General features: G+C 42.8%; 7 protein-coding genes across 10 annotated transcripts; 4 read left to right on the top strand and 3 right to left on the bottom strand.

Moving 5' to 3' along the window:
• Positions 1–2133: 2133 nt before the first annotated feature.
• malrd1 (MAM and LDL receptor class A domain containing 1) lies at positions 2134–29022 on the bottom strand (the record flags this gene model as incomplete). Its single annotated transcript, XM_079576015.1, has 33 exons — positions 2134–2380; positions 2468–2563; positions 3665–3725; positions 3850–3946; positions 4032–4123; positions 6002–6068; positions 6710–6835; positions 7250–7528; positions 8453–8654; positions 8928–9085; positions 10390–10551; positions 10665–10790; positions 12483–12663; positions 16370–16527; positions 16822–17067; positions 18680–18968; positions 19813–20060; positions 20346–20559; positions 21159–21269; positions 21354–21510; positions 22400–22556; positions 22642–22821; positions 22891–22978; positions 23298–23746; positions 24149–24516; positions 24637–24742; positions 25121–25273; positions 25378–25509; positions 26731–26848; positions 27774–27941; positions 28030–28118; positions 28241–28369; positions 28842–29022. 33 exons carry the CDS (start codon positions 29020–29022, stop codon positions 2282–2284), a joined length of 5487 nt encoding a protein of 1828 aa, XP_079432141.1. The 3' UTR covers positions 2134–2281.
• Positions 29023–30285: 1263 nt separating this feature from the next.
• LOC306977418 (leucine-rich repeat-containing protein 14) lies at positions 30286–32551 on the top strand. The gene is made up of 3 exons (XM_079575719.1): positions 30286–30815; positions 31001–31771; positions 31863–32551. Exons 1-3 carry the CDS (start codon positions 30538–30540, stop codon positions 32428–32430), a joined length of 1617 nt encoding a protein of 538 aa, XP_079431845.1. The 5' UTR covers positions 30286–30537; the 3' UTR covers positions 32431–32551.
• A 132-nt stretch (positions 32552–32683) lies between these two features.
• Positions 32684–36234, bottom strand: wdr97 (WD repeat domain 97). The gene is made up of 12 exons (XM_079576548.1): positions 36111–36234; positions 35886–36032; positions 35646–35807; positions 35435–35581; positions 35254–35352; positions 35004–35177; positions 34739–34933; positions 33963–34084; positions 33714–33882; positions 33299–33465; positions 33016–33080; positions 32684–32943 (listed from the first exon to the last, which is right to left on the bottom strand). Exons 2-12 carry the CDS (start codon positions 36012–36014, stop codon positions 32762–32764), a joined length of 1611 nt encoding a protein of 536 aa, XP_079432674.1. The 5' UTR covers positions 36015–36032; positions 36111–36234; the 3' UTR covers positions 32684–32761.
• A 434-nt stretch (positions 36235–36668) lies between these two features.
• Positions 36669–44327, bottom strand: dync2i1 (dynein 2 intermediate chain 1). Its single transcript, XM_079575857.1, has 22 exons — positions 44199–44327; positions 43989–44042; positions 43254–43908; positions 42921–42988; positions 42606–42842; positions 42276–42326; positions 41380–41587; positions 41123–41225; positions 40867–40996; positions 40683–40794; positions 40321–40415; positions 40121–40250; positions 39827–39999; positions 39591–39753; positions 39160–39273; positions 39023–39084; positions 38908–38959; positions 38760–38820; positions 38351–38447; positions 38132–38263; positions 37119–37342; positions 36669–37045 (listed from the first exon to the last, which is right to left on the bottom strand). The coding sequence occupies exons 1-22, from the start codon at positions 44211–44213 to the stop codon at positions 36874–36876; spliced, it is 3108 nt and encodes a 1035-aa protein (XP_079431983.1). The 5' UTR covers positions 44214–44327; the 3' UTR covers positions 36669–36873.
• Positions 44328–44792: 465 nt separating this feature from the next.
• esyt2b (extended synaptotagmin-like protein 2b) lies at positions 44793–68248 on the top strand. 4 transcript variants are annotated; one of them, XM_079576155.1, is made up of 24 exons: positions 44793–45001; positions 45096–45504; positions 48815–48856; positions 49296–49430; positions 49734–49810; positions 50321–50393; positions 52683–52772; positions 54915–54970; positions 56450–56570; positions 58079–58255; positions 58410–58492; positions 58857–58905; positions 58976–59092; positions 59181–59276; positions 61372–61434; positions 62710–62784; positions 64318–64404; positions 64484–64633; positions 66009–66364; positions 66576–66674; positions 66845–66976; positions 67041–67146; positions 67243–67292; positions 67381–68247. In XM_079576155.1, the coding sequence occupies exons 1-24, from the start codon at positions 44916–44918 to the stop codon at positions 67445–67447; spliced, it is 2796 nt and encodes a 931-aa protein (XP_079432281.1). In that variant the 5' UTR covers positions 44793–44915; the 3' UTR covers positions 67448–68247. The 4 variants fall into 4 exon arrangements, with proteins under 4 accessions (XP_079432281.1, XP_079432282.1, XP_079432283.1 ...); XM_079576156.1 differs by having other exon boundaries at positions 58976–59065; positions 67381–68246; XM_079576157.1 differs by lacking the exon at positions 61372–61434 and having other exon boundaries at positions 67381–68248.
• A 605-nt stretch (positions 68249–68853) lies between these two features.
• On the top strand, positions 68854–75330 carry ncapg2 (non-SMC condensin II complex, subunit G2). The gene is made up of 26 exons (XM_079576628.1): positions 68854–68939; positions 69260–69448; positions 69531–69645; positions 69716–69873; positions 69955–70089; positions 70169–70263; positions 70335–70491; positions 70607–70699; positions 70791–70913; positions 70983–71162; positions 71245–71397; positions 71549–71771; positions 71848–71945; positions 72023–72193; positions 72278–72348; positions 72445–72598; positions 72691–72864; positions 72934–73047; positions 73122–73268; positions 73737–73836; positions 73913–74112; positions 74447–74581; positions 74653–74756; positions 74825–74925; positions 75013–75112; positions 75184–75330. Exons 1-26 carry the CDS (start codon positions 68862–68864, stop codon positions 75233–75235), a joined length of 3420 nt encoding a protein of 1139 aa, XP_079432754.1. The 5' UTR covers positions 68854–68861; the 3' UTR covers positions 75236–75330.
• A 1142-nt stretch (positions 75331–76472) lies between these two features.
• ptprn2 (protein tyrosine phosphatase receptor type N2) lies at positions 76473–187523 on the top strand. The gene is made up of 22 exons (XM_079576065.1): positions 76473–76858; positions 91568–91618; positions 97693–97806; positions 102303–102538; positions 103734–104187; positions 104262–104546; positions 104639–104679; positions 104994–105394; positions 108267–108353; positions 113853–113932; positions 142513–142577; positions 162571–162786; positions 165391–165597; positions 169073–169220; positions 169874–169947; positions 174022–174099; positions 178047–178166; positions 178583–178749; positions 181610–181663; positions 182620–182684; positions 185324–185397; positions 187329–187523. Exons 1-22 carry the CDS (start codon positions 76774–76776, stop codon positions 187398–187400), a joined length of 3174 nt encoding a protein of 1057 aa, XP_079432191.1. The 5' UTR covers positions 76473–76773; the 3' UTR covers positions 187401–187523.
• Positions 187524–202543: the final 15020 nt, after the last annotated feature.

Genomic DNA, 202543 nt, shown 5'->3' with positions numbered 1-202543 from the left:
CGATAAAAATCTCCACGGGATTTTATTATCTCATTATCGCCCCACAAACAAAACACTGACCTTCATGGGCCCAGTCCTGGACATGTGGGGACAATAGCTGTGTGAAAAGCTGACAAAGGATAGTGCTGTGTGTATTCAGCGGCGGCAGTGACGAAGCCTCCAGAAACATGACTGTGTGAGACCAGTATCATAGCGCTATATTTTCAGTCAATGGATGGAGCAAACTCAGCAATGCCACTAGTATACAAAGGTTCTTTGTTTGTGTGCAGGCCTGACTTTGTAGAGTCACATAAGGGAAATGTAGAATATTCCACCAATGATTTAATTCCAAAACAAGCTTTTCAGAATTTAGGATTGTGGTCCGAATAAAACATCAGACAGTTAATTATGCAGCAAAACTTTGTTGACTTCCTGAATGTCCTGAAGTCCTTTTGTCCACATTTTTTAGGAAGTTATTCCATAAATTGGTTTGACAGGAAAAACAAAATCCAAGTTGAAAGCCAAATATCTTGAAATGCTAAAATAAAAAAAAGAAAGAAAAAGTCCCTTCCATGAACGTAAATTAGGGCTACATGAGATGATGCCAAAATTATTGTTATCTTAGTAGTAGGTGGAGCAATATCCACATCACAAGAAGCCAAAAAAATTGCAAGAGACTTTTTATCTAGCTGAAGATTTACACATTGTTTCTGCTAACACTGCCTGAAACAAAAGTCTCCTATTTAGTTCCACTTTACCCTAATTTGGTTCTGGTTCTGTATTTTAATGGTTTTGCTCTGACACAATGTGCTGTTACTTCAGACTTAAAGGAAAGTACAGTGTTGAAATGGTTTAGAAAATATTGCAATATCGCATTATTGAATGTTTTCTCATCATACAGCCCTACTGTGAAACTACACTTGTAAATTATCAGTTTTATTCACATTTCACAGTGCACCATAGCTATTTTTATTATTTTTTACTTGTTTGTCAATTTCTAAGGAAAAATGGAATCGAGTCCAGACTGTAAGTCAGTACGGTATAAGCAGCAGCTGAAATGCTCAAATAGATTGTATAACAGCGTAATAAATCTCCGCCTCGCGACTCAGCAAAGACTCCGGGTGATGGAGGACGCGACTAAACTGTAACGACGTTGGTGAATGTGGTCATCTAAGTCTGAAAAGTCAGAAAATTACAGATTCATAACCTGAACTTTGGCCAACGGTGGAGGCAAAGTGTGTTTTGATGGTTTTTATATTAAGTGCAAGGACTCAAAGAAGGTTGGAGGAAGTATTTGATCTACCCTTCGATTTTTATAAAGAAGATTGAAATCAAAGCTGTTTAACATTATTAGTATACATTTTGTAGGTATTTTCCGCCTGTAAACACAACGAGATTTCAGTTTTATTCTATTTATTGGGTGGAATGTTTCGCAAAATGGCTTTAAAGGACAGAAGCGCACATAGTTTCATGAATATATGAATATAAAACATAGATAAATTAAGGATACAAACAGGCAAACATGTATATTAAAGATTTATTGCCTCGAACAAATAAACAATGAAGTTTGTGTCAAGTTTATGATGCATTTGTTCCTAAGAAAAACTGTATTTTTCTTGTGGTACACAAAACAGCTGGAAGTCTGACTTGTAATGGATTTTTATTCCGAAATAAAACAGAGCCAAACAATTTTACAAGCTCTTTGTGGGAATTAAAACAGATACTAATGAAGTTTGGACTCCATTTGAAAGACTATTTTGGACAAATTCTACAAAGTGCAAAACATTCGGTTGCTGTTGTCCTTGAAAGCACTCACAGCTCTTTATTTCCCAAACATGTAGAGAACTCTTGTCTTCTGATTTCAGTCACATGACTTTTTCAGCTTCCCAGTCACGAACCTTATTTTACATCACTGTGAAGCCCATCAGTATAATAATAGTTTAATACTGAGCTGTAATTCTATTCTAGCATGAAACAAAAGCTGGCATACAGTTCAATGTCCTCTCTTTCAGCACAAATAAACTAAGGTGGATGGAATTCAATCACACTGTAGGGAATGTTGTCAGTTGAAAAGACTTTAGGCCACAGGTTTTACACGGCTAATAATAATAGGGATCGGCATCTGTTAGTAGATTTCTTAGACTTAGTCCTCCATTTCTTACATTTTGAAATCAAATCCATTGGAGCCTGTCAATCGAAAGCACATGTCTCTAAAATACCAGCATGTTTTTGTTAAGCATATTTGACAATGGCTCAAGACAAACTCCTGACGCGTAGTTTGAATGTGCAAAGTCCTTCACTGTTATGCTTCAGAGCTCGTGCGGTCCAGCCCATTAGCATCACCGGGGCAGTTGTACAAAGGGTTGGCAAAGGACAGATTGGAAACGTGCCAGGTCGAATTCTGGAAAAGACAAAAAAACACACGCAGAAATGATGAATAAATTGATCACTTTGACTTTTACTTAGATGATTAGAGCAGCAAAGTCACCTCCGGCTCACTCTTCCAGGGGTAGACGCTGATGGAAAGCCCTGCACTACTGCTCTTCTTCCTGGGCTTGATGCTGCTTTTTCCCTGCGATGGCAACTGGAAGGAAAAGAAACCCCAACAAATTCACTGAGCTGAAATGAAATGGGTTTTGATGAGTTACAGCACATAAAAGGTAGGTGCAATCAAACTTGAATTGACCTGTTAACGCGTTTCTAATTACACGTCTAACCTTCATAAAACAGCTCATCATCCTTTTAGAGGTGAAAGAATCGCGGGATGTTTCTTCTGAAGCAGATCGGTCTGGGCCGCCGAGATAACAGCGAACACCTACATGTCTTTATTCAGAGTCATGTCTTTATGCTTGTTTAACTGGCAACATCACCAGAGACTCTAAAATATAAGAGTCTACGATGGCGATTCTAAAAAGTTTTCACTAAAATCTTAAAATAACATTCTGAATGAAGTGAGTAGTCGGTGCATTGTGTGGTGTGTTCCCCCAAAGGCATCGGCCACAAAATCAATCGTTTTAAATCAAAAACATAATGTAGCAGAAACACCTCATGACCTGCTCTAATGTTAAATCTACTTATTGAATAAAATAAAAAAAAGAAAGAAAAAGTCCCTTCCATTAGGGCTACATGAGATGATGCCAAATTATTGTTCTCTTAGTAGTAGGTGGAGCAATATCCACATCACAAGAAGCCAAATAAATTGCAAGAGACTTTTTATCTAGCTGAAGATTTACATTGTTTCTGCTAACACTGCCTGAAACAAAAGTCTCCTATTTAGTTCCACTTTACCCTAATTTGGTCCTGGTTCTGTATTTTAATGGTTTTGCTCTGACACAATGTGCTGTTACTTCAGACTTAAAGGAAAGTACAGTGTTGAAATGGTTAAAAAATATAAGAGTCTATGATGGCGATTCTAAAAAGTTTTCACTAAAATCTTAAAATAATATTCTGAATGAAGTGAGTAGTCGGTGCATTGTGTGGTGTGTTCCCCCAAAGGCATCGGCCACAAAATCAATCGTTTTAAATCAAAAACATAATGTAGCAGAAACACCTCATGACCTGCTCTAATGTTAAATCTACTTATTGAATAAAAAACCTGACGAATGGGAGAAAAATCTGATTTGTAAACGCAATATTCCACAAATGAAATCTTCGAATGATTGATTTTGTGTTTGCGTGCACCAACCTCCGCTCTCCCGACAGAGGCGAGGTCATCCATCACCCAATAGTCCCGCGGCTTGGGTTTTCTGTAGGGCAGGCAAATGGGCTCGTTACAAGCCTAATCCCCCAACAACATCATCATCATCATCATCATCAGCGGCAGCTCAAAGAAAGAAAGGCTGGGAAGTCTTGGCAGCTGCCAGTACTCACATAGCGCAGCACTTCTTCTTGAGCGCAGCGAGGACGCAGACGGCAACTCCAGCCGTTAGCAGCACCAGCCCGATGCCAATGCCAGTGTACACAGCGTCTAATAAGAGCCAAGTTCATGGTCTTTATATTGACAGCTACATTAAATTAGGTGAAGTAAGATGAAAGGTGAGTTTGTTTATTACCGGAGTTTATGTCCTCCAGAGTGGGTGTTGGGGTGGACAAGGAGGGCTTTTCTTTAATGTGGCAGCGGTTACCAGTCCAGCCGGCCCAACACCTGAGATACAAAACATGTGTTCAACTACAACTAGGACCATATTCAAGAGAACTAAGACCCTGTGCAGGTGCTCATGGATTAAGGAACTATTCACATGACTGGATCGTTATCTAAAAACGTTCTGCTTTTTTTGGCATTAACATCGGCTTCTTTTATTGGTGTCGCTTCAGATTAAAGTGTGCTCATTAAGTATTAATAAGCATTAGTAATCTTATTATTATAGGCCTATTAGTATGTTAATAGATAAAAGCATAATAAGCAGTGTGTTAATACTTTACAAGCATATTATTAATGCTTATTAGCACCTTATTAATACTTGATGAGCACACCTTTATATAAAGTGTTACCCTTTTATTCAACACTTTCCCAGGGACCATTATGACATTGACGTTGCGCTGTGTTTACGTCTAAGTTTTGTATTGTTGCTGTACACAGAACTGTCCACTTGTACAACATGATGCACAGTATAAGCATCATGCAACAGTATGAGCTGGATTTGCAGATTTCAAGGCCTCCATTTGAAGAGACAGAATCCCAGTCCTGAGCAGAGGTAATGTGAATGACCTCCTGGTGCTGAGGCACACCACAAATACTCAATACTCATTTACCATTTCGGTGATGCCAGAATTTGCAGCTGGTTTGGATTAAATCATTTATAATCCACCATAAAAATGAGCTTTAAATAACTTTTTATTCTCATTAAAATAAAAATAAATATTGTTTGCTAACAAAGTTACAAGCATAAAATGCACAATATAAAGTGAATTGTAGCAGTGGAGCCTGTGTGGTTTACTTGCATAATATATCAAACAGAGCAGACAAAGTATGTCAGCTAGACTTTAAGTATAAAAACAGCATGTACTAGTCAATAGTTTTGCCTGATTTGGTACACTGCATCTCCTCTCCGGATCTGAGAGTGCGCTCCAAGCCCACATCTGTTCAAGATCAGCCTGGTTCTTTAGCAGAAACGACCTTCTAATGTGAAACACGCAGCAGTGAGTGGAGCCAGACTGTGCCATTATCATTCAGGGGGTGACGAAGTGGGCCGCTGCAGTGGGAGGGTCCTGGCCTGGTCCCCGCTGGGCTGTGCTGAGGAGAGGGAGCAACGTGTGGGACATGCCGAAGCAGAGGTGCCTTCTGGTCCTGCTGTTGTTTCTCTACCAGGGCGAGGGAGTACCCGGCTACTGTGCGTTTCGTAACGTGAGGAGGCAGCGGCGGCAGCCACACTGCTTCAATGTTGGACTCGAAAACAAATAGGAAGCAGACTCAAACATATTGTGTGAATAAGTGACAGAAGGAGCGTGACGATCTTTGGCAGAAAAATAACAAAAACATTTTGACAATTTTGGGTCTTGTTTTTCCATTTACATGCCATTAATTCCAGTTGAATAGAGCACTCTGCAAGGGATTTAATAAGCTGTTACATGTCTTCAGCAATTTAATTTTCCACTGACTACACCTGTGACGAGAAACTTTCATAAAAAAATGCCTGGAGACATATTAGACTAACATAAGACTAGTGATATTTCCACTTTCAAAGATCAATGCATGACTTGTATTACAGTTATTAGAAGCCGCTCTCTTTGGTCCAACTCATGCGATGAACTTTTTCTAGTGATACTTTGACTGGAACTATCTTTGAGCCGTCCTGGGGAGGCATTAGAGGCAGAAGCTCTCCAGTTTAAGCTGTAGGGGATGAGCAGATTCCCACATGCTTCACGGAGCGTGTCCCTTTCCACACAGGGCAACAGCGCTGATGGGATTTCCATGTTTTAAGACTCAAAAGTGCGACAGAGGCGAGGAGGAGGCGCAGACATGGTGATTATCTGTTTGTGCGTGCATGTTTATGTCAGTAGGAAAGTGCAGGTTCAAACTTACATGCAGACAGGGCCATGACTGCCCACATGGCACAGGCCTCGGTGCGTACAGTATCTTGGAGGACACTCTATAACAGAAAATATGATTCTGTGAGATAAAATGTACTTTTTATTACTGTGTAAACATGCACACAAAACAACCGTAAGGCATTTCATATTCCTAACACTGTTTGTTTTGTTCTGCCAATAATGTTGCAGAGGAAAGCAATTTACTAAATGTCGAACATCAGTTTCTGTGATGTATTACGTAGGTACATTGGAGCAGAAAGTTGATTTCTAAGGCTCAATTTTTCACCTCATGAATGTACTAATGACTGATGTGGCTATACCAGGGTAAGGAAGTGAAGTGTTGAGCAGAAGTTATGTCTGAAACACCATTATGGATCCCTGGCATAAGGCTCCACATTTGATAAAGTGATTGTGGGTTGGCACTCCATTCAGACTGAATGTGGCATGGCTGTTTTTCGACAGTTTTAATGGATTTTGGCCGTGTGTGGGACCTTTGAGGTGTGCTTTAAAGACAAAGCAGCCTCACTCTAAAATGCCCTGCGAGTCGCTGCTCAGGCTGGCAATGTGGAGACGCAAATGACATTCTGGCAGTGGTTAAGGCGGCGCTGACAAAGTGACACGGGAGGGTGTTGGAATAAAATGTCGTGCATATGGTGAAAAATATGAGAAACAATGGACGGCGCAAGTAGAGTGCCGTTACCATGGCAGCTGGACTCATCCGAGTGGAAAGGCTTACAGTCGGCAGAGTGGTCACAGCGCTGGTGGAATGGGATACAGGCGGACACACCTTCACACACCAGCTCCCCCGCTTCACACTGGAGTGCGGCTGAGGGGTAAAACATGACATGAGCATGGGGTATTCACACGGGGCCCGACATCTGACCAGGTGTGCGGATATGAACACGCCACAAACAGGATTAAGCGCCGTTTATGGCTTTGATCTCCTGCCTGTGAAATTGTCTTTGCACACTTACTTGATTTCACTAATCCATCTCACATGTCGGGCCTTTTAAGTAACGCATTGTGACGTCCCTGTGTGCTGCGATTTACACAGCTGACAGCACCACCTGGTCTCTCATGACTTTAGACCCGGGATTTAAGGAATGCTCACACATCATAGATTACAGTAAGTCAATAATAGCGTTTCCGTTTGCGTCTTCTCTCCCCTTTTTTTGGATACTTTCATTGACAGTACGCACTTGTCAGAGCCGGCACTACTGTATGTACACAACATACATACGGCAATTGTACTCATCCTCTCCATGGGGGCAGTCTGGGACCATATCACAGCGCAGGAGCGAGGGCAGGCACACGTCGTTGGAACACTGGAAGTATCCCACGGGACAGCGGCCCTGAGGGGGCAGTGTCCCGGGTAACAGCGGGGCACAGTCCTCTTCGTCAGAGCGGTCGTCACAGTCGAGCTCCCCGTCGCACCTCCAGCTCTCTGGGACACACTGGAAGGAGTACGCACACTGGAACTGATCTGCAGCACAGGTCATGGGCTGGGGGGTCACTGGTCCTGCAATGCCACGGCATCAAATGAATGAGTGAAGACTAAAAGTGCAAGAAAAGCATGAACAAATGGAACAATTGTCGTTATAATCAGTCAGAGTGCTCCAAACTGTTCAAATTCAACATCCCAATAACAGATCTGGTCCTTTTTAAATTTGGTGTAAGGTTAGTGAAGTCATGCAACATGAACAATGAAATCTGTAAAACTTTTAGACTGACAAAATGTACTATACATGGGTCTGAAGTGATGTAGCATGGGCAACATATAGTAGAGTGCAAAACAAAATATTTCATTTTCAAATGGTCAAGTCCTTAACGGAACAGGCCACCGTTTTTACATACTGACATACTGTATGTTCTTACCTGAGCTTAGACGAGTTGATGCGTACCTGTCTGGTCTTTGTGCGTGTGCTCAGTCACGCAAAAAGACCAAAGATGTTGTTAGCATTTGGTCTCTCCCAAGATATTCCTATGGCTCCAAACTGGTTAGAAGCGTTAGAAGCGACCACGCTCTTCCATAGGCACACACAGACCAGACATCAACTTGTCTAAGCTCAGGTAAGAGCATATCTCAGTATGGAAAACGGTGGCCTTTTCCTTTAATGCGGTTTCCATAGATTTATACAATGATGTTTTAAGAGCTTGTGTTTTAGATGACCTGCAGTCGTAGTGCACAGGTGAAGGAACAACACAGGGGCTAAGGTGAGGAAAAGAACAATATAAATGTAATTGGTTTCCACTGCTCTGCCCTCTGTGCTGACCTGACCCAGTCTACATTGCGAATTTATATGCACCTCACGCCAAGCAGGGTCCCACACTTTACACTGCACTAAATTTATAAAGGAAGAGGGGCCTGCAGATGCAAGCTGACAGCAGAGACGGCGGAAACAAGATGAAATTGACAAATCAAAGGGAACATAAGAGACTTTACCCCCGACGACACACTCCTCGGTGAAGGAGATGTCATCCAAGGCGATGTCGGTCCACATGTCGCCACCCACTTCCCCCCTAAAGGTCACCCGAAACGGGGTCGGGTTGGACAAGATGATGTTCACGTAATTCCACTGGGCGCCATGGTTACCAGTGGTGGCCCACATGAGGAGAGGGGTACCACTCGCTCCAACAGAAAACACCTGCAGTAAGAGACATTCAGAAATATTAGCTTGGTGCCTTTGCCAATACATTTAAATCAAAAGGCAGTGATGTGTACTGTATGTAAATGTACAGTGGGTTTATTATGTTGAGGTCTGATACTGAAAAGGTGTAAATATGTGGAGGAAGGGTGATTTGGACAATAGGCTTAGTTTAAATTCATACCAGATTAAGCAAACAGGTTGATTGCTCAAATGACAGACAACATGAAACTTTGCAAACTCTTTCCATAAACGCAGAGGAGCTGAAATGACCTTGAGCGTTCCCATCCTGGCGGAGCCGTGCATGTAGAACCAGAAGCGCAGGCGACACAGGCCGATGCTGGCGGGATACGCGGCTCTGGTCGTCACCGTGGCAACATCGCCTTCTCGTTGAATTGCCGAGTGGATGTAAAGGAAGTTCCCGCCTCCACCTGAAGTGTTCACGAAGAATCACAAATAAGACTTATACAGATTGAGAGGATGCAACAACCCAAAAAACCATCCACACTTTCTGTCCTGCAATGCACATTTGAAGTGGCAATATCTAAACAATAAGTCCTGTGCCACCTCAGTAGCCTAACATAAATTCCAACAGCGCAGTTTTCCCTTTGGCCTCAAACACAACAATTTTCTACGCCGTGTTTGGGAACGAGAAGGCATTGCAGCGAGAGCGTTGAAAAATTGTCGCTCAGGGTGAAAAACTGCTGAGATTCTTCAACTCTGGGATGAGGCGGCGTCAAAAGAGATGGCAGAACAAAGTGGGAGTTTTCCACTTGAGTTAAAGGGGATTTAAGGCCATCACTATCCACGGCACGCACCAAGCTCTGCTCCCACCCACAGCTATAGATTTATCACAGACTGAAGAAAAATCAAACAGTCCAAGCCATTATCAAAAAGATTTTTCCTCTCCACAGAGCACACTATTTCCTTTGTCATGAACTTCCTGTTGTCTGAATAATGAGCATATCTTACCTATTATGCTTGTTTTGAGAGTGGGAGGCTATTGCTGGCCAGGTTTATTGATCGGCTCGCTGGTGGTTCTATCATAAGTTAAGTGTTTGACACGGTAGTCACAGTGTCCACATCCATCTTTGTGATCAATAGAGTTAACTGGACAATCAGGATAGATGTAAACTCACCAGACACCAGCAAAAGGATGAGCAGGAGCTACAACACTACAGCAAAAATATGTATGAATGTGCTGTGCCAATGATCAGTGGTGCTCAGAGTAGCCAATCGCGCAAACAGGCAGCAGTGTTTCCATCACTTGGCCCCAGGGCAACTGTGGCAACAAATGGTTGTTTATCACCACCGCGTAAGGGGAGTGAATAAAAGCCCTATATAAAACTGATGATCATTGAAATTCATGATGCTCTGAAATGGACAAACTGTCTCTTTGCACTATTAATTACTGTCTAACGGGAAAATCAATATTGCATCTTGTAGCAAGGATGGAAGCCTCTTAAGAATAATTCTCGCATCCAACATTTATGAACAAATAAAGACAAAAACTAAACTAACGACAAAAGTGTATTTTTTCTTGTTGATTTATTTTCCTTCTTAACATTGCAACAGCAAATTCCCAACAGAGGTTTTGCGTAGGTGCTGCTCTCACAGCTTGGATCCTATAGATTTGGGACTAAGTGGGGCTAGATTTGTTTGACTGAGTCACCATTGAAAAGCAAGAGTGATTATGACCAACGCTGGAGAAGGGTGGAGCTGTATATGTGCAGACCTGGAGTGTGGTCTGCCTGAGGTCCAGTGCCAAGGGTGTGAGAGCGGTGACTGATGGCCCAATCAAAGTCATCGCCGGTGTCCTGAGAAAGCTGGCAGCTCTGCTCCCACTGGCCGGGCTCCATGTTGAAACTGCAGGAGCCTGGCAGTGCGGCTATATGATCTGCATGAGGAGTGGAGAGCAATAAATATTGGTCTGGGAGGCAAATCTTCATTTCATCCTGCAAAAGAAGATGTATTCAGAATCATCACTCTCAGTTTCAGGCTTCTACTCACCACAGCCTATCTCATCTGACCAATCGGCGCAGTCGGGCTTCTGGTCGCACACCAGGTGGGACTCAATGCAGTGGCCGCTGTGGCACACAAAGTCCGTCGCTGCAGGACAACTGACTGGTATTGCATCTACACCATAAACAAAGCACAACATTACACTCAGTTTAGCAGTAAGCAGTAAAAGTAATGCTAATATCCAGCATCTACACCAAAACGGGAATAAATACAAAGCTATCGGAAGTCATGAATTAGTGGCTTAATGGACAGGCCGTTTACACTTTATCTAGAAGAAATCCCGTTTTTGGCAACATCAGACCACTCTATTGCAGAGGTCCGTGCTTGTTTGGTAACTGTTTTGTTCCAACAACTTTAATCCTTTTAGACAAATAGTAGATCCTTCCTTTTTCCACTAATTTAAGGACCACACTGCACATGTGTTTACTGTTAAAAATTCCCATCCCCGCTCCATTCAAGGCCAGAGAAGACGGTAAACAACAGAGCACGAAGGCCTGTCAGAGGAAAAACAACCTGCCTTTCAGTTTACCGGAGACAGCAGACATAAAAAAGTATAAACTTGTGTGTGCAAATAAATGTGCTTTAAAGTTTCTAGCTCAAAGACATCACAAGACAGATGAAATGAGCAAGATCAGTTTGTTTGTGAGCCTGACCTATTACCATGAAAGGCCACACATTTCTGCTGGTTTCAGTGCATTAGGTGCAAAGGGAGCTGTATGATGTAAATGCTTTTGGAGAGACTGCTCATCAGCGGGCATGCACGTCATTCAGATGGTGATTGATGCTGTGCTTGTGTCTCGGTCAGTGTTAATCTGTCTGTGTTCTTGCGTGTTGGGAGTCAGGGAGCGTCCCAAATGGAGCCCAGCCCAGAGCCAGGCCCTGTTTAATGTGGAGCATCTGTCTCGGACACAAACATCAAACTGTCTGTCAGTTTCTGCACCAAAATGAAAAAAATAAATAAAAAATAAAAATAAGAAGTCTCCCAATAAGGCAGACTGGCACTCCATCTACTGCACTGTTCTCACGCGGAGTGCACTAGTGACAAAATCAATTTCATACTTTGAACTATCAGCTGAAAGGATCGTAAAATCATTTTATGGCGGAATGACGTCGAGCTGCAGAGATTATTAAAGGATGATATGAAGGGTCTAATATGAAATGGGAACTTCAATATTCAGACTTTCACTTTTCAGTGCATTTTTTTTATATAAGAAAAAATATTAGAACCACCGACTAAAGAGGACTTGACCTTATTTCGACTTCACCATCAGGCCTGACCATTTTCCACAATGTTATTCTCATTTATCAGATGTTTCCTTCCTGAGCATTGGAGCATCAGTGATGACTTTGCCAGGTGTAGTTCTGGCGTTCATAAACTTTTACGGCTCGTTCTTTTGGAACAATAAAATAGTAATACACTCCTCCGACCTCCTGCTTTTGGCCATTATATTTATGTAACAAGGTTGAAAAGTCATTCCCCGCCTCCGAAGGGGACACTGGAGAATTTAGGTATCGTTTGAAACTGCATAGCTTGACAAAATTTTCTTAGTAAAGTAATATTTCACCAAATAAATTGACTAAATTGTATTATTATGTTTAACTTTACCTATTATTTACTTTATTTTACAGTACAGGACAGAGATAGCATGGTAACAAATTATACAACACTTTCCAGTTCTGTTCCTGTATAACCATGATAAATTGTGGTTAACTGTGGTCTTTAAACTAGGTAGGGGTCATAACAACTCATATTGTACCATGCTATTTCCGTCCATACTATCACTATGCTGTAAAGTAATTACTTACTTGGGGCACAGTCTATGTACTCTATGTCATCCAAGGCAGCGCCTCCGCTTAAATCCATGGAGCGGATCCCCTCAAATATCACCTCAAAGTTCCTCAGTTTCCTCAGGGGGATCTCAACGTGGTTCCAGAAGTTTCCTTGGTTCCCCGTTTTATTCCACATCTCCACCAAATAGTTTTCAGTCTGTTTATATAGAAAAAAAGGATAAGGCAAAACACTCACGGCAGGTTGCTGCTAGGGACACTTTTAAAAAGAAAAGTTACAAATGTTTGACCTGATACGTTTTTTTCTGTTAGGAAAACAGCACCACCATACAAGAATAACCTGGTCTTTCAGGATGTTCAGGTGGTCAGCTGATTTCATTCTTTGGGAACTTGGTGTTGATGAACATAGACCAACTGCAGCGACCCCAGATCAGTATAGTTAGTTAAATCGAGGAGGCAATTTTATTTTTGATCAGGCAGTGTATATTGTAATCGAACTACAAAAAGAAACATTTGAAAGAGAAACCTGAAACCAAAATAAAGCAGCAAATACGAGCCCAGTCGCAGAAAACACAACAAAGGCACCAGTAATGAAGTTGTTCCTGTATATTTAATTCATCTCATTTGATGAAATGTAATGCAGTGTGGCTTTAGAAAACTGTCATTAGCATAATCCAAGAAACTTGCTACTTGCTCCACAAGTAATGAGTATCTCTCATGCCACATATATGTATTAGAACAACCCATGTGTATTCCACTGTACGATATTCTCCGTCTTTTCCCATGGCACAGAGCACGCAGTAAATCATGTTATACTGCTTTAAAAAGACATTTGTGAATCCATGTCTTATGGGGCAGCCTCTCACCGGAGGATTTTAATGTTATAGGAAGAACATTTACAAAGTCGCACAGCAGTATGGAGTTTTGGATATAAAACAGTCGAAGCATGAACTCATATATCACAAAAATAAATCCATTTTAGGCGGATACATCTTTTGTTGCATTTAAAAGGTGCTTCTGCTGTAAAAGATCTGACTGTAAAAAAAAAGTCCACTGTAATCTTATTTTACGTGACATGTGAAAGTGAGAAGTGAGCTCGGCATGCACACTTGTTATTCTCATTATTGCTCATTATTCAAAGTCCTTGCTGAAGCAATGCAAATGATTGTCTATGTATTTCTCTATATGGGGTAGGTAGGCCATTATTAGACATAATAGCTAAATCCTTGAGCTAGATAGACTTGACCATCATGGGACACATTTCTATTACATTTTCCACCATAATTCATAAGAACTTACTTCACCTTAATGAAAAGGTCTATGACGTCCGATTTAAATGGATTACCTTTTAAAATATTGCAAGCTTTAGAAAATAAAATAAAACTCTTAGCTGTGGCCATATTTCTTAAGACTGTTTTAAAGTTCTGGTCTGGTGTACTCCAAAACCATAGGACAAGCAATGTCACTTTCCCCGCTGCAGTTAGAAAGCCTATTAAGTGCACCCTTGGGTGAGGCAGGCACAGGCTGTCTCCTGCGCTTTAAGCCAACGGAGCCCCGGCTTGCAATAATCTTGTTACTGTGAGAGGATAGCATAGATTAATAGGCAGCGTTACAGCCGGACTTATCCAGATTTATGTCATGGCGTAAAGGCTCAATCTATTAAAGCGCTTGATACCAGTGCATTTGGTTTTTGCTCGAGGTCCCAGAAGCATATCATGCTCAGCATCTATTTGATACATTCCCAGGTTTGCTTCCAACATGTGACGTAACGTAACTACAAATTTCTCCAAGTGATTTGTAGATATGTATGCATTACAGACATTCATTTCTTTTTTATTATTCCCCATTGACAGAAGAGGTGTAAGTACAAAGAAATGAGCCATAACAAAGCTTGATTACTGCCATCTTATAATCCTCGGTGTGTTACATTATATTAAATGTTACACCAAGCAGAGTTTTGCTTTATTTTTTAACCTTATTCATTCCCACCAGACTTTTGCATAGATTTGCAAAGATGAGAAATAATTCTGTTTTTGACAGTTAATGTGCACAACAAGTACAACAGGTGAATGAGTGTTTGTAAATGTGGTACAAATAGAGGATTCTGGCCCTTGGATACAATCTGGCGTGGTGTGTTTACATGCATGAGTCTTGAATGAATCTGTTTGATTTGGAATATCCCTGATTATGTTTTGAGCAGTACTTTGGAAAATTTGGAAAGAGTCATATTGTTTTTTTTATCCTTTTGGCTGTAGTCCAGGCCAGTAGTCTTGGATGCCAAAGCAAAACATCTACATTCTTGAGTCGCTTCTTTTACTTTACAGGAGGGACTTTGTTACTCCTAGACTATAATTACTAGCACTTGCCTATAGTGAGAGAACAAATACAAGCAATACACACACACACAGTAAGCGCGATAGATATAATTATGGTCTCTCTGAGTTGGACAGTTTTCTACATTAATTGCTGATCTGCTGATATAAAAGCGTGTCGAGCTCACTTCACAGGGGAAACCATTGCCAGGTAAACATTTTTCCACCTCCTCCTCCACTGTCTCTGCCCATCAGAGCTTTCCAGCATCATTACCATAAGCCCCTTTGTTCTTCAAGCAGCCTTTAACGCTGCGTTCGCAATCAGCCCACACGCTGCACCGCTTAAAGTGCATTAATTTCTATATGTGTCCATTTATGTGCATATTTAATGAGATTATGCAAAATAACAGTGAGGACATGCACCGTAATAATATTGAATGCTATTGCACTGGCAAGAGATGTCGTAACGTGGACGTCCTTGTACCTTGAGGTCATACATGCATTTAACATCATGTAATTTTTATGTGCGGGAGACTGTAGCAACATAAAACGGACAAGAGAGTTCTCTCGCCATTGAGAAATTCACCTTTGGATAATGTCAAGAATAAGAATGCCTCATGTCACCACCCAGATTGTGTGACTAGCAGTAACGGCACATTTTACAATGGGAAAGTGTTAGAGAAGTGTATACAAGCTGGACATTAAAGTCAGCTTAAACAATATTAAATCCATGTACCATCAAAATCAGAATTGATTTGTGGCTTGTGCAAATTTTGTGCAAATTTCACAATGTGATTTTTGTTTGACAGCGAGGCCAGTGAGATTTGGTCCTGAAAGAGCAATCGATATTCTCGTCTGGTGGAAAGATGGTTTGTTCTGATTAAATGCAAACTAGATCAATAAATGTAAGAGAAATATATATATGTGGAAAGAAAGTGATTTTTTTTTGGGGGGGGGAAGTGACTTTCTTCACAATATGTGGTGACACTGGCAGAATATATAGTTGAAATATTTATAACAATATAGAGCTGAACCTGTTCTTTTTTTTTTTTAAGGAATAGAAAATCAAATCCAGTCCGGCAGAGCTTTGGCGTCTTGTACCTGCCAGAGTTCAGTGAATGTGAGATTACACAGGCGGCACTAAAGAGCCGACACAAATCACAGCCGAATTTCAAATGTCAAAACACTGCAACACAAATCTTCTGTTATCTGCGAGGGTCAAGCGTGCATGCACAATGGAACAAGGGGGGATGCTAACAGGCTAAATGCTACAGGCTGCCGGCACAGATGGCAGGGCTGGGTTTGGAGAGAACCCCGTTCATTAACCTATGGGCCCATTACTCGGGAAAGAGCAGCGTTGTGAATAAGCTGTCGTTTATTAAAGCGCATATGAAAGATTAAACCGCCCAATTAACCCGTAATATTTAAGATTTATTATTGATATTTCCTTATTGGATATGGGCACAGGCAGGTAAACATTCCATCCCTGTCGCCATGAAACTTAAGTATAAACCAAACTATGGGCTTTTGAATGATGGTTGAGTAAAACCTATTCATGACCCTCTGTTGAAAGATTTTGCGATTTGTGTTTACCTCAATGAGGAGCCGGATTGAACCCGAGGCCTTGTGGGAAATGTAGTACCAAAAGGAGAGCTTGCAGACTGCACTGGACTCTTTCCACATGGAGCTCCTGATGTGGGCTTTGTCTCCCTTGAGGCCCACCGGTGTCGCTTCGAGAAACACAAAGTGACCTGAAATGAAAGATGGAGGAGAAATGAAAGATTAGAAATGATAACTGCCTGACAGGATGAATGCAGTGGTGGCAGGTGGTGGTAAATAAAGCGTGTCCGGCAGTGACAGACGGGTGGGGGACTGGGGTTATAGGTCGAGTTAATCTGCTAATGCTCTGCTGCTGTGTCAAAGAGGTGTCAACAACGTTCAACTTTTACTATCTTTGTTTAGACACTAATTCATTACGACTCAAAATATGCACATCACCTGAAATAGGAAAGGCTCAATACTGTAACTATTTCAGAGAGCGGTACCATGTTCATTCTGCAAAGTATGGTCGTATGGAGGTCGTATTCTCTGGAAAGCGCCGGTGCCCCGTGACCAATCGGAGCTGTCCGCCAGGGAGCTTTTCCACCCGCAGCGACCATTCTCAAAAGAGCAGGAAGTCCCGCACTCTTTTTCATCGGTGCCATCTCCACAGTCGTCTCTGAAGTCACATCGCTGCCCCACAGTAAAGCATCGGCCATTTTCACACCGCAAGGAGCCTGGAGGACAAGTGTCTGGAAAAAACAACAACAAATGTCTTTTTTTTACCAATTTATTTATTTATATCTGTGTCTGTGATGCAACCATTGTATCACAGTATACTGACTTAACTAACATTTACTCATTTAAGAAGACTACTGACTAAATACCGGGCGGTGTTGTAAGGGGATGAATCTGTTGAGTTTAAGTATAGGGATTCAAGTAGCAGGGTCGGGGAAGTGTTAGCGAGGGAGATGAGCTGTGATGGAGAGGGGTGGTCTCTCTCTCTCTTGAGTTAAAGCAGAGAAAGGGCCTAAAGTCCTTCCTATTTCTTTGTCCCTCTTCAGATGCACAGGAGCGAAAGCAATGTGCCTCAGCAGAGCACTGAGGAAGCCTGGAAAGCTCAGCTGAGTGTTTACAACGGTGTAAAGAAGTTGATAACACAAAGAAGAAATAAAGTTGTCCACAATATTCCCGGCAAATAACAAAGGGGTGTGAATCCAAACACATTCACATTCATTTCATTTTTTTTTATGGTATGTCACCCCTGAGTGACACACTGCCCCCTGGTGCATAGATGTTGATGTACAATATGTAGGTACTAGGTAGGGTAAGAAGACGTAACCACAGAATTGAAAAGTTCTCACTAAATAACAAAAACAAAACAGTCGGCACTTCACTAAACAGTCATGGGAATTCATATCTAAAAATCATTATCCATAACATGAAACAGCGTCCAAAGCGAATAAGCACAAACACAAAAAATGCTGAGAAAAATGGAGCATTTGAGTGTGTGATTAATAGCCCTATTAGAAGTGGAGTTCCAAGGACTAGTGTCGCTGCTGGACTTTAAAACAGTGGAGGTGGTGAGGGATCGAGGCAGTTACAGAAGCAATTGTCCTGCACCAAAGCTTTCCCCAGTTCACCTCAGAACAAGGAGACTCTTGTAGCGCAGAGCTTGTTAACACTTACCGCAGTGCACTCACCTTCCACTCTTTTCCACATTACAAAAGTGCAATAGATTTAACAGGGCAATTATGTTTGCAGTGACAAAGGTCATAAATCAACTCTGGTTGCGAGTCATTGCTAAAAGTTTCTTCATAAATATTACAGACGGTATCAATGCTCTGCTAATTGTTTTTTTGTTTGGCAGATGATAATTAGTTTGAATTAGTTGCTGTGCAGTGACAACAGCATTGTCCCGGCAGTAATTATCTAGGTCCCTTGGTGAATGACGATTGCCATAAAATATTAAGTGTCTGACTTTTGATAAATAACGACAGGTAAAATGTGTTCTTTTCGTGTGAAGAAGGACAAGGGCATCTCTCCATTTCATCACAATAAAACCGTTATTATGGTTCAGTAGGTTTCTCAGGAGCAGTAAGAAAGCCAATATCTTCCTGTAATGGACTGTTTTTCCTCTGAGCTTCCAGTGATTGGTTGAGCGCAGCCATTGCAGCTTTTAACAGATTTCTTCACTACTATTGCTACGATTATTAATAACAACTATGAGATGATGCCTGAAAAACATGTTGTTGTTTTTGTTTTCATTTGCTATAAGCTGTTTTCAGAATCTAAAATGTGAAGGTGATTTTATTATTAGTATAGTTTATTAAGTATTGCACTTTCTATCCAAGGGCCACATACCTGCAGGGGGTGGGGGTGAGCTGTCCTCTATTGTAGCTGAGGAGGCGAGCATGCATCCAGGGGAGAAGGTAATGTCGTCCAGGCAGATGTCAGCTTTTGGGTTTCGCCCCACTTTGCCCACGAACATGACCTGGAAGTCCCGGGCTGAGCTCAGCGAGACCTCCCGCAGCTGCCAATAGTTGCCCTGGTCCCCGGTCAGGTTCATCTGGAGGAAAGTCTGTCCTTCACTGACGATGGACACAGTCAAGGTCCCGATGCCCTCTCCGGACATGTGCACATAGAAACGCATCTACGAAAGAAAGGAAATGTGATAATGAGCAAACATTTAAAAAGGTTTAAAAAAAATTGTCTCCCACCTACTGATGTCATAAGTATGTGTATGTATGGTGCTCTCCATACATACACATACATTTAAGTTATAAGGCACAAAGAACCAATCTGAAAGTGTCCAAAAGTATTCAAAAACTTCCAATAATTTATAATAGCACCCACTATTTTAGAGTTACTGCCTAGAGACACATGGATTATTGCCATGTTCCATTTTCTCATTGTTTTCTGCAGAAGAGTGTGAAGAAAATACGAAGACAAAACCTCTTAATAATTAAGAGTCTGGAGCTGTAGCCTTCTCCCCTCCTCCCTCGCAGGCGCACAGATGTCTAATTGGCTTTTTAGCTGACAGTGTGATTGATGGACAGGTCTGTAGAAGGATAGGACAGACACAATACTCAGAGCAAACCGGCCAGTCAATCAAGTGAGTGTACCCGATGGGCTGCGAGGCTGACAGCTGGCACCGCACACACATGGGGGAGGTCTCCACTTCAGGTGTGTGATGTGCATGTAGAAAGACAGTGTGGAAAAGTCAGGATTGACCAGGATGGTTCATTGTGGATGTGCATTGGGTGTGTGTGTAGCTATATATAATTGTGTCAGTCGTTTGTGAATCGATGATGATTGTATAAGGAATTTTTCATGATAGTTGAAGTGCTTGTGACAAGAATTATAATTGTAATTAGATTCATCTTCAAGATTTAGTCACGTCCAGGGGCAGAAAGACAGAAACAGGTCTATACCATTCAAATTGCAATTGCGATTAGTCTTGCAGGTCTAGTTCCATCATATACTGACTTTTCTACCTTGCAGAGTTTGCTCCTGTGACTGAACAGTGGCCCCTCCAGCCGGGCCACGTCTCCAGGGGCCTGTGGAAAGGAGCCCTCCAGGTACAGGTAGTGTCCGCTGGTGTCCCTCAGTGTGTGGTCACTCGAGGGACCCGAGCCTGTGGCTGAAGTCCTTCCTTCTTTGATTAACCAATCGAAGTTGTCCCCGCTGCTCTGGCGCCAGGAGCACAGGTCAAACTCAAAGCTGCAGTGACCACTAAAGCCCTCTAAAAAAAAAAAAAGCCCGAATGACACATCAGTTTCAGTCCAGTACGAAAATGCATTTAGTGGATTCTGCGAGCTCTGGGAGAAGGAGTCGAAGCACGTTTTGACTCATGGGAGTTTTAATCAGGGTAAGTCAATTGTTAATTATGTGCATTTACTTTAAGGATTAAACATGGTTGTATATTGCATTTGTCATGTGAAAAGCCCTTTATATATACGCTAAGTATTCCTGAACTTACTGTATGAGCAATAGGAGTTATATGACAGAACAGTCCAGGGGTGCTTACTGCAGATAAACGTGTCTTCATCAGAGCCGTCTCCGCAGTCATCGATGAAGTCACACAGATTGTCCATGGGGATGCAGTGGCCGTTGGAGCAGGTGTACTCCTCAGATGTACACGGGGAGTTTGAAGGCACAGGAGGAGAGCACTGCAGGAAGTCCACATCATCTATCACCGCATCCCCCATGTAGCTGATGCCTCGTTTGGCCCGGAAAACTACCTGGCACAGAACAACACTGTGAGGATCTCTTCATGTTCATTTTCATGGAAGTAACACATTATTTTACAAGATGGGACATTACATCTTAATAACACCAAGAGGCGATGTGTCAAGCTGACAAAAGCGTCCTGGCGTTAATGAGTTGAACACTGCCAAGCTACGTCCAGGCTGTAAGACTTGACAAATAATCCACTGTATCAAAGATGGCAGTGCTTCCTAAAATAGCCAGATTGAAGCCATTTCGAATGAAAATCCAATGTTCTAATTGATAATTGTCCTGAAGTAACCCTAAAAAGCAGACACTGTGAGGGATCATATCCCTAATTACTGCCACATTCACTTAGAAGTCATTAGATTGTATTAGACACAATCAATGAATCCTCTCCATTCACCGGCTTCAGGCCAAAGGCATAACGACTTTGTTTAATGCACGGCCTACTTTTAGTACTGGGCTATAACGGTGTTTACAAAATCAAACAGCTTTACAAAATAAGGCTGCTGAATGGATCGAACCAAAGGGCTGTAAGAACATAGGTAATATAAAACATCTCCATTGCCATTTATTATGTTGAAATTAGACTACAACTTCTGTTACGCACCTGGAAATTCTTCGCTAATCCTAGGAACACCTCTCCCCGTCTCCATTTGTTGCCGTGTGTGCCCAACTGAGACCACACCTCGTGAGTGACATTTCCAAATTTCAGCAGCACCTGTATTGGACGCTGCATTAGTCTCCCTGCATTCATACTTTTAGCCTTGCCGGCGGAATCCACCTCATGCTGTGGCACTCTCACCTGCAGCGACCCCACGGTGAACCCGCTCATGTGGTACCAGAAGCCCAGGGTGCAGCGGGGCCCAGTGGAGGATATGACAGGCGTCAGAAGGTCAGTGGTGTGGCCATAGCCTCCATTTGAGCTGTCGGCGTACATGTACCAGCCCTGCGCCGTGCCCCTGTTAGATAATCCACATAACACAGCGGGAATAGAACAGTCAGAAAGAAAGAACAACAAGCAGCGAAAAGGTCTACTGTCAAAATGGAAAACGATAGTGTTTATTGTATGGAGATAAGCTTATTTTTTACTTGATTTAAAGCCAACATACAGCACATAAACAGAAAAATACAGGAGGTCTAGGAATAAATGAATAACAAAGTTGGGTAAATTTCAAACCGTTGATTAAGCGCATGAATTTCATATCAATATATACACCACTACGAACTAGAGGAAGAATGTTTTGCTGGAGCCACATCTCAAGGCGAAAACGCAGAGGATTGGATTAAACATGTTTGTATCATCTTTGTTGCGCTTCTGTCTTCAACATAGAAAACAGGCCATCTGAGCCAAGGCCGTAATTACATTTACCGGTCTCGAGTGTATCTACACACAATCACTTCAAGACCTATAGCTCCCCTCTACCCGTCTGCCTCGCTTTATTAAATTCCCATGAGAGGCGTGCCTTCACTTGGCTTAAATAAGATGCAGCTTCTTCCCTCAGTATCGCTCACGCCTTATCGAGTGAGAGGCAGCCAAGCCTTCTGCCTGAGTGTGGAGGAGTGGTAGAGAGGCTGTGTTCAAAAGATAGTGTCTGCAATTTAGTTTGCTTTTGAGTCTGAATTGCAAAATGTAGAGTTTATTGAAATGCAAAGGAGTTGCCACTTTATACCAGACATTCGTCATAAGGATATTTTATCAAATTAACCAGAATGTAGGCATCATTTAGATATCTCAAGTACACACTGTTCCTCTCCATGTAGTCCTCTACAAGTCCTTCCCCTCCTCTCTTATTAAAACAAATATTAAGATACACCACTATAAACTACGTCTTATTTCTTAGTACTTACAGTGTGTGGTCAAAGACAGGGCGTTCATATTGCTCTCCATCATGGATGTTTTCTCCTTGGTCCACAGACCAGTGAAATGCATGTGGCGACACCAGAGAGAGGTCAGCTGTATACCAGCCACATGAGTCCTTACCTTCGAAGTCACAGCGTTCTTTCACTAAGAGAAAAAATATCACTTATATACAGACATGTCTGAACAATGAAAAGCAATGTGCTGTATCAGTGACTCGTGAAATGTTTACCACAGTTGGTTTCATCTGACCCATCAGTGCAGTCCTTTCTGAAGTCACACACTGTACTCAGAGGGACACACTCCTCATAACTCTCACACACAAACTGCCCGTCGGGACAAGTGTGGGGCTGCACTGTGGGAGCTGCTGTGGTCAAGACTGGGGTTGTTGTGTTCGCTGAAGGCAGCTCACCTAAAGAGAATCAAAGGTCACAGACATACAGTAATGTAAACCTTGCTTTCTTCTATTGTAGACATATACCTTCATATGGAACGCAGTGTATGAAGGAGAGATCATCAATCGCAATATCTCCATTAAAATCATCTCCAACTGTACCCTCGATCAAAATCTAAAAAGATAAATATTTTTCACTTCCCAGAGATCCAAGCACAGCAACTAGTGGACTGGTATTTCAAAGGAGGGGTGTGTCAAGATAATATTTAGAGGAATCGGCTTTGTAGCTGTGTGTTGTCCAAAATGTACAAATAATATTGCAGTAGGAATACAGCCAGCACAAATGCTAATTCCAAAACATAATAATGGTACATATTTACTGTACTGCTACTCAAGAAGGAAAAGAAACACACACACAGTGCTTTTCCAGGCTACATGATTTCAGTAAAAGGGCTAAATAGTTGAGTTTTGGTGTCAATAGTGGTCCATCTTACCTGGAAAGGCCGAGCACTGTTGAGGTACAGCGTCTTCCTGTGCCACAGATTCCCCTGGTTGCCGTAGCGGACCCAGAGCATGTGACCGCGACCTGTGGAAGTGGTGCGCAAGTACACGGCCAGGCGGAACACCTGGGCTCCAAACATATGGAAGTGGAAGCGGAACACACAGGGATGCCTGGGTCTCCCACTGGGGGCTGCCCAGCGCCGGTGGGTCGGCTGCAGTGCCGGGCCCAGCAGCACAGCTGTGTCTTTGAACGCCTGGGGAAAGGACGACTCGATGTAAAGGTAGTGGCCGTAGCTGGTGCCTAGAGTGTGGTCCTTCAGTGGGCCCGTGTTGAAGGTGGGAGTGGGGCCTTGGATGAGGGACCAGTCAAAGACATCTCCTCCGCTCTGTTCTTGTCTCCAGAAGCCAAGACCGTGCTCAAAGTTACACTGAAGATCAGAGGCTATGGGACATTATAATAAAAGTTCAGTTCATTTACTTATCATCAATTCTACCACAACAAACACACATAAAATCTAAAATGCAGTAATCTTAATGCAAAAACTATGAACATTAAATAGAGAGGAATATCAAAAAGCCATGTACACAATACAAGGCAGCAGAAAAGAAAAGAGGAGAGTTTAGCCCCCTGATAGCTTAACAGATTAAGCTGTCTGTTGGACCTGGCCCATATTGAGATGGAAAAGTATCAAAAGCTGTGCCTAAAGAAAGGTTTTTATGACATTAATAAAAATCAATTTAATCTGAACTACTAAAATACATTCACTTAACACACTGTGTATTTTTAGCTGTCCTGATTCCTATTTAAGATATGAACACCTGTAGTGCTTTAAGAGTTACTTACAGCACCCCTCCTCGTCTGACCCATCTCCACAGTCATCCACAAGGTCACAGAGCCGCATATGCTCCACACAAGCCCGGGTGTGCGCACAGTGGAAATGTGTGTTTGAGGGACACACTTCAACAGCTGGAGGCATGGAGCAGTTACTGAAGGTGAGATCGTCCAAGGCCGAGATCCCATCGAAGATTCCAAGACTGAATTTAGCCAGAATGATGCTGAAGGGCCGCGTGATGCGTCCCAGCTGCACCACCACATGTCTCCAGCGTGGGCCTTGGTCGTACAGACTTCTCCAGATGATCGTGTCGTTTTTGACATCCTTTATGCGGAGGTACATATCCACTCCTCCAACGGAGATCCCAGAGTTATAATGCCTATGGATAACAGTGCTTAAATTAATGTAAAGAAAGTCCACCTATAGTTATAACTAGCTACAAAACATGTTTCGACAATTAACAAAATGGCTGAGTAGATAACTGTGCATGGTAGCTAACCAAAAGGACAAAGTGCATCCGGAAGCTGACTGTTGAAACCAGGGTCCTCTGAGAACAGCTCGGGGATGAAGACTGCTGCTGTTTTTCAATATAAACATGAAGTGTCCTGTGGAGAGCAGAATCACGACTTGTAATCTTTACAAATAAAAGCAGCGCTCAATTTATATCATTGTTCCAGTAAGGCAGGCAATTTTCTTCGCTGACAGGTGTGATATGAAGGATAATGATAAAGCAGCTGGTATGTGCAGTCTGCATGCAGCAACAGCACACAACGAAACAGCAGACTGTGCTTCTACTATTGTGTAGTAATGACAAACTTTAGCACTATGGGAACTTCCTTTTATAGATGTGGCAAAAACAGTGTAGTCCCATCTGTGTGTCCATTAGTCATCATTTGTTCCCCAGTATTGTTCCCAGTGAGACAAAGAAAGACGGGAAGTGGAAGAGCATAAGAGCATGTGGCCCCAACTTGGTCACGCATTACCTGTGGTGCTATTAGTGGTATGGTCCAGGGGTGGGGGGCGGCCATAGTAGTCCGGTGGAACCTGCGGAGAGGAGCCCCTGACCCAATCAAAGCCGTCTCCCAAAGTCAGCTCATCCCAGCCACACGGCCCATCCTCGAAGTCACACCTGGAGGCTGAGCCATAGAAATACATAAACAGTGTAGTGAAATGGCTTTTTGTTTAATAATGATACATAGGTTTTAAAGTAGGTGTTTTCGTGTCATTAAAAAGCTCTTACAGCAGCTGGCCTCGTCTTCTCCATGAAGACAGTCTGGAGTGAAGTCGCACACTTTACTTTCCTCTATGCATTGGCCATTATCACAGGAAAATTGCATAGGGAGGCAATTAGCAACCGGGGACAATCTGTTTTCTGGAAAAGCAGAGCACAAACCATGTGTTTAGAGGCTGATTAAACAAAATCATATACTCACAACAAAAAATATTTTCTTTATGCCCAACTCTCACAAAACTCGATCTTTTTGCTATAGGAATTTCTTGTATGTGGTTTGATGAAGGATAACTTATGTTCACTTCAGATATGCTCTGATAGGAGCAGCAGACAGATGGAGGTAAAGGTGACATTTGCCTGGTATGGATCAGTGCTTTCCTCTGCTTAGACATGCTAAAGTAGGCACAGTGAAAATACACTGGAGCGGACACATGAGGTCTGACTTTGGAAAAGGCATTTCTTAGCTATAAAACAGTCCAATCAAGTTTTTTAACTGTAACTGTTTTTAAAGACTTTTTGGACTAATGTTGTCAACAAGGTAGCACGTTACAAAATGGAGTGAAAATGTAACTATTATTTCAAAATGCTGCTCTGCATGATGGTGCTATTTATCTCATTTTAAGTAATCCAGCATATTCAGTTTGTCTCCTTCTCAAGAGCTCAACATAAAGTGATGTTTCTCCATGTTTTTTCAAGTCTGGGCTGGACTTGTTCAAACCATTTCAGCACTCAATCTGCCTCATCTACAAGGCTGTTGTTTCTAGCTTCATATAAATGGTTTCACTCCCTCTCGTGCTAGAAAAACTGAGTGCAGATGTTTTGTGTACTCAGAAATTAGGATTGAACAACCTTCACCTGTTTTCCCCACATATGCATTAGTCAAAGTTATAAAATGATCTAAACCGATGCTAAGTTGCCCAAAGGTATTGTACAACGGCTGAGTAAAATAGGACCTTTAACACGGTGATGCATTTGGTATTTAATTCACAAAAGAGCCATAAATCTTTGGGTCGGAGAATAGTCGCATTGCCCTTTATGCTGCAACCGACAAAGTGACTTAAGAGGTTTAAGGCCACAGGTTGCCGCTTGGACTAGCAATCAATAGAAAAGGTTTTATCTATTTGCCGAATGGGGGAAAAGGACAACTGTTACCTGTAGTGGATGACTCATTACTGATTCGCTGAAGAAGCTATAAAAATGGGAGAGATTGAACACGCTACTTTCAAATGTCAAATTTTTGCATTTTGATGTCCCCATCAAAATTCTTCTATGCTCAATAAGGTAAGTGATCCCTTGTGTTTGAAAGAAATAGAGAGTATGTTTATGCATGGTGGTATTTGAAAATGGTAGGGCCTAACTCACCCCATGTGTTCAGTGAGAGGGTATTAATGGTGGGATCAGTCTGACAGCCAGGACTGAAGGAGACGTCATCTACAGCCAGAACTTCAGGGTCACCCTCAAGTTTTCCTCGAATGATCACCTGCAAAATAATCAGTTGAATAACATTTGCAACTGATAGACATTTATCTTACATATCATTAATTGACAGATAAAAGATGATCTCATTAATATGACAAAACGCAACTCTGAAAAAGAGATTCAGAGATTCTCAGTGGGACTTTATGGAGCCACATTATGGAAGACTCCAGGGCATATCTTCTTATATGAACAACAAACATGCCTGAGATACTATACTCCTAGTGATCAGATAAACACCAACAATGCTATTTTTTGCTGCGGCTAATCAAAATAAAGCATATGTAAACAAAGTTACGTGCCAGGTCTGGGGACCAGCGAGCCCTCTCACAGCATCACAGCACAGGTATTTTCCATCAGCAAAGACATCCATAATGAAATAAATCTATTCATTATTCTATTTCATTATATCTATTGGGTGAATGGATTTGTGGGACGGTTTCAAAGAAATCTTAATTTCTAAAAATTATTATAATTTTTTTTTTATCCTGAGCTCGGAGCTGTAATGAAATGCTGTTGACAGATGGCAGAAAGTGCGGCGAGGGGTAAAGGACATTGATACTTCGTGCAGATATAAAAAGGGCATTCCATGAGTCTTAGCTGTAATGGATTACAGATGGACACTTAAGATGGTCAGTGCTTTCTAGCAGCACATAAATGACTACTTCAGGCACATATCCTCCCACAGGTTTATAAATGTGGCCAAAAAATTCTCGATATGACACATCATTTTGTTTATGCACCTCAATGGACCAATTGTTTAAGTAATACATACATTTGTTCATGTGTAATACATGTACAAGAATACTGAGCTGGTTTAAGAAATGTAGCACTGACACATGATGATGTTTCAATCAAATCAAACCGAATATCATTTTCAGTAATGTGCACCAGACCAAGCCATGTCATAATGTTGATAGTGACTTTACCTGGAAGTTGTGATAAGTGGAAAGCTGCACCACGGCCCTTTGCCACGCTCCTGTCCGGGGCTGTTGTGTGCTATCTGTCCATACAGGTCTAATTTCACCCAGTGGAACAGTCTGGAGCAGGACCTGGAGATTACCAAGCTCTGCCTTCACAAAATAGTACAATCTCATCTGTCGGAGGGAAATACAGGGTGATTGCGCCAGTGTCATGAAGAGACTGATGGTTGCTATGAGCTCTAAATCAAAGGCCTTTCATTACCTGGCATGACTGACTGGGCACAAAGATGGGACTCTTTAAATCAGCACTGCGTCTGCTTCCTCTCTCAGGTAGAAGAGACAGGAAGAGTGCTAAGTGCCACAAAGAAAGGGGAAAAAAAAAGGCTGACAACTGATTCGGCACAACTACATGATCCAATTATGCTAATGTCTTCCAACAAAACAACAGTGTATTAGTTATAACCATAGAATACCCGATTGCTTTGTGTGGTCATTTTCAAGGCCTGGAACAGTTGCTGTTCTGGTCCAATCAGAGGAGGTTTCCGATGATGGGATGAAGTCACAAAAGTCCTTCTCAAAGTTGCAACGTTTGTATCGGGAACCTCAAGAAATGCATGTTTTAACAGTGAATGTTTTTTTTGTAATATCTAGATTCAGTTTCACAGATCAAAATTTCACATTTCAGAAACATCTGACACATGAAAGAAAAAAGGACAGTGAATGCATTTCAGAACAGAAATGTTTAAACTATTAAAAAAGACCCCATCACTGGTCCAGGTTATTTGTTGTTTGCCGGTGATTGATTGCATGAATACATAACAAATGATGGTATAAAGCTGAATATGTACTGTAAATGATAAACCATGTAGACTTTAAACTGATACACCCTAGTTGCAAGTTGTTTCTATAAAGTAGCAGACTATTCTTCAGTGATGGCTAAAACTCTGTATAACTGATCCCGGTGTGCTTCCTGTTGTGATTGCTGCCACTGTTCCAAAGTCCACATTGACCTGAATTAACTTGAATAATGTTAATTTCATACCTCCGCATTAACCAAATAAATGTGATACTCACAGTACGCTTCATCGCTGCCATCTCCACAGTTGTCGGTGAAGTCACACTCACAGTCCTTTGGCACACATGATCCAGTGGCACAGGTAAACTCCTGGACAGAACAGTTTTGAGCAGAGGCACAGCTCCACAGAATCAAACCTAAGGCCAGCAGCCGCGAGGCCGATCCCAGCTCAAACCTCATCAGTGCCCGGTGTAATTTAGCCTTTTATAAGAACATCATATTTCAACCCTGAAGCTGCCACCATGTTGTTACACCATGAAGGAAAAGACAAGGTGGAGCTGTATTGGCTCTGGATAGGCTAACTACTGCTCTTGTGTGCTTATTCCAGCTCTTAGCATGTTGTAAATGGTAATAAATAGCTTTTATGGCTCCACTACAATAAGGTGACTTTATCAGTCTGTCCTCTTAATGGGTTGAGACATTTGAAAGGCAGTATCTTAAGATGTTTATGATACACATTATATCATTGTCATGCTGTTTAGGCAGTAGATTGTACTTGCAAATTAATGACAATAAGTCTTTGTATCAGTGTAGGTCTCATAATTCCTGGAATACTGTCCCAAAGGCCTTTACTTTGCTTTCCATTGAGCTATAATTTAATTTCACTGTAATAAAAACTGAGCTCTGAACAAAAATCAAATCAAACATAAATTAAAATAAAAAATACGCTGATGAGACCTTTTACATATCCTACCAAAGAGTTGAAACTCTAAATACATAGTTTTAAAAGAATGATTGAAAAAATAAATTGTGCTTAGAAATCTAACATTAACTCAGTTCTTTCAGTGGAATTTCTTCTTTTTTTTTTTAATATGGTAGGCTATCTAATTAAACTATTAAAAGGACTGACACATAGAGCTTAAATATATCTTTAAAGCCGGTTTACATTGCACACATACCAAACTCAACATTTAACATAGGCTGGAACTGAAGAATTAAGTAGCATCCGATCCTCCAGTGGCATCTAGTGGTTAGTTTCAGTCAGTATTACTGTGTAGGGAATGTAAGCAGGGCAAAATAGCAGGCTCACAGCTCACAAATCTTTAGGCCACTGCCAGCATTTCACCACCTGGCCACTTTTAAAAGTCTGCTTGAGTTATTGACAGCAAGTTGTCAACTAGGCTCTATCTTTACAAGCAGCCTCCATAACAAACAATACAGGGGCTTCAGGTGATATATGGGGAGAGGATTTACAAAACAAATATAGGCCAAATAATTACACATAATCACACTCAAACACGCTCAAACAGATGAAACTTAAAGTACCCCGATGTTCAATAATGGAAACTGCCGCAGTTTAATATAATAGAGCCATGCTGCAGCTTTTCTCTCCGTTTTGCGCGCACTTACGTCGCTGCGTGCTGCGTCACAGGAAGCGTCAGCCTGGGATTGTAATTGTAAACACTCCTCTGCTCCCAGCGCCCCCCATCTGGATTTTGCTGCTGCTGCTTCCTCCTCTCAGTTCTGATGTTACACGTTCAGGTTTCACTGGAGTTTCCATCAGGCGCAACTCGATATATTTTGTTTTTTAATACCGCGAGGATAAGGAGATCCAAGTCACTGCAGCTTTACTAGGAAGTTGGAGTTGGTTCTGCAGATGCTATACTTAGCTCGTCCTAGCGTGTAGCTAGCTCATGCATTGATTACAATTGATTCAGGCGAACAGACTGAAGCCACTTCTACTGTTGAACTACAATGGTGCTTTCTCTTGTAAGCCTTTGCGCCTCTGAGGTGGTAAGTGACCACAGCTCGTCCCCTTGCTGGCTGAGATGGGTGCCCAGAGAACTGTACAGACCGCTGCTAGAGGCCGCTTTCAGCAGCAGCAGACCGCTGGCGGTAGGCGAGCTCGTTCAGCGCTGGCCTGAACGATCCCTGCGCGTCGGCGGACGGAGAAAACGGGGAGAGACGCCTCCAAATAGACTCTGCATTCAGGCGCTGTTACTGGCTATTGTCAGGGGCCTCTCAGATCAAAGGTAATCATTTCAAGTGTTTTGATTTGTAGACCGGACTGTGGACAAAGATGGATGTTTTGGCTATTTCATAAATAGTTTAATTGTGGTGTATCTTATAGTTTTGTGAATTTAAAATATATCTTTATAATCTAAACAGAAATGAATGTGATTTAGTTGATTGGTGAACAAGTCTGTTTGTGTTCTAGGAGCGTCCTGCATGTGTTGGATCTTTCTGGTCTGCAAGGAGATGAAGGAAGTGTGGGGGACCCAATGGGTGGCTGGTCCCTGACTGTGGCACTCTGCACAATGGTTGTTCAAGCTCGAACTGGAGCTAAAAGAGCGCAGAAGAAAGAAGGAGAGCGCGACAGAAAGAGGTTCTTGGTTCTGCAGAGGGATGCAGATGTGAAGAGAGAGAGGGGACACAGAGTTAATGCAAAATCTGAAGAAGAACTGATGAGGGGTGTGAGAAGGAGGATGGAAATGGATAGGCAGAGTGAGGGATCACCAGGAAATGAAGGGGGCACCAGAACCGACTCTGATGATAGAGACATTGATGTCTTGGTACATGTGAGAGCGGATCTTTTTGTCAACGCTCGGTCCTGGGACCGTGTACGTGCAGCTTTAAACACTCACGGACCACTTAAACTTCAGTGTAGATTTCTCCGTGTTGAAGAAATTTCTGTATCAAGCATTAAGACACTCCTTGATCTTCTGCCCCACCGGGGTCTTCTTGGTATTGACGTGCGATACAGCAGTCTTGGAGTGGCTGGGTTAGCAGAACTTCTGCCTCTCCTGTCCACCTTCCCAGCCCTTACCACCCTTCGCTTGCACTACTGTAATTTAGATTTCCGAAGGGACCTTCCTGGACAAGATGAGACACTAAGAGACCTTTCACAGGGTCTGACAAAACTGCATCAACTCAAATGTCTTAGCCTTACTGCACTGCGGCTGCCGGGTCAACTTCGTGTGCTGCTGAGGTATGTGTTAATATATTGATATCTCAGAAAATTAGCATAAGCATATTTGTGTTTGTGCTACAATGAATACATGTTCTTTTATTTTTTTCAGTTCACTGCCCCAACCTTTAGAAATACTCGAGCTTCCATATCTCAGCCTGAGCCCCGCTGATCTGGCCTATCTGTCCTGCAGCCATCATGCATCAACTCTGCAGCAGCTCGACTTGAGTGAGAACCGACTGGAGGAATCCACATTGCCCTCTATACGTCGCCTTCTCTCCCAGGCCTCCAGCAGTTTGCAGCACCTCTCTTTAAGTGGCTGTGGCCTGACTGACCATTTGCTGGCTCTCCTGCTGCCGTCCCTCGGGTGTTGCATTGCTCTGAAAAGCTTGGCGCTTGCCCTCAATCCCCTCTCTATGGCCGGCCTTATGGACTTGGTTCGGACTGTTGTGAGGATGCCCAACCTTCGTCAGTTGTTGTACCCAAACCCATTAGAGGATTACCAGCCAGGCCTCCCTGACCTTCCCTCCAGTGCTCAGCTTCTAGACTGGCCTCTGGATCAGATGACAGAAATCAACACCACCAGCATTCAGCTCAACAGAGTGCTAATGGACAATGGGCGGTCCAATCTCCTCCTCACATGTGATCTGCTCAATTATGATAAAGACTTGATTGACTAAAAGCGAACACAGTTGGAGTAGGCTAATATTGAAAGAAGGAGATCTGTCTATGATCACATGCCTTAAATACTATAATGTGCTGTGGTTACACTATCCACCTTTGCTTCATATTTGCATTTCTCAGAATTACATATGTTTGCATTCATATAGCGAGCTAATGTATATTTTCTGCATTTGTCTTAAAACATAATGGTGAGTGGTGACTGAGTTGAATGTATTGCTAATGCTAAAATAGTGTACAAAAGCACCAATGTCTTACCAAACTTTTGCATAATAAATCACTGTAAAGCCCAAACCATTTTCAAAGCCATTTCAATTTGAATTGTCACCATCATCTGTAGTACCCCACATGTGACTTCTCCAGAATGTAGTAGCGACGGTCTAGAAACTTCAGTCGATCCTCCTCTGAGTCTGAGTAAAAGGGGGAAAGTCTAACTTGAGGTAATGGGAATGACAAGTAGTGAGGGAAATCCATGAGAAAAGGACGATCTCGAAGAGGAGGCAGAATGAAGTCTGTGAAATAGAAATACTCTGTAAAGTGGATTAAAATAAACACAGTTTGGTCAGTGAAAGTTAAGCACTTACTTGATGGCTTGCGTGTCCTGGCCATAGTGTAAGTTTCGCCAAGACGATGAATTGGTCCAGATAAACTAAGGGCAAAACAATAATATTAACATACTTGCAGTGGATTCAGAAAGTTTTCAGACCCTTTTCCTGTTTCATCATGTACGATAGTTGTAGTAATTCTAATAACCTTGACAAATTAAGTTACAGATTTTTCCCCCCTAAAACCTACAAGCTAAAATTGTATACAGGAAAAAATAGAGGTGTATGAATACTTTCTGAACTTGCGATTTTTTGGTATTACCAGTCACGTGGCAGGATCACTGTATTGTTGGCACGTGGAGCAGCTTGTTTGGCTTTAAGATACTCCTCTTTTTGTGCAGAGCAGAAGTGATTTAGAACATCCACAGCAGTAAAAGATGGTGTTTTCCATTTTTCTGTGCTCCTGAGGAATAAATCCCTGGTATAATCCTGGAGCAACGAAGAAAAAAACAAACGCGATCAGCCACATATAGACCACTCAACAACAGTTTTGACATGTGCACTCCTATTCAGGTCACTCCAAAGGACATTGGTGGTAGGAGATAGCGCATTTATAAGGAGTGTCTCATCTTTCAGTCAGCCTCTTTCTTTTTACATGTTCAAGACTATATTGGTCTTCTATATTGGGCTATGTGATAGTCGGTGTGAAAGACTGCGAAGATTAAAATGTTGCCTACTTTATATTTGGCAGTCCATAATCTCAGCCAGCTGTCTGCAAAAACATAAAGACTTCTCCACATGTTGCACTTGCTAAGAAGCTCAGACTCCCAGCTCGCCAACTCCGGCTGCAGCCACTCCTCAGCTTCATCCACACCTAATGACTTCAGCATACGCAGCATTCGTTCACTATAGACACAAATATTAGGCAAAAATAAAGAGCCATATTTGATTACTAATGTGAGAGTAAATTATAACCAGGTACTAACCGTAGACCCAACTCTTTGTAAGCCACGAGAGTCAGAAGAGTTTTCACAATCTCCTCATTCACAGATTTCAGATAAATCAAGAGATTGATTAGCTGAACAAGTACAGCCTGCTCATTGGCACTCTGTGAGACAACATTATATCTGTATTAAGTCAGAAAACATTTTAAATCAAGCCGACATAACAGTAGGACCACAGACGAATTAACCTAAAATGGATTTCTGCTTAAATGTGCATCCCCACACCTTCTTGTATGTTTTAGCTCCCTGTGTGCATTATTGTTCCATATAGAAACCATTTTCATACAAAGCACTGCACCCTCATATGGTAAAGCTTATCTTATTCTGGATGGTTGGTGGGTTAAGTCCTGCTCTAACCAGTTCATACAGTTGTTCCGGCCTTGGGCAAGACACTTCACCCACCCCGTGTGTGAGGATGAGGTGGATGAAATTATTGGCACAAAATGGCAGTCACACCTCTGTCAGTAAATTCCCATGGCAGCTATGGCTACAAAAGTTTAGCGTATAGAGTGAAGAATGAATGGACTATTGATTGTATAAAACTTTGAAAAGTTGTCAAGGAAATAAATAAAGTAATTCAATGTATTACTACAGTGGCAAATAAGACTCGCCATTTCAGAAATTAACTGATACTAGCCATCAAAATCAATCCATAGTCAAACTGGGTCTTTGCCCAATCACTTGACAAATCTGTCTTATTCACTTCATCATGTGTCCTATTGTTATGCCTCTTTAGACTGTGCTCTACAGGACTTTACCATGTTTGGTGTTACCATCTTTGGCACGGTGTTGAGGAGTTTTTGGAAAAGCTGATCTACATTTTGCAGAAGCTTTCGTCTGTGCAGCGTTTCCAATACTGAAAGAATCTCAGGCTTATACTGAGCGTTGCAATTGCACAAGTAGTCACACAGTTGTAGGGCAAATGAATCCGGACTCAGACTGCTAGGGATAATCTGCACATGTAAAGATGCCAAACATGTCTACACTGTCAATAATTTAATGAATCGACCAAACACGAGTTACCTTCGTATCAGGGTAGAGCTGCTTGAACCACTCTTTCCTGAGGAATTCTCGGAGGAATGCAGGGGGCTCTGGGGAAGGCTCTCGTGGAGGCAAAGCTACAGGTTTTGGTGCAGGTGCAGGCTTGGGTGGCAGAGGAGGGGGAGGAGGCGCAGAGATTGTTGGAAGAATTATCTCCTGTAACAGAAGTCATAATGTATCAAATCAGAATAATTGTACAACACGGACAAACATGGATGTTATTTGCAACCACTTCTTTCACGATTGCAGGCTTTTCATGGATAACTGGCGGAGGTGGTGGAACAGGCTCTGATTCTTCTGGTTCTTCATCAACAAGGGCTGGCTTTTTCTTCTACCGACCAAAAGATGTATTAAAATATAATAATAATAGTACAATAATACAATGAAATAGCTTTTAAAAACTGTCTTTTTACCCTGCGTTTCTTTTTTTTTCTCTCAACTGGAGTAATTGTAGTCTGTGCCGGAGGAGGGGTATTTTCAGCTAAAGGGGCAACGTACGGTGTATTGACAAATAGTTCTGGTTCAAATGTAATTTCATCTGAATCTTCATCAAAGTCCACCTGAAATTGGTGAGGTTCATGAATGCAAATCAAAGTAATTAAAACCACAAACACACGAACAAACCTTAATATTGTGAGGAACCCTGTATATTATTTTCATATATCGACCAAAGGCCTCTTTCCTGGTTTCCTTTGTACTAGGAGGCTTTGGTTTTGTGCAGTTTACAGCTCCCTCTAGCAGGCATCTTAGATCTGACTTCAAGGCTGCATGAACATTACCACCATCCTGAAGAACATAAAAATGTACATTAGACATTCACACTGAAGGCCTATGCTGTATTATCTGACATAGTGGTAAACGCACTTGTTCTCTCCATTCCTGTGCGATTCTGTTCGCAAAAGATGTTGTGGATCCAGTGCTTCTATACAGAGCATTAGCCACACCCCGGTGCGCCAGAGTTGTGGTCAAACTTTGTTCACCTGTGGCTACCATTTTGTCCCCTGTCAAGCGCTTCAACAGAATTATTTTAACAGAGCTCAAACACCAAACAGCTTGCAGTAGTGGGCTATAATGTCCAAAGGTACCTACCAGGCAGTCCCCCCTTTCCACTAATGTCGAAACAAAAAATCAATTGATCAGGGATTAGACCGATGCGTAAACTGTGCGTAAAGCTAGTTCAAGTTCAGTCGTTAGGTCACGTAAATTCATGTCGTAAATCAGGGCTAAGTATTTTTCTGACGCCCAGCAACCGTTACCAGGCAACAAGAGGTGCAGTCATCAAAGTACATATTCATTTTAATTCTTATATCTTGCATCATTATTAGCTATTTCTGAAATGCCGGTGTTAGTTCGACTAGGCCCCCTCCTTCCAAGATAAACTACCAAATCCCATAGTTCTTTAGTAATCTGTAGTTCTTTAGATTGTTCTTAGTTTAACCTCTTCTATACCAAAATGCCATATGGAATATAAAAAAATAGCATAACATATAAACATGAGCCTTATGAAATGGCGATTACAAATACGATTTATTTTTTGAGCATCAGTCCAAAATAAACAACAATATGATAACTTATAAAAACGTATACAAAAATGTACAAACTTTTCATTTTAATTGAGTACAAATATACATCTATTCACCTGTATGTATTTACAGCATGAATTACATTTACAAAGCTAGGATATACATACATCAAGTTGTACAGTTTCCTACTCAACCTTAATTCAGGAAGTGTGTATGAAAAGGCACAGCTCTAAAAATGCTTAAGGGAATGATCAAAACAATTGAAATGGAGCCAGCATAAACTACAAATGACGCCCTAAATTTTTGAAATTGATACAATGTTAACAATTTCAGAAAGCCTCATTTGCCAAACTGTTAAGCTTGTCTACTTCTGCATGAGTAGACATTGTTAAATCTTTTGTGAAATACTGAATGTTTATTTTCCCTGACTCGTGGGCCAGTGCGACTCCAGCGTATGTGTTCCGTTGCCCTGAGTCTCCAAACAAGGCCATTGCTGTGACTCTGCAGACAAGACGTTAGGCTACAGCATTAAGGTACAAAGTTAAAATAATGCATGAATTGTGTCTAGTGCTACCTGTCTTTTCCCATCCTTTCAGTGATCACAGCCTCTGTTTCATTTCTCAGCAGATCCCATAGATGAATGTTTGACGCTGCATCAAGTACACAGAAAACGGCAGGCCTGGTTTGAGACCACTGCACAGACACCACAGACTGTCCTGCGGAGCCATCCCTCCACTCAATCAAAGGCTGTTCTTGGCTAACAGCATGCAACCTGATGCAGCCGTCCCCACAGCCCACCTAGCAGCCACAAAACATGACAAGTGACAACAACTGAAAGTGACTGTACATTAGTGTCATGCATGAAGGTCAATCTTAGCTTAAGAGTTGAGGACAGACCAGCCTTTTGTCGTTTTGTAGTTCAGTGTGTTGTGTTACTGCTCACCAGCATGACATTAACACAAAGCAGGCTTCGCAGCACTGCTTAGCTCTCTACATGGAAGAGAACGCACGAGTGCGCAGCAATAATACTGCAGCCTGGTCAGCCATACATACTTCTTTGTCTTTATGTTTGAAATACATTCCAGTTTAGAATAAACAGAGGAGCGCGTCGGGTGAATACTACTGTCCAAAAATTATATTCTCTCAAGAGAAGATAGACAATGATATCTTCATCATGATGATTATCTTCATCTTTATGGTGATTATCATTATAGAGATACTGATAAGTAATGTTTTGATTCCTAGTATCATTACCATATTAAAACAATATTTCATTAATAACCTGGGTCACACTTTACTTTACAGCCCAGTAGTACGTTGTAATGACAGATAAAGTGCATTGTGCAACTGGCATTTCCATATTATTCCTAGAAAACACTAGTCATTTTACCTGTACTTCTTTACACAGGGAAATATAATTCATCATAACAGTAGAGTAAATTAGGCCTGTGTCCTGTTCCCATGTAATAACCATGTTTTTCCCCCCTTCCTATTACCATACTATTACTAATATTATTAATAAAGTAAATTGTGTGCCTTCACAAAGCTATCACAAATGGCATGGGAAGTAATTATATGAAAAATTACCATAAACAAATCTTGTCTGAAGGGAGAAAAGCTGACTGAGTTGACATCGACCGGTTTCTCTCCCCCACGTTGATATCTGTAGAACTTAGGCAAAACTTTTAGACCATGACTTGTTCCATGATGGACAACACCCTACAAAAGAATTAAATTGACAATTACTAAAGTTCTTGAAGAAGTAAGTATCCGCCACTGCTGGCCAACTGCTCCACAACAACTTACCATATTAGTGCCAATAAAGAAGTGATTTGGGTCTGATGGAAGGAAGTTTAACTGAAGTGTCTGCAAGGGTGCTGTCTTCTTCGCTTTGTGTAAAATTCTAAAAGGAGATTGAAGCGGAATGTGAGTACAAAGCAATATAGATCAGGAGCTACTACATTTCCCTGCTAAAAACAAACAAGTACAACGAGCATGGAACATGACACTGCACCAAATTCACACTGTGCAAAATAAGACTGCAAATATTCTTTCAACAAGCGACAACAACAACAAATGCCTGTGGCACACCTCAAAGAAGATCAGATAGCCACTACACAGCAGCTGAGCTCCCAAGATAATAATATTGAGAGGTATTTTGGGCAGAGTTGATGGCACTGATGAATGATCAGCACAAAGTATTTATCTTTCTCACCTGTCAGCAATTGAGAGAGAGGAGCTGTGTAGAAGCTTGACTTTACCACCAGGTCTCAGTCCTGCGTGACAAGAAATCAGAAACCACAGGTCATAACATGGATGAAATGCAAGTCCTTTATGTATGTAGAAAAAATGTAATGGGCTACCTAAATCTGTTTGGGAGCCTGCCTCACTGGCTTTGGGAAGTTCCACCACCACCTAATTCATAATGATAATTGTTCAACAAAGAACTTCGTAAGTGCCTGCATTAAAACAACTCACCCAAAAATTTAAAATGCCACTTTCATCAAGAGATGCCAATTGAAATGACAATCCTGTTGCTTCTGAAATAAAAAGTGAAACAAAAATGGTAAACAAATACTATATATACGTTGTGCTGCACATTTTGCACACCATACCTTCCTCAGATGCCAAAAAGGAAACCTCTGACATTTGCCCTCTTGCTACAGCTGAGGGCACCACTTCGACAGACATAACAGTGGAGAAATGTCCCGAGGCCGACATCACTGCGTCTGTGTTGACGACAAGAGGAATGCTGTTTATTAGCGCACACTGAATCATGGCAGTTACATCACGGCATTGACAGTACTCAGAGAAAATATATATTTTTCACCAAACTACGGGACAGGCAGGGTTTAGAAATAAAAGAGAGATGGTTTTCATGGAGGTCTAACCACTACCAGATGCCATAGCAGGTTAATGAAGCACAAATATTGTCATAAATAAGAACTGACTCTGAAAAAGCAGCACATGAGCTGATTTGTTGGCTTGCATGTGGTCATTGATCTGAAGCCACAAAATAATAATAATATGGAACACTGTGACAAACCTGTGGAGAAGGAAGGCTGTCTGAAGGTCCACTCCTCCTCTCCAAAGGTCATGCGGTAATGGCTGCTTGTGTGTTCCCGTAGGTCCCACAGCACCACAGACCCGACGGTTGTACCTGCAAATACCAACGTGGCCTTCCCTGGGCTAAAGCAACAGCACTGCAGCTGAAGACAAGGCAAAGGCTACATTTGACAGCACAGTGCAATCAAAATATTTGATAACATATAAGAGACATACCTCAGATTCGTAAACTAGGATCTTCTGTGGTCTGGACGGCTCCCAAATATTCCATAGGCAGATGAGAGTGTGGTTATCTAAATGCACTGCGCTTGATTTCGTTGTTGGATTGTGGACTGATATCATGGTATGTTTTAGAACCTGAGAAAAATGAATCAGGCTAATGTGGCGACCTAAAAAGTGAAAAAAATAAAAAATAATAGCATATCCTTATTAGCCTTACTTACTGCTTGCTAAAATGGAGCAAATGTTTAGTGAAATGCTACTATAATAATGTATTAAATGCCCGAGTACCGTGAAGAAAAGGTAACTTTGTGTTGAGCTGCAGACTTCCATCGGTGAAAGACAAAACATCCGCTTGAGTTTGCACCTTTCTGTGGGAATTTCTCTCTGCTTGAGCTTCTTCTAACAACACAATCATGACCTGAACAAAGCAAACAAAAAGTTAATTTGGGAACTGTGTTTCAACAATAATTATGAAATGTTTATATAACCTGTGAAGCAGACTGGAGGAATGTTGTCAGCCGCTTGGAATCAATGTTTAGGTCACTGAGTGCCAAGTCTTGTGCATTAGTGGAAATGTTTGGATCTATGGACAAAGAAAGATTATATGGTCTGTATTCCTTCTGTATTCATTATGTTTCAAATTAAATAATAGTATCAATTCACGTTATCAGCAGATCTCTGTATAGACTGTGGAGGCACACAAATAATTTTCTGTGCCAATCTTTAATCTTTAACCACACATTTTTAACATACCATTTTTACGTTTATGATAATCCAACAAGCAAAAAAGGGGAGAAAATTACACTACTAGACACTAAAAACACAGGAATTTCTTTTTCTGTATTCTCACCACCACATGCTCCATTTTGCTCTGGAGGATGCTGCGTCCACTTGTCACCGAGCTCTATCTCCTCTGTCTGGATGTCTCGGGTCACGTTATCTTCATTACATTGAACATACGCCTAAAATCATTCAAATGTTAGTATTCATCTTTACTGACTGAGTAGAGTTGACTGTTGTTAAAAAGAAGGGACCTGTTTAGTGTTTGCTGTTCCAAAGTTTCTTATGTACATGTCGTATTCATTCACTGGGGGCAAATCCAGGAGGGACGTTGTCAAAGTGAAATCCAAATCAATCAGCCGAAGTAACTCTGTGCTGCGTTTCCTAAAGGTAAAAACAAACCCCCCCCAAAAACGCAGAATATTATGAAAGCAAAGACACAAATAGTAGGTGGTGCTGTAAACAATGTGTTTATTTTTTATATTATTTATTTTTTTAAATCTCACATACTTCTGCTTTGTGGCAACTTTTTTGTTTACTTCTCGCTGTTTGGCTGCAACGAAGTCCATAAATTTTCCATGTTGGAATGTTGTACTTTGGGTCTTCTCTGTTTCTGAGAAGTTTTGTTTACATAAAAATAAAAGATTGGAAAATATATTATTTCCTCCGGCACGGAGTATTTATTTTCTTTGAAATGGCTTTAAAAAACATTTCTTTACATTTAATGCTACAAAGTGCATATAAAAGGAAAAGTGGAAGTAACATACCTCGGGACCATTTAGGCCTTTCTTCTTTATCCTCTGTTGTATTTTGTCTAGATAAGGATCCAACCCGTTTGTTTTCTTCATCCATGGCTCTCTGAATTGCCCTTATCTCCTCTTTTCTCACTGGCGAAAGTTCTTCTTTGTCTTCCACTAATTCCTGCTTTTCTTCATCGTCACTTTCATCTAGCTCTTCAAAGTCCTCCTCATATTCCTAAGAATTGTTCAAATATATATATTAGATTAGATATCAACATGTTATACATACATCTAAGGGGGGTGGAAGGTGCTGTATAAGTGGTGGCCATTTACCATAAAAAACACAGTTTGGGAACCACTGTATTCCTTCGATAATAGGTGGGGAGGTGAAATATGAGAGCTAGTGTGTGTGTGTGTGAGTGAGTGTGTGTGTGTGTGTGTGTGCGTTAAGGTTTTGTTTATTATTATTATTTAGTTTTTATTGTATTATTATTTAGTTTTTATTGTATTATTATTACTGTTATCATTTTGTTTGATTTGATTGCATCTACTCTGCTGTTTTCTGTTCTATTTTTCTTGGACATTTTTAGGACCCCCATGAAAACGAGATGATTCATCTCTTGGGGCTGATCCTCTAATAAAATGTTCATAAATAAATAAACATTGTATAATATATATTACATATATACATATATAGATTAGATTATCATACTAGACGGATGCTAACTAACCCTCAACACTCAAAGCAGCAAACATCACTAAAACATCCAAAAGCCACAAAACTAATAAACACCAATGTAAGAGGCCACTTACCAGTTTCTTTAAAATGAACAGTATGAGCATGCAATTATGAGAGCACAACAGTGTGTTATGTAAAGAAAACAACAGCAATAACTCATTAAGGTCTACAAAGCTATTGTTACCTCAAAGTCATCTTCATATTCCGGTTCAGGCTCATCTTCATCATTGATAACCTGTGAAATGTAATAGCAAAATGAAAATAAACTTTCTACTGTGCTTAACGCCTTAAAAGGATTTTACATTTGCACAAAATAAGATTAGTGGATGAACTGCAATTTGTGTTTCAAACAGTAGGTGGCACACTCATAAAACTGTTACTGAACATGGCCACACAACCTTCAACCACATTAGTTTGTGTTTTTCTATGATCAAATAGTGAATAAATTTGTATGTCTTGAGCAAAAACGTAGCAGAATAAAAACAGTACTCCGTCTCGTTGCTTCTATGCCAACCTTTGTTTCTTCAGCCTTCTGCGTATGATGGTCTGTATTCTCTGACTCCTTGTCTTTCTCCTGCTTAGTGTCTTCATGGCGTCTTCCAGGGTCCTTCTCTTCTTTATGTCTTGGCTCTCTGTGTTTGTCCCATTTAGGTTCCGCTTCTCTGTCACTGCGATGATGCCTGACCTTTTCCTCAGCTCCCTTCTGATCTCGGGGCTCTCTGGAATCACTGTGATGCTTTCGCTTCTCATCCTAAACTCAAAAATAAAAGATTAAATTGAAGGATACAGAATCTTTTACAAAGGAATCATAGTACATTGACAAAATTACATGATGACTTTGTTCTTTGTGTCTTCTCTCTCTGTCATCTTTGTCTCTTCGACGATCATCCCGTTGCTCTGTAAAGCAACAAGTTATTCAAAATTTTTCCATGAAATCACCTGAACCTTCTTAGCGTCTGATTTAATACAGTGGTTCTCAACTAGTGTGACTTTGGGACTCAGCTCACCTCCCACCTTTCACAGAATTCTACGTAAGCATGGATCACAAAGTTTGTAATTAAAGCTATTTACAGTGGCAAGCATGCTCATAAAGGTCCCATTTTTTAATCCTGACCTACCAGTTGAAAACCATTCATTCAGTAAATAACATCATCAGACATACCACTTTCTTCTTTATGTTCAGAGTGTTTTCGCTCCGCCTGTCTTTCTCTTCTTTCTTTTTCACTCTTTCTGGCTTCAGGTTCCTCTTTCAGTCGATCCCTTTCTCGATGCCGTTCTCTCCGCTCCCTATTGTGTTTATCGATATTGTCTGACCCTCCTCCATCAATATTATCATGTTTTCGTCTGTCTCTGTCATGTCTGCGTTCACGGTCTTGTTCCTCTCTCCTTTTTTCTTTCTCTCTTTCCTCTCTCCTTTTTGCCCTTTCATCGTCTGTGTATTTGTCTCTGAGCTTGTCCTTTTCTCTGTGTCGTTCCCTATCACCCTGTCTGTCTCGTGTTTCCTCTCTATCCTGTCTTCTCTCAGTTCTATCTTTGTAATCCCTGGTGCTCAGGTCTCCTATCCTGTCTCGTTCTTTCCTTCGCTCGTTGTGTCCATCCCTCTCCTCTCTTCTGTCCCTTTCTTCTCTTTTTTCCCTCCCCTCTCTTCTGTCCCTCTCTTCTCTTCTGTCCCTTGAGCCCTCTTTCTTTCTTTCAGCATGTCTGTTGTTGTACTCCATATGTTTATCTCCCTCCCTTCGGGACTCCTTATGGTGTTTCTCTACGGACTCCCCAGGATTTTTTCTATCTCCTCGTCTATCGTCCTCATGCCTTCCTTCCTGTTAAAGAAGATGAATAAAACCGAGTTGGCACACATACATTACTCGTTAAACGTGTATAGTTTTCTTTCAGCACGTACCGCAATGTATCGTTTCAGATCTGCTGCTTTCCAAGTGTCTTCCTTGGATCTTTTCTAGAAAATGGTATACTCGATTTAGGAAACAACTTGGTATCACAGTAACGCAACATAAGCTACAGTAATGGCACTTACGAAAATCAGTATTTTTTACAATAAATAGCCACTTTCATTGAAGATGAATTACGACACATGTAGATAAAAAACATCTACCTTTTCACTGTACATATTCGATTCCGTGCTCTTTCTTTAGTAACTTCGTCAAATGCTAAAAACAAGCTCATATTTTTGTAATGACGCCGCCATGACAGTAAACACAGTATACGCATGCGCAGTGAGTTGAAACCAAGGCGAATGCGTCTGTTTAGCCTTAACAACAGGACAGTTAATCAAGCCCGAGCGCCACAGACCTGTTGCTATAGCAACCAGCCCAGACTAATCAATGATCGAACTTTTCGTCGCACGTGTTAAAGCTCTAGTAAAAGTAACACATTGTGAGTATAGGGGCATATTTATATTATTGTTGAACTTTTAAAGGGGATGCTTTTATTTTTCTATGTATTAAAACATTAACGGGATAATTGTAAAGCTTTTTCTTCTCTACTTAACGTTATTTGTCACATTACTGATAATGCCAAGTAATTATCAATCTGTTTAGTCAATCTTGCAGTCAGCGACATATATCATTTTATTTACCGTGTTTTAAGCGCTCATTTTAAGAGCCGTTATCTTGTCATTTGACCGCTTGCGTTTACATTTGCTACGCACCAGGCGGCGGTATTTCAACCTGTTTTTCAACACCAAGGGGGAGCGCACCGACGGGATTCCGTGTGCGCTTTTGGAAATCAGCATTCCTACCCCTTGTAGAGGCTGAACAGACAGTACCGTGGAGGGCTCAGCAGACCAATACAACCAGGACGATGAATTCACATGAACAGGACCCGAGGAATAACACAGGTAGCGGACACTAGAGTGGTCAATGCTCTGCACGACGGCAATGGACTGCTGTTGTACAGGTGAGCCAACGTGAGATCCAGAGGCGCAGCGTTGGACCCCTGACACATGGAATTCTTGTCATCCTAGCTTACCCACATTTTGTTATTTTCAAAGAGAGATGTCAAGAGACAGCATGACGGCGGTGCGGGGAGCCCATTCACACAATGCCAGCCCGGCAGCTCAAAAGGAGAATGGACACACCTCGCAGGACCCAGTCCAACCCAGTACGAACTTCCCTGAGCCCTATTCGGGGGACATACCTGGACATAGCCACATGTCTTCAGCTAACGAGATCACACATACCTGGGTCCATTTCGTAAAGACATTTATTTTGATATTCCCCATTTACGCATTGGGCTACTTTGAGTTTAGCTTCAGCTGGCTGTTGATAGGACTTGTCATCTTTTTCTGGTGGAGAAGAAACAGTGGGGGGAAATACAACAGATTACACCGTGCACTGTCTTTCTTTGAGCAAGAGGAAAGGGGTGTCAAGAGTCTTACAACATCAGACCTACCATCATGGGTAAGAAGATCCCTTGTAAAGAATTATTTCCCTGAACTGTCTGCACGTGTTGTCTAGGTGCATAATATATTGGGGCTTCCAGGAAAACACAGCCACAGGAACATGAGCATGAACGTGAACATGAGGAGCTGAGTTGAACTGTAAAGCTGTGATGGAGCAGCTGTGCTCCCCAATAGTGACATTAGGCTGAGCCCCCCCCCCCCAGTCTAAAAACAGCATGGTACAATGGCAAACCAGACACCATGCTGCAGAGGTAACATGCCTTCAGGGTATGTGTTATTTTTGGCTGCAGCATAGTATCTCTAGTAACTCCCTATATGTATGACCAGTGACCATACGACTTCATCTCGACTTTATCTCTGTCTTTATCTCGGCTAGATTGGCTGCACACATTCCACTGGTTTGCGTGAAGTGTTTGTGACAAAAGTTGTCAATATAGCAATATTAAGTGTTGCAATATTCACAACACAAGAAGCCAACAATCCCTGATGTCTTTGCCAGCACAGCATAAAACAAAAACGCATGGCAACTAAAGAATGTGAAAAAGTTCAAATTTAGTCAAGACTTTTATAATTAACTTGAATTTTAGCCATGCTTTGGTACTGATCAAGTATATAAATTGATACACAACATATATTGAGATTATAAAACTCTTTTGATCACAGTTGATGGAAAAAAAGAGGTTATTTTTTGTTGAAAATCAATGGAATAATATTGTTATTGTAAAATTCAACACACGAACATTACAATAGCCCTACCCTCGTGCTGTAATTAAACTGTAGCTAAGCATTTAATCAAGCGGTCTGCAAATTAAAGCATGCCCAACGTGGCATGTTTCCTTTTAAACCTGCCCTCTTCATGAAACAGTTTATGATGCTCAGTGCGCCTCGTGTCCAGGGTACATTCTGCTGACACACGGCTGATGATGCATTGTGCGTGTTAAAAGGGGCTGGGGGAACTATAGAGGGTGAATAGAGTGAGTTCCATGTCCTTACCTGAATGACCATGGCTATCGCTGCCTGACATCTCACCCAGCCGTGCTCTGGAGTAATTTATTATCCTCCTGCAGGACTGATAAACTGAGCATCAATAGTGCTCTGCCATCATCAGTGTGGATTTCTTCCACTTAGAGCTTTAAATCCTGCCCCGTGACAGTTTCTACCCAGCAGGCAGGCATTATCTCACTACCTTTATTCCACTTTGTTAAATCAGTCTTCTGTTTAATAGGTTAGGCGTTCACATAATATCACAACATCCTTTAGTCTTTTACTGAGGTGGAGATAGGTTAAAATTCTGTTGGTAGTGCTTGCCTTTAAACTGTAAAAATATATGTTTTGATCTGGTTTATGGTTAATAACAACTTCTAAAAGAATATATTGGCTGCAATATATGGCAAATATAATAAACATGATTTTCATTCCCCCATTGCTTGATCTAAATATTTGATATCATGATAATCATTTTCACATTATAAACAACAGCTTCAACTAATGTGGTTTGGGAACACAGACCTTGTAGATCGGCTTCAATTCAAACAAAAAATGACTGTTTTCCCCACTAGCATAGTTTAACTCTTCCATTGTGCTCCTCCAAAACTCCAAAACAGGTGCTGTTACTGCCACTGAATAGACTGTAGATGATAAGTGACGTTGATCAAAATTGAGATAGCGATTTCAGTTAAAATTTGATTTAGCATTAGCACTCGTGAGGGCGCAAATGTGTTAGATTTGTGGACCCAATCTCTAACAAAAATGTGAACGTTCAACATGTGTTGATTCTCTATTGGAAACCAGTCAATGGCCCATTGATAGTTTTACAAACTCCTCCCCTCCATCTTGGATTATGATTTCAGATTCTCAAAAGTTATGAACACATCTTTTTTGACAGGTTGATTTGTGTACAGTGTCCCTTGAGAATAGTACACACGGTAATAAATGTTAGAACTAAAATCCCCACAGCGCAGAGCAATTAAAAGATTACAGGTAAGCTGACATTGTTTGCGATAAACTTAATTCTTGTTAGTTCAAGCATGACAAAGAGAAATCCATTATGTATGCAAGCATACTGCGAGACACCATCCTAATTGGATACTCCACTCTGCTTTCAGCTTTGTGTTTTAATAAAGTGACGAATGTGCCACTTTATTTTCAAGACCGTCCCTGTAGACACGTCTGTGCTGATTTTATGAAAGTGACAGTGACCTTCATTATGAACTCAAACAGTTCCTTACATTTTAAACAGCCACAGACTTCATATTTTTATTCCGAATGAGGAAAAGTGCCAGGGACTCAATTATTAAAACTCTCTGCTCACTGTGCTCCACAGCTCATTGATTTTCACCTGTTTAACATCTTGGTTTTATTATGCGTTTGCGTATTGTCTCCTTAAATTTGTAATGAGCCTGACTAAGCTAAATGGAAGATTAACCTGTGTAGTCTCTGCAGAAGCTCACATCAATTCTAACTTCAGGCTAAGATCTGTCGCATTAAATTGCACTCGTGTTCACTATTCTCATTCTACATCTTTCCATGTTAGTTCACTTTGACACAAACATGCAGCGTAAGCACTTTGGTCTCATCCACGAGGAATAGTGCTGTCCCGACCAGTTTATAGTATATCATCAACACCCCAGCCCCGCACAGCGCTTGATGTCAGAAAGTGAAAGGGGGTTGGGGTTTTAGGTGCTTCATCTAATATTAATAGTGGTAATAGCGCCACACTGTAGTAATTATTCATCTCCACACTCGGTGGTGGTAAGCAGTCGCCACAGCTGCCCTTGGGTCGACTGGCAAAAGTGAGGCTGCCAAACCTGTTTACAATCTAAGATCAATTGATTTCCGCTTGCTTGGATACTTTTGAATGGAGATAAGCTCACAGTGAATCAAAGCTTCGACCCTGGCCAGCGCTGACAGTTTTAAAAGCCCGTACACACAAGAGGGTGGAAAAACATGTAAAATCAATGGTCTTTTTGACTTAGATCTGAATAATTTGACCTTTGCTCAAAGAATGATTGCTTAAGCCTTTTAGACTCTTAGTCAGGCCGTCATGACTAAAAATTGAGCAGTTTATCAAGTGCAATAAATATTACACAAATGAGTTATACTTTGCTTTGCCAAGTTTCAATGTCAAATGAATATATACAGCACATTTAAAAATAACCTCCGTGTATCATTTAAGTGTTGTGCAAGTAAAATAAAAAACTTAAAGCCGTGCTCCCGTGTTGTCAAGTAGCTAGTTTATCCATGTACTTGCTTGTTCACAAGATTACCATGGTAGTCTGTAATAAACTACTCCATTTTATGTGTTCTAGGTCCACTTCCCTGACGTTGAACGGGTGGAATGGATCAACAAGGTAATAAAATGAAGGCCTGAATTCTCCTGTGTGCTAAAACTGCAGTAAATATAACGATTGTCAATCCTCCTGCGCCTCTCGTCTGTTCCTCTGGGCCTCTGGATATTGAGCTGCGGAGTCAAGATGCTGCCCCGTTTCTGCAGCTTCACCGAGAATGCATTAACTCACTTGTCACCCATAGCAACCAGCCACCAGATGTAAATTTCAAACATGATTTTTCTTTTCGTTTTTGCATTTGAGCTATCCAGCTGTTGCCGTCCAATTTCTTATTGGTTTATCATTATGGAACGAACCCCTTTTGCCAGATTGCGGAGCAGTTTTGCCAGTCCCGAGCTCTGCAGCCGCTTCCCCTCCACCTGAAATTATGACAATTCCAGAACAATGTGCTCGTTTGCTTATTTAAACACTGTAATGCTTTGTTTGTATTCCCCCCGGACAGACTGTTAAACAGATGTGGCCGTACATCTCACAGTTTGTGGAGAAGTTGTTCCATGAGACAGTTGAGCCCGCTGTGAAAGCCTCCAACCCTCACCTCAGCACCTTCTGCTTCAGCAAAGTGGACATAGGAGACAAAGTAAGGCTCGCTGCTGCTGCACTGCGCTCCAAGGCATGTACACTGATCATGTGACAGAAGCAGCAGGTGCCTCTGGGACAGCTGCTGCAGAGGGGTGTGTGGAATATAGAGCATGAACATACACGGCCCAGCAGCGCACAGCCGCAGAGGCATACTTGTTTTCTAAATAGTTTCCATGCGGGGTTATTAACAGAAGGGTCAACCTTGTGCTCGGCCACGTGGGGCTAGGGTGTCAGAGCTGTGTTGACGAGCTTTAGCACTGAAGCCGCCATAACTGTTTGTTCTGTCATTTGTTTTGTGTAGCCCCTGCGGGTCAACGGGGTCAAGGTTTACTCTGAAAATGTGGATAAAAGGCAAATCATTATGGATCTGCAAATAAGGTGTGTTATTTACTGTAATTCATAAGATTAAAACATCAAAGCCAGCTTCAATGCCCATTTCATCGCATTGAGAGTACATACAGAGAATTTGAAGGACAATGCTCTTAAACCGTCAAGGCAAAATCTATAAATATGTAACCATCTTATTCCAACAATACACAGTTGGGGAGGCAGAGTTCAATGTGCTGGAGGGGACTGGACTGGGCACAGTTTGTGTTTGCAGGTAAAGCAGGCCTTAAGCTGACCCTGGCCCGGAGACTCCATAGTGTCCTCCCTGAAGGCAGCAGGGATCACCCACAATGCCTTGTACATATGTTTTTTTTTACATTGCTGCATAATGACTATACACTGGACATTGGATTCTCTGTATGTGCTTCAGATGTGGTAGAATGGTCTATAAAGAACTGTACTGAACTTCTTCAATTGTAAAATCGGAGTAAGAAAGGTTCCTAGAAAACCCCATGAAATCCTTTCCAAGACACTGGGTTTACACATTTATCTTTCCCTCAGCTTCGTCGGGAATACAGAGATTGATGTGGACATCAAACGGTACTACTGCAAAGCCGGCATTAAAAGCATTCAGGTGAGAAACGTCTGTCTGGCTTTTTTCCCCGTGTGTCTGTGTGTGCGTCTTCAGAGAATTTCGCTTTCTGTCTGCAGCTGCCCCAACCTTAGCAGATGTTATACAAAGTGACACTGGCTTTGGCTAAAGGTCAAAAGTGTTCAAGTTTTCTTTAAAGATGCCATAGCAGACAGAGCTGAAGCTATGTGAGAAAAAGTATTTCGATGAGCTTTCGGTCCTGATTTCTGCAAGTCAGTTTGAAGCTAGTGCAAAGACAAAATGTTTAAGTTGACATTAGGACATCACTTCATGGTGTGTTTACCCAGGCCCAACTGTAAGCCAGATAATCCAAATATTATGTTCTTTGTTAAGCCTCGTCAGTCGAGTCTATTTGTGTGCTTGTTTTTGTTGTTAATGCCTGTCCTTGGGCCTTTATCATGTTGCAGGAGAACATGGCAGGCGGTGAAAATAATCAGTGCGACTCCTTGGTGACAGGGTGATGTTAGGTATCCCCCCTGGAGACTTTTGATCCACGCTGTCCCCATTATGTAACCCTTGACAGCCTTATTTACGGTGATCTACTTATTATCAACTAGTAATACATTGGGCAAGGCCTGTACAACACAGAGCAGGTGTTTTCAACTTCAGCTCGCTTGGTTTTCCCCCAGCTTTGTGTGGAGTAAGTGAGGTCAAAAGCCTATTGTCCTGCCTTTATAGCAAGATGAATATCTCACACTGTAGCCTCTACTCTCAAGAGTTCCTATTTGTTTGGACAAAACACATATCAAATGTCTTATCGATTTCTACCTGAAGTTATCAATCTCTCTTCTTCTCAATTAATTATTTAAAAGTGTTTAAGAAGTTCTCTGTTTATTCCTTTGAGGCACTGCTGTTCTATTTACTCTTGATGTATTTGCACTTCCATTGCCTAAAGCTGGATATAAACAAATTACTTCGTGCTAATATAAACTTTTGTCACTGAGGCATTTGCATGAACTCTTTCACATAAACCCGTTTTTCAGACTTGCCGAGTTGCACATCAGTCCTGTTCCAATAAGGAAACAATTTTTCATTTTAGGTCTTTCCTGCAATGCATTTTATTTAATGAGATAAGAGCCATTCTCTGTGGTGGTGTCAAACACTCGATGCCCAAACTTGCTTTAGACAAAGTGAATGCAAATGTATGAGGAGCTCCCTTCTCTCTCTCCAAACTTTCACTATCAACTTAAAAGCCACATGGAGGCTAAATGATTACAATGCTGTTTCTTCAAGAAAGAAAAGGTTTGGTTTCATTTGTATATGTTTGTGTATACTGCACACTCAGTGCCTTCCCACCTGCTGATGTCACAAGGTGGTCCTCCTTGTGGGTTTCTTGACAACTTCAACAGAATTCTGAGCATTTAAGGACAAAATTTCTCTGATAACTAGCAGTTATTGTTTTCATATTCATTTAAATGGCTTGACTTTTCACTGTGCCAGCATTCCCACCTGGACGGGGCCTTGCTGTTTCCCCTACCGCTAAAAACATGAACAATAGGTTCCCCTCTAGAGCCAGGACTCCCCTGAAAAAGATATTCCTAATCTCAGTGGGAGTTTCCTGGTTAATTAAAGGTCAAATGAATAATAAAAGGAGGAGAAGAGTTCAGACTTAGGCTCAAAAATGAGATATTTATGTTTTTGGGACCTTCTCATGGCCCTTATGTACAGTATGGTTGCACTGGACGGTTATAGAATGTTAATGTTAATAATAATGATAACACATTAGTCTTATTTAATGCTTTTCCAGATGCCCACAGTCGCTTTACAATTTTGTACATTATTTATTTACTCCAAAGTGACAGTAAGCTACTCTTATAGCCACAGCTGCCCTGACTGACGGAAGTGAGAATGCTCACCTCTTCTTATGTCACATCACGTAGCCATTTTTGACCTGAAAATACAATAATAAGCATATGAAAAAATGTCAAAACCAGGACTTATTTGCCCTGTTGTCGGATAGCGTAACCGGTCATATGCACTTTTAACTGACATGTTATGAGATTATTTTTGCCCGGTGTCTTTTGTATGGGTGAGAACAGCTGTGTTGAGAGAGCCACATGACATGTCTTAACACCGTACGCCGTGTAATTGCTGTTATATGTGAGGGGGGGGGGAGGTGACACCGGGTCTGGCTGTGAAGTCAGAGCCACGTCGTGTACGTGTTTGAGCATTCAGTATTGATGTTCACGGTGAAAATGTCAGGTCGCAAATGGTGTCACGCGGCTCTCCGGTCGTGCCTGTATCTGATGTGTCCCTGGTGTGTTTCCATAGATCCACGGCGTGCTGCGAGTAGTGATGGAGCCGCTGCTGGGGGATATTCCACTTGTGGGAGCACTGTCTTTGTTCTTCATCAAGAAACCTGTGAGTCCTAATGCAGAGAACGGCTAATTATCCTTGGTTATAGGCATGGAGAACTCATAACCCTCTCCAACAAGATTAGGGAGTATTAAGCTGGGATTTGAGACGGAAATTACAGCGCTGAAAATGCCAAGTGCTTAATGAACAAGATGCAGATCTGAAGCACTGCCTGAAATTTATACTGTTTCTCTTTTTTACTATGCCCATACGCAGCTCACATAAACCATTTTCACCTCAGCAAACACAGACATCATTTACTTCCCTGTTCGCTCATTGCGTGCTTACTCAATCAGCTTCTCAGCACGTCCCGGTCGCTGTTCAGTGAGACACGGCTGCCTCCACATTTTTAAAGTCTTTGACCGATTTCTACCAATTGGGAGCGGCCCGGTGGAACTATACTCACAAGCTTTAAATAGCTCCAAATCAAGACAGACCCACTTTGGCAGATTTCTCCTCCACCACAAGGCTCTCATCTCAATCAGAGAACCAGCTCTACCTACTGGGACATGCAGTCAGTGAATCATGCTGTTATCTCGCATACACATAGTCACAATAATGCATTTACATATCAATACAGCACAACAACAGTGAGTGAGGGCATTGTGTTTACTTTATCCTTTATTATGCATTCAGCACATGTCTTGGTCCTTGCTTCTGTGTGAAAGAGAGACTTTCAGACCCTTGGATGAATCCGTGTGTGATCACCGTAATGCAATCCACTGCAATGTAATTAAAATGTTGTGGTGAAGCCTCTGCAGACGTGACTGGTTTAAACAAACAATTGACATTTCCCTTTTGACTGATGCACAGTCATCCTTAGTGTCTGGACAGCCAGGAATGACTTCCCAATAAATATATTATACAAAATAATTTGATTGCACTGTATTGATCTCCTGCCTGTTCATTCCTCACCCATATTCATCACTGGGGATGGCTGATCCCTGCCAATTCATGGCTTGGCTAACAACCGTTTGAATTGCCAATTTATCTCGTAAAACCATACAGCCTTTTATATTTTACCGCATCTGCTGCAGAATGAGTTCTGTTGTCACATACTTTCTCATATATAAATCTGTGAATTGATCTTGGTAAAAACAGCATCATGCACTAAACAAAGTAAATCACTCAGCTTCTCATAAAAATATCTAAGTCCCTGCCAACAAACTGGCATTTTAACATCGCTATGGATGGCATTTTGAGCAAATGGGCATAGTCTGAAAAAGGTCATTTGACTGTGTTCAACTAGACCCAGATATATATTTCTTGTACTGCATTACTCATCCACACAGATGAGAATGGCTGTAGCTGCTGTAGTCAGAGGTGTGTCCCACACACACAGTCTCACCAGATGCACTGCTCCCTGTGGACATCAGTCATGCCTCTGCAGTGCTCCCCACTTCCCTGTAGTGCTCGGTGCATCTGCTGCAGTGTAAGCAACTTGGGCACAAAGTAGGGTGGGAAAGGCTCATTAAGAAAACAGTGAAAGAAGCTCCCAAGCTTGTGGGCAGAAACAGATCAAAGCTCACAGGGAGAAAAGATCTGTGGAGATTCAGCGAAATGGCACTTTTAAGTTTAAAATCTTTTGGATCATAAATAATTGACTCTTGTATAAACACTTCATTTAGCTCCAAGGTCTGCTACATGACTTGCCAAATATATGTATTATAATTTAAAAGTTGTTGCATTATAACTTTTTAACTAATTAGACCCAGGAGGGCCGCTGCATCTGCCTGCCTTGATAAATATTTCAGTGTGACAGCTTTGCTCTTCTCTTTAACTGTCCTTATTCAAGTGTCCCATATTAATGTAGTATTGTATAGATTATCAGACGTAGTGAGTTGTTTAAACCTTTTCCCAGTTTTGTGATTGAACAACTTTGCAAATCATCTGCCAAGTACAAACAAGTTATCTATGACTGCTACAATGAGCAAAGAAAGGCAGCATTGATTTTCCAACCAGCACCAACTTTTGATTTATACAGTTCTCCACCTCTGGTACAGGCCACAGTCTCAGCTGTTGTTCATCAACTGTGTCCGGTGGCAAGGAAACAATGTGAAGCATAAACTGCTGAAGGGTGGCAAATGATGAAGCTAAATGTGCAGATCAATATAAAGTCATTTACACTTTAGATTTGCCTTTCCTTAGCTCCTGGACATCAGCTGGACCGGCCTAACCAACATACTGGACATTCCTGGACTCAAGTAAGAGCTGCTCTCAACCAAAGTGTACTTTATATGTTAGTTGAGATGAACATATGTATTTGAAATATACTGTATGTGTCTTGTGCCATTTAGGTAATGGTTTCTGATGTAATAGCTTTTAATGCTTTTCATGCATACCTTTCTTGTTGAGTAAAAGTGGAAATAGGTCATGAGGAAGTGCACCTGTTTGCTGACAGGTTTCTCAGTCTTCCTAATCCTGTCTGGCTTATATTAAGTGTCTTGCTCCCTGTGGGGAGTCATGTGGGCAGAGAGTAATTTAAAATTTGTGAGGAGTTCGCTCAGCACATTAATGTTGCCCTAGTAGCCAGGTCATGTATGTACGGTGTGTCGGCTCATGGGCTCATATGACCTTCTCATGATGACAGACACTTTGGCACTGCACAGCCCTGTGTCTCTGTTGGGATGTAATGGATCATGGCTCTGCGGTGTGCTGTGTTGTTAGTTCATAGGGAAGAAGACTCTTAGGCCCAGTGTAGTGCATTGCAGCACTATTGTCCTTAAATGACTGAGGTGTTGCACTGTTTGTGTGCACCATATCTGCAGAGATGATATGTGTTCCAGCATGACCAGACCAGTGGCTGGAGAAATGCAGCTCTAGACGCTGATGCAGTGAGTCTGTTTTAACACACTCAGTTCTCAGCTTGAGAAAAGCCCTTGGCCATGGCAGAAAAAAGGCTGGTTAAACTGTTTGAGCAGTGGCCGGACACATAATGGAAGATAAACCCAGGGCTCAACAAATGAATGTTGGCTTTTGAGGGCTACGTACCAGCCCTCGTCTTTCTGTGATTCAAAGCGTCTTGTGATGTCCTTCCTGGAAACGTTTCACTGCACGCTTATCTCACAAAGTGTTTGTATTGTACAAATCAAAATCAGTTGCACCAGAATCTAATGGGAGAGAGTAGTCTCACTTCCCGGGGAACCTAAAACTCACATTCTGTGAAGTTGATTACTAACATTTGTCACAGCCTCAGTCTCACTGTCAAGCTGCTGGCTCTCTGTGGATTACTATCTGAGCATTATGGACCAATTCAAAGAGGCTCTGGAGAATACAGCTCCCAATTTAAAAAAGCAATCAAATACAGTCTGTCATGGAGCATCTGCAAGTCCATTGGATTGAAAGGCACTGTGAGATGGTAATCAAGCCACTCTCAGGTAGTTTGCTTTGGTTGCTTCTTGATATCATTCCACTGTCATCCCATAATTTAATAATGAAAAGGCCAAAGCCGGGCCATTCTCTGTGTTTACTGACATTCAGTGTTATTTCTATTCAGAGGTTCGTAGGTTAAGCAGCAACATGCTTGAATGGTATCCAGTTTTCCTACTATGATTGCAAATGTGAGGCAGAAGCATAGTGCACTAAGCTGAGATTAAAAGTGCATATTAATAACCCAAGGGCACCCCATCTGTCTTGTAAATAATTCATTGGTGCATTGTGTGTGTCTCCTTCTTCATCCACAGTTCCTTCTCTGAGAGTCTCATTCAAGATATTATCTACAATTATCTGGTGTTACCCAACCGCATCACTATCCCGCTGGTGGGGGATGTGGAACTGGACCAGCTACGCTTTCCTATGCCAAAGGTATCAGGGCAAATCAAAGCCCTCATCACAGACAAGCCAACACTTTGGTATTCACGACTAGCGCACGAAGGTCTTCTGTGAACTCTTCTTTTTAACAAAGTCAGTTATTCTGTTTTACTTCATTTAAAAAGGGAAGCTCAAGGCAATGCTATAAGCCGTAACCATGGCAATAGCCAACTCTGTCTCAATGCGCAGAGTTATTACAGTTCAGTAAACACAGCGGTAAATCAGCTCACAGACAGGCCACCTGTAAAGTTGCTGCACCAAACTTTTGACACCGAGCTCCACCTTTGAAAATAGTTGGCTTATCGTGTATCTCGACCATTTTTAAAGGTCTAATAGGGCTATACAAAGCTATGGTATCGGCAAGCGGCCAATTTACGCTGATACCATGCTGTATTTTTCTTATGAAATACCCACAGGTTGGAGCCGTTAACTGTGTGTGGTGTAAAGGCTCTGTGGGATTGGAAAACTTGATTACAAAAAATTTATTCATGTTACATCTTCGCTGCATTTACTCTTTAGAGTGGATTAAACCCCTTCAGCAGAATCAAGCAGTGTGGCTAATAACATGAACTGTGTTTACTCTGGACTATAGAGGCCGACTGATATGGATTTTAGAGGTCAGATACTGATATGAAGGGGGTTGGAAAGGCCAATAGTCGATTTACAGGCCAATATGATTAATTATTTCATTTGATGTATTATCTAGCTCCCAAATAGCCTATAGTTTATTACTCTAGTACTAGAGAAAACTTGTAACATTCGTGAAATACTTAAAATTGTTTGTTAATCGTCACTTGGACCTGCATTTACTCTCACAATTTTGACTCTTATTTAACTCCATACACACATTTTGAATCTAGTTTTATACAAACAATCCCATCTAGTATGGTTTGGAATGGATGGGTGATCATTATGTAAGCAGAGCTTAAAAGGAAGGAGCACTTTTAGGGATACATATTCAATGCAATTTCACACAGCTTCCCGGCTCAGGGAAGGCTCATTCTAAAGCTTTAATCATTTTCTTTCAGACACATAAATTGGCACGTCTCTGTCACTTTCATTTCCAGGAATATTCATAAAATTCATTGATGATATTTCGCCATATCGGCAACATTTTGGCCAAGGCTGATATTCGGCGGATAATATCAGGCCCTGATGCACAATTAGCCATGTGGTCTTGGATTTAGCATCTCATTTTACAGGCCTCGCTGTTGTTTTTATTTTATTCATATCCTGCCTTATCGGACTGGTACAAAGAGACCAAAAATGTAATCAACCCAAGTTGAAACATTACTAGAGCTACTGAGTCCCTGCACCATGGTTTGAGAGCCACTGACCGTGACCCGTGAATAAACACCCACTGAAAAACTATGAGGCAGAGAACTTTTTTTAACAAATGCCCCCATGGCATATTGATTTCTGTATAAATCTCTGACATTTTTGGAGATAATTGTTTATGCCCTAAGCTGATAAGAAAAACTGTGCTCCGTGTGCCTCCACAGGGAGTTCTCCGGATCCACTTCCTTGAGGCTCAAGATCTTGAAATCAAAGATACGTTTTTCGGTGGACTGATTAAGGGCAAGTCCGACCCGTACGGCATTCTGCAGGTGGGCAACCAGTTGTTCCACAGCAAGACCATAAAGGAGACGCTGGATCCCAAATGGAACGAGGTCTACGAAGTGAGTACGACCACGACTGCTCTTAATTACGGCGAGTTAACACGCGGCGCTCTATCAGTATCTCACAGGGGCAATTGCTGAACTCAATTGTACGTCCGTAATGTGTTTATTGACCGGACTTGCCAGTTTAAACTACCATCAATGTCTCCTCCAGGCGCTGGTGTACGAGCACTCCGGGCAGCACCTCGAGATCGAGTTGTTTGACGAGGACCCGGATAAGGATGATTTCCTGGGGAGGTGTGTGTTTTCTCATATCCCGTTTCCCGCTTTAATCTTATCACACACTTCACTGGTATCAAGACATGTTTCGCCTGAGCATTGAGCGTGACAGGGGGTGAAGAAATATCAGCAACACCTGCACGGCACTGAACAATGTGAAGCCACATCACACGGAAACACTGAATTTATGTGTGAGGACGTACTATGGGTGCACATCTTAGCCCAAGGACAAAGCTGATTGATTGCCCCTCAAGGCAGTAACACTATACTTCGCATTGACACCATTTTACACAATCAATAACCTGACCCTATTTCATTCGGAATCATTTGTTGGACATTTTGCCTTTTCTACAAACGTGTAATTATGTGCCTCTGCCCACAGCCTTATGATTGATATGACTGAGCTGCACAAAGAGCAAAAGGTTGATGAGGTAAACAAGGCATTTATCAATTTACATATTGCAAATGGCTCGTTCTTACGGTTTTGTCACGTTGTCACAGTGGTTTGATTTAGAAGAAACTCCCACAGGCAAGCTCCATTTGAAACTGGAGTGGCTGTCTTTGCTCAACACTCCAGAGAAATTAAACCAGGTAGTGCCCCCGAAATCAATTTGCCGTGTGAGCTGAATGCCTTGCTTTTAATAGCTTTTTTTTTGATCTGTTACAGCATGTACTGTTTTCATCTCGTGTCCCTCTGTCTAATCAGGTGCTGAGGAGTGTGCGCGCAGATTCAAGCCTGGCCAATGATGGTTTATCATCAGCGCTGCTCGTAGTATATCTGGACTCAGCGAAAAACCTCCCCGTAAGATACTGCAATATTTACGTTTGTGTGCACCTCTTGTATTATATGTTGTCCTACTGTAAAGCATATAGACTTCTATAGAGAAATATATTGATAAAGATAGATTTATACTTTATTGATTCCCGATTGGGGGAAATTCAGGTGTCAAAAGTGCACATTAATAAGATCCATTATGGCGGCCAGAACACATTTTGCACCTCAGTCAGACACGTTTACACAAACACAAAGCTTCCAGGACACCGCGTTGGCGCATGTATGAAATGAATACGTTTCCAGTACTTTAACCAGTTAAAGTGCATTAAAACCAGTTGAGTAACAAAACACACTAAAGAAAAGATTCACTTTGCAACATTGCAACATGTTTCATTCATTGTTTTTCACTTTACTATTGTTTTCATTTCTTTTAATAACATGCTCCCTTTTCTCTCTGTTTTATCAGTATGTCATCAGTGTTAATGCAGTAACTATTATCTTAATCAGTGGTTCCCAAAAGGGTGTCCGGGGCCCACTGAGGGCCTCAGAGGCACTACAGGCCCCCGCCCCAAAGCTTATCAACAAAATAAATATATTGAAAAAATAATAATTTTCAAGGGGAAAATACATTTATTTGCATAAAACTTTCAAGGAATAGGTCACCGTTTTTAAATACTGAGATATGTTCCTACCTTAGCTTAGACGAGTTGATGCGTAGCTGTTCGGTCTCAGTCACGTAAACAGAGTCACGTAAACAGAGCACAGACGGCGTTAGCATTTAGCTTCTCCTCCTCTCCTCTATGGCTCCAAACAGGAGTGAAGTTAGAAGCGACCAAGCTCTGTTGCATGTTTTCCCTATTTAAATATGGTTACATGAGCCTTTACACGATCCACGTATAGTCACACAAAATTAAACATGTCGATTTTCGAAGCAGATAAAAAAGGGAACTGTACTGCTATAGAACTATATTATAGTAGTAGCCTATAGGCGTAGTAATATTAAAGACCAGACAGCTACGCATCAACGCTTAGACAGCTCGTCTAAACTAAGGTAAGAACATATCTTAGTATTTAAAAATGACCTATTCCTTTAAACCAGTATTTACTCTACTGTCATTGCTAGATGTTGCTTTTTTTTTATAACTTTAGCTGTAAAATAATAACAAATTCCATTCAACAGAGTAAATTCTTATGACTTGGGGGCCCAATGTCCTGGACTTTTAGAATGGCTGATCTAAATCATTTTGAATCTGTCTGTAAAGTTATGACAAAGTTAAGTCAAAGTCAAAGACCTTCAATTAATTTAATTTGTAACCTATAAAACCTTGAGTAAAATGTGTCTTGAAAAAGCCTAGAAAAAGCCTTTATTAATGCAAGTTTCATCTTCTAAATGATTTGAGTCATTATAATTCCACCTTCTCCTCTTCATTCCCTTCTCACCCAAAGAGCGTCTTCACGGGCAGCTTAGGCTGTGGGAACTTAAGTGAGAGAAGAGCCTCTGGCCTCATTTTTTGTGAGAGCAATACTGCAGAGTACAGAACAAGATTTGTGAGTCCGCCAGCACTTTGCACTCTTGACAGTGCTACCATTATAGCCGTGTGCTTTGTCCTTCAGACCGTTTCTCAAAGCATGTATTAGCTGCACGATTTTACAATATTGCTAATGGAAATGGTTGTATTCTGAGTGCCAAATAACCATTAACAAGTAGCTGACACTTGAAAGAGGGAGGCTCATTCAAGCAACATGGAATTCAATTAGGTGTCTAATTCAGAAGCTTACATTTCGGGGCTGGCAGAGAGCAGAATAATCTCTGTTTGTAAAGCCAATTAGCGCATAGTTGTAGCAATATAGAATGATTGCGCTGTGGCTTGTTATAAATGTCACACAGACCCTCGGTGCTGCAGCTCGTTCCCCTGAATCTTTTCTGAAGGCCCTCATTATTCTGAACTACTTCCCCCAGAGCCAACAAGCCCAGCCCTGCCCTGGCCATTATTTACATTTACAACCCATTCTACCACTTTATTCCCCATTCTTCTTGAGCTTCTTAAACCGATCGAATCCGCAAGGCCGACTAACCATGGGTGTGCTTTTCTCCCCCAAAATCTCCCTTTTTGGCTTAAAGAGCAACCTGTCAGATTTCAGCCATGACGGGTTGAAGCAAGTGTCAGTCTTTAAAGCCTTGAAGGTAATGTGGGAAAAATGGCCTGCATGTATCACACCCCGTGCGCCACCCAGCCACGTGCCACAGGGGGGATGATCAGTGACTCCAAATGTGCATGCGAGTGGATGAATGCTTATTGCTTCTTATATGTTAGCTGTGTTATTGTGTGTGCAATGGTGCGTAGTTGTACACAGCTACATTGATCTTTTTCTTTCTCTTATGTTTTGTTGTTTAACATAGGGCTGTGCAATTGGAAAAGATTCTTTATTTTTTGCTTTAATTCCTTCAAAATTGTGCAGCCCTATTTTGGCACGTTGACAGCTTAAACAAACTTCCATCAGATAAAGGAAATGGGTATGAAGACATTATGCCTTTCATTGTCTTTGTCATACAGATTTATAAACAATTGAAAGGCATAATGGAAATTCAGCTGCCATGACACAAAAGCTATAGCCATTGCTTTCACAATCATAGCAAGCACACACTTTGTTACGTAACATCAGAGAGCTTACTGTAGCTACAGTATGTGCATTGACAAATTACTGAAATCTGTGCTGCATTGTAAGTTTGGTCTGTAATTCGTACCATTTCCTGGAAGTTTTAAGCCTCCCATACCTTGTGTTTGTGGCACTGTTGCTCATTAGAAGTAACTAAACCTGCTATATGCTTCTAAAGCGGTGACAGTGCTGCTGTTTGGAGCATATTGTTTCCTATTCCTTTTAGTAAAAACGTGTGTAGATTGTTGTGATGTTGTAAGTTCTGTATGTGAACATACGCAAAAATGTAGAACCACAAGTTGGTCTAGAATCCAATCTCTCGAGCATCAGATTTTTTCCTGGTCAGAGTTCAGGTCAAGCCATTAAAAAGTAAAACCTGCCCTTTTCTTTCTCTGGTTTGTGGTTATTACATTACTGTCTCTGAATCCACTATTCCTTGGAGATTGGATGGGTTAACAGAAGGGTTACAGCCACCATGTTTCATTGTTATAGCCGTATGCTTGTGGATATTTATTATTCTGTAAAGATGACACAATAATATGAGGCTGCCAAACCCCAGCCTGCTAAAATTAGAATGCAGGGAAGACAAAGCTCGTCTCCCTGGTAGCCTGTGCCTGCAGCCCTGCTTGTCAAAACTGATCCTAATGCTACTCCTTTTTGAACTACTGACTATTTCCCACTGTGTGCATGTCATGTCAGTAAACTGATGTTTGTGTTTGGCGGTAATTATTTTATATCTTTCATGCTTTGTGTGTTATGTAGTTACTGATCAAACGTGACTTCTTTTTCTACTCCTCCACAGTCGGCGAAGAAGAGCAGCAGTGAACCCAGCCCCTACGTCCAATTCACAGTGGGGCACAAAACACTGGAGAGCAAAGTGAGTCATAGGCTTTGACACAAATTATACATGCTTGGTTCAGCATGATGTTTGTCTCACTTCCCAAACATGAACATTTTAGCAATAAATTATGTAAATGACACCATCTAAGTTTGAAAAAGCATTAATATTGGGACTGTGCAATTCATTGAAATTAAATTTAAATCACAATCAATTGTCATGGGGGAGTTTTTACTTTTCAGGTTTACAGCAAATTCTGGGGCAATAATGACACATGATCATGATGTGGAGCATCCCCTGTTTGATGAGTGTAGACTGAGCCCCTCTAAGCACCATTACAGTATGCCTTTAGTAACAATAGTAACAAAGAAGGTGTATAAGGCCGAAAAAAGGGTGAGAGGTGAGTTCTTCAAATTGCTGTTGAGTGATAAAAAAACTGTAGGCAAACACAGGTGCTCTCAAGGAATAGGCCAAAAAGTATGCTAAAATGGAAAGGAGTTTGCTGAACCCATACCATGACTGTGGACGGCAAGAAAGCAAGAGATTCGACTCACACTGTGTACAAAACAAGTGGATTAAAAGTCCTTTATTCACTTGGACCACGCCAACGCGTTTCGACTAGGGTCTTCATCAGGGCAGTGGCAAAACTGTGTAAGGGTTTGTACTTAATGCAACATGAACAAGTGCCACTGGAGTGTGCAGCACAAAAACTATTGCAATTTATTATGGCAACTACCATGTTCTGGTGTGATTCTGTGACTTGTGATAGTGAACCCCAGTGTCCAATAAGGTGTTTAGTTTATTGGTTTATTTTGTCGGGACAGTGCAATGAACAAGCCACACTGGATCCATCGTCCCCCGGGCGCACTCTCAAACACACTCTCATTCATCCTGGCCTATTGTACATGTTTTTAGTGGTAGAGGAAACCGGAGTACCCGGAGGTAACCTACGCAGACAAGGGGAGAACATGCAAACTCCACACAGAAAGGCCCCGTCCCTGGTGGGAATCGAACCCGGACCTTGGAGCTTTGAACTTAAATGATACGGGGAAGCATTCATATTTTGTTCATATTATGTTCTATCTTGTCGATGTTCTAGAACAATGAGAGTAAAAGCTATATTTATATTTATGATAATTGAGATTGATCGAAAAGAGAATAAAAAAACATTTATTTTTCTGTTAAAAAAAAGTCAGAGAGTAATAACACTGGAGTGCAGATAATGTTATTTCAAACTGCATTATTATGAATCTTTAGTGCACATACTTACTCAATCACAAATATTCAGTTGGAGGCATTCACTCGCATTCATTTGACCTAAAACAATCTCGCTCTTCGCTACATGGCACTAAAGGTTAGGTTAGGGAAATATGTGGGTGTCTTCTAGTACTCAACATTCAAACTCCACTCAGAGACTTTCATGATATGAATGTGAATAAACCATTCCGTTATAAATGTTTAACTAATATGCAGTCATTTTTGTGAGCAATGTTTGTGTTATTACCTGGTGGCTAAATATTGATGTACAGAAGTGTGTGCGCCTAAAACTGGGTTTTCTGTTTGCTCATAAAGATTCGGTACAAGTCCAAGGAGCCGATGTGGGAGGACTGTTTCTCATTCCTTGTCCATAATCCTCGGAGACAGGAGCTTGAAGTGGAGGTAATAATGACTCACTCAAAGTGTAATGTTATATTTTTAAGGCAGCACAAGTCTCATGTTCGTCTGTATTTATCCACAGGTAAAAGATGACAAGCACAAGTGCACCCTGGGAAACTTGACGGTCTCTTTGAGCAGCCTGTTGATGGAGGAGGACATGACGCTGACTCAGTGCTTCGCTCTGAAAAACTCCGGGCCCAACTCAACCATCAAACTAAAGATGGCCCTTAGGGTAAGAAGAACGCGCCACAGCCCTTCTCGACGGAGCAGCATGCATAAGTGATCGCAGCTTTGAAGCTGGGAGAGGCAGGTGTTGCAAATGTGCTGATGTCTAGGTTGCTTTATGCTGCGCAATATTAGCGAGGTATTACAATGCAAAGTGTGTTTTAGAAACGACATCACATTAGTCTCCACATCACAGAAACGGGTTAGTGCTGTGTTTGCAATTCTGCCCGGGATAATGAAGGTATTGAAAGCACCTCTTTGACCACGCAACTGTTCAATCAATGGATCTCAAGGCAATACTGCTGTGTCAAAATCCACCATTCGCTTATCAACATTGACTTCTAGACCTTGATGATTACACAAACAACATATCATAATGGATTTTAAAGTAATTTCCCCTTGAGGATCGTGTGCAAAACTTATAAATCAACATATTGATCTGGTCACAAGTGAAAAATCAACATTCAGTTACATTGTATGATCTGATGAGAAAGATAATGGCCAGAAGAAGCACATTCCACTACACTGCTGTCTGAATATTCAGGTGTTTTAAGAGCTTATATGATGGATTTTGTTTTAGTTAAAGGTAGCATAGCATAATATAGGGACTATACGGAGTTTAAAAATGTTAAAACTAAGTATTTTCCTCCCCTAAATGCTCCAGCAATGTCTTAATGTGTAGAATGAGCCCAGACCTGTTCACCACAACTGCCTTTAAAACCCTGCACTGTCACTCACAAAGGTCTTACTTCGGGTCAGAAGTGCCGTCACGCACAAGCTTAATATAGAAACTGCCGTTACGTGTAAGAGCTGAGTATAAAATGACCAACTTGCATCTAGTCTCTTTAAGGTTGCTAGGTTGCTGAAATTACCGTACTAAACAAAGACTGAGGCCCTCCATGGGTTTAGAAAAATTAAAAAGGCTTTATTAATTCATGGATAACATTAGAATGGTTGAAAATAACGGCAAACACATTTCTGCCTCTCGGGGCCTTCATCAGTACCGCAGTCTTTGTTTAGAGGTTGCTGTTCTGAAGAGCACTTGGGTGAAACATTTTATTTTTGATAATAAACTAGTGAAGCGATCCAAAATCAAGAAACTTTGCCCTAAACGATTCTAAAGCTAGTTTGGAAATTCCAGTGTCTGTTCACATCAAACCTTAATCAGTGCTAGTACAGCTTCCAGTTAAAGTTCAGTGACTGAACTCTTGAGTTATTCACTTTGGAATGAAGAATGGCGTGTCCATCTACAGGGAAACTTCTGTTCCCACATGAAGCTCAAGGCAACTCAAGTTCAGTTATAGTTCTTTTTTTTTTTTAAACCATCAAGAGCATATCCTATAAATATTACTGTTAACTACTTGTTTCTTGTGTTGCCTCAGATTCTGTCTCTTGAGAAGCAGGGATGTTCAGACCAGCCGTCTTGTGTCACGGTTAGAAAGTCCAGTTCGGCGCAGCCAAATATCGCCCCCACCCAAAGACTGTCAGCTTCCTCTGACTCCCCCCTGCCCCCGCCCACCCCTCCTCCGGGCACGGCAGTGTCCATGCTCAGCCTCCACCACCGCGACGGAGAGCCATACTCAGCCAGTCCCCTGCGAAGTACCTCCAACCTCAGCACCCGCATGTCCAGCTCCCAGAAGCACCTTTCTCACAACGAGTCCACGCCCAGCTTGGCATCAGACATCTCTCTACCCTTTGCCACACAAGAGCTCCAGCAAAGACTGCGACATCTACAGAAGTAAATGGCATATTACTTATTTATTGCTTTACTTTTATGTTTGCAATCGTTATACTAATAAGTCCAACACACTCAATGACAGATTAATATTTTATCTTCATTTGGGTCGAGTCATCTATCCAGCTCTGCAAATGCTCACATTGGCCGTAGCTTGCCTGCAGTCTCAGACACTAAAGCGACAGTGACCTGACTGAGTGTGGTGTGTTTTTAGTGGCTCGGCCCCCAGCCAGTATCCCCTGGGTGAAGTCCAGCTGACTGTCCGACACAGCTCTCAAAGGAATAAACTCATTGTGGTGGTGCACTCCTGTCGGTAAGATTTAAATCCCTTGATGCACTGAAGAATGAGCTTCATTTCACTTTTGGCTCGTGTCTTTGTTATTAAGTAAAATGCTTGCATGGAGTCTCTCTTGAATGCAGATCAATGACACCTAACTCTGCAAATTAGTAAAAGATAAACTGCTTTGTCCCCGTGTACCTCAGGAACTTGATCGCCTTCACTAAAGATGGCTCAGACCCCTTTGTTCGACTGTATCTGCTGCCTGACAAGAGTCGGACGGGTAGGAGGAAGACGGGAACCATGAAGAGGAATCTCAGTCCAGTTTTTGATCAAACGTAAGTGCAGCTAGATGAGTGATGAACATGTGTGGTGGTGTTTATTGTACTGTGCACCGTCCAGGTTTGAGTTCAGCGTGTCTATGGTGGAACTACACAGAAGGACGCTGGATGTCGCGGTGAAAAATGGTGGCAGCATACTCTCTAAACACAAAGGGCTCCTAGGAAAGGTAAACATTTTTGTGCTACAGGAATACTGTATAATAGTAAAACGAAGCTTTGACTTAGTATTTTCTGTTGAGGCAAACGTTTGTTTACATTCACAGGCGCTGGTGGATTTAAGTGGTGAAGATATATGCAAAGGATGGACACATTGGTAAATTTCGTATTCACTTCTTTGTTTTGTTGTGTTGTTTGTTTCTTTATGCAAATCTATGTTTTTAAATGTATAAATGTGTGTCCAGGTATGAACTGAGTGAAGACGGTTTATCTCAAAGTGTCAGAAGTATTCAAGACCCTCTCCTCACGTAATCACTGTTCTTCTGTTGTATTTAAAAGATTGTTTTATTTATGGGCCATTATTTTAATGTATTTATTCTGTTGTTTCCAGAAGCATGTAAAACATTTCTTAAATTTGAAAAATGACTATGACATGACTTTTGAGATGTACTATATTGTGTTGAACTGCCTTGCTCCTGATTTCAGTATTTTATGTAAATATACAAATGTTAATACAGTTTGCAGAGGTTTCTTGGAAATATATAACTTTATTTATTCTAATTTAATTGTATAAATTGTATTGCCTTTTGTCCAATTTGTTAAAATGTGAATCTTTTGCATTACTTGACAAGACCTTTACCAAAGGAACCAATACAATCATGTAAGTCGGCTTGAGGAAAGTCTCCCTGTGATATTGTTATGCAGTGTTAATGGATTGTTTACCTTTCAATGTTTTATGCTTGAATACAACAGATGAATGCACATATGCACAGAATGAGAAACCTGCCTGATAATTGTAATGATGATCACTGTGCGATACTGGATTTGTGAATGTTGCTTGGACTCTTGGACACTGAAAAGGAGCATTTTAGGGCTATGAGGCATTTCAGAGGACTTGGTAATTCACCAAAAAACAAGTTGAACAAAATGTGATAAAATGTCAATATTTATTTAACTTGGCTGTAAGACTTGTCAGACAAGCTTATACTTGTTTTGCAATGCTGTTATAACTGTCTGAGCTTTTTCAAACTGTTCATGTTTTGTTATCTATCCTGTGCCTTAAAACACATTATGTAATTTTGCCTTCTTGTTCATTTTGGATGATATGATGCCTCATGAAATTTTGAAAAATAAATGGTTACTCTTGTGAACAGTTTTATCTATGATTTGGTGTACAGCCAATAATATCTGCAAAATTTGGTATAACAACAAGAAGACTGAGGTGAGACGCAGTGCTCGCTGCTCGTGGCGTAGTTTTAGATAGTACTTTGTCGCCCTCATGTGGCCGTAAGCGGAAGTGACATTGCTGCTTTTCCCCTCTTCTTCTTTTTTATTTTTTTTTATTAAATTGTACTATATCTATGGGTAAACGTGAAGTTATGAACACACATGCCAGGTGTTAAAATCGAAAAAATAAAAATATAACTCTTTTTTTTCGACAACGCCAGGCTGCTACGTAGTACGTGCAACGTCATGACGCGCACATATTGAATTTGCGCGGTTTGTTTCTGTTGTGGGAAATACATGTCGTGGCTGCTATAAATTTGGAGATTTTTCGATTTAAAAAAGTGAGTACTTCTGTGTTTTTCCTAATAAGAGCAAGACTACTGCACCGCACTGCGAAGTAGTTAGTTATTGACCTTTTCACTTGTTTAGTTTATGTTGCCCACCGCATTGTGACTGACATACTCTACTGTTGCTTGTTATGTATAAACAGATCGGAACCATGTCAAAACGAGAAGCATTTTTCGCTGCTGCTTGCAAAGAAAACGCTGAAGACTTTCTCCGATTTATCCAGCTTCATGTGAGTAGCAAAGAAGTAACGTTGCAATATCTGTTGTTAACGACAAAGTACCCTGTCTGCAGATTACACCTCGGCGAATTTGTTCTGAAATGCATGTGATTCATGTATTTGTGTTTCTATGGTGATGTTTCAGGGATTGTTTGCATATTATTCAACAGTCACAATTGTATTATTTCATTATACTGCAGCCGTACAAATCAATTGATAAAGCAAATCTACTTGGCTTTCTGCTTGAGTTTACCTCTGCCTAGATTGTGACACTATATTCTGCAATATTGTAGGCCTAACCTTTCCCACTTGATTTCTCTCTGCGTGCTTAGAATGACAAAACGGAGCCTTTTGATGTTGAGGAGGTGGTGCAGGAGATGCCCCGGGATCAGAGGAAGTCCCTGTGGGGTCGACTGGCTGCACTACTGGAGGACGTCCTGTCCAAACTGCCCCCTGAGCGCTGGGGCGAGAAGAGGGATGAGGGAGGCCAGGATATGGAAGTGGATACGTCTGTGGATTCTGTGGGTTTTCTAGATGTAGGAAGGTTCTCACTAAAGAGTTTGTGGAGTTTTGGCTTTAACACAAACATAATCACACTTTCAGGAACACGTTATGGCTGTTGTGGATGGAGTGGCGCTTGTGGCTGCACGTTCGCTACAAGTCCTACAAGACGGTGATCCATACACGGCTCTTTTGGGAATCGTTAACATGCTGCATGGTAATGTTTTTTACTTCAGTGCGATTATGGATGTTGTTTTAGTTTTCTTAAGTATTATTTCTTGTTGTAGATGTGCTTGTATTACTGCCCATCTCCGAGGAACGACTGCAGTCTGCTTTACATGGGCTGTGTGAGCTCTGGTGGAAGAAGGGGCTAAAGGAAAAGGAAAGGTTTGGTCGCACTGCTCTTTATATCTCCCTGCAGAGGTGCTTCACAGTCAAAAGGCTGGTATGTATATTTTTGTGTTACATTCTCATTTGTTTTGAATATGTTGCTGAATGAAGTGTCTCCTACCTTTTATGTTTTCAGGGTGTGGAAATCCAACGAATCTGGAATCTTCATGAAGTACTTTTGACTGTGGACTATGACTCAGATGAAAATAAGGAGATAATCGACTTGTTACTTCGATGCTTTCACCGTCCGGACTTCATAAGAAATGATGATGTGAGCTGAATTGATTTTAAATTGTATCTTAGGATGTTTTCTGATGAGTTCCTTAAATGAAACGGCTGTGCTTTCTCAGGGGAAGAGATTCCTGGTGTTCCTCTTTAGCTGGAACCTCAACTTCGTTCGGGTCATTCATGGCACCATCAAGAACCAGCTGGAGTTCTTTTCCAAGTAAGAACCTTGTTGACTTTTTTTTTTTTACAGCAACCAATTTCTTCTTCTTACTAACTATTTTGTGCCAGGAAAGTCCTCCTACATGTCATGGAGATCTACTTCAGAGCTTGGAAAAAAGCCACTGGGGACTTTTTGGAAAAAATTGAAAGCACTTGTGTACAAGATTTCATGCAGAATGCCATACTGCTGCGTAGAGCATCTCCTGTGCACAGCAAAGTCAGGCAGGTAGGAGTTTGTTTGCGGTTTTATTCTTGCTATCCTTATACTCTTGTTTATTTTGAGCCTGTCTTCTGCCTAGTGTGTGTTTTTCAATATGTTTTTTCCCTGTTCTGTCGCACAGATTGTGAGCTACTTCAATTTGAGAAAAGGCTGTCATCAGGTGGACAAGATGCTCTACACTCTCTACAAGCCCATTCTCTGGACAGCACTAAACGTACATGCATGGTTTGGGGGATTTCAGAAGAAAACAAAGAGTGTAATGTTTTGTTACATGCTTTTTTTCCCCCTTTTTTTTTTCTTCTTAGGCTTCGAACTCTGAGGTCAGAGCGAACGCCACTCTCATTTTCACAGAGGCCTTTCCCATTCATGACCCTGATGATGCGAAGAATCTGGATACAGTCGTGCAAAAGCAGCTTGACATAGCAATGGTATGTGCTGTTACTATACGTATACTTTCTAGTTTGATTCAGCAAATGAAACACCCTTTTAATCAACAGAGTCTCCTTGATGACCCTCACCCCGCTGTGCGCTGCAATGCTATCCTGGGAGTTTGTAAGATCCTGGCCAAGTGCTGGGAGCTCTTCCCACCAGTAATCATCACAGACTTCCTCAAGAAGATTGTGCTGGAGCTCCCCAATGACACCAGTTCAGCGGACGTCCGTTGCTCCGTCTTTAAGGTACTTTTGCACTTTTACATCAGTGAGCTACCACTCTTTAAATAACTCCTGTAAAATGTTGATTTGTATTTCTCTGTCCTAGTGTCTTACCATTGTCCTGGATAACGCTCTAAGCCATCCTTTGCTGGAAAAGCTCCTGCCTAATCTGAAGCACAGCCTTCATGACACCTCAGAGAAAGTCCGCTCAGCTTTTCTTGACATGCTTATTAAAGTCAAGGCAGTGCGGGCAGCCAAGGTAAATGACGTACAAATAAGCAGTAAAAGTGACAGCAGTGTTATTTATACATTTCTATGTTGTAACACGATGCCAGCCAAGCATAGACATTTTTTTTTTAACGCCAATTATCCCCTTTAATGGCCTTTTCACTTGACACTTCTCTCCAAAGTTTTGGGATGTGTGCCATATGGACCACCTGCTGGCACGCCTCGCAGTGGACACCCCGTCTGTGTCGAAGCGCATCGTCAATCTGCTGTTCAAGTCCTTTTTCCCAGTGAACGAGTCGGAGAAGGAGTGGTGCTGCCGCTGCATCACCCTCGCCCAGATGAACCCCATGGCGGCCAGGAAGTTTTACCTGCACGCCTTTCGACACACGGCCCCCACCAACATCAGTGAGTCAGAGGGTTGTTATTGCACAGGAGGGGTTGGTCGTGGGGCTGTGAAACTCAGTCGTTTCATGTTTTACAGTCAAGCTGATGTTGGCCATTCGACGTGTCCTAAACAGCTGTGTTCAGGTGGACGGTGATGTGTCTGACATGAACGACAGTAACAAGGAGAACAGCATCGTAAGTAGCTCACACAAGGGAGAAAAGGTATTTATTATTTAACTTTTTCTCTTTTAATTTGTGTTTGCACTGAACAGATCGAGCGTCCAGAGCTTCGGAAAGACATGGCTGTAGTTTCCAGTCTGCTGGAGATTGTGGTTATCCTCTGGAGGAGTGTGGAGAAAACTCTTAAGCAAAATCAAGAGGCCCAGAAATTTACTACTGCCAAGTTTGGAAGTGTCTTGGGAAAGTACTTTTGTGCCTTTGAGGTAAACTGGCTGACAGGCTAAGCAGATAATGAGCCAATATGTTGGGAAGTTTCTTATTGAAAGTATGTTATGGATTATCTGTAGGATGTACGCTGCACTGCTCCACTCATACAACTGGCCTCCTTTATGCCTCCGGCTGCTGTTCCAACATTCAGGTAAATACTGATCACTTTTTCCTCTCCTTTTTTTAACCACATACTTTTTCTTAAAATTGCACTCCCTTTTCCCACCATCCCGCTCCCTGGTGACAGCTGTGGTGTCCTGTCAAAGCTAAGGAGGATGGAGACCGGAGCAGAGCCAAAGCAGTACACTCAGCTGTTGGACTGTATGTGCCGCTGGGGCCAGACTGATGACATACTGGAGCTTATTACCGACTGGCTCTCCGCGGCACAGCCTAAAGAAGGGGTCAGGAATACATTCAATACGAGATTATGAATTATCTGAAACAGACTGAAGGTGATAAAAACAAAACTGATTGTGACATTTCCCAACTTCAGGAGAGGGCAGGTCCCAGTCGAAGGGTCCGTATACAGGAAACAGTGGAGGCCAAACCTGACCTAGCACTGGTCTACCTGGACTACCTGCTCACACAGAACCAAACAAGGGAGAAGGTCCTAGAGCTCGGCCAAAGACCCCTAAAGCACCTCCATTGTGTTCTGGGAGAGTGGAAGGTGTGTGAACATGCGTGCGTATCATTTTCATAATAAGGTATTGTATTATCATGACAATCTTATACGCAGCTCGCCCTGTACCGGCACCTGGAGTCCTCAGAAAACCCAGACAGTGCCAGTGTGCAGACTGCGATGAAAGCCTTTACTTGTTGCAGACGTTTTGGAGCTCATCTGCAACATAATGTGAGTTTATTGCAATGTTAGATGTTAGTAACAAAAAGTAGCTTAAATGAAGAGACATATAACTTGTATTCTAGTCCGATGGGGGCCGAGACTATCTCCTCTCTCTGGAGCTGGATGCATCCTGGATATCGGAAAGGGTGCTGCCTTTCATAGTGAAACCAACAGAAACTGAAGGAGAGGTTTCTGACTCGTCTCTGTCACTGGCCGTGCAGATCACTGAGGTGAGTGTGACCAATTAATACGTGAACAAGAACAGAAGATCTTTTGAGAAGGAGCACGCTGTGTAGAAGCATTTTCTGTTCATTAATATTTAACATAAAGCCTGCTATCTACACAGTTTCAGTTCCATTAAGTTTATTAATTTGGATGCAGCCAGCGCCTCCTGTTCCCGGGGCCTGGAGTTCTGCTCTGTAAATTTTTATTCCTCAAAGATGTGCTTCGGTCCACACTGACACCGTGTCTCCTGCTGCTCGCGCTGCTACATAGAAATGAGCTCATTTTCGTATTTGTGCCAGGCGCTCTCCAGCCTGTCTGCGCTTGACTGCTGGGACCAGATATTGAAAATAAGGCCTGTATTTGTTACGCCGACTTTCTGGGTTATTGAGGAATGAATGTAGCTTCTGTCAGGCATTACAAACTATCAAATATTCATACATGTTTTCTAATCTTTACTGAACCTGTTTTCCAAGGGCTTCCTGACTGTTTGCAGAGATGTTATACTCGTGGGTTTATCTGATGAAGAGTTCAGAGGTCAAATTCTGCATCTGTGCTCACTCATCCTCGTCTCAGGTGAGGCGCTGTAAATGTGCGACGCAGAGTGTATAGCTGAGTGCAAGCGCTCACAGATATTGTTTTCTTCTTTCAGAGGCAGGCTATCTGTGTATACCAGCCGTACTGCCTATTCTAAAAGAGGTGGCAGACAGCTATGTGCCAGAAGATAACGAGGCTCTGCACAACCCAGAGCATCCGACCACCGTCGTACTCAGCGTGGTGTCCAACATCTTTCAGAAAATCATTGAACTCCTCGCTCGCCGCCTGAAGAAGGATCCTGAGGAGGGACAGCAGGTATGGCATCGAGGCAGTGAGGCTTTCCATGTTGATTCTAGTTTCATAGCTGGTGAAAAACAGAGGGGCGCATGATCGCAAAGTGGCCAGTAATTTGGATCCAATCCTTTATAAATGTCATGTTTACTTGGATTTCTGCTTTATAGACTTGAAGTAGACACAAGTAATGTATCAAACAGCTGCTCACTAAAATAGAAGTTGCAATTGGTGATTTCAGAAGTACAACATCCTTTGTAAACAACAAAATATCCTGCTCTATTGGACCTTTTATAATGTTTAAAATGCTCCTGAAGTATGAGGCTTTATCAATCTTTTTTGTCTTTCTCGGTTGCAGTTGTGTCAGTCAGCTGTGGCCGGCCTTTCAGACTTCCTTCAGGCGGCACAGACCTGGGACAGAGCGCCTTTGAGCGGGGTCTTCTCCACTCTCTTCGCTGTCATTGTTGTTGAGAAGAGACATAAGCTACACAAGGTATGTTCTTACAGAGCAATGTTGTCAACCATAAAGTCCATATCTCAGTTATCATGAAATATCGTCTTAAGATTTCCCATCCAGAAGAGGTGATCGTTCCCGAGACATTGGACGATATGCCGCCTTTGCCCAGCACTCTTCTCTCCGTCATTCTCAAGTCTCCATCTGTGACCAAGTAAATGCCACACAATCTGAATAGTTTTCTTTTCGTGTGGATTTACTGTGCTATTTCATCATCACCAGGGCTTTTCTGGCTGAAATAAGCTCGTCTTTAGATTCTGAAGCCATCGAGAGCTTGACGGAGCTGGCTGCGGTCCTCCACATCCTGGCTGTCATAAACCACAGTAAGAACCTTTATATTCAGTTCATCTTGTGTCCACACTGTTTGCAGATCTCTTTGCGATGTAATAGTACTGTGCGTTTGTGCGTAGCTGGGAAGTTTAAAGCTGGCCTTAAGAGCGCTGCAGCGTGTGTCCAAAGACAGCTTGGAAGACATGCCGTCGTGGCGGTGGACGGTGGAGACATCCAGAGGTACGTACAAGGAATAGCAAGAGATACGTTTTTTTGTATTGTTTGTATTAACAATTTTCCTTTTTCTGCAGGGTAATTTATGAATCATCCGTCAAGACTATTAACAACATCTTGGATTTATAACTTATATTTGTTTATGGCCTGTGCAACCACTTGTAATATCTTATCCTATTAACTTTGTAATATTGAGAAAGGCAAACAAAATACCTGAAACATAAATGGGCCCTTGCTTTCATTAGCTTCATTCTAGGTTGGGAAAATGCATTGTTTCCTATTTTTATCAATTTTTTTAAGCTATTTTACATGTTTTTAAAGCTGTCATTCTATTCTACGTGTGCTTTATAAAATAAACTATATTTAAACTATAATCAAACTGCATTTATTATTTTCTGGAGATGTTTGATTACAGGAGACCAGTGACAAGCCATTAGTTGTGGAATAAAATGTACGTTTTGACCTAATTAGTATCACAATTGTCTGACTTGAGGTCTGACTTCCATAAACAGCTTGAAAACCCTTAAATGGTTTTCTCAGCTATTTTGTCAAGCACATTAGGTCATTGCTTTGCATTGTACATTGTGTTTGGATTAATTCAACCTCATTTGCCATCTCTACCATTTAGCTGAAGTACACTATGCCCAAATAATCCACTGGGGGTCACTCTACTTGGTAACAATTAAGCCTTCAAACTCATGGTGCAAACAGGAAGTTGATTGAAAGATGCACATGGTGGGACTATTTCAAAGATATTTAAAGGTAAGCCTTGTGATATTGCCTGATACTTAGCAGACGCTTAGTAAAGATGCAAGAATGTAAATTAAAAAACTGCACGACCAAATGGTTGAGTTGACAATTTATTGTAAAACATGGCACTTTCATCTCAAACATTTGATAACCGTGAATAATTTAAAATAACACATTTTCTATAAAGTAAAACCATAGTAGATCTACAGTCATATGACACTAAAAATGGACAATGTTATGTATTGCATAGCCCACAACCTCCATTCACGATCTTGTATTTATTTTATTTTTATTTCGTTTTTGTGCTTTACTGCATATGAGACGAGAGATGGGAGGACACGGACACCATCTCCAATGCCCCACGACCAAACCCAAATGTGGGCAGTGCCACGTGGACACGCTCATATAGGATATGCGTTGTTGTTGTTGTTGTGTCTCTCCTCTCTTTCGAGCCATGGGTTCTAGTTCCCCATTACCTTAAAAAAACAACAACGAAGACATACATTTTCACAAAGTCCCTTTCATGGCGCGGCCATTAAAGGCATTAAAATGCACGTTGTGCGCACGCTGCGTTTATTGGTATATCTAAGCAGACCCAGTCCTTGTCCACGCACAGCGTCTCTCGGTCCGTCCAAGGCGCTGTTGCACGCTGGATGCTGCACGCATCCTTCCTCACATGTGTGTTTGACGTCAGAAACTTAGGAGGGGCTCCTCCGAGGCGCTGCTCGCTGTTGTGGTGCTGAACAACGACTGTATTGTGCGCCGTATGAAGCAATAGCTCGGTTCCGTGGTCTCCTCGGGTCCAGACATGAGTCTTTAGTCCGAGTGCGAGATCTACCGAGCGGCTCACTCGCACCTGCGGTAAACATGCTCTTTTAGCGGAGGAGCGATGGATTCGTAGTACAGGCACGAGCGCTATGGATTCACGGTGCTGTCCCGTCCTCATCGTTGCATTGGCTGTCAGCCTCTGCTTCCCAACTGCCACCACCGACAGAAAATTCGGTAAGGAAATGTGTGTTTTGTTTCTGCTCGTTACAAATGGAGTTTCCTTGTGAACTGTTTGTCCTGCTCGGCTGCGCACTGACTCTGTCCGTGGTGCTGAACTCACTCACTTTCACGGTCTCGGCTCCGAATCGCCCAGAACACAAAACTTCGGCCAATAATGTTGTCGGGGCTTTTATTTAGTAAATGCACACAACACGTTCATGGTTTAACGTACAAAAGTCGGTGTGTCTTTTGACGTTTGCGGATTGGCTGATGCTCGAGTTACGTAATCTTCCAGGCCTAATGGATGAATGGTGCTTATTGTTTCTCCTCAAAGTTGTTGCCTGGCTCGTCTGCTCTGCTTTGCTGCTCCTACAAATCACAGTCACCCTTAATACGGCGTGAAAAGGACATCTTTTAACTATTAATTTTATAGACAGAGCTGTAATGATGCCGTAAACGTCACATGATTTTTAATGGTTTCTATCACCACCATGTCACCCAGCTCACATCCCCCAAAGACCTACTTAAATATTTCATTAGCCCACTACACCTGCGCTGAGAAAGGCGTCTTCACAAAGCTTTATTCCACTGTTAAACTTGGCTTGCTCGTATATCATTACCCTTGATTTGTTCTTCCAGCCCTGCCTCAGACATCCCCCCCCACTTGTCATTTCTCCAGGATGGCATCTGTCCAAAAAAAGCACGACTTACTACTGAACCCCTACTCATAACCGAGCTCTTTTGTTGTGACGGATGAAGATTAAAGGGCTTTTGAAACCATCTCACAATCCATCTCTTCTCAGGTGGATGAGCCGCGAGAGGCGCAGTTCTCCAATCACGCTCGCCGATCCTAGATTAGCATTCCTGTGGCACGACGGCCCAAACTTTATCTGCAAAGAGAGGCACATACAGGTCTGCCTCTTGTGCGCCGTGATGATTCATACAGCATCGTTTTCAGAGCAGGATCCGGTCTTGTTAGAAAGCGCCGAGCTAAAAATGTAGACCGACATCGTTATCTCTTGTCCTTTGCATTTTTTTTAGTTTAATTTGTGCTTAGAATAGTTATGAATGACTCACCCTCTATCCCCCCCCAGATACAACACTTACCACATTCAATTCTCAGTATGTTTATTTATATATATGCTGGTGTAAAGGTCTCTACCGCCACAGAGGAGGTTGGACTTATTGTTTTTAATGAGCCCCTGGTGTATTTACGCTGTGTCACCGGACAGCGCTGAGATGAGATACAGCACTGTCTGTCTGCCGTGCTATAGGCAATTACATGCGGCTAAATATACACTATTGCTTGTTATACATATGTGCGAGTGGGTGGGTTTGTTGGTGAGAGAGATGCAGTGTGGGAGAATGTGAAAGCCAGACAGGGAACGCTGTCAGTTCAGACGTGCCTTGATTGCACATATGGACAGGGAGGAAGTCACATAGGGATTCAGATGACAACTTATTCCTGACAGAGATGCATAATGCGACACAGGGGTAATCTCTTCAATATGGGTTCTTTTGCGGGTGTTAGGGCTGGGTACCGGTACTTTAAAGGGACGATACAGAGTTTATTTTCCTCACCTTACATGTTCCAGCCATGTCCTAATGTGTAGATTGAGCCCAGACCTGTTCACCACAGCTGCCTCTAAAATCCTGCACTGTCACTCAAAAAGGTGTTGATTAGGTTCTGAAGTGCCTTCATGCACAAGCTTAATATAGAAGGTGCAGCTACACGTATGACCTGAGGTGGCAGTAGGGAGCATAAAATGGCCAACTTGCATCTAGCCCCTTTAACGATACTTTGTTTTCCATACCGATGCCTAAACGATACTTTTTCCGATACAGATAGTAAAATATTCGTCATCTAGAACCAGAAAGCAGAACAGTCATGTGTGGGAGATCTGCAAATTGTCGGGTTTATCTCTTATTAGTAATATAAAATGAGCAAGAATGAGGGGGGACAAATTGGAAAAACAGGGAAAAAATGGGGAAAACATTTGGGAAACATTGGCCTTGCACTGAAACAACCAAATCACTTCCTTTAATGCTGTCCCTGGACCAACAGCACCAATACCAGTAGTACCTACACTTTGTTTCCGACAACATACTGGTCTCATTTAACGGCGCTCGGCCCTAGTATTAACAAACTGAATCAAAAAAACAGGCTCAGAGTGGATGTTGCTTCTTTCCACAGGAAGTCAAAAAATTATGCTCAAGCACATTAGGTCTTATTCCAAATGATTTAATTTAACCCACTGCAAAAAATAGCATTGTCTGTTTCTAGCCGAGCATGTTTGGCTTGTTACATGGCAACATAAAAGCTGAAGTGTTCCGCGGTGTGGCTTTAATCAACAAAAAAAAACCTTCACGGCTTTCAATGAGAACCCGCTCTGCAAATGTCTCCCACTATCAAAGTGATGCAGCTTTACCTGAGAGGGCCAGGGTTGAGAGCACTTTTCGGGTTTTGTGGATGGAACTAATTTTCTGCTTTTACTTTTTACGTGATTGTTGCTTTGGAAACATTTGAGGCGGTCGGCCTTGAGATGGCTAACATTTATCAGGAAATTTCACGGTATTTCTTATAAACAAAGGCAACGAGAAACATTTTCAGGTTAAATGGTTCATCTAAAGAAACTATGCATGTGTAAAAAACATAGTATCTGTATAGCATCTGATCCGCGACATGGTGTTGTGACGTGAGCGGTTAATGGGAGGTCATGCTCTGGCTAACACATGTTGTCCTGTTTTCTTCCTCTCTGCCTCAATGACTCATTACCTCTGGCATTGACTCCACTGCTTTTAATCAACACAAAAGTGCGGAGGCGTCTTGTAAACGAAAACTCCGCTTTTCTAGTAATGATTTCACAGAACACATTCCATTTTTTACATTGTCTCATAGTCTTTTACTGTCAGCCTGGGTACAGTTTGACCACTTTTTAACAGTATTTCATGAGGAGCAGTGTTTCAATAATGAAGTCACTGAGTCCAGGAGAAAGCTCTGCCAATGGAAAAATCCGGAAATTGATTCTGTTGCGCATTAACACTCCGGAGCTTCGCAATTAATGTGTTTATAGCGTCGCTGTCGTGCCTTTGCTTAATATTCCCCTCAGCATCCAATCACGGCGAAGCCCATAACTGCGGCAGACGCCCATGTCCCAGCTACAAATGAACCTTCGCGAGGGCCTAACGCGAACCTGCCACATCGAGTAAACAGTACGAGCGCAGAGATGTTGTTGTTCTGAAAGCGCTTTTTCCTAAATCGGGCGGGAACATTGGGATTGCTCCGTGCGCCACATGTAGAGCAAGAGTGAGTATATTGATTCAAGCTCAGGGAGAAGGGAGGCATGTTCAAACAGGGATTCAAGGACTTTGCTTAGATTATTTTTAACAACAGTGTCTTCTTCTTCTGACTCTTTTTTTTTTAAAATAGATGAGTCTGTCTTGGAGCCAAAGACTTGTACTTACGGTTTAGAAAATTATACATTGACTTGGAAAGATAACAATGCCTCGGGGAGAGTGGGGCGGGTTGGGTCACATAAGACATTTCTTAGCTTTACTGCCAAGGCTTTCAACATTTTGCCAAGATACTAATATTGCACACTCTCCAGAACAATGAGCAAATACCTCTAAATCATGAGGCTTTAATGTTCAATAGAAACAGAGTAATGCCTATTTTAATTATTGAGATGATAATTCAACCGCCCCATGACCCGGTAGACATTTATCTATGACTATGAGGAGGATATCTTATTGAATTTGTGGCCTCTCATTTTTGGGGATTGTTTGGCACACGAGCACCTTTTTTCAACCTTAATATGTAAACATGAAATAAGTATTATCAATATTATAATTTCTCTCTAATATGCTATTTCTAAAGGTTGTCTAAAGCTATATTTGTTCAAAATAACTGAATCCATATAATAGCAATTAGCTCATTTGTGATATGGTACAAGTTATGGTACAATCATCTACAACAATAGTTTAAAGCCATCTCTGTTCTACGAATTTACGACAAAAACTGCCTGAACCAAAAGCCAAAGAAGAAATGCTTTCCAGCCCCATGTAACGGCCTGTCCACTCTAAATTCTTTTGATATAATACTTATCTCCCTCGTGTGCTTGTAGCTTCTTCACTAAGACACTAGTTCATTTCATTACACTTGGATATCAGCTGCCTAATGCACCCAGACATGCTGGATTTGATTCATAGTCTGCTGAGCGCTATCTTTTTATTTTGCCATAGGCCTGTGCCATGCTGTAGATATAAGGCCGCGAGGTGATATCAAATATCTTATAGTGGTAATAAATCACTGCGAAGGGATTGAAATGTACGGAGATATGAGGAGACAGCGGCTGCCTTAGTGAAGATATGAGCGCTACATCCAGGTGGGCTGGGGCCTCTGTTTGTTTACATCCCATAGCTTTTCATATGTAGTTGCTATAGGCCCGGCGCTTCACATTTCTCCCGAGGGACCTCTAATGCTCATCCTTGGCAGATCTGATTTCTAACCAGATTTTAATGAAAGCGAGCATTCACAAAGCATTGAACAGGCTGCAGTTACCAGATTAAAGAATTCGATGTCATGATTTCAGATGAAGGACAGGTTTTATTTGTTTCAAACAATTGAAAGTGAGCGAGTATAGTTTAAACTGTTAGCTGCGATTTCTCACTTTTAGCACATTTCAAAGTGCTAAATTCAGATTCTTTTTGGGAACACAATTTTATTTACACGTTTCTCTATAGTAAAGCCAACAACAGCTCGCTTTCTACTTGATCAAAATGCTTTATAACTCGATACACTGTCTTTTTTATCCTTTACAATAGGACAAAAACACCAGGTCAAAACATTCGCATTTTGTCAACTGAGAAGGCAAAATCTTCCACAAGATTCTGGACTGTCTTCACCTCAACATTAACCTGGCTCAAGAGAATGCTTCGATGCAGCCGACTCCAAATGCTGCCTCTCACTTGTGCAATAATGCAAGTAGAGGGCAGAATAATGGCTTGTGCACGACAGTCTATCCTCCCCTATTTGTGGACGATGAGGACCCTGCCAGCACAAAGTTATCTGGGGATAAATGGTAAAAAGGGGGCTGTCAAAATGAATATAACCTTGTCACGCTGCGTTTCCCATTGGCGCTAAAGGTCGGCGTGCATACTGCTTATCTCTCAGGAGCCCGTCTGAGTCATCTTTGTGAGGTAGAGGCTGTCGGAGGTGTGCACTTTATCGGCACTTGTAGCTTTCGCGCAGGGCTTTGACTCACTGGGCTAATGGGGACGTGGTTATTGGGTGAGGTTTGTTGTGCATTAGCGGGCTCTGTTAACTGATGCTCACTGGAGTGTTGTGGTGAAAGTCTGTTTTGTTAATTAATGGCACCAACAGCTGCAGCACTCAGAAAGTAAATTGATCTAAATGGAGATTTTCTGCAATCATCAGTAAGTAATGTTGAGTCAGGCTAATAAACAGCACGCTATGTAATATAAGTGGCTGTGGGAAGTTGGACTTAGATATTTTAGTCTCAAATTAATGTATATTATGAGTAACTTATCTAAATGGGTGTTCAAAATTGTTCAGTTACAGCAGCCAGTGGTAAATAGGTGTTATAATAGCAACAGCAAAGACGTATTAGCAAAGAGGTATTGAATCAACAGGAATTTATCTTTTCACATAGTCCAGTCCAGAACATTGCAGAGTTGCAGTTTTCACATAAAGTACGAGTTGTTGTGTCAAACCTGCCTGTATATATTGAGTATATTTGGGGCCTGGTTTGGTGCCACGGCGGGTGCGATAACAGACCTGCTGCTGCGTTGTTTCTTTTCTGTGACTCCACAGATGCTCGGAGGAGTGTGTTGGCTTTCACAGAGAGGAGCGGGGAGCCCGCGCCGATGTGCAGAGGGGAAGGAAGTCAGATGTGTGTCAAACAGACGTGTCGGGGCAATCTGTCTCGTTATCGCGCTTGAGTTCAAGGTGAAAGTGAGAAGTCTTCAGGGTCGAGCTGGAATTCTGCTGCTACTCAAATGCCAAGGACAATATGGCGCCCGCTTTTGTTACAAACTTTACAAGGAAACTCCGATGCATGTCCCTGTGCCGTGACCTCAGCGCGCCTTGGCTGGAAGCAGTCGTAGCAGTTTGAAGAGTGATACTAACAACCTTGTACTATTTGTCTTTCCACTCTATACTGTAAAATATAAAGGCCTCCAAACAATGTTCAGTTGAAGTATGAGCAGTACTGACAAGCAGCACAGAAGTTGTAGTAAAAGTTATTCTCAAAATAAACACAGATTCCAACCATACAGGTGAAACTCGAAACTAGAGTGAAACTAGAATAGCGTGAAAAAGTTCATTTATTTCTGTAATTCAACTGAGGTATAGACTCATGACATGTCAAGCCTTTGTTTGTTATAATTTTGATGATTATTATGGCTTACAGTCCATTTTCAAACTATTAAAATTTTCTGAGATTTTGAATTTGGGTTTTTTACAAGCTGAGAGCCATAATTATCAAAATTATAACAAATAAAGGTTTGGCATATCTCACTTTGCATGATGATTTTGGCTCACAGCTTGTAAAAACTCCAAATTCAAAATCTCAGTAGATTAGAATATTGTTAAAAGAGACTATATTGTAGCTCATCTTGGATGTTCTCAAAGTGCTGTATCAAAGCTCATTAATAGAGTGGAAGGGAAAAGTGTGGAAGAAAAACGTGCACAAGTTGCAGGGATGACCACAGTCTGGAGAGGATTGTCAGGAAAAGGCCATTCAAAAGTGATCGGGACCTTCACAAGGAGTGGACTGAAGCTGGAGTCAGTGCATCAGGAGCCACCACACATAGACGGATCCTGGACATGGGCTTCAAATGTCATAGTCCTCTTGTTGAAGCATCCTGGTCTTCCATGGCACCTCAGCAGTGCCACAGACTGATAACATCCATGCCACATATGCATGATTATAGTTTTCAGAGGGCTGACATTTCTCTGTTTAAAAAAAAAAGAAGAAGTTTAATGATGGTGATGGCGACGGTGGCGCAGTTGGTAGAGCGGGTCGTCTCGGAAGTCATGGGTACGAATCCCAGGTCCCTCAAATGCACACTGTCGTTGTGACTTTGGGCAAGACACTTCACCCTACTTGCCTCCAGTGTATGCATACACCGGTGTATGAATGAGAGTGTGACTGGGTGACTGGTTCCTTACTGTAAAGCACTTTGGGCCTGATAAATGTAGAAAAGCGCTATTTAAGCTGAGTCCATTTACCATTTTTTTTATTGATTTCATGTAGATTTCATGTAGAGATTGTGAATTTAGGGGGTTTTACAAGCTGTAAGCCAAAATCATCAAAATTAAAACAAAGGCTTGACATATGTCACTTTGCATTTCATGAGTCTATACCATATATTAGTTTCACAGTTTAAGTTGAATTACAGAAATGAACTTTTTCACAATATTCTAATTTTCCGAGTTTCACATACAATAAATTTGTCCACAGTTTGTACAACAGCCACAAAAGAACCAGAAGCATTAGAAGGTTTATTTTAGTTTTATTTTAGTGAGGACATACACTTTATTGCCTATCTTACAGCCAAACTTTACTAAAATAAGTGCATTATCTTATGTGACCCTGAGAGGCTCTTCCTGACAAGGTAAAAAACACATCCCATGCCATTAGAGTGTGATCTCGGAGGACATCATAAATGAAATGGTGTCGTGGACGGGGTCATCCTCAAGGTCACCCGTGTGTGGCCGGTGCAGGCTTTATAATGAGCACAATAAGCCTGTAATGAGAAATCTGAAGGCCGAGAGTTGAGCGGGAGAATTAATCGTTATACTATCTGGAAGATGTGTCTGCGGCGTCTTGGGGTGAGGCTGATTAATACTCAGGGCCATTGCTCAGCGCCGCCAGGAAAACCAATGAACCCAAGCAGAGACGCAAAGTTTTGTGGCTAATTCTAATGATTACCAAACTCTGTGGAGCAAATTGGGGATTTTGTAGCATGCATTTTTCACTCTTGTGGGATTCTAGTTTGAGTTGAGTGTTATCAGAAAATGCAACCAGTCGATAAGCAACCATAGAGGCTATAACAGGTCTGTGGATATTAAATATAGATGCACTCTCTATTCCTGTAACTGAAAAGATACAAAAGTCTACTGTGAGTCGAGGGCCATGTTGTTTTTTTCTTGTTTCTTTGCTATTGAAATATGAAGCTTGACCTATTCTTGAAATGTAATGGAGGCTTTCCGGTCCAAAAAACATCTTCAGTTAATAATGTTTTTCAGAACTAATCATAATCATGTCTTGAATGGTTTCTCTGCATTGGCCAAATCCAATTACCGGATGATAGATATAGCAGTATTGTCCATAAACAGTGCTGCTTGAAAATGAAATTCAGGCCAGATTGTTTTGTTTTCCAAAAATGGACAGTACATTGTGAGAGGCGTTGAAGAGTGGGGACAGATATACAGCGAACACAAATTAGTTTTTTTTGCAATATTAAAAATCTCTTCAGAAAGAATCTTTATATGAATTGTATCAAACTTTATCCATAAATTAATTCCAGTCTTTATCTATTATTCAGAACTCCTTTTCCCTTTTCACCTGCAGTGTCTCACCATAAGTGGATTTGGATTTACCAAACCGCAAACGAAGACAGCGGTACAAAAGGACAGATCAGAGTTACTTTCGATTGTCCTGAATATCTCCATCCCTCTGCCTGCCGCCCAGTGTCCCGCGCACTTTAAATGAGGTCCACCAGTCATTCATAAAAGTTAAACCCTTCGCTTCAATCGGGCTCGCACCAGATTTCCCAGAGGACTGTGCAGGTGCTAGCTCACTTAGCGCTACTCCTGCCGCTGTGACACTTCACCATTTCACTGGCCCCTCTCGTGCACTTCAAACTCGCCGTGGCACCTCAAAGAGGGAGAGAAAATCAAACGTCTGAATCACTGAGCGCGGGTCGGCGAAAAGGTCAGTTGCCCCTATTTCTGGGTTGCCGGTTGCCGCGGTGACGGAGCCATCTTTAATTCATGGCGGTTGTCTGCGCTGTCGCCCAAAGCTGGCAGCTGGAGTGACTGAGAGGGAGCAGGCTGCATGGGAATTCGGACAGAGAGGGATGCGTCGCAGGTTGTGGCACAGACCTCAACGTCCCTGGAGGAGATCCCAGCTTTTAGCCCCTAGTAATTATTCATGTTGTGGAGTGAGATCTCTGCATTATGGCTGTTGTTTAAGTGACACCAGTGACATAGCTTCTGCTTGGCCACACAGACCCACTCTTTTATACAATGGAAACAGCAGAGAGCTACTAATGCTTTAAGGATGCTTGAGCAACACCTGAGCCTTTTGTTCAATCATTGGGTGCACAAATAGGTCGTAATTCTGCTTTTGAGTGTCATGATTGTCCAATGTGTTGCATGCACATTCATTCAGGCCTATTGGACATGTTTTTAGTGGTAGGGAAGACTTAAAGCAGAACTACATAACTGATTAACCTTAATAAATCCTTTCCGTAGTCCCTCTGGGGTAATGCAAGTGTTAATGGGATGATTGGGGGGTCTTTCATCTCCCCCTGGTGTCTCTGGCCAGAAAACCACAATTGCAACTTTCTTGCCTCCAGGTCGGAGTCAACAATACACACTAATGGAATCACAAAGACGAAGCTAACAGGCTAACGGGCAAAGCTAACTGCGGGCTTGCACCACTTTAGCAGTATTTACAGCCAGGTTCTCTCCCTTTGTCTTTTCTGTCAGCATAGTATTTAATCTTATGGACAAGTAATGAGTAAAAAAAAACACAACATGCGATGACACCTGCTTTACTTATCTAATTTTATTCTTCAAGTTAAGGTAGAACCGTAGAAAGCTATCAGAGAGCAACTTAGAATAAGAATAAGGCAGAGAGCTGGTTTCTGGTTGAGAGCCCTGCATTACAAGGCTGTTAAAAGAAAGTTAAATTTTTTCTTTTGATGATCTGGTTTTGAGTTTTGTTGACAGGGCTCCCTGATTTGGATTGTGTTTGTCAGTCTAGAAGGGAGCAGTTAGACCGACAGAAGCTCCAAATCAAACCCTCCAACCACTCAGACAATCCAACTGTTTCGTTTTCTGAGATTGTGACACAACACTCGTGCCCTAAAACGAGAAGGTCGAGGTGGAGCTGTGTGAAGTTTGCATGTGGCTTATAGGTCTGACCTATCCCAGTGTGCTGTGCGGCTGACAGTTAAATCAGCAGTATTGAGGGATGGGTGTTATGCAGAGGACAAATTTCCCTGCAGTGACAATAATGTATACTTTAACCTTTAACCGTGTGCAGTCCATCTTTTCAGTCTTCTTGATAAGCGACCAGCAAGATTAGGATGGCTGCAACTTCAGTTTTAGAGTTAGATATTCATACGTGGCTGCTCTCTGAAAAGTTGTTAATGCGTGAACGTTTTTGAAAGTGAGAAATCTCCATAGTCGACGTGTGACATGCAGATGGCGACAGGAACAGGCGTTTTGGAGCGCCAGGAAAAGGCCGGGAGCCATGTTCAATTTTAGCAGGAGAGCGCCGTAATGACACAAGCTGTTTGAATCTGTGGACACGGTGTCAAGCTGATGCTAATTTGCTTGCAGGTGCGTTCCTCTGTGCTGTCCCGGCACCAGCCCCAGCTCTCCCCCCTCCTGCACTTTTATTACCGCTGTCACCCGGCCCCAAAATGGCTTTTTTGGCAGCCAGTACGGGAGCCGATGTGCGCGGTGTCCTTGGTCGCAGCCATAATTACAATAAAAGATACGCCGGTGGCCCTAGAGAGCGAATGAAATATGGCCTTAACTTTGGAGTGTGCGTTTGCCCGCTCTGCCAAATTCCCAGCATCCTCCTTGGCCCTTACTAACTTCGCAGATGGCGCCCCGGCACTGGTCAGATACCTTACGTGGAGAGGCGAGTCTTGACTTCTTGTTCGGCCTTGGTTATATCTCAATGGGGCACGTTTTACGGTCCAGCCAAGGTCGGCCACTCACGCCCGGGCCAAGAAAGCACTCCACCAAACATAACGCGCCCTTCTGTTCTTGACGGATAGCTTATTTAAACGCACTTAATGACCTAATAACATAGTGCCCGCTCGTCGTATTCTTTTCTAATGAGACTCCCGGTTGTCCTTATTTAATTGCTTTTCCTAAATCATGTTATGAGTTCTCTGAAACCCATAACATGCTCCTTTCTAATTTCCTATACACCCCCAAGGGAAGACTCCCCCTGCTGTTACGCCCCATACATGCTGTGATGTTTTTAGCTAAAGGTCAATTGTATTTGTTGAGCCTTACATACCTTTATTTTTATTTCCCCAGGCAGCGTTTAAACTTGCAGATCATAGGCCACATATCACTGCCACAGCTTGACAAATTATGGGAGATTACAGTTACACAACGCTGGGAATGGAAAGTCAAAAAGACAGAGTGTTGCTAGACGAACCGAACCCTTAAGTACAGGCCGTGCGTCATTTCAGCCAAAGTTACTCACAAATTCGATTGACCTTCCCGGGTTCTCCCCGCGCAGTTACACTAATTGGGTCATGTATTTTTGGAGCATGGGGAAGCTACTGCATATTTTGGGTAACCTGCTGTTTGCGCATTGCGATAACTCAAGTTTTTATTTGGGTCTCTGATAAACGATTAGTTTGCGTTCACTCTTCACAATCGAATCCTTGTGCTTTGACTTGTCGTAAACAATGCATGTGAAGATGAAATGTAAACTGGATTTATTCTAATGATAAGTGTGAAGAGACAGGCCTGATACTCTATAATCTGTTTTGTTCATGTTGCCTGTCAGTGGCCCATACACCACATTAAAGATAGAGAGTGTTCATTATTTAGCTGCCTGCTTTCCTCTCGATGAAAGCCTGTTGTTGGAGTGTATACGAAAGTTGAAGGTCACTTTGAAGAGGTTTGTTTGCGTGCATCTCACATTTGAATGTAGCTCTTCAATTATTTACATCAAAAATCAGCTAAAAGCCACTTAATTCCACTCCGTCGCGCCATTAAACCCCACTGCGGCCGTTCTTCTTTGACTCCACTAATAGCCAGGTTTGCCATTGATGACACGCTGAGATTGACGACTGATGATGAGGTTGACATGGCAACCCCATGTCACTCTGCGGCGGAGGCACAGGAAAGGTCACGCTGTTTGTGACATGATCTTGCACGCCTCAAAGTTCACTGTAAAATGTGCCTTCGTTAAGAGCCCTTTTTGTTTTTCTAATGACTTTTTCCCCGGCCGCGACAAACAGCGCATCTTTCCCCCCTTTTTTTTTCCTACCGGAGGTAATCAGCAGCATCCACTGTGATTGTGTTTTAATTAAAAGCACCATTTTAATCATCTCCGGCAAAGTGTCGGGGAAAAGGGGATGTTCTGTTATCAATGTCCCTGCCTATCACACGCGCACGCAGACACAAGCACGCGCGCACATCGACAGACTAACTCTGCTTGGCTGGATGCTTCATTAAATGGAAAGCCATAATTAATATTGAGAGCTGACAAGGCTTCCCAGAGAAGCCGATGAATTAAGCAGGGAAGTGATGAGGAGGTAAAGTTGAACGGACTGACACTAATTGCACAGCGGTGAGATGCCCGGTCCACAGGGACTGGGGCTACTCTGGCCCCAAGCAACTTCTCTTCAGTGTAAAGTTTGTCCTTGTCTCGCTCTTTAAGACAGGTGTAAAATCCCACAGACAGTGAAGTAATCAGTCCAAATCTCCATTTGGTCTGCCTCTCAGACACCCCGGGCCTTCTTTAACAGCTCTGCAGTCCATTTAGAGGAACAGTTTGTTAACAGGACTCTTTCTTATGGCCACTAAGCCCTAAGTACCACTTTACTCAGAAAATATATAGCACAACTGAATTATCTCTAGTTTTCCTATGTTAATAATGACACTCGGTCACAGAAAAAGCCTAACCACCGTCCGTACTTATTTATTCTTCCTCACAATAACAACAGAATCATAACAGTTGTCTGAAAATGTTTTTTACGATATGAATCTGGTGAACTTGTGAGCTACATTACAGGGTTTCATCATACCCGCACGTTAGTGTAGGAGTAGACAGCCCATCAATGTACTAAGGGAGACATTATCTCATGATTGAGCCATTAAACAGAGTTATGTGTCTAACTGAGCTCTGTGTAATCTATTGAAGCAGCAAGTTCAGAACATTCTGCCTTTTATTTCTGTGGAAAGAACAGCACGACCCACACTTCTTCCTTTTGTATCCATTTTGCTGACAAATTGAAGCATTATCATCACAAAGAATTTAATTTTATGAAATCTAGACTGCTAAACAAAATGTCTGCATAATGTGTTACAAGCACTATGGCAGGCCTGAATGTTATATTGTAAGGAGATAATTGAGGCCTGTACTGACGACCATTATGGCCTTGCAAACTTGAAACAAGAAAATCCTCATCTCTCTGCTGCTCTTGTTCGAGCTGATTATCCCTGTGTGAGAATTGATTTACAGGCTTCCCGCACCTATCTCCTCTCATTATTAAAAACGTCTGGCAGAGGCTCTTCTTGTGCTCAGCCGGTTCTTTATTCACGGTCGTGAACTGTTCCGCACTGTCCACCAAGGTCACAGGGCTGAAGAGCTGCACGTCAAACCTATCAAACCAGGCACAAACTGTACGCCAGGAACCAGCCGAGTTGGAGGCGTGTTCAAGACAAACTACATTAGGATTACAACCCAGAAAGCAGTCTTTTATTTTGTTAAATAGCTGATCACCTGTTCAGATCAGTCGGCCCAACCATAAGTGCACCTCCCTGGTGTGAATGTGAACACAGCCTGAACAGCTTCACATAATGTTCCTGCCATCTGCTCATTTATTAGTCTGAGCCAGGCCTGACCAACCACAATTTCATTAATATTCTGACTACATTCATATATGGACACTGCCCATGGAGTTACTGTCTGCCACATATGAGAGGGAGTCGCATTAATTGCTGATTGATAGCTCTCCATTAGAGACAAGGCCCACGACCACTGGTGCTGTGGACTTTCAATGTGTTATGCAATTATAAGTTGTCATTTTGCAGCACACACTTAGTAATAATCTGTAGAGACTGCAGCTTTTGAGCTCATCAAAATCCACACAAATGAGGTAAAAATTAGAAAAGTTTCAGCAAATGTTATTGTCTGTGTGAGATATGTTACGGCTAATAAACTACACACGGTTTTATCTTGTTTGTCAAATGTCGTAACAACAACACAATACAATATTTATAGATTTTTGTAAACAAAATAAATATTTATTGTATATATATATATATATATATATATATATATATATATGGCAGCCAATATTCTTTTCATGGTATTTTCTTGTATTCATAAGTGTATGGGTAACGAAGTAATTTGTACTGCCTGTCATTTTTATCATTAATATGTGATCCATCACACTGTGTTATAAGTATATTTGCTCGCTCGCTCTATCCCAACTAGGCCTATTAAATTTCCACAAATGTTCAAAACAACATTGGTTTGAGTGACTTGTTTATTGTGATATTTCCCTCTGGGTCAGCCGACTGTACCGATTTGCATACAAACCTGGCACTATAGGCTAACAATAATACAATATGTACAGTCTCACCCCACCTAGAGATATTTTTTAAAGATGTGCAGCACTTGCTGTGTGAAATAATGTCATATGTTGGTCCTAATTAATGCGTGTGTGTCTCTCTCCTCTCCTCCTGTCTCTCTTTCTCACCTCCAGGCTGCCTGTTCGAAGACGAGCTGTGCACACCATATGAGTTCTGCGTCAATGGTAAGTCATCCTCCGAGGGCGCCGCACACCCACTACGTCTCATTATAGAGAAACCATCCCGCGTGGTCACAGCCATCACCCAGCACATGCAGTTTTAAAGGGGTTATTTTTAGACTTTGAGGTGGGATTTCCATTCATAGACGCATGTAGGAGGGTGTTTGCAGTCTTGCGTTTTTAAAAAATGTTTGTCGTGAAACATATTTAGAGTGTACAATGCTCTGTTTTGCCCTGAGGTTGGCCCATAAGCACACAGACGGGCGCTCCTTTTATTGAAGATGCATGCGTCCGTGTCAGGTTGCCATGACAACATTGCATCCGATGAATGGGAGGAAACGTCTGGGGTCTTTTCACACCGGGACTTCCGGCCCTGTCACACGCCTGGGCTTCATTTTGAGGAGGACTGATGGCACGTCGATATCAGGGATCGTCAGAGACGGCTTATATGAAAGGCTGATGTTTTTCTGTTGATAACTCCCCATGTTTGTAGTTGGCAAACAGTGTCCAAATGCCGGACTGAAATGGGGCACATCGTTAAAAAAAAATCATTTCGCGACCAAAAACAACAGAATACTAAATTGCAAATGACAAAGACAGCGATGCAGTTTCATTTGACACCACTACTATACACACTTTGCAAATTCGATTAATTTATTTGTGTATTCTTCATCTAGTGGTGGTCAGTTTAGATTTTAATGCAGCTTTATGTGATTAAAATTGGACTAAAACACCTCTAAGGCTCTGTAAAATCATTGTATTCAGACCGAAGCAGATACGTTTGATTTATTTTCTATCTAGCTTCTACCTATCTATTTATATTGTATGTATATATGCATATTTTATCATCAAACAAGAAACTTACACATCATTTTAAAGGTCAGATTCAATGTGCTTTTATTGATTTTATGTCTTATCCACCAAACATCCTCACCACATTTTAAACCGACGACAGGAAAAACAATCATTTTATTATAATAGGGCTTATGACAGTATTATGTCGTGTAGAAAATGTGGACTATCTCGCAGCCTTTTAGAAGAGAACTGTCTGTCCTTTTTCATTAACCCAGTTCGAGCGGAAAGAGGAGAGGACAGCGCACATCACCGAGAAGAAAAAAACAACAACACACACTTTAATTACAGGCTGGCTGCTTGCTTTGGTTGGGGGCAACGCCTTGTAGCTTAATGGAACAGAATTTGCTGACAACTCGCCGGAAAATACCCCACGGCTCTGAGCGAGGGTTTTGTGTTAAGATCAGCTCGTTATGCATGCTCATGAGGTAGCTGTGCCTTTGTATGGTTTTATATCTTGTCACCAGTGCTTAATACATCGTCGAAACGCTATTTGCTGCTGGTGCCATCGCCGTTTTTCTGTGTGTGTAAACCTGCAGATCTATGAGGCTGCCACTCCCGACTGGACTCCTGATGAGCGGGCCAGACAGGGCGCGAGTGGGAGTAACTAGGTCTGGCACTTTCTCGCCTCCCTCAAGGACTAACCTGGTTTGTGCCGGGTTGGGCCAATCCTCACGCGCGCTGTTGCTATGGAGAAGGGGCTTGACGGGCTCCAAAAGGGAGCCTCTTTTTCTGTGTCAATCAATATGTTTTTTTTGTAAGATGCGACACTGTGTTGATTTAGGATGAATTGCTATTAGAGCTGCGTGATTTGAGAAATAACTCCGATATTCAATAAATGTCTTGAATATTTTACCAAAACATTTTACCCCCCAGCTTAACCGAGCACATTTTCTCCAGTTTCACCCATTTTTGCCACATTTTTGTCACATTTTTCTGCCCCAATTCCTTTATTTTTATTTTTATGTAATATAACTATGATCAAGCCACAACAATGTGACCAAAGCACAACCAAAAAGGACGAAAATATGACAATCATAACGAGGAAGAAGCTTAGATCAGTTTTGTAGGTCTCAGCTTTCAAATGAGACGTTACACTATTGGCCGTAAGCTCCGGTCGAGAAGCTTTTAGATTTGGGTAAAACTGAACTGGAGAAAATGTGCTCGCTTTAAGGCAGGGATTAAGGGGTTAAACACGCTATGGTCTGGTCCGTTTGAACAAAGTTACAAAATATTTTTCATGAAATTGTCAAAAATACTAATCAAGGATCAAAGCAAGGCTAAAATGGAACAAAATAATAAAAATCAGGAATAAAACTAACCTCTCTCAAATGTTACTGAGAGAAAACGGGAACGTATTTAGCATTATTTCCAAAGACAAATCACAAACCACTTCTCAACTGTGTCTCCAAATACCGCGCAGCTCTGCCCCAAAAACTGCATTTATCCCTTTGCGTCTCATTCGGAGTAACTTCAGATCTATATTTCCGCACCTTCTCTTTGCAGGCCGCGTAATTACCGCGACGTCGAGAAAGCACATTTCATTTGACGCATCTCTCCGGAGTGCCTTGCTTTGCGCCGCAATGATAAGCCAAAGCTAAAGTACAGCGGATAAGTGCTCGACGCTCCCCCTTGGGCGCGGGCGGGCTCCTATTAAACACTTAACCAAGGCTTTTTTATATCGATCCGTGGTTATCTTACCCCCACTTGGGCCAATATTGTCTGAAATACTAGCAATTTGTTTTAGATTTAAACGCTTTGGCTGACGCTTGCATCGATCGCGAGGCCCCTATGTCTGCAACACCAACACTTTAAGTAACAACTACAACATTTCTAAGAAGCGATTGGCCAAACAGCGGTGGACTCTCAGATGAAATGGCATTGATACAGAAACAGTAGCTTTATTCCTGAATAACTAATCATTTAGAGAGAGGTGTGTTTGATGTCGAGGGCACTTTGTGTCCCCATTGTTTATTTACATGTAGATTTGAGTGCGTGCATGATTTGAATTATCATTTCAAAGACGCAATTATCACGAGGTACAATTTGTTGTCATTTCAGATGAAGGGTCGCAGCCTTTGTAACTGTGTTGGAAAACCGTTGTTTTTTTTAGAAAGAAATAGCCAAATCCTTCTATGTTGACCCTTAAGCTGCATAATATATACCCAGATTATTCTTGTCGTAATAGGGGACGCAATATGGCCAAAAAGACAACAGGAATTGAATGGTCGACATTGTTTAGCAAGATGTTGTGATGATATTACTGCAATTATAGCAGTATTAAGTGACTTGTTTACCATAATAAATCCTTCTCGTAGTCCCTCTGGAGGTAAAGTGTTAATGGGATGATTGGGGGGGGGTCTTTCATATCCTCCTGGTGTCTCTGGCCAGAAAACCACCATGGCAGCTTTCCTTGCTCTGACCCGGAGGCCCCAATACACACTAATGGAATCACAAAGAAGAAGCTAACAAGCTAACTGTGGGCTAGTACCACTTAAACAGTATTTACAGCCAAGTTTGAGTGAAAGAAATGATCTCCATTGTGTAATTGGATGTACAATATCCCTCTCTCCCTTTGTCTTTTCTGTCAGCGTAGTATTTACTCACACGGACAATTAATGAGTAAAAAAACGTAGCATGCTATAACACCTGTAGTGGCGCTTACAGCCTCTAGGGGCATGAGACATACAACAAGATTAAAAAAAAATCTCATATTGTGCAGAAGAAGATCATTTGTTGTTAATGATCCACAAACTTGCCATTATCCTTTCAGCTGACAATTGTGCATTTGGGATTTCATTTTGCAGCCAATTTGAATCCGACAGTGAAAAAGGGGAAGATGTTAAACTTTGTCCCACTCTTTGTTTCATGTGGCTAGACCAGGTAGCCTAAGAAATATGAACTATATAAACCCGGTAAAAGCTTCTGCATTTTGACATTTTGACCAGCTATAGGCCCTTACGTGCTATGATATCCGGTGAATCCTAATCAGTTGCGATCTCTTCTACTATAACCGGCCCCTGCATCTGCACGCCTCGCTGCACCGAATCTGGCCTATTCATTTTGCGTGACAGTGGAGTAGCACGGGCGCCACACACTACACCTGTTTCAATACGTCTTCATTTGTCTACCCGGGCTGGCCCCTCCGCCTCCCCCCCCCCTTCCCTGCCTGACACTCCCGACGTCCCCAAATGCATTACTGTTTACTCCTGTTATCCCGCAGCATTAGCCTCCTCAGTTTAAATAGATTTAAGCCGCGCAGTCTGACGCGGCGTGGGCGGAGGAAACTGTCAGGATTTAGAGCTCTTTACCTTTTTTGGCTGGAAATCTTTTGTGTGTGTCGACATCATGCGACTCGCTCGGCCGTAGCTCGCTCTGAGTACACAAGTGCCAGTGATTTATCGGAGTGTGCGTCAAAGCAGTGACCCGGCGATTGATTTCAGGGCCGGTTTTATCCGTTGTAGATTGAGCGGATCAAGGTTCATTTGCGTTGCGTTTTTAGCTTTTTGCTCATCGTACGGTCCCGCCTCTGGCTCTGATTGTAACTACTGACCATATCGAGATAGTTTTTAATGACTGGCTTTGTGCGGCACCACCAATCGATTCATTGTCAGCTTACTGTTTCTTTTACACTGGCAGACAATCATTACTGAATCACTGTCTTTTATAGACTTTGCCGCACATTCAAGCAAGCCTCAAAGGTGTAGAGACTTCATACATCTTTGCCACTAAAGTTGTCTAGTTTTTGTGCTCATAATATTTCATGACATCGCATCTTTATGTTCAACTTTGGTGAACCTTACACTGCGGTACGCTCCCAAGCCTGAAATTAAAATGTTTTGTTGCTGAGAGTGAAGTGTCAGAGAGCTGCTTTGTGATTTATCATGCGTGTGGCTCAGAACTGTTGCCGTCTCTTGCAAGCTCCAGGTTTACCACCTCAATAAATCAATCTGTGATTATATTTGACTATAACAAGACTTTCTGTGATGTGAATAATACCTGACTTGGAAGATAAGAAGGACGTACCATGATGACTGTTGGGAGTGGCACCAAATGGCCTCACATGTAGCCTTCATTTAGTTCTTGCTGAGCTCTATGCAAAGGGAAAAGGCCATGCATGCTCAATGACTGTTTTGGCTCTGTAGCATCATTGGTGAAAATTGGATTAGTGGAAAGAGCAGCGGGAGAGGAAGGTGGCGTGTTGTAATTCAGACACATCTGTTATGACGTGTGTCACCAAGAGCTTTCCCGCTGCTCGGTATGAAATCTTAAAATAACTGTTGTTGTGCTGCGCTGTGTGTGTATGGTAATTCACCATCTCCCACGGGCTTCTCCCCAGAACAGAGCTGTCATTTACCGGGTCAGAGGAGTGGAGGGAGTCAGGAAAACACCCACTCCTTCTTTGGAATAAGAATTTCATTTAGAGGTCCCGTCTGACATCACGTCATTATCTTGGTAATTATTAGTCTCACTGCATTGAGGCGAGCACAGAACATTACTGCGTGTTGGGGACATGAGCGCTACTGTTTGTGTATCGTACAATGCCCACAGTGTCAGTGTGCATCAATCATAGCATTGATGTTTGTTGTCCGACAACTTGGGCTAATTAATGGAGTGCTCTGGTGCATGACAAAGTGTTGATTCGCATCATTAGGTCTTACCATTGTGAGGCATCGGTACAAGAATCCTCTCAGTGCAGCGCTATGGACACGCTTGTATGCACACGGGTCAGCGCGCATATCGCACCTGCAGCATTCATCTCCAGAGATCATCTGGAGGTGAACTCTCATTTGGGAGTTTAGCAGCAACAGTCAGAAGGTATGTACGGGTCATTTATATTCCAGGCATTACAGCTACACTGTGCGCCTGGAAACCCCTGAGCTTCTGAGGTCTAGACCAGCCACTGAATGATGAGGCTGAAAGGGACTCTGTGGCGTGGGTTGCCTAGCAACCTGTATTGAGTGAGGCGGGAGGCCGCTGATAGGGAGATTACCCGAGCTCTGATAAAGTCCTTCCTGCCACGAATGGCTGCTTATCTTAGTGCTGTCAGAAGGAAAATGTCAGCTATTAGGTTCCCCCATACCAGGGAACTGGGGTACCAGGACACAACATCCCACACTCCATAAAACAACCCCTTTCCTTCATTTATTCCACACTAAATGTTATGTTGAGATTCTACCATAATGGTACCTAACTTGTATGAGACATGTCTTTATGTGTTTGTGCAGATGGAGTGTTCGGGCAGTGCCAGGAGTTGGCTGGTGCAGATCTACACACTTACGACCTCTCCTCGTCAGCTCTGCAGCGCCTCAGGACCCTCCTGCAGAAACTGGCTCGCATAGGTAGGCTGCTCTCTGCTCTCTCTGCCTGTCTGTCTGTGTCTGTCTCTACTCAACAGGCCTTATCACTCATGTACAGGGCTGCGAGCAATGCTTGTCAACCGCCATTGTATGTCTCTGGCCAAATAGCCAAGCTGTCTCTTTTGGCTCACACAGGACAATGCCATTGAGCTGAACAGGTCATTTGAGTCACTGCGGCCATTGTTTAGCCATTATTGCCTAACTCTAGCAGCCAGTCTAATTGGCCTGTATGATAGGACATTTAGAGCTAATTTTGTGGATGAGTAACTGTGAGGTGTGCAGTGTAATCACATCAGCCAGACTCTCCTCCTCATTCAGTGGCTGCAGCTAATGTGCGTGTTATACCAGGTTACATCTATGGGGAGACATTGAATATGTAGAGTCACCCGAGAAGTGGTAGTTTCACAATCTTTAATACAGTGACATCGGGCTTCATTTATTTGGACACATTCAACACTAGCTGTATAAATGATGAAAGTGATTCTCACGTCCAGAGATTATTTATCAGCTTTTGGGCTCACTGATGTTTAGGACATTAAAGAAGTTAAACGAAGCGCCTCAGAGACTTCTTTTAGGTCGGGGGCTTGTTTATGTGTCTAAATCAGAATGCTTTCAAGTGGTGATTCTAGGCATGCAACTGCAGTGCTGTACCACCGGGGGGCAGTAGATGTCTTCTACACAGACCGTGACCAGCTTACATTAGCCTTTCAGACATAATTGGCTTTACCGGCCAGTCTCAGCTTAATATTTTTAACAGGCGTGAACCAGTGTTGAAAATCATTAAGACCATGCAGTCGGCAAGAGGGTATCAAAAAGGGGGAAACGGCAATGAATATTAGGCCAGGCAGACCACACATTTATTGTAATTACTGCTCAGAAACAAACAAATGAAAGCAGACACATCCTGTGAGTAATTTTCCATGCTTGGTTTGAGAAGGTGTTAAATAAATAGTGTGTAATCTTAGAGGTTACTCCGTGACCTTGTGTTTTTGACAGCTGTTTACTGCAGACATGACATCATCACTTCCAATGAATTGGCTCTATTTGTTTTACCTCTTTTACAATCACAGGGAAGAGCTTCGCATGAGCTACAGCACACTGGTAATGCCAGGTGACACACTATTCTTATCAGCTACTGAAGTGTCATCTTTGAGACGTGCAGAGCTTTTTTAGAGGCGACAGGGCGTTGAGCCCATTGTACTGTAGCCTAAATTGAAGAGATGAAGGGGGAGGAAAAATGGGGACAAGCATCAATGGAATCGATTTACAATCCTCTTTATCTTGCATCAGAGGCACAGGTAGAAATCACACAATCTCTGCCCACTGCACAACACCAATGTCACTCCGATCAATGAAAAGTGTCCCTTTTACAAAAGGCCAGGGCTTGTTAAGACGTGTTGCCACTGGCAGTGTGAGTACATTGTGTTAGGTAAACTTTCCAATACAAAAAGTAGCGTACCTTAACTGACTGTAACCTTAGTAGCCTTTACTGTTGGGCTTACACCAAACGCATTTGACGTACCATTGACATCATGCACATATTTTTTTCTACAAGTCAGTGATGGTGCTACTTGTGCAGGAAACTTTAGCCCATTTGATAGTTTGGTTAAGAGTGAATCCTGTAGTATAAGCTAAGCATTAATTAATAAATAAGCTTAAGGGGCATATTATAAAAGAAATTATGAAATAAATCATGTGAACACCAACTCTAAAACTAAACTAAAACACCTGAACAGTTTTAAGTCTGGCTTTCACAACTGTGCTGCACTCTCCCAGAGCTTGTAGCTACAGTCAACAGTTCAAATTAAGATAGCGCTGAATATCTTCACATCTCAAATAATCTTGTGCCTTATGTAGCATGTCACCCAATAAATACAATAATAAAGCCATAGTTAAATGAATACATTCATTTCATCATCAGTGTTTTTTCTTGGTGAAAACTACACAAAACATGGGTCTTTACTGTGAGGGGGCTCCTCGCCAAGTATTTACGGGGAGTGGGACATCACCACTTCATTTCTGTGCAGATGTTGCTGCTTTGCTTTGACAACAGCGAAGCATTAGTTTGAATACATCAGATCTTCTTCAAAATGATTTATTTTGGAAATATCAGAGTCTAATTGACCAATAGGAGCAAAACAGGCATGTTTTGCGAGTTAGGCAAGTGGCTCTTGTCATATACGAATATACATATATTTAGGGTCACATACAACCTTAAATGTTCCGCAGTGCAGCTTAAGCTCTTTGAAAAGTAATTTTATGATGCCCAAACCCATCTGTGTGTTTTCCCTGCTGATCTGAATGAATCATGTCAGCTATACTTGTTAATACAGCGCAGTAAACTACTCGAACCTGGAGACTATGGGCCTCTTGACCCTGTGCAGCGTGCCGTACTCTCATAGCCCGAATGCAGACGCACAATGATCCGATGTGACATGTGCATTGCTTCCATTGGCAGGTATAGTCAGTCAGGAGAAATAAGCGCTGTGAAACTGACATGCCGCCTTGCCACAGCAAAGCATTACTTTAACTCTTTGGGGCTGTATCCAGTGAGCTCTAGAGCATAACCTATCTCACCTTTAGGGGCTTGTTTGACAAACCCAGTTTAAACAAGTGTTGTGTATTCAAATGATAATGTCAACATTCTCATTAGAAGAAGTTGTTAATGCAAGCAAACATTAACCACAACTCTTGTTATAGCAATACACTGTATCTTTTCTCCCAATAGAGAAAATGTTGCAGAAGAAGTGGGATTAATTAAACAGTTGTTTCCTATAGGATATAAAACTCATAATGCAGGGTGTCCACTTAGGGATTCTTTTAAATTATCAGATTTACTTCTACTTTGAGCAATTTTTCCTAATGTATTCATAATTATATTTCTGCAGAGTTTCTTTAATTTATGTGTCACATTAGGATTGACACATTTCATTTTGACTAATTAGGGTGAACTTGTCGCTAAATTATTCACCCTCTCTTCTATTAATGCCTTTAAAATCAGTCGGTGGACAGAAGTAAAGGAAAGGGGAAAATCTGCATTTCAAAAACACTGGATGAAACAAGTCGACATGTAGAAAGAGTCCCATCTAATAGGCTTTGAATATTTAGAAGCCCCTCACTCTCTCTTTCGTGCGCGCTGCAGACAGGAGGCCGGCCTGTTTGAAAGCTGTTGTGCTAATGGCAAGGCGTTAATTAACTGAGGCATTTGCCTGAGACGGCCTGCTAGCCTTAACAGGCAAAAAGTGGCCGCTCTCGGTGGTGGAGCCTGCTCTTTCCTTTGGACTTGGAGATGAATTTGCATGACATTTAGATTCTTAGTGCCAGAGTAATCAGCTGGGAGCTTGATTGAGAGGAATTGGACCGTAAAGGCCCACCGCATTTTTATCCTGACTTTGAACAAAATGGCTCATTTTGGTGGTGTCATTTGCTCAGGCATACCTTCTCCCTGAAGTGCACCCACAGCAGACACAACTCACATAGTATGTATGGAAATGAGTGCATCCCCAGGAGACAGAGGGGATAGAGGTGTCACAGTCAATGAAGCCTGCACCAGCCCTGGGCTTGTTGTGGCGTCACTGCACGTTTACACTGGAGCCGTTTAACTAACTGCAGCTAACTGCTGGTAGCATATGGATGCTTTAAGGGTGAGACTGGTCTAAATTCCCCATTGTGACTTATAATAGCAGAAATGATGATCACCATGCTGAGATATAGTGAGAATATAGCACATTGGGTAAGCCACGGGTAGTTAACTGTCATTGTTGTACGGATGGATGGCTGAGCCTCGTTCCAGAACAGTGACAACATACGCTGCTTTGTGCTCCATTCAGCGCTGCCAAGAATGACTGCCGGCATCTGTAGCTGCTCTGCATAGCTCAGATCCTCATCTGGTGCTTATGAATTTCTATGAGAATAACCAGAGTATATGGGTGAAAAGCCAGGCTAATGAAGACATTCTGTGGCACTGGTGCTTGAAACTCAGTGTTTTATTGTTTGTTGATACCTTCCATATTATTACTGGAAGCATTAGTCTTTCAGATGTCAAAAGTTGATAAATATGACAGTTTGGAATTTTAAGCCAACAACATATTTACTCCCTCATTAAAATGTTTCTATGATGGGGTTTGAAGAACATCTTGGAATCCCACTAAAGTATAATATCTTTGGTATTGCTGTGCTCTTCGCTGATGGAATCCTGTGCCTCTTGGCTCATTGGGAATGGGGCCATGTTTGGGGTATCTTTTTTGCTTGGGTAGCTCCATCTGGTCCTGGCACCAGCGTGCTTTGCCCCTGCCCAGGAGTTCTGCATACCAACTATGTGTTGGCAATTAGCAGAGATGTTGGCACTGCCCCAGGCTGCAGTGTGGCATGTTTTCCAGGCGTGTGGACTGTCCTGTGTACATGTCTGCGATGGGTTCCATCAGATTCATCTTCGACCCTCATCTATGTGCTTGTTTCACTGTAGTTTTTCATTTCAGGTATGACATGGCATGATGACATCCCACAACAAGTAATCTCCAGAGAGCTCTCCAAACTCAGACATGTGCCCCTTCGCCATCCAGCCCTGCCCCCTGCCCCCCTGACCTCATCTAAAGGCCGCAAACTGAGGCCAGAGCTGAGCCAAAAGCTGCAGCAGTACCTCTCTGACCTAATGAACGAGTCTGAGTTACCAGCACAGCCAGATCCAGTGCCACAGCGCGCAAGGGGTATCCAGGTAGGAGTCAATGTCTTATTAAACTGATAGTCAATATAGTTTTGATTTGCATACAGTATTAGTAGCACTGTACAGTGTTTTGGTTTCAAATGACAGGGGCCTCTTCCTTTCCTCTAGAAAGAGTCAGTATCTCTCCCGGCTGGGGGTCACCCTCTTGTTCATGCTTTTGTTTCAGCGCTCTGTCTTCTCCGTACCGCCCACCGAGCAGGAACCTTTTTGCACAATGATCTCCCATCGCCACGTTACATTATTCAATCCTCATATTTTTGGGTGGAACCTCGGCTTTGTGTGCAGTCCACTCAGCATCCTTCATAGCTGGGCCGCTTCCTGCTGCTGTGTCAGTGCAGCCATAATGCAAAGTTGAAGAGTTCAGGACCTTCCTTATTGATGAGATGAGGCCCTTTGTTGTATAGCGTGATGGAAAAAGGCAAACATGGTTAGCATGAATGGCAGAGCGCCTCCATCTCGCTGTGCTAATGCCATTATGGCTTCTCGGTATGCCGGCCTAGGAAAGCCTGACATTTTCTCTATATACATTTGAAGGACAGAAATGGCACCGGGGGAGATAGCTAGTATTAGTGCGGCATGGACATGGATAATAGTGCTGTTCAGTGGATCGGTTATGCTACTGTCTGCTGAATTGAAGTGCAAGTCTTTACAATCCACACAATGATTTTTTTTTCTCACAAAGAAGAGAAAAGAAAAGAGAAAATCACACTCTTTGAGACCAATATTGATCCTGACGATGATGGCGAAGACTTTATATGCCTCTAACAGTCCCTATGGCTGCACATTGTATCGTACATACATAATTCATATCGTGCATCACAGTAAGCTCACTGTTAACTCCGATTCAGAGCTATAATTTTCTTGTTTGGGTTCTGTAACAGTCAAGACTTGCTTTAAAAGTTTGTTTTCTATTGTGAAAATACATGAAAAACACAGTGAGATTGACACTATCTCGTCTCGGATTTCCATAATGCAATTTCCAAGGGCAGTTGTCTTTGATCTCAAATCCTTATTCATATCCTGTCTTGTTTTGCTGAGCCCATGTTGTTATTTCTTAAATATGCGGCCCCAGAACAGCCCATCTAATGGTCTGATGGCGGAAAGAGCCGTTTATATGGCGCAAGATACACGTACATACAAGAGAAGTTGTTTTTTTTTAAACGCCAAGTTATCCCTTGTGTTTCAGAATGACGATTTCAACTCCGATGGTCAGACCGACTCCAGCTCCAAACCAAAGCACACGTGGAAGGAGCACACCGTCTACAGCATCCACAAGGGAGACGGACAACCCCCGATCACCAAAGTCTTCACAAAGAGCGGAGAAGGCAGGCACCCCAAACTCGGCCCAGCTTTCTCCAACCAAGGGTTAGGGCAGGGCAAGCTGCTGTCCGGGCATTTGGAGCGGCTTCTCAACAACATACCGGCCAAGACTCAACCCGACAGCCCAAGCGTTCAAGGTTCATGGCCCAAAGAGAAACTGCAGTATTTCAGCTCGGTGCAGCCAGACGCAAATGAAAATGAAGAAACGCAATCACGGTTAGCTTTTGGATCCAAGCCTTCTAGACCAAACCTAGACAAACTGCTGCTCAAAGCCGGATCAAGTCGTCACAACGCCAAACAACCATTCGGTCTTATGGATGGTAAGGGAGTCACATTTATTTGCAATTTTCAAAAAGATACTGAATAAAATACTCCACTTGTCCTTGTTATTCAGACCAGTTCCTCCAGAGCATGATGCACCAGCTGGGCGGCCACAGTATGAACCTGGACTCTCTGATGGGAACAGACCTGGACGAACTGGTGGAGGTGATCCACGGAGCTCTGCAGGTGCATGAGGAGCGTCCCGCTGCGGACGGGGCCAAGTACGAACCTGAGACTGCGGACTCCGAGGGGCCAAAAGAGACCAACAGAGAACCACCCAAGGCTGCGGTCCAAATTCAGGAGCAAGAGCCGCAATCAGGTGGAGAGGCCAAAGGTGGAGTAGGAGTGAAACAAACAGGTACATCATGTTACAATATTAACATTGTCAGTTAGTTTTAAGATTTCACATACGGACTTGCTCTTATACAAATTGTGCTTTTATATTTTCAGGTTTGCCAAAAGAAAGTCTGGATAGAGAGCATGCTGATAAGGTGAATTCTAATGACTTTGTCCCAAACTGTTTTCATTGCTCGTTAAAAAGGGGTGTTTTTTCAGTGACAAAGCTTGTTTTTTATCTAAAAAAAAGAATTGTAAATTAGAAACGCTAATACAAGCTTTTCTGAAGTGTTTACTTGGTAGGACATGTTTGTTTGGCCTTGTATTCTAAAGCCAGAAAACATATTTTGCAATATATAAATGTATCTCAAACATATTGTAAAACTCAATCAAACAAAAAGTGATTAAAGCAACAAATTACAGGTACGGGACTTAAACATTGCTAACTGAATGTACTTTTACTACACAGCATAAAGCCTTCTTCTCTAAGCTGCTAGACTACCTCAACATGGAGCCCTTTGATGATGCAACAAATGTCAACAGCAACCCCAAAAAGGTGGGTTTGGAGAGCGTGAAGAGCCGGACCACGCAGGGCCAAGCCCCGGTGGTGCACCACTGGGAGGAGAAGACTATGGTGGGCCCAGCCAAAGAAGGCACCGCACTGCACCTGACCAGCGGACCCCACGGTCCTGATGCACAGGTGGACTCTGAGATGGAGAGATGGATGCAAGAGCTTCAGAGGAAGAAACAGCTGGAGGATCCCCAGAAGAAGGACATGAAGATCAAAACACAGTTAGTGCATGTGGGAGTCAAGGAGTTCTCCAGCCGCGGGAAGGATCGCCACTTCGGCTACATCATCACCGGTTCAGAGTAAGGATTACTTTGAATTTGTTTTCTACATATTCCCATGATATAGTATTATTAGTATCAAAGATCCCATTGCAGATCTTTTCAGACTTTGATTCTTTGGATTATTTTGAAATAGTATTTCATATTTTCACCTTTGGGTTCTTATGGGTTTCTTTTTCTCTGAGAGCGCTTATTTTAATAATCTGTTGCCATCTTGAGACAGTGAGTCGTGAAATGTGTTGAAAAGGTTTATCAACACCATTGGCATTTGCCAACATGACATTAATGATTAATTGATGTTTTATAGTAAAGTGAATCTTGTAGTCTACGTAGAATATTAACAAAAAATGAGATACTCACTCGTGTGTGAAAAAAAAAAAAAAAAACTATGTTGTTGAATGTTAAACATACCGCCTTGTGTGCAGCTTTAGCTGAACAGTCTTAATGGTGTATCCAATCCACTACTTTAGAATAGGTGCATGCTCTTGGATCTAGGAGATGCAAAATCATCTGCCTCTCTGATTTAGACTCCAGGATGCAACAGCACACGTATTAAAGAAGATACTGATGATATTGTTAGTGTTAAAGATCCACTTCCATATGCGCAGCTTTCTCTCAGTCTGACCTTCCTTTTACTCTGTTTCTTGTACAGTGTAATAGAAACTAATCTACTTGACAACCTCTTGATAATCATTTTAAATATGGTAATCAGTCTAGCAAATGTCATTTTATTTAACAAGGAAAAAAATCTCTCTTTACATTGCATTATTACACTGTATTGCTTGTGTGGTCATGGGCTCAATCATTTTCCAAACATCAATTTCTATACACCGCATGCTGCCTACATCATCAACCTTATGCAAGCCACTCTTATGCACTGAAGTGGTCATTATGGAGACTTTATGGTATGGCTCCATAGCGTGATATTATAGTTCCCTGCTCCACTCCCCGCTTGTCAAACACTTATTGGCACTGCTTCGAAGCAGACTCATTTTACCTCCCTCAATTTTACGCATGCGTCTTTGTTCACTTACTTAAACAGCCTTTAAGAGATTTCTGTCATTCCCTCCCACGTATTTACGCCTTTATGCTTAGGGATACAGTAGTCAGAAATCCTGTTCATGCGCTACACCTGATTACAATACCAGCCATGATAAATCCCTCAGTGTGTGGGTATTACACTGCTGTATTACTGTTTTAATGATGATACTTTGTCAGGAAGGGGAGCCAACTTCTCCCTCTCCATCTTTTTCACCGCAGGCGCACGAAAGATAAGTTCCTATCGACTGCGTGTTCACTCCTGGACCGCTTTCAAAATCCCTTTATGGCGTTATCAAGTCCGGTGTCAGTGGCTTGTCCTTCACCCGTTCAACAGATGTAGCCCATAAAGGTCTGACGGGCACAAATGTTTTACCACCGCACGTATAGCAGCAGCGATTAAGACGTAAACAGTAAACACGATGCGCCGGAGGCAGAGGAGCGGGTCACCTTCTGGGCGCAATCACCTGCTCAGCCCACCTCGAGGACGCCTATAGTTGGCCTACAGAGGCGTGTGCTTCTGCCGCAGCCCTCATGATTGCATGGTTGTTATCCCCAGCTTCTTCGTGCCCCGCAGTGAGGCTACGCAAACCTGCTTATCTGACAGCTCCTGACATTGTGGCGGCAGTAGCGCGGGGGGTGGGTGATTTCTGGGGAATAGCGGGAAGGTTTGTGAGAGGGAGGGGTGGGGGGTTGGATAGAACAGAAAGAGACAGAAAGAGAAACCCAAGGGGAAAGTGCTAGCATCAACAAGCAAGTCACTCCTGCAGCCTCCAAGTTGCTAGAATTACCACAGAGGGATGCAAACGTGTCTGGAATGACTTCAGAGAATCTTTAACTTTCAAAACCTCCTTAAAAAAAGTAAAGAAAACATGAAATCATGCACTGTGCACAAGCATTCTGTGTGTAATTGACAATGACTGGAGTGAATACTTAAGTGCAGTCTGACAAATCATTATTTTCACCATACCAAACTAGAACAGGCAAAGTCTTTTCTCAAGAGCATTTGGCAAAGAAAGATTAGGTCAATGCTGAATTGTATTCTTTTCATATTTGCTGTCTGTGGAGTGGTAACAAATTGGACTCTGCTGCATTGTGCAAAGCCTCATTATGATCCATGACCTTTCGCTGCATGTCACCTTGCCATCACTTGGCCGTGCCACTTGTTCCAGGTTAAGCTGTCAGCCTTAACTTTGTGTATGCCCTTCTCATTTCCGCCATCCAGCGCGTTGGCCTGCAGATTGCCTTTGTTTGGTCTATTTCCTTGGCGATTTACTCTGAGAGAGAGCAGCAGCAGCAGCGGACTGAGCTGAGATGAGGCATGGCTTTATCAGACCACCATTACACTTCACCTCCATTCCATTTGCACCTTATTATTCTCATCTCATCCCGAGGGCGCGTGCACGTCTGTGTGTTTGTGACGGGCTGTTATCATGTGGGACGCACGCGCCGCAGTCAAAGTGAAAGTGTGTGCACCGGAGAAAGAAGGATGAGAGCGGAGGAAGGGAGAGTAAGGTGTGCTCATATGATACAGCCATTACACCTCATGCAGGTTCCATTTGCACCTTATTGTTTGTCTCATTGCTGGAAAAAAGCAGGTGATTTACCAGGCCTGAAGAGGCAGCTGATCCCTTTTCCCTTGGCGCGGAGCTTTGTGCATCTGCCTGTGTTTGTGCACCTCTGTATGTCCATCCAACTTCTGTGTGGACAGTCATTCAGATACGTAGCTTTTGGGTGTGCTCAATGACCCATTTGTGGCTACCAATTGTGGCAGCATCTTCCTGAAAGCGTTTTAACGGATGAATGAGCTCTCATATCAGGTTTGGTTCAAATGTCTGTGTGCTTTCTCCTCCAGCTCGCTGACCACTGAGCAGGGCCTGGACCTGATGGAGCGGCTCGCACAGAGGAAGAACATCCACGCAGCGGACCTCACCCAGCTCTCGTATGTCCACACAAAAAACACAAAGAGATTGTTATATTAGTTTTACCTTTTTGGCTAGGAAAATGGGCAATCTTTTAAACAAATCCCAAATAACAAGCTTTAAGGTTATCTAGGACTTTTACTGTAGTCTTGCTGGCCTGACAGACTGTGGGTGTTTGTTTTCCGACCTTTATGGATGTTTCACTTCGCACAGTGAGAGAAATAGGCCCTAATTACCGCCAGACACATACTGATGTCTCTACTGTATTCAAAACACCGTTGTCACACGACACCTTGTCAAAAAGTCAACAGTCCAACCCTCAAACGGCACAGGGAGACGAGCTGTGCTGATTTAAAAGCGATAAATCAGTGCAAACAGAGAAAGCGGTCCAGCAGGAGGTGCTTTATATATTAATGAGCCGGCGAACTGTCCTTGAACTGGAGTCGGATTGCGTTTGTTGCCGCGGTTGCGCTGTAGCGCTGTGTGTCAGACCATGTAGGCGGCAGAGGAGATGTGTTCGACCGGGATCTGACAAGCCTTTCATGGCGCTCGCGTTGCAGAAGTGAAGCCTGATGCAGTGCAGTGTAGACACAAGCGTCTCCCAGCTCAGATATTAAGTACTGAGAGGGAAACCTGTCAGCCAGCGCTCAGCCGGCAGCACTAAACACACACAGCGACCTCCACGTGAAATTAAACAAGGACATTCTTCTCCCGTTTTAAAGCTCTCCATACAAATGCGGGAAATGTCATCTTGACAGCATGGAGCAAGTTAATCTCGTTATTACACCTGCCATTTTCCATCATTCCCCGTCAGCTCCTCGTGCACCTAATCATTGTTATTATCTTGATGCTGATGATGAATAGCCCGGGACATTATATAACGATGCAATCACTGGCTGGTGTACGAGCTAAAAGCGAAATCAAGCTTCTTCAAAGTCCATGCCGCACCGTATCAGTTGAAGACGCGCTCTTTATACAGGTTGCTCATCCCTAGTACAGAGCACAAAGCGTGAATAGTGAGCGAGAATGTGACGCGCAGTGGATCTGGCTGAGTGGGCGCGGCAGGTGAGTGTCTGAGAGCCTGAAAAGTCTGAGAACTGGAGCTGGGTCAGAGCGGGGCTGCCCCGTTCTAAGAGGAGCTTTGATAGGAGAGCGTCCCGGAAAAGAAGAGCACTGAACTGTGACAACACGCTGCCACAAGGAGTTACATTCTCACGATTATGTTGCAGTAATCAAAGCAAAAATATTCCAGAGAGATCCGAATTGTAGCTGTGCGAGCTTCCTGTGAATATGTGTGTGTTTTTTCTTTTTTCTTCCTCTTTTTTGGCCGGATGACGTAAGTGCTTTACTGAACAGAGACACTAGAGGGAGCGTGACACACACACTGAGAAGCCTATTCATCCTCACACAGGCAGACACATGCCCCCCTCCTCTGCCAATATCCCGCCAAAGCAGTCGTCACCTACAATGGCACGGGGACATAGTGTGAGGTCCTGGAGATCTACTCTGCCTTCCAACTTACAGCTTCTCACTCCGTATTTAAATAGACCTGGAAAGAAAAAGGAAAAAAAAAATCCTGTCATTTCGATTTTGAGACGCACCGGGATCTCTGGCAGAACACCTCCTGCTTGAAGAAAGAGTAGACGGCTGGGGTAAAGATTGTGGAAATATTGACATTTAGGAGAGCAAACCGAGGCGCAGGTGAAGGACGTGAGCATGTGAGTGATCGTGCTCACCAGCGCGTCAGAGCACGCTCGGGCTGCCGCGTCCGCCCGTATTGGCTGGGATATTGCTTGGGGCCCCCGAGCGTGTGTCCGAGGGCTGACTGATGGTGAAGTGGGCGCGGGTCACGGCGCCGTGGCACCGTGATGAATCTGGCCCCTCTGTCGCACAGTCCATCAACAAGTGCACTTCAAATGTACAGGCGCGACACTCATAGGCTCAGGCTGCCACAATACGCTGTCACATAAATCACCCACAGCGCCGTAGGCTTTGAATGCTGTTACGTTTCACTCTGGTTATTTTGAGGAGATGATTGTTTTGAGGTGTGGGGAAAAAAAGTGTCTACAGCAGGGCGTAGACGAGGTAATTGCAGTCAAATCCAAATCGCAAAGACTGCACTTTTTTAGGCAGTGCAAAGCAACACAATTCCCAGTTTCTGTGGAGAGTTTTGTGTCTATTACCAGCTAATTCTGTAGTTCAGACCTCTGCAAACTGAAATGCATGTGATTCTTATATTAGTTTAGCAGTTCATTCTTCTCTCAAATGTTAACGTTCTTGGAGATATGCACCCCAAACTGAATCTTGATTTCAAAGCTGAATCGCAAATCTAATCTGTCTAATATGTTATTTTTCCAAAACCAAGCAGTCCTTGTAGGCCCATGTTGGATGTTTAGTCAGTTTCAGAGTTTAAATTAAAAGTGAACCACATAATAAATGTATTCAGGTGCTTCAGAAAGTTTAGTGAATATACAGCTATTGCAAGGTCAAATCTCTGGACAAAAACGAACACATTCAACGAAAAACCTTGAAAACACTTCATCAAAAGGCGTAGCTGACATACAGAGCATTCACAAACACAGGTTCATCATGAACTAATACAAAGCTTATATTGCTCTAAATATCAATAAATGTTTGCAATCAATCAAAATAGTTTCTCCTGTCCTCCTGTTGCACATTGTAGACTCACTTTGGTAATATTTCATTAGTTAATTATGATCTAATAAAGAACCAGTGCTACCAAAATGGCATAAAACCTATTGTAGATATCATTAACTCCTTGCTTACTAACATTCAGTCATAATTTTTTCTTGTGTTTGTAAATGCTTCATGGGTTTGCCTTATTATAAAACGCTACCAACCTCTATTTTGCTGATATAAAGCATTTAACCGCTTTACAAATGTGCATAATTAGTCATAAATCCATGCAAAAAGAAAAGTTATGTACCTGGATGTGTGAGGATTCCTGTTAGCAATCATTACTTTCATTACTTATGTTTATTGATCACAATCTGGCAACACTTACATTCTGTGATTCCAAACTACACAAATGAGTTCTCCCTCTGACTGAAAGTAAAGCCCATCTTTTAGACTGACAGGTTGAGTGTTTTTTGATGTCGCAGCAAATGTTTACCCAGATTTACGCAACACTTCTGCGCTGATCATTTGTGGATTCCTACCATGTGTTTGTCATCAGCGTTTTCAAATGTAACTAATTTAATTTTGATTTTGAAACTTGAAGCTAAAACGATCTCACCACTGTATGCCAACATTTGGTTACTCGCTGATTGGATCATTGGGGAACTACAATTAGTGCTCAAAGCGAGGTGCCATGTTTGTCCCTGATTGGCCCAGACGGGGTCTTCATCATAACGCGCGTGATTATTCTCTTATTGTCTTCTTTTGACGGTGTTTTGAGAGACGGCCCTCCCTCCAACCATGAAACCACTGGCTGTTTGTTGTTTTGACAGCTTTCAATAGAGATTCCTTTAAAGAATGTCTTTTCAGCGGGGACTCGGAGAGGTCTGAGCACACACATGGCTTCGAGATACACCTTTATTTCCTGACCACTGCTGGGAGTTGGTACAGGCGCCGGGTTGTTAGATTTTATTTCATGGACAACCTGTGGGACCTTAAAACATTTATTCCGCTCCAGGGAGAAAAATGCGTATGTGGCTCTGCTCTGGACAAAAGCAGTAGCGACAGGCAGGACAGCGAGGTTAAAGGAAATACAATGCTTAGCGGACAGCTACATCCTTGTGCAAAATGAACGCTGATTCGTTTGCTTTTGCTTTGAACTATGCGACCTCATTCGAAGTTTCGCGATTAATACTGTTTTTGAGAAGGCTCAAACATTGATTGACTGCACTTGTCATAGTATGATTTTTTTAAATTGGGTTGCACAATATATCGCCATCGGCAAAATAATAGATGACACAATATCCATATCGCTACAAGCCAGAATATTTCACAAAATCACTGAGGTCTTCCATCTGACTCAGGTTTATTCATTTGCTTTATTAACAGCCAAAAACTTAAAAATGTCATGTTTTTTCAAATTTGCTTCCATTTTAGCCTACTCAAAGGAACTAGCCGGAATTTAAAAATGTTAAAGTTATGTATTTTCCACCCCCTACATTCTCCAACAATGTCCTCTTCACAACTGCCGCTAAAAGCCTGCACCGTCACTCAACTACCTCCATCGTCATGCATGAGCTTAAAGCAGTACTAAGTAACTTGTTTACCTTAATAAATCCTTTCCGTAGTCCCTCTGGGGGTAATACAAGTGTTGATAGGATGATTGGGGGGTCTTTCATCTCCCCCTGGTGTCTCTGGCCAGAAAACCATGCTTGCAACTTTCCCTGCACCGGGTCAGAGGCGCAATACACACTAATGGAATCAGGAAGAAGAAGCAAACAGGCTAACGGGCAAAGCTAACTGTGGGCTAGCGCCACTTAAACAGTATTTACAGCCAAGTTTGAGTGAAAAAAAAGTATCTCCATTGTGTAATTGGATGTACAATATCTCTCTCTCCCTTTGTTTTTTCTGTCAGCGAAGTATTTACTCTCAGTCTCAGAGTTAGTTAGTTCTGCTTTAACATAGAGACTGCAGTTACACGTAAGACCTGATGTCGCAAGTAAAAAGTCTTGTTTCGGCGCAATTTGAATCAAAAAACAAATTGCTTAAGATTTTCTTGTAAATATAAATGTACTGTGTTGAAATGGTACTGCAAAAATATCTCAACAATGTTGTTATTGAATATCTTTTCTCATATCTTTATTTGAACTATGGCAGAACATACTTATCCTTGTCCGACAAGTATTTTTGATTAAAACATACACTCACTGAGAACCAATGAAAAGTGTACTCGTGTTGGGCAGTAATGGTCAAAGAGCCTGGCTGTATAAAACGGTCACTTCACTTCACTGATCATGATTGTTAGTTTTATTCAAACAGTTTCGCTAAGCATTCTCAGTATTCAGCTCTACATTACCTTTGAATGGGCAATTTTAACTTTAACTTTCACTTTTAACTTTCAACCTAGCATTTTGCTGACACTGGTCTAAACATATACAATTTGAACAAACAAAAAACATTCACAGAAGAGACCACTGCATAAAGAAGCTGCACAAAGAAGAAGAAGAAAGAAACGGATTGCGGTTTAGGTCAGGTTTGTGATTCATAATGAAACAAAGACTCAGTTCTCAGTGCACACTTTTAAAGGCTTCAAAGCATTAACATTTGAGAGAAGACTAAATTTCAGACAATTACCACACACACACACACACACTTACACACACAGAAGAGTTAGCAGGTTTTCTACATAGAATTTTCGTGGGTTGGTTGTCAGAGGATATTTTACTATAATTGGAGTCTAATTAGCAACCCTATACTGCGTGAAAGCCAGCAGTGTTTCGTAATGTCTGCACAATCAGTCTGAGCGTGAATGAATGATGGCTGGTCAAGTGCAATAAATAAATGAATCATTTTTCATGTTCATGTGTCCGCTGTCTTCGTAGTGTCCTGGGCCCAGCGTTGACCTTCAGAGTCGGCCATAACCCTCAGAACGTGTCCACAGCCGATCTGGTGGAAGTGGCCGGTAAGAGCAGTTTATATCCTCCCTTGTCACCTCACCCATACATTCACTGTGATGCCACGCTGTCAACCACCACCGCGATTCATCACTTTTTTTTCCACCAGCCGCTTGTCCAGTGTTGTCAGGTGGAGATCTGTCAGGCGTAAATGAGAACTCAGATTAGCCTCTCCTCATACTGGAGACAAAACCTCTGTCCCATAGAAGATTATCAAGCCAGTGTGATGACGAATGACTAGCACTTACTGACATGATGCTTGATGATTGGAGTGTTCCACAATGTAATACAATGTAATACTTGTACTACATTGTCTTGTCGTTTGATTTAAGGAAGAACAAATAATATGTGGGGAACTTTTTGTTCACTAAAGATCTCCCTGCAACAACATACGATTAGCTACAGCGGGTTGAAGGATGAACATATATCTGCATTTCCTTCCAAAGGTTTTCAAAAAAGTAATGATCTGTTCTGGGTTGTTATACATATGTTTATCCGAGAAAACGGCAGGGCAGAATGTTTGACCAGTTAATGAGGGGAAACCTTGTTAACCGGGTAAACAACAATTTTCACCCCTTTCCATTGGAGGTGAGCTATACTAGTCAGTGTCGATAAATGCTCTTCAATAGGGTCTTTTATCGCTGTTTTTTTTTCTGCAGCTGTACATCGCGCTCCACATATTGTTATTGTGACAGGCCTAGTTCAAACAGGTCTGCAGAAGCCAATCATTCGGCGTCTCGACGCACGGCCGCATGTATGCACTTGTTTGACGCGGAGAGATGGAGATCTGTCAGGCGCAGAAAGGAGCTTGTCAGTATGCAGTGTCCCCGCTCTTCTGTTCATTGTCTGCTGCGCTGCCTGTTTGTGCCATGGCGGGAGAAGAAAAAAAAAAAAGTGTGTGTGTGGGATGTGTGTCCTTGCTTTGGACGGAAATGACTTTGAGAAGCGCGGCAATACTCCCAACAGTCAATATCATCCAATATCAGCACACTGCAACCAACATGGCGCTGTTGTTATTGGCTCAAATGTGTCATCGCTTCAGGTTCTGTCTTTTTTTTTTTTGGCACTGGCTCGATTCCTATCCGGGAAGTGCTGAACGGTAATGACTGATAGTTTTACACATTTCACATTTAAGTTCATTTTCTATTGACGCTGAATGTGGTTTAATTATTGTCTAGCATCGTCATGGCACACTTTCTTGTCCAGTAACGACCTTGCAGCTGACCTGGAAGGCACTGTAGGTGTGTCAACCTAAAGGGCGGAGCTTGAATAACACCTGTTTACTATGTATACTGTATTTCTTCAGATAATCGGGAAACATGTCATATACATTGAACATGAAATGACACACAATCACCCGCTTAGGACATTGAGATTGAAACGAGCAAAATGTGTCCACAGGCTTTTCTCTGTCATATTAATACCACTTTGACTCCCGTTCTTCATTTGCGCGGGGACGTACCCTGATGAGGTGCCGTGTGGAGGGAGCTAATGACAGGCGTGGACCGGCCGCAAATGTCAGAGCAAATGTTAAGTCAACACCATCACCAGGCTGACCCGCGCTGAAGGCTTAAGAACACAGCCCAGTGCCGTTCCGATTCCCCGCATAGACCGTAGCCTTCAAAAACCTCTCAATGCGACTGGAGAGCAGGCAGGCAAACTCAAGTAAAACACGTCTTAAAGAAAAAAAATGCATTTTTACTTAAGCTAAACTGGAAATAAAGAAGCACTGAGGGGGAGTTTTTGCTGACCTTGTGGTGAGTGCTTGCGTCGTAGTGGTAAACGGAACAAAGAAATGAAGAGGTCCTCTCAAAGGCAACAGATGAAGTGGTTGTAGAAGGTTGAGAAGGAGCAGTAGATGTCAGAAAAATGGCAAGAGGAGAGGAGCTAGATCGTTGTAGAAGTAGCATCAGCAACACATAACTGTAAGTGTGTAAAAGCACAGATTTTACATACATTGTTTCACTTTTGTCACGCACAAACTTTACACATACTACTCTCATTAATTCCGCAAAGCATAGGTCGGACTGTTTTGTATGTATGAGATAGTAAAAGATGCTTGGAAATGGTGAAGTGGTTAAATCCCTCGTCTTAGGAGCAGCGTGGACCCTCTGTGACCTTCCATGAGACCGGGGCGAAGGCTGATCTTTCCCCGCACCCTTCTGTGAAGTGGAGGGAACCTTTTCTTTAGAGATGAATGCTTCAGATTTCCTCCTCATCACATCACCAGCCCCAGCTCCATATCTGCATGACATTATACACAGCACACAATATGTAACAGCATGGTGGTTTCAGGGTGGTTACGAGGCGGCGGGACCCTGAGCGTGGTTTAAGTGGTCGGTGAAAACGGGGCTGACGCTCTCATGCAGCGGCCACCTGGGTAATCCTGGCTGACCTTTGGCCTCTCTGTGACTGTGCATAAATGACATGGCCTCCTAATGAACCCATCAAAACTCTGCGCAGAGTCCTGTTCCCAGGACTCGGCATCTATTACAGCACATAGAGAGTAAAGGGAACGGGCCATACATGTTCAAGAATATGGACTACAGCATACTGCATATTATCAGCCTATTGCATTACCCATTGTCTTCACCACACATAGACATTAGACAACCTTTGGTAATAGTTAGTGATGGGCGAATGAAGCTTTGTAACACTTTGAGGCTTTCCTAGCAAAAATGTGTCGTACGCTTCAAAGTCTCTGAGCTGTTTCATTCTGTTTGAACACTGACCTCTTGAGGACAAACTTTATTATCGTGACTTCTCATAAACAAGACTGAAGCACCAACACAATCATGTGGAAGAGAAGTTTCAAAAAGAAGTGTGGCAAGTGTGTTGATGATCAAATCAATCACAGGCCGATAAATAAGAGTCATTTTCTTTATAACGTGGGTCTGTGCTTCACGGAGCTCCAGTGGGCGGGGCCTCAGTCACCTGCAGCTCTGCTGCTAAAGGCAGGACATAAATGTGCGATTTTTACTTAATCAGAGCTAATATTGGCACTATTTGCTGTAAATGGCGCTCCTTACGTTTCCCTCGCCTGATCAGCTCCACGCCTACTTTTGTATCTGTTCAAAAGCAGGACTTTGTAAAGAATAAGAAAATACAAAATGTATTCTGGCTCACAGCCACTTTCGCCACATGAACGCAGTTAAATGGGAAATGGCTGAAATGCAGCACAGTTATTTATCTATGACTAATGATTTACATCATTATATGGACGAGGAAACATCCGCTGTGTAGCGCCTCGCCACTAAAGGCAGCTCAGTGACCCGCTTTGAGACACGATACGCAACGCACAGAATGAAGCAGTTTTTGAGACAGTCACGTGACCAGATGTTACTGAAGAGGCTCTGACGCAGTGTTTCGAAGGAATCTGCTTCAGGAAGAGCAATACAAGCTCCGGCGAGCTGCGTTTTTTGGCCATCACTAGTAATAGTCCTCCTCTTGTGGCTCTTAAACTGTTTAGTGGACGGTGGCCTGGTAGTCCTCTACATCTGGATTTTTTACACTTTTTTACACACAGACCTGAATTAGTCTTGGTCTAGAACTAGTTCAGTCCTCATTATACAGTAAATGCACATATCTAAAGCTCTTAACAAATAAGAATTTTGTATTTTTGGGGAGAGTGCGTTCTTTGGACCGATTCTTCGATTTCTTCCACTTTATCCGGGGCCGGGTCGCGGAGGCAGCGGAGATACCCAGACTTCCCGATCCACGCACACCTCCTCCAGCTGTTCTAGGGGGACTCCGAGGCGACACCAGGCCAGCTCAGAGACATAGTCCCACCACCGTGTCCTGGGCCTTCCACGAGGCCTCTTCCCAATAGGACATGCCTGGAACACCTCCCGAGGGAGGCAATCAGTAGGCATCCGGAACAGATGCCCGAGCCACCTCAGCTGCTCCTTTCGATGTGAAGGAGCAGCGACTCTACTCCAAGCTCCTCCCGGGTAACTGAGCTCCTCACCCGATCTTGAAGGGTGCGCCCAGCCACCCTGCGAAGGAAACTCATTTCGGCCACTTCTGTCTGCGATCTATCCTTTCTGTCATCACCCAAATCTCATGGCCATAGATGAGGGTGGGAATGTAGATTGATCGGTAAGTTGAGAGCTTTGCCCCCCGACACTCATTGCAATTCTCTTAAAGGATCAGGCCACCATTTTTCCATACTGAGATATGTGGTGACGTTTGAGTTTCACCTTTTGTTAGTGTATTGTGTATTGTATTATTTTTTTAAAACACAGAGATATTTTAATTTCTGAGCATGTTCAAAAAACACTGGGTAAAGTATTGTATAGAAAAGGATAAAGTCAAATTACCCACCATGCAGTGTTCATGCATTTACACTGTAAATCTGGAAGTTGAAACACCCTAGGCCTACTCTACTGTTGGGCAGAGCATTAATGGTGCGCACCCTGTAGAGCACTGTTTGCTGGACAATTGTATGTACTACAGCTTGTTCGCACCTGATGTGGTTTACCTGAAGTGGCTCAGATGTAGCACTTCTGTGGTTTTCCTCGTCAGTGAGCTTTAAAAGAATACACAATATGTCTGGGAGGATGACTGTCCAATAATTAAATGTTGTACAACAAACACATCCACCTCAGAGCGCTCATTGCCATCCAAATATTACTTATATGTGTCTCTGCAATCACCTGAGTCTGTGTGTTGTTAGCCTTGTGTTGCTTGAGAAAAATAGTAAGGTTCTCACATTTAGTTCAGTAGATGCGCTATACGTATGTCAGGTTATTGCTAGTGAATCAAGTGTACACTGCTTTTCAAACATGTTCACAGAGAGCAATTTATCTGACGAGCACGGACGTTGCTGGCATTATCTTAACTGTACCATGTGAAAGAAGTTAATATGGCAGTGCTACATTCTGCTGTCCATCTATCTGCCCATCAGTTCTATTTGATGTGTTCAATGCCCCATTGAAAAGAACAGACAAAGAGACTGGCTTGAAAGGCACGGACAGTATAGAGGAGATTTGATAAGTCATTGAAAAGCATCTTTTGGGCAGCAGGTTCTTAGCGGCTGTGTGCTGAAAGGCCTGCTGGGAGGTCTGACTGTATTAGTGGAGGTAGAGGCTCTTGTGTTCTGCTCAACTGGAAAACCGCAGGACAAAGACCTGCACTGCCTAATCCCTGCTCGGCTGCAAAACAAAAGAGAAAGCTGCTGCTTTATCAAAACTACAAGGCATTCTGGGTGTTGTGTCGGTGTGTGTGTGCCTACATTTGTGAGATTCTTTTTTTGCAGCTGTGTTCATACTGTGCCAAGAAAATGATTTATTCAATATTTGATGAAGTGGCAGCTAAGCTGTAAAAACCAATGCAGAAATGTCTTGTTTAAAACTGTACTTTTTGCCTCTGCGCTTCCTCTCAATCTCTGTGTGATTTCTAAACATGTAAATCACCTTCAGTTGTGGAAATTGGATCTGCCAGAAATGCTTTTGTTGACTGTAGAGCAGCATTTTGTAGATGATGATGGATTTGATCTCTTCCTCTCTCCACTTAACATGCACGCTCTTCTTGGTGAAACATGTTCCAGTGATGTCCTGTCATGTCTTTTCAAATCTTGCTCACTCACTGCTCATTGATATAGATATGTTTTCCCCAATACTCCATCTGGTTTGTGCCATCTCTGTCTACTTTGACCTTGTGCCAGATGTTTTCCATTGGTTAACACAACTTGTTGCGTAGTCATGTGACGGAGCAGTGTTTACCAACTGGAGGATGTCCAGGCCAAGCAGCAGATCTGTGAGTGGGAGAGGTGGGCTGGACCAGGACACTCCTATTGTCTCTGCTGTCATGGCTGGGCGACCCCAAAGCCCCTCTGAGGCCCCAAAGACCCCAGAGGCCCCAGAGGCCAGAGCACAGGCCCCCAGGCCGTGAGAACCAGGCCCTGGTCAATGAGCGCTGGGAGCCTGGGGACCCTCAGAGCAAGTGGCTGGGCCATCTGGAGCACAGAGCAGAGACCCTGACACACTGCTGTCACCCCAGGGAGACGCACCCAGACGTGGACAGGGACATTGTCTGCTCCACTGTTCTGCCTCTGTCTGTGAGCTGCTCGAGTGACAGCCCAAAGACTTCAGACAAGCAGCCGGTGCTGTGAGAAACTTCCATCAAGTGTGAGGTTGACACAAGCAGAACTTCTCAAAAGTCGTGTTTTAGCCTGTGACAGGCCTAGTTTTCAGCAGGCTCCAGAGATGTTCACTTTAGTGTGGGATTCTTTAATTATTATTTTGGATGATCATAAGAAAACATACATTTGTTTTGTTTCTCAGCTTTTCTTTTTATAAACTAGTATTTTTAAATGCATGATGCATTGCTCTTGGCACCATTTTGTCAAATCTCTCTCATCCATGCTGAATCTGCAGTAGTTACTGTTCTAGAGTTCTGTTCTGAGATAGAGCCTGAAAAATTTGGGTGACCTACAATAGCAGGTATTCCTATTTTCGGTTCTTTGCAGCCCTTTGACAATAACATCAAGTCTGTAGGTGTGCTTTGACTCCTGGTGGAAACAGGGCATTCAGTCCACCCACACCTGTCTATTGTTTTGTTGTGAAGGAATTGCCTAAATATAACGCGTATCTTTTGGGTTTGTCTGTGCGCCTGAGTCTTTCTGCATATCTGTCTTCTCTCTCTGTTGGAAGGCCTGCTCTTCGTTCTGATGCGCTGGGAGGCACACACTCACGGAGACGGCCTTAAAGTGAAAACATGAGCACAGTGGCTGCATAATGGTGCTAGCAACTGTTTGAGTGGTGAGTGGTAGTCTTTTCCAGCTGAGCAGATTAGCATAGATCTCCCACGCAGACAGAGTTGACCTTCACTCCAGCAAACACTTGTCAAAATGCCAACGATAATTACCTGCTCTCTTTTGCAAACAGCACAATGCTTTATCCACCTGCATCTCGCGCGTGGCGGTATGTAGCTATAGCTTCCTGTCCTCATTTTATTTGGAGGGCACTGTCTGTTTGCATAGGCGATATTTGCTACGGCAGCATTCACAGAGGTGTTCCTGGAAATTGTGAATTCGCAGATTGACATTTTTTTCTATCTTGTTTGGAATTCATGGCATAGTATATTTGTCATGCTACCTTTTTCTTTTACTACTTGTGAGCACAAATGGCAGAAAACAAGATTAAGTGGACTAGAAGTATCATGTGCACCAGCGGTAGCATTACTTCTTGTAGTGTTCAAAATACCAGAATTGGTGGTGGTGAATGTATTAAGACAAAGATTACTTTTCTACACTTCATATTGTGAGTTCATTTTGACAAATTGACCAAACCCGCTGGAGGTGTTGAGAAATAGTTGAAATTGCATTTTCTACTCCACTTTTCATCGTGTCCGCACCGTGTTCATACCGTCGAAATGAAATTAGCTTTGTTGTTCCTTTCGGATTGTCGGGGTCCCTTGGATTGTCTGGCCTTAACATCTGTATCATTGGGCGTGGAGGTCGGAAAACAAGCCCGATCCCTGTCCGGCCCAACCCCCACCCGCTGCTCCCCTCTCCGCGGGCTCTCTCCTCCTCATCACTGGCTGCCCTCTCTGGTTGAGTGCTTGAATGTGCTCAGTTCGGTGATCAAAGTCTTCCTCGGCCTCTTCTCCTCCATTGCCCCTGGCTCTGGGACTGTGTGTGTGTGTTTGTGTGTGTGTGTGTGTGTGTGTCGACGCGCTACAAGCCCAGTCGCCAAAACCTCTAGTCTCACTATCTTCTCACAGTCAGTAGTATCCTGACAGGCTGCCTTGCATCATCTACCCTTCTGCTACAGGGCACGCATGCATATACATATACACACACACAGGCATTTCTAAAGCACTTGTGATGCTTATTCGCCGTGACACATTTCACTCCTCTGCGTCTTATGTTGATCTCCCAAACCCATTCTGTCTCTAGGTGAAAGTGCAGTTTATTTACTTGTTGTTTGCATGTTGCTGCAGGCAGCGCGATTACCGGAGTCCTATGAGTCACATGATATTTGGGGTTTTTTGTTTTTGTTGGAAACTTTTCACTATAATAATCATGCCTTTTTAATTCCAAGGTCACAGTGTTTTATCCCCACTGAGATTTTTTTTTACAGCTCCTGCCGCAAGGAATGGAAGGAAAAAAAACATCTGAAATAGTCAAAGACACTTATTTAAAGTGTTCAATCAGCGCTTGTGTAAATCATGTCTCCTTGTCCCTGGCCCAGAGAGCGAGCTTTCATCAGCTGCTGACACTTTGTGCCCCCTCACAAAAGCGAGGAAGCGTTCCCGAGCTACGAATGTTTCATCCAATGAGCGAGGCAGTGTCTTCAGCTCCTCTTTATCCTGTTTATCCTTGTCTTCTTCCGCCGCGGTGCCCTTTCTCCATGCTCCCCTGCTCCTGCTGCTACCTCCCCTCTCCCATCAGCATTATCTCTGCACCTTAGTGTTGGGTCAGGGCTCCAGTGCTCCTGTAAACATATTTACTGTGTCAACAGTGCTATTGCACAGCAGCTGAAGACAGTAACAGGTGCCTGTCAACAGACGGACAGATCTCTAGTGCATTAACGGATCTCCGCTGTAGACCAGGATTAGTGTCGCCTGCCATTGTTTGTTTGCTAATTCCATCTCCAAGGTATTTGTGGAAAATAGGCATGAATAATTGAAAGCGATTTCTAGTGGACGAAACGAAGCTATCAGTGAATGGAAGGAGATTAATGAGTAGGGGGTGAAACACAACGCAAATTGGAACAACGGAGCAACCTTTCTCAGACACCCGCAGAGGCCCAACTTCGTAAACACAAATTGAATGAATTACTTGATCCGAAAGAAAGCAATGGAATGAGAGGACCGGACAAAATATGGAAATATGTCTTATGTGAGTGTGTCAAAGCAAGATGCAAAGGCATTATTTGACAAACACAAGCACCTTCGGCTTCAGGTCAACATTTAGAATTGCTAGTAAATCCAGCCGGAGTGATACCTTTCAGTCCATGTGATGAATAGAGGCATCAGGGCTGCGAGAGAAATCGCTATTGATTTGGAATTACAATTGGAATGGCCACAATTCAAGCAATAATGGCTCGACAACATTGTATTCAGGTGATACATTGTTGTGGGTCTGTATATAAAACCTGCTAAACATCGTTTTTTTTCTTTTAAGGTTTGTGAAAGCTCCAATCACAATCACTGCTGATCACATGCTCTTCATGCGCCACTCACATACGGCACTCTGCAGTAATATGCATTTGGGGCTGAGGGTTTGCGACATGCACTGTATAAATATAGACAGTAGGAATAGTGAAGCGTGTGATGAGCTGTTCGAGCAGAAGTAAGCGTTAGCTCTGAGAAGCCCCTCAAGTGTCTCCATTTGTGGCTGCTACGCTAATGATTTGTGCCTGCTTTTTTAGCGCGGGGCAGAGGCCGTAATGAAACTGTTTGTATTGCATATAGAATGATAATGAAGTGTACAGATATGAGAATGATTAGACCGCCGTACACTGTAATTAAAATGCAAAACGCCGTGACAGGTGAATGCTGTGTGCATCACGAGGCCATTAAGGAATCACACCTCCGCTAATTAATATCGCGTTTGCATATTCATACTGAACCATGATGTAATTGACGCGCGCAGGCTGGCAGCACAAACGACTGCTGTGTCTGACCATGGACTTGACCACAATCTCAGCTAGAGTTTAGGGACAGAGCACTTGTTCTACATGGGATGCTAAGGGAGCTCAATCCGATCAATATAGCCTTTTTGAACCAGCGAGGTGTAAGATCAAGATGTGTTTGGAAACATAACTAATCTTTAACCCGCAAGATTCTTAGCGATTTTAGATTGTATAATAGCATACTAGTCGTGTTTCGTCTGTCCCAACACTTTCTTCGTAGCCCTGTCACGATCCTATTCATGTCCAGGTCTGGCCGCCCCCCCATCGGCACTCTTTGTTCCCCCTGAGGTTTTGTCTTTGAAAGCACCACGGCTCTGACCACAGACGTGCAGAATGCCTCCTCTCTCCCGGCTACAGGTTTAAGCACCATGTTGAGCAGAAAATCCAACTTCCTCTCGAGATCTGTTCCCACCCCCTCATATCCCCCCCCCTCCCCCCCCTGCACTCAGCTCCCATCATGCACCGCTCCACGTGAGAGGCCGTGCCCCGATGGCCCTCGTGTCTGGAACAGCAGCTACTTGTACATGTTGTTTGTTAGGTGGCTGTTTGTGCACTCGATGGCTGCGGCTTTATGGAGCGGCACATACAGCCTATGCAAATGCGCTTCCTGCCATCTCCCGTAATGACTCATAAACTGATAAACACACTTTTTTTTCCCCCCCGCTCCCTAAAATCCTCCAGAGTGTCTGTTATTCAAGCATTCGGCGAAAGTAGAAAGGTTATGATGTCAGCCTCGCCTTTAAAGCGATGGATGTAAAGGACAAATTGGCCATCACTAAACGGTGCCAAATTTAAACATAGACCCCAGCCTTCGGAGTCACATCCCCACCCACTCCGGCTCTTTTGAAATTAGCTACCACAAATTAAATGTTAACGTGCAAAAGGCTTGTGAGGAGAGTTTTAGATGTATGTGTGGGACAAAGTGCAACACGGGCTAATGGTTGCAATTAGCAAGTCACGCAGGTTGAAATGATTTGGGCTGTTTGTCCTTTGAAAACCGCAAAATACCCTTTTTCCACGGGGTCTTACTCTGGGTACAACCTGCCCACCCTTTTTAGACGTCTACAAGCAAGCTCTGAAATCCGCGATTGTAGTTACGTCTTCTCTCAGTTGATTCTGGACGTTTAAAATGTGCTCAATGAACTATAAATCTTTCAAACCAATGAAATGCACACAGTAAATATGAGTTGAAATCATATACACATACATTAGTTTTGTCACCAATGTTTTCATGTGGAACTTACAGCCGGTCAAGTGTTACTGCAAACAGTACAAATACAGGAAGAACTGATTTCTGTAAGCCATTTTCTCATTTTATGTGAAGAACTCCTTTAAACTTATTTTGTCGTATTTTGAGTAAAGGACCAAGACATTGCGAACAAACATACGCATATACAGCTAGACAAGGCCATTTTTACCATAACAGAAATAATAGGTTTGAATCCAGGTCACTTTCTTGTTTGGCTCATGCTTTACGTAAGATGTAAACACATTGTTGTTTCTTTTTATCTGCAAAGCCTCTTTTTACCATTAATTCTGTATATATATATATATATATATATGTCGTCTGTAGTCTTTAGATGCGCTGTGGTGATGAACAATATTCTGAAAGAGCTACATTGTGTTTTTTCTGTGGAAATGCCGTTAATGGACTTACAAAAGTGCACGCGCTTATCAAAGAAGCACTCGAACCGCGGAGGGCCTGGCTCTAAAACAAAGCGTCCATGCATTTTCTGTGCGATGCGCCTTCCCCAGGTGTGTTGTTGTGTTTTTGTTTTTGCATCTGTGCTCTCCGCCGCTACCTGAGCTCATAAGCATGTGTTTGAACGGTGCATGTTTTTCCCTCATAATGGTGTAGCTGCTATAAATTGGCCCCTAAATGCAGCATGGTGACGGCGGTTCTGTGTAAGCCACAAGTGTAGAGAAACAAAGAGAGCCAGTCGGCTTCAAAGCGGGTTTGTGACATTTCGGGCTTTCTATCTTCAAAGCCCTATTTGCTTTTGTAGTTCCTCTTTGAGTATAATTATATTTTTTTTCAGAGGGAATACAGTCTGGAACAGTGCAGAGTTTCAGGGGCATTTTGCCGTATACACAAGACGCCGTCTCTTTGGCTGATATCTTATGCTTTTTTGAATGTTATTTTTGAAGTTGCCATGTCTCATCAGTGTTTTTTGTTTCAGTTTTTAGTTACACACAGACTTAATCATATTATGTGGCTTCAGGAAGCTTTTTACAAATGAGTTCAGGACCGTACTTGATCCTGGGATCTTGAAATATAGTTTGGGGCTCTTTGATTGAAATAAAAGATTTGATTTACATGATTTAATTGGAAGCTAGCATTTATTCCATCTGTTATTTTGTTTTTGTTTTGTGTATAATATTTGAAGAGAATATGAGCGATCATTAACGCCTTACTGTGCACCATTCCAGGTTATTTGTTGCCATCCAAGGGCAGCAACTGTCATGCTATCAAAATTAAGCAATTATAAGATTTGTGTGTCGTGTAACGTGTTTAATCCTTGTGTTTGGCTGCTTTTAGTCAAAGTATCGCTGCGACATCTCCATGGAAACGAGCTGGTGGTGTCCCGCTCCCAGCAAAGTTACAGGTCACTGTGACTGAGGAGGGGCGTGTCCGCAAAAAATTCCAGTAAATCCGATTGTTTTTATTGAGACGTTTTTTTTTTTTCATGAATAAAAGCATGAGTGATGAAATCGATGCCCGTGTTAGAGTGAAATGTTACGCCGTGTGCTGTTGACTACTTTTTATTTATTGCCCAGATTTAGTCACCACAAAAATACAATGTTGCCGAAAACAACGACAAGGTATATATCGGTGTATACATCATATATACGGACGGACTGAAGATACAAGCCCACGCTCATTTCCATTCCCTCTTCACACCGTCTTCCCTCTGCTTCGTTCAAGTGGCTCTCTGTAATTCATGTCCAGGTGCAGCACCAGCTTCTGTGGCACGGCGCTTGAAAGGGAAAAAGGCAGATGTTCAATTTTCTCTTCCTTTGTAGCCCCCCTGTCCATATATGGGCGCGAGTTGGGTGCGTGGGCCACTACAGTGCCCTTCTTTACCTGTGATGCGCCTTGTGTTGTTAAGGCGAGCCGTGGCTATGACTAATTGTTGGCTTCTTCCGACTGCCTCGCTGTCGTCGTTCTGGCACACATGGCGAGGCTAATTGAACCTTTATCTCAGCGGGCCACTTTTCTCTTAGCCCTGGTATATTGATTTCAAAATGACAAATGATTTGAGTCTGTTTGTTGTGAGAAAAGACAAAGTAAGAGTTTGGATGAAAAGGTAAATCACAATGTGAATATAAGAGCGGTACCACGCGAGGGCTGCAAGTAATGAGTATCCCCCCACAGTCTTTTTGATCTATAATCAGGTAGCGAAAGTAATGTTAATGATTTTTTTTTTTTATCAGATGAACACTACACTGGCAGATGCTTTGTTGATACATGACCACAGCCACGGTTACAAATTAAATAAGAAATAATCATGTATTGCAGGTTTTCAGTTGTTTTATGCATAAAAAGACCAAAAATCTAAATAATGAATCAGGCCAGGTTTAAACTTATCAGTGACAACGTTTTTTTTCTTTCAGAGGGGATTTTGAAAGTTTTTGAATAAGCTAGTTAAAAGTGATAAAGTCTTTAATAATTAAACATGACCCTGTTTTTTTTGCAGTTGCAGGCTCAAGAAATCAGTCTAGGAAATATTAAGTTCAAGACTGTAGTAACACTTTATAATAATGGTGCATGAATGAAATAATGAATGCATACTTATATGAAACATTCACGCATTACTAAATCATGACTTCTCAGGAACAAACATGATTACATGTTGGTTCATGGATGACTTCATCCCTGAATTAAACGTTGAACTACTATAATGTAGAATATGTACATGAAAATCTTAATAATTCATCATGATCATGAGGATCACATAAGAATACCATGAATTTACTAAAACAGCAATGAAATGATAAAAAAATAATCAACCAATCATGATGATGAGGATCATGCATGACTCATCATCAGGACTCATACGGAAGAATACAAGAACACAAAGTATAACTTTATAGATAAATATCTATAAAAAAAATGTTTACGCCAACCATGAACTTTTCATTTGCTAATCCTTAATATATCATGATTTCATTATGATTGTGTCCCCTCAACTAAAGTGGTGCATTATCCTAAACCGTTTAACCTGTTAAAGACCAACTCTGGAGATCTTATTTTGTTATGCTGTACTTGTAATCGTTTGTCATAAATGTTTTTAAATTGTTTTTTCCACCCAAAAATGCCAATTGAGGAAACAATCCAGAAATCATTGCTTCTTCTTCAGGACTAAGGTGGTCTTTAGCAGGTTAAAGGTTTAGGATAGTGCACCACTTAAGTTGAGGGGACATGATTTGCAAGTAGATTTCCTCCATATGAGTCATGATGTCCATGCATGATCCTCATGATCTTGATTGGTTGGTTATTTTATTGTCGTTTCATTGCTGTTTTAGTGAATTCATGGTATTCTTATTTGATCCTCATGATCATGATGAATGATTAAGATTTGTATTTTACATTCATTTCAGTAGTTAAACGTTTAATTCAGAGATGAAGTCATCCATGAACCTACATGTGATCATGTTTGTTCATGAAATCATGCATTAATTCATTCATAAGTTCATGAAAATCATGCATGAACTCATGTACCATTATTATAAAGTGGTACCAGACTGTAAAACCTGGAGTGGAGATATTGTGGCAATAAAAACAGGACCTACATTTTTATACCGTCTGCACATGCGCACGTACATCGCTGCTGTTTTTTTTTTTTTTGCCCTGCTGTCTCCTAGAAAGGAAATGACCATATTTGGAATACAGCACCATCTCGGTTGCCTTTTCGTGCTACATGTCAATATTTGTGAATAAATACTTGTGGGGAAAATGAAGGAACTCCGCACTGGTGTAGTAATTTCCTGGAAAACATAATAGCAATACTCAATACCACGTCGTTTTACATTCAAACTAAGATGTTAAGGGAGTGAACTTGCTAAAAATCCCAACATATGACCACCGCGTGAAAAATGGATGTTTTCACCTGCCGTGTCTCGCCTTAACTTTCCAACTTCTTTCCTCCATGTTGTGTATGCCGTTTGAAGCATCCTCACTCTATTCCAACTAACGCTTCACACATGCCCACAGCCTTTCCCGATTTACTGCTGCTGCATATGAACCGGCCATGACTTAGTGATGGCCCGTAGCTCCATTAGCACATCGTCAGCTTCTGCACACAGTATACCTGACGTCTTTATCATTCGGAGCCGAGCCCTTACAGAACGTCCTTGTACAACATGTTCTACCCCCCCCGGTCTCCATGGAGAGCAGAAGGGCACAGATGCAGAGCCGTGCCCACACCACAGCTGTGTTTACGGGGGCCGCGGTGGCATGTATGCGTCTTGTCATACAAAACGCATGAGCCCCCCCCGCCCCCCGTCGGCGGCAGAGATGTAGGACCGACTGAACTCTGCAGGTGCATATCTATATTGCAACACGACACCAGCCCAGTAGCGCCCACGATTATTACTTATTTAGGAATCAGACTGTATTTCCACTGTCATTAGGAGATGGAGTAGGCTGCAGGAAAGGCGGCCAAAGTTTGACAGAGAGAGAGTTTGCACATTTGGATAAAAATGGTTTTCACTGGGAAGTTTTTTTTTTTTTTTGCATTTACATTCAAGAGATGAACGCAGAGTTGTTTCCCTCATCAGTCATTGCACCGCATTTACAGATGCTTCATTTCCAATAATAGCTTTTTGGCAAACAGAAAGTGTACATAACGTCACGCTAATGTTTATTATTTTTACATTACGAGCATAAGACCTGCAGTGATGGATTTAGCTCATTGTGCGCTCATTCCGCAGCCAATAACATCCCTAATAGAATGGTGCAGGCTGCGGGACTTTGTGTATGGAAAGTGTGTGGGAAAATGAGCAACACTGGGGTGCATTTCAAAATAGGTCGTTGCTAATCCCCCTTAAAAATGAACATTCCCCTGTTGGGCTTCCATCTGAAGGAGAAGAGGAAAAGACAATGAATTATGGATAAGTTTTAAGAGGGATATTGCTCCGCGGTCTCTGCGCTGATTTCCATTCACCCCTCCCCTCTCCTCTCTGACAGTAGCCGCGTGGCTCTTTTTTAAATCGATATGGGCTTGACTGTCATGGGTCAGTGTGTATGCATCGGGACGGCCCGTTAGAAGAGTGCCGATAATTCCCCCCCCCCCCCCCATATCTTCAGCCTCTCTCTTTAAGGGACACCCGTTTTCAATTTCACTTCAATATCCACCTCGGACTGACTCAGATGACACAATGAAATATTCCTGCCACTTCTCGCTGAGGAAATTCAGAATGTATAAATATCTGCATTAGCATAGATTCAAAACGGGGACAATGTTGAGGCTTAAAGTGCCGCAACACAATCTATAAAAACTATTTGTGGCTAGTTGTAAACACATTTCAGCACCAATTACTAAGCCGTCAAGTTTAAATGGGAAAATTTAATGTTTTTTTTTAATACTATAAGCATCAATAGCAAGACTTTGTTCAGTTGCTGCCTTTTTCATAAGGGGAAATGCCAAAGCAGCTAAACCCACCGTTAAAGACCTCAACGAACAATGTTTTTAAATGGATGTGATTCTTGTATTGATTTGGAAGTTCACATTTCTTCACTTGAATGTTTTTGCCTCCAGACATGTTTAAAATGTGCACAATCATCCAAATCTTTATTTTCAAACGTAAATCACAAATCTCATCACATTCGCAGTTAGGACTGGGACAATATGTTTTTTCCACAACACAATGCACATCACAGTATGATTCATATTGGTATGAATTAGTTTCCCCAAAGTAAATTGTAAAAACAACAGTACAAGTCAGATTACCAAGTTATAAACCCAAAATAAATCTGTCATTTGTCGAAATATTTGTGTAAAGTACCTAGATGTGGTGCACAGTGCTGCCCCCTCCTTCCTGGAAGACCTCAAGATCACTTTCGACCCACTAATGACTGAAAACAATGAAGTACTGCAGTTTCATTATTACGCGTGATGCCATCAAAGTATGGGAACTTGGATTTTTGATACAATACTCACAACATAAAATAATTTGTATTGGAATACAGAGTTAGATATTTTTAACTAGTAAAATAGTGCAGCCCAAGTGCCTCCAGTGAGGTTGGGTCCTGTTACAGGCAAACCTGAGCTGTCAAATAAAGAAGCCAATAATCGTAACCTCTAATTCTCCAACCCTCCGCTTATCCACCTCCTTCAACATAGAAAATGTGTGAGATGGAGGAGATGCTCCAGAGAGAGGTAAGAGGAAGTATTTTCGAGGAGAGTCCCGGTCGGTGGTAACGGGTCAGGAGTCCACTGTTGGTGCGTGCAGGTGCTAATGCAACACCTCTCACACCTTCGCCGCCTGCTGTAGTCGGGGCGCCCGCAGGTTGCCGGGCAGGGAGACTGTTGTTTGTGTTGGAATAATGCGCTGTAATCCCCCGTCTCACATGTGGCCCTAACACAGGTAATTGGACTTGAAGTGTGAGGCAGCCTGTGGCGAGACACACTCACAACACCGCGATCCACAATATGTTCCAGGGAGAAAATACACGTTGTTGTCTTTGTTTAAACACGAGCAGGTATGAAAGGACACTTCCACTGGCCATAGGTTCATGTGACACCACAATTTTCTCAGCAGCCTAGAGTTTAACATTGAGGTGGTGGTCATGGTACTTTTGGTCATGTTCAAAATGCAGATATTTCGTCTTGGTTCATGGTTCACATGTTTGTAATTCGTAGCCACAGCTGCCCTGGGGGTAGACTGACGGAAGTGAGGCAACCAGTCTGCACCACCACCAACCACTCGCTCACTCACTACATTCACCCAGGCTTCCTGGTTTTCCCAAACGGTCTCCCATCCAAGTACCGACCATCCCTACCTGCTTAGCTTCTGAGGTCTGACGGGATCAGTCTGGCCTTTTGTAGAAATATCAGACAAATATCAATATGGCAGGTTTTGGGACATAATTCCTCAGAAATTAAGATTAAGTTAAACATTGTAGATTTTCTGTTTGAAGATGTCTTTCATTAACCGTCTTGACCACTGAGTTTCGATGGCCGGTGTTACTTATAATATATGGTTAAATATGGTGCTTCTTTGAATTGATGACCTAAACATTTGTACCGCAAACGTTGGTTGGTCGATTGTTGTAAATGAAATATTGAATATCAGTGGTTGTTTCAGTTTTGTTTTGTCACTGACTTCGAAGACACAACCCGCACCCAGAAACTGCATTTTTCTCCCTGTTTTGAATGTAACTTCCGTGAAGCTTGTGCAGCCGCCTGAACACGACACACCACTTCCTGCGCGTCACCTGCCAGTGACTCTAATTAGACTGATAAGCAGAGCAAGTGGTTCCTGGTAATCAGCCCCACGGAGCCCAGACAGACGGCTAAATGAGGAGGAGATGAGCCGTGCAGCCCAACAGGTGTCCTTAAAAACACAGGGCTGTGCGCTTATACATGGCATCTCCACACTCACTTTTCCAGAGTTCAATCAGAGCCGGCTGCAGATACTGTATATATAGCACTGGGAGTTCTTTAAGAAGCAGCAAAAGTACGTCAGGTGTTTCTGCGGCGTATAGATTTAATCATCCTGCTGTTACTCCAAATGGCGGCCTCGTTTTCAAAGAAATTGTTTGAGAAAGTCTGCAGTTTGGTGATTGATTCGAAGGAGGAGGGGTGCTTATACAATAGAAGCAGTCAAACTGTGTATTTTCATTTTGTGGTTTGCATCCTCTTCCTGCCTCCCTGCATTTCGCGTTCCCTCCCTTTGCAGTCACAGCTGCTCAGATTTAGACGTATAATAATGATTATCACATTTTGTCTCTTAGAAAAATAGTAATAAAAAAGCCGTGGTGGAGTGACACACAAGACTCAAGAAACGATATCAGTCTAATAAAATCTCTGAAGGGAAATGTCATATTTCTCATTTTGACACCTGTGCAGGCTGTTGTGTTACACTTTCATATTACACCCACCACTCCCAGCTGTACACAGGCAGGATGAACATGGCGGCCTGAGGAGCAGCCAATGCCTCACAGCGAGGAGACGGAGCTCGCTGCCACTTCATCCAATCTCCAAGGAGACTGTCCACGCACCAACATCTGCAGATGTGCTCAGAGCTTTAGTGCCTTGGATTGGTTTAGCTACAAGACGCCAGCAGCAAATGTTGGCTGCCGCCTGACACCTCTTCTCTCTGAGACTGTCGTCAAAACCTTGTGTTATATAAAAAAAAAAGGAAAAAAAGATAATATAAAGCCTTGGAAATTTAATCTAGGTGTTCAGACAGTGCATTAGTTGGAAGAGTGAGGGAGACTTTGAAATCACTGTTCGTCTTTCATGCGTTCATACACAGGCGCTTTGATGAGTTTCTGTCAGGATCACATTAGCAGCTTTTGCAGGGCTGATTTACAATCCAATTTAGGTTGTTGTTTGTTGGATTCTCCCTCTCTAAGGCTAAATTTCCTCTGCTGCTACCTCTGTCTGATTCGTGTTGTCACATCTCGTCAGTAACATCCCTCTCCTCATGAAAACAATTGTGAACAGAGCGATTGGTTAAAGCTCTATGTTACGTATCCGCATTGTCTTCTATAATAAATCAGTCACCCCCCAGAACATATTGTCACATTATCATGTAAAGCATTACACTGATAATTGGTCTTTCTTCAGTCGAGACACATGTGAGTCCTTGGGGAAAAACACGCAGCGTTTGCACATGAAAAAGGCGTAGAATCCCCACCTCTTCGGCTCATCCTCTGCTACATGTTTCTGACTTGAGTGATGGTGTTTGTGATCTCTAATGACAGTCGGAACAAATCTTTGGTAATGAGGTCACATTTTCCTTCTCTGAAATCACCCTTCACAGCGCCTTAAAGTTGCCCTGTGTCGGACCCTGGCAAGGATCTGAGCTCCAGTGAACCAGTGTGAAACAGATCTCTCCTTCCTGCCCCAAAATGGACGCTCTGTTCACATGCTTGTATGTGTGCCTTTACCCGTATCCACTTCCTAATGTCCCTGAATCATGGAGCTCACATCCTGCTCTCCTGTTAATGCTGCCTTCTCAAACACTGGCCATATATGACAGCTTTAGCATATTAATTGCTTTATTTAGTGCTTCCAGTTAGCTTATTTGCTAACTTCCCTTCCCATGTTTGATAATGCCTTTATGGAAAACAGAAGTGCTGTATGTGTGTGCAGGCTGAAGCTCACATCTGTAGAGTGACGAGTGTTTGCCTCGACTTGAGCAGGATGTCTGCACCAACACATCATTACAATTTGTTCGAGCCATTAGCCGGTGGATGGCGAATTGTGGATGAAAAGCGAAGAGGCACGTGTTTGTGTATGTGGGCTGATGTGGTTAGTAATGTGCCGAGCTGCAGGAGACGGTCCGTGGAGAGAGCCTGCAGGATAATTGCTGGCTGCACGGTGACAGGTAGGGCTGCCTCGGCACAGCTCCTCTGTGGGGGTGGGTGGGGGCACAGTGTGGCACCTTCAGCCCCCCCCCCCCCCCCCCCCCCCCACCACCACCACCACTTTCAGATGTGTTCATGTCATATCACACATTCAGAGACAATCATCATCGCCTTTTCTCAATCATATGTGTAGGTTTATTTTTTAAACATTCGTCTGTACTAAAACAGCTGGAGTGTTTTCATGCAACTAAACCAAATTTGACTTTAAAACTGCTTGACAGGCGAAAGCAGCCCTAAATATGTTTTAGGTTGTTTGGGTCTATGAAGTAAATGTCAGTGGGAAAGCCTTTGAGAGCAGAATTAATAAGTCAGTTCCCATGTGTGCACACTTCCTGGGAACTGGGCTCGAGCCCAAAAAACTCACCGAAATGATCGCTCCAACTGCAATGGGTCATGTTAACGGACTGACTGGAGGATTCAGAGGCAAACAATGGTCTAAGGTGTTAAAGTTTTGTTGTTTTTTTGAGAGAGAGATGCAGTAAATAGTTTTTAGCAGAATCTTGGAGTGTGTTCAACACTGTCCTCCTGACAGTGCGGCTGCCAGCTTGTGTTATTAGAAAAGGTCACCCAAAGAGCAGGCAGCATGGCTCTGCAGTCTGCCGGACATCCATGATGGCTTCAGATGTGCAGTGTTTACGGCACTGTCTGTCATAATCCATGCACACTGCTCTTTCTGAGTGATTGTCACATGTGATATCCATGGCGTATGTCACACATCTGCAGAGTGTCATCTCTGAAGGCTGGAGTAAGCGGAGCTGACTGCCCTGTGGAGAATGCACAGTGACATCCGTGGGGTTTCTCCACATCTGGACCTGCTCGCAATCCAAGTCATTTGCCTGAGCTGCCTCTGCTCCCCAATCTCCTGCAGTCCGTGAAGAATTGGTGTCAGCACCTATCAAAGGCAAAATGCCTATTCTACACAGAGTGTCAGAGCAGCCACAATCTATTAATCAAGCAGAAGCCAGGAAACAGATCTGTGTGTGACTGTGTGCTGTGCCTGGTCAGATTCAGGTGAATTATTCAGCCATCTCTGAAAGGGCGCTCTAATAAGGGAGGATGCAATTATAAATGTGTCATGTGGGTTGTGTTTGAAAAAGGACAGGTCTGTAATGTGTTTGACACCGAGGCTATGGCAGGGTTTAAGATGGACATAAGATGAATGCTGATCCCAGTGATTAAAAGAGCCAAACTACGCCGCATACTTCATGTCCTGCTGCCTTCTGTGTTTCTGCTTAACGTGTGAAAGACAAAGCAGTTGTGGCATCCTAAACTGGATGCTTTGCAGTTCTACGTGAGACATTTAGTTGTCCGGATGTAAAGGTTTGTGGTGTGTTGATTTAGCCGAATAGCAGCAGCTAGTTTGTTGGGAGCACTGTTGGCTTATCCGCAGGAAGTGATCGATCAGGCTGAACAAACTGTGAGCCGGCCAAGCCCCCTGCCGCTAACAGCATGCTCCCCCCATGTGACAGACATGGCCCAATATGATTGGCACTGCTGATTGGATCTGAAGCATTAGTGATGTCATGGCTTCGGTCACACTGCGGGGGACAGAAATGGATGCTGCATTTGCGGCTTTTTGTTTGACCAGAAAAGACAAATTGTAAAAGACGTCATTTCAGGAACATGATATTAAAAAGAATCATATTTGTGAAAATGCTGTTGTTGTTGTTGTTGTTGTTGTTGTTGTTGTTGTTGTTGTTATTATTATCCGTATTAATAAGGAAATCCACTTAAAATCATGTCAGTTCATTGTCATTTCGCTTTTAAACCACCATTTAAAAAAAAAACATTGGATTGATTAACCACTCTTCGAGCTGAAAGAAAAAGCATTTGCTCCTTGTTGTTCCCATCCTTGTTTCATTTGCAGCAGTATTTATTTACTTGTAGAAGTCTTGATTTCGATCAAGTAACAGAACAACAATTTTGATCCTTGAACTAGTGCTGGGGGCCTGTTGTGTGGAGAACAATGCGTACCTATGTCATTTGTACGTTGTTTATCACCGGCCATAGAAAACTCACCAAAGTCATTTCTTATTACTCTTCTGAAGGGACAATATGTGTGGGTGCACTCCGCTTTGAGGTGGCCGATAAGAGGTCATATATGCGCTCTATATCATACACGTGAATGAATATGCTGCGCCACTTACTCAGGAATATTATTGTTTTTGTAGCTAGGATTGGGGCTGGAGAATAGGTTGCCATGCATGTTATCAGTTACTGGGATCAGGTGCACCCTATCCCCCCCAACCCGCGCCACCGTTTTCCCTCCCCCTCGCCGCGCTCTGATAGGTAGAGACAGCCATCATATGTGCGAGGGGAAAGTGATGGGCGGAATGGCAGCTTTAATATCGTGCCGATTGCCTGCTGATAAGGCTAACGGCTGTGGAGAGGCGTGAGCGCCAGCCCTCCTCCACAATAAACACTTTCATTTTGTTTGGCTGGAGTGACGGATGGAGGGAGAGAAGTGGTTGAATAGACGACCCGAGGAGCAGCGGAGAGACGAGCGCAGCCAGGAGAGATAGATGCCGTGCATGCGAATGTTACTCAGTATTAACAGATCAATCAGCCGCGAGCGAAGTATGCATTTTGTCAACTATAGACACGCATTTGGTCAAAAGGCAACTGCATGTCTGCCCTGCCATGATGGAAAACTCCCAGACTGTGGGGATTGTGGGTGGATGACAGGCTGACAGCTGCACATGGATCAATCACATTTCCAGCTGATGATATATTTGGAGAATAATCTTAGACGGCTGTCATGGCTGAATTGTTTCTGTGTGTTGCCGTACAGTCATGTACATACTAATTACTAGGGATGCACCGATACCTCTTTTTCTAAAACCGATACGAGTATGAGTACTGAGTACGAGTATTTAAATACTTGCGGATACGGAATACCGATACGAGTACAAGGCATTTTCTTCAACATACTTTTTGAAGTGAATAGACTTTTTCACAGCAGATTGGTTAGTAATTAGTAATTTACATTTCCTTGAGTAAAGTAGGCTACACTTTTAAGATGAGTTGTATCAGAATTGAACAGATGCCATTTTATTTTATTTTATTTTCATCCAATATTATTTTTAATTTGAATTGCACTGTCCATCATAGACAGAACAGCCCACGTCCAAAAGCTCCTCAATGCCTGTGCTTTATTAATTTACCTATTTTCATTTAACAATAGTATTGAGATGGTACTTATTACTACAGCTAAATGGTCTCTTTTTGCCTTTACTACTGCTCTATGTAGATTTTCTCGTGTGTTGATAGCAACTTATCCAGTAGCTACAGCATTTTTGATTGTTTTGCTGCAGCTTATTTTCGCTCAATATGGACATGCTATATCTCTTTATTTTGGATTTTCTGTGTACTTTTTAGTCGCTGGGTTAGTTTTTCAGATGAATAAGACCCTGGGCATAAAACGGCGTAAGAACCGCCAGAAGTGTTAGTCGCAAGTTAGCGGCTAGTTTAGCAACACTGCAGACTCCACACTGCAGCACTAACATTAAGCTCTGGTTAAATCCAGCACAGACTCTGATTTAGGGAGTGTAGTCTGTAATAAAGTCAGCTCTATGTGGAATGTTGTATTTCCACTAAAGAATTCTCCAGTTTGATGCTATTTTCTCTCCTCAGCGGAAAGGAGCGCCGGCCACATGTCAAATGGTATACGAGCGATCGCTGTTATTGTTTACTTCCGCAATTACCGCCGGATGTTTTGGTGAATGGTAGGCAACAGCTGATGCATACAGGCCTCTTACATGCTTTTATAAAATGATCAATCTGTTACAGCGCAAGAGAAGCAATGCCCTCTTCATGGACATTGTTTTTGCTGATTATAGGATTTTAATCAAATCTTTATCAAATATGAAAATGTAAAATGCCTACCACGGCCAACGGATGTGACGACATCGCGATCGCTCGTTTTGGTTTCTGGTATCGGGACCTCATGAATACAAGTATGAGTACAAGCATGTGGTATCGGCCCAAAACTGGTATCGATATCGGTGCATCCCTACTAATTACTTGCTAATACTTTAGTAAACCGTTGTGATTCAGTCTATTAAAAAATGTATTTCTCTTGTTTAACATTTGTTTTTGTTTTTTTAATGTTTTTGTGCATTAGAAAATTAAGGAACAAATCTCCAAGATGTGATACAGAATAGTAGAAAGTTAATAAGTGAGACGTTTACTAACAGGAAACATTCCTTGAGTATGAATAGCAGCCCCTCATGTCCCCAACACAACACTGCACAATGCAAATCTAAATGTAAATGTCCTTTTATTGCGCCTAACATTACAGCAAGTGTATCTAACAGACAAATGAACACGCTGGCTTTCATGACTTCATGATAACAAGTTGTGATTCCAACACTGGTGCAGTTTGTGGCATATGGCAAAAAGGAAAGTTTTTAATCAAATGACAGGACCATTTACTTCAAGCACATGCAAGGGAGTGTTTCAAAGGTCACATAAAATCAAGCTTAAATGTTTGTTCATGGTGTTTTATACATTCACTTCTCATTAATGTGCACATCAAGCGGCAGAAATGATGTTTTGAAATTCTTCTCAGATCAGTGATTGGAGTGGCCTTTCCCCCCTCTTCAGTCGCCCCTTGATGAGTTTCTCTGATGCTTTATAGGAACACAATGTGCGTGACTTTAATCTAAGCATATTACTCTTGAGCATGTAGATGTGGAGACTGCACAAAGCGTGTTATTATGAAGCTTGTTGTGTTATAGTGTGCTATAGATAATCCTTGATGGCGCCGTAGAATGACCCTCTTACAACACGTGAGCATACATGATCCACAATGACTTTCAGATCAAGAGGAATACATAAGGTGCATAATGAGACAATGGATAAGAAAATAATCAGTTCTACACATACACAATAGTAAAGGAAAGTCAAAATGCAATGCTTACCCCTGGCTGATTGAAGCTTAGTTAAAGCTTACCAAAATAGTTTTACTAAATATAATGGTCTGTGGAAGTGTTTTAGTTTAAGACATATTTTCCTGTATTGATCAATGTTGAGATGTTTAGACCACCCTTTAAGATTTTATGACTTTTTCCCCAAAAAAATCAGTACAGCCTTGCGATGAACCCTACTCTTTCCCACACTTTTCCATTCACAAATACTGACATGTTTGGTATCCACGTGTAGCACAAAGGACGACCAAGAGGATGTTGTAATCCAAATATGGCCATTTCCTGTCTGGGAGACCGCAGCAGCAGCAAAAACAACATCACGTGTCTTGCAACAACATCTCAACTACTTTAGTTGTCTTTACAGCCTTACAAACTTTCCAGGCTTGTACTTAACAATATTTTTGAAGGTTTTCTTTTTATGTCTATTATTATTTAAATAAGGCGCTCATTTTTTTAGATTTAGTCACTGAAAATATGTGCAGTAATCTATAGCAGTCTCAACTTAATACCTCTAAATGTTTTTTTTTTTACCCCTATTCACCTGCAGTGTCTCGCCTTCAATGAAATAGGCGTGGTTATGGCTCCCACAGAAGAGGCCAGAGTTTAAATTGGTCAATTTGACAACCAGTGCAAGAAGATGCTCCAGAAGATCGAAGCAAAACATCCTTAACTCAATCCACCCGGTCCAGTCCACTCGATGATATTTGAAATCTCTACTCTGATGGAAAATTCCTGCATGCCTTAGAGCCTACACAAACAAAAAGGCTGCATTGCCATAAATCTCACTGTATGGTGTTGTTTTATTTAATTCATTGGATTTATGTTTTTATTTTTCATCTGGGTTTTTTTTTTTACTGTTTGAAATGGGCTGCACTTTTCTTTTCCTTGTGTAATCCTGGGTTTTGAACAATCCAGTCGTTTTTCTCTTCTTTTCCCGTTGTGAACAACAGATGTCGGAGCTCAATACGGTTCGGAAACGCGGCAGATCAAATAAGGCTGCGGGGATCGCGTCTCGATATTAGCGATTGCACTAGATACTCTCAGACAATGCCTATTAAAACGGCCGGAGGAGGCTCTCTGAAATCAAAGCCGACATCTCTTTTCCACAGTCTGTCAGGAGTATTTGGTGGCTAATTTGACGCTTAGAAAATCAGGACGAGTGTGCGCGAGACAGAGAGAGGGCACTCCAGCGGGAGGTTAATACACGGGGGCGACCAAAAAGAGATGCCGTGGGCTGTTATCTGTACAGTGACAGAACACGGCGTCTATCCGCCGGCGTATTCTGGACACATCCATCCAGTGGGCGGCTAATGAGCGTGGCAAGTACATTGTATTTACATTTAAAGTGGCTGTTGTGGGACTGCCGTTTCCCTCAGGTTGATTGGAGAGTCCTCAGCTTTGATTCACAAGTAAATAGTGACCTTCAGGCTGCTTTGGCTGCTCCTGAGTCTCGCTGCCGTCTGCTGTCACTCAAACGCGAGCTGCGGCGGCGTGGATGTGTTGATTTCAAGGCTAATCTTTGGTAGTTTTCGCTCATCATGTGTTGCAGCCCAAGTGGGGTCCTCATTAGGGCCAATTGGTGGTGTGACCTTTTAGCGACTTGGCTCCCCCCACCACCCACGCCCTCACCCAGCTGGGCCAATTACCTTGCTCATTACCCCCCTCTTAAATAGCAGGTATAAGTACAGTAGCTATGGAGCAGTGATGAGTATGGGGCTAAATGCAGAGGCAAAAATATGAACTGAAAATGAGCTTCATCTCGGCCATGCGCCAGTGGAAGACTTGTATCGTCTGGCTAATGGGAGGAGAGTTTCTTAACCCTGTCCTGCGTGATGGACAGTGAATGTATATTTGACCTTTAGCTCTGCTCAGTCCACTTTGGGAAGCCCGGCTGACATCTAAAATGTAACATGGTGCGCGTCTGTGCGAGTGACAAGATAGAGTCATCAGTGTTCGCAGCAGTGCTAATAAGCAGAAGGAGGACTGGCCTGGAGATGGATGGCCGTCCTCAAAGTAGTGCGCTTAATTAGATGCAATGCTGCATACATTGTGGACTGAGTGGAATCATTGGGATAGATTAAAATACTAATTAAACAGGCCCTCGCTGAATTTGGAGAGTGAGGTGGGGTTCAGCTCTTCAGGGTCATTTGCATAGCCTTCATCTGAGGAAATGGGATTTAAGGGACCAAACTCCCACTTTCTTTTCCATCACATTCACATGCTAACAAATGAAAATCATGCCTCACTTTCCCTGTCGTTTCCATAATTTACTGTAATCTATTAAGAACCCTTTGATTTTGTTTGCAATATAAATGTTTCCATCAAAGTGAAGCATAAGCAGCAGGCTGTGTGATCTTGGGCGATGGATATTTAAGGTTGTTTCACTTCAGTTTGATTTGCATGAGAATATTGTTCATGAACAAAGCTGCGGAAATAGCATGCCATAGTTGATTAGATCAATAGATGTGAGGATCAGACTCCAGCGGTGTATTAATTACTGCTGGAACAAAGGCGCAGGCTAAGTTATTGTGTGTCGTGAGTCCTCTGTGTGTTTCATGATGAGCTGGTCTGACTCACCGTGTGTGAGGGCTAATCACTGCTTTCCTCAGGAGCAGCATGTTTGGTCACTTCTCATCCTCCAAGTATGTTTATGACACAAATGAAGTACTGCGTCCTGCTCAAGTGGCTTTGGATGCGATGGTCCTCTCAGTTCCGAGTCTTCTCTGATGCTGATCTTACCGTGTTATTTGATGCAAAATAATGTTGAGTTGATTCAGAATAAATTGTAAACACAACACATTGAAAAGGAATTGTCTGACCATCTGTTTAGTTTGTAAGAATCTTATGGATACATATTGTCGTAGTTACACATGTACACGACATATCACACACCATTTTCCCACAACATGACAGTATTTATGCGTGTTATCATTCTGTGTGATCAGATTTATCAAAACCAGGATTGATTATCATCACTGGTCCAATCCCTGACCTGCAGACATGTTGATTCTGCCTCTACAAAGCACATTTGGCAAAGTGATGTGAGTGATGCATACTGGTAATGCTGGCCCAACTCTCCAGGTCACCTTGAGAATAGTTGCTGAAGTGACAGTATGTCTTCATTGGTCCCAGAATGCCATATTTTCGCCCATTACACGCCTACACTAAGTACACAACATGTCAGAGTGAGGCACACCTGTCCCCCCACTACCACCATCAGCTGCCACACAACTGTCTAACCCTCAGCCAGGTTTTGTGTGTGTGTGTGGGCCGGTCATTTTCTATGACCAGTTTGACATCTGACTCACGCCGCTACATCCCTTGCATCATTTCTCGGTTTCACTTGTTCTTGCCTTGGGGAAGTGAAAAATCCGCTACTTTGTCATCCTCACACCTCCTCTGCTTTTGTCTCTGTGCAGTGCAACACAAGCAGCAGCTGGAGAAGGAGACGGGCCTGAAGATCGTGGAGGCTGGAGTGAGCGACGTAAGTGATCCAGCCCGCGCTGCTGCGGCGCATGCGAGGGCGTGATTGTGTTGTCTTTAGGGCCGACGGGACGGGAATAACGCGGCGATTTGGCATCCACCTGCAGCTCCCGTCGCGCGCTAATCTTCAACCGCAATGAATTCAGACACACAGACTCTTAAACGCGGCGCTTTCATTACCCGCATTCGTTTCCTTCAGGTCCCCGAGTGCTGTTGTTGTCACCATGGCGAATAAAACATAACGCGACAAAAGCTTCGCGAATTTAGCGAAACTTAAAGAGGATCACGCCGCAGAGCCACAATAACTAGATTACCTCGAGTGCCGTCCCTTTTGAGGGGGAGCAGCGATGCTCCTTTGACATATTCATTGTCAGAAATTAAGAGGAGTACAGAGGGACACTCGGGATGCAGCGGATGAAAGCGGCGCAAATGTGTATTCATTCAACACTGATAAATATTCATATATATCTGAGGTAAGGATCTAATCAAGCGCCCATTGACGCATCATAGCCCTCCGCGCGCACTTCTGCTAAATGAGCTTCTCTATGGAAATGAGACAGACAGCCTCAGACCCCTGAGCTGCCCTGATCACGAGGCATGCTGGGAGCTAAATGGATGTGGCCTGTGCATCGCAGGACAGTTGCCAGTAGCAACAAGCAGCGACACACACGGTATAGACGAGATCATTTTCCCCGTCGTAGTGCCTCCTGTGATGTCTCCCTTTTAGTGTCACTTCCATTCTTCGCCCATCTGCCTCCCACTTATATCTTTTTTAGCCGTGCCTTTTTTTCATCGCGGCCCACATTGTGTCTCGATCACATTCTTCTCAATTATCTATGATTCAAATTTCCCCTTTTTATATCCACTGTGACTTTTGTCCTGTGCTTTGTCTGCCTTTGCGGCTTATTCCTACGCTAAGCCCGTGCTGGTACAAGGCCCTGTTTGTCATATTGGGCCTATTTGTAGATAATTAGCCGCAATAATAGCCTCTCTGCAGGAGCCAAGTCGAGGGAGGGAGGTTGGGGAGGAAGGATGCATCTTCCACCTCATGGGGAGAAAATCTGCGTTCAAACCAATGTCGGGGAAGTGCGGCGCCGACTCTACTGCGAATACAGAGTTGGCAAAGTCAAAATGCTGAAAACTCTCACTGAGCATTTAGCAGCTTTAGTTAGGATGTGTTGATCTCACCAATTTGAATCCAAGAGTTGAGAGGAAAATAGTAGCTTTTGACAGCGATGCCAAAGAGTGGGCTTATTAAACGCATTACTTTAAAATGCGGTATAGCAAAAGCCCGCTCTCAATAGATTTGTACAAAATTGGCCACTTTTATGAGTAAATGTAAGACAGTGGCTGCCTGCTTATTACGGATCAGGAATACAGTGGCTGAAATGGCGTCCATAAGTGGTTTAGTGGTCAGAATAATGAAGTCTGTGTCAAAGTGCGCACACCCGGCGCTTGTATGGACGCATTGTGGTTGCTATCATTAAGTCTTATCACTGACAACGCCCCCCCTTTGCGGTTTTTATTTAAGAGGTGACAAATGACAAAACAGCTTAGGAAGATGTCCAGATAGAGCCCTCGTCAATAGCAGTAGATGCGGACGAGGATAAGCAAATGTCAAAGTGGGGGGAAGGAGACATCAATCAATACGCACTGCAATATCTACTCCATTATAGATCGCGAGGAAGTTGGCTGCCCACGTTGGAGAAAAGATGAGGTATTTGTGTTTTTCTGCCTCTACAATATGCGCATGGCATAAGTAATCATTTCGTATGTGTCCTTAAGAAATCTGGGTAAGGACACAAGGTAAGCTCATGATTGTGAAATTTAACTAACGCGAAAACAAAGCTCTTCATAGGGGTTTTTAGCCTTTTTTCCCAATGAACCTTTCACACATCCAGGAGCAGCTTACATTTAAGGGAAGATTGAAACATGGACTGCTTAACTTATACAAAAACACATGTATTTCAAATGAAGATCTTTTGCAGTTCGATCTTGTAAAGCAATGTGATATGTGATCCCAATGGAGGACAGTTTGTCTTCTGTTTAATAACGGACATTTAGATTGTGATCTAGATATTCGATTGTGATTCATTTTGCTGTTGTAGTCACAATAATAAGTTCCGACCCTGCCTTGCGTTCTCAGACATTACCACTGTGACTGTATCCTCTCTCTGTCACGGACTTGTCACCTATAGCTGTACTGTGTCCAGGCGACAGACGAAAGAGTAGCAGTTTGCTGTCAGTCACAGATGCTCCATGGCCAATAATACCATGAGGAGAGTGGAGAGAAAATGTGTTTTTTTTTCGAGAGGATGCTTGTATTGGTGAGATGTTTTTGAAACCAATTGCTTCGGTTACCCAGATAGACAAGCAACGTTGGATCAAAGGGCCAAGGAGAGAAGTGAAAAGAGTATACCAATGTGCATTGAAAAGTAATCTAATAATATAAGCTGAATTGGATTTATTTCTGAATGATTGCTCTGAAGATGAAAACCCCTATTGACCTCAATGGCAGCTGTTAATAATTGCTGTCTCTCACATAGAAATTTCCAGAGCAAAGTGCATAACAACATCGAATACATCTTCTAAATTAAAATCAATAACACAAGCCATGCACTTGTAATATTCCCTTACTTACTTCCTATAAATATTTATTAATACTAAGAAAAGCAAGTGAGGCCGCCAACACGGGATGGTCCCTATGTGATTAAGTTAACGGTTAAATTGAGATTCATTGACATTTTGACAGCGGGCTATGTTGGAGATAACTCTGGCAAACTGCTTATAGGCTCTCATTAAATAAAGAATTCCCCCTGCTGCACATTCAGCCACTAAATGTAAATCATATGTGGCAGAGACACTCTGCTCTGTGTCTTTTGGTTTTCTATTTACAGAACACTATTCAGTCAAACGAACATTTATTTTTACATTTCATCAAAAGTACATCAAAAGACATACTATTCATCAAAGCTATTTCAGTAATCATGTTAGAATATGCAGAAAACAAAAAGAAGGGATATTAACCAGTGACCATGGAGGCCTAGAGGTCTTACCTCACAGTCAGAAGGTTCCAGGTTCCATCCCATGAGGCCTTCCTGTTTGGAGTTTGCAGGCTCTGCCCTGTTTCCTCCAGGTGCTCCGGTTTCCCCTACAACTAAAAAACATGCACAATAGGTTATTATTAGCCAGGTGATTCTGATCATTAACCTAGCTCCACATCTGGACACGGGTCCCCAGGCTCCATGCAGCTGCCCTTTGTTCCTTACAGGTCGCCCCAGTAGCATCAAAGAATTGGGTCAAATGCAGATGCACCATTACACCATGTACAATAGGGGCCAGGACTCCCCTGTAAAAGAGATTCTGGAATCTCAGGGAAACGTTCCTGATTAAATTTCAATCTATGTTTTAACAAACTTCAATACGAGCGATCGCGATGTCGTCACATCCGTTGGCCGTGGTAGGCATTTTACATTTTCATATTGGATCAACATTTGACTAAAATCCTATAATCAGCAAAAACAATGTCCATAAACAGGGCATTGCTTCTCTTGCGCTGTATCAGATCTATCATTTTATAAAACCGAGTTAGAGGCCTGTATGCATCAGCTGTTGCCGACCATTCACCAAAACATCCGGCAAAAATTGCGGAAGTAAACAATAACAGCACTCGTATTACATTTCTTGGTTGCTTCTAGCCAGATTATGTGCATTATTTCTGTCCAGTCTAATTTCTGCCCTAAAGGTGCATTTAGCATTTTTTTATGCAGAAAAAAAAAGTTGATATTTGTAGGTATTTGACCTTGTAGTGACCCAGCGGTTGTATGAGTGGTACGCATGTTGAATTTACTTTCGATCACAGTGGCCCCTACAACGCTCCAGGATCAATTGTTTTGGAGGTTTCCTGGTGAGAGGCTCCGTCATCATTGAAAGCCTTCCAAAAAATGTATCCTGGAGCGTCCACTGTGACGGAGAGTGAAGGCGCCAACCTGACCACTCATACAGCCGCGGGGTCACCACAAGGTCAAATACACACAAATATCAACTTTTTTTTCTCACATAAAAAGTTGCATAATGCACCTTTAACACATGATTAAACAGACTCCATTGCTGAGTCATCTAGTTCAGAGGTAAATATGTTTATTTTACATGTTGTAATGGATTTACTAACATGACCGATTAATGATTACCTCACTGTACAGTCATATATATATATATATATATATTGTAGGAAGGCTTTTTACAAATACTTTTCTCTCAAAATGCCATGAAGTCTGGGCATATTTGCAGTTGGAGTCCTTCAGGCATAAACAGAAACAGAGAGGTCATGTCGCAGACACTTTGAAAGAATGTCAGAGTGTTATGAAGGCCCAGTCCAAAGCCGCATTATCTCTCTAATCAAAGGAAGAGCTGCCGCGGCACAGAGTGGAGCCTGGTCTCCCTCCGAGGTCGCATGTTATAATGACCCCTCACCACGGATCTCAAGGCTTCTCTCCAATATCCTGTGTCATAATTAAGGCCCAGGCAAAGCTATATATGAAATCACTACAATAGACTCTCTCCCAAATACTGTATTACTGTTTCACATTTGCTCCATAATTGCATATAGTTTGTCAATTTGAACAGCTGCTTCAAGCTGCAATTAGGCCATTGTACTGATTTCTGCAGCATTCGATCTTCCCTTAAGTGCTCGATGAAGCGTCTGGTTGAAGCTCAAGAGTTTTCACGCAAAGATGAAAAACGAAGACGACAAAAACAACATTTGCGACCCTCCGTGGAGCCACAATCTGCATGTAACTTGTATATTACCCGCAGGGATGATCGCTTAAAATTAGCATTTCTTTTCTTTTTCTTTTTTTTTTTTGCGCTGAAACACTTTTTTCATATAAATATTTATTCCTTGCGCTTTTCGGAGCTATGTCGCGGTTATCAGCCAGCATCAGTGCATTTGGCTTCCCTTTAATCTGAGCAAGCCCGAGCGCTGTATAGCACTTAATAGCAAATAACTATGTCAGCAAACGCAATTCCTCGGAGCGAACGGGACAAATAATTTCGACTGGGACTTCAAAGAGAACTACACTGACCATTTCCTCACGGAGAGTAGGAATAGGAAGAAGTCCCGCACCACTGCCTTAAATAAATAAATAACCGTGATAAGAGTTGTACAAATTGATCTCCCAGCGGCGTGGATAAAGCACGCTTCACTTCAAAACACGTTCCCCCATGTTGGCCGCCTTTTTTATGCCGGGCGATGTTGAGAAACAGTGTTATGTTAATTTCGAAGAGCTTGTTCTCCAGTGCATCAAACAAACTTTTAAATGGGTTTGTTACACCCTCAAGTGTGTGGTTTGAGTCGACTTAGGACAGTTAGTAATGCCACCTTCAATCTTACTATGAAGGTTGGTCTACAGTGCTTGTGTTTTTCAAGGATCACTTTTTATAATTTGTGTATCGGAAACATGCACTGCATCATAACATCAGCAGGTGAGGAGCAGGTGTAGAGAGTTCCTGAGAAGGACAAGTTACTCACTGTGTCTGAATGTCCACACTTTTCCCTGTGTAGTATGCTAGTTGTCACGCCATTCTGTAGTGGTGTCCGAATGTCCAAAGAAAAATAAAACGCACTCAAAATCTCTCTCAATGCACTCTGAAAGGTTGTGTGCAGCGATGGTCACTAGAGGGTTCAATATAGACCACAATGCGTAGCGTCAGAGGAGAGCAGCCGACAGCGACAGGTCTTTGAACTAAACACAAGGTGAATGCTTTAATGGCGTGTTGCTTATTTTTCATGAATAAACCACTTAAATGTAGCCTGTTTCGGTGAACAGTGGCTAACACTAGCTGCTTAACTTTAGCTTGAGCTGTTAAATGATCGACAACTTCAATAATCCAACTTCATTCATGTAAAATCTATGTTAAATTATTTACCTGACCAATATATTTTCTACAAATACTTGAATTTGGTCAGCCTTTATTTCAGAAATACGCATTGCAGGTATCACAAAATAGTCAACAATTTTAAAGCCATTGATTTGCTAGCACACCTTTAGCTGAAAGTGAAAGCTTGTGTTAACTGTCTGCTTCCTGCAGAGGGCGCTCCATACCCGTTTAGAAATCCTGACTAGCCCAGTCTCTCCCTTCTACATGTATTTAAAATAGGATTACGCAAACATACCTGAATAAAACAATACATAATATGAGCATCATCATGTTTAAAGTAGAGAAATGTGAACAAAATATCCATTCTAAAACAAAAGCGTTAGAGAAAATATTGATCAAATCACATATAGGCTTTGTGTGTGCCCTGGCGAACATGTCTATTTGCACCGGCCAATCAATTCCACATTGGCCCTCGAATGCCTTTTCCACATCGACAACCCATCCAATCTCCTTCAGACACTGTAATAAACCCAAACAATGAAAAAATTGCCGTCTATAAAAATTTCAGCAGTGGGGGCAGGCCAATCTGGCTGCTTTAAAAGTGTCTGAAATGCCATTACAGTGGCCGATCTGGATGTGAAATGTCATAGAGGAGCAGCCCCACTGTGCCCGCAGCCCTGAGTAGCTCCAGCTCTTTGGAGAGTCCAGCTGCCTCCCACTGATGAAAGCTCCGCTCCTCGGCAACCTTTTACCATCAGCTGACCTTTGGGCCGCAGAAATGCCTTTGATACCGCGCCACGCCGTTTGGTATTTGGATCTCTCTATAGCATGAGTCCGGCCTTATCCCGCGGGCACGGATGGAGCGCGCTGCTTTTAATGAGCATCCGCATGTAAAGTGTTTACACGCTCACCTCCGGACGCTTTTATGTAGCGGGCTTTGTTAAGGATAGGTACATTTTCTTTGAATAGTAGACAGTGGTATTTTATACGCCGCGTGTTGAAGGGCAGTGCATTGTCCTTTTGTACGGCGCCAAATGAGACTTTTTCCTATGTACTTGAGCTGAAAAGAGGGAAAAAACTCAAGGCTTTTGTGGCCAGGGACATATACAATTTCGAATAAATTGTAGTAAATTTTCATATTCATTTTCACTAACCAAATGCCTCAATTATCAGTCTTTGATACTGTCATCTGAAATAGTTTTCCATCTCATACAAAGTGCTCATCGCTAATATAAAAGTTTGTTTAATATGTATAATCACTGTTTTCAAATCTACAGCTCGCTGTAAAATCGTGGATGTGATTGTCGCCATCTCGTCTTTTCAATTTTGGCTGCATAAGAACCATTTTAAAGATCACAGCTACATAGTTGAGGAATGAACAAAAAGCTAAGCTGACCAAGAAATAGTTGATGAATGTTGAATAGCATTACTCTGAGACAAAGTTCTCTGGCATTTGGGCTTCTCTCTTGAGGGGATCGTATCGCTTCCTGCTACATCTGTTTTGACTATGTCCCCAGAATGCTTGGTTTTTAGGCAGAGAAGTGGCACACATGAAATAAATCTGCTGGATACTTTTATCGCCGTGGCCCTCAAAGCAGACGTGGAAGCTCTAATCTTTAATAATCTTGTGGCGTTGCACTCATGACTAAATTCAGAGAGAGCCCGGACGTCCCGCTGTGTGCCCCCAGTCTTTGCTGCTCCAAATGACTGATGTACATCTGAAGAAGCCGCCTTGTGCCACACTTGAGATTTTACGCTGCTGTTTAGAACATACGTCTTGAGAAATCAGTATAGTCCATGGGTTATGTGAGACCTCAAGGTCCTGATGCTGTGTTGTTATGACAACCCAGGCCCATGACACGCTGCAGTCTGATTGGAGCAGGCGACCGAGCGCTTGTGGTAATTTGGTGAGTGAAGGCAGTTGAGTGCGGGTGCCTGGGGCTACCCGAGGGTGGGGGGGCCTGTGGAGTCCACAGCTGGAGTGCATGGCACAGGTTTAAATGTCAGCGATGAGGCGGATGCTCGTGCCATTTGGCCTGACGTGCTGCATGCCGTGGGACTGGCAGCGGGACGTGGGGCGCAGGGTGCACTCGGACTGGGCCGCACAGCTCTCACCTTCTGCCATTTATCATGCGCCACTCGCTCAGTGCATCTGGCACCTCCGCTGGTACGGCTGCTTCAGGCTACAAGCACAGGTCCATGGGAATGTGCGCAACCAGACAGAGCCCGCGGTGACTCTTCTGTTTGGATCAAGGCCGTCCGGCATCAGGCCAAAAGATTCTCATTTACATCCACAGGTGCCAACTGGAAGTAGAAGTTGAATCTAATTAAAAACAGAATAATATAAATATAAGATGTGTGTTGACCAATAATATAACACAGTTCAAAGCTCAAAATGTTCAATTTAGCATAGTTTATTCTAATCTATAAGCAGCAGTACAAAACCAACAGGCCAATACAGTATAAAGTTAAAAAAAAGGAATGTGAGTTGTCAAATGCTTTATAGCGATATTTGTGGAATTTAAATTAAATGAATTCCGTATTCTGACCTTATCTCTCTTTTTGTATTCAACCACTGTCTCACATTTAAAATATATCTGAATTCCTCACACCTAAATGAGTCTCTTTCAGCACAGAGCATTGTGAGTTTGGCTGATATGCAGCAGATTAATTATTGCTCAGTGAGCACACAATGCAGAAAGCACTTTGCTCACAGTAAATTAAATGTAATCAACTGGCTTATCATTTTTATTGACTTTAATTGAGTGTAATTGCGGATGCTGCTGTAACTGCCAGTTACTTTCTCCATCACAAGGTCAGCTAAATTGCTTGATGAGATGTTATGGTCTTCATATGATGACCTTGATATGGAGTCTGTGTGAACATCTTCCATCTGTGCAGATAAAGCATGAAATCAGACTCAAGTGGCTTCTCACTCGTGTTCAGTCCTCATCAACACTCTTTAGCTGTTGTGCTCCAGTGGACGCACTCCATTCAAATACTTTATGTGCGTAAATGTGTCACTTTTATTGTTTGCACAGTAGTATTCACTTAAGCTAATATTTGATCACTAATGTCTCCATATAAATCTCTTTAATCTGCTATAAGATGCTTTCATCTTTAAATGTGATGTAACCATTGCAAATACAATGCACAGCAGTACAGCAGAGATCAGCGCTGGATATGTGCTGTGCACTGAAGGAGGGTCCTGCTGTGATGGGATTTTCACATACATATCACAGTCTATTTACATAAGTGGGCTCACCATACTGGCTGATGGCTGCACATGCACAGATGCAGTCCACACCTGATGTTGTGCAGGCGGATGCCTGTGTAAAAATAGGATTATCTTCTCACATACCCAAGCTGCCTTTGCCAGTCTGTGTCATGCAATAGACAAACCACATCTCCATCTGTGTCAGTCACAAGTCATTACAATATTCACTTTGAGGGAAATAAGACACAAGACGGCTTCAATACTGTACTGTGTAATTATGTTAGTGGGTGAAAATAGGCTAGATTGATTATACACATTCATAGTAATGAGACATCATTGTATTATTGTATCAAAAGTTTGACATATAATTATGACTGCCTTCAGCAGATCTGTCGTATTCTGTGTTGTCACATGAGCGATGTGACTGCAGCTCCCACTAGACTTTCACAGAGGTTTTGTAAGTGCAGCGATGCTTGTCTGAGCTGAGGGTCTGACCACTATTATAAACGTATGGGGCAGGCGGATGCATGAACAGTGGACACAGGAGAGCATGCCTCTGTCAGCTCTCTGTTTAGCAGAGAAAGGCCGGACTGTGTCCCAGCTGATGGCTGTGGCTTCATTAGCATGGGCTGCGGCTGCTCCGATTAGCAGTAATTAAAGGGAGAAATCAGAGCCGCTTGGTCCAGACGCAGCCAGCGCCTGTCAAGTGAGATGGCCGTGAAACAGATCTAGCGTGGCTGGCCGGCTGCCACCTCGCCCCTCCCAGAGCTGTCCCTCCCTGCGCTGGTCTATAGTGAAACACTGAGAGGTATGTCAGTGCCTGTGCCAGCTTACCCCCTGAGTAACCCCTGCACACACGTCCCGGTTTGCAGCCACAGCCCGGGCCTGTGTTTCCATGGAGATAACAGTGGAAATCATTTAATGAAGACGCTGATGAAAATGTATGAGGCCAGGGCAGTGTGCGTTTACAGGAGACAACCCTTAGCCTCACGCGCCACCTCCTGTGGCCCTACATCTATATTTCCACTTACACAGGGCACTGATCAGAAGACCGTTCGCTCCAGCAGGCTGCCTCAATATGCTGCATGTCCAGCACCAGGTTACATGGACCCAGCTCTGCTCAGTTCAGAAATGATCATATGACTGTTTGCAGTAGATACTATGCACACACTATACACGCCTTGCTGTCCACTATATATAGTTTCTGTGGATTTTCACTTTGCCTATTAGCAGCTTGGTTCTGGATTCAAAAAGTTATCTTTTCTCACCTTCACAAACACTATCAAAGCCTTTGCCAGAGGCTGTACAGAAATGTATAATCTGCTGCAGCTCAGAGGCTCTTCATAACAAGACAGATTTTGTTTTTATTAAGCACACCGCTAACTTCTGCGTGCACACCAAAGTAAACATGATGTGACAAGTACATCGTGAGTGCTGATAACAGGTTGATGGGAGACCCCAGACACTGTGCGTCCTCCTCATCTGAAAGCAACAAAATGACATCTCATTGTACGGATTAAAGGTCTGTAGAGAGAACGTGCCAGCAGCTACAGCCTGTCCCTTACAGCAAATGTATCTACTCAGATTGTAAAAAGAACGTTTGTCTGACGTACTATGCACGGATGGGACTTTTTTGCCAACCTTCCTTTTATTCTTTGACATCACTTGTAAATTGCACATTCTTTCAATCAAATAACTGAGTTTAGGAGCTGGATGGCCCTCTACATATGATACAGCTACAAATAATTCAAGTTTTCTGCACCTTGAAGAAGATTTGTTGTTGAGTAATAACAGTGGGACTGCCATTGGGTTTAGAGCCCCTAAGAAGTGACTTAGACTTTCATAACATTCGTGCTTTCCTAGATCTTTAGCACAGTTATTGCAGTGGAAGGTTTTAAAACTGAATCGAGCTCTTGTCCTGCCGGGGCGATCATACAAACATATGTTTTACAGTTGTCTTAGACCGAGCTGTCTCCAAACGTCACATTGAGCTGAACAATTTGGAAAAGGTACTTGTCCATCCCGGGTTTACGTGCTGTTCCTGTGGGCTCGAGAATGGTCCGAGTTGTGGACTAAAGCCCTGCGGCCCCTCTCCTTTGTCCCCGTCGCCGTCTGCCCCGGTATCAGAAGCTCCCAGCCCAGCGGGTCTCCCGTGACTGCAGTTTCAATTATGAATGCTACCTTTGACTACCTCTGTTATTCAGCGGCAGCCCACATATCCCCTTCCTGCCACCACTCATGTGTGACTTGATGTATTGTCTCACTGTTTTTCTCCCTCTCTTTCAAAATTAATTGCAGTTTTATCTCTCTTCAAGATAAAAAAGGCCTGCCGAGAACATAATAGTCTAAAAGTAGTGTGGGTCCTATTCAAACAAAACAATTAAAAAGCGTTGTGTTTTCTGTCTGTTTTGGACTGGGCTGAGATTTTAGTGCCAGCTCTCCTCTTTTTTATCTTCTCCCTCAATAGAATGAAGTATTGCCTCCAATTACCTATTGGTGATTGGCTTGTGTTTTTTCCCAGCACAAACCTGGAGCGCACTCTGTCGCTGGTCATTTGGTTTGCGGGCCGCCTAATGACTTTTCACCTACAGTTTCATAATATCCCTCATCAGAATCTAATTACAGCTTGAGAATAATTCATGCCCTTTTGATTAATTCTAACACAGTGGTAGAAAGTCCACCAACAGGGCACACATCTCCACTTGCACCAGTTACTTTCCCTTGAACTTGCTCATTTATTTGAGCTGCCATATTTGCTAACAAGAACATTATGTCCTCGTCAAGCGGACGTGTCTTTGGAAATGTCATTACTGTCAGCGACTGCTTGAAATTAAAATGCTAAACAAATCAACAAGCTTAAGATTAGACATTATACTTTCACTTATCTCTGTCTTTCAAATATTGATCAATTCACTAGTACTGACAAAATGACCGTGTTAAGTTTAAGCCTATATTTTTAAATTTGTAAGCTCTGCCATGTGTGCAGGTTCCATCCTCCAAAACATTACATCACCTCCACACCTCCAAAGGGTGAGGGTTAAGACTAGGAGTTAGTTAGTTCGGTTTAGATTAGGTGCAGTGAGACAGATGAGGTCAGAAAGAATGTTTAATCATCACTAGAAAATGACAAGGCAGTAACAAAACCTAAAATAATTCGGGATATTATGATTTTAAAAACAATGAAAAATAAAACTACCCTTAGTGTATTTAATTGAATTCATTGGTGAAATATTGAAATGTGGATTTATGCAGAAAGTCTGTGACTCAGGTGAATCTATAGACCTTTGATAGACCTGCGCACTTCTTTCAAAATGAATATGAGTCTATACGTTAGAGCTGGGTTTTCAATCTATGTACAAATATGGTGCGGTTTCCTCTCCTCGGGGCTGTGACGCCACAACGCTGCCTCTTCTCCAAAGTGCACATTGTCGGCCATGCGTGTGCGTGTGCATGTGCGTGTGTGTGTGTGTGTGTGTGTGTGTGTGTGGGTTGCCCCGCTGCTTTAAATATCTTGGAGATGACAGGCATAGCATTTACCTTGATGTTTAGCGCTTTGAACCAGTTGGCATGGGCACTGCCTGGGCTGGGATTCACAGCAGAAGAAGCCCTGTTTGAACAAGCTCATCTGGGGAGAAAAGCAGGATGACATGGCTGACACACACAGGAGCTGAATGGCCTCTCTCATGAGCAAGTGATGAGGAAGTGGCGCCGCGATTCAAATGTTTCAAGTTATAAACCAGAAGCGGGGACCTTGTTTTTTTTTAAGGGGGGGGGGGGGGGGGGGGGGGGCTTTGAACATCTGCCGCCAGAAAACCACGGCACTCCTTCCGCCTCTCGAATACAAACGCTGTGCCTCAGCCTCAAAGATAGGTGTTTTGCCATTTCCACCAGCGCTTTTTTTTATGAATGAATGGGGAAATACTATGACTGTGCTAATTTTTAACCTAACACCAAGTTGCCAGATGCAGCAGTTTTCTAAAAATACCAGCTTACACACTTCAGTAATAGTCTTGACACTAAACACACTTTAACGCGTGCTGTTTCCTCCCTATGCTTATGGAAGGTGATACAAAATTGATGTGAAAATGCGCCCGAGCAGCGCCTTGTTGCTAAAACATGCAACGGCCCCCTCAAACTTCCCCGCAAACCACCTCTTATGAGCTTAAGTCAAGTTGGCGCTCCGGCAGTGGCAACAAACGCGAGCGGCGAAATGATGCAAACTCCGAAAACCCTTTTGTTTTCCATACAGTACCTTCCTGTCTGCGTTCCAGTTGGAAGCTAATCCCGAGCACCTTCCCAAATGGAGCCCCGGCAACAGCTCCGGAATGATTATGAATAATTTACTGCACCTCATTTCAAAGAGCCGCAGAAATCTCGACTATTTTTGGTGTAGGACTAGTTAAGTGTGCAGGTAGACTGTGCGCTGACTGTGAGATGTTCTGTAAATGGCATTAGCATCTCGCGGATAGCATTAGGGCCTGATTAGTAAGCCGAAGTGGATGTATGTCTAATCATACTCAAGTAAAAGTTCTGCTACTTCAAAGCAATGTTACTCTCAAAATTAATGGTCATTGCTCAGCTGCAGCTGCTTCCTTTACTGCTACTACCGCTTCGGCAGGAGCAGCGGGTGCTATTACTTTTTCTGCTCTCTTCTTCTTACTTGTACCGACTGCTACGCCTGATAACCCTTCATCACCTACTCCAACCTCGACTGTGATGACTGCTACAGCACTTCTTCCAGTACCGCAGTTACTATCAAGACCAGGGCTGCAAAAGAAAAAAAAAAATCAATTGGATCAAAATCACAAAATGGTCACGAAGGCACACATTTTCACAGCAATGTCCTTTGATAGCAACGGTATACCCAATCTGCAAAAGGTTTAATTATGAAGCCTGCAAACCTATACAAACGTTCAGCCTCTTCTTAGATGTCAAGGCTTCTTGTTGTATTGTGGACTTGATAAAAAAGGAAAAAAAGATATTGCATTTATTTCTAAATCAATTTCAGCCCTGCTACATGATACCCTAGTCCTGCTGGAACTTGAACACTAAATGCTGGTCATTTTCCTCACCCCCTACTACATCTACTGCCTGTCTCACTTACCTGGGTCTATTAGGCACTGCAGGGACTTAAAGATGTTAAGAGTGGTCTCACCTGCTAAATGAGAAACTCACTGGGGCTCTATATGATGGGGTTAAATGGATATACCTACAGTCCTTCAGGAAACATGATCCAATCTTCCTTTGTCGTTTTATGCAACACGCTCAGCAAAACATTATGGTCTTTGGCGTCTTCTTCAATTAGCTTTGCCCACCGCTTCCATTGTCCTCCTTCCTGAAATAGCCTCCTGAATCCTCCGTATCGACTACACCTCCTGCTATTACTATTACAACTCCGTTCACTGTCCCCTCGTCTCCCTTCTATTTGCTCACATGCATTTCATCCCGACCGCTTGTGCGCGAAAACAAACACGCACATCCTGATTTCCCGCCGCAGTCGAGGGGATGTAAATATTACGGCGAGCTGCGTAATTGTACACCTCGTAGGTCCACGCCGCGTAGCAGGTTATTGCGTTGCCCATATCTCTGCACACATGCCGCTTCATCTGCCTTATATAGCAAGGTATGGCGCGCTTTTGATCCTGACATTTGTTTAACGCACCTCATCCATCTCTCTCGACGACACCTCCATCTTGTTCAAACACAGTCTTTTTTTTTTTTTTGTTGAATTATTCGAAAACGTGAGATGTGTCCGCGAAGGCAAATAGGAGGACTTGCAGATAAGCCTTTCCCCGAGCAGCACTTAAAGCGAGCATGACAGTGACCATCCCGGTGACTTGTAGTACGTTAGCAAGTTTTACTCGTGAGAAAGAATCAATGCGCGTCAAAACTCCCCGGCGTGAGAACCATTAGCGGCCGAGGATGTGACACGGCATGTGCACACAGTGAGTTAAGGCCTGGAGAAAAAAAAGCCCATTTAGAGTTCATTGGAAAGCAGGTGTTAAGTCAGGCATCTCCAGGTAAAGATAGTGTCTGCCCCCCCTTCCTTTTGTGGACTCACTCTCTCTGTGCTGCGAGGCGTCGGGGGGAATACCTCAGTTTTGGTGGCGATAAGCCTGTCAGGTGGGAGACTGGAGTGTCATGTGAGGCGGCTGGATCTCACTCCACTTCGCCGAGATACAAGCTGATCGCACGCTCGACTTAAAGGGACTACGCTACGTCGACTTTCGTTTGAGTGTGTCGCCTCGCTGTAATGTCGCTTCCTTCCAAATCAGAAGGCCTTTCTTTCTCACGTGCCCTCGCCTTTATATACGGGAGTTGTTTTGCCTGATTGACGGAAGCTGATCTAACATTCTAAAACAAGCATCAATTCTTAGGTGTATATGTCATATTATGTGGCTATTATTCATAAGTTTCAGTCGTATGTACTTATGGCTGTAATGGCCGCCATTTTCAGCGCCTTTGACCTGTGTCCATTCTCTAAGGTTCAACCCAAATGAACCAACCTGGGCCTGCTCCAAACCCCATTCTTCAATGGTAGCAAAACCATACATTTAGTTCTGCAGCAGTTTCCAAAGAGAACGGCTGGATGGGTTGCGTGTGTGATTGCTTCTGATAATTGCCTGACCCTGACATTGCTAGGGTAATCTATATTGATAGAAGTCAAACCTTGTCTGTTGGGGAACTTTTCATGTTTTTGTGCAGCTTGGCCTCAGCGCTGAACTCGGCCCATGAGGTTGCTATAAAGAGTATTGATTATGCAAGAAACTGTATTTATGAAAAGCCAGAGGACTTGTCTGGGGAGATGGAAGTCTGGGAATCTGCTGTTGTTAGCTGAATAAAACAGATATTACAACTCACTTTTACACTGACCATTAAAGACCGCAGACTCCTTTACTGGCCCTTATGTTTATTATGTGAAATGGCCACCTCACTGTTTTCAGATTTTTAAGAACAATATTTTGACTATTTTGGCATAGCCTTATGTCTCAAACTTAGTTTAGAAATAGCGGGATGACAAAATGAGTACAATGGCTATGACAGTTTGCAAATTACAATATTTTTTGCCAAATTTCCTCCAAATAACAGTCTTTGCCAACATTTTAGTCAGACTTGAATGCTTTCACTAATTTATCTCGTGTTTATTCAAAATGTGGACTTAGAGCAGATGACAGGTTGAGCAAAATAAAACTCATTTCAGTTCTCCTCAAGAAAAATGACAGAACCTGTATGCCTCGAGTCATAATTGTCTTTGTAAAGAATAAAAATTGGGCAGGGTGAGAGTGCAGTGAGTTTGCAGAAGTGCAGCGGGAGTGAGTTAGCTCAGCACTTGCGCGGCTGTGAGGGTGAAGGTGGCGTCTGTAGCGTCCGGCGGCTCGAGGCTGGACAGCGAGCTGCTTTTTGTTCTCCCCTTCACATTGCCAACTCCAGCTGTCACACAGTGGGACAATAGAGCAGCAGAAGAAAGAGGAGGGGGTGCTTTGTGAATGGGAGAAAATAAACTGGAGTGCACCCCCTCCTCCTAAAGACTCGTCATCTGCATTTGACAGGACCCCCGCTCTCCTCTCCTCACCGCCCCTTTTCTTCCCTTTCTGCTCTCCATAATCCCCCTCTCCGGCTTGCCTCTCCCTGCTAAGTGCAGCTGTTGCTCTCCATTGGATTTTTTTTTTTTCCTCAAACTGATTGCTAATTAGGATACCATTTTAGTTTTATCTTTAAAACTTGTTCAATTTGCTATCTCCTGCTTCCTTTTCCTTTACATCATGAAAAGCCCTACCAATTATGCACAATCTCCTCGCCTCTGTGCTGCCAGTCTTGTGTGCAGCGTGCGCATAGTTCACACCTACTGTACTTTGGGCTGTGGCCTCTTATTGGAGGCTCTGAATGCAAAGCCCACTTTGAAGAATGGCCCGGGCCATCTCCCTTATTCCGCTCACATCACTGGATCCCTGGGAGTGGAGCCTGAGAAAACAGCAATTCACACAGCAAACACAGAGACCCCTAGTAGCTCAACAAATGAGTGACTAGCCCTGCGTCCATTCATATCGGCCCTCGGCCCACAAGCCTATTAGCCAGGCATCGCTCCTTGAACATTCACTGTCGACAACATGTGGAGGCATCGCTATAGCAACCGGTGGATATGACATGTGCAATGGACGGGGGACTCCTGAGCTGCTGAATATAAGGAGGGGCTCTGCCTTAACTAAATGATGGCAAAAAAGCCAGCCCCGCCGCCTCCCGGTCTCTTTTCATTGGCACAGAGGCGCTGAAAGGACTCACTAGTGGGGCTTCTGCACATTCTTCCAGGCTCGGAAAATCAGGCGGGCATATCCCACATTCTTCTCCCCTTTTCTCCCTTTCTCCCGCTTTCTTCTTCATCTCCGTGTTGAAGCCGCGCTCTTTTGTTGGCGCCGGGAGGGAGACGCATGGGACCCCGATGCAAAAAGGGGGAACTTTTTTTTTTTTCTCCTTGGCGGTGGCGGAGGAGTGGACGAGCGAGAGGGGAGTGAGGGAGTGTGAGGGGGCGGCCGGAGAAACGCAACACACGGAGCTGCCGGAGATGAGCGGCAGTGGCTTAAGCAGCGCTCTGTGGAATACACGCACCGCAGCCTCAGCGATCATCATGGGTGCTCCTGACCGCGCCATGGACACAGGTAAACGGGCTCTACGCTGCTTTACGCTCCAGGGTTTAGCCAGGGTGAAAAGAGGGTGAGGGACAGGAGGGAAACTTCTGCAATAACGGAAAGGCGATGTGTGTTTCTAGAGTGCAGGGATCAGTAACTGGAGCGACTGGTTTCCTAACTTTAGTTAAATATCTTATTTCCCTGCTTTAATAAGAACATGTATCTCATGATGGTTAAAGATGGGAATGGAAGGATGTCTGCAGCTCGCGTCACATCTGGCTTTAGGAGAAAGTTTGTCCTGTGCTGGCTCTGTCTGCAGCAGTCCAATCTGTGTATATGTGCATTTTTTTATTTATTTTTGTAATGAACAAATCCATAGCCTCCACTTTATTCTGCAACTTCTGAAAGGCTCAGTCAAAGAGATGATTTATGGTGCAGTCTTTATTGGAGAGAAATATGTTATTGCCCCATGTAGATTTACGCTAACCTTTCAGTTTTATTTCACTCAAGGCAACATGTTAAAGAGGATTTTCTGACTTTAACTGAAGGTATTGGGCATTTATGGTTAAAATAACGAACAACTGTGTGTGTGTGTTTTCGCATGCCCAATAAAGAAACCAAAAAAATTTTTTTTTTTAAATCATAAAATTGTATCTGTTTGGAAATGTGAGCTTGTGATTTTGTTGCTTTGTAGAATTGTGTGGTCATTGTTTTGGCGGTATGGGGTGAATGGAGCAGGGCGTCCACACCTCAAATCCTGACCTTTTCTCCATCATTTGAATAATCCCAGCTCCGAGTTCCATCTGGCCTCATCTGTCTGCTCACGCTCAGGCTCTTTCACAGGCACACATCCACAAGTCTGCAGCCTTTTTTTCCCCTCAACTCTTTATCCAGTCACGCACGTCAAAGATTTAGCACAAAATGTTATCAAATAATAAAACGCAAATGTGCTTTATATTTCAGACCTGTCTAATTTCAGCTTGATTTATGTATTTTTTTTCCAGTTTTATTTTTTTTCTTCAATTAAAATCATCTAAATAAAAGCACCTAAATTAAATCATCATTCACTCAATAAATATTTTGAATCCATAATATGAAATAAAAAAGAAAGAAAATTCCCTCTCCGTCATAATACGGGCTGAATGAAATCTAGCGATTCAAAAGGAGTGAAACTAAAGGCGGAAGCTAATGAATAGCTCAGTGAAGGCCCACAGAGCTAATTCTGAGCCTGCAATCTCCGCCTTTTCCTCCTCCTCTTTCTTCCTCCCTCGTTCCTCAAACGACAGAACACGATTAGCGCTTTCAAAACGCTCTTTAATGTTTGCTCGTCGGCATTTCTAGCCTTCTTCCCCCCCCCCCCCCTACTTTTCCAGCGCGTTCACCTGAAGATCATTTTCATAAGCAGCGCCCAGTGTAGTCAAAACCACCACTGACCACTGTGTTGAGAAAACTTTGAATTCCCACCATTTCAACACAGTTAAAAAAGGTGCTCCTCGTCAAACGCTCGTAATGCTTGATTTAAAATCTACACCACGCCAGCTCGCAATCCACCAACTGTCATCGGTCGCGCGGGGGCCGCAGTTAAAAAAAAATAAATAAATAAAAACGACCCGGGCGCTAAAACATCGGCAATTACGAGCCACAAGGTCAAAGCTCATTGTTACTGGCGTGAGGTGGAGTGTCTTGTTTGGAGAACGCTATAACAAGATGTAGCCATCCTTCAGCCGGCCCATTAGACCCCCGGGCTAAATGTCAGGGGATAATAATCTCCCATATTTTATTTTTTTTTACATTCAAAACACTACACCTTGCTTCACGGATAATTATTTTAAATCCTGTTTTTGTGATGGTAGATGCTCCGTGCAAAGGTCCAGCCTGTGTGCTTCCACCCCCCCCCCCATCTCTCTCTCTTTAGTCCTAGCCATTAGCCGAGCAGCTCGAGCTAGAGTCTAATCCAGCCAAACTCAGGACCAGAGGAGCTAATTAAGCACAAGCTTTTAGTGTCCGTGCCTCCTGTAGCCGCACAGTGCCAGCCCGCCCCATGCCAGCGCTAAATGGGCTTGTAAATATCTGTAGTGGTTGGACAGGCAGTGGACAGGAGCTGGTAATAGGGCTTGACTGAGTCTGAATGCACATTATAAGGCCAGTGTCGGAGCGGGCTAATGAGTGGGGCAGGACGGACCGGGAGTTAGCGCTGGAGGAGAACTCCTGTCGTGAAAAGGGATGAACTGGCGGGTGTTTGAGACTTTGAATCCTGTCCCTGTGCGTTACAGAGGGGCAGCCTGACGCAGATCCCCGTGGTGAAGGAGAGCCATGTGGAGTCGGGGCAGTTCCTGCTGCTGTCGGTGCTGTGCATGCTCTTCATCCTGGTGGCACTGGCGGTGTCGGGGACCTTCTTCTGCGTTCGCCAGCGCTCTCACCTGCACATGAAGGAGAAGCTGGCCAGCCTCGGCACTGACACCAGCACCGACGCCACCGCCACCTATCAGGTAAGAGCTTACCCCTCCCTCGCGGGCCAATCACAGGCCGCCACGCATCCGGGGATAGGAGGAGCGCGCCGTGATGCAACGTGCTCCGGGATCAGATTGGCTGATTTGTAAAAACATTTATGAATTATATATGCATTTTGGTAAGGCAGTGGAGTGGAGTGATGGCAGTGAATCATGATGCGTTTATTTCTGCAAGTTGCCATCTGTCAATGCGAGAGAAATGTATGTGGAATCCCAGATGTATTTGAGAAATTTAGAACGTTCAATGCAAAGTCAAATCCCTCCATTTTGGAAAGCACTATGTTTGAAATACAGTACATCAAATTCTCTTTTTAAAGTGGAGTTTTGATCCTTGAAGGCCACTGTAGAGCATCATGGCAACAGGAGTTTATAATCAAATAGAGTTCAGACTGCAGAGCCACAATATAAGAATGAGCATGTTCAAGGTCAGTTTGCTGAAGTGTTTTAACGCATCATTGTGTCCAAGGTTTGGAGAAAAAAAAGATTGTAGAAATGAGAGGGACCAGGAACAACAATAGGAAATTTAGTTCATGGATTTCATAAATGAGAGGAGAAAGCCCTGTGAAGGTGTAAAAGATAAAATACTGTGACATTTGTATTAGTTTAGTCCAGCTCCCTTACTTACGGTCATATATAATAATCCCATGCCTCCTCCTCCTCCCTGCTCGCTGAAGCCACTGCTCCCCTGCCTGCCCTTATTCAACGCTCACCCCGTGTGCGTCTGGGTGTGTGCAGTGCAGTGGGAGACAGGAGAGCAACCCGCCGCTCTGACCTATTCCCTCCGTTCCTCCGGGGTGCGGGCTGCCGGGCCGCTATCGATTTTCAGAGCCGGGGCTCAGCTGTGCCCAGCGTGGCACTCTCAACACATTTGTCTGCATGTCGCGTTAACATTTTCAATATTTAATCAGGCTTTCACAGGGCTGCTTTTCCATCAAACGCTGGAGAAGCAACAAAAAAAAAGTTAGACGAGATTATTAGCCAGGCTGTAAATATGTGGCGTCATTTGTTTTCTTCGATTGGGGAAAGGATTGTGTTGTCACGCCTCGAGTATATGAGAGGAAGCAGAACACGCAGCTTATTTTTGGGTGAAATTACTTGTCTGAAAGAGGTTGAAATGAGGGGAAGAAAACAAGCAATGTTCCTCTCGAAGTTCAGGCTTCTCAACTTTTGCCCTGTGCATCCTGCATCCTGCTTGTGGGATCTGTGACCGTTCTGCCATAGCGCTTTGCAGGGCTGTGGAGAAGCGCAATGAGTTATGAGGGGGACCGAGATATCGCCCCGAGGCCAAGGCCCAGGGCACCACTTCATGGCTCTAATCATTAAAGTCTGACGGCTACACAAGCTGATCCAAGTCCGCAGCTTACTGTGGAGGATCTTCCAGGGGGAAATCTCCCTGTGATGCTGTAGATCATGAGTTAGCATGTGCTTTCACAAGGCCTAGCCTTCTGGTGCACGCTTTGCCTTTCGCTGCACCTAATTTGCTATGGAAATGAAGTCTGACGCAATGATGGACTTTCTCACTCAAAGCCAAACTTGCAAATGATACTAACGTTAGCAGTTAACAGACAATCACCACTCTACACTTGGTCTGCCACAATTTTGGACAAATATCTAAATGCAAGCATTGCATATAAAATGAAGATCACTGTGAACCTTGTAAACATGCAAAGCATTAACATTTATGGGAAAACTACAAATACAAGAGACATGCCTTTCAGAACACGTTTATAGAGGCCTAAACTACAGGGTTAACAGGCTCTTGACAAATGTGATTTATTGTGACTCCCTCTCGATACATTTTGAATGAGAATTTGTCTGCACGGCTGTGTTCTGGGAGTGCATAAAACAGTCTGGCGTGGCATCATGGGAGAAAAGCTGAGTCACTGGTAGCTGTAGTCCTGACAGCAGTTGGTGAGACAGACTTTTTTAGTTAGAACCTGGATGTATCAATCAAAATGGAGAATTATGCCCCACAACTACAGCTAATACATTTTAATCTCCTTTGGCTTTGTGTGCTTATTTACCACCGAGGCACTGTTTGATTTATGAGCCCCGCTTCCTGTCAACTTTCTATCTCTTCGCACACAACCTATTTATTCCTCCACGGGGCATAAGTGCAGGAGTGATTGGTGCTTTTTGTGTTGGGAGTAAAAGATCGCAGCTAAATGATTCATTTCGCAGACAGCTGTTGCGTGGCGTTCAGGTGTGACATAGGGAATTTATTCTGAGGAAAAAAAAAATCCCGTCGACTTCCTCAACCATGGACTTTCTTTTTTTTTTTTTGGACATAATTAGTATAAGCTTCATAATCCACAAGGATAAGCCATTAATCTACATACAAGTGAGGACAGATCAAGTCAGGCGGGATTTTGCGGGAGTGCTCAGCCCCTCACAGCGAGGATAAGCAGGGAAACGTACAGTGGCGTATTGTAGCGTGCACAAAAAGAGAGAATAGACAAGCGTAAAGCGCCCTCACTGGTGGGACTGGGATATTTTGTCGCAGACCTTAATAATTGCACTCATTTGAATTGCAATTTGTGAGCAGTTACGCAACCCTTCTCTCTGGGCTCTCCCCCCACGCAGGAGCTATGTCGGCAGCGCATGGCCATCCGCACGTCCGAGCGGGTGGAGCGGCCCGAGACCCTGCGCCACCACTCCCGCCTCAACAGCGTGTCGTCCCAGTTCAGCGATGGGCCCGCGGCCAGCCCCTCCACCCGCAGCAGCACCTCCTCCTGGTGCGAGGAGCCGGTCCCCTCCAACATGGATATCTCCACGGGGCACATGATCCTGGTAAGACACACCCACAAAGGTCTTTTACTCCTAAATGATCTGTAAGACATTCCCGGCTCTAGCTTTGAAATAATCACTCATGTCAGTATGCTAAATAGCCATAGCATATTACACTTACTATGTGCAGTGTGAAGGGGAACTCCGTGCTTTTGTCTGGTTCGATGGGCCAAGAGTGTTGTATTTGAGCTGGTCTTATCTCTCCCCTGTCTGCTGCTGCCTGGGCGTGTGTTTCTTGAGTATTCAGTCACGCTGCTGTAGCATGTCAAATAGAGGTTTCTCCACATTTCATACGAGTTCACACTGTAGTCTTTAGCTGTGACTGTTTGTCGCCGTATCATCCCCATCTACTTGTGCTTTCTCTTCACTTTCTTTTTTTTATTTCTTGCTGTTTACCCGTTTTTTCCCTGATCCTGTTCTTTCCACTCGTAATGACATTTTCTCTTTCTCCGTCCCCTTCTTTCTTTCATATCCATCTCAGCTGCAGAAATCGCCCAGACATTGCTCATTGTGACGAAAGCCGCTCCAGAGTGAAATATTATTACCCATTTGATTGTCATTTGGGTGTTTTCGAATGTGTTTTTGCTTAAAAAGCCTCTGCACAAACACACACAATGGATTGTTTTAATTTTGCACAACTTTGGCTTCATTCATTTGAGACAAGCTTGATAAAAGAGATGGATAGATGCCTTGCAGTGTTTCCATTAATGGAGAATGCATTCATCACGCTGCATGTCTAGCTTTTATATTGGAGGCTGTAATGAATGAGAGTGAATCTGCCTTGTATTGGTGGTAATAGATGGGTTTTGTTGCACTCGTCAAGTCTTGTATGTGGAGTTCCTTTTGAAACCACTGACAAAAGAAAAGCATTTAGCCCTCAATAACAAAAGAGGCTGTGAATGATTTCTAGGAGCTGTTATTACTATGATTAGCTGCAGTTACTTGTTCGCAGGAATTATAATGCCATACGGAGACCCTTAGGTCTCTTGTACTTTGATTGACACGGAGATGTCCTATAGGGGCTTCATCTTTAACATTCTGCTGCCGTCCCACATGAAACCATGTGTGAGATTGCCTTGTTATCACTGATCTCAGACCTATATTTTCCCATCTCTGCTCCGCTCTCCTCTTGCGCTCTTTGGAGCTCACACCGTGTGGAGAAGATGATGAATGCCGGCCCCTCTAGAGCACACATGCTGGGGGTCTTTTCTGAGGCACAATGCTGTGGCCAGAGCCAGGATAAATGGACTACAATGCACTAGTCCTCACCTTTAGAGTCAAAAGTCTTGCATAACGACTTGTAACTTTAAAAAGTGGGATTGGGCTCCGCTGTGTGCTGAGTCACCAGCTCTAAGTGTGTTTTTGACACACCTCTCTGTCGAAGATTTTCTCACTTCACTCTGCTGCCAGTTCAGCTGAGCTTTGCTGCCAAAACTAAGCAAGTGTTACCTAGCTAATGGCTCCTATTGTCAACTATTATGACGAGGTGTAATGTGGAAATGTGTCTGTGGATAATTTCAGCACCACGGACAGCGTTTCACAGGTAGCTCTCCCTCTCTGCTCAGAAAAACCTTACTAATATAGAATCCAACTTCTTACATAAAAAAAAAAAGATTTTGTGTCGTATCAGAATTTTTCACCAAACAAGTGCATGTCTCATTTTAAGACTGATGTGACTTGGTGATTATCAGCAGCAGCTGCATGTGACTGTGTTACCTGTTGTGTCTAGCTCCCACTCGCCCCTTCATCCTGATTTCAGCCAGCAGCCTGTGCCGCCGAAGAGACTGCTTAGGAAGGATTAGACATTGTTTCCCTGACACCCAGGCCTCCCATCCCAGCCTCTGATTGGCAGACATAATCCCCCCATTCAGTAAACCTTCGTTACCCTGTCTGTGGAATACGCCACGCTCCACTGCCTCCTAGAGACGGGAGGTGCTCGATAAGGGCCTGCTGCCTGCATCACATTAAGAGCACCGAAATATGAATTTGGAATGCAATCGATTCGGGGGCATCGTTTGAATAGAATGGGGAAGCAATTCAGAGTGGCTGTATCAAGTGCATGGAGATGTAATATTGGTGGGGAGGTGGGATGTGTCACGCTGGCGAGCACAGTACTTGTGCGGGTGATGAGAGAGTAGTGGTGACAGCCTCTGTCAAGTGGCCATAATGGCATGCTGTCATTTCCACAGTGATGTGTGTTTGTGTAGGCGCCGCGCACATGCAAATATACATGTTTCGCTGCTATTAGAATTGACATTAAGGAGATTTTTGCTGATAATTGGGCATTTGCCTCTGATTTGACAGAGGTAATAGCACTTTGAGGTGGAACTCTTGCTCCTTTATATGCAGCTGCATTAATTGCCAGAGTTTTCATTGTTGCTTCAAGTGCTAAGTGTCACCTTTGGTCCCGTATCTAACAATTAACTTTGATTTCCATTGTGATTTGAATATAATGTGCTTTATGTCACGTGACATATTTAGCGCCTATCCAAAAGGGTAATTACCTATTGTGTGGTGGATGGGATTATTTCTGATTATCAGCAAGGAGGAATTATACATATTCTGCTGCAGCTTCTGCTTCTGACAGATACATGTCGCGTTCAACAATAGATTGTCACCTCAGTGTTAAGGTTTTCCTATATCTCTGTTAATATGGACTCCGAATCCTGCACATCTGGGTATCACTTTCATTGTATTAGCCAGCTGATCCCTGACATCACTTTATGAGTCTGTAATCTTCTGGGCCACACAATAGAGGACTAAACCATTTAACCCTGTGGGGAGGGGCACCATGATACCGGAAAGAAAGCGGAGCACAGAAATACTTGCCAGCTCCAGCCTTTAAGCTCCCTAAGACTTGTCCCGGTTTGGGAGAAGTGGGGAAATCCGCAGTCGCACATATATGTACCAGGACTGCGCCCCTCCCTTTCTCTTTCTCCATCTTTGTCTCTGGTGAATTCAATTTTGTCTTCTCCCAGCGACAGCTTAAATGCAGACAATCTTATCAGCGGCTGTGCAAGCAGTGAGGGACGTGATTGAAACAGCCCTCAAGTATCGCTAATGCAGACCAACCTTTCTGCCGTCTTAATTGTGTATTTTTTTCCTTCCTCTTTTGTTCAAACGCGCGCACAAACACAGGAGACTGAACATTAGCACACCTTCCATGGTGTTACTACCACGTGCCAGCCAATATTACACTCCCATGAAGACTGATCATTTTGCAGTTTCTCTGGGCTGTATTGGTTTTAAACTCACACTAATCAGCACTAAACTAAATCTTTGAACCAGAATTTGCAAATCTAATCACAATCAAAACTCTTATCCGACTTTTATTTCTTCCCTCAAAGCATGCAGCCCCACTGTGTTCACCTTTAAAGAGCGCTGTGTGAAAGCAAACGGGCGGTCGGGGAGGCGGCGGCGACTGGAGGCGATTGTGCTTTGAAATGGCGGCTGAGGTGCTGTGTGTGTTTTCTTGCAGTCGTACATGGAGGACCACTTGAAGAACAAGAACCGACTGGAGCGCGAGTGGGAGGCGCTGTGCTCATACCAGGCCGAGCCCAGCACCTGCAGCGTGGGGCACGGAGAGGGCAACGGCAAGAAGAACCGGCCAGACGCGGTGGTCGCCTGTAAGTCTTAATTACACTCTTGCTCTAGTTGGTAATGAATGAATGAAGGGGCAACCACTTCAAAATGGAGGAAAAAGCGTGAAACTGTAATGCCTGCTGGGATTGGGGCGTAGATCACAGTACTCCAAACCAGGTGTATGGTATCTGCAACTATAAGCTATTGAATATATAGTATATAGTATTGAATCATTGTCACATATGCAACTATTTGACATGACATAAAAGCTCCAATACATTCTTCTTGTCAGTCACATTCCATTAGGAGTTTTTCATTGATGATTAAGATTGGCTTTTTGACCTTTTCTATCTCGTTCTTTACAGTGGAATGTATTGTAAGCCATGTTTTCAAGGGCTTCACGCTTGAAAAAAAAACATGCGTAAGAAGATTACCAAAGCTCCGATGAACCAAAGCTTTACAACCGGCCGCTTTTACATCCAGGCTTGTGTTAAATATTCCACTTGGCACACTGTGAATTGAAGATGTACTGATGTCCAACTTGAAACAATGTGTGCTGTTGTGATAAAACTCTGGAGAACAAAAATGCATTCCCCTTGCAGCATTTCCATATCCCTCTGTCGCATTCGTCAGGGAAATTTGTGCAGTGGAAGAAAACCGTACACATGTTGATGAATTATGGATATGTCGATTACAGATGATCACTCCAGGATCACCTTGAAAGCGGAGAATAACCACAGCAACTCGGATTACATCAACGCCAGCGCAATAGTGAGTACTGTTTATTCACGGCGCCTAATGCGCCTTGTTTTTGAAGGCTTCTCAAACGGCGGGAGCACCTGTTGAGGTCGCTGTCTGTGTCGAGATGAAACGCATTTCGAAAGCACCGCTCATTGATCTTCACCGTTACTTTGTTCTTCAAGCTGGGCGCCTCTGTGGATTGGTTCATCTCGTTGAATCAGATTCCTACCTTTTTTCCCCCCCTTTTTTTTTTCAAAATGGCCGCTCTCTGGAGACGCCCTCAAGAAGACTAACACAGTGCATTATTTCACTTTAAAGCCACACTGAACATTCCAGGCTATATGCTACAGTGTCACAAGAGCTACTAAAACTGCTAATGCTAATGCTAATACTGTTCTTGCAGCAACAAATGCAGACATCACAGCACTGAAAATGGCGGTTACTTTAACTTTTTCGGGTGTTTTATCCCTAAAACGCAGCCAGTCGTTGTTTTCCCAGAGGCCGCTGAGGCGAGATTCCATCAAAGGGAGCAGGAAACTATGCATTTCAAATACAGTGGCACGAAAAATATCTGAGGTGATAGATGAAGACGCGCTAAAGAACCATTACTCCTCAGAAACAAACAGCACAGGCTTTCCACTCCGCCATTTTTCTCCCATTTCTTTCTTTTTTTTTTTACATTTTTAAGTTGATTTATTAAGGGAGCATTGTAAACACAGGCAGCCCGGGCGGTTGTGCGGAGACATATAAAGCGAAAGATTTTGAAGTCCGCTGCAGTTGCGGTGGGCGCGCGGATGAAAGGAGCGGTGATTACAGCACAAAGGGGGACCCCTGGCTGCGGCCCCACGTAAAAAAAAAAAAAAAAAGTCTGGTAATTACGTCTGTCATCGCAGTGTCTTCCTCCTCATTAGCTTTGGGCCGGCAGCCTACGAGTAAATAATCTGTCGCCTTTTTTCTCCTGGGTCAGACAGGCAAAAGAGGGCTCGCGTCGCTAAAGGGGAAGCATGGCTAATGGCGAAAACCACAAGTCGTTCTTCTTCCGCAGACATGCAGCATCATTAAAGCCGTACTCTGTAACATTTCACCCAACAGAATAACATTTTCATCGTAGGTTAGGAGGAAAAATACCTTTCACTGAGCTGGCTCGCTTTTCCTCTTTGCCGGATAACGTCGAACATTAGCAGCACGTTCGACAGCTAGCTACGAAAGTTTACTTGAGCGCGTGACGTGGCGACACAAGGGCCTGGAATGTTCCGCAGCGTGGCTTTAAAAGTCTAGTCCGTGGAAAACGCAAATGAGAAACAAAGTCTGCCTTTTTGTTTGGTTGCGGTGTAGGCGTCTGAGGTGGGCGCCAGGTGTTTGGAAGTTGACATGCATTCTGGGAGAACACACACTTTCACCACAAGCCGTTTTTACTTCAAACCCCAAAGAGCACTTCTCGTGGCTTCCCTTTCTCTTCTTTCTTCTCCGTTGTAGTAGTCTATCTTCTCGGTACAATGGCGCGGTGGAGGCTGAGGAGCGCGGGACGGCTCTTTCAAGTTAGCGGTTTAGTATTCATGCCGGGATGTCAGCGCGTAGCTACAGCATGTCTGTGTCCTTGAGATTGGCTAAGCGGAGTGGCAGCATTCGCACCGTTTTCTTCCCCCCCCTTTTTTTAAACTGAAAGGCTAACAAGAAAACGTATATACAGATCCTAATTAAAGTCGACCAGTGGGTAATGAACATTGTGAATGATTTATGTGTGTTTTCTGACTTAGTTTAGGGCAACACTTTTACTTTTGCCCCATTCAGTCCCATGCATAATACATGGGGTTAACGCTGATCTATCCAGCCTGACTTGGATACATTTTAATTAGGCATTTACTGACCTAAAAAGAACAGTAGCTCGTATTGCCTCATCAAATAATTAGTCGTGTTGCCGAGTTGGTAATTTCATCAGTGAGCAGAGGTAGGATTAAAAAAAAGAGGGGCACGTTTACTGTATGTTGAAACAAGAGCGACTCGAGTAAACATGGAGATGTGACGCTGCTAGGAGAGCAGATTTAATTTGAAGGTGTGCGTTTGGCTTAAGGGGAGATCTCATTAAAGTAAGAAAGTATTAAAAGTAATACATAAATGCTGTTTGTTTCACTGTTTGTGAAGTCTTCAGGCGCGATGTGTGCGGAAGATAGAGTCAGATTCTCAATATGTAATGAACACAATCATTTTGATTGTCGAGATAAGCGGCATGCATTATAAAGTTGCTTCTGGAAGTTGCTCTCAAATGTTTTTAATCCCACATAGGAAGGTCGAGGAGTCGTTCAGATTAATGAAATATTTGTTTGTGTTATCGAATCTGTACCAGTGGATCTAAGAGTCTTTCACACCAAGTAAACACATGTTTGTTCCTCAGTGGCAACACATCCAAACATGGTCGATTAATGCACCGATTCATGCAAGCCAAATATCAAAATATAGTTTCCAGATAAACAATACTAAACCAGATTTTTTAATGTTTTGCACCTGAAATGTGTATAAATGCCAGTTACATTTTCCTGTGGGGGGTCCCCGAGTTATTGGGGGAAACGGGTTGAAACCCCTGTTTTAATGACTATATAAAGTCTAAAACATGACAACACCAGGTCTACTTACTATTGGAATCACTATAAACCAAAAGAGAACTCTCTCTACATGCCTCTTAACCTATACCACTGACAACAGATAATAGTCTTTTCATTTTGAACGTCCTATAGTTCAGATAGAGTCACAGCCACAGCATGTGTCACAGATTCTAGTTGTGTATCTTTTGTTCTCTGTACTTTATATCACATCTAGCTGTGTCAGTGTGAATTTTTTTTTCAGTCACTTCAACTGGTTGTTGACCTCTGAGGTTTGTTCTGAGAAGGAATACCTGCTCCTAGTTAATTAGCCTAAAAAAACAAATGATTCAAATCTGTGCAGACTTATATTAGCATATGGTATACACAGCAGGCCCTTTTTATTCCAGTACCGAAACATGTTCTTACTGTCGGTGCCGTGTGTCAGCGTCTACCTGTGTAACATATGTCAAACCCCGCTCTATTTGCACGCCATTTCCACAGCGAGAGACGTCTACATCATTTCGCTCCTACATCTCGGGGGCACGCGCGCAAATTCACCTTAGAAAATGTGATCATTGATTTGGGGTGGGGGGTGGGGAGTGAAAGCGACAGAGGGGGAAAATGGGGGGAGGGTCGTATCGCGAGGCAACACCTACTCAATCAAGCCTCAATCACATCCCTCAAATCAGGGTCCCCTATGTGCGCCGTTATGTCAGGCCTCCGGGCTCTCGCGCTCCACGTCAGAATATGAACAATGGGGAGATGAAAGCCGTTAGTTAAGGCCTAAGAAGGAGCAGGAATCAGGCTGCACATATGGGATGATAATTTTGTGTAATACTGAGAGAACACTCTGGGATTTTTCTGTATCGCCGTTATAGACATCACAATATAGCTCTTTACAAATGCTGATATAACAATCGAAGCCAGCGCAAAACTGTGTGTGTAACCGCATCTTGTTAGCGATGAACTCGGCATCCCAACATGAAATTAGGGACTTTGGTAAATCTCCTTCATAAACACGAGAGATTTCTTTTCTGCCTGTGTTGACCTAGAGTGCAATTATCACCCCGCGCAAGGCCAAGTTAGTGTTTCTATGCAAAGCAGCACGAGAGAGAGCGCGCGGCGATGTTTAAAATTCCTTTTACAAACACGGCGTGAGCTGACAGGCATACAAAGCACGTCCTTCAGATTTGTGTTCGACATCCACTTCCTGCCTGCGCGACATTCAGCGTTTACCAACAATAGCCCGTGGGCTCTTCCCGCATTTTAATTTATTTTAATCACGGGCTTTTTTTTTCTTTTCTAAATAAATGGACATATCTGGGGGGTTGTGAGAATGTGGGAGGAAGTCGGAAGGAGCGGAATGAGTAAGATTGTGAGAAATACATCATACGAGAGGCTCTGAGGCTCCCAGGAGATGCACAGCTCTATCCAGATGAAGACTTTGATGGAAGCCTTAGCCAGAGAGTATGTTTTCATCTATCCGCCCGTACAACCAACTCACTGTGTGCTCCCTTTCTCCCAGATGGACCATGACCCGCGCAACCCCACTTACATCGCCTCGCAGGGCCCGCTTCCCTCCACTGTGGCGGACTTCTGGCAGGTAAAAAAAAAAAAAAAAAGTCTCTATTCAGCAGCGCCCTCTTTCATCTCGCAGGGTTTTAAAGCTGGTTTGGTAAAAAAAAAAAAGAAAGTAAGAGAGTGATGCGGTATACTCTAGGTCCATGTGTTTTTCATGACTGACGATCTTTGAAGTTTTGAATGTGCTTCAGACAAACAGAGGAGGAAGAAAGGCTTAAAATACATCATGTGCTCCAGGAAAGAATCCATACTTTGAAATAGTAATACTCAAGTACAAATGAAAAGAGCATATTATGGTCTGGAAGGGGGAAAAGTGCAAAATTATATAGTGCTGCCACTGCTAACAGCAGGCTACTGTTACAACAGCTTCTATTCAACAGTCCCTCACACTGAGCTAAATTCCCAGTCATTTTCCCACAGATATTTTGACATTTATAAATATTAAAAGTTCAAAGTGATGTGGTAACTGCTAGAAAATACAGAACCAAGCTTTTAGAACTCCGCAGTTTATACATATTTGCATAAGTGTGAATATTTTGTTATGGCCATGACTGATTAGCTTCTTTCATTCTTTTTGAAATCTTGGTATACTGTATATAAGTTCTTGCTGAAAATGAATGGAACATTTACTTGTTGATCTGATCCGCTGCTACTACTACTACTACTACTACTACTACCAATATTCCTGAAATGAAACAGGCACAAACAGGCACATCTGTATCTTCCAACATGGTGTACTTCTATAGGACTAGCCGAGGCCAAAGCTGATTCCACAATGATCCTGTGCATATAAACCACCCGTGAGCCCAGTGTGCTTCACTGTAATGTTCATGTTTACTCACAATGGCGTGTTTTCTGGTGCCATTTCCATTTCCTGTCCATAAATGTCAGAGGTGCGCGTCACCGTAAATCACCGGGTATAGGCCGATGTAACGCAGAGCTATGCCTTAAATGATGCATGCTCGCCAAATGGCATTCTCATGTGTTAATGGGACAGCGCTGTAGTAATTAGCGGGCCCATCACCTCCATATGGTGAAGTCACTGGGCTAGCGTGACCAGGGTGAACAAGTGAGGGTTCGTAAATGGTGGTGGAGCAGCTGGGCCCGCGCTCTACATCACTGTATGTAAGAGTCAGACCGGTTTGTGTCACTGCGGGCGCCGACTTTGACTTCTATGCTCATGGTGGAAGTAAAGTCCGTTCAGACCGCCAAAATGCCAAAGTTGAGAGAAGATGTGCAGCTGGTGCATAGGTTCCCAAAGTCAGAAAGAAGATTCTTATAATAATATGATTTCCAAATGTAATATAATTGTAATCTGGTATTTCGTCATTTAACCTCTTCACCCCCACCTGAGCCGGGCACTGTACTGTTTGGTTTTATCCAAATCTAAAAGCTTCTTGGTTAAAGGGACTATACAGAGTTGAGAAATGTTAAAACTAAGTATTTTCCTCCCCCTACATGTTCCAGCCATGTCCTAATGTGTAGAATGAGCCCAGACCACGAGCTTAATATAGAAGGTGCAGTTACATGTATGACCTGAGGTGGCAGTAGTGAGCATAAAATGGCAAACTCGCATCGAGCCCCTTTAAGACGAAAATGAGGATGAAAATGTGGCAAAAACTTGAAGAAAACGCAACATAAAGGCCAAAAAAGAACAAAAAAGCGATGAACATGTGGCAAAAATGTGACGAAAATCCAACAAAAAAAGTGATGGAAAAAAATGCCAAAACGATAACGCGGCAACAACGCGAGGAAAAAGCTCCATTTAGATGCATTTTGTAGGTCTTAGCTTTCAAATGAGGTGGTTACTCTGTTGCTCTCCAGTCGAGAAGCTTTTAGAATTGGGTAAAGCCGAACTGGGGAAAATGCGCTCGGTTAAGGCGTGGATTTTAAAAGTGTATTCTCAAATATAAACATTTAATAACAACACAAGTTGATCGAATCCTTTTCATTAGCAGAGGCGGGCAGAGCAGTAGAAGGAAAAAGCGTCCAAAATAATTAGAAAACTAATTGATGAAAGTAACATGTACTTGTACTGAACAACTGTTAAAAGTCTATTCAGGGAATAATAAAATAACGCTCCAGTTGTCCCTTCTGTCACCTGGCTCACAGGGATGAAGTCTCCTCGGCCTCAAAATGGCTGCACGCTTGTTCCTCTGCAAAATTACCTTAGCAAAGATAAAGCGGCTGCAGCTGTAAAACCCCAGTCGCAGTTAATTTACATAGAAAGTCATTGTTTCAGGTGTGTGGCCTTAATTGGCTGCAGAGGCTCCGATTGGAACAAAATGGAATTGGTTTAATTAGTAAATTCAAAAGTGCCTCAAACAACGCAGCTGATAATTATCACTTTTGTTTATTTGGCTGACGGCTCTCTCCATGCCAGGTGAAACAAAATGCATTATCCCGACGAAATGAGCAGTTTAGCCGCAAATTCGGCTCTAAACTCCTGTCCATTAAGTGAAAAATAATGGGGAAATTAGATGCGGATTGACGTGCTGACATAGTGAACACCCCCAATAAGCCGAAGCCGTTCATTATTCGGTTGAGGTTGGATTGTGGCGGGGGGGGGGGGTAGAAAAAGCGCTCTCTATCCCTTATTAAAAGTAAACAAAAAGGTGGAAACACTGGCAGTCTCATGCAAATGGACTGCGCAGGAGGCGAGTCTCTCTGCTGTGGCCGATCTAATCCAGCCCGGCCCAAGGCGGCGTTCTGAAAGGCTAATCCCTCTCTCCTCAAGCTCGGATCTGGTGGGCCCTCATTCCGCCACCACTCAAAAGGAAGAGAAGTCAGGCCAGTCAGCAGGAGTTCATAGTGCAGGAACTTTGATTAGGTGTATAAATAATGGAGAAATGAGAAACATGACAATCAAAACTCACAGAAGAAGGACATGCATGTATGTTCTCATGTTGTTTGCCATCGTTGAAAGCACAAAAGAGTGTTCAAGCCTTTTTTTTTCCTGCCCTATAAAAGCCTTCGCGCACTTGGTCATGCTCTAACACGACCTGGCTATCCGCTCATGCAAGAAGAGAAAAATCTGTTCCCCGCTACCTTCAAAACATTTGCCAAAATCTCGCCAAACTGAAACGCCTAGGGCATTATCACCTTGCCTAATGTCATCACATCCTGGCGCATTTGGCAGCTAATGAGTCCACCGGGCCGATCACAGGAGCTTGTGATTAGTGTATATTCAAGGCCATTGTGTTTTTATAGCAATCATAAAAGCCAGCGTTTCCGCCTCATTTTCCTAATAGCTGCTTTGGTCCTGTTTGTCTTTTTCTTTTTTTTTTCCTTTTTATCCCAAGGACATGTTAGATTGGGATGAGATCGACACTAGGATGGCTGAGTGGTTCACGTCTCGCAGCAAGAAGGTTACATTCCCAGACAGTATTTGGCCTTTCTGCTTAGGCAGGGTCTCCCTCCTCTCTTGGGTTAATGACTCTACGTGATCACAGCCTCGAAAAGCAACATTTAAGCGTGAGACAGAGAGTTATAGCATTAAGATTCCAGGCCAAACTCCTGCTTCATTTTTATTTTTTTAACCAGGAAAGTGGAAGTAGTACATGTTATAGGGGAAACCAGAGCACCCATACAAACAGTCCCCTCCCAGTCCGGTAATCAAACGTGGGACCTTCCTGCCAAGGGTTTGCTTTACACACCGGGGCAGCAGTAGTAAGCAATGGACAGCCCACTCATCCCCCCTTCTCTTCCCCTCTCACCCCCTCCCGCTGCTCCCGCCAGCATTTATCATTTGTCACACGCAGAGAGCCGACATTTATTCATACTTCCTGGACCCAGATTAAGAAATCAATTTCAGTCTAATACAAAGCTGTCAGTAATGCTAATGTGCAATATGCCGCGATCAGTGGCGGAGTTCACCTGCATAGTGGCGCCGCTCTACAGCACTAAAGCACAGACGGGGAGCGGTCGTAGCTGTTTGAAACGTAATGCCTTTTCTCTCTGCCTGTGTAGATGGTGTGGGAGAGTGGGTGCGTGGTCATCGTCATGCTCACCCCTTTGTCGGAGAACGGGGTGAAGCAGTGTCACCACTACTGGCCCGACGAGGGATCTGACGTCTACCACATCTATGAGGTAACTTGAAAATCACTCTTCTCGCCTCTGGATGTGGGGATAGAGATGATGTAAGCCAAGGTTGTGGGCAGTCAGCATCGTGTTCAGGCACTGAGGAAATACAAGTGTTATTATTATCACCATAAAACTGTAAATACTATGCTTTTTTAGCAGGCAGAACAGATTAATGCTGGTCTAAGTATCGGTGGATGTCTAGGAAGCAGCACAACAACCATTACTACTGCGCTTCTCGGATTTGCTTTATCCTTGAAGTCATTATTTATCATATCATGTTCTCTTGCGGATCACATTATATTACGCTAACAGTTGAGGCTATTTAAACGACTTGTGCTCAGTCCTGCTTAACCTTGTACTCTACATCCACATACAAAACCTCTCTCTGCTTCCACTGAATTTTCCCCGATCCTCTCCCCCAGGTGAACTTGGTGTCCGAGCACATCTGGTGTGACGACTTCCTGGTGCGGAGCTTCTACCTGAAAAACCTCCAGACCAACGAGACCCGCACCGTCACGCAGTTCCACTACCTGTCCTGGATGGACCGCGGCATCCCCACCTCGGCCCGGACGCTGCTGGACTTCCGCAGGTAACGTGGGAAACGACAAAGCGCTTAAAACAGGCTCAGAAATGGCCTCTTTCCCCCCTCCCCCCCCCCCCCCCCCCCCCCAAATCTCAGCACCTCTCCCCTTTTCTCGCCTCTTGGTTGCCCTGCAGAATGCCTGTTTGTAAAATAACAGGAGTACGTTTCTCTACTCTCCCTTTCATCCTGGGCCTGTTCCCCTCACCTTCCCTCCAGCACATGTGATGCAGCAAATTAACAGCCCCGCACTGCCTGGCTTGGCTTGGGAAGAAAAGAAAAAAAAAAAAAAAAGGCAAATTCGAGCAGCCAATTACATGAAAGCTGTCTTACTAAAAACACAGAGAGAAAGAGAGAGAGAGAGGGGAAAACCTCGCTGTGTTGGCCACGTAATGTGCTTTGGTGCCAGGGAAGCAAACCGCCCTCGAGGGAATAGTCAGGAGGGATAAGACGGAGACCTCCAAATGAGGATAGATGCTTTCGATTTGCGGATGGAAGCCTGTCCCCTTTAATGCAAATGAGACAAAAGGACGCGGCCGTCATGTCAGGGCTACTGCGAGACGTCAATTATGTTTATTTATGATGTCAATTCATACACAAACTTTGTTACGCCGTTGAGACCCCCCGTCACTTAACTAATGCCATTACCCCAGAGTGTAATCTCCGCACAAGCATTAAGCCTTAGACGGGGCCACGTACGCGCGCGCACTCCGCAGCAGTGGCATGGTTTCGGCCAACTTGGTACTTTGCGGTTGCCAGTGTCATTTTTGTGATGTTGCAGCTAGTAATATGAGCCCAGTTGCATAGTCACAAAAGTGATCATTGGAAACTGCGTCTCCTCAGCCAGGCCTGTGCACAGACTGTCTCTCACTCTCCCCGCCTCCTCTTCCTCCTCTGACTGCTCCTTCCTCTGGCTTGCATGGACACGCCAACTCCAGCTCCAGCCCTGTATGCTCAGAGAATGCCACTAATGATAATGGGAAGGCTGTCAAAGCGGTTTACATGGCAGAAATGCATGGAATTGAACAAGCGGAGAGTGGGATGAATTCAGAGATGAAAGATAAATGGGCTCACTCCAAGTAACTTCTATTTCATGTCACATGTTTAGTTTTGATAATTGTTTTGTTACAATATAAGCAATGTTAGATGATAGATGGATAGTGGTTGGATGTATTTGTCTACTTTACTAACAGTTTTGTTTTAGTTTTGTGGGTTTTTGCTGTGGTTTCAATTAAAATGTGTCAGTTGTTTATTCCTAAAACTATTGTAAAATATGTTATAACCATTATAATTTCAACTGTCACATTTACTGTTTCAAACTACACGGCCTGACCAAAAAAAGAATGTAATATATAAAAACGCTGTAATATTTGGTTGGACCGCCTTTACCTTTGATAACAGCACATTGGCTGTGTTTCAGTAAGCTTTCAATGTCATTTTTCACCAAGATCTTGTATTGACGATGGGTGAATGTGACCACTGTGTAAAGTCTTCTCCAGCACATCCCAAACATTCTCAGTGGGGTTAAGATCTGAAAATAACTTTCCATTCTCCCTGAACCACCCTTTGACAATGTGAGCCCCATGAATCCTGGCACTGTCATCTTGGAATATGCCTGTGCCGTCAGGGAAGAAAAATCCACTGATGGACTAAATGGTTGTTCAGGATGTTCAGGTCTTCAGGCACATAGTGTTGCTGAGCCTTCTGCTTCGCCAGATCAGAATAGTTAAATCCAGGTGCAGACTTTTCCTTGGTCAGGCAGTGTACATTGCATTTAGGACGATAATTCCTAAACTTTCCATGGCAACCACAATCTCATAAAATATTTGACCTTCTGACTACCCCCAGCCCTAGATCAGGACCGAACTGTGTCTGAAGAGGGTCTTAATTGAACTAAATTGTATGAGCATGGTGTAAATCATCTCTAAACCTGAAAAACATCTATCTTAAACACATCACTAAAGTAGAAATGAAATTATTTCTAGCTAGATTAAATAGGCCTTGAGTACCTCCTAAGAAGCCCAAGTACTGCCAGTTTGCTGTCGTGGAAAATGACAAAGGAGCCTCTCACAAACATGTTTCCACACTTTAGCTTCACATTTAAGGGGTAGTTCTTTAGTGAGGGTAAACAAACATGGGTATTCACAGCTGATGTAAACTATGTTGGAGAAGAAAAGTAGCATTTTCACCTAAAGATCCACACTATTAAATACATACTGGATCCTTGGAGCACAGCTTGTAATTACACTGGACCCGTCCGTGGCATATTCCACATAGCTGTCAGTTATTCTAAAAACAACAAAACCCACAGCAGACAGCGCAGCCCTGTGATGAAATATGTAGCTGTTTCTCATTGATAGGTGAAAAATGGGGATGTGGAAAGACGTGGGGAGCTCCCAGTGTAGTCAGTTTCCATGGCAACAGCGGGTGTGAAAAGGCTGCCGGCCTTCACCGCGCCCGCGGTGTAAAACATTCATAATTGGCCGGGGTTAATGCGTCGGCGGACGACGATCACAACATCACACGCCGCATCCATCAGTACGTGTCACCAAACGCTGTGTGAAAGATGCTCATTTATTTTAGGTGCGGCGACATGGATCTGTCTCTGTGTTCAAACTGAAGTGACTGATTGACAGAGGGAGCTTCACTCACGATTTCACTCAATCTTTTGCTTATTGGAGTCATTAATTTCACGCAGGCCGCAGAGGCGTCCCTCGTGAGCCACATTCGGTTTCATTGTCACTGTTATCATCACCAGGAAGGATCGATCTCTGCTCCGCAATATGATTTATCAGCTTATTCACTTAGGACGCTTTGCAATCAAGCTGGCAATAACATTGAATTTTCTCTTCTTTTTTTTTTATTTCAGAAAAGTTAACAAGTGCTACCGGGGCCGATCTTGCCCGATAATCGTCCACTGCAGGCAAGTATAACCGTGTGAACCCAGTGATAGCGAGCGACCTGCTGCTGTGAGAGAAACATGTTTGTCTTGGTCTGTGTGTTCAGTCTGTGTGGCTCCAGTGAAGCTCTGTTTGTCCCACTGCTGTGCTGTGTCCTTATGGAAATGCTCAACCCAAAGCCTTTCCATTTCCCATTTGGCCGAGTTAGTTAAGTGACTGTGATTGGTTTGCATTAAACACCAGGTATCTTTCGGGCCACTTTTAATAGTCACATCCTGTTAAGTCATGCGTGGGGCAGGCAGCGCGGTGCCCTCAGAGGAAGACGTGCGGCCCGAGAGTCTCGCGATGGATTAATGAAGCGGCGGTGCTCAAGCCGCTCTCCTGTTTTATTGGCCTGGCCTTTATTAGAGAGATGTGCATGCCTTGTTTGCAATTAACATGCAGAGCCGCTGAATGGCCGGCGGGCACAAAGGGAGGCTTTTCATAAGGCTATCTCTGGAGTAATGGAAAAGCAAGGCTCTCCAAAAGCTGCTCTGGCACCGCCCCTGGCCTCTCACCCTCTCCTCTGCTCCTGAGGTGCATGCATTTAAAAGCCTTTGTCCCCAGCGCGCCTCAAACCCACTCCCCTCTCCCCAGCAGACCACACATGAGCTCGTGTGCAAAGCCTCGACGTAATCACTTTTATTGGAGCATCAAATATTCACATCTGCTATTTTCGCCGCGATATTAAGGATTAATACTGATTTCTGCGTCTTGCCTGTCCCGCATTATCTGTAATATCGAGCTTTTAAGCAGATGGAGCAGTGTGTATCCCTCTGCATAGACTAATTTGTGTTTAAATATACTCCCTACTTCACAGTCTCTCGGCAGATGCACATGTAAATGAGCAATTTGTTTCCTTAAAAGAAAAGCACTCTGGGATGAAAGCGTGCGTGCCTCTCCTCTGCCACTCTAATGATCTCCTCTCTGGCTCTTGCAGCGACGGCGCGGGCAGGACCGGGACCTACACGCTGATTGACATGGTCCTCAATAAGATGGCCAAAGGTAACGATCAATGACTTTCCCCTCTCCTCCCCTCTCTCTCTCCCTCTCTCTCTCTCTCTCCGCTTTTCTGCTTGTGTTTTTCGAGATGGAGGTGTTTCCCTGGCAACGCCAAAGCTGCTCATTTTCCACCGAGGGTCTTGGAGATGCATTAGAGGGTGACTTCGCTGAGGCCTGGACAGACAGACACAGGAGCGGAGGAGGGAGAGGGAGGGAGGGAGCGCGGGGGTAGAACAAAGAGTCAAAAGCAAAGTGGGAAAGCTGGAGAAATGGGGAGCCCACATTAGTAATTATCTATTTAAGCCGCGGTCACACCGTGTTGACCTGCATCACAATGGGGAAGCCTGAATTTAGACGGCGCATGCATGGAGATGGAATGTTTAAAGGAGAGATGTTGTGCAGGTGGTTTGGAGAATTAATGTTTAATTTTTAATGGCATCTGGGCAACACGTCTCTACTTTATTATTGATTTTGATTTATTTTACAAAGCCTGTCTTGGATATACAGTAGCTTCAGAAAGTTCTCATTCTGTTTTATCTTCAACATCTCATAAATTACCTTTTCTGTTGGTAAAAAATATACACTGCACTTCTATATTAGGCTTCAATAATACATCAAGTCGAAATCTGAAGCATCTAGGAAAAAATATGAAGAAAGATCATCTAGAATGTCCCAGTGACAAACGTATACAACGACTGGCCCATTCCTTAGCTCTCAATCATCCCTTTTTTTGAACGTTCATCTGAGTTTAATCTGTAGAAAGTTTAATTAATCGACCACGATACAGAAAGCAGGTGCAGTTTATTCCGTGCATTTGGTAGATTTTCTTTCTCATTCAAATACTTCCAAAATCAAAAATCCACGCAGCTCTCGTGGCGCCTGATCTGACTTATCTCCCCTCATTGTTGTCAGTGGCTGCTCCCCGCTTCGCCCCCTAAACCCTCGTCCTTCATGGCTTAGCTCGCCCCCCTGGCCTCTGCCCTTTGCCCTGTGACCTATGTCCCTCTCCCTGTGTGTGTGTGCGCACCCCTCCCTGTGCGCGCCCAGCAGCAGCCCGCTCTCCACTATGTAAAACAGGCTTATGAGTAAAAAAAAAAAAAAATGGGTGCAGCACAAAATTCTAGGCCCTTGGTACAAACCATCCTGTGACTGCCGGTTACCACAGGTTACCATACATTTTAAACAGAGCCCAATGTTTTTGTACTTTCAGATAAACTCATTTTCTGACAGACAATATATTGAGCTTTATTACAGCTTTTGTTTCATGTGAACAGGCCCATGATTAAAAGAGAGGATTCAACCAATATAATCCAGGCCTTTCACCTCAATATTAAACACTGTTCTCTTCAGAATGATGTCACGTGTGAACATAAACCTATTGAATTGGACATTACAAGCACAAAACCTTGCATTCAAGCTTTTTGTGTATACCCCCTTTTTAAAAAAAAAAAAGTAATCTTAGTGTGTGGAAGTTTCTCCCTTGGTCCGAGAGCCACTCCTCAGCTTAACTCTGGATCCCAGCCCTTCTGAGACATGAAAGTCCGGGCGCGGCTCGAGTACTTTGGAGTACCGAGTCCAGCTGCATTAAATCTCTCCTTTTTTTTCCCACCACAGACGTTGCGTTTTCATTTTGGCTTTCAAAAAAAACATCTCAGGAGCTCTCTATGCTCTCTCTATGCTCTCTCTCTCTCGCTCTCTCCTCCCTTCTTCTCAAACCCAAGCCCGGCAGCCCGCGTGAAATCCATATATCTGAAAGCAGAGTGAGATCTGCAGATTAACATCACACATTTGCAGAAGTACAATGGGCTTAAGACTGTGGAAGTGCAGCAACTGTTGCACGAGCCTGGCTGCTGGGAACGCTCCAAGTCAGTTTAATTACAGCTGGTGGCACATTATGGCTGCACCATTTCTGATGATTTTCAGATCAATTATTGCACTTTGTGATTTGTGTACATTTTAAAATCAAGCCTCAGTGGACAGCTGACACATTTTAAACTTTAAGCTGAATGTTTGATGTTTGGTGAAGGTTTTTCACATTATTTCCTGTTTTGTTATTTGCAAATAGACTGTGTTGTAAGACAAAAATATTCAATAACCGTCTTACAGCGACAATATCACTGCACTAGCTTGTTAAACCATTAAGCTGTTTATTTTTACATCAAATTGAGTCAAAACAAGACTTTAAGAAATACAAATTCAGGGGCAAAAGGCCAAAATGGAACTTGATTATATTTTCTACAAATGCTTTTTTTAGGCTGTATTAGTCCAAAAAAAAATGTAAATCTCCATTAGACTTCAGAGATATTGCTTGGGATTTGGTAATTGCAACCTTTCAAATTTAGATTTGAACCTGATTGCACATTAGCACACATGCTAGCAAAAGCAGTTAGGTTGCTGTTTTGGATTGCCGCTATATTGTTCCTGAAAGCGTTGTAGTTATTTGTCAAACCCCAAATACATCCTTGTGCATATTTTATCAGGAGCTGAAGCGTGGCTCCGGTCCAAGTCTTTCGAGGGATGAATGTAATAATTTTCAATCGCGGCGCTGTTCCAAAGGGAGCGCAGCATAAAGAGAGATTGACAGATGTGAGCGGGATTACTCGGGCTGCTTTGAACTCACTCCAATTTTCGGTGTGTTGCAGGTGCTAAAGAGATTGATATTGCCGCTACCCTGGAGCACTTGAGAGACCAGAGAGCTGGCATGGTCCAGACAAAGGTAAGGTCCTGGGCTTTGAGCTGGAGTGTTCGTGGGAGGGGGTGTGAGGAGGAGAGGCAGGAGGGGGGAAGGGAGGTGGTCCGGGGCATTCAAAAACCATTGTGGACCTCATGTGTGCACAATCAGGGAAATGATGTGGTAAATGAAAACTGCCACGGTTCAGAAAAACTCTCTGCTGGACATTTATCACTGGCCTGGGACTATATAAACTGAGACTCGTAATGCATTATTTATTATTCATCATAAATGTAGGTGTGGCACATGTTTGGTAAAATCTTGTGTCGTTAAAATGTGATTTTTGTGAATTTGTATTCATAAACATAAAAAGTATAACCAAATGAGGAAAAACACCATCAAAACCACTCATTTGTCAAAGTGCTTTTGAATGAAAAGGCTTCTGTTTGAATTGTTGGTGTGAAATATACCTTTGATATATTTCCTTATATTGCTGAAGAATATTCACGTTCGTTTCTTTCTAATTCATTGTATGATTTTGATCTTAGCAAACATAATATGCCCCCTACCAGTGTGGGCTTTATAGCCCTGAGCCAATAAAAAGTTTTGAATTAGCCGCTGAACTTTGGTAACTTTGATTGAAACACCACCGTTAATATTAGTCCCATCAGCGCTGCTATTTTAGATCCTCCGCCTCACCATCATTTCACAGCAGGCCCTCTCCACCTCCACCATTTTGGAAAATAGTAGTGTGTGTTCCAAACATTTCATGCTCTGATACAAACAGCCAGCCTCTTAGTTGCTCCTTTGTAATGGTTGGAATAATAACAATAATAATAAAGCGGGCTGCAGCAGCAGCAGTGGGTGATCATATTTATGGTGGTTCGTTGTATGCAAACAGACTGCTCTGTTCCTCGAAGGTTCATTAATGCTGCTTTTACAGCTCTGTACTCGTGTTGTAAAATCACACACAATCACTCTGGCTCTGACGTGGCTAAGTGAAATTATATTGGAATGCTGTTGATTCCACTCTGGGACTCCATGCTGGGGCTATACAGAAATCAGCTTGTAATGAGCTATGAAATTCGGAGTTAGATTTCAAGGATTGGGCTGCCAATTATCCATTCTTCTCTTTATGATGTTGCCACTTTATTTCTGGATGGGGCTTGAAGAAAATAAACATTGATTTGCCTTCTTTTTGGCTACCTCTTTTGACAGGCATCAACACACAGTAATTACAGCATGTCTAGCCATTTTTCCTCCTCACTAACCGTTTGTCTGTAATCAAGTGGACAGACATTGATCTCCCCCTAGTGGTTGAAAGGAGTATAGCACATCATAGCCTGAAGGCTTTTCAAAAGCATCTGTTGAAGTCTCGGCTTCAGATATACAGTCTTTGCTATGGACAGGTGCACTTCTATATTCTCGCATCATCAGAAATAGCAAACGCTGGTGATCATCTCAAAGCGCAGCCACTGCTATTGATTTGGCCTATCCTCGGGCCAGACCATGGCGGTGCTGTGTGTTGACACATCTGAAGACTGTTCCCTCCCAACTCCTACATAGCTTTTTCTGTGCGAGTGGACCCCGTGGCCTGCAGCCCGGGGAGAGGAATACAGAAACAGCAGGTCCGGGGGGCACGCATCAATCGGCCCTCTTCCACACACTCCGCCGGGACAGCCATGAGTCATATTCACCAACACACACACGCACATGCACACACTGCACACCTGAGAGACGACTCAAAGGGCACCCATTTTAAGACACACCTGGCCGGATCGATGAGCGGCGGGTACACATATGCACCCCGTCTCAGCTGCGGGAGTCGCCTCACTATGAGCAGGTGTCCGAAAACGAGCTGGTCGGGGTCAGAGTACACGAACAGAAGCAAAAAAGAAAACCTCAAGTGCCAATCATTTTCACTCTTTGAAATGCAAACAGGAGCTAAAATCTTGTATTTTTCCTCTCTTTTGCAGGAGCAGTTTGAGTTTGCCCTGACAGCCGTGGCAGAAGAGGTGAACGCCATCCTGAAAGCGCTCCCCCAGTGAAGACCCCCCTCCCAGCCTCTCTTTCTCTCTCTCCCTCCTCTACACTTCCCGTCTTTCTCCTGGCTGACTGAGCACAGCTTCCTCTGCCCACTCGAAGACCGACACCTCCCTCCTCCCCATCGCTATCTATAATATACTGTATAGCTGTATGCTTCTGAATGTTGTGCCAGATTTCTCACCACTGGGGCCGTATCCGCTAATGTTAGAGTGAGGCTGTCTGCTGGAGGAGTGTGGAGGCGACAGGCATTCTTACTTTGAGATTTTTAAGCCACATTTTCATCAAGTGATAATAATACTCGTTGTGCTGTAGCCAGCTCTGAAATCCTGAGCAAACAGTGCTTATAGGTGACAGCCACTTTCACAGACGACATGCACTATTTGGAGATAAAGAGAAATGAAAGTATAATCATGAGTGGAGTTTACCTTACAATGCTTTTCAACAGTGGTTCTCAAACTTTTCAACAGCTAAAGAGCTAAAAGGAACCTGAAACCTGCAATAACTGGATGTACAGAAGTGTAAACCAAGAAATGACAGAATTTTATTGCAATACTAAAGCATAAATAAATTATATCCCATCAGATTTTTTAAAAGCTTCTTCTTAGCCATCAGTGTACTGTAAGTCCAGTTTGAGAACCACTATATTTCCAAATTGTTGGTATAGTAACAGAGCTTCATGGCAAGTCTAAGAAAAAATTACCATTTTATCTCCAAGGAGGCAGTGATTGATTCTGGACTGCCATTCTTCAATTTCAACAAGTGTTTGTTGAAAATCTATTGCAGTTTCCGGGTGCCAGGATTGACATGATTACGAAAGTGGATGTACTCAAAAATATTTCTTTCATTCTTTCAAAGGCAAAGGCCTCAAACTGGTGAAAATGTGGCTGTTGTATATGTGTATTGCCCGGTGCTTCTTAATGTGATGATCCAAACTCCCTCTAGTGCCACAGATCAGATGTTTACGTGATGTCCAGTTCAAAGTAATTCTTCCAAATAGATGAAGTATAAATCATATTTGCCACCAAAACGACGGATATAATGTAGCCCTAGTTGTGTATATTCTTTATAAATGGAATGTGAATTGGAAATGCGGTGATCTAAATGAAGTTTTCCCCCTGTGGTCTCAATAGACTCTGGTCAGCATCTTATTGACATGGGTGTGTTGTACATTGGGTCTAGACATTGATTATGCACATCGCCTCTTTGTTTTCTTAATGCTTGAATACTTTGTCTCACCCTCGTTAGCATTCAGTGTAATAGAGTATATAGATATATACTGTATATAGTTCTATGTCATCTAGCAGTAGTGCTACAATGATGTGCTTCAACAGACTTGTGTAAGAACTATCCTTCCCATCTCTGCTCTGTTGTGATCCGTGACAGACTCTCCCCTCCATATGGACACGGAACCATGCCACAAATCCATCGATAGTACTATAAGAGATGTATACTGAGAGACTTAATATATTTTGTGTGAAAAACAAAGTAATATGAACATTGATAATAAATGAATCAGGTACAAATGATCCCTGTTTCCCATGGTGCACTCTGTCTTACTGCATGTGTGGCTCAGGTGAACGGTATATGGAGGGAATTTCAAGTTAGGTATTACAGCCACAACAGTCGGTCAAATCAATTACATTAACTCTGAGTAGCTTTATGGGATAAAACAGATCATGTTGTGACACTGTACTTCAGGGGTTGGCATGTTTGCGGCCGAGCTCCTCATGCTGACCCAAACTTAAGCTTTGTATTGTATAAATGACAAAAAAGGGGGTCTGGGAGTCCTCCCCCAGGAAAATGTTAAATTCATCGATAATATTATCATTATTTTATTCATATTTTTTTGCAGTTTAGTGTTGTGCAGTCATATTTCTCAAAAATATCTGGTTAGCCAAAGGGTCTAGTTTTGTGCCCTGGCCTGATGTTGCCTATACTACTGCTGCACTTAGTTCTACTTGGGTAATAAAGTTTTGAAGTAATTACTCTTAGTAGTGTAAAACATTTGTCTGCTCTTCCCATTGTGAGTAAATCTATTGTCATTAACTTCATGATGTGTAAGTTATAATATGATGATGATAGCATGAGTTGAAATGAATGTACCTTATCTTTAACATTAATAGGAAATACCACAATTGGTTTAACATTGTTTAAGACATAAATCCGACTTTTTCCACTCTTTTACACAATACTTAACTAGTATTTTTCACCAAGTACATTTCCTTTCATGTAACGTTGCTCTTAACCACCTTGGGTCCTACACTATGTGACAACATTAGCACAGAATATGTTTGCTAATGTCAGTGTTAGTCTCTCAGATTTTCTATAAATGTGCCTCCTGTTGGCAATTAGCAGCACGGGTCACTCCTAATTGCATCATTACTTGGTCGTATTTGCTGAAACATGGATTGTTTATGTTTTCACGCAGCTCTAAACCGATAATTTATTTTACACCATATTATGTGCAATAACAGAACATGATTAATGGATAATTAGCATATCCATTACTCACTGGTATCTCAGCGTCATAAAGACAGCCTCATTAAAACAGTCATCAGATAGGCATGTAAATGAAATGATACTGGCTGTGTTAAAGTCATGGTTTTACAACACAGTTTTGAACAGTAAAAATTAGCAATAATGCCGACTTTATTAGCAGAGAAGCAGAACAAACTTGAATACATATAGGATGTACAGAGATTCTTCAATTCCCTCTGAGGCTGTGATCGTGTGTGGCACGGACTCGGTCCTCCTCCCCTGACGGTTAATAGCTGCGAAGGAGACTTCATGCACTTCCTGAGGCCTCATTTACATATGATTTACTGATGAGCTGCCACCACTAACCAGCAACACCAAACCAAAGGCCTATTAATATTCCCCATTCAGGTTGTAAAGCACACAGACCTAATCAGCTTAGAAATGACTGTATAGAAACCATAATTGCGCATGTTTAATTGCTTATCATCTGATGGGAACAAGTTTATTATGAAAAATATATTCATAGTAATTGCTTCCTGAGGTACGAGCTACAGCGGCGTGTGATATCCTGTCTGCCCCCATTTGGGAGGATTAATGCACTCGCAAAAAGTCACCAAGTGACATACTACGCCTTGCCTTTTGGGTGATTACACTCAAAGCACTTTTAATTTAGACATGTCTAATTCCTGCTCAGGCTCGGATAAGTCCCCGGTCTGCGTTGGGAGAAATCAGCGCATCACGGGATGAGAATGAGCTAAACAAAGCAGGCAAATGTCTATGTAATCATGATCCCCCCCCCTAAAACACTCCCACACCTGCAGAAAGTAGTCAGCAGAATGAGCAACACAATCAGAAGTGACACAAAAGGAAAGTCGTAGGCATGAAATGAGAGGGAGAAATCTTAACAAGAGACTGTGAAAGTAAACCTCTGTCGATGAATTATTCAGCCCTGAAACAAGCAGATTAAAGCGGCTGCGAGCAGGTTCTGGGGGGCAACGCCCAGCCAAAAGAAAAAAAAACTCTGCGGCTTTCACACATGAAGCCCGGCCCCGTCTGGTGCTCTGCCCACTCTTTGATGCTCTCCCTGTGCTTTATTGTAGGCACACTTGGCACCGCTTCCCTCTGACACACTTCATTCAGGCCATTCAGTGGGACCGTGCTCTACCAGGCCAGTCAGCAGCTCCTCTTTGGTGAGTCTCCCTTTGAAGACCTGGTGACAAGCACGCTGAGGACTGTGGATAACAACTGATAATACGAGATTAGCAAGCTCGCCCGTCTGTGATTGATGCCGTACAAAATGGCGAGCTACTTGTTACGTACATATAGTCATCTGGGTCTCAAGTGTTTAGAGGGTTTTATTGACTGGAAACATCTACATCAATGGAGTTATTCTGAAATGCTACCTGCTGCTCTCTGGACAGGGCACTGGCAGCCATGTCTCTCCTCCTGAAGCGCAGGGACGTCCTAGAGTGTTGGCTAGCAGAGGGGAAAGTGTCTGGGATGTCTTCCAGGATTTCCCAAAGAGAGATCCTTGTTTTGATTGTTGTTTTTTTTGTCACTGCCGTTGTCGGGAGTGAATGGAGAGCAGATTGGGGAGCCGCCGTGTGTCTCATGTCTGTCCAAGGCCTCAGTACCTTTGATCTTACTCAAAAACAAACACACTTTTAGACTTGGCACTCTCTGCTGCGGCTTCTGCATGGGGAAGTGCTGATCCGGACAAAACAGATGAATTGTGGAATTATGTTCTTGCAGTCAATCTGAATATGGAGCGCGCATTGAAAACTTGAGAGCAAGTCTGTAAATGTAATCTAGAGCTAATGGCATGAGAATTAAGAGACGAATCATGTTTTTTTTTATTAGGCCGCCTTGGTTGCTTGTTGTTAGTCATTTTCATGGATGGTAAACAGTTTATTTTGCTCAGATTGATTAAAGTCTCCTATTTTGAAATGGCTTAAGCTCAGCCAGTAGAGCACTCACTGAGATGCAATTTAGTGTGATTAATGCCATGAAGGCTCCTAGTTGGAGGTGGCTTTAGCTCAGTGGGTAGGAAGCTCAGCCTCCACCTGTGATCTGGAGATTGCGGGTTCCAATCACATCGACATAGGTATGACTCACAATCTGAGGGCAGACTTTCTTCATCCACTCGGCCACATCAGCGCTCACTGTCAAGAATTATTTTTGCTTCACTTAATAGATGTGCACAATTTATTTTGACGAGATTAATGACCCCCTCCTGGAACTGCCACCTTAACGTTGTCCTAAGTGACGGGTCAGACAAAGTATATTTGTACACTGGTGTATGAATGAGTGTGTGAATGGGTGACTGGTTCCTTACTGTAAAGCACTTTGGGCCTGATAAAAGGTAGAAAAGCGCTATATAAGTTGAGTCCATTTACCATTTACAAAGAGTGGTTCAGAAGCCCCTTATGAGAGACCAACAAGAATCAGAATCATAAGGCCGTCCTTCCGTGGACCCACTGCCTGTAGGATGGATGGATGGATGGATGGATGGATGGTTGGTTGGATGGATGGATGGATGGATGGATGGATGGATGGATGGATGGATGGATGGATGGATGGATGGTTGGATGGATGGATGGATGGATGGATGGTTGGATGGATGGATGGATGGATGGATGGATGGATGGATGGATGGATGGATGGATGGATGGATGGATGGATGGATGGATGGATGGATGGATGGATGGATGGATGGTTGGATGGATGGTTGGTTGGTTGGATGGATGGATGGATGGATGGATGGATGGATGATGGATGGATGGATGGATGGATGGATGGATGGATGGATGGATGGATGGTTGGATGGATGGATGGATGGATGGATGGATGGATGGATGGATGGATGGATGGTTGGATGGATGGATGGATGGATGGATGGATGGATGGATGGATGGATGGATGGATGGATGGAGCGCAGGGGTGGAGCTAGGCTAGATGCTATTTTATTTTTCAGAACAATGTGAACATTTTGAAGGGAGAAAAAGTCCATGATGCCAAAATGTACAATAATTGCTACAAAATCCAACCTCATGTGAAAGCTGTAGGTCCCTGTTAGCCGAACACAGGCAGTTTGTGATCCTTCCTGGCCCAGAAGGAATGTCCTGCTGCAGTACCGTGGAGCGGCCTCTGCGCAGACTGGAGTGTTGTGTCCTATCCAGACAGTATAATATAGCCATGGGAATTATTTTGAAGGTTCGAGATTACCGCTCAATATGGCCGACATAATGTGTTTTAGGGCGGGGCCACGATATATGACATGTTGTAAGAATCAAATCAAAATTCAAAATCCACTCATCCACTTAAAACTAGAGCTTGATGAATAGAAGAGGAAGTATTCACTCGGGTTCGGGCCTAATTATGAAGGACAGATGCTGACATGGCCAGAACGAGTCCATATACCTGTCTAGACTTCCAAAGTTAGGAGCTGAAATAAAGAAACTTGATTGTGAAGAAGCTTGAGTCAACATTTCTCCCTCTCATACAGTCCTGAGCGGTTATTATGTGCACGTTGCCTTCACAATGACATTTTAGTGAATTTTCATCTCCACCCCTTCAGGCGTCTGGGATACCCTGGCATTTGACTCCACTGTTGCTGCTTGTGTCTTCGTCGACGGTGACCAGAGCCGCTCCCCCAATCCTGCTCCCTGTCAGTCATCATAAGCGAGTTTATCAACACACATCTAATCGGCCTGTACTCCTACGGGACCCCAGGCATTTGCATACTTAGATTGCTTTCTTTTGCTCGGTTGAGGACGCACCTCTTTTGCATAATTATTAATGATAAAAAGGCGGCGAACAAATGTGTCAGAAAGTATTAGTGTCGCGTATACAACTAGGTTTCTAAAGGATCCGTTTAGGGAGATGCCGGGAGAAGAGAATAGGGCAAAGGCTGAGGAGGCTGCAGCGCCGCAGTGAGAGATGCACTTTAGCAGGAAGCGAAGAGGTTAATTAAACAGGGATTGGCAGAAATGGGATGTGTGAGCGTTTTTGGGATTAAATTGTAGCCGTGGAAGGAAAATAGCCCCACTGGGATTGCAATTGTCAGTCAAAAAACAACAATGTAACTGTGAAAACAAGAACTGGCAACAAGAGGAGACTTTTTTTTTTTTTTTCGAATCTTGGTAAGAGCAAGTAAGTTTGGCAAAGGACTATAGGACACTAAAACTAGTCTGCAATCCAGATACAAGATAATATATTGGCCAGAAACCACATTTAAATATTCAGTTTGTTTGTTTTGGCTTCTAAATTGAAATTCCTTTTAGTAAGAAGCAGTTATTTCTGCCATTAGATCAACAAACTTTTGTATGTGTCACTTAAACTTGTTATTAAGCATGTTTCAGGGCAGGACGTGCATCCAAAGTGTACAAATCATTAATGTGATTAAACTGGATTAAGGAAGATGAAGGAAGATGTCTCGCAACCAACGAATGTAAAAATAAAAACTGCAAAGGGAAAAAAAATACATAGGCCTGACCTACACATAAAAAAAGGTTCAATTGTAAAATAATCTTTTCACAAGTTATGAAGATTAATTATGTAACATTCACTACCATGGCACTCGACGTTACCGGTTAGCAAGTAGCATCGTGCTAATGTTATATGTACAAAAATGTGTGCCGTTGAACCACTTTATCCTTAACCATGTCTCTGCATCTTTGTCACTCTTTGTTTTCCCCTTGCGCACAAGACTATTTGTTGCCGCTCCCAAAGATGTCGTCTGTATCTACAGTGGAGGAAAAAGTTAGTGTTCCTGTTTGGAATTTGTCACATTTCTGCCTAGAATGGTCATAAAATGTGGTGATTTTTATTAAAATTATAAGAATGAGTAAACAGTGTCTGCTTAAACTAATACCACCCAAACATGATCACTTAAACAATTTTCATTGGCCATATCATGTAAACATTCACAGGACAGCGAGGAATAAGTAAGTACACCGCCTGAATCTCGCTGAACTGCAGCAGTTTTGTAAAGAGCAATGGTCCAAGATTCATCCTGATGAGCGTCTAATCTACAACTACAGAAAAGCAGTTATTGCTGCAAAAGACGAGTCAGACATGTATTTAATACAAGGGTTCACTTATATTCCACCCTGTTGTGAATGTCTCAAGCATCTTGGTAAACTTGTGAATTCATTTTTCCATTGATGATAGCATGTTGTCCAGGCCCTGAGGCAACAAAGTAGCCCCACACCATGATTCTCCTGCTCCATACTTGACAGAGGGGATAGGGTTTTGATGTTGGTGTGCTGTTCCATTTGTCCTCCACACATGACATTGTGTTTTCCTCCCAAACTATTAAACTTTGGTTTGCGAAAGAGCATTTGGATGCACCACAGCACTACTGGCAAAATGTTCTGTGGAGGAAAAATGGAACATCACACCAACATCAAAACCCTGTCCCCACTGCCCGATTTAGGGAGATATGTGAGAAATTCCAAACGGTGTACTTACTTTTTCCTCCCACTGTATGTTTAGAAGGCCTTAGGAAAGTTACGAGTTTTTTACCTCAATTAACAACATAGGCTGAACTAGCCCCATTTGTCACAGTTTGAGAACTGGAAAATGAGGCTCCTTTAAGCTTTGAATGCTTGGCTTCTATGTGTAGCTTCAGGAGACACATACAAGACCATTACTTTTCACCTTTGATATTTTCTAAGAATTGCTATTAGCTGCATTTCTTAGCCTCGGCAGGGAAACAACCCACGATGCAAACTATAAATACAGCTGAACAAGTTGAAGCTCCTAGAAGTCAGAGTACAATGGCAAACAGAGCGCCATGTTTACAGCGCAGTCAGTTTAGATGCTCATTTCTCCCGCTCACCAGCGGGGCCCATATTGTGTGTCATCTGTTGTCTGTAATTACCACTTTTTACTCTGCCTCTGCCTCTGTGGATACTGCTCAGCCGCTATACCATAAGTGTTTCGTATGAACGCTTTAACTGTTCTCCACTTTACAGGAAACAGCTGCCATGTTGTTGTTTTTTTATGGGACGGGAATAAATAAGTCACACTCGCCCTGGTTCATCTGAGGGTTGAAAATGCCCTCTCAGTGTTTTTTTTTTTTTTGGCTAAACACAGGCCTTGCTTTTCCCCCCTGTTCTGTATAATAGCATGATATTAAAAAGGCCCACAGCCATTGTTAAGTCACAGCGGCACATTTGCCGCACGATGGATGACCTTTTGTGAATCGTAATGAGGCGTTTGTTTTTCTTCTCTTTTTTTTTTCTTTCTGCCCAAAAACTCAACATACTGTGGCGTGTAGAATAATAGGCTAACAGTGTGGAAAGACTTGAAAGAGAGTGCTTTTGTGAGCGGTATGAAATTAAATCATCCGATGGTAAAGTCGCCCATAAATAGCATTGGAGGAAGCTGTTTAGTTTTTAGCACCAACGTCCAATTATGTTTTCGGTACCGGATAAAGGAGTCTCGCTACAGTGACAACAACATGGTGCTAAAATCTGCAGCGACATGTATTGACATCAGGAGGGAGTGACAGGGGCACATCCATCATCAACAAATCCAAAGTGGGTTCAGGCGACTTGTTTACCTTCCCACAATTTAAATATTCTTTCCTTGATGAAAATAATTCAGAATTTTCCTCATGAAGTCATTTAATCATTTTTTGTATTCAGAAACAATTGACCCATCCATTGATGTGGAAATCTGGCTTCAAGTTAATGTAATTTAGCAAGTTAGACACTTCCATTATCTCTGTCTCATTAAGATTTTAACCAGACCTACATGCTCAGATATATCAAACTTTATCCGTCATGTTCACTATCACAGCGTCCAGATTTACAAGCGCTAAAATGTTATCTAAAAAAAAGTGCTGTTACATGGCAAAACTTTTCAAAGATTGTCTGATCCATCAGTAGGTCTTGGAGATGATGACATTTTTCTCCTCACCAAGAGGCTTTATCAATTCTAAAGTTCTCATGGTAAAAAAAAAAAACTGGACATATATTCAGCCTCTTGAGAGAGACATTTTTCAGATATTCATTTTTCTCATTTCTTCCGTATTCAGGTAGATGAGCAAAATTCCCCTAAATTTCAACTCTTTCCCACTTGTCCCTTAAAAACCGAGGTGTTTTGACAATGTTTAATCACTCTAATTGCCCAAGTAAGCTTCTAAGTGAGGAAGCATATTTTGGGGGGTCACGAGGGGTCATCTGCGTTCTGCCCCTGGTTTCAGTCAACAAATAAGCGATAATGACCTTTCACCTTGGTGTTTTTGCATAAGAATTGCCATCAGTATCCCGCAGCCGCCCTTATATGACAAGCTCCTCCAGCAAACCTGCCTTTTTTCTAATGAGACACTGGCGTTGGAGTGGGGGGGGGGGTCTGGGTTTAAGGGGGTGCCGTTGAGTTTTCGGGCCTCATCTGCATCACAGATTAGGGTGCTTAGAGAAAAATCAACCATCCATGATTCATTACATGTTTCCCGCTGAGCCGCCGGGATAGCAACCGTCCTAGCAACAGGATCCTAGCAACAGCAACAACTCGCGGTTGCTGTGGCGGCCTATCGGGAACTTTGATCAAAATGTAGCCAATCAACGCGGACGGGAAGCGTGATGATGCATTTCCTCCGACTGTCAGAGACTGGGCAGCGAGTCTGTCATTTAAAAGCTTTCAAATTGATCGCCACGTTTTTATTGACCATTGAAAAGCAAAATGTGGCAAAACATAAGCTTGATATAGAAAAGATTGGCCGAGAACTAATATCTAATTTGAGTTTTAGGACTTAGTGAATATCAGATTGGGCTAAAAACAACGCACAATTAACCTGGCTGAATCTTTATATAATAGGATATTATTTCAGTGTAATTTCTAATCTGATGCACTGGGTTGGACTGTACAATATTGACCCGTGCGAAGCGAGTATTCAGCTCATCTTTGCTCTTCAAAAGACAGACCTGCCCGTTCATTGGCAGTGAAATTATTAATTGTTGTGATCGCTGGTTTGGAATATTTATGCACAGGAAGAGAAAAGATAAGAGAATTTGTATCTACCGGCAAAAGAGCCCAGATATTGCTCCCATCTTTAGTTTTTCCTCCTTGTATTTTTCTGTTGTTGTCAAGCATCCTTTAAGAATGTGCAGTCCTTTTTAGATTTTACTTTAGATAAGATCAGCATATATATATACCTCGCCATACTTTAATGTAGGGCGCCTGGCTCCATTCATTCGTATGGGGATAGAAAGCCCAAGAAGCCGTTGGCTAACAGCATTTGTAGGAACAGGTAGCTAAGACATGATTTCTATGGCTTTTACGAGTACATTGTGTCACCTTCAAGTGATGTCAAGACACTATATATGGCAAAAAAAATAGGCAACTTATTTTCAGCCACAATCAAATTACTGCATACCGTTTTCTACAGTTGCACAGTGCATACCTCAAAGCCTGAGAGTTGGCAGTATCTGTTGTTAATCCTGTGTTTGGGGCAAGACACTAGTCATAGGCACTCGCTTTTATCAGTCAGGGCAGCCATGGCTTCAGTCGTAGTAGCTTACCATAACACATTATGAAAAAGTACCTGGAAAAAATGATTACACTTTTATTATTGATTGGTTAAGCAATATTCAAACATTTTATTTGCTGCACTTTTATGTCTGTATCCAATATTGCTGAATAGCTTTGAAAGGTATGGGAATATAATGGGATCACTCACCTCTTTGTGCATTACGCTGTATCGCCCTAATCCACGGCATATATCTGGAGTCAGACTGTAGCCTCTTCCATGTAAATCGGTGGTATTTCTGTAATCACCGTCATTTGTCAGAGCTCTGAGCCTGTCTTCAGTGTCACATGGGTCTGATCTGCACTTGAAAGGCCTGTGCTCCGCGGAGGACCTGGTGTGAAGATAAAAGACTGATCATAATGTATCACTGTGATGTCTCTCTCTCACCCCTCTAGAGTGCTCTGTGCAGGGCTCCGTCGGGCACAGTGACAGGGTTATCTGCCAAGGCATTGTTATCGACGAACGTCATGTAAAGAGTGGATTAAAACGCCATAGGTTGCAATAGACTGGGAAAGTTAACTGTCCTCAACTCAAATGTCAAGTCCAGTTGACTGCTTTAAAAAGTTTGGGGGAGATAGTAATATATGCTCACAATTTGCTGAATTTCTTTCCTTCCCTTTCATCTTTGAGGGCTAAAAAGGTGGCAATCGATCTGACCTGAAACATTTTTTTGCCTTGTGCATCCAAAAAAACACCACTGTCAATAAACAAGTTACATCGAGGACCGCAAGATACTGACCTATGCGAAGTTTTGTTCACGTCATGCCTATGTTACAGCTGTTTTGAAAGTCCTTGACAATATAACATCTGCTTTGCACTTTAAGCAACGATGTGCAGCTATTTTCAAAAGCTTTTGATTCAGTGAATCTTAATAAAACAACTCATTGAACTTAATTTAGGTTTCTGATCAGTCCGTGGCATAGTTTCTCAAAGTCTGTCTTCCCGGTTGCAACAGGTAAAAATTGACTCTCAGTATTTGTGCCCTCTTTGTGTTTCCAAAGGGGTGCCTCAGGGATCCATGCTGGGTCCAACTTTGTTTTCTGTATGCATTAATGACATCCTTCAATCTGTTAGCTGAGAAATTATACACCTATGCAGATGACACCATTTTGTTTTCCAGTGGAACATCTCGAGAACTGTATCTGAAGAAAAGCTTTCTCAATCTTCACATTTACAAATTTGGATCTCTCACTCAATGTGAAAAAGACAAATATTATGTGGTTTAATCAAACCATATCTGCTAACTCTCCGCTCAAACTTAACCTTGCCCCGCCACCTCAGATGTATCCGTCTTAGACAAAGTTACTGCACACAAACACTTTTAACTAGATAGCTCTTTATCCTTCCAACATCACATTACAATGTTACAGGCAAAGATTGAAGGAAAACTGGGCTGTTTTTTAAAGAAACCGTTGCTCCTTCACATCCTCCTTGTGGAAACGTCCATCCTTCCTCTGTTTGACTATGGAGGCATAATTTATTGGCATACCTGTAAATGTCACCTTCAATAACTGGACACACTTTTTCATTCTGCAATTCATTTTGTTACAAACACCCCCTTCAGAACACGTCACTGTTTGGTTTACTCTCAGTTGAACTGGCCATCACATCTATGAATCATCTAACTATGTTAGCTCTCACTCCCACCTATTTGGACCAGCTGTTACAGTGAGAAGTCCCCTCCAGGTACAGTATAACACAAGATCATCACAGCATAGCTACAAGTCCCTATGTCCTTTCACTCTGCTGCTACTTATGATTGGAATGCCGCCCAAAATAAACTAAAGCTGGAATCACTGATCTCACTCTCTTTTCAAGACAGGCTCAGGGATGTTTTTTAAACGACTCCAGCAAATGTTTCATTAATTAATTAATTCAATTCCCTCTATATACTGTAACTATTTGTTGTAATTGTTTCTTTTGTATCTCCTTCCCTGCTCCTGTACACTTTAATCACTTTCAGGCCAACATTATAAATAATTTGTCCTAAATGTTTTACAATAAAAGACATTTTAAAAAAGAGATAAAGACAAAAAAGACAGTACAAGCCAGAGACAGAACTTGAACCATTGGGTGAATGTCGCTCCAACCATCCAGTGAAATGAATGACCCCAGCTCCAGCAGTGATTGCATTTATATAAGCCTGTCCTTTGGCGCTTCAAACATGAGAAAGTTAAGAGTGATAAGTGGACAGTTCAGGGCAGAGACGAGAATAAAGCACTGCACCTGCGGGGAGTGGGAGCCAGCATTAGAGTCATAAGTGACACATTAGTTACAGCAGCGAGCCCGCCTACAGTGGTGTATACTCTCGCCCGCCCACGCTGCTGTGACCCCTCGCATCGGCCCGGGACAAAACACAAGCTGAGTCACTGCACAGCAGACTGGAAGTTCACTCCGACTGACTTTGTACTCCTGTGCTCACGGTCCAACTTAGAACCACGGAAAACTTACAACAAAGAGGAAGACAAGATGAAGTCAATGTGATTATGAATAAACATAGACACAGAGACACAAGTGCAATGAGTAATAGATGAGGAATCATAGGGGAAATATCTCCATTGCTTTCGGTGGCAAATATAGGTATTCAGGGCCGGCCCCGGGCATAAGCAACTGGCGCATACATTTTTTTCAGTCCTATGAGGTCCATGCGATTTGCTTATTTTCTGTAAACTTACTGATGTTTCTTTAACGGGATATTTCAGGATTTTTTGACATAGGGACTCAAATTCCCAAGTTATCCAAAGTGTTGATGATTTCTGGAGATATATATATTGTTTAATTCATGGAGTTCTTAGATTTGAAGAGTTTAATGGTGCTAGGCAAGTGCTAGGCAAGTGCTAGGCTAGTGCTAGGCTAGCGCATGTCTATGGTAACTAGTAGCCTGCATTAAAAACCTGTTCAAAATCATCGGGTAGTCCTCAAAACATTGCCGTATCTGATTTGTAGAAAGCTCCTTTGTGAATTCCACGTGTAGTAATGCCAGCTGCAGGAAAACCAACTACTGTAGATCTGTACCCAACAGATCACTCCGCGGCTGTGTAGCTTACAACCAGGAAGCTGATGCTGCTCAAATATGAACTATTTTAAATGCAAAATGGTTATATTTATAAAATTATTCAGTCAACACAGACATTTATATCGGTAGTCTGGTGTTATAAGGTGCACTGTGCTTGGGTCAGACTGTTTTTAATGGAGGCTACTAGTTAACATAGACATGCACTAGCCTAGCACTAGCCTAGCACTAGCCTAGCACTAGCCTAGCACTAGCCTAGCACTAGCCTAGCACTAGCCTAGCACTAGCCTAGCACCACTAAACTCTTCAAATATAAGGACTGCATGAATTAAAAATATAATTATACATCTCCAGAAATCAACAACACTCTGGATAACTGAGGCCCTATGTCAAAAATCAAGAAATATCCCTTTAAAGGGGTTAGATGCAAGTTAGTCATTTTATACTCACTACTGCCACCTCAGGTCTGACACGTAACTGCAGTCTCTATATTAAGCTCATGCATGACGGCACTTCGGACCGAATTAACAGCTTTTTGAGTGACAGTGCGGGATTATAGAGGCAGTTGTGGTGAACAGGTCTGGGCTCATTCTACACATTAGGAGGTGGCTGGAACATGTAGGGGGAGGGAATATACTTACTTTTAACATTTTTAAACTCCGTATAGTTCCTTTAATGCATAGTGTAGGCTACTCACAATAGAATCCTGCTAGGAAATTCTGGAATTTACATATAAAGTCAGAGACTAAATAAAGTGATGTATATAGCCTTTCTTTTCTTATGCACTTTTCTCATAGCAACAAATGAAACAGTTATAGTTTGCAATTTTCCACTGTACTTGTTTATGTTGTCTCATTTTTAAACAGTATGCAGAGTACACAAAAGCCCAGACGCTGGAGTTCCCAAACATCGACAGATTTTTAGCTCACGGGTTCCAATACAATTACTGTATCTCAAAATGAACCAAACTTAGTAATTGCCTTCCAGAACCTTATGAAACGCTATTACACAAAGGTTATTTTCTTCAAACTGCTTTCAAACTGAGATAAATTGTCACACGAGAGCTAGCAAAAGCCTAACCTCATTGGGCGAAGGAGATACAGTAATTATGGAAA

The sequence above is a fragment of the Gobius niger genome (assembly GCF_951799975.1).
Source record: "Gobius niger genome assembly, chromosome: 18".
In the NCBI taxonomy this organism is placed as follows: domain Eukaryota; kingdom Metazoa; phylum Chordata; class Actinopteri; order Gobiiformes; family Gobiidae; genus Gobius; species Gobius niger.
The sequence above is the reverse complement of the archived record's forward strand: the minus strand, read 5'-3'. Positions and strand labels throughout refer to the sequence as shown.

Coding starts and splice junctions, on each gene's coding strand:
- LOC306977418 (XM_079575719.1), top strand. CDS start 30,538: ATGGTGCTTTCTCTTGTAAGCCTTTGCGCCTCTGAGGTGGTAAGTGAC. Junction 30,816..31,000: donor AGGGGCCTCTCAGATCAAAG/GTAATCATTTCA, acceptor TTTGTGTTCTAG/GAGCGTCCTGCATGTGTTGG. Junction 31,772..31,862: donor CAACTTCGTGTGCTGCTGAG/GTATGTGTTAAT, acceptor TATTTTTTTCAG/TTCACTGCCCCAACCTTTAG.
- wdr97 (XM_079576548.1), bottom strand. CDS start 36,014: ATGGTAGCCACAGGTGAACAAAGTTTGACCACAACTCTGGCGCACCGG. Junction 35,353..35,434: donor GAAAAAAAAAGAAACGCAGG/GTAAAAAGACAG, acceptor TTTGGTCGGTAG/AAGAAAAAGCCAGCCCTTGT. Junction 34,085..34,738: donor AGATGGTAACACCAAACATG/GTAAAGTCCTGT, acceptor GTTGTCTCACAG/AGTGCCAATGAGCAGGCTGT.
- dync2i1 (XM_079575857.1), bottom strand. Junction 40,416..40,682: donor GCAAAATGGAGCATGTGGTG/GTGAGAATACAG, acceptor CTTTGTCCATAG/ATCCAAACATTTCCACTAAT. Junction 38,448..38,759: donor TCTCTCTCAATTGCTGACAG/GTGAGAAAGATA, acceptor ATCTCCTTTTAG/AATTTTACACAAAGCGAAGA.
- esyt2b (XM_079576155.1), top strand. CDS start 44,916: ATGAACAGGACCCGAGGAATAACACAGGTAGCGGACACTAGAGTGGTC. Junction 49,811..50,320: donor ATTATGGATCTGCAAATAAG/GTGTGTTATTTA, acceptor TCTTTCCCTCAG/CTTCGTCGGGAATACAGAGA. Junction 67,293..67,380: donor TGCAAAGGATGGACACATTG/GTAAATTTCGTA, acceptor ATGTGTGTCCAG/GTATGAACTGAGTGAAGACG.
- ncapg2 (XM_079576628.1), top strand. CDS start 68,862: ATGTCAAAACGAGAAGCATTTTTCGCTGCTGCTTGCAAAGAAAACGCT. Junction 71,946..72,022: donor GTAACAAGGAGAACAGCATC/GTAAGTAGCTCA, acceptor TGCACTGAACAG/ATCGAGCGTCCAGAGCTTCG. Junction 72,349..72,444: donor GCTGCTGTTCCAACATTCAG/GTAAATACTGAT, acceptor CCCTGGTGACAG/CTGTGGTGTCCTGTCAAAGC.
- ptprn2 (XM_079576065.1), top strand. CDS start 76,774: ATGGATTCACGGTGCTGTCCCGTCCTCATCGTTGCATTGGCTGTCAGC. Junction 76,859..91,567: donor CACCACCGACAGAAAATTCG/GTAAGGAAATGT, acceptor TCTCACCTCCAG/GCTGCCTGTTCGAAGACGAG. Junction 169,221..169,873: donor GCCAGACGCGGTGGTCGCCT/GTAAGTCTTAAT, acceptor TGTCGATTACAG/ATGATCACTCCAGGATCACC.